The sequence below is a fragment of the Eubalaena glacialis genome, chromosome 14, assembly GCF_028564815.1.
Source record: "Eubalaena glacialis isolate mEubGla1 chromosome 14, mEubGla1.1.hap2.+ XY, whole genome shotgun sequence".
NCBI classification, from domain to species: Eukaryota; Metazoa; Chordata; class Mammalia; order Artiodactyla; family Balaenidae; genus Eubalaena; species Eubalaena glacialis.
In genome coordinates this window covers 93,559,882-93,803,674 of record NC_083729.1, presented here as the reverse complement: position 1 = coordinate 93,803,674, position 243,793 = coordinate 93,559,882, and the positions used below count along the sequence as shown (strand labels likewise).

At 47.4% G+C, this 243,793-nt stretch overlaps 4 protein-coding genes across 9 annotated transcripts; all 4 read right to left on the bottom strand.

Moving 5' to 3' along the window:
• Positions 1 to 1,124: 1,124 nt before the first annotated feature.
• LIMS1 (LIM zinc finger domain containing 1) lies at positions 1,125 to 104,127 on the bottom strand. Of its 4 annotated transcripts, none has more exons than XM_061210508.1 (10): positions 104,000 to 104,127; positions 18,192 to 18,351; positions 11,372 to 11,438; positions 10,609 to 10,729; positions 10,097 to 10,246; positions 8,692 to 8,842; positions 8,163 to 8,255; positions 7,312 to 7,360; positions 6,143 to 6,218; positions 1,125 to 3,759 (listed from the first exon to the last, which is right to left on the bottom strand). In XM_061210508.1, the coding sequence occupies exons 1-10, from the start codon at positions 104,029 to 104,031 to the stop codon at positions 3,645 to 3,647; spliced, it is 1,014 nt and encodes a 337-aa protein (XP_061066491.1). In that variant the 5' UTR covers positions 104,032 to 104,127; the 3' UTR covers positions 1,125 to 3,644. The 4 variants fall into 4 exon arrangements, with proteins under 4 accessions (XP_061066491.1, XP_061066490.1, XP_061066489.1 ...); XM_061210507.1 differs by lacking the exon at positions 104,000 to 104,127 and adding an exon at positions 45,218 to 45,428; XM_061210506.1 differs by lacking the exon at positions 104,000 to 104,127 and adding an exon at positions 21,711 to 22,055.
• Positions 104,128 to 115,361: 11,234 nt separating this feature from the next.
• On the bottom strand, positions 115,362 to 153,511 carry GCC2 (GRIP and coiled-coil domain containing 2). Of its 3 annotated transcripts, XM_061168821.1 has the most exons (23): positions 153,462 to 153,511; positions 153,292 to 153,348; positions 152,283 to 152,367; positions 151,083 to 151,150; positions 146,669 to 146,773; positions 143,449 to 145,905; positions 142,635 to 142,704; positions 140,016 to 140,116; positions 139,822 to 139,920; positions 136,113 to 136,232; positions 135,487 to 135,651; positions 135,011 to 135,115; positions 134,204 to 134,366; positions 131,075 to 131,175; positions 130,901 to 130,978; positions 130,034 to 130,171; positions 129,125 to 129,246; positions 127,587 to 127,763; positions 125,648 to 125,865; positions 123,989 to 124,183; positions 122,853 to 122,992; positions 120,829 to 121,030; positions 115,362 to 119,763 (listed from the first exon to the last, which is right to left on the bottom strand). In XM_061168821.1, the coding sequence occupies exons 1-23, from the start codon at positions 153,465 to 153,467 to the stop codon at positions 119,693 to 119,695; spliced, it is 5,043 nt and encodes a 1,680-aa protein (XP_061024804.1). In that variant the 5' UTR covers positions 153,468 to 153,511; the 3' UTR covers positions 115,362 to 119,692. The 3 variants fall into 3 exon arrangements, with proteins under 3 accessions (XP_061024804.1, XP_061024805.1, XP_061024806.1); XM_061168822.1 differs by lacking the exons at positions 151,083 to 151,150; positions 153,292 to 153,348; positions 153,462 to 153,511 and adding an exon at positions 150,893 to 151,033 and having other exon boundaries at positions 152,283 to 152,356; XM_061168823.1 differs by lacking the exons at positions 115,362 to 119,763; positions 120,829 to 121,030 and having other exon boundaries at positions 122,874 to 122,992; positions 125,644 to 125,865.
• Positions 153,512 to 162,988: 9,477 nt separating this feature from the next.
• LOC133104725 (sulfotransferase 1C4) lies at positions 162,989 to 171,136 on the bottom strand. Its single transcript, XM_061210499.1, has 7 exons — positions 170,851 to 171,136; positions 168,286 to 168,411; positions 167,696 to 167,793; positions 167,282 to 167,408; positions 166,970 to 167,064; positions 164,106 to 164,286; positions 162,989 to 163,240 (listed from the first exon to the last, which is right to left on the bottom strand). Exons 1-7 carry the CDS (start codon positions 171,002 to 171,004, stop codon positions 163,125 to 163,127), a joined length of 897 nt encoding a protein of 298 aa, XP_061066482.1. The 5' UTR covers positions 171,005 to 171,136; the 3' UTR covers positions 162,989 to 163,124.
• Positions 171,137 to 183,957: 12,821 nt separating this feature from the next.
• Positions 183,958 to 212,094, bottom strand: LOC133105038 (sulfotransferase 1C1-like). Its single transcript, XM_061210916.1, is given in 6 exon segments — positions 183,958 to 184,070; positions 200,400 to 200,582; positions 201,661 to 201,753; positions 209,468 to 209,596; positions 211,936 to 211,980; positions 211,983 to 212,094. Coding segments are annotated over 6 exon segments (675 nt in total).
• Between the last annotated feature and the right edge of the window lie 31,699 nt (positions 212,095 to 243,793).

Here is a 243,793-nt window from a genome sequence, read left to right as displayed (position 1 = left end):
CGGACTCTAGGTGCGCGGGCTTCCGTAGTTGCAGCATGTGGGCTCAGTAGTTGTGGCTCACGGGCTCTAGAGTGCAGGCTCAGTAGTTGTGGTGCACGGGCTTAGTTGCTCCGCGGCATGTGGGATCTTCCCGGGCCAGGGATCGAACCCGTGTCCCCTGCATTGGCAGGCGGATTCTTAACCACTGCGCCACCAGGGAAGTCCCCACCATGCAGTTTTTTGTTTTTTGTTTTTAAATTTTATTTATTTATTTATTTATTTTTGGCTGTGTTGGGTCTTCGTTTCTGTACGAGGGCTTTCTCCAGTTGCGGCAAGCGGGGGCCACTCTTCATCGCGGTGCGCGGGCCTCTCACTATCGCAGCCTCTCTTGTTGCGGAGCACAGGCTCCAGACGCGCAGGCTCAGTAATTGTGGCACACGGGCTTAGTTGCTCCGCGGCATGTGGGACCTTCCCAGACCAGGGCTCGAACCCGTGTCCCCTGCATTGGCAGGCAGATTCTCAACCACTGCGCCACCAGGGAAGCCCCCCCACCATGCAGTTTTAACATTCTTTTCTTATGATGAGAACTTTTAAGATCTATTCTTTTAGCAACTTTCAAACGTGCAACTCAGTATTAATAACTATAGTCACCATGCTGTACATGATGTCCCTATGAATTGTTTATTTTATAACTGGAGTTTGTATCTCTTGACCCTCTTCACCCATTTTGCCCACCTGCACCCTCCCACCCCGCCTCTGAGAACGACCAGTCTGTTCTTGTTTTTTTTTATGATTATTGGTTTTTTTTTTAATGATTCCACATATAAGTGAGATCATACAGTATTTGTCTTTCTCTGAGTTATTTCACTTAGCATAGTGTCCTATCCACGTTGTCATAAATGGCAAGATTCCCGTCTTATTTCTGGCTGAATAATATTCCATTGTTATATAGACCACATTTTTTCATTCATTCATCCGTCAATGGATGCTTAGGTTGTTTCCAAAACAACTTTCTTAAGCACTAGTCCTATATTCTCATGGTTCCATGTCTCAAAGCCATTCAAGTTAAGCAAAACACAACAGTTATTTTTAACAATTATGAACATTTATTAAGCACCAAGAGTATACTGCACTGGTTGCTATGTAAAAACACAATTATTGACATAGTGTCCCTGCCACTGAGCTTACAATCTAAAATGAAATACAGTAACAATGCTGTAAGCCGACCTCAAAATTTCCTTAATTTAGAAATTGCTATTTTGGCAACTAAATGAGGCAAAATGATCTACCATCAGTTACAATGTTAATAAGGCTTTGAACATGATCCAAAGAACGTTTGACTTGTACCCAAACGTTTTCCCAATTATCTGAGGCTTGATAAGAAAAAGACCACCTAGAAGTGGTAAACAGTGAATTATTTCAAACTGCCTTGTAGGATTTTAAGCCAAGATTTGTTCACTAGCCTGAGTTTCTCTCCGGCCAGAGGAAGCCGTGCGAAACACCGTGAAGTAAGCAATTCCGTCCTCTCGTCCACTGACAACTGTTCGGCCCTTCCTCCCCCACGAGTGAGGGCTCTGTGTCCCCTACAGTGGAGAAGGTGTGTGTCTGGATAAAACACCCCGCAGCCTTGGAGGCTCAACGGGGCAGACTTGCAGGAAATACGACCTCGTGTTTTATGAGAGGGGTGAGCAGTGGGGCCTCTGGCTGCAGGAGAGACGTGAGCCTGGCAGCAGTTGAGCCCCTGCCTCTTCCCAGTGACGAGAAACCCAGGCAGATGGGCGTCTTGTGCTCCGCATTTCTGGTGTGAGAGCATTTAGGGATTTAGCCTCAAGACCCCAGACTGAAAACCCTGCACTCTTCTGCCTGTATCCACAGTACAGTATTTAATAAATACTTTGAAGATTTTTGTTGCTGGTCATATATTAGCTGACAAAGGCACGCTGAAGGGATTTTGATTCTTGCTGTCAAATGCAAAGACAGTTTCAGACTTCTAAGCACAGTCTTTAAACTATATATTGATTATCTTCAATCACTGATAATTCTTTGAACTCTAAAAGAACACTAAAAAATAAAGCAATTGGTTATAAATTAACTGAAAACTGAAATACAGTTTACTCTGTAAAGTGCATGCACAAATGTTTAAAAAATACATGCATACAAATATTTTAATGGCAGACTGGTAGCATCCTGAGATTTTTTTTTTAATGGTAAAACAATATTTCAGCAATTTTTGGAAAAACCAATAATTTTCCCCTAAGTCCATCTTGGCAACTTTCTTTTACATGATAACATAGCAGCAGCAACATTTAAAAAACGTTCACAAAATTTGCTTTGCATACAAGTTTATCAGGAAAGACTGGTCCAGAAACTTCAGGATAAAACTTTTTACAAAGTAAAATAATTCACTACTTTTGACCTAAAATTGATACTTGAACATTCCCCTTCCAATTTAAAAGTGTCATTTATACCTCCTACTTATAGTAAATAAAATCTAATTATGAGATTTGTAATGAAAAATTTGAAATACACATCAACATCATTCTCTTCTAGTAAGATTACAGAAATTAATTTCAATGTGTTTCCCCAAAAAGTGAAAAAAATTTTAACATATAATCATAGCTGTGGTAAATGAATTTGAGTTTACAAATCTCAGTCAATGCACTTGTTTTTAGTTCGTAAGGTATGAAACAGAATTCCTGATTAATGTATGTATTTTTCTAAGGCAAGGCAAGTTCGTTTATGTATAAAGCATAGATATTAGCATGGTTATAAAGGCAATATGAGCAATACATATACATTCACTTTTTTTTAAGTGATACATTCCAAACTACGTAACATTTAATTTCATGTCCTATTCTAAGACTACATCTTTGACCTTAACCTTAGAAGCATAATTGCTGTAATACATTAAAAAATACTTCATTTTCCCAATATTGTAAAGTATACTGTATTTTCAAATACCTAGTATAAATTTTTTTGCACAAAATTTAGAAAGGAATACTATCAGCTAACTATAACTACTATGTTAAGTAATTGTATGAAGAAGTTCACAATGAGAATAAAATATAAAACTAAGCATAGTAATTATGGCATTTAACCATAACAACAAAAATCCCCAAATCAAGTAGTTCTGAATATACTTGTTTCTTATCTTAGTAATGTGTATATTCATTTTATAGCCACTAGTTTGATAAATGTACTAAGATTCTGTAAGGTCTGTTTTTCTTGGTTGGTTGTTTTTCTTTCTCATATCCTCCCAAACTGCAGTTGCAATTAATTTGCTTTTGAGTACAAAGTTAAATAGTGTTTATATTTTTTATCTGAGTCATGTAAAAGCTGACTCCTTACTTTCATTTTTAAAAGTTATATTTAACTTTTTGGACCTCAATTAAAATTTAACATTTAACCATGTTTCTTTTGCTATTAAGTACAGTTGACATTTCAAATTGATAAGGGTTACTAACAAAGGCAAATTTTGATCTCATCCATGTTTTAAATATGATTACACAAACTTTTTTTAATGAGAAAAAGGAGATGAAGAAAACCATTCAATAGGTCCTCTTCACTCTCAACTATTTTGCAATGCAGCTTTAAGTAAGGGTGTATCAGGTCAAGCAATGTTGTAATCTCTTATCTTTGCATAGAAGAGAAAAAATAAACTGAAGTTATTTCCTTCCTAAGGTCTCAGCTAGCTTCTTAAGTCTTTTTTTCAGCTCCAATGGAAATTTCTCATAGCACTTCTTACAGACTGGCTTCATGTCAAACTCCACAAACTTATTCCTAAAGATAATAATAATATAAAAAAGAAATTAGTGGAAATGTAGTCAACATTTGTATATAGACAGACAAATAATGTGCAGTAATTTTACTGAAGTAAATGAAGACACTATGCATATTACATCTATATTCGTATTAGCAAAAAACTTTAATTCTAATCTCAATTCTAATCATTATGGTAAACATAAAAAATTCACAATATCATTTGAAGAAAGTTGCCCTTGTAAATTGATCTTGTACATCTATCTGTGTAATACAGAATGGATATTATTGATACATTTTAGTCTGTGCTAAGTATACAGGGAATATAATGTAAATAAAATTCAGATAATTAAAGTCAATCACATTTTAAAGTACCATGAGAGCACTTTTAAAGAACAGTCATTCAAAGCAAAGAACTGTATTTCAGTAATTTGAACGACCCTCTCTTTATTGAAGGCAAAGTCATCTTACTTAGTATTTTATATCATGTAGCTGTGAGGTTTCATCTTTCCTGGCCTCCCATCCCCACAACAACAACAAGCATCTTGAAAAAAATCTAACATAATATATAGGTTATTTTGGTTGGCTGTCTGACAGAAAGCTTTAAATCACTCTTCAAGAGCACAAGTGGACCAGGTGGTCACACCTGTGACCTGTGGTCTGTGGTCACATCTGTGAATGGCGTATATACGGAGAACTCAACTCTTTTTAAAAAGCCAGGGCAATACACACTCTCAATTCACTTGTAAAACAATTGTGGACAGGTGTTGAGACGGCCTCCTAGCTATGGGTGATGCATCTCCAGCTGACAGTTATGAGGGCTTATCGCCGTTGAAATCATGGGTCCTTAATTGTGAATGGAGCAAATGCAGAACTTTACAACTTGCTCATTTTCTGTGAAATTACGTTTAGGAAGCATTTGTGGGACAGGTCCAGTGATATACTGTCAGCTGTGACAAATTATTATATCTGCTGATATAATTTTAAAGAACAACATTAATGACAAAGTTAATTCCTGACCACACATTTAAAGTGAAAAATCTTTTATTTTAAAGCACCACATGGGAATTATTTTCTACTGTTTTTCAGAGAGCCTAATGCTGACAGTTATTCAAATGATGTTACATTTCAACTGGCAGTTTGATTTAAATAGTACCATTGAGTTAAAAGTTCTCCCAAAGTCTTCTTAGAACAAAAGCTATTAAAACCGCCATGTTTTTGACAAAAGAAATAAATTATCCCTGCTCCCAGAGATACTGCTAAACAAACCTTACGTTGTTTTAATCTTATATCTGAATTTTAATTCCTCTTTAATTTTAAACAATAAAAAACTCTTAGAGCTCAGAACACAATGGTACTATGAAGGAACTGGGACAATCATGCTAGCAATTCAAGAGAATTTCAAAGATTGAAATATTTCCCATAAAAATCAGGAATACAATTGAGTTTGAAAACATCAAGAAAATGAGTTCATAACCAGTAGTATGTGGGCAGAGAATGAAAGCACACATACACACACCAGAGGTGCTGTATCTTATTATGTACCTTAGAGGGTCTCTGCTTAGACAGGAAACATGCTGAGAGGATTCAGTTTAATATAGAACTTAGAACATGCAACACTGGAATTGATCAAATTATATTATTTTAGGCAAAGAAACCAAAAACCAGGATTTTAAAAGCTGCAATTATCAGACAAGAATACTTTGAAACTTTTCCAGTATCTATTAGGAGATTAGAATTCTTCCCTTTGAATCCATTGGAAAAAGAAAAAAGAAATCTATACCATATTGTGATTAAAAAAACGAGCTGAGAGTCTACAGGTTCAGGGACGAAAGTGAAGTACAAGCCAGTGTTAAGTGTGAACCCTTCTCAAGGTGTGTAACTTTAATAATTAGGCAAAAGGACCAGCTCTACATGGGACAAACGCTTCTATTTCAATCTCTGGTGGCTACAGATACATGCCCGAAAGTAACGAAAAAAGCAAGAGACAAAAACAGAATGAAAACATATTCTAAAGGACTAACCAAAGGAGAAAGCAGTGAAAATGATGACAGAGGGATAGAAAAGTTTACAAACAGACTGGCTTTTTCTTTTTCTGCTTGTCCTTATCCTTTGCTTCTCTCTCCCGTCTGGCAAGTCGCCTCTTAAATTCTTCTGGCATTTTCTCATAACAGTGTTTGCAGACTGGTTTTAGATCAATTTCAACAAACTTATCCCTTTGCGCAGGACAGAGAAGGAACAGGAGAAAACAGGGAACAATTAAAGGAAGAACCTTTGCTCTTAGAAGGCCTGAACAGAGAGAAGAAATAAGGCATCAGATCATTCTTTTTAAACTCTGCGAATGTTTTTACAACGCCCCCTAAGTGTTGGTGGCGGCGCTCGCGGGAGCCGAGGGCGGACTTACTTGAGCGTTAACTTGGCGCTGCAGGTGGAACAGGCGAAGCAGTGCACGCACCAGGCCTTGTTGAGCGCGGAGACCACTAGGGGACAGGAGGGGGGCCGTCACTCAGCGCACCCGCCCGTCCCGGGCTGGGTGCCCTCCTCGAGGGCTTTTCTCACCGAAGAGCCACACACGGCACTGAAAATCTCGTGCCGTTAACTGACGTTCACAGGATCGGTCGACGTTATTCATTAATTTATCTCATCACGTTGTTAGAACACACAAGCCCAGCTCTGCATTTGTCTGCCACAACTGTAGGCTTCCCCTTAGGGAAGATCACCTTTGCCTTTTCAACCCGTGTTGGTGGTTCATGTTTTCTTCTCCCGTGAGGCATCCGAACGGCAGGTACCAGGTCTTCACGCCGACACCCCCCAGCCCCGCCCCCAACCGCCAAGCTGTGACGGGCGCGGCCCGGCTTGCCTAGCACAGCAGGTAATTAAAACAAAGTCCAGACACTAAGTCACCGGCCTGCAGGAGCCTGTCTGCCAAGCCGACACTAAGGCAAGAGCTTCCCTCCTCTGGCAGCCGCCTCCCGTGGGCGGGGATGAGATTTATTCCCAAAGGCACTAGAGATCACTTTCCTGAACCCACCCCTTCGTGAAGGGCACACGGGCAGTGTTTCAGAAAGCGTTTGCCGAGTTAGGCTCTCTGCTCAGAGGCTGAAGCAGGAATGTTTGCAACTTCGCCAGGAAACTTCTGGCAGAGCTTGCTGCGCCTATTGGCAAACACAGCTGCTTCCTTCCCGTCCCCATCAATCAGGGACGAGGGGGCAGGCCCTGGAAACACCTAGAGATAACTGCCAGGGTGCAGGGGACCCTTCCTAAGTGCTCCCAAGAAACACGCCCTGCAGCTTCCGGAAGGAGGAACTGGAAGGAGAAGAGGTCTTGGGGTCAGCCGCTCCTATGGTAACGACCCTATGGCACTGGCCTAAAGTATCACCACAAACGAGCCACAAGCCCACCTCTGAGGAGTTAGCATCTCCCTGCTAGAGAATACTTGGGAAATATGCAAAGAAAGAGGAAAAGTAACTGATAACCATCACATTCCAAACAACCTTTTTCAATTTTCACATGACCCAAGGGTTTTTGTGTCAAAACGGTGCCCTACAGGTTAAAATCCCTGCAGGTACTTACCATCACCTTCTATAACACGGTTGCAGTGGAAACAAACATCACCAAATAGCTGAAAATGAAAAAAAAGAAAAAAAAAAGTAAAGATGTGTTACAACTAAGCATCAGAAGACCAAACACTTAATATAAATAATTTCAGTTCTTTGTACAGCTTAAAAACAAATAGCTGGCTACCTAAACCCAGAATTTGCCATTACTAGAGAGAGAATCAGTAAAAGTTCACTGACTAGTTTTTACTTCCTACAATGAAAAGAATTTACTCTTCATCATGATCAAAAACAAACAAAGGCTCTGGAAATGTTCTGGATTTCAGGAAGCTGAAGGAGCATGAAAACCCCACACTGGGTCCAGTTCTGGAGCGGAAAAAAGGCCAGAAGGACTTGATTGGGTCAAGTGACAGAACTGGAATGGACAGACTGAAGTAATCAATACAGATAACCATGGTTACATAAGAGATTCCCGTATTCTTGGGAAATGTACACTGAAGTATTTAGGGGTAAAGGACCATGGGGAACTCATCATCAAATGCTTCAGAAAAAATACGCGTGTGTTTATATGTGTACATAAACTTGTATATAATGAAACGTGCATTTACATAAGTGTCGTCTTCATAGAGAGGGCAGGACACACACATGATGAAGCAGGTAGTAAACCTGAGTAAAACAGGTAGGTATTTTCTTTGTATTTTTTATTTTACAACCTTTCTGCGAGCCTGAAATGATTTTCCAAATAAAACGTTAAAAAGCAATCGCTATAGCCCAAAGTACATTTTCCCAGAGCTCTCCTTGTACTTAAGCATTGAGAAGCTCAAGTTCATACAAGTGTGTGTAGTATTCCACGAGCCCCATCACTACCTGGTTGTAGTGGGTTTCACAGTACGCCAGGCCCTTCCTCTCGTAATGGCGATGTCCGAGAAACGGTTTCTCACACTTGGCACAAACAAAATGCTGAAAGAAATTGCGTTAGGTCATACTTGGATTGCCATGTTTTATTTACACAGTGAAGCAAAACCCCAAAGCTGAAGTAGCTCAGAGGAGATCCATGACAGCCTGGGGTGCTTATGTCATTTGGGCCACAGGTGACCCTGTGGTGCATCCAGCCTTCGTCCAGGCATCCGGAGGCCTTGACTCGACAGCACAGAGTGAGGACAGAGGTGAACGTGGGGACACATCTCTGGGCTGGACCAGGACACCTCTTCCCTCAAGGATCTAGGAACCAAGAGCACTGCTTGCCTCGTCACTTGGAGGTCACGGAGCCATGTAGAGTCTATGTTCTTAGTCTTCCATGAGGTCCACACGTGCCCCTCAGCATCTCCCAGCCTCGCCAGTGCACCTGAGCCTCGGGCGTGCAAAGGCCCCGGTCACCCCTCCGCAGGGAACTCACCTCCACGTGCCACTGCTTGCCCATGGCGTTCACCACGCGCCCTTCGATGGGCCGGCGGCAGGCGCCACAGATGGGGACCCCCATCTTGTCGTGGCACGGCAAGCAGTACAGCTCCCCCTTCAGCTCCCGGGCGTCGGCGGTCAGCTCCTTCCTGCCCACGAGAAAGGGACCAGCTGAGCAGTGCCACCGCCAGGAAGGCAGGCAACGGGTGCAGCCCATGTGCCTCCGAGAAGGTTTCCGAAGAGAACCCGCGACAACCCCTGTAGCTGCTTTTCTCCCCCTTGGAGGTGGTCAGAGTAGTCTGATCTAGAGGCTTGAACAGGCTTCAGATTCGTATCCAAACATCAACATCATGCAGTGTTGATAGGCCGGACACACACCACCACGCCGGCCACAGCTACCGTCCCCTGTCTGCTGTCACTTTAGAGTCCCTCGTCTTCCTTAAAAAGCTGGGGAGGAGGATCCCAGTCGTGAGGACAGACCCGCCGATATTATCTTCCCAAAATAACCGAGGAGTTTGGAGACTAGTTCCGCTTACTGACACTCGCTAGCAAGCTGCTAAGAATAGCTTTAGGTTAACAGAAAATACACGAACGAGATGCTCAGACCGCTCCTCCACCAGATGCTTAGGTTCACTACTATCTTCAGGCTCCTGAGTCCATAAACAGAGATGGCCCCAAAGCAAGATGGATTTCATCGGTTTTAAAAGATTCTTTAGAAGTGCTCATGAAAAATGAACCGAGGGAGGACAGGCAAGAGGACGAGATAAGGTAGAAACTGAACTCCCAAAAGAAGCTGTCTGTCAGCCTTCACCCCAGCTCTCCACTCCCTACCGTAACTTAGCACGGATGGTCACGCTGACCACAGTAAAGTATCTTTTCCATTAAGTTCTTATATTAGATGGCAGATGCCGAAGCTCATAGCCTAACAATTTATCATGAGCTTTTGAGGAAAAAAAAAATTCCCTTTAGGTGTAAATACAGCAAAAGTAACAAATGTAATTTAAGATAACACTCTGTCACACCCTGTTATGCACGTACGAAGATAAGACTTTTGTAAGTTTTTTGTTTGTGGGGGGATCCTGTATTGGAAGAACGTAGTGATGAAAAACAGTTGTGGGAATCATTAGGGATATTTTAATATGAGCTGACTATTTAAAGGTATGTGTATACATTCATGTGTACACGCACACACACAAATGTGGCAACATGTTGCCTGGTGAAACTAAATGAAGGGTATGGCGGTTCTCTATGTATTATTCTCTTGACTCTTCTACAGGTTTAACGTTTTCCAGATTAAAAGTTGAAGGAAACCGATTTGGGTGCCAGAGTAACAGAAAGACTGTAGATCAGTGTGATCACTGGCTCCCTCTATTCGTACAATGAAAAGGAAGACACTGCAATACCCGCAGTTGGCACAGTTGAAGTGGTCTGGATGGTAGGGGTCGTTCTTGAATATCAGAGGCTGCTCGTCAATGATGGCATGACACTTCTGGCAGATGTATTTCCCAAGGCCTCGGGCTTTCTCTCGGTTATGGCAGGGGCGACACAGATGTCTAAACAGACAGAGACAAAACTGTTTTAGAAACTTAAATTTAAAATCTAAGGTTCTTCCTAATAATTAAAAAAAAAAAAAAAGATTCCCATATCTATGAAAAGAAATTAAAGAAACCATTTCTTTAAACATCACCGCTGGGCTTAACAGAGCAGAACCGAGCCCCGACTTTTCACACGGAAAGTTATTTATCCCTCCCAGAGGACCAGATTGATGGCTGAGAAACTCCCTGTGGTAGCCTCTCCCGCAGACACCGGGCCCCACGCCCCAACTCCGTGTCTGCGGCCCCAGGGAGCACGCGCGACCGCGGAGCGCCACTCTGCCCACCCGTGCCCGACAGGTGACAGGGTGACCTGCTCCTACCTCCCGGCGCTCTTGACAAACCCGATGTCTGCCAGGACCCCCTGGCAGAGGTCACAGCGGAAACACTCGGGGTGCCAGCTGTTGTTCATGGCTTTGATCACTCGGCCGATGATGAATTCCCCTGCGGAGAGGAGCGCACGGGCTGCAGCGCGGCTTCCCTGCCCTCAGCCGCCGGCAAAACACCTGCCCCTTTCCCCATGTGTGCGGCTCCCGCACGAAGCGCTACTAGAAAAGTGCTTCCGTGTCATCTGAGTCCTTGTTTTGGGTTCTGTAGCCGCCACACTTTCAGGCTGTCTATCACATCTCTGAATCTGCTTTTCCAGAGTGGGTACTGGGCTCTCCCTCTCCTGAAGGTCTTTTTGGTTTTTTCTGGTCATGGACACAGAAAACAGAAATCCACCGCACGTTTTCTTGTACCACATACTTAATTTCTTCCTTCATTCAACCTTGTCAGCATGCTACTCGGTGTCCCCAGTCTCTCCTGCCGTGTGACACGCAGGCCACCCCTGCGCGTCTCAAGGTCCCCGCTGAGGCCGCCCGGGCTGCACTGACAGGGAAGAAAGGAATCCTACGGGGCATCGAACAGAAGTCCGGTGAGTCCTGGGGTTACCTTCACCCTACAGGCCCTGAGAAGCGTCATTAATATTACTGACGGGAAGAGGGCTGACAAAGCACCTGCACGCTTTCCTTCCTATGAGCACGTGCTATGAAGGCGTTCTGAAGGAAACTTACTTTTCACCGTGCATTCGGCAGTGAAACTTACCACACTGGTGACAGCACGGAGCAAAGAGCATCTGAAAGTCATGTTCACAGTACTTCCTTCCTTCAAACTGAAACAGAAAGTACCGCCGGCTCGTAAATAGGAAACAATCCCGGGATGAATGGAATTTTTCTGCGGAGACTGGAGGAAGAGGTTTCTGGACTAAAGCTCTGCCCAGAATCTGTAATCCTCCTGAGATACGTAAAGGCGGACACACTTCGGTACCTTCCCGGCACCTAGTGTGGGCACGGGCAAGACCCGCTGAGGCCAGAACTGATCCTCCGCCCCCAGAGAAGGGTGAGCTCCTCCACGCTGGCTCCACCCGGAGGGATCGGACAAGAGCCACAGACAGCCCCCCGGAAAATGTTCACAGACGTACAAACCTCCCCCCACGTTGAAAATACGTACTTACGAACAGTAAATGTGCTAGCATATTTTTAAAAATGTAAACATTTTTAAATGGGGCCAAAACCCATTTTAAAAAATATTCTTTTCCTATAGGTGGAAAATGTATCCTTCATTTCTCTCCTTGAACTGTTTTCCTTTCATTTCCCCCCAAAAGTTTTATGCTACAACAATACTTTTTCCACTAAGGTCTTTAACTGATCATCCTACCATATTTCTCTGCAATTAAAATGTATTGTGAAACTTTAAAATTTGTTTTACTTTCCAAATCCATAAGGCCCTAAGGGTTAACATTCTTTTTCTTCTGGATTAAGTTATCATTACAATGACTGTTGGTATACAAATGATGAAAACATAGGTATGTTACGAATGTTACATTTTATTCACCATTTAATTATTTACATGAGAAGCAAACCCTAATGAGATGAGCAGGGCCACTCTTTACCCTCACCATTATTTTATGCTTCCATGGATACAGATGACTGACCCCTGGGAGACTCAGGGTTCAACATTAATTCTAGATTTATTTTCTATTTTGGGGGTTGCTTGTACCCTTTTCACGTAAATAAGTCGTGGGAATTATATAATGCGTCCCTTTGAATCTCTGAGCTCCTTACAAGTTATTTGTCAAAACCACATATTGTTTGATTATCAAAATCCATACTTAATGATGTTCCAGTTGTCAACTCAATCTCCTCAATTATGGAAATTAACTGCAGATTTAGCTCATTCAATTTATTGACCATATCCCCTACAGCTTAACTGGCATTCCGGGCAAAGCAGATTTATCTTGTGCCACAAAAAGTCTTACTTCATTTTTAAACTCAAATGAATGAGCTCTGATACATTTAATGAGTCTATTTTTTAAAGTTACAAACAGAAGATATTAACTCAATACATTATTACTCAATATTCCGTCACAATGCATTGTAACGTGTAGCCCAAAGCAGAAGTTATTTATAAGTGAGATATGTTCCTTTACTGACTGTATACTGTGTACATTCATAGAAATCTGATATTGAGCTTTTATCAGTAATTTTTTAAAGAAACATAATATAAAAATGAAGAAATAACTGTAGTTAGAAATGATCAAATTTTTACCTGCCACCCCGTCTTGTTCAGTGGAGGAAGGAGACTCAAACTGTCTCAATTTGCCACTTAAGTTTACTAGTGAAAGGCTGGGTAATGGTAACAAGGCGTCGTAAAGCCTTCGGAAGGAGAGTGTTTTGTGGCTTGTGCGCGCGCGAGTGGCAGTTTTAATTTATCAGTTTTTAAAATCAGTATTTTCGATGGAAATAACTCGACCAAAGATCTATCACAGACTTTTGAGACCCATTAAAATCAAGTGTAAGGAGAAAAATAAAAGAAATGATCAGCAATGACTCTGCATTTAATGAACAGGGAAAGACACATATTGCTTAAAAAAACAAAGCAAAAGGAGGCCAGCAGTTGGCATATATGTTGTATTTGTTAGTAGAAGACTGAAAAGCTTAGGGCCGCTTGTGGCTGGAATAAGTCTTTAAAGCTGTGATTCAGGTGGGCAGGACACGGTGGGGCTTAAGGACGCTGCCGTGGACGCAGCCCGGCTGGACCGTGACCCGCTCGGGGCCCGGTGAGCGTCACGCCTGCTCTGCTCGGCTCCCACCGCGCCCGCCCTTCCGCAGCCTCTCTCCACGCCTCTCTCTGCCTTAAAACGATGAGTCCTTTTGAAATTAGGGGACGAGATTAGGGCAAAGTCCTAAAAGACAGTTGTCACACGACGACTCCCCACATTCCCAAACCTGCCATCTATCTGCATACAGAACACCCAATACGGTTCCTCAGCTGGGCTGCATCCTTAGCAAGAGAATACATAAGGCCGGGAAAGGTGGGTAGCCCTGTGGGTTTAGGGACCCCCCCCAAAAATCTCTTCTGATGGGGATCCTAGAGCAATTCGTCAGAGTAAGATTTCAGATCCCTTCCTTTCGTCAAGGGCGAGGACTAAGCGCTATCGTGAATACAAAAATATCATCAGGCAAATCGATTTTAGGATGAACAGGCCCTGAGACCAGAATCTGAGGGTCCAGAAATGGGCCCTTGAAGCCATCCCTATGGCAACCCCCCTGCATGCCCGGGGTGTGCTCCCCCAAATGAAGACTTCTGCAAAGGGAGAGCTTCTTTTGCTAGAACGAGGTGCCTCTTTTCTAAGCATGTAGAAATGATCAGACATACTATGGCTCGATTTCTGAGCGCAGGAGAAAGGCCGGAGGCTGATCCAAAGTAAAACTCTAGGGTGTGAAATGAAGAAAAGTCAGAACGCATCAAGTTGGAAGACTCAAACTTCCATGAATACTGTCTTTCTAGGTACAACCCAGAACTGGTTTATCATAGAACAAGCCTGTAGAATAAGAAAAATTAATGCTCCAAATTCGCAATGTTTAACAAAATGCCAAAGAAGCCTGGGACCCGCCAGGATGGGGAGGGGACCCTAGCCAAGAACAGCCCTGCTTTTAATGGTTCTAAGTTTGGTTTGGAGTTCCATGAAGATTCTCTTTGGGGGAAAAGAAGAATCCTGCCGCTTTAAAGAAAGCTCAGAATTTGAAACTGTTCTGATGGTCTCACCTCCAGCCACATGCAGATGTGAGAAGTCTTCCCAGGTTTCCTGCCCACCAGCATTGCCCCCAGGGTCCAGCTTCCTGAGGAATCATGATTCCTTCCATATTAGAGGAAACGAGGGAAGTAACCTCTTTGTAAAGTCTTCCCACTAAATCACTCACCACAAATGGGTCTTTCCTGTTATGCATTTGTGATGGGGGGGCGGGGGTCATATTGGGGGAATTCACACTAAGGAGAGAGAAAGGTGAGGTGTCCTGAGCCGAGCTGGGCAGGCTGCCTGGCCTCCCCCGCTCCATCCTGTCGGTAACTTTTCTGGAATCACGTCACTCTGGAACTGTTGGTTCCCCTTTATTTCACAAACCATTTCCTTTGGGGAAAAATTAAGATAATCCTTTTGGAGGAAATCCCTGATGTCACAAAATGAGATTTAGGAAGTGGTGTCATGGCCACACACAGTGTCAGGGCCTGGGGGCCAAATGGGTGTTTCCCCCTGGAAATGGCATTTAATCAACCGCCTGTGACTTGGCCGTTTTACAAACACTTCTCCACGTTATTGGAGAATGATGGGCAAAACTGACAGCCCACGAAGACAGGCTTCTCTCTCAAGATTTAACCGCAACACCAAAGTAAGGATCATGAATCACACGCAGTGTTTTATTCTTACTTGATCACTGTCTTCCGATATGGATAAAGTTGAAAGATGGATAACTTTCGGGGACTTCCCTGGTGGCGCAGTGGTTAAGAATCCGCCTGCCAATGCAGGGGACACGGGTTCAAGCCCTGGTCCGGGAAGATCCCACGTGCCGCGGAGCAACTAAGCCCGTGCGCCACGACTACTGAGCCTGCGCTCTAGAGCCCTCGAGCCACAAGTACTGAAGCCCACGCGCCTAGAGCCCGTGCTCCGCAACAAGAGAAGCCACCGCAATGAGAAGCCCGCGCACCGCAATGAAGAGCAGCCCCAGCTCGCTGCAACTAGAGAAAGCCCGTCCGCAGCAACGAAGACCCAACGCAGCCAAAAATAAATTTATATTAAAAAAAAAAAGATGGATAACTTTTATAATCATTAGTAATTAAAAGTTATTTAAAATTAAAATGTAGAAGTAGAATCTTCAAAAAGAGAAAACTGAATTTCAGTGTGGGGAGCAGTTCTAGTTACTACACAGAAAGTGTGTCTTGGCTTCTGGTAAATGACGACGATGTTTTCGTTACAGCTGAGTGATGAGCTGCCCAAGGATGCGTACAAGCACATCTCACTTTATTGCACTTCGCAGATAGCGTGTTTTCTAAACACTGAAGGTTTGTGGCAACCCTGCTTCCCGCGAGCCTGTCGGCACCATTTTTCCAACAGCATTATTTTTTTTTTTTAATTAATTAATTATTTATTTATTTATTTTTGGCTGCGTTGGGTCTTTCGTTTCTGTGCAAGGGCTTTCTCTAGTTGCGGCAAGCGGGGGCCACTCTTCATCGCGGTGCGCGGGCCTCTCACTATCACGCCCCCCCCCCCCCCCCCGCCCCCGGCTGCGGAGCACAGGCTCCAGACACGCAGGCTCAGCAGTTGTGGCTCACGGGCCCAGCCGCTCCATGGCATGCGGGATCCTCCCAGACCAGGGCCCGAACCCATGTCCCCCGCATTGTCAGGCAGACTCTCAACCACTGCGCCACCAGGGAAGCCCCCAACAGCATTGTTTTTAACTAAGGTGTGTATGTTGTTTTTTAGCCATTATGCTACTGTAACTTAATAGACTACATATAGTGTAAATATAACTTTTCTATGTTCTGGGAAACCAAAAACTTCGTGCGACTCGCTTTATTGCAATACTCGCTTTGTTGGGTGGTCTGCACCCAAACCCACACTATCCGAGGTCTGCCTGTACTTATCTCCCTGTGCCAATTTACACAAGAAGGCGTATGCTTTCTTTAGGGTCTTTCTTAAGTGAGTTCTTTCTAGAAATACTTTCTAAGTACATTTTATGGCACAAGAATCCACTCTGACTGCAGTCAGATTCTTAGAGACGGACCACGAGGAGGTCTTGCTCTGAGCAGGGCTCTGCGTACACGGCCTGGGGAACGAGCCATTGAGAACCAACCTGCTGCCAGCACGGGGAAGTTCATTACCTACGGGAAGAGGTGTCAGTGCAGCGGGTCTCGGCCGAGGGTGGCTGTGCTCCCCAGGGGACAGCCGGCAATGTGGGTAGGTACTTCCGGTTGTCACAACTGGGTATGTAAGGGGAGAGACGAGGGACGTTTCTAACACCCTACGACACACGGGACGCCCCACAGCAAAGCGCCATCCAGCACAGAGGGCCAGCAGTGCGAGGACGGGGACCCTGCTTGGAGCGTGGCCGGGGCCGGCTAACCGACGGGCACTGCACGTGCCGCCTGCTTCGCGCTCATCACCCGGGCCTGCTGCACGATGTGGCCGGCAGACGCACAGCATGGGAAAGAGAAGGCGACAGAGAGGGAACAGCGGGGCATGGAAATAAGAAAAATGTCTGCAAAACAGAGCCTGCCTTTCTTCTCTCTTGCTCCCCTGGAATCTCTCTCCTAAGCCCTTTGTCATAATTACTCATTTCAATAAAAAGATCTTAGATTTGAAAAGAGTATGTCAGGGAAAGAACACCATATCGGATATTAGAGGACCAAACTAGGTTCTAATCCCATTTATGTCACTAATCTGCTGTCAGCAAGGGCATTTCAGCCTCTCTGGGCCTCAAGGAAGAAAAGGCTTTCCAGGGTGTGGAGACCAATGTCTGCTCGAGGGCAGGCTCCCTGGAGCCCCGTAAATGTGCTCTGGGTCTGACCGCCCTGCTCCGGCTTAGAGGCTGGAGAGCCTCGTGAGACCTCAGCCCCCGCCCCACCCCCTCTCCTCCTGCTCCCCTCACCCTCCTCGGCACCCAGGGCAGCCCCACCCTCCGGCTGTGGGTCACTGGGTCCCCTCTTCCGCTCAGCCCCCAAACTGTCCCCTGCCGTTCCCAGCCCGAAAGCCATCGCCCTTCACGGAAAGCGAGATTCTCGTTCCAATTGCACGGGTTTCTGTCGTAGGGAACGTGTGTTTCTGGGACACAGCAGGAGCTGGAAAAATGCGTCTGAGTGAATAACATGGTGTTCCCTGAGTTGTGTCCCGACACGCTGTGCCGCAGGCTGGCCGGGAGCTTCCCTCCCAGGGGTACTGTTTCTATGGGAAAATGCTGTCGAGTTGGCCAACAACTGACTTACTAATGACCTTTAAAAACCACCGTTCCTTCCTCAGGAATGGCCTGTAAAACAGAAAAGTTTAAAATCTGCTTGGTAGAAGGAGAAGGAGAAATCAAACAGTGGCCATCTCTGGGTATCACATAACTCTACGTATATGTATTATCACATAGAGAGACACGTGCAAATGCGTAAGGAGGTGATCACACGCGTGCGCGCGCGCACACACACACACACACACTGTCGTCCTCGCTCACAGCTCGGAGTCATCCCTAGACCAGCCCCCCCAAAGTAGACGTGAGAAGGGGGTTTCAGGACTGGTCAGAATGAACACACGCGAGCGCGGGCCACGTGGTGACACCACAGGATCAGGGAGAACAAGTGTTGGGGAAGAAGAGGAGACACAGAGAAGAGCTGGATACGGAGGGGGTGCCCCCTTCCCCCCCAAACAAGAGCCCCTTTAGGACACAGGTGCTGGGAGTCGTGGGGCCAGAGGAAGCGGGCCGTGCTGGGGCGGGGCGGGGAGCACCCGCAGGGCGGGCGGGCGAGCCCCCGGGACCCGCCAGCGTCACGGCCCAGGGCCACCCCCGCCCTCGCGCACCGCCTGTGGCTGCTGCCCGCCGGCACCCACCTCGTAGAAGAGGCCCTCGGGGAACTGCTGGAAGCACTGAGCACACACGAAGCACTGCTCGTGGTACAGCTCGCCGTTGCTGTTGACGATCTTCTCGGCGGGCGCGAAGCCGCCCCGGCAGCGCTCACAGCTGGCGTTGGCCAGGGCGTTGGCCATGTTGCTGCAACACACAAGGGACACAGGTCACGGACGCGGCCCTTCCCGGGAGCTCAGTCTGAGGCCACAGCAATCGTATCTTGTCCATAAAGCCCGTTTCCCGCTTGCGACCCAAGGTCTCAACCCCACCCAGCGTCCGGGGTGCAGACCCTCTGGTTCGCCGACATTCCTGCACCCCCTGCCAAATGCCCACGAGCGCACCCACACCACCTTGCAGGAGGCAGGGACGCAGGGGGCACCGAGAGCCGCCTCAAGGGCTGAGCCGACAGCCTGACAAGCGGCCTCATTAAGTCCCCCCCACGTGGGTCCGGACACGCCGAAGGCCCGGCCAGACGCAGGCCCCCTCGCACCCGCCGTGAGGGCCTGCCGAAAGCAGCTTCAGTAGCTCTACAATCCGCCAAACGCCTTAGCCCTATAATCCAATTGGGAAGACAAATGTTGAACACTAATATTACAAAATGTATCTTAAAAGCACAGAATTTTCCACTCTGAAGATCGTTTTACAGATGGTGAAGTGCAGGTTCAGGGACGAACGAGCCCAACCTTGCAAAGCTGTCCAGTTCACGGGAGACACAGGCCCAGAATCCAGGTCCCCCGCCCACGAGTCACAACCAGATGACGGTGTCACGTCAAATGCTCGAGAGGATGTGAGAGGAACCTCTACGAGACCCCGGCTGGTGAGTCCGGGCCGGGGTCCCCCTGGACCCCAGCACACGCGGGCGCTTCCAGTAAAGGCCCACGTCCCACCCAACCCTGTGCAGCCTGGAGGAAAAGCATCCAATCAAGCCCGTGACCAGACCGCTGCTTACTCTGAATCTCACATAAAGGAACGGCCTCCAGGTGGGAAGGTCCCCAGGCAGAGCAGGCACTGGCCCAGCCAGCTTCGTGGTTTGCAAGTTTATTTTCAGATATCCAGACCCCACTCAGAGCACACGCTCTGCTCTGTGGCCGGCCCCGGGGCAGCTTCTCTCCACCCAGACACCCAGTCAGCCCACCTGGGGTAGTCATCGCCGACGTCCTCCGAACCTTCCCAGCCCCCCATGCGGCAGGTGGGCGGGGGGTCCCTCCCGCAGGCAGACGGGCTGCCCCGTCCCGTCACAGCCTACATCTCAGCCTACATCTCACTGCTTCCTTAGCAAGGTTGGCACAGCGCATGCTTCACCCCCGCCTACCCCAGCGGAAGACAACCCCGCCCTCTTCCCCTAGAGCTCTCACCCAGCAGTATCCTGCCCTGGGGTATTCACACCCCACCAGAAGTGCCATGTTCACAACCCCACCCCAAGCAAAACTCAATTAAAACGCCACCAGAAAAGGAAGGAAGGGAGGCAGCCTCACTGCTTGTGGCAAACCTGACCTGAGTCTCATACTAAATTGAATTTTCTACTTTGTCACTGCAAAATTACTGTGGATCAGGGAGAAAAACCCATCAACTCCCTTCGACACCTGGCTTTGCCATAAGCCAGACGAACGGTGGTAGTTTTATCAAAGCTCTGGAAAGGCTTGTTGCCCCCCTTCTCCAAAGGGGCGGCCAGCATCCACAGGCGTCCCTTGACGAGGTGTGCTCAGCCCACAGCTGCCCCCATGGGCCTAGGACCACTTTGAGGACGAAATAAGAACAAGTATATAAAACCACTTTGGAAACCAGAAGATGCTACTCAAATATGAAGCATTATTATTACTTTAAAACTTTCTCAAAAGAGTCACCAAATTCTCAATGATTTTAGTAGAACCCCAAGAGAGCTACAAAAGAAGAAATCCTGGAACATCCTGACTCATGATTTCCTAGATCAGTGACCCTCTCGGGGTGGAAATGTCCTCCCTTTTCCCACATCTCTGTGGGAGGCCACATGTTCTTTATAAACGTCATGTGAAACAACAACATATTGCAGAAGGATGAATGCAGGTGAAACAGTTTTATCAAGACAGACATTAATGAGATTTGCAAAAATGTAATACAATGCCACTCTTCTCCCCAAGTTTTCTCATTTTGGAAACATTTTTCATAAAAACTTAATTAATATTAATATGTATTAATATTATTAATGTGTGATGAGCTTATTGTTATTTTAAGTGAACTAATAAATACTTAAAATTTTTCTCAGTTTTATTTTCTAATACAGTAAATGCTGATAAAACAAAAGCTATCTGGAGACCTCAATATTGTTTTAAGAATGTAAACGGGTCCCAAGATCAAAATGTTTATCATTGACCTATTTATACTCATTACACTATAGACCGTTTACATTCAAGTTCAAATACTCAAATAGTTAGAAAACAGATAGACACATTATACAGACAAGTTTTCCCAACACACAGGAAAAATAAAGTAGTTTTAGAGATAAAGTAATATGTATTTTTGAAGAAGTACTCATTTTAATAACAAGCAGGAGAAGAAAAGAAACAGAACATTAGAGGAAACTTCCAGGAAAACAACCAACCAACCAATAGTCTCACCCACCTACTCAACTGTTTACATTATTTCCCTTCCTCTCTTGTCTCTGACCCTCTGGCACCGTGTATTTTTTTTTTAATGGGCTGTTTTTAGAGCAGTTTTAGGTTTACAGCAAAACTGAGTGGAAGATACAGAGAGTTCCCATACACCTCCGACCCTGCAGGCACAGTGTCCCCAATGGCCAGCATCCCCTGGATGGGAAACTGACACACACATTCTTTCCACAGCGACTGTCACAGTTAACACAGATGATAGAAGCTACTTATTAAAAGTCAGGGATGATAGAGCTGTCACTTGGTTAGTTATAATTAATAGGCTAATTTTTCAGAAAAGGATTTCCTTTTCCTTTTCCTTTTCCTTTCTGTCAGGAAACGTACACCTCGGGGAACAGAAAAGCCTTTGTAACTGTCCGGTCAGAATTGCTTTGGCCGACCTGCTTCCACACATCAGCTGCACACAGAAAACCTCGAGCTTTCCCTTGTTCAAGTGCCTCGTTTATCAAAGCGTGCGAAACAAAACCTCCAGCGTTAAAGTGCAGAAATGTAAACCCTAAAAGCCTCTTGACAGTTTACCAAGTATTTTGGTTACAGTGTAATTATAATTGCCCAATTAGTCTTAAACAGAGCTCCTCAGTAGCTGTGAAGAGAAGCAACATCTGTTGCAAAAGCGCAGTGAAGGGATGGGTGGAAACAGAGACTCAGGCCCGTTAAACGCTCCTCCTGGCTAATGACTCCCTGGAGGCCCCAGGCACTCCCAGCTCCCAACAGGGAGACCTCAGGGCTGCACGGGCAGCCACTGAAGGCAGCGCTGGACGCCCCCTCCACCCTGGGAGGCCCCACTGAAGGTGGGGTGGTGTCAAAGCCCAAGGCAGGGAACTCGAGCCCCAGGAGAGGGCTGGGAGGGGCACTCACAATTTGATGTAGAAGTCACAAAACTCCTTGTAGACCCTGACGTCGCTGTGCCTGCGCTGTAGCCTGGACACGGCCCTCTCATCCTGGCCGCAGGGCGCCCGGTGTTCCCCGTTACAGGCCGCCGGGGGGACCTCCTCGCCCTCCGGGATGGCAGCGGGGCGCGGGCCCGGGAGTGCCATCGCGGAGCGGAACGGGGGACCGGAGGGACCCGGACGGAGGCACGACACCCAGGCGGCGTCCCGGTCACTCCCCTCCCCGCTCCCACACGTCAGCGGCTCCAGGGTCGCGCCGGCCCCTTCACATTAAGAGCTCCGGGCAAGGCAGTTGTGCCCGAGACGGCGTGGATTCGCTGAGGGTCTGGAAGCTCCAGGAACTTTCCCCGCGCACACGGGACCGGCTGTGCGGCGGCCCGGCCGCCCTTGGGCGGATGGAACAGCTGTGCGGGGTTGCAGGCATGAACCCTGCTCCGTGACTCTGGCGAAGTGACAGCTCAGTCCCAGGCTCGGCAGGGGAAGAGCCGGCGTCCAGTTACAACTCCTTCCGTTTGGCCCCAGCTGAGCCAGTAACCAAGGCAGCCAGTCCTTCTGGGCCTTTGTCACGGATAAAAGATAAAGGATAAAGGATGCGCTGCAGGCTCGCTGTGCTCCTTCCACACCCCTGTCGGCTCCAGCGCACCAGGGTCAGCCGTGAAGCGATGAGGACACGGTGCCCTGGGGCAGTGAAAGGGGCCCGATCTCTGCAAACCGACCTCCCGGCACCCCTGTGCCTCCCCCCAGACCAAGGGGAGCAGTTGGGAATCTAACAAATACAACAGACTAGTGAACACAACAAAAAGGAAGCAGACTCACAGATGCAGAGAACAGACTAGTGGTTTCCAGTGGGGAGAGGGAAGGGGGGAGGGGGAGGCAGGGGCGGGGGGCTAAGAGACACAGACTGCTACGTATAAAACAAATAAGCTACAAGGCTATACTGCACAGCACAGGGAATACAGCCAGTATCTTCTAATAACTATAAATGGAGTATAACCTTTAAAAATGGTGACTCACTAGATTGTACACCTGTAACTTAAACAATATTGTACAACTATACTTCAATTTTAAAACGTCAAGAAAATAATTTTTTAAAAATTAAAAAAAATTTAAGCCTACATGGTTATATAAGATGCTGAAATTATATTTAGTGGGTTTTTAAAAAAAAAAATTTAGTGTTTTAATCAATCAAAAAGAAAAAAAGGAAACCTAGGGAGCAGGTGAAAGGCACACTGACTGACAGAGCAGGTCACACGAGAGACAGAAGGGCCATGAAATCATCAGCAAACAGACAAAACGCGTCTGAGACGTCCGCAGCATGACGGCCAGAACTGTAAACAGCATTCCTAGGTGCTCACTGCCGTGTCCCCAGGAGGTACAGGTGGGGAAACCAGGGCACAAAGAAGCTGGATAACCAGTAAGTTGGTGGTGGAGTCGAGATTTAAACCCAGGTGGTCTGATCCCAGAGACGAGATGCTAACTCTCTGTGGGAAAACGGTTACACCTAATTACTGGGGAGCAAAACAGGTTATCTAGAAAGGCTGGGTAGTGCATACAAAATGGGGCTAGAGGCCGAAAATGAGACATGCTCTCCCCACTCTGAACCCTAAGGATCTCAGGGTACAGGTCAGAATGGCCCCGGCCCAGAGCCTGCAGGGGATGGAGCAAGAGGCTCGCCATCTTTACACAGGAAAGAAACAGCCTCATGGTTAAAACATTTTTGTTTACAGTGACCATGTGGAATAGAGAGGGAAGGAGACAGCTGGTGTGGAGAGACACACAGACACACAGACACACACAGACACACTGACACACACACACTCAGACACACACTGACACACAGACACTCACAGATACACTGACACACACAGACACAAAGATGCGTAACAGGTACTTGTTGGTGAGTGAAAGGGGCTAATCATCCATCTACCTGGTCTGGAAAACCATGAAAATCAGCTGCTGTTGGCACATCTAAAAACGTAACCAATTATTTCATTCCCTCCATAACGACTAGTCCCATCTCTACTAGACAGGAAAGCAGGACTGCGGAGAAGCTGATGGTTCCTGAACACACGACGCAATGAAGTCTCTCATCCAGCAAGGAATTAAAGATAATGTGAAGGACCTGCAATCACATTTTAAACTTTTTATTTTGACATAATTATAGTCACAGGAAGTTAGAAAGATTGTACAGAGAAGACCTTTGTACCCTTCACACAGCTTCCCAATGACTACATCTTATGTACAATCAAAACCAGGACTCTTGACGCCAGCACGATGTGTGTACAGTTCTGTGTCACCTTGTCACACCTTGTAGATTCGTGTAACCGCCACCCCCATCCAGACCTGGAGCTTTTCCATCCCCACAAAGACCTCTCTCACGTCCCCTCTGATGGTCACACCCACCCTCCAGCAACACCCTAGTCTGTTTTCCATCCACGTAACTGTAATTTAGAGAATGTTTTTGCTGTGGACTGAATGTCTGTGTCCCCAGAATTCATACTGACAGCCTAATCCCAAGGCAACGGGGTCTGGAGATGGCCCTGTGGGGTGTCACCAGGGTCGAATGAGGTCATGAGGGAGGGGCGTTAATCCCCCAGGATGGGGTCAGAGACACCCAGGCGAGAAGACAGCCAGAGACAGCCGCCCACCAGCCAGGACATGGGCCCCCAGCAGACAGCATCCGCTGGAGCCTTGATCTTGAGTTTCCCAGGCCCCAGAACCTTGAGAAACAAAGCCTTCCTTAAGCCATGCAGCTATGGCATTTTTGTTACAGCAGCCGAGCTGACTAAGACAGCTGCACAGAGGGAATCACGCAGCCTGTGACGGTCTGAGACTGGCCTTTTCCACTCAGCAAATGCCCGTGAGACCCACCAAGTTGTCCATATGCGGATTGCCTGTTCGTTCCACTGCTGAGTAGTATTCTGTGGTGTGCACACACCACAGCTTGTTTAACCATCACCCACTGGAGGACACTTCAGTAGCTTCCGGTTTCGGGCTGTTGTGAATCCAGCTGTGGGTAAGTTTCCGGGTGAATATAAGGTTTAATTTCTCTGGGATAAATGTTCCAGGGCGAGATTGCTGAGTTGTATGAGAAGGGTACGTTTAGTTTTTTAAGAAACCGCCAAGCTGTTTTCTAGAGTGGTTGTACCACTGTACATGCCCACCAGCAAAGCACGAGAGATTCAACTCCTCCACATCCTCGCCAGCATTTGGTGTTATCATTATTTATTTTAGCTGTTCTAACAGGTGTGTAGTCCCAATTTTATTATGTATATGTATTAAGTTCACATATACGCAGATAAGTACAAAAAAGAAGTCAGAAATGTCACTCCACCAGATAATCATACTGACAGAAGGGAAAAAGAGTAATACATGTTATTTGGGAAAAAATTCAAACGCTACAGAGATGTATAGAATGAACAGGAAGGTGTCTTACTATTTACTTTGTGTTTGTCCTACTAATCTCAACTGTGCCTTTGATGAACTAAAGCGCTCACTAAAGAATGACTTGATTCTTGATCACCAAGGCTGAGAGTTGAGGTTGCGATCAGGGCAAATCGGTCTGTTGTGTGTTTTGTTTCCCCGGCGCCCTGAATGCAGCCAGGCTCGCCAATCTCTCCACGGACAGAGCCGCCAGAGGCTGTGCTTGGACAGGAGACGCGCCCCGACCCTCCTCCCCACCAGCTACTAACTCTTCCACACCCTCCACGAGGTCCTTCTCAGACTGTGCTGGAAGCTTCGTAAAGAGTCCCTCCGCTCTTGAAGCTCTGCTGTTTCGGGAACACTGTGCGAAGGCGAAGCAGGAGGAGACCCTCCTTTTTCCCGGTTTCCTCTCCCTCCAGCTGGAACCGCGCTGACGAGGGCGCACAGTCGCCCCAGAGACACCGACCTGCCACCGGAGTCCAAGGCCCAGGTGCCCTCTGCCCATCAGCACAAGGGCACCGCAGCAGATGCGGAGGGGTAGACGAGGCTCCGTCTGCTTACATCTGCCGCATCTCATTCTTTCCTCCTTTCATTTTTTTAATCACCGAGGTGTAGCCTAACTGGGAGCTGGGTCAAGGGGCAGGCTGAGGTTTGAAGGGAGGAGACGGAAGAGCCGCAGCCCTTCATCACACATCTCCCCCTGCCGGCCTCGTCCCAGGAGCTGGTTCTCGCAGACAAGCTCTCAGGGCAGAGGGGAGTCCCTGTGCCTTCCACGCGCCCCTCATGCTCAAACAACACAGGAGCGAGAGGCGAGGCTGCAGGGCCACCGGCTGATGGGGAGGAGTGGATGGATGGTCGCCTCGGCCCCAAGGGCATCCCGGGGGGGTGGGGGGGGCGCCCGGCCTCGGCAGCCCTTCTGTTGGGGTCTCAGCTTCTTAAAAAGTAACTGCTCGAGTAACTTCCTTACATCACACGTGTCACATCTGAACATACGGAACTTCTGCTACGTGCTCACGATTCTACAGACCTAACCGGTACGTAAGAGGCGCCCGCTCAGCACACAGGCGCGTCCACGTGTGGCAGGAGCTGCCCAGGGATGCACGTGTTCCCTCCACCGCTCATGCAGGTGACAAGTGCGTCTCTCCCCGGGCCCTGGAGCCGAGGGCAGACCCGTGACTACGCGGCATCCACTGGTCAGGGCACCACACGCCCAAAGGGTTGCACAGGACCGTCGGCTGGTCCCGCACGTCTCCATCCAGCCATGCGGAGTGGAGCTCAAAGACGCGTGTAATTTCTCCAAGAGGGCAAGGGGTAATCTGAGGCCAAGTAAACACCATTGCTCAATTTTCATAGCCAGGCATTTTGTTACTTTTAACCCATTTCTGGCACTTAATAATGTCACTCTTAGAAATGCAAACAATCCTTTTAGACTGTGATTGTAACCATAAGAAAAACATTTATCTGAACTCCCTTGACTGAAATCACTGCGGCCCATACAGCGCAGCAAAACAGCCCTTGAAGCAGGTGGGAAGCTGTTGTATAAAACATCCCAAAGCCATTTTTTTCTGAACAGTGGGCCTGTAAGGTGGTTTCCTGGGTCCTGGGTTCCCAAAGGTTCTTCCCCAGAGTTTCCATCACCAGCTCAGGCCTCCTCCTCACCAAGGCTGACCTGGATCTCTGGGGGATCCCCCAGGACAGGCCTGGACCCCAGACGTCCATCCAGAGTGGAGAGACTTGTTGTATGCTGGGCAGTGGCTCAGTCCTTTAGGGCCACTGTAGCCAAACACCACCGACCAGGTGGCTTATACACAACAGAAATTCATGTCTCACGGTCCTGGTGGCTGGAAGCCCGAGACCAAGGCACCAGCGCGGCCGTGTGCGGTAAGGACTCTCCCGTTCCCCTGGGTCCTGGCCGGCACCTCCTCGCTGAGCCCACACACAGCGCAGGGGCAGGGGCTCTGTGCGTCCCGTTCACGAGACCTTCACCCCGCCCCCCGACCTCATCACCTCTTAGCACCATATCGCGGGTTAGGACTTCTGTACATGAATTGAGCGGGTGCGCAAACACTCAGACCAGAGCAGGCAGGGCCTGGGACCCTGGCTGAGTGTGCCTGACTGCGTGTTAGATGCCAAACCACACGCAGCACGTCTGCTGTTGAGCTGACCACTCCCGTGTCCTGCACAGAAGGGTTCAAGTCCATCGACCTAGCTAACGCCATGATTTCAGCCAGAACAAATTCCGCCCCTGAGGAAACACCCTGCCCAAGACAAATAACCTGCTCAGAGGCGACAGACCAAGAAAGGGCAGCTATTTCCACCAGCTCAAACACTGAGTGTAAGCCTGGGCATGGCTGGCAAAGTCAAAACCCCAACTTCTTAATAACTGGCACCTTTTAAATTCAAATTCCCTCAAACAGCAACAACTGAATTACATGCACCACTATCAAATATTTCATCTACATTTAAAAAAAAATTTTTATTGGAGTATCGCTGATTTACAACGTTGTGTTAGTTTCAGGGGTACAGCAAAGTGAATCAGTTATACATATACATAGATCCACTGTGTTTTAGATTCTTTTCCCATATAGGTCATTACAAAGTACTGAGTAGAGTTTCCTGTGCTCTACAGTAGGTTCTCATCTACGTGGCTGAACATGTTGACCGACTGCCTGTAAAAAGCGGGTCCTGACATAGGAAGCGTGCTGTTAATGCTGCCCCTGTCACACAGGCAGAGTCGCTGTGTGGATGTGACCCCAGCGCCTGGCAGGAGCTTCTCCAACCTCTATCCACAGGAACCCGGGGCGTGCGGAGTGTGGGGATGGCAAACCAGCTATTTTCACTGTTTCTCTATTTCACTCAAATGGAAAACCTACTCTGATTTTCCTCTCCTATGAAAACAAAACAATCGTGACATGCAGTAAAGATACCGGTGCTGGAAAGGTCCTTCTCACATCCCCGTCCTGCACAAATGCCCCGTTCCCTCCAACGGACGGGAGGGACAGGGCACTGCTGCTACCAGGACGTCTGCCCCGTCCGTTAAACTGTTCCCAGCTCCTGGCTGCAGGGAAGGAAATCATCCACCACGAGGGGCCAGAGTGAAGAGACTCGGCTGCACACCTCCTCCAACCCAGTGGAAATGAGGGAGCTGCACACCTGTCACCTGCTGTGCAGGCCCAGCCCGGGCAGCAGGGGGACGGGGAAGCGTGGAAGGCGACCTCACACACGGAGGTCTGGGGAAGTCACTCTGGCTTATACACAAGATAACTCAAACTTTATGCCCGTGTGTGGCCTATCAAGCATACGCCGTACGTCTGCTTTCATTATTAAAGACAAGTGCGCAGTGACCAGAAGTAAAGAGCGTCCTTGTTAATGTAAAGATGAAATGCCCCCCTTTCCGGGACGCCAGTGCTGGCCCTCCTTGGATGATAAGCCTCCCTCCCCAGGTGCCAAGGCCACGCTGACTCACTGCGTATGTGCTGGCCTGTTGTTTTTAAACCTTGAAGGAACGCATCCCTGGCTTGTTTAATGTTCTTTGTTCTGATGAAATATAAAACTGTGCTGAAAACCCTGCTTCTCCAGAGCAGTTCCTCAGAGTTACCTGAGAGGCTGTCTTCTGGCCTAGAGTCCTCTCAGTTTGGCTCAGAAAAACGCCCCAAACTCCTTTCTATTCCTGTTCTAGATTGTTTATTGATTATTTCCATCAACAGGAGCAAAAGGCAAAATCTTTAATAGCAGAAAACTGGTGAATGATGTGTGCAGCGGGCAGCCCTGCGTGCAGGGACATGGGGCACCGGGACAGCAGGGCCCGACTGCACGGCTTTGTGGGGTGAGCTAGACTCCCCGACCCCGTCGGCCCAGACACGGTGCAGCTTGTTACAGAAAGTGTACAAAAGGCAGAGAAGACTCACCACATTCCTGCCACACACAGAGGTCTGGGGAAGTCTTTATATCTTTATATGAAGAAGGACTTGACTTCTGTCGGTGTGCACTTTTCTTTACTAATTAAAGCAGGTGTACGGCGTATGCCTGATAGGCCACAAACAGGCGTAAAATCTGAGTTAACTCGTGTATAAGCCAGAGGGACGTCCCCAGACCTCCGTGTGTGGAGACAGCCTGATAATACCCGATCCCTTTTTTTGTCAAAATCCACACACACTCGAGAGGGCTGTTGCCACGTGGTTGTTTACCATCGCCTTTACTGGTGACGATCAAATATTCCCAGCACTGAGGACACCACCCAAGCGGACAGGGACACTCCAGGCCCTTTTCTCCCGAGCTTTCCCGGAGCTTCCAGCCCTCTGAGGCCCGCCCGGCGCTCAGATCCTCCTGTGAAGCTCCTCTGACATTCCGCCTGTGCTGACCGGCGGGCCCGGGAGCCGTGGGATTTGGGAAGATCTAACCCTGCTCCACCCTGCAGAGGGACCGGAGCCGCACGGAGACACTCCGCCACTGGCCCCGTCACGCTCCCCCATCTCCCAGCCAGCTGGACCAGCCCCGTGTGCAGTCGCAGGGGATGGGATGGGCCAGCTGGTGGGCAGACTGCCGCCCTCCCCCGGGACTGGATGACTCCATCTAAGGGTCTCACTCACAACCTCAGCCTGGTTTCATCCCCTCAGTAAAGAAACTGCCCCCACCCCGCGAACTGTCATCACGGCTGGAATCTGGAACTGGGCTCCCAGGTTCCCTCCCACTGGGTCCCCACGGTCACTCAAACAAGCAGGGTTCGGTCAGCTTGAAGAACATGCTCAGAATTCCTCTTACAGGCTGGGCCGTTTTCTCTGCGTGTTTAGCCGTCTCCATGGGAAAACGCCCCTGGAGCAGCCCTCCACTCTCAGGTCACTTCTCCCTGGCACTCATACTGTGATCCACAAACACACCGTCTCACCCCGAAACATCCTTTTTACGGGATCTATTGTGTCCTGACCAAAACAGACAAACTTGAGAGGGTCTCGTATTTCAAATACAAAAGGGCAGCATTTTTAGCAAGAGTGTGGACTTCAGAGAAAGCCCGGTTTACGAGGAAATCCCTGCAGTGTGTCCACGAGCCCTTCCACGGCCATGGGGGCCACCGGCGCCACTTGCTTTCTGGCTCTCCATTAGGTCCTTATTTTAGTTCTGACTCAGCCGGGACGGCTCCCTGAAAGCTGACCTTCAGCAGGCCTTGGGGGGAGGAAGCCAGCCCAGTTATCTTGTGACCGTGATGGAGCTAATTGTGAGGTCGGCCCTCCTCAAGGAAAAAAAACCGTGAGAATTTCAGGACAAAGGACAGAAACATTTCATTCAAGTGAAAACAACCCTTTCAAATTTTAATCTACATGTCTCACTGCTTTTCTTTTAAACAAAGAACATGTTTTCATGTATGTTTTAGCACATTAAGCAACATTTGAAAAATATGGGACAAGACAAAGTGGGGGAACTGCAAAATCCGTGTTTTTTTGATAACTTTAAAAAGCTTTCTTTTCTTTCATTCACTTCAAATTTCACGAGGTGTGCACAGCAAGGCCGGAGCCTTAGATGTTTCAGCTGCCGAGCCTTAGGTGCCCCCGCGGGACCGTCGGAGGACGTGAGGGGCCTGAACAGTGGTGTCCGGCACCGGCCGGCGTCTCTCCGAGGGCCCACGTGTGTCCCGCGTGTCCCCCTCTTCTGGTCCGCCCGGCACCCCTCCCTGCACCGGGTGATCTGGGTTTCTGAAGGCCGTTCCGCAGGCTGAGGGAGAAAGCTCTCGGCCAGTCCCCTGGCTTTTCTCAGGGGGAGGGGGTCTGTGTGTCTGGAGGAGCGGTGGTCACGCCCGACCCCACCCGACCTCAGGCAGGCCCGCTGGCTCCTCAACAGCATCACTCGGGTCTCTGCTCCGAGCCGGTCCGGGCACTGGGCCAGGCGGACATCCCACCAGCCGGCTCCCGGCTCCCTCCGCGGGCTCAGATCCTGCCCCTTCTTCCCGGCCCTGGGCCCCCAGCCCGTAAGAGTCAGGAACTTCATCGTTGCAGTGAACCTTCCTCCTTCTAATCACTGTGTGGGTTTCCCCTCCTGATTGGACCCAGATCGAGGCACGAGGCCATGCTCAGACCCCAGGGCCCAGATCCAGTAACAGGCACAGGGCTCACTCAGCAGCTGGAAACACCCACACCTACACGTGAAACTGGGCAGGGTGGCGGGTCACGTGATAAAATCGCTGGGGGTCCAGGTCAGCTCCCACCCGCGCCCCGAGAAGCGGTCCCTCTGCCCCTCCCGTGCCGTCCTCTCCCATCCCCTGCCGTGTCTGTCCTGCCCCCCTCCCTCCCGCCTCAGCCACAAACCTCCCAGGAAGGTGTGGAAGGAAAGGTCTGTGCAGGGGAAGCTCCGGAGCTCTGGGCAGCGCCTGCGCTGCGTCTTTCACATTTAATTACTTAAATGATATAAAAGCAACCTTAAGCCTTCCTGACTGCGGGGCTCCAATTCTCTCGTAAATGGAGCTGATGGGGGGTGGGAGGGTTTCCGTGCAGGAGGCCACGTGCACCTGCCCCATCCCGGGTCCACACCAAGCACGGCAAAGCGCAAACCAGAACAATCTCTCGTCATGGTATAAAGGAAAGCAAAAATGCCATCAGAACTAGGCTGGCCCAGGTCACATGACTAAGCTGGGAAAAGAGAAAGAACAAAATAATCGCGTTTTCAAGGAGCTCAGTCTCCTAAGAAAGTCCATCAAAAGACGGATGCTGAGAATAGTGCAAACAAACGAAGAGGACCACGTGGACTGAGTAACAGCAAGAGCAGCTAGCCCTCCAGCCATGCGTCTGCGAGGCTGCACCACACGTGGACTTAGTTCTATCAGGAGCGCTTCACGGATGGGAATGCTCTAAACCACGGAGACAAATGACCAGGATTATTTCACGGGACCGTTTTCTCCTTTCAGATACAGAAGAGAATTCTGTATTCAAAGGATAAATTAAAAAAACCCACCAAATCGGGGCTTCCCTGGTGGCGCAGTGGTTGAGAATCTGCCTGCCAATGCAGGGGACACGGGTTCGAGCCCTGGTCTGGGAAGATCCCACATGCCACGCAGCAACTAGGCCCGTGAGCCACAACTACTGAGCCTGCGCGTCTGGAGCCTGTGCTCCGCAACAAGAGAGGCCGCGACAGTGAGAGGCCCGCGCACCGCGATGAAGAGTGGACCCCGCTTGCCGCAACTAGAGAGAGCCCTCGCACAGAAACGAAGACCCAACACAGCCAAAAATAAATAAATTAATTAATTAATTAAAAAAAGAATTTCTGGGGTGAATTAAAAAAAAAAAAAACCCACCAAATCAATTACTAAGGGTAAGATGCTGGCAAAAGCGACAGGACAGAAAAACAAGAACAGCTCTCAAGGACAAAATCCACACCTTACGTTGCCGTCATGGTAAAAACACTGAGTCAGACAGATGGCTGAGCACCTTCAGCACGGAGTGGGGCGGGGACAGGGCATCACCTGGGCGGTCACCACCCGGAAGACAACGGCATGAAGGCTCAGGGGGCGACGCCCACGTCTCCTCATCCAGAAGGCAGTCTGTGCACTCGCTGTGCAGGCATAGGTGGTGTCGAGGTGAACTGCTTACTCACGGAGACCTGCACGAGCCAGGCTACCTTCCCTCCCCCGTCTGACGTTCCCCATGGACTTGGATGCCTGAGCACTGGTCCTGAGGCCCGAGGCTGCATCCGGGCTCACGCACCTACCTGGGCTCATGCACCTGGGCCCATGCACAGCTCTGGAAGCTCCTCCTCAGCCTGACTCGGTTTCTCTGGACCGCCCGCGTTCCCCTCACGTCCTCACAGCTGAGGAGGAGGCCACAGGCTCTGCTGCAGCCTGACCACCCTTCCCCTCATCCTGCGCCCTGAGGTCGGGCCCCACCGGTCCAGGAGCAGACTGTCCAGAATCATGGACCCTGAGCCCCTGGGGCTCCCTCCTGGTCCTGCAGGCCCAAGACCCTGGCTCCAGCACCTCACCGCCGACAAGGCGTCTTTAGGGACAGAAGCAGCTTAGGCGGCAGCACCGAGCTCCAGCTGGGACGCTTCAGTCCAGCTCTGGGACCTCGGCCAGGGTGCCTGCCGGGGGGTCTCCCAGCCTCCCGCCCTCCCGAGCCCGGCTCTTCCATCTGCCCATTTCTGTCAATTCTGTGAGCAACCTGAACTCTTTCCAATAAAATTCTTTCCTGCCTCAGCCAGCCAGAGCCTGCTACTGTCATTGCCCCCCACCAGAACCAAGACTGATGAGGTGACGTGGGCCAGTGACGGGGGGTCAAACTCTGGGCTGCGAGGGCTCGGCGAGAAGAGACCAAAGTCACAGCGTTTCTGGGACCGTCTATCACCGAGGGCAGGGGGAAAGGTCAAAGAGGCTCGGGGAGGAGGGCCCTTGAGGGGCCGGGCAAGACCCACGGGGGCGGGGGGCAGGGGGTGACCCCCAGGGATGCGGGAAGCAGTTACACCGACGCAAGGGAGGAACCGCGTGCTGGCTGCGTAACATCCCTGCAAACCTGAACGTGTCCCCACGTGAAGTTTATCTGCACAAATACGAGGGGGACAGAGAGAGAAATCTTACACCATTGAGCTTCGGTGGTTTCGGGAAAGCAGGTGAGGTGAAGAAAACCAATGACGGGGGAGGTTTCAAATAGTTACAATAACGAGGGTGATAGAAAAATCAATAAAAGAAGAAGACTGCCCAGCGGTAACCAGGAAGAAGGTGAGGCTGTAGGACAGAAATCTGTCTTATATCACTTGTTCACCCAGCAATCAGAGTCTAGGAGTTACGTGAATTGGGAATCGGTCCAGGGAATAACTGGCCCGGGAAGGTGGCCATGAGGTGTGTAGGGCATTAAATGGCCCGAGGAGGCTGGCAGACCGGCCAGGGCGGAGGGTGTCGGGGCCAGAGGTCTGGACGGCCTAGCGGATCGAGGCTGCTGTCACAGCGGGGAAGCTACTCGACGGGGTGGCTCTGCATCAGGACGTGTGATGGGCCCCGGAGGGCCGTGCTGCTGTCAGGGGGACACGAGGAACCACGAAGCCAACAGCAAGGTACCAGGACCTTCATTTATTCCTGCAACTCACTGACCCTGTACTGAGTGTCTATTAGCAAGAAGCCACCGTGATGGAAAACCTGGTCCCCACACCTCTGTGCCCTCAGACAGCTCGCACTTCAGCAGAGCCGGGACGCCCGCCCGCCTGGCGGGGACGGTGACAGGGGCTCCCGGGCGCATGAGGGCATGTGGGTGGGGCAGCCGCGAGCCCCAGCACCCCTGCACCAACCGGGCGAAGGAGGGGTCAACCACGGACGTGGGAGAACAGCCGCGACTTTGCGGCATCCTGTCTGCAGATGTCCGCTTCTTTTCTGGATCTCCTTCGCTTTCATTCAGCAAGTGTTTACCTACGCCCGGCTGTAAAGTAATAAATGGAACTAGAAGTCGGGGACGAGACGAGCAGGACGGAAGGAAATGATGCACCCGGGAGGCCGAGGCACCGTGACGACGACAGAGACAGAGCCACAGACTCCGGACCAAGAGGAGCCCAGGCTGACTTGACAGCAGAGCCGGTGGGCACGTGGGTCTCATCTCCCTGCACTGCACCCACTGCCTCTCCTCCGGGACCCCCTGCGGCAGCCCTGGGGAGGCCACCTCCAGGCACCCCCAAAGACTCCCTGCGGAGCTTTCTGACGAGGCCCTGACGCCTGAGCGTCCAGTTTCACAGGAATCCTGCTCTGTCAGCCTGGCCAGAATCCCCTACCTGCAGATCAGATGGCCCTCTGTATCTGACTGGTTCCTCGGCCTCCACCCCGCCCCCAGGCAACGTCTGATGTCCTGGCCTGTCTTCAGCAGGAATCCTGGGAGGTCGGTTTAGCCAGAATCCCTCCACCTGGATGTTCCCTCTCAGTAACGTTCCATCCGCTGACCCCCGCCTGCTCCTTCGCTGTGAATCCCCCGTTTTCCTTGGTGGATTCGGAGTTGAGCCCCGTCTCTCTGCCCCACTGCAGGGGTCCCTACATCCATCCTGGTGGTCCTTCCTGTTCTCTACCAGGCGTCATGGGTATTTTGTCTTTGACAGTATTCGCACCTGTGTGTAACGGCTCCCTCCCCGGTGTGGGCTGGACTCGCTGCGCTGAAGGGCTCCTGATGAAGACAATTCAGTAGAGGTGGTCGGCAGTCATTTCTGGAATTAGGCTACAAAACGCTCTGGGGCCACTCACCCCATTCCAGCCTCGAGAAGAGGCAGCCCTGACTCAGAGACCCTCAGCCAGAGGCGCTGGCCTGAGCTGAACCTGGATTCCTGACCCACAGCAACCGGGAGATAACCAACGATGGTGATCACAGGCCTGCCGTCAGCAAATCCGTGCCCACGGGTCAGATCTGGCTCCCCGGCTGCTTTTATTAAGTTTAGCAACACATTCACTCACATGTTCCACGGCCCGTGTTCACATTACAACTGCAGGCCGAGCAGTTGTGACACTGACAGAAGGTCAACAAAAGCCTGAAACATTTATCATCTGGCCCTTTACAGAAAGTCTGCCAACTCCCACTGCCGCTAAGTGCTGGGTAATCTGTTTCTCACAATAGAGGATTAACGCACTTGCTCCTGCAGTGCTATGGGCCTCCCTCCAGCGATGCAGGGTCTTTAAGTATCTCGCTGTTGTCTGTTGTCCACACACAAGAACTTCTATGTTAGCAGATAATGAATGTTTCAAGCAGCCTCACATCCCTGGCACGTGGCAGGACCTTAGCAAATGCAGACTGAACCACAAACGCCTAATGCAGAAAACCCATAACCTGACAATATATCCTTTAAATAAAGCACGACATTAAATCAAGAAGAGCCAAAACTGCAATTTGTGTTGAATAGCTGATATTTCCGGTTGAATCCATTTTTAAAGGCATTTGTTGACTGCCACACAAAGAATGATTCCATATCCAGGAAAATTTTTGATCTTTTAAATTGGCTATACTTTTATAAAACCTCGTTGTTTAAAATACCCATAACATCAGTTTATCTCCATTACTGCCAAGATGACTGACATTAGCTTTTACCATGAAACAAAGAATGTATTTCCTTGCACCTGGAAATGTTATTGAAATTTTCCAGAAGGGCTTATTTTTTTTTCTTTTCTTTTTTTTTTGTTCCCCGACCAGGGATGGAACCCGGGCTCTCAGCAGTGAAAGCGCGGAGCCCTAATCACTCCTGGAGGTCCAGTGGTTAGCACTCTGCGCTTTCACAGCCGAGGGCTCGGGTTCCATCCTCGGTTGGGGAACTAAACTAAGATCCCGCATGCTGCAAGGTGCGGCAAAAAAAGAAAGAAACAAAATTTTCCAAACCACTGCAGAATTTCTGTTTTGTTCCAGTTTTGTCTGTCTGTTAGAACTGAGAGCTAAAGTTGGCAGCAGACACGCTCAGACGTAAGCAAACATCCTCTGTGCCCTGATGCCTGGTCAATTCCTACGCTGTCCGTTCCCCCACATCCTGATGCCAGGGCAGGAGGACAAATGTTTTAGGTAAAAGGCTGGACATTCTTATAATGCTTAATTTTAAGTAATATATTCATTATGGCACAAAAATATAATAGTTTTAGCTTTCTTAACCTAGATAGTTTCTCTGGCAAACATGTATGAATTATCTACGAGGCAGAAAAATTCCATTTTTGTTTCAACGGGCATCACAGGAGGTCACCCTTGGTAAATTTTTAACTTTTAAGATATGATCACGCGTATTCAGACCTTCCAGGTAAGAAACCTTACCCTAAAACCTAAGTGAAGCTTCAGTGTGTAGTTAAGAGCGTAAGACACACGGGGAGGGAACAGCCCTGGCTCAACTCCCGAATTACCAGCCACGGGTCTCCAGGGCCCTTTTCCTTTCTTGTGAACTGCACAGCAGCCCTGTGAGGACTCACACAGCCAGAAAAGCAGTAAAGGGCAAGAGAGGCCAAGCTGGTGTAAAGAAAGAATTAATGATTTTACATTTATATGGAACATATTTATTAATAATCTTATTCACTGTGGGTTTGGGAAATAGTTCCTAAACAGGACACAAAAAGCACAAACTTTATATAAAGAAAAAGATCAATAAACTATCAAAATTAAAAAAAAAAACTTTTGCTTGTCAACAGACATTTATAAAAATGAGAAGACAAACCGCAGACTGGGAGGAGACATTTGCAAAATATGTAGCTGACAAAGGGCTTGTATCTAGAATATATGAAGCACTGTTTCAACTAAATACTATAAGAAATAACCCAGTAAAAGTTAGGCAAAAACCTGAATGGTAAATTTGCCAAAGAAAATACAGGAATTGAAAATAAGCACAAGAAATGATACTCAGCTTCGTGAGTCATGAGGGAACTGCAAATAAAACCACAAGGAGATAGCAGTACACTCCCCCGAAAGGCCAAAACTGGAAAACATCAACCGTGCCAAGTGTGGCTGAGGACGTGGAGAAAACGGACCCTCAAACGCTGCCGGTGGGAACACGAAATGGTACAGCCTCTTTGGAAAACCGTTTAGCCGTTTCTCCAGATATTAAGTGTGTGCCCACCAAACAACCCCACCATTCCACCCGAGAGAAATGAAAGCACAGGACTTGTACGCGAATGTTCACGCAGCTTCATCTGAAACGGCCAAGAGCTGGGCACCACTCAACTGGCAACCAACAAACGCAGTAAATCCATAAGCAGAAGTGACTCAGCAGTAAAATGAATGATACTGACTCCTGCACCACGGACGAGTCTTAAAATAACGATGCTGAGTTAAAGGAGCCTAAAGAAAACAAAGGGTACGTGACCGAATGGTTCTATTTATACACAACTCCAGAAAATGCAAGAGCATCCAGAGCGACCAGCTGCCTAGGGATGTGGGAGGGCTACAAATGCAGGCAGGGACTTGCGGATGAGGAGGACGCGTGTGACCTTGACTCTGTGTACGTGTCAACAATGACCAAGCTGCACATTAAACTGTGCATCTACTGAGGCCCATTCGTTTCACCTCAATAAAGCTGTTTCTAAAAAACTGCACACTGGAATGATCTTTAACCTTTGAAAAAACCACTGCTGTGGGTGGGATTCTGTCCCCTAAAAAGACGTGTTGAGGGACTTGCCTGGTGGCGCAGTGGTTAAGAATCCGCCTGCCAATGCAGGGGACACGGGTTCGAGCCCTGGTCCGGGAAGATCCCACATGCCGCGGAGCAACTAAACCCGTGTGCCACAACTACTGAGCCTGCACTCTAGAGCCCGTGAGCCACAACTACTGAGCCCATGTGCCACAACTACTGAGCCCGCATGCTGCAACTACTGAAGCCCGCACGCCTAGAGCCCGTGCTCCGCAACAAGAGAAGCCACCGCAGTGAGAAGCCCGTGCACCGCAACGAAGAATAGCCCCCGCTCACCGCAACTAGAGAAAGCCTGCGCGCAGCAACGAAGACCCAATGCAGCCAAAAAATAAAATAAATAAATTAAAAAAAATTTTTTTTTTAAATAAGAAAGCTGCAGTGTATCATGCAGACAGCATTGTTAGGGCTCCTACTGCAAAAGACATGTTGAAGTCCTGACCCTGGTACCTGTGAACATGACCTTATTGGAAGTGGAGTCTCTGCAGATGTAATTAAGGCACAAGCTGAGGTCACACTGGAGCAGGTGGGCCCAACTCCCATGTGACTGGTGTCCTTACAAGAGGAGACACACATACAGAGGAGGACGCCACATGGAGACAGAGCCACGTGAGAGAGGCCAGGGTGGGGTGATGCCCCACAAGCTGGACACACAGCCCTGCAGCTGACATCAGAGGCACGAGGAGAGCTGCCACGCTGATTTCTGACCCCGCGTCTCCAGAACTGAGAGACCAAACATCTCTGCCGTCTGAAGCCTCCCAGGGTGTGGTACTTGTTACCACAGCTCTAAGAAGCTAATGCAACCACTGTTTCATATTAATTCATAATTCATAATATTAATTTCATAATTCATATTAATTAACTTATTTAATGATTGTTTCTAAAAGTAGATTTTATGTAAGAGAATATTTGTCTAAAGTCTATTTTAATCACAGAATGGCCACTGGGTCGCACAGATACACAATTAAGTGGCTGTGTTTCCAAGATATATAAATACATATAAAATAAATAGCACTGTTTCATTTTAATAGCATCTCTCCAAAGTACTATAAAGCACACGTTTTAGCCAATTGTAATTTTTTTTGTTTTTATAAGTGATTTATAACTGATACATCAAGTTTTGTTTTTCTTTTAACCAACAGAAAAGCAATTTATAATGATTAAAATTTATAATAATTAAAATCTTGGCATTTAACTGTCATAGTAAATCATTTAGAAAACTTTATATGAGTGACAGCAAATTTACAAATTGACTCTGCTGAGGCCGAGGTTCTCTCCCAAGGGTCTCTGAGCAGCACAGAGACACAGAACAGGACCTTCAACCCTTCAACCGTCCCTTTAACACACACTAACTTTAAGCATTAATACTATTTTTAATTTCAGCATATACCCCCTCAACTGTATGGAAATACTTTAGGTGACTGAGAGGAAAACATTTCCCTTCAGAAAATAAGCCTCCCAAAACCACTGAAGAAGGAAAACCGGAAGGTCACGGTCCATCCTTTGGTAGATACATCCCTCTGTGTGGGACATCAGAGGGATGGACATCAATTTAACTTACTCTCTCAGAGTCAAAGGGGTTTAACCTGGAATAAAAGAGGCACCTCAAAGCCAGTGTGCTTTCATTCCTTTAGGGAGGAGCAGACCCTGGGCAGGGATGGCTACCAGGCCCCGGGGTGGACGGTGGGGCCTGTGGCTTGGATTCAATTAAGGGGGGGGTGAGAAGGGTGAGGAAGGGGTGCCTGTAAAACCTGTTAATCCAACAGGAACACTTGTGTGTTACACATTTTTTACAGTGAGATAATACCGGACATGTAACGTGCGAGTCTGAGGTGCACGGCTGCTGGTCTGACATGCTTAGTGTTGCTGTATAATCACCCCGGAGCATCAGTGACACCTCCGTCACGCCACGTGGCACAGCCCTGCTGACCGCCGTCACCGTGCCGTGTGGCAGGCCTCCCTCCAAAGCTCGTTCATCCTCTAGTTGCAAGTCTGTGCCTTAAACCACCCCTCCCCAGGCCTCCACTCCCTGCCCCTGGACCCCCATTCCACTCTGGTTGTAGATTCTGCATATAAGACAGAGAACACGCTGTCTGTCTTTCCCTGTCCGCCTCATTCACTTGGCACCGTCAGAGCTCATCCCTGCTGTCAGGACTGGCTGGATTTCCTTCCTTCTCACGGCCGAATAGCACTCCAGTGCGCGTGCGTGGGTGTGTGGGTGTGAGAATTACACCCTTAAACACATACGAGAAGGCACTGCTACCTCTCAAAAGCCAACACTGGCCAGCTGACACCTCCCTGGACCAAAGAGAAGAAATACTTGCTATCAGTTGAGCTCACTGTTGGGAAGATTAAATGTGCTCTTGCTGAACCGTTAAATGAGGACAGACAAAATGGCCAAGCTGCAGTTTTATCCCTCTGTCTAATAGATTATGTTTCTAAAACTAAAATACATACGCTGGTTTTTCAGTCAAAAGATGGGTCCCGGGCTTCCCTGGTGGTGCAGTGGTTGAGAATCCGCCTGCCAATGCAGGGGACACGGGTTCGAGCCCTGGTCTGGGAAGATCCCACATGCCGCGGAGCAACTGGGCCCGTGAGCCACAACTACTGAGCTTGCGCGTCTGGAGCCTGTGCTCCGCAACAAGAGAGGCCGCGATAGTGAGAGGCCCGCGCACCGCGATGAAGAGTGGCCCCCGCTCGCCCCAACTAGAGAAAGCCCTCGCACAGAAACGAAGACCCAACACAGCCATAAATAAATAAATAAATTAATTAATTAATTAAAAAAAAAAAAAAAGATGGGTCCCCCAGATGATCGGCAAACAGCAGACAGGTTTGAAGGAAACACTCCCCCAGCCCACCCCGGGCACCGGGACGGCCCAGTTCCCACCCGACAGGACGCTGAACCAAGGCCGGGAGCTGGGCCCCTTCATGGCCTGGGTCCTTCTCCCCCTTTCGGGACTGAGTTAAGAACAGAACCACGGAAGTTCTCACCAAAGCGCCTGGCCCCCAGCAAGGGCTCAGTCAGCATGGGGGCCTGATCCGTGTTCCCTACTCTTAACCAAGCAAAGGCATCCTGCTGCTGGAAAATGATGCCATCCCAGATCTAGAAGGACAGGAGATCCAAAGCCTTCCTTAACCGCCATAAAGTAAAGGTTACTTCTGTCTGCACCCCCTTCCTGGTCCTGGTAACCCAGCTTCACCAGGAAAAGCGCAAGAAAGCAGAGCACAAGCGAGTCCTCCCCAGTGGACTGCACAGAGGGGCCCAACGTCAGCCGCCTCATCTGATACCCCTTTGTTTCACGCAGGCGGGGGGAGGAGGGGGGCACAACTGAAGGAACAAGAGGGGAGGACCCAAGGGTCCTTGATCTGAGCTCGAGACAAGGGGGCGATTGCAAAGAGCCGGAGGCCAGACCCGTCTTTGTGGCCACAGCTCAGCTCAGGCACCACGGCAAGAACCCACCAGAGACCACGTGTACAAATACGCCTGCTGTGTGTCAATAAAACTTTATTTGTGGACACTGAGTTTCATGTAATTTTCCTATGTCATGAAATATTTTTTTCCTTTTTTTCAACCATTTGAAAAATTAAAAATCCATCCTGAGCTCGTGGGCCACCTAGGGGTCATAATTCGCCAGCCCCTGGTCCTGCATTAAACTTCCTTTCTGAGCCGGCTGGCAAAGACTTGATTCTGAGATGTCCCCAGTTAGTTATAGACCCCATGTGTCTGAGGCAGAGCCAAGGTGACTCTGAGAATTTTTAGGGGGGGGAGGGGCTGTGGATCGCACAGGTGTGTTTTTCATTCAGGTTTCCTCAAAAAAAACTGTGTTTGGGTGCAGCACAATTTAAGAGGGAGAATAAATAGCTAAGGAGTAAATACACACACACACAAGGGTATATCTTGGATGGTATTTTCAGGCATCAGGCACTTTAGGAAGAAGGGTCCATGCCCGGGAAGGTACGAGGAACAGCTTCCGAGCCCACAGGGTGGGACAAGAGCTTCACTGAATGAACCCACGGCCAGAGCAGGAGGTCAGAAGTCCTGTCCCCGAATGAGGAGGTGGCACCAACGCTACCTGCACGCAGAGTCCTCAGGTCCACCTCCATGGAGAAAGGTGACGTCCAGGGGTCTCTCAGGCACGTCAGGTTCCAGCCACACTTAAGGACACATTCTAGAGCTAAGAGGCTCCCGTGACACAACTTTTTCCTGTTGGGACAAAGTCTAAACGAGATGAACCGCCTGCCGTGACTCAGCCCTCAGGTGTGGAGGCTGACGGTCTGCTGTACAAAGCAAGGAAAGCACGTTTCAGGCTGTACTGGATACTTTAAAATAAAAATCAATACAGGCAGCATTCTGTTCTAAACAGTTTGGAGTTTGAAGCCGGAAGCAGTTTCACTAACTCTTTTTTTCTTTTTTTTTTTGGCTGCGTTGGGTCTTCGTTGCTGCGTGCGGGCTTTCTCTAGTTGCGGCGAGTGGGGGCTACTCTTGGTTGCGGTGCGCGGGCTTCTCACTGCGGTGGCTTCTCTTGGTGTGGAGCACGGGCTCTAGGCGCGCGGGCTTCAGTAGTTGTAGCGTGTGGGCTTCAGCAGTTGTGGCTCACGGGCTCTAGAGCGCAGGCTCAGTAGTTGTGGCGCACGGGCTTAGCTGCTCCGCGGCATGTGGGATCTTCCCAGACCAGGGCTTGAACCCGTGTCCCCTGCATTGGCAGGTGGATTCTTAACCACTGCACCACCAGGGAAGTCCTTCACTAACTCTTATGTGCTCTTTAAACACTTGTGTTCTGTTTTAGAGCACAGTCTTCAATTTAAACTTAAACATGTTTTCTGGCAGTGAGCACAGCCCTGTTAGTCTCTGATGGTTTTTCTGCCAGAATCCATAAACGTGCTGAGAAAACGGTGTGTGAGTGAGGGGGTCAGAGTGGGAGTGGGTTTGTGCTACTTTGAGGTGCCCAATGTCACAGGTGCTCAGTCCAGCGACAGCTCCTGGGAGGAACACCTGCAGGTGACCCTCCAGGGCCCAGACGCCGGTGTCCCTGGGGCAGCCCTGAGTCTAATGTGGCCCAGCCTCGACGTGGCACACAGTAGGAGATGGATGAATGGTAGCCGAGTGAGTAATGCACGAGGTACCCTTCACCGGATGACAACGCCTGCCATCAAGCTGGTGGCGAGGGTTTTATGAGATAATAAACGACACTCAATAGCAGCAGTGATTTTTATCCTCCTTTTAAAGAGGAGCCACCTGAGTCCATCAAGGTTATCTGCCTGACCCAGCGGCCTGAACTGGGCGTGTCTAACCTCAAAGTCACCCCTCCAGCTCCTATTACCTGAGGAACCCGATTTCATACTAAAAACAGGCTTCCTATAAAACTAGGCAAAAACCCTGACTCTCTAAATCGATAAAAGGCTCTTTTCCTGGCTGAGCTCGAAGTCCTAAAACAAGTAAACGGTCACTTCTCTGAACCCGGGGACAGAGACATGGCAGAAGCCTAAGCCCCTTCTAATCACCAGGGGACAGTACAGCAGAAAAAGTGGGAAAATGGCTCCTCAACCCAAGGCAACAAGCAATACACCTTAAGAATGATTCTTCCTTCTGTAATTTAAACTCGAGACAAAACAAAACAACCTAGTTGTTTCAAAGGCCATTATGACTATATAGATAACCACCCCCTCGGACATAACAGATAGTCTCATTCACGGGTACTTCTGCCACTGTCTGAAAATAAGTGAAAGTTGGCTGGTCTTGAATGTCATTTTACATATCTTATTTCTTTTAAAGTGAATTCCTTAGGACCCCGAATCTGAAATTAAAACTACTTTTGGTAAGTTTTCACTCTTGGATCAAGAGCAGATTGGAGGCAATTTCAGGGGTCACGTCCACCCGTGCCCATCTGGTCAAGCAAGAGGGGGCTCAGTATTCTCACTAACCTCATACTTAAAATTTACAAGTCAAACTCTGAAGCTTTAAAATTCTGTTTAATCCAGTCAATTCAAAGTTAATACACTAATTGTAGCTAAGAGACACCTGATGTGGTAGGGAATAAATTCTAATAGTGTAAGTATCAGTACCAGCCAGAGTCAAAAATTTTCAAATAAACATCTCCCTCCCAAAGTACAGTTCCTGTAGTAAATTTGTAGACAAATTTAATATAAGTTTAAAGAGCTTTCTTGTCAATTTTTTCCTGTTAAGTTTAAGTGAAGAATTTAAAATAAACTCTAAAAGCGAATTTATAGGAGAAATATATATATATATATATAGTATTTAACTATTATATACTCTCTCTATATATAAAACGTATCTATTTCTCTCACCACCTGAGTGGAACATTCAAACGCGTAGATCAAGAGTCCACAAAGGCACTGAGGCGCCACCCAGCACGCGTGCGGGAGAGGGGTCCCTGCAGCCTGCTGTCAGCTCAGGGTCCCCACCCCTCGCGGCAAACACAGCAGTTTAAGCAACAGCTCGATGCGCAGGGGCTGCTCAGAACCTGTAACCTAAGAAAAATTCAACAGTGGTAAGAAAAACTAACACCGTGCTGTTTTAGGCCAATTAACGGTGGAAACAGAAAACCCCTAACCTTTTCAGTTAGAAAGGTCTCCCTCCCTCCCAGGTTACGTTCAAAAGTTGCCCTGCCTTCCTTTGTGAAATCCATGTCAACACCGAAGAACACCCTGCCGCCCACCCAAGACACCACCCGCGACCCTCACCGTCAGAACGCAGAGAAAAATCCCTCTGAAACGCGCCCTAAGAAGCCCAAGCGATGTGCCTTCCGCCAGCGGCGGGCAGGTCTAACCCTCCCTCTGCGAGCCTCTGCCCTGGGGGTGTAGCGAGGCTGCGGGGCTGGGGAGCCGACGCCAGGGGCTCAGCCCGTCGCCCCTCGCCGCGCACCCCCCGGCCGGGCCGGGGCTCAGGCTGCCGGGCCCCCCCTCCCCCTCCCCCTCCCCCTCCCCCCGGGCTCCACTCACCTGAGCGCCTGCTCCTGCCGCCCCGGGAGCCGCAGGCTGTCCGGCCGGTCCCTCCGCCGGCGGTACAGCCCCGACTGCGAGAGCTCTTTGAGCTGTAGAGCCGTCATGCTCGCGCACCGCGACCCTCGGAGCCCGGCACCGGAGGGCGGGCGGCCGCCAGGGCTGGGGACCGGCCCGCGCACACCTGGCCCGGGGAGCGGCCTGGGGCGGCGGCGGCGGCCGCGCTTCCTGCTTGCCGGGTACACACCCTCCCGCGGGCGGCCGTACCTCCGCGCCGGCACCTGGGAGGGCCTGGTGCTCACGTGCTGCCGCCGAGCAGAGCCCGGCCGCCCTGAGCAATCGCGCCGGCCCCTGCGTGGACCGTTCCAGCATCGTTCTGCATCAAAACTGGGCTGAAACGCTCCAGAGAGGTCGTGACTCAAGAAGGGTCCTGCCCTGTGCTCTGTGCCAGGAAATCCACCGACACTTCACACGCAGCCGTCGGTTTCAAGAAGTGCCTGGTCATCATGAGCTCGTTGGGACGTTTTCCTTCAAACGGAAAAGCACAGTTCTGAAGGGCAGCAGGCCGGCTCCGCTCTCTCCACGGTGCTCTAAATCCTCTTCGGAAAGGAAGGAAGTGTCTTTTTTCTCCCCCATTAAGAGTTACTCAAAAATTCGTAACTGATAAAGGGAGGTGGTTTCTTCTGCCATCCCCCACCCCGCGATTCTCTACACCCAAAGCCGCCCACCGGGACGGGTCCCCTCGCGGGAGATGCGCACGCTGTCCGCCTACGGCTGTCCCCGCGTGTTTGACCCCAGCGGCCACCGCGTCAGGAGGGAGGGTCTGGTTCCTGGGGTGTGGGGTGTGGGTGGGTGTCTGCAGCAGCGTGGGGGACAGATCATAGGGGCGCGTCCTTGCCCCGGGCCCCGCGGGACGCCCGCGCGGCAGCAGGCGGGTCTGACTCAGCCCCTCTCAGGACCAGTCCCCGCCGGCGCGAGCGCGGGCCTGCTCTCAGCCAACAGCTTGGCTTTGCGGTGCCGGCAGTTTCTCTGCGTGTCAGCATCTTTCTCCCAGAATCCCCTCCAGGAAGAGAGCGCAGAGAAATGGGTCTGAAAGTTCTTTTCACACCAAGCGTTAAAGAGTTAATACATTCCCCTCTCTAGAAGGATCGGTATTATAAATTCAAATATTCAGGACCCCAAGGAAGGGGGCTCTGCATCTCACCCCTTCACTCGGGGCTGCGGCCCCGGCTCCTTTAGGGCTGCAGCCCTGGTCCCCACCCGCCCACGCCCGCCCCAGTGGAAACACAACTTTTTACAGTCACCATCAAAGTGTAACATACGTTTTTAAAGAAAATGCAGGGGGAAAATTAGTAATTTTGTTACCACACTAGATGTAATTAGTGACAAAACATTACCCAAAAAAATCGAGGGCCAAATGTATCTTTTCCTCTCTCTGGAAGGATACACAAAAAATTGGTAACATCGGGCGCCTGGGGGACGGGCAGAGCAGCGTAAGACAGCTTCTCTGTAACCACTGCTCTGTACCTGCTGGACTTGGAATGCCCTGCACATTCAAAAATAAATAGGAAAAATTTAGAAGGTTTACATATACCTTTTGCACAAAGCTCTAGGATCCTACTGAGACATAAAACACAGAAAAGTTTGAAGTTTACAGTAATAGAAACATAAAATTAGGATTCCTTAAAGCGCCTAATTCTTACATTTTTGTCATGACAGGTGAAAAACGCAGAGAAACAAGCACCAATCTTTTTTTTTTTTTTTAACTGTAGGCATCAAAACAGAATAGATGCCTGAGGAATAAAATACAAACTAATTGTAGCCACTGCAAACACAGAAGCCTCAACGTTGAAAAGGACTTGTTTCTATAGGAAAATGTACATAAGAGAGCTTGATTTTTAAAGAGAACTTGCAAAAGAGTAATGCAGCCTGCTGACAAGGGAAAAGGCTCAGAAACTAGTAAAGTTGACAAGACAGGAAACACTACCGTGTAGGACAAATCCTGTATTTGATGAGTCTAAAGTTAAAAGGATGTGAACAGGGGGAAGAAAAGTTATGTAAAACAAACTGAAACAATTCTTGCCTGCGGACTTTTAAAATGGCTGTGCTGACACATACAAACTTCAGTAGATCCATGCTTGTCACAACTGCATAAAATTAAATCCTGGGGCTTTGGGCAAAGGTCTTTAACCACTGCCATTTCACTGACAACACAGACAGTGGGAGACAGTGGTACCCTTCCCTCCCCGCCACATGCAGCCAGGGAGCGGGCCCCCATTTCTGGGAGGGAACAACCCCCTACCACACAATGGCTCAGGCTGCAGCCAGATGACACCCCCAAACAAAGGTTTCTGTGCATCTGCGTGGGGGGAGAGAGGGACAGAGGGCACAGCCCTGGGACACGGCAGGTGACGTGACACCAGGAGAGGCCCCACGTCCCCATCCCCGTCCCCGTGGTTCCCTCCTTTCACGCCCTCCCATAGAAAGATATCAGTTGAGCCTGGATTGTAGATCAGGCCTATTTTAAGTGAGTTCTGAATTTCAAACGACTGTCTTAGCATTTGAGGGAGGCCCACGTGGGTGTCCATACAGGGATGTCCATTTCGTGGCATAAACGGTCTCTGAAGGGCAGTGCTGCCACCCTTAGAGCCCAGCGGCTGTCAACGAACAAAGGTTCACAGAACGTGTCGAGGGGGCACCCCGGCCCACTCCCACCGCCGGGGTGGCGGCTCTGTGAACCTGTCTGTCCACTGCTCCCCCCGACTGCCGGGCTCTCCCGGGACCTGAGCTCTGACTCCCAGCAAAATGCGACATCAGCTCAGCGAGTACTTTCTTCTGCAATAGGTTTGTGCTCTTGGTTGAAATGACTAAACAGGAAGGCCCTGGAGCATCACACCGGGCCTCGCTCTGCACGCTGACCTCTGACCCCGCCCTCCGCCTTTCGAAGTGGAGGGGGGAGGCGGTCACGGACCTTCTGTGAATCCGAGGAAGGTCAGTGAGTCTCAGAAATGCATGCAAGCACAACACGCCCCCATCTCAGGGCACTGGCAGGCGGACTCACCTTCCGACCTGCACAGACGCCCCTGCCCCAGGGCGGGACCCTGACCTCAACCGCGGGCCAGATGCTGGTTAGAAGAGCCCCTGTTGTAACCCCCCCCATTTCTCTCTACCTCCCAGTCATCTCTCTGCCTCTGGCCTCACCCGCCTCTACTCTATCCTCCAAATTTCCAGGAGTTCTTTCCAAATGTAAACCTGTCACTCGCGGGTCCTGGAAAACCCTGTGGTGACCCGACGGCTGCTCCCCGTGTAAGCGTGGTCCCAGGACAGATGGGGCGTCCTGGCCCCAAGTCCTGCCTCTGGACTCAGCGCAGGGGTCCCTCTCACAGGAGGGCTTTGGAGACCCTTCACTCACTATCACCAGGGTCTCCATCCCCCCATCCCCCCCAGATAACAGCCCTCCCAGGGCAGCCGTGTAGCTAATGCATCGCTGCGTCTTACAAGGCCAGGTACGTGGTAGAGTGTGCGTTTGCTCAGTAAGTTCTCTGGTTTAGTTGTTCGACCAATTGATTTTGAGAGCCTCGCCAATTTATGATGATGGTACGTTTCAGATGAATGCTCCAGAGCTTTGAAACTGGTTTTGTTTTGTTTTGTTTTTGCATTTAACACTCGACATTACCTAAATGAGATTTTTTTTTTTTAAAGTTTTACTGTATTGCTTTATTTATTTATTTACTTTTGACATTCTTAAAGGCGTAAGCTTATTTATTTATTTATTTTTGGTTGTGTTGGGTCTTCGTTTCAGTGCGAGGGTCCTCTCTAGCTGTGGCAAGTGGGGACCACTCTTCATCGCGGTGCGCGGGCCTCTCACCATCGCCGCCTCTCTTGTTGCGGAGCACAGGCTCCAGACGCGCAGGCTCAGTAGTTGTGGCTCACGGGCCCAGTTGCTCCACGGCATGTGGGATCTTCCCAGACCAGGGCTTGAACCCGTGCCCCCTGCATTGACAGGCAGACTCTCAACCACTGCGCCACCAGGGAAGCCCAAAATGAGATTCTTAAAAGGCACATCCATTCCACAGTTTTGGAAAACTGTACTTTCCTGTGAGATTGCAAACACTCAGATGCTGCACATTTGTAGAGATAAGCAACACTTCCACCAGTATGAACACTTTCCATCGGGGCTAAGAACTAAAAGCCGCCCTCTACCCGACTCAGCCCAGTTCTCGCTGTACTTCTCAGTACCCCCTTCAGGCTCTGTGGGGTAAAGAAACCTAATTAGGCATCAAGCCCCTAAGACCCGTCCCCAGCGTTCCAGCGCTGATGGCTCCTTCTCGGCAGAACTGAGGGCTGCACCCTGGCTTCGGGGCCCAGCTGGCTGCTGGCCCGTCAGCAGACCAGACCAGGGGCCGCAGGCCTGCAGACGGTCAAGCAGCTGTACGTTTCCAGGCCATTAATTTCCTTGTACACACGCGGTAAGAGAAGAATTTTGTTTTGCAACCACTCTGAACTTAATGGAAATGAATCCTTTTTAGTTTAAATTTTATCCTATGAATAATCCCCTACAGGGGAAGTAAAGTTTCTCTGATAAAGCAGAGCACCGTCCTCCCTCCTTCCACACTCCCGTCTCCAAAACTCTCACTTCCAGACCCGCGCCCTCCACACGGGCCCCCAGGCGTGTCCCGGGTGTCACACGAGGGCTCGGACCTCGGCAATTCTCGGGAGCAGGTTCAAGTTCAAGTCGACCAGAGCAGAGTGTGAGAGGGCAGAATCTACCGTCCAGAAGAGTCAGAAAAAATCACCAAAAAAACGGTCCCTGGCCCGTCTGCAAGCCCCTCTGAACAGCCCCTCGACCCTCCTCTCGCCAAGCAGGCAGGGGGGCCTCAGCCGAAGTCTGAGACCCGACAGGTCAGCCATCAGAAACACAGAGAATCTACACGGGTCACCCACCGTCTTCTGCGAGACAATCACAGAACATTCCCAAAGCCACGTCGCAACAAGCAAGCTTTCCTGCGTCCTTCAAAAGGATTTAAAACAAAACTCCCGGTCACCCTCCCACCCCCAACCTTTCTACGGGGCCGAGGGGGGGACAAGCTGGTGCGAGGGTGCAGAGGGAGCCCGGGGTCACCCGGCTGGTGGGTCCACACGGGCAACATCCCGGCTGCAGCCGGCGGGCAGGCAGGCACACGAGCCACATCACTCCCAAAGGCCTCAATCTTTCCCTTCGGAAATAGAACGGTCGAATCCGATGATCTGAACGGTCTTTTCTGCAGATTAAAATTTCAGCAAGGGCCCACGGCAGGCAGGCTCCTGGCACGCTCACCCCTCCTCGCAGGTCAGGCTCCCACCCCGGACCCAGACGGGGCTTGAGGCTGGCTTCACACGCTCGGCCGGCCACTCGGCCGGCCGTGCCCCCGACCCCTGGCCTGACCCCAACCTCGGCCCGCTCCCCGGCCACCTGCTCTACTGCCAAGAGCCGAGCTGCACATAAAACCCAGGAAGGGACCCTGACCACCCGCCTGACACACGAGCCACGGAGACGCCGAGGCCACGGGGAGAGACGCGGCAGAGTCAGCGGGGCCCCGGCCTCCATCCATGGGCAAGTGCAAGCCCATGTGACACCGTCAACACGGTTTCAGAAGACTGCACATCAAGCTAAACTTCTGTAAATAGGATAATTTTTAATTCTCTGAAGGAATTCTAGTGGTCATCTGTTCACAAAAGAGAGCTCTGCTGAAAATCCAGATTTTCACATGGTTTGACTTAAAATGTGTTTTGCCATCACCTTCTGTATGAAGTTGCTACACACACTGTTTCCACTCATTCCACCCGTCCGCCCCGCAGCAGGCGTGGACCTGCTGAGCGCATTTCTGCACTGAACATTCCCGTGACAACCAACAGGCGAAGGTCCCGGAGCAAGAATCCCCGGACGGCAGAGTTACCGGCGGCAGTTCTGAGCTTCTGAGGCCATGGCTCTTCTCCCTGGAATTCCAGGGTGTCGTGAGCGTGACCACAGCTCCTGCGCGGCCCCAGCCTGGTTTCAGTGCCGCAGTCACTACTGTCAACTTCCACCTCCAAACCCTTTCACCAGGGCATCAAAACATCCCCGGGTTCTGTGTAAAGTCTCATCCTAAAGCTTTCCGTCTGGGAGGACACCCTGCCAACCATCTAACCCACAAATAAATATGCAGCTGAAAATGTGTCACGTCACAGGAGACAAGGCTGCTGTGAGGACGGCAGGGACGCAGGGAACGCCTCCCGAGACAGAAACCTTGGATCTGATCCCCCAGAGCTGGAGGGAGGGGCGGCTTGGGGAGAGAGCAGCTCAGCTCGTGCAAAGGCCCGGAGGCTGTGGGGAGGGGCTGGGGGGGTGAGGCGAGAGAGCTAGTCAGGGGTGTCTCTCCGGTCCAAAGACCCCTCTCCCAGGCCTGGGGAGGGGGGAGACCGAGCTGTCAGGGCAGAGACGGGGGTGGCGGCCGGGTTGGGAGGGTGGGGAGTGGGCGGGAGAGGCTTTTAGGGAGAGGAACCGGTGGCAGACCAGATGCGGAGCCCGGGCTGCACTCGTGCTGCTTTAGTCCTGCCCGCGGAAAGCCAGCATTTTAAACTGACTGAATCTAAGAAGACCGTTTTCAAAGAGTACTTACAAAAGAAAGGGCTGGGGCACAAAAATGCCCACGCCGTGCTGTATACGTAGTTGATGTAAGTACTGGTCACAGCTGAGGAACACGCTCCCGTTTAACGTTCACCTCCGTCCTACCAGCCGTGGACCACTATTGTCCCCACTATGCATTTGAGGTAACTGAGTCGCCAAGCAGCTCAAGGTCCTGACAGGCAACACAGCCAACGAGGGAGACTGTGGATCCACACCCAGGTCTGAACGCGGACAAGCCCAACCCAGGAAGCTTCGGGGACACACAGGAGCAGGACAGTGTTGGGGTCCAGGGTGAGCTGCCCCCAAATGTCCCTAAACAGCACATGGATTATTCTGAATTAAAGCTGCTTAAGAAATGGCCGATGTAAGAGGGACACTCTGACCCCCTCCTCTGTCTCCCTGAAGCAGGAGATAAGTCTCCATGTGAAGGAGGGAGAAGGACACCCTAATGGCCAGAGACGGGGCAGCCCGTACAAACCCGCGACCTCTTTCAGTGACTAACCCCAGGGCCAAACCATTCAGATCCTTCACTAACTGAGCATCCAAAGCCTACGTTTCTTAGTCCTGTCAATTTCTCACAAATGTATTGTTTCTTTGTCTAAAAAAGCCACCTGCTTTGGCCACATCTTAGGTCCCATTTCTGCGAGACCTCCATGCACAGGAATTGAAACTTGTTTCTTCTTCTCCTGTTCATCTGTCTTGCATCAGTTTTACTATTAGTTCAGCAACGAGAACTCCAGGGGGCAGGGGAGGTGTCCCCTCCCCACTGTGGGCACAGAGGCCCTGGGGACAACCCCAGACTAAGCACAGGCTGGAGACAGACTAAACCACGGTCCCCCCGCCTGCCCACTTTCCCTCCCAGAAATGAGGCAGGAGTCCAGCTGCACCTGGGTCCATGCGGTGGACGGGCCGCCGAGGATTGGGAAGGAGGCCGAGGTCACTGACACAGACCTTCCTCCTATAGCTCCGGGGGCAGAAGCCAGTGGATGGCGTCAGACTTGAGCCTTGACGTCGCTGAATTCCTGGACTCCTTGGTGGCTGTCTCCCTTCAGGGTATGTGTGATGACTCAGGCCAAGCGTTCGGGGAAAGAGGCAAAGATTCTAATGAAAACGGGTGTTCTTGAGACCAAGTGTGTTGTTGGACAGCAACAGGGGACCTGACGGGGGCCCACGTCCCCAGCTCCCGGTCTGCCATCCCTCTTGGTCTGACAGCCTCCCCAGTGTCTGTCAACAGGAAAGTGCATGTAACAAGTCGTGACCCCTTCCTGGAATACCACACAGCTATAGAAAAAAATAATTCACTAAAGCTGCACAAATCCACATGGATAAACCTACCTAAGAACCGAGAGAGTGAAAAAGCACAGCTTGCACAGTATCACAAAGAGCACACACTATTTAAAATCTAAAACAAAATAAACAACCCCATGAGTGCTAAGAATACACAGTGTGTAATAAAAGGATGAACAGGAGAGTGGTTCCCTCCCAGAGGAAAAGCGGGAGGGAAAATCATCACAACGGGAAGTGTACCAAGAGCTCAACTGTACTTGTAATGTTTTATTTAAGGTAGGTGATGGATATTTGGAGGCTCTTTCTATTAAATTCTACACCTTCATTTAAAAAAAAAAAAAAAGGATGAAGATGCAGAGCAGACGTTCTCTTAGAGCGGGTTTGTAAACCCACAAGTTTCAAAGCACCACTTCTGCCACCATGTGGCTTCTAAGGGTATTACATGCACACGATTTTCAGGAAATGAAAGTCTGAAAAAGGGCATTGTTAATTCTCAGGTGCAACGTCACAGGAATGTAGCCCACTGCGAGAGCCTGAGTGTCCACCACTCGGTACGTAACCAACACTAAAAGCCTTTCTTACCACTTCTGAATGATGCTTAATAACACAGAAGACAGAAAGCATCACGCTAGGTGCAAAAGAATAAAACTGGACCCCTATCTTACACCATGCACAAAAATTAACTCAAAATGGATTAAGGACTACATGTAAGACCTGAAATTATAAACTCCTAGAAGAAAACATAAAGGAAAAGCAACTTGACATCTGTCTTGGCAACGATTTTTTTGTATATGACACCAAAAGCACAAGCAACAAAAGCAAAAATTAACAGGTGGGACTACATCAAACTGAAAAGCTTCTGTCCAGAAAAAGAAACAATAAAAAAATAAAAAGGCAACCTACAGAATGGGAGAAGATATTTGCAAATCACATACCAGATAAGGGGTTAATATCCAAAATGTATAAAGAATGCATACAGTTTAACACCAAAAAAAAAAAAAAAAAGAATCTTATTTAAAAATGGGCACGAGGGCTTCCCTGGTGGCGCAGTGGTTAGGAATCCGCCTGCCAGTGCAGGGGACACGGGTTCAAGCCCTGGTCCGGGAAGATCCCACATGCCGCGGAGCAACTAAGCCCGTGCTCCACAACTACTGAGTCTGCGCTCTAGAGCCTGCGTGCCACAACTACTGAGCCCGCAGGCCACAACTACTGAAGCCCGCGCGCCTAGAGCCCGTGCTCCACAACAAGAGAAGCCACCGCAATGAGAAGCCTGTGCACTGCAATGAAGAGCAGCCTGACGGCGGGCCCACATCCCCAGCTCCCGGTCTGCCGTCCCTCCTGGTCTGACAGCCTCCTCAGTGTCTGTCAACAGTATTGTTAATTGTTGTTATACCGCCCCCCGCAACTAGAGAAAGCCGGCACGCAGCAACGAAGACCCAACGCAGCCAAAAATAAATAAATAAATAAATGAAAATGGGCATGAGGGAATTCCCTGGCAGTCCAGTGGTTAGGACTCGGTGCTTTCACTTCCGTGGACCTGGGTTCGATCACTGGTCGGGGAACTAAGATCCCACAAGTCCTGGGGCGCAGCAAAAAAAAAAAAAAAAGGGCACCAGACCTGAACAAGCCATTTTTCTTTCTTTCTTTCTTTTTTTTGGCCGTGCAGCATGTGGGATCTTAGTTCCCCGACCAGGGATCGAACCCATGCCCCCTGCATGGGAAGTGCAGAGTCTTAACCACTGAACCGCCAGGGAAGTCCTTGAACAGACATTTTTCCAAAGACATACAGATGACCAACAGGTACACAAAAAATGCTCAACAGCACTAATCATCAGGGAAATGCAAATCAAACCACAATGAGCTATCACCTCACACCTATCAGAAATGCTATTATCAAAAAGACAAGAAGGGACTTCCCTGGTGGCGAAGTAGTTAAGACTCCGCGCTCCCAATGCAGGGGGCCCGGGTTCGATCTCTGGTCAGGGAAGTAGATCCCACATGCATGCTGCAACTAAGAGTTCGCATGCCACAACTAAGGAGACTGCCTGTCGCAACTAAGACCCAGTGCAACCAAATAAATAAATATTTTTTTTAAAAAAGACAAGAAATAACAAATGTTGGCAAGGATGTGGAAAAAAAGGGAACCCTCCTGCACTGTTGGTGGGAACATCAATTGGTACAGCCATGATGGAAAAGAGTATGGAGGGTCCTCAACAAACTAAAAATAGAACAGCCATGTAACCCAGCAATTCCACTTCCAGGTCAATATATCTGAAGGAAATGAAATCACGATCTCAAAGAAATATCTGTGTCCCCTTGTTCACTGCAGCATTATTCGCAATGACCAAGACATGGAAACCACACAAGTGTCCATTGCTGGATGAACAGATAAAGAAACACACACACACACACACACACACACAGGAGTGTTACTCAGCCATAAAAATGAAAGACATCCTGCCACTTGCAACAACATGGATGGTCTTTAGGGCATTACACTAAGTGCAATAAATCAGAGAGAGACAAATACTATACGATCTCTCTTACATGTGCAATCTAAAAGCATTGAACCCATAGAAACAGAGTAGAAGGGAGGTGCCCGGGGCTGGGGAGTGGTGGGGCAGAAATGGGGAGATGCTGGTCAAAGGGCACAGAGTTCCAGTTATGAGAGGAATACATTTTGGGGGTGTGATGTCCAGCATGGTGACAACAATTAACAATACTGTATACTTGGAAGTCATGAGAACAGTTTTTATGTTCTCACCACCACAACAAAATGGTAATTATGTGAGGTAATGGGTGGGTTAATTAACCTTATTGTGGTAAACATCTTGCAAAACTATATACATGTCTCAAATCATCACATTACACACCTTAAAATTACACAATGTTATATGTCAATTACATCTCAATAAAGCTGGAGAAAGAAAAAATTTTTTGAAACATTATGCTATGAAGCCCAAAGATAATGAGAAAGTTATTCGACATAAACTGTAGGAAAAGGATGCATGTAGGCTACATCAGAGATAAGAGGGTTAAATGAGTCATAAGACCAGCAAAACCAGGTGAGACGGGCCGGCTTCCAGACACAACTACCTGGTAGGTGAATGAAGACCTCTACTCCAAACCCAGAAGTAAAGCAGCAGGAAGAACAAAGAACAAAGTAAAAAGAAACCTGTCCACAGTATGGACGCTGACGTGCAGAACGTAGTACTTTTAGTAGCAAACTTTGCCTGAGATCAGCACCAACACCAAGGTTGGAGAGAAGCAAACCTAAAGCTTATACACGGTGGTCTTAACTAGACATGTAGAAACACTTCCTCGTGTGAGATGATTTGCACACGTGCACTTATCTGGTGGAGGGAGCAGACAGCTGGCTTAACGGCGGTCCATGCATCCCTGGGGGGGGGGGGCGCACAGCGGCGCTCGCCCAACCCCTCATCCTGATCAAGCTGCCCCTCGCACTACGCTGCCCCAAACCTCCAGTCGCCCTCAGCAGCCTCTTTCTCACCAGCCCAGCCGCTGTGCGAAAGGTCACGTCGCCCCTCCCTTCATACGCACACCCCGCTGTCCCCAGTCCCCAGGCCCACCCTTCCGCGCTGGGCCAGGCGTGGTCGGTCAGCCTTGAACTCAGATCCCAGCCTGGCAGGGGTTTACTGGAGAGTTTTTCTTCCTAAGGGGATGGTTATACCCATGCCCCACGGAGCTACTGTGAAAAGGACGTGGATTAATGGAGTAATTAGCACAGGGGGAGTGCTCGATGAAAAACAAGTATCACATCATCATCGATACTTCTCCTTTTCCTCACTGCTGTCAAAGCTGTATTTTTTTTTAACTGCAAATCTGAGCATATTATGTTTCAGTTTGCAAGATGATGTCTATTTCCCAGGGGGCGAAGTCCAGAGACCCTGGTGTCGCAGGAGACACAAGCCTTCACCACCTCCTTACCTGCGGCCTCATTTCCAGCCACTTCTCCCTCCCAGCAGTGGCCCCCCTCCCACAGCCCACATGCTCTGCGTCTCCCTCCCCTGTGATGAGCTGCCAGACACCCCTGCCCCACTGGGCCGGTAGCAGGTCTGGATCCCCACACGGTTCCACTCTGTGGGGACTCGCAGAGCTCCCGGAGGGGCTCCTGCAGACAAATCCTCCCCGCGGCACCTGCCACACTGTGATGCTCGGAGCCAGCACACAGTAGGTCCACGGAAAAGCCTGCTGAATGAGTGACGTTTGGAAACTTCGCAGAAACACAAGAATGTTGATCGATCTTTTTTAAAGTGTCTCACAAAATTGTGATACTTTTTCTTACTAACGTATACACGCACGTAACTGGAGTTTACCCCAAAGAGGTGCGTGATTCATGGGGACAGTTGGCTGGGTGCTGGGCAGGTGAGCAGCTTCCCATAAAGAGGCTCTCCTTGGTGAATTTTCAAAAGCTTAAAAGCTTGACCTTCAGTTTCTGAAGGCTGGCAACCCCGTTTTGTCAGTTTATCCAAAGTGGATGCGTCTCAGCAGTTGTGATTAACACGTGTAGAGCGGATGTGAAAACCAGGAATCCAGGCTGTAACCACCAGGCCAACTAACACACTCAGCTTGCACGACCAGCCCGTCCCCTCCCGGGTGTAGACCAGGTGAGAAGTCAGATCACCGTCAGAAGGTTTGTCTGGTGGGCGTCCCGGGGCATCACACGAGCTACCAGGTTTGCTGCGGGGGAACCTGGTGCTCAGGCCTCACCTGTTTCCTTCTGTTTCTTTCTACATTCCGTCACTCCATCCCTCAAGGTGACTACAGGTCTCTGTCCTGTACTGATTTCAGAGTCTGACCTCCTTCCTTCCTGAATTGCTCTTGGGCTCCTCACTGCTGTCCCCGAGTTGACACGGGCACAAAGAACCTGGGGACCGGGGTCGGGACCATCCCTCACGACATCCTCTAAGTGAGGCATCACTACAGCCCAACATGAAAAGTTCCTCTGGTGACATTTAACCACGCGCCTGGCAGGTGGCAGGTACACAGTAGGTAATTGTGGATAAAGAGGAAAAAGGTGGACAACATAGGACATCAAGAGGAATAAATAAAAGTTTCAAAAAGAAAAAAATTTTTTTAATACAAAATGTTTGACATTTTGAATGGGCACTTTCAGCTCAACACACGCAGGTTTTCTAGGATGCAGGCAATATAAACCACCTCAGGTTAATTCCAGCAGAAGAGGTACTTAAAAAAGGATGTTGCGTTGTTCACAGAATCTCCGGGATCAACAAGGCACTGAGCTCATAACAGCAAAGAGAGCCCCCTGCCCGCCGGCCGGCCAGTCACAGATCTTCCTCAGGCACAGACAGCACCGCAGGGGCGTCTGGCCCCCCAGCCCGGCCCCGCTGCAGCCACGCCCTCTAGGAGTGATGGCGGGCATCCCTGCCTGCACCTCTGAACCCGACAGCCGGCAGTCACGCCTGGGTCTCAGCTGCACCCGGGGCTGGCGAGGCCGGGGCGGGGGGCTCAGCGCCTCGAGTGGGGGCAGGACTCAGCATCCCGTCCAGACTGATCAGATAGGGAAATCGACAGACAATGGGATTCCATTAAAAAGGAACGATGTAAATTCACCACCACCCCCAAACCAAACAAACAGAAACCTCCCCCCAGGGGAACTCTTCCTACCTGGTCGAGGGTCACATGTCTGCATGCCACGTGCTGGCGAGACTCGGGCCAGCCCCGCAGCTCTACAGACACCCCAGCCCCCAGCCCCCTGGTCCTTGGTCGGCTCCAAGGAGCAGAGGGCAGGCGGCTCTGACGAGTCTCCAGTTTTCTTCCAGGACAGGAAGGAAGGAAGCTAGTTCATGCTGGTTACAAGAAACCCGCTCGTGAGGATGGCGACCAAGTGAAGACTTGTTTCGATGTAATTAAAGTATGTCACTATCTAGTCATTTCCACAGAACTGGATTTAACTTGCGAGGATCTGAATGCAGTGATGTCTGAAACCTGACAACGTTAAACAGCGTCTTCACGATTGCTAACCTCCTCCGCGGCAGGGTCAGCAGACTGTTTCTGTAAAGGTCAGAGCGAGACTATTTCAGGCTCCGAGGGCTACACGGCCTCTGCATGACTCTTCACCTGATCCTGTGGCTCAGAGGTGGCCCCGGACGACAGCAGACAAATGCTGGGCTGTGTCCCAAGACTGATGTTTGAGTTTCGTGTAATTTTCACATCTTCTTTTCATTTTGTTCAACCATTTATAAACGTCAAAACCATTCTTTGCTCACGGGCTGTGGGCTAGATTTAGCCTGCAGACTGAACCACATCTGGCAAACTCACTCAAAGCACCATTTACTGGAGAGCCGTGAGAAAACAGATTTTTCTTTATAAGATGCTAACTCCTCAAGCAAAATATCCGACCCCACTTTCCCAAAGCGAATGCCCCAAAGAACCACAATCACAGCCTTCACAAGGACGAGGGTGGAATTACAACAAGAGGAAAACAGACTCCCAGCTTCCACTGCGCCTGCACACATGACAGCGTCAAGACGGGGTCTGACCCGCGCATACCCGCCTGGCCGGGGCCTCACTCCCCACAGGACGACCTGCCCAGAGAGGAAGATGACAGCTGCGGAGTCGGGGAAGAACAGGGACTGCTGTGCCCAGGGGGCAGACACACCTTACTCTCCCCAAATTGCTAGTGCCCAACAATCAGGACTCCATCCCACGCAAAATTCCAAACTGGGTGTTTTATCATCACTGACCTGCACCGAGATGCTCACCGCCCAGCGCTCCATCTTCGATCTCTCCTTCTAAGTATAGTACTAATCAATTTTTCCTTTCTCCCAGCTTATAAGAAGCCATAAGTTTCCTTCAATTCTATTAAAGCTGTGATAAGAAAAAAAAAAATCTGGCAAACTACTTTAAACTAAAACGTTAAGGATTGAAACTATAATTCCCCAGAACATTTTTACTTGACAGTTACCTTCATTATTCTGACCAACAACATGGAAATACCACCCACAGTGGGAGGTAGTTTTTAGCAGAAAGCTTTCTTTGCCCCTCAGATCACATCTAAGACCCACATGGTGAAAAAATCCACTTGTAAACTAATAAATTTGGCGAAAGTAGATATTTATTTTGGTTCATGGTGAATTACTGGAAAATTGACTAGTTGGAGGGTCTCCAGCCAGCTTCTTACACATCAGGTCCTGATTCCAACATGCGTGCCCTGCAGGGCTGAGGCAGGGGTCAGAGGTGACGTGCACAGCCTCACACGGGGCAGGTACCCGCAACTGGCAGTTATCACCATAAACAGGACGTCTAAGAAAGAGCTTAGAATTTAATGTGTAGAACATGTAGGAGAAGGCTTTAAAAGAACAGCATTTCTGTTTGCATCACGGAAAAGGGAGAAAAAGGAAATGTGCGCAAAGAAATTCTTCTGATTGTGGAGGTGGAAAGACAGAGCCTGTGTGTGTCCCTGTCTCTCACACGGGCAAACACACACATACACAGGCACCTGCCGGAAAGTACCAGACCGCTCTGTGCTAGTGAATTTGCAGCTTATTCAGTTATCAAGAATTCACAATATTTTAACTGTCCTATTTATTTAATTTTTAATAAATTTATTTATTTTATTTATTTATTTTTGGCTGCGTTGGGTCTTCGTTGCTGCACGCGGGCTTTCTCTAGTTGTGGTGAGTGGGGGCGTCTCTTGTTGCAGAGCACGGGCTCTCGGCGCACGGGCTTCAGTAGTTGTGGCTCGCGGGCTCTAGAGTGCAGCCTCAGTAGTTGTGGCGCACAGGCTTAGTTGCTCCGTGGCACGTGGGATCTTCCCGGACCAGGGCTCGAACCCGTGTCCCCTGCATTGGCAGGTGGATTCTTAACCACTGCGCCACCAGGGAAGCCCCTTAACTGTCCTATTTAATACAAGGCTTCTAAAAAAACCTCAGAAATGCAGTCACCATTACAATCGTGTGTTGTGGTAGAGGCTGGGAGCACGAATCCCCTGACGTTATAAGAAAATTTTCGTGTACATGCTTCCGTGCATTTTTCTGTGAAGGTCTATAAGCCTCAGCGCCTCAGAGTGGTCTGGACCAGTAAGTCCAACTAAGACTGTAACGACCCATCCAACTGCTCCAAGCACCTCCGGCCTCTTTTCTCCACGCCCTCGTTGTGCGCACCCCTACCAGGGATACAGGACAGGAGACCGAACCCACCCCCATGTTATGTAATCATTTTACACTAAGCTAAGCTTCCTAAAGGGTTCGCCACGTCCCCACCCCGTCTGCACAACGCTGTCATCGTGTGCACCGCCTCCTCCAGGGGACGCGACCACTGATGCGACCACCTAATCAAACATAAAACTCTCATCTTCTCACCTGTGCAACTGAGAAAACTGCATGTGTCTTTCCAACTGGTTTGGCCAGCCTATCGCTGTGACATCTCAAGGCTGAGAGAAGGGGCTGACAAAGCCGGAGTGATGGGGGGCAGGGGGAGGTCTCCTGCCTCAACAAACAGCCCTCAGCCTCTCCAGTAAGTTTCAACTGTGAACCTGCATTCTGGAACATGACCCTGTGAGGTGGATTAAAAAGGCTGAGTTTAAGGATCATTTTCTGGACTTCGGAATTGAGGTTCAGTAAGATTAACTGCCCCCCCAAACAAGCAAAAATATCTAAAGTGAGGGGACTCTGCTCTGGCCACTGGGCTCTGCTAACTTTAATTAGAACAAATTATTTTTGGTGTCCTGGCTAGAGAGGTGCTTAATGACGTACAATCGCTATCCCTTAAAGGCTGCACATCGTTAAAAAGTATTTTACGAAGAGGGAAAGTAAGTTGTATTGAAAATCCTCATCTTTGCAGAGAATTGCCAAAATAAATAATTATTTTTAAAGCTATATTTGAGGTATATATTGAAGACTAACATTGAATAATAAATTTTTTTTTGCCCTTTTTTCTTATCACAGAGTATCCTCAACAACTCATTTATGAATGGGAAAAAAATGAGGCTCTAAACCCTAACAAAGTGATGTCTCTTGCAGGAATAGAAAAATCCATCCTAAAATTCATAGGAACTTCAAGGAACCCCAAAAATCCAAAACAATTTTGAAAAAGATGAAGTTGGAGGTCTCACACTTCCTGATTTCAAAACTTACTACAAAGTTCCAGTAATCTAAATAGTGCGGTGCTGGCATAAGGACAGACACACAGACCAATGGAAGAGAACGGAGGGCCTGGGAATAAACCCTCACAAATATGGTCGAATGATTTTCAACAAGGGTGCCAAGGCCACTCAATGGGGAAAGTGCAGTCTTTTCAACAAACGGTGTTGGGAAAAATGTATATCCACATGCAAAAGACTGAAGCTGGACTCTTAATCTCATACTATAAACAGAAATTAACTCCAAATAGCCCATATAAAACTCTTAGAAGAAAATATAGGAGAAAAACTTCATGACATTAGCTTCGGTTATGATTTATTGGATATGACACCAAAAGCACAGGCAACAAAAGTAAAAACAGACAATGGGAACTACACCATCATTACAAACTTCTGTGCATCAAAGGACACAATCAACAGAGTGAAAAGGCCACCTACAGAATGGGAGAAAATATTTGAAAATCATGTATCTGATAAGGAGTTCATATCTAGAATCTATAAAAAACTCACACAACTCAACAACAGAAACCAACCAGATTAAGTGGGTACAGAGGGGAAAAGACTGGAAGACAGAAGTTAAGTGGGGCCAAGAGGACAAAGTAGGCAGAACCACAGGAAGAAAAAGGAGGAAGGGGAAATTCCAAGAACATTTAAAAATAATTTCTGCTTCGCTGGAAGAGAAGTGTGCACTGTGGGTGATCTTGCCCCCAGTGGAGCTGAGGTCTGTGCAAATTCCCATATAAGGACGCCTGCTCACGGCTGCTTCCGCAGGCAGACGCTACATCTCCTCATCTGAGTAAGGCATTAGGCATTTGAAGGAAAAGATTCTTTGGCAACAGTGTCCATATATACATTAAAGGCTGTGGTTTCCATTCTTAATGGCCAGTAGATTTGCCAAGACAAGTCATCCCGCCCAAGTATGGTTCAGCGCCTGGCAGTCAAGGTGTCACAGTTTTCCTGTGGTCACTGCTGGCAGTGGAGACTGAGGCTGCATGACTTTACTGCTCTCCACGAACGGCCCCTCAGTCGTGCGGTGATGTTCTGCCGTCCATAAATGGGACCTTTCTATCTCAGGCGAAGCTGCTTCCTGCCCACCCAGAATCCCTCCCAAGGGCTTCAAACAGAGCCTCTATGCTTGGATGAGTCTCAGTAACTTCTCCTTAGGTCTACGCTGTGCAGCTTGGTAGCTACTAGCCACACACAGCAACTCAGGTGAGGCGAGTCCAAATCGAGGCATGCTTTAAGTGTAAAATACACTCGGGATTCCAGAGATTTAGTTCCCAAAAGTGTAAAGCATCTCAGTAATTGTTAATGTGGCCACAGGATGTATATAGTTGAGACATGATAATAGTTTGGCATTTTGAGTTAAACCTGATATATTATTCAAGTTAATTTCACCTGCTCCTTTCTGCACGTGGCTGCTAGGAAACCTTAAACTACACAGTGGCCGTGGCTCACGTGACACGTTATTGGACAGGCCGTTCTAGATAAGGTCACAGGCCCCGTTTACGGAATCAAGAAATGTGGCCCAGAAATCATCCTGAGGATGAGGCACTGAAAACTCAGGCATAACAGGAGCCTTTGATTCCTTTCACTGTAACCGCGCAGCCCGGGGTGGGGCTGGGAGGGCAGCCTGGGCTGGGACCCCTCCCCTCATCAGCTGGGGCAGGTTTGACTCAGGCAGTAACACGCGCACATGACGCTCCCTCGGGGGTTGCCGAGGACTAGAGCCAAGGGAAAGAATTTCCACAGTCAGCACGGGGAAGCGCGTTCTCAGTAATGGTGCCGCCCTTTCTTTTAAGGTCTTAGAAATCCTGTGGACACGCTCAGTGGCTGACTCAGTCACCCCGGGGTTAGTCAGAGAGCCTGGATCCCGAGTCTCTTTTCTCCTTCCTCTCCACACCAACCACGTCCATGGAATTCAGCCTCACCGGGCAGGGCACGTGCAAAGCTTTCCGGCGAACCCATCCCCTCCCACAGCTGCGCTGCCGGCTCCGATCCTCTGTCAGCTTCTCCCACCTCCTCGCGCTGGTCCATGAATTCACAAATCGGTACAATTAACTCCAAAATTCTGGCGGCGGCTCATGTTCTCCTTAGGACTGTTATTAATAACTCGCTGCTACCGCCCATTTTTAAGTGTAGCTCTGCCATAACTGTAGCTATTTCCTGCCCACGCCTGCAGCCTCCTAAGACGCGTGGATACGTCCTTTATTTACCACAGGGTCTGATCAGATGCACCACAAATGAAGACCTTTACAGCGGCCTGAGAAATAAGTCAAGTCAGACTCAACACTGACTTTCAATTACTGGCCAGGCCAATCAGGATTACAAGGAATGAAAAGCACCCTGACTAAGACATCCTGACTTGGCAGTCTGGACTTTATTTCCGGCTGGTTTGTGGAAAAGCCACTTTTATGATTTCCTTGCAGCTGTTGCTAGCACCGTGCTGGGCTGGCAGCCCTGAAGACTGAATTCCCCGCTTCAATGACGCCATTTTCTTATTCTCCACCCAACTTTCCGCAAATATTCACCATCGTTTACTACGAGTGCCAACCCTTCTGAAGGTCTGGCTTAAGGAAGCTCGCTGTGCGTGGATCCCTCCCACGAGGACAGCAATGCCAGGTCGGGGCGGGGGGAGTGGAGGAGGAGGACCTGCAGGGTTCCCCCCAACCCCGCCCCTTTAGAGAAGGTGGGGGAGGGGCAGAGCAGAGGGAGGAAGGGGAAGGGAAGAGAGGGGAGAAGACTGAAGAAGGAAAAGGCAAAAGGAAGAAAGAGAAGGTCTCTGCAGCAGTGGTCGGGCTGTGGAGGCTCTGAAGAGGAGAGATTCTCAGGTGCTAAAAAGAACGTGGTTCCTTCCAACCCTGAGGTCCAGGAGTTCCAGGTCTTTAAGGAGACACGCTCAAATGGTGCAGAGTAAGATAAAAACCAAAGCGGGAGAAACAGTTTGGTGGTCCCTCAAAAAGTTAAACACAGAGTTACCATATGCTGGGACTTCCCTGGTGGCGCAGTGGTTAAGAATCCGCCAGCCAATGCAGGGGACACGGGTTCGAGCCCTGGTCCGGGAAGATCCCACATGCCGCGGAGCAGCTAAGCCCGTGCGCCACAACGACTGAGCCCGCGTGCCACAACTACTGAAGCCCGCGCACTCTAAGGCCCGTGCTCCGCAACAAGAGAAGCCACCGCAGTGAGAAGCCCACGCACCGCAACGAAGAGTAGCCTCCGCTCGCCGCAACTAGAGAAAGCCCACGTGAAGCAATGAAGACCCAACGCAGTCAAAAATAAATAAATGAAATAAATAAATTTATTTTTACAAAAAGGAATTACCATACGCCTCGGCAATTCCACCTCTGGGTACCCGCCCCACAGAACTGAAAGCAGGGACCCAGATACCTGTACAACCACGTTCACAGCAGCGCTACTCACAACAGCCAGTAGGCGGAAACAACCCACGTGTCCTTTGGCAGATGTTGGATAACAAAATGTAGTCCATCCATATGATGGAGTAACATCCGTCCAAAAAAAGGAAAGAAGCCCAGACACGTGCCACACGGGGATGAACCTCAAAATCATTCTGGTGTGTGGGAGGAGCCGGACATCAAGGTCATATGTTGTGTGATTCCACTCATGTAAGATACACACGCAAGGCAAGTTCACAGAGACAGGAAGCAGATAAGAGGCCATCGGGGTGGGGAGCAGGGAACGGGCAATTGAGGCTTCATGGTGCACAGCAGCTGTTTGCGGTGATGAAAAGTTCTGTAAATGGATAGTGGTGATGGTTGCACAACACCGTGACTATAGTTAATGCCACTAAATTTTATACTTAAAAATGGTTAAAATGGCGAGTTTTATGTTAGAGATATTTTACCGCGATAAAAAAAAATGGGGGTGGGGAGGGAACATTTGTCAACCACCTAGATGTCACCTAGAATCCTTTTACATACATTATCTCAAGGACTCCTCACTCCTCACGGATTAGGGGTTATTGCCATTCACAGATAAGGAATCTGCAACTCAGATATTAAATAACTTGTTCAAAATCATACAAGGGGCAGAAGTAAGATCTGACCTAAGTCGGGTAGCTGTAAAACCCACACTCTTTCAGCTACACCACAGTGTTTCAAGGATAAACAGTCTCAGTGGATGAACCAGTGAGGAAGGCAGATTCTCCTGAGCAGCCCTGAACTGTCACATCAGTAACAAGAAAGAGCACGAACAGCTGAAGCCAGAGGACTCGGCGCCCAAACACCTTCCCAGGCTGCAGGTGAACTTCTTTCCAGCAGCAAAGAAACTTCCTCTTAGCACAGTTTTTAAGCCCTATCAATATACTGCTGAGGGCATCTTTGCCTCTTCTCACCCCACCAAGAAGATTTGGTAAATTTATTTTTTGATTTTTCATGTTCTACATACCCTATCCCAAACTCTCACCAGGAGTGCTTTGGGTTTTTTTTTAATAAATTTATTTTATTTATTTTATTTTTAGCTGTGTTGGGTCTTCATTGCTGCGTGCGGGCTTTCTCTAGTTGCGGTGAGCAGGGGCTACTCTTCGACGCGGTGCACGGGCTTCTCATTGCGGTGGCTGCTCTTGTTGTGGAGCACGGGCTCTAGGTGTACAGGCTTCAGTAGTTGTGGCACGTGGGCTCAGTCATTGTGGCTCGCGGGCTCTAGAGCGCAGGCTCAGTAGTTGTGGCGCACGGGCTTAGTTGCTCCACAGCATGTGGGATCTTCCCAGACCAGGGCTTGAGCCCGTGTCCCCTGCATCGGCAGGTGGATTCTTAACCACTGCGCCACCAGGGAAGTCCCTCACTAGGAGTGTTAAAGGGCCCAATTTCCCCCAACGACAGCATCAGATATTTGTAGCAACATTTGGTACATACAATACTTTCCCATATGTCCCATCATGTCACCCACTCCATCACTCTGTAGACCACCGACACCTCCACTGTGTAAACGGATTAACTCTCCCCGGAAATGACACACTAAGGTCGCAGCTAAAATCTGTCCTCCAGGCAGAGGCAGTGAGAGGAACCCAGCTCCTGTGTCACCTTCCCTCCGACAGCGAGCCGGCCCATCAATATGTTGCCAAGGACTCGGGGGCAAGACCTAATTCGAAATCGCTGCAAGGCCTCTGCTTTAAAAAACAAAACTGAAAATACTTTCCTAAAGTTCCCGTAAAGGCTCTATCTTTTCTCAGGGAACTCTCTCGGAGCTGCTGACATCAAGAAGTCGTTAGTGAAACTTAAGACTCCTCCCCTCCCCCCAACCCCGAGGAGACCCGGGTTCCCACCCCATCACGGAGCCCTCACTTCAGGATGTCCACACACCTGGTCCCACCAGCTGCACCATTTCTCAGTCATCTTAGTGTCCCCAGGACCTAGCACAGCGCTCAGCATGGAGCAGACAAGTCACTGTCACCTGGATGACGGAATCGGTGACACCACGTTTCATGTGCCACCACCTCCCAGTCTGCCCCAGGGTAGAGGGGGCCCAGGACAGAGGGGGTCCAGGGCAGGGCACAGAGCAAACACGCCCTCGTGAGCCAGCTGTCACTCTGGGAGAGGGAGGCAATGGAGGGTTCTGAACAGAGAAGCCAACCTGACCTGCAAACCTTCCTCCTGCTGTCCCGCCAGGCCCCCTTGAAGAGCCCTCTTCCCACTGCCTGTGAGTGTGAAACACACTCGTTCTCCACAGCCCATCACCCACCACCCGGCGCCACCCCCGAGGATTAGAGCTCCCCCTCTCACCCCCAACGTGACCACACTCATGACGGTCTGATTGTGTTTGTTCTCTGCTGCGTTTTTACACCAAGTGTGTGTGTTCATCCAGAGTGTTTTTATCCTACAAGCCATGCACAGTGCCTCTGGCTGCAAACTAAGGTATGCACCCTTTTTATTAACTGAAAGGCCAAACGGAAGTGATCAGTGATCACCCTCTTTTTAACTTTTTCTTTCTTGTCCCTGAAGAAGATAATTCTCTTCTCCTGATCACTATAACTATTCCATATTTCATGATTATGTATGCTTGTATTATATATGTATACAGATATGCATAACATAAATACATGTATATATATAAAAGAAACTCCCTTACCCATCACCCCAATCACCCCATCCTATACCACAGGACTATTCCTCTCAAGGTTATCATGTTCCTGAATATTAGCTGTAAAATAAATGTTTTCATAAATACATTTAAGTCTCTAAGGAAATTCACTTCATAGGGCAAATCATGTGTAAGGCCTGAGATCCTTTTGGGGTGAATAATCTCCTCTTGATAAACGTTTTACAAGTGCAGACCTGGTGCATTAAGTTTCCTCTTAATGCAGTTTTTAAACAGTTACCGGTTAATGAGTAAGAGCAGCTCCCCCACTAGTTAGGCTGCTTTTTTCTCACCACGGTTAAGACCAAAGTTCACTAACCACAGTGTTAAACAGTACACATTTGCTGGTGTGTTTTAAGACCCTAGACAGAATTTGAGTTAAAAACATTTCATGTAATAAAATGCCAAAAAGCATCCCTGAGGTCTTTTATAGAAAAAGTCTCTGCAGGACCATAAACTCTATGGCACTGAACGTTATCAAGGTTGTTAATATTTTCTCTGCAAACATAGAGTATAACCTCCCTTTCTCACCCGCCCTTGCTGTGAAACCCATAAAGCATACAGTTGCTTTTACACACATTCGACGATACACACCCACAGGAAGTACGACCACATCGTTGCCCTTTGCAGCAAGAAGCACACATTAGCGTGGCCAAAGGCTACTAGGAGACCTTTCTGCTACTGTACTTTCAAGTTTAGACCAATGTCTTTGAGGTTTGCTTTCAAATGACTGAGAAAGACAGGTCAGGAGGGAAACAAACCCAGAAACACAACAGTAGCCTGTGACTGGCTGCTCTGGGCTGTCACCTCCACTTCTCTGGAGGCCACCGCCCATCTTCTCCCCTGTACGTGCATGGCCTCACCTCTGCAAAGAGGTCCTTACCTGCTGCCTCCAGACTCAGGAATGGCGGACCCCTCTCTGTGCGTCTGCCCTTACTCCATTCATTTATCAGGGCTCCGGAAGCTGGGTTCCCATCACAGCGAGTTATCTTTAAAGCTCCTGTTTCCTACACTGCATAGAATTTCCTCATCTCAACTCCGTGTCTGTTGCCCTGAACTATATTTAAGCTGATGAAGCCACATCGAGGGTTCTTCCTGCACGCAGTTGAGCCATGTGACAGTGTTACAAGATAACCCCGCAGCCCTGAAGCAAGACAACACCCCCAATGTCACAACTCACATCCTGTTGGCTTGTTTTACATACTTTACTAAGTCAAGAAGTTCATCCACAAACTTACTGAAAGCACTTGTAATACGCAGGAAAATATTGAGGAAAATAAATAATAACTGGTCAGCATGCAAGGAGCTGAACCCCTTTGGGTCTTGACGACACCTTCACATCTGAACTGACCGAGCATCTCTGAAGCCTTCTCTGGCACATCAGGTCAAGCAGCTGGTCTTTATTCATCTTCCCGGTGACGTGGCCCAACCCAGAGCCGGGCGGCCGCATTTCATCAGGCCGAGCGGTAGAAACAGCTCCTTCTGTCCTGGCTGAGTCACCGCCAGGGCCGCCTTGCGCCAAGTTTCCACGGAAGAATAAAGGGGTCTTTGCTGGAGATGCAGGAAGAACTGGGAGCCACTAGGTCAACCTTTCTGCAAGAACACGGCTTCCCCACCTGGATTCACCGAGAACACAAGGCTGGTCCTTAACTGCCTCCTTCACTACAGAGCAGATTCCTGGGTTACAGGCCCTGAGGCTAATCTTTGAAAACAAGAAAACAACCCATGGCCTCTGCTTGTCCTCCAGCATGGCAGGCCCCTCTCAGGGCATCTGACCTCAGGGCGTCTGGCGCCTAGTAGGCAAGCCAGGGCAGAGAAAGTTCTGAGATTCGGGGCTCAGCCCGGAGCTTCACCCTGACCCTCAGGGCTGGTGGGGATTTCTCACACGATATACGCACAGTAAACTTCCAGCCAGAATCTTCCTCTGGGGGCTTCCCTGGTGGTGCAGTGGTTAAGAATCCGCCTGCCAATGCAGGGGACACGGGTTCCAGCCCTGGTCCGGGAAGATCCCACATGCCGCAGAGCAACTAAGCCCGTGCACCACAACTACTGAGCCTGCGCTCTAGAACCCGTGAGCCACAACTACTGAAGCCTGTGCGCCACAACTACTGAAGCCCGTGCGCCTAGAGCCCATGCTCTGCAACAAGAGAAGTCACCGCAATGAGAAGCCCACGCACCGCAACGAAGAGTAGCCCTCGCTCGCCACAACTAGAGAAAGCCCGCGCACAGCAACGAAGACCCAACGCAGCCAAAAATAAAATATTAAATAAATAAATAAATAAATAAATCTTTTTTTTTTTAAAAAAAAAAGGGAGAATCTTCCTCTGCCCTTGATTTTTACTCCCTTTCAGGAAGCGGGCAGTGCAGGGCGGTCTGTGGGGAGAAACAGGCCCTTGCCCCCAATTCCTGCCCCAGACACAAACCCTGGGAAGCAGCCACGATCTCTCTCAGGAGAAGGAGAACAGAACGGAAGTCTCAGGAGCTGCAGCCCCGGGATGTGGAATTCTCCCTAAGAATGTAGCTTATGCCACTGCAGTTAACACCCAAGAGGGGAATGCTGACATCTTGGCCCCATTCCTGACTGATCACGGGCACCGCGAAGGACACCCACAGGGTGTGTGGGCAGGATGTCCAGACGGCCACCTGGAGCCCCTCCTCCTTTCCAGATGGTTCTCTAAGGGCAGCCCAGTCGTTCTTCAACTCTCTGCCGTCGGAAAACACCTCTTATTAAGGTCCCAGTCACCTTTTAAAAGACAAAACCAGGAGGCCATTCTCAATCCTTCCTTCATGTTTGACTTTATAAACAAGGCTCTCCAGCAAGTCCCAACTCAATTCCCTCGGCCTCCAGATGGCCCCGCCCGCATCAGGGTCACCCGTCACTGTCTCCTGCAGGACCCCTTCCGCTCCCGCCTTTAGGAGGGAGAAGCCCCATCCTGGCTCCACTGTCCCCCCGTGACCCCCATCCTCACGGCTCCACCACCTCCTCTGTGCCAGCAATGCCAGCCAGACCCCCCCAGCTTCACGGTCAGGCACCAAACCGTCTGCGGGCTACTTCTACGGGACATCCTCACCAGCAACTCAAAGCCCGGAGGATTAAAGGAAACTGCCCGCGCCGGCGCCTGCACCCTCCGGGTGAGCCTCCTGTGGCCCGGCCACGCGCTCCAGCCACCAGCCGGTGAGCTCTCGGCCACCCGTGCCTTCCCGTCCGCAGACACCCCCTTCTGCCCAGTCTGGCTCCTGAGCAGTTTTCCCATTTCTTCTCTCCCACCTCACCGTTGTTGGAGCCCAGCCCAGCCCAGGCCCCCCTGCTGCCCGCCTGGCCTGCGGTTCCCGGGTGCCCGGCCGGTGCCTGTGATCAACCCCCAGAGACCCGGCCAGCAAGGACTGCCCCAGGAGGCGGGTCCCTAACCAAACGGCTCTGCTCAGCGCGGAAGCTCACCTGCAGCCCCCGGCCCACCCCGTCCCCATCCTCTTCTCTGGACACTCCCGCCACTCAGGCAGTGCAGCCCGGAAGCCGTACGCGCGCGCGCACACACAGTGCGCTCACACGCACACGCACACACGCACAGACACGCACAGACACGCACAGACACACAGTGCGGGGAGCTGCTGCGCACACTGGCCTCTCGGCCCGGAAGACCCTCCCCACGTGCCCTCACCGACATCCCTGCACACGGAAGGGGCACCGGGTTCGCAGGACCTCTGACCCTCGCGCTTCTGCTGCACGGCTTCCTTTCCTGCGCTCCAGGGAGCTGGACTCCCGCCCGTCCAGGCCCCAGGCCCATGCCTGGCACACACTGGGCACTTGGTAAAGTTCAACGAAACCGAGCCTGTAGGAGGGAGGGGTGGCGGTTTGCACCTCTCGGATGAGGACGGTGGTGCAGGCGGAGGTTCCAGACTCCCTCCGGCCCCCAGGGAGAAGCGTCAGAAGACAGCCTCGGAGGTCAGAGCACAGCCGCCGCGTGAAAGCCTGGTTCTCAAGAACAGGACGCCTCTCAGAGCGGGGACGGGGCTGTCACCCTGGAGCTGGACAGGGGCTGCGGCGCACAGCGGTGCCTGGCACACCCGCAGGTGGCCAGCGAGCGGGGAGGCCCAGCCGAGGCCCAGCATCGTCCACCAGGTGGAGCGTCTGCTCCGTGTCACCCCTGCCTCAGGCTGGCCGCCCGGGAACGGGACCCGTCTTCTCCATCCGTCCGCGGCCAAGCTTCTGTTTTCCTTCGCAGGCCTCACACAGACAGAAAGCAGTCAGGTTAAATGCTTTCCACGGGGCACCCCCTGAGCGCACATGGATCTGGTGTATAACACGTTCCACGTCCTTGCCTGTCTCTTCCTCTCTGCCTTTTAAAAACTCTGGAGTAATTTCACCCAACTTGTTTTACTCAATCTATCAAGTGCTACTGAATCTCTCCATCTTTAAATACTCTTCTTAATCCTGACTATGTAACACATTTATAACTCCCAAAATTTGTCATAGTCATCCCTATATATAAGCTTTCCCTGAGGTCTCTGCTCTATTTCACTGGAAAAAATATTAGTTGACTTTACCAGCCATCTCTCACTTAAAAACAAACAAACAAAAACAAAACAAAACAAAAACCTTTCCAATAGATTGTAATCAATGTCTTAAAGGCTTTGAGCTTCCAAATAGGATAAAAAAGAAATTAATACCACTTATGAGAGTAAAGATTAAAGTAAAATCCCAAGGAAACTTTGTGCTTCACTCAATTTACAAATCTCAGGGCATTCCTAGAAAACTTAGTGTTAATTAAAACTGTGTAAAAGTACTCTGTGATCATATCTAAGATAAAAGTATGTTCTATGCTCAGAGAATTATAAAAACATTTTTCCCCTTTTTGTTTTAACTTGAACCACAGTCCTGTGGATGCAAACTTTGTGACATCCAGCATCCCTGACCTTATCCTGCATACCTGGCACCATCCAGCATCCCTGATCTCATCCTGCAACCCTGGCCCCATCCAGCATCCCCGATCCCATCCAGCAGCCCCGATCCCATCCAGCAACCCTGGCCCTAGCCAACTCCATATCTACATGCCCCAAACCATCAAGGTAACAAAAAAATGCCCACAAGTTCCCAGTGGCTCCTTAGGGAACAGCTCTAGCCCCACTGAGAACTACTGACCTGGAGGATTTCTGAGGCCATCAAGCTACCTAACGGCAAAAGCGCTGATTGAGTATCTGAGGGACCCTCTGTCGCAGGCCTCCCCTCCACCTCAAGCCCCCTGCTCTGCCTGCCCCTCCCCCACCGAGTACAGACAAACGTCACACTGGCCTCGGTTCAGTCCCTCTGTCCCCTGAGGCAGGTGTCCTGTCAGTGTTACCCTGCAATTTCTCCTGTCCTGTTGGCACCTCTTTGGGGCTGGGTTTGGCTACAGACTCAAGAATGTTGTATCCCACATTATCCAAGTAGCCCCCCTGACTCTCAGGAAAGACTAAACAACCCTGGTGACTCAGCTTGACTTCTGGACAGTCATTACAGATCAAAACATACAATTCTTTAGAGGAAAGAGGAAAGAGGGCCTAAGAGGAAAAGGGACCACAGGAGGGCGCAGCTGCACTGCCCCGCCCACAGGTCAGCGTCCTGTCCAGACCCTCAGCCCCACGACGGCAGGACCATGAGGCCGCAGCGGAACAAAGGCCCCGACAAACTCCCTGGAGAGAAGGGGAGAGCTGAGGACATCGGGATGGCTACAAGGCTGGGAACGGAGAGGGAGCCATGCTGGGTGGGCATGAGTGGGGAGCCAGGCCTGGCCGCACAGGCATCGGGGCCAAGCTTGCTGCCTTCTGTTGCCCACTGTTTGAAGAAAGGTTAGTTCCCGTTTTTAAGCATATCCTATGTTTGCAAATGTATAAAAAAATACACCACCCCGGGTTTAAAAATCCCATCCCCTGACCACGGAGGGGAAATTACAAATGATACAACAAACTAGTGAGGAAAAAAGTAGTGTGAGAAGTCACTCCACATGACTGATAACTCCAAGGGTGTTAGGGCCTGTTAACAAGGAAAAGTTACCGACAGCAGCTAGTACATAAATTCCCAAAGTAATAAGAGTATCCCCCGCCAAACGTGGAAGCACACTTACCCGACTTATTACATTTCAACATCAGAAAAAAAAGGGAGGCATGGGGGTGGGTGGGGGAGGGATGAGGAGGCAAAGCACAGAGGATTTGGGGGCAATAAAAACACTCTGCATGAGACCATAACGGTGGATACACGTCATTACACATTTCTCAAAACCCACAGAATGTACAACACCAAGAGTGAAGCCTAACGTAAACTAGCGACTATGATCTATCAATGTAGGTTCATCAATTATAATAAATGCACCATCTGGGGGGGATGTTGATAACGGAGGAGGCTGGGCGGGGGGGCAGGGGGTGTATGGGAAATCTCTGCATCTGCCCCTCAACTTTGCTGTGACCCTAAAACTCCACGAAAAAATAAAGTCTTTAAGAAAAACTAGCAAGGCTGTAAAAATTGAATGATACTCAAGTAGTCCCCAACTCAAGCATCAAAAATTTGAAGCCAATTCTGTTTACAATTTTGCAATTTCCACAGGAGCCATATAATAAATTTCATTAATAAAATCATGACCAACCCACAAAAGCTTGCTCAAGTCCAAACTGTAGCTGAAAAGGGAGACGGCATAGCAGCAATCCAGGGATGATCACCTCGGACAAATTACGTCACACTCCTCGTCTGTAAAACAGGTATGGGAATACCCGCCACGGGAATTTCATGTGGCGTTCAAGTTCAAGTGAGAAAGTTACACCCGACAGTCATGAGTGACAACCCCCCCGAACCCAACCTGGGGCTGAGTGACAGGCAGAGGGGAGTCCAAGATTCAGCAGCCTGGACCACGGGTACAGGGTCTGTGCGGAAGGGGGGTCCTGGGCAGTGGGAGAGGGGCCAGAGGGAAAAGAGCCCCCAGCCAGGGCGCCTGTCAACGCAGAGGAGAGGCGTCTGCTAAGTACGGGTCGTGGTGAGCATGGAGCGCCTTACACAGCCCTTCACTGCCAAGTGCTCGTGCAAGAGCAACACCAAAAGGTTTCCAGAGCTTTAATCATCTGTTCTCCTGTGAAAAGTCTTCCCTGATGTTGTCTAGCTTTCTATGGCCCCTAGAGAAATTTCATCCACTTAAAAATGGAAATTCAACCACAAAACTCATGTATTTTCTACCCTTAGGAAAAAGATATTCAAAGCCTTGGAAAATATCCAGACCTAATCAAAAGCAAAATCCACAAAGAGAGCAGACTTTCAACCTAATTCCTTGACACACGTAAACTGCACTCCCAAATGGATTTCCACTGTATTTGGATTTAGGCATCTTTTAAACCAGGAGCATGGAGACTGAATAAAGACTTTAAAGCATGATTAAAAAAAGCCAAATTTGAGTTCAAACCCAGATCAGCCATCTACTACCTGGGAGAAAGGTCTTTAACTTCACTGAGCTCCTCAAAAATCTCCGGGAGTCTCACCATCGCTGTCGGCTTTGATGGTGGGGATGGGGGGGGGGTCTCTCCTCTGCCCCTTCGTATCTTTGCTCAGAGGTCACGGTGGTGAAACCTTCCCTGACCTCCCACCCCAGACCTTCCTCTAACTTACGTCTCTACCCATCACTTATCACCATCTAATGCGTCTCATTTGTTTGGTTATGATCTCTCCCCACAACAAAGACATAAGCCCCCTGAGTATGGGGAGTTTCATCTGCTCTACTTCCTGCTGTATCCCCAGAGACTGGGACATATCTGGCCCAGAGTGAGGTTTCAGACATATTTAACTGAATATGTGAATTCAAGTGAATTAATTCACCCCTCCGCTGAGAATCATACACTGTGATCAAGCAGAATTTTATTCCAGAGATGTAAGGATGGTTCAATATCAGGAAATCAATCAATGTGATACAGCACATTAACAAAATGAAGAATAAAAATCATATGACCATCTCAATAGATGCAGGAAAAGCCTTTGAGAAAATTCAGCATCAATTCATGAAAAAAAACCTCTCAACAAAGTGGGTATGGAGGGAACATACCTCAACATAATAAAGGCTGTACATGACAATCCCATAGCTAACATCATAAAAATAAAAACGTTTTGCACACTGACCGGCACACAGTAAGTACTGAACTATTGTTAGTTTCCTTTCAGTTCCCAAGTCCAGATAATTGGCCAACAGCTGCTGAACACTCCAAGTGGGAAACTCGAAAAGCATGGTCAAAAGATCACTCTACCCAGTGAAACAAACAGGAAAAGCAGAGTTGCCTATCACAGTACTACTCAGTGTAGCTGTGACTGTGAGATTTTCTTTTCAACCTACAATGAGATCAGCGCAGAAGTTGAGAACAGGTAAAAAGTTACTAATTTGACAGAGAAATTTTACATCTTCCGAATCTAAAAAGAAAAAAATTGAGATTTGTACTCGTATGATTTTTTTTCACTTCATTTTTCTAGTAACCCATTTTTATTGCCTTTTACAGAAGCATAGGTCAACAATGGACCAGAATTTTTTTTTTTTTTAAAGGAAAGCCTCACTCTTCACTACAGTCTGGGGAGCACTGGTCACGCCCACCTGCCGGGGCCCAGGAAGCCGCAGAGAACCAGCAAAGCTCGCTCGCCCTGCATGTGCGGAACTGCAGATCGGGCCGGGTTCTAAGCCAAGAGAGGATGGACGAGGGGCGGGCGGAGACGTAGGCTCGGCCAGGAGCTGCCTCGGGGGTCCAGGCCGGTTCCAGAACATAAGAGAATTCCCTAAGACAATGTTTCTCCGATTCTCCTATGACTGCAGTGGCAAAGGAATCAGAGGCCCAGGGGGAGAGGATGACAAAGGAGCACGAGGGGCCTTGCGGCTGATGGGCTGCATGGAACCACCCTGTTGGCAGAGATGATGTCATGAGGAAAAACTGACAGTGTGAAGCTCAGTACACAGCTTACGTGCGCCACTTACACCCCAGGACAGGGAAATTCCTGGAAGGCAAAGGAGAACCATGAGGCACGGAAGATGGATACGAAGTCAGGTCAGGATGAACAGGCTGTGGTTCCTCTAGCCCCCCGTCCCCAGCAGCTCTGACAGGCCACGCGCAGCACCGCCAGCGCACAGACATGGGCTGCAGCGCACTCACTGCTCGTGTGTCTGTGTCTCATCAGAGTTTTGCAACCGCTGCACTAAATTCACACTGTCCGGGAGAACTTCACCCTTTACCCACCTTTTCTAGCATGTAAGGGTCAGTGATCCTTAACCTACAGGCAGGCTGTTGGTCAGATCTGGCCGAGCTCCCGAAGGACACACGACTCCGAGGGAGACCTTCCCCGTCGGCCACTTGCAGGACTGTCTCTGGGCTGCCTGCCCCTCCACCCCCGGAGCAGCTCCCCCAAATGAGGACTTGAGCCCATGCCTCTGTGTGTACCTTCTTATCATACAGGATTATGTGCTAAATGCGCAAAAACTAAACAGCGAGAGTCTTCCAAGACAGAGCAGATGAAATGTTTGAGGTTCACTGTCTAAAACAGTTATCACTCTCTTTTACCACCGGCTGGTGGGCGTTTACGGAACATCACGCGAGGCTGCTTTGGTCCCTCCTGAATGCGACCCCAGAGGAAGGTATCACAGCGTTTCCGTGGGACTGTACTGCCCATCTGGAGTCAATCGTGTGGGGATGAGCGACTACATCCGTCCGTGTCTATTTCCGGGGGTATCCACACTGTTTGCAAACAGCTCCACGAGGACATCCAGAACAGTGGAACAGGGATGAAATGTGGCTCAAAACATTTCTCAGTTACCATCCGCCCCAATGGGACCCACAGAAGTCCTGCTACTTCCACACAAGACGCAATGTGGTCGAGGACCTAGACCCATAAACTACATAATATTTCACCCCAGCCTTAGAAGACCTCTCTCTTCCTGCAGATAACCTCCGAAGACTATCTAAAAAGACCACCTTTTGTCTTATTATTGTTATTACTGCTACTTATAAACATCTTGTCTTCTGTACCGCATTGTAACCCGAGGGAAGGATGCCTAACATTTAAATCCCTCACGATAAATAATACACACATACACTTAACACTTACTGCAGAAACGAAAGGGGTGAAAATACTACTACGGTTTCCATAAGCCTATTTATAGCCCAGAGATTTTAACAAGAGAATCAGACATTTGAAATGTTTAGCAACTTTGAGAAATGTTAGCACATTAGTAAAAAAACATATATATATTTATATATATGTCACAAATGAGAGAGATACACCTGTCCCCCAGGTAGCTGCTCAAGAGTCCCTGTGGACCAGTTCTCCTGGAGCCCACGTCTCTGTGTAGCCTGAGGCCAGCGCTTCAGCTGCGGGAGGAGTGGCTCTGTGTCCCCGACCCACGCCGGGGCCACACGGCTGGGTACCTCAGTGGGTCCCCTTTCCTCAGGGTCTGTGCCCAGGCCCTCCAGAACGGTCACCCCCCGGAGACGCCGCTGCTCAGGCTCCAAGCCAGGCCGGTGCAGAACAGGGACACAACTTGGTGGAGGCATGGGCTCTGTTTCTCTCCTGCCGAGTGCAGGGCCTCATTACTCTGCCATTAAAAAGGTCTCCTGCCCCCCTCCACCAACCTGCCAGCACTTCTGGCTTTCCAGAAACCCTGGGTTTCTGGAAAGTGGAACTCTTCAGGGCCAGACAGAATATAGTATTACTGTCATGTCTTGACTTACTTTTCTCCACACAAATATAAACAACAGTTGAACTCTAAGTTGAGGAAGCAACTTCTCCATAATTCTTGTAAAGATGTCACACAGGCAAAGATTTAGACATGCCTTTCTCCATGAATGCAGCAGTAAACGAGCTAAAAAATATTTGAGCTTTATTTTTCCCCCAAATAACTATCTCCCCACCTTATCACTCTCTCTCTCCTACCCTTAAAAAAACAGCACGATGGGAAAAGAATCTCTCCAACACATAATGCTGGGAAAACTTGACCTCCATATGCAAAAGGAGGAAGTCAGACCCTTACCTTGAACTATATACAAATATTAACTCAAAGTGAATTAAAGACCTAAAAGTAAAACCCAAAACTATAAAACTCCTAGAAGAAAACATAGGGGAAAAGCTGCATGACGCTGGATTGGACAAGGATTCTCAAATATGACACCAAAAGCACAGGCAAGAAAAGCAAAAATAGACAAATTTGACTATATCAAACTTAAAAACTTTTGTGCATCAAAGGATACAATCAACAGCATTAAAAAGTCAACCTAAGGAATGGGAGAATATATTCGCAAATCATATATGTGATAAGGGGCTAATCAGAATATATAAAGAACTACAACTTAACAACAAAAAAAATTACATAATCCAACTAAAAACTAGGCAAAAGACTTAGAATAGACAATTCTCCAAAAAAAGACATACAAATGGCCAACAGACACATGAAAAGATGTTCAACATCACTAATCATCAGGGAAATGCAAATCAGAACCATAATGAGATAGTATCCCCCTTCGCAGCCACTAGGATGGCTATTACAAAACAAAACAAAACAGAAAATAACAAGTGTTGGTGGGGATGTACAGAGCTGGCAGCCTTGTGCGCTGTTGGTGGGATCGTAAAATGTGCAACTGCTATGGAAAAATGTACGGCAGTTCCTCAAAAAATTAAAAAACAGAACTACCAAATGATCCAGCAATCCCACTTCTAGGTGTGTATCCAGGAGGACTGAAAGCAGGGTCTCAGAGGGATATTTGACGTCCCATGTTCACAGCAGCATTATTCACAATAGCCAAGAGGTGAAAGCAACACAAACATCTATGGACAGATGATGGATAAATAAAATGTCGCCTATCCCTTCAAGGAACACCATGCAGCCTTAAAAAGGAAGGAAACTCTGACACATGCTTCAAAATGGATGAATTCTGAGGACACTATGCTCAGTGAAATAAGTCCGTCACCAAAGGACAAATACTGTATGATTTTGCTTACGTGAGGTAAAGGAGTGCTAAAGTAGTGAGATCCATAGACAGACAAAGCAGAAGCATGACTGCCAGGGACGGGGTGGGGGGGGCGGGGGCGGGAAACGGGAGATGCTGTTTAATGGGTACAGTTTCAGTTCCACGGGATTAAAACGTGGAACTGGAGATCTGATTCACAACAATGTAAATATACTTAACACTACTGAACTGTACCCTTAAAAATGGTTACGATGGTAAATTTTACATGTTTTTATCGCAATTTAAAAAAACCCACGACATATTTGAAACGGCACGAGTCAGAGCCTTACAGACCCACGTTTGAGCCCCGTCAGCCCTGCCACTCACTGGGTGGCCCGGGGCAAGCTGCTGAGTGCCAGCCTTCTCATCTCTATAAATGAGGGTATAAATAATATATGTCCCAAGACGCTGATCTGAAGCTTAGAGAAGAACGGCTGACACAGAAGACGTGCGCAGCGGGACGGTGATCCCACCTCCGGGGCTGCACCCCTGCATCACACCATCAAGGCAGCCTCCACCCCCGAAGACACTCCAGGAGATTCGCCAGGAATCCACATCCAACCCTACAGGAAGGAAAGTCGGCAGGACTGTAATCCCCACTTTGCCGAAGAGGAAAGTGAAACACTTACTTTGGGGCCTGACCTGCCCCGGCCCCAAAGTAAGTGACGGAGCCCCGACAAACCCTAAAACACTCACTTTCCTTCACAGACAGGAGACGGAGCTGGCAGTGAGAGAATAAAAGTGACAGCATGGAAACAAAAGGGGCCTAACACAGGAAACAGGCCATAAGGACAGTGTCCCAAAGGTCAGTTAAATGATCAGACAGGATTAAGGAAGATACCTTTTCCATTTACAATCTACGTTTCCAAACATTGGTTGAAAGGCCATCTAATCCCAGGCCTACCTTTACACAAGGCCAGGCCCCCCGCGGACACTCATTTCCATACTCAGCTGTCTTTCAAGGCAGATTTAACTCCACCTCATGATGCAGTTTATTTTATTTTTTTGGCCGCACCATGCGGCTTTTGGGAGCTTAGCTCCCCAACCCGGGACTGAACTTGGGTGCGGTGTGAGCACCGAGTCCAAACCACTGGACCGCCAGGGAATTCCCATGGTTAAATCAATGTATTTTCTTACTTCTCTCCCCAGCTAAGATGGAAAAGAGCTGGTTAACACCCAGGCTGAGCTGGAAGCATTTCAGAGGTCAGTCCAGTGCGAAGCAGCCCTGGGCGTAGACAGATAAGGCTGGAGAGAGCTCAACGCCCCAGCCCTGCACACACCTCCTGAAGCTCTGCCCATGCCTTCCTGAGACCCGGGGGTCGGCCGCAGCCCCAGAGGCCCCTCCTGACGGCAACAGCGGGCCCTCCGACGGACAGACGCACTGTCACCCACGCCTCCTCCTGGGAAGGAGGTCAGGGGTCAGGGACAGGAGGTCACAGCCATTGACAGGGGCGATGGAGTGGGCCCTGCAGCCAGCTGTGGACAGAGCGGCTGGCTGATGAAAGCTTCTGGACGGGGCCTGGCTGGTGAGTGGGAGGTGCCACAGGAACGCAGGCGGGCGCAGGGGCGGCTGTCGGCCACTGCGAAGACCAGGGCTGCTCTACGGCCAGGGGACACCCGGGGAGGCCTCCGAACCAGAGGACAGAAAGGCGTTCAGGGTTTACCCAGATCGCTCTGGCTGCTGTCTGAGCCGACAGGCGGGGAGCCAGGAGGAGGAAGGGGACCGTCAGGAGTCGGCTCCCACAAGCCAGGTGCGCGGTGACTGCGACCTCATCAGACCCCCGCATTTATTCACTGGGGCCCCGCCGTGAACCCGCACGCCCACCTCCTGCTGGGGCAGGGAGTGAAGAGGCCAGGACCGTCCAGGTGGGAACCCCACGGCGCTGGGGGAGGGGAGGGAGGGGCTCCATCACTCACTGCGGGATCCCCAGCGCCTAGGGCGGGCCCTGGGATAAAGGTGTGCAGAATAGACGACTTGCAGATAATGGCTCTCAAGGCTGATTTAGTGCCAAACCAGTTATAAATGTTTGCCTGTTTGTTTAAATGTTGACCAACTCACTGAAAACACTGTAACACACACACACACACGTGTGCACACACAGCTCACGAGCGAGTGCTGGAGGGGACTCCAGATCTCACACCAACCGTACCACAGAGTAAGTTCCGCTCCACAGAGGTTGTATTTGAGGGTGGAGGGTAATAGGCTGTTTTAAAAGGTCAAGACAAAATTATTTTAAGTATGCAGACTGGGATACCTCTTCAGAGGCTAGAGTGTCACCACACCCCTTCATAATTCCGCAGTCATTTCTAATGGAATACAAACCAATACTGTGCTGCAAAATAAAAGTAACAGTTTGGGAAGTTATTAATAGTCGATTATAAGACAACAATTAGAAAGTTTTATTTTCTTACTCACACACAGCCAATTAAAATCAACTCATATTTACAGACTAAGAAACCAAAAGAAGCTTCTTCGATGCCATGCAGCGAGCTACCTGAGGACAACACACTTTGGTTATTTTCAGACACTTTAACACTGCTAAGGACATTTAGAAACTCTCAGGATCAATGCCCACGTTGTCCAGACGGGCATCCGTAACAGCCCGGAGCATCACAAGTCTCCACCTGCACAGCCTCCGGACAGGTGTCACCTGCAGGCTCTGAGCCGGGGCTGGTCTGCACAGGTGTGGACGTCAATCCACACAGAACCGCTTCTAGGAGGAGACGTGAGCTCAACCACCCCCGAGGGTGGGACCCAAGTGCTGCGTCACGCACCCTGGCGGGGCCGCTGCGGTGCTGCTTTCCGACCGACCGTTCAATGTGTTCTTAAAAGTTTTCTCACAGCTGATGTCAAAGGATGTTTGCCTCCAATACATTCTGCAGACTAAGCCAATTTGACTAAGTCACATTAAAAAAAAAAAAAAAAGAGAAAAGCCAAAACAACAGAGGCATTGAGCATTATAAAAACATGAGCAAGCTCTGCTGGGCTGTTAGAACGGAGCCTACAATCCAAGGAAGGGAAGGGTAAGCACTTGTACATCTGTGATTACCTGCCAATAGACATCAGGGATGCTGCAGCAAGAATGCCCACAATGACCTTCCTCCCGCTCCGAACCTGCAATGTCTTAGGTGTCTAACAATCCAAGGTCATTTCTCTTTGCTGGAAAGTGTTAACATCTAATGGTCCAAGGTCATCTCTCTTTGCTGGAAAGCGTTACTATCTAACGGTCCAAGGTCATCTCTCTTTACTGGAAAGTGTTAATAGAGCAGTAAGAGCTTGTATTTTACGTCTTTATTTCATTAGACATTCAGCCCTTTGTTTTTCGTGCGTCATAAAGATGCCGTGTTTACTGGAAGAAATAAATCAATTCTTTCTCAAACACACACACAAAGTTGGGTACCTTGACATCGAAAATCTCATGAAGCATTTTACACTTCAAACTTTGAAACTTTAACTTACAGAAACTGCCTATTCTCTAATTTTGATTAAAGAGGGTAATATATATGAATCTCACAGTATGTCCAGCATGTTATGAAAAGGTCAGTTCATGAGTCCCATGTTAAAACTGTAAGTCCTTGCAATCAACAAAAAAAATATGGTCCCAAGAAGAAAGGCATAGGTTCACCTTGTAATCTGTTTCTAAATATAAATAACAACTCATTTTTTAAAATAAATTTATTTATTTATATTGTATTTTTGGCTGCCTTGGGTCTTCGTTGCAGTGCGTGGGCTTCTCATTGCTGTGGCTTCTCTTGTTGCGGAGCACGGGCTCTAGGCGCATGGGCTTCAGTAGCTGCAGCACACGGGCTCAGTAGTTGTGGCTCGCAGGCTCTAGAGCGCAGGCTCAGTAGTTGTGGCGCACGGGCTTAGCTGCTCCGCGGCCTGTGGGATCTTCCCGGACCAGGGCTCGAACCCTTGTCCCCTGCATTGGCAGGTGGATTCTTAACCACTGCGCCACCAGGGAAGTCCCAACAACTCATTTTTTAAAAGACTCAAGTTTTTAACACTTTGGCGATTCCTCAAAAAGTTAAACACAGAATTACCATATGATCCAGCAATTCCACTCCTAAGTATATAGTCAAAAGAATTCAAAGCAGGGACTCAAACAGACATTTGCACACCCATGTTCACAGCAGCATTACTCACAACAGCCAAAAAGTGGAAGCAACCCACGTGTCCAAAACAGGTAAACGGATAAACAAAATGTGATCCATACATACGGCGGAATGTAGTTCAGCTATAAAAGGAAGGAAATCCTGACACCCGCTATGACGTGACGAGCCTGGAGGACATTGTGCTCAGTGACATAAGCCAGACACTAAAAGGCAGATCCTGTGGGACTCCACTTACACGAGTTCCCCAGAGTCATCAGATTCGCACAGACAGAAAGTAGGACAGAGCTCCCAGCGGCCAGAGGCAGGGGAACAGGAGTTAGCGTTTAACAGGGACAGGGTTTGTTTGGGATGATAAAAAAGTTCTGGAAATAGTGGTGATGGCTGCACACGTTTGGGGGTTTTTTTAGTTGTAGTATAGTTGACATATAACATTATTTTCGATTCAGGTTTACAACATAGTGGTTTGACACTTGTCTACACTGAGAATTGATCTCCACAATAAATCTAGTTACCATCCATCACCACCATACAAAGTTACAAAATTTTCTTTCTTGTGATGAGGACTTTCAAGATCAACTCTCTTAGCAGCGTTCAAATACACAGAACACTATTATTAACGACAGTCACCATGCTGTGCATGACATCCCCCGGACTTACGTGTTTCCTAAGTGCAAGTCTGTACCTTTTGACCCCCTTCACCCATTTTGCCCACCCTCCCTCCCCACTTCTGGCAACCACCAATCTGTTCTCTGTATCCGTGAGTTTCGTTTCGTTTTGTTTGATCATTTGTTTTTTGTTTTTTTTAGATTCCACATAAGTGAGATCATCTGTCTTTCTGTGTGACTTATTTCACTTAGCATGACACCCTCTAGATCCATCCTTGTTGCTGCAAATGACATTATTTTATTCCTTTTTATGGCTGAGTAATATTCCACTGCATATACCCCACATCTTCTTTATCCATTCATCCGTTAATGGACACTTAGGTTGTTGGTGCCCTTTCTTCTCAGCTTAAAGAAGTCCCTTTAACATTTCCTACAAGGTCAGTGGAGTGTTGATGAACTCCTTCAGCTCTTGCTTGTCTGGAAAACTCTTTATCTCTCCCACAAATCCAAATGATAACCGAGCTGAGTAAAGAATTCTTGGTTGGAAGGTCTTTCCTTTCATCACTTCAAATACGTCAAGCCACTCCCTTCTGGCCTGTAAGGTTTCTGCTGAAAAAATCCGATAAACTTAACAGTTCTGAACTGTACACTTAAAAATGGTTAAATGGTAACCTTTACATTATGTATGTTTTAGCACCATAAGGAGAAAACAAAAGCAATTAGAAATGAGAAATAAACTGGGGGAAAAAAGGAGTCCAGTTTTCAAAGCATTTTCACCTCCACCATTTCATTATTATTCTTTTAATTTTACAAATGAGAAACTGAGCTCCAAACACCAAATCAGGGCAAAGCACGGATCAGCTCCCCAGCCGGGGGGCTCTGCAGCCCAGAGCTCGCCTCCTCTCAGGACAGCCTTCTCGTTCTTCTTACTCCCCCTCTCTCCACCAACCTTCAACTGAACAATTTAATGATCACCCGGGGGCAAAAGCATTATTCATAAGACTAAGAGAAAAACCTGTAACCATCTGAAAAAGTAGGTATTTTACAGAGGATCGGCACATACAACACCTTGTGTGTCCAGCACCCATTTCCATGTCTGGATACATTAGGATGCTTTCAGCTGCAAGGAACAAAAAACACCCAAAGTCAAACTGGTGTAAACTATGAGAAATTTATCACACATAATCGGGAGATCGGGGTTGGGAGAGACCCAGGCCCAGGGCAGATCAGCAGCTCACAAATCCAGGTTCCTTCCATCCTCTGTTCTGACAACTTCGTGCCAGATTTGTCTCAAGGCTGATCCCTTCATGGTCGCAGGATGGCTGCCAGGGGGGAACAAGGACTACCATTTCATCATCTGAAGATTCATTACTACCATTATTATAAGGGGCACTGAAAAAAAAAAAACAACCCTGCATTTTGTTATTAAGAAAAACACAGGGAATGGATGCTGCTAGGCAAGCAACAATGCCCACTCTGCAGTGTCTCAAACTTTTATAGGTCCATGAATTCCCCAAGGATCTCATTCAGTGGGTCAGGGCGGGGTTAGGTCACAGGTGATGCTGAGGCTGCTGCCCCCCACCTCCTCCCAGCATCTGACAGCCTCGTCCTGTATCTGTCAGGCTGGCTGCCGGTGGGCTTGGGAGCTCACCACCCAGCTCTTTCTTGGCTGCACAAAACACTCAACGGTGACAAATCAACCATAAACTCCAGCCCTAACGCAGACACCAGGGCCACCTGGAGCGAAAGACATCAACACCATATCAACCCCAGCACCCCGTGGAGTCTGTGGCTTGGAAACATTTCTTAGTGAGAACTGTTCCTTCGAATATTGTTTACTGTATGAACTAGTCCCTCCCAGGGTTCAGGCTGCTGAAGGGCCCCCGCCTGCTCTGGCATCCTGCTGCACCTCTACTCGGTCCCAGGCTGCAGACTTTGCTCTCCTGTCTCTCTGGGTCTCTCTCTTTAACATACAGGAAATCCTTTGAAAGGAATACGTCTCACCTGCGTCTGCAGACCCCACTGGGCACCTGGTGCTCAGATTAACAGCACCTGATTCACCTTTGTGTTTAAAAGGATGGACCACAGCCAGGCAGCAAACATTTGTTTTCTCTGATCCACCCCCGTTTCTAGTGCTGACGCCTCGGTTCTCCTTCTGTGAGACCGAGTGAGGAAGCCCTGCTCCCCCAGGTGGACACCCGCCCACTGAGGCCAGGCCGACCCGCTGCTCCCGACACCGGGATCCTGAGCCCAATGACACAGCGGGTAAAAAAGCCGGAAAGGACTCATCCCAATAGAGGCAATCTGAAGACAGGGTGACTAATACCCCGGTTCTTTCCGAGACATGAATAATCAGTTTTCTTTCCTCTTATCTACAATTTCACAGCCTTTCCAATAACCCCCTTTCTTGACTTACGTTAGCCAGAGCTGCTTTCTGTTGTCTGTAACCGAAAGAGCCCAGTGGACAGACAGACTGACTATGGAGAACCACACACTTCCCTGCACAGCAGGACGGGTCACTCAGCTTCAGAGACGACCTGACAAGGGGACGGGGTCCATCAGCACATGTACTCTGTGCCCCTTTGCAAACATGGAGCGATTCCTTCTGTGTTTTATGGCCAACAAAGAGGGCACTTCAGACATCAACGAACGGTACTTTCCCAAAGGAAAGTCCCAAACTGGAAGGGTCCACACTGCACGGCTGACATGGCTGTAAACGAGGCACAAGTCCTGCCAGGAGGGCTCACCTCACACACTCTAGAAACAGAACTGTCTTCCTCAAACGTGCAAAGGAAAATGACCAGAGAAAGAAGCAAGCCACAGAAAAAGATACCCGGGTTCCCCTGAGACCAGAGACGGACCCTTCCCAAGAACCGTAACAAGAAGAACGCGCCAGGAGCTGTGAATTCATGGCCAGTGGACATAGCGGGCGTTGATCACATCCCAACTCACCGCATGAGGCCAGTGCTACCTTGACACCAAAAACCAGACACAAAATAAGAAAACTACAGAACACAGCGATTATGAACACAGACTCAAAAATCCTCAAAAAAAATCCCCAAAAAACAAAAGAAAGGAAACCTAAAAAATAAAACATTGCAAACATCTAAAAAGGATTTTACACCGTGATCAAGTGGAATTTACCCTAGGAATGCAAGTTTGGTTTAATATCCAAAAATCAATCAATGTAATATACCATATTTACAGCCTAAAGGACAAAAACCAAATCCCCGATTCTCTCAACGGGCGTAGAAAAAGGATTTCAGCAGCCTTTCATGATAAAAAACACTCCAAAAACTAGGAATAAAAGAGATATACTTAATGGTCAAAAGATGAATGCATTCTCCAAAATATCAGAAACAAGACAAGGAAGCCACTTCTAGTCATCCTTGTACTGGTGGGTCTACACGTACCATGGATTATTGCTGAGCCTTAAAAAGGAAGGAAATTCTGACACAGGCTACAACATGGATGGACCTTGAGGACATTGTGCCGAGTGAAATAAGCCAGACACAAAGGGACAAATCCTGTGTGATATCCACTGAGACAGAAAGTAGATGGTGCGGCAGGGGCTGGGGGAGGGGCGGGGAGTTGATGTTTAGTGGGGACAGAGGTTCAGTTTTACAAGATGGAAGTTCTGGAGACGGATGGTGGGGACAGTTGCACATTATGAACGTATTTAATACCACCGAATGGTGCTCTCAAAAATGGTTAATTTTACACTCCAGGTGGGTAGTGTCAGAATTGAATTAAACTGTAGGACAAACTGTAGTATAGGTAATGCTGTCAAAATCTTTTCACATCAAGTTCTCTTCACATTTACAATTACTTTCTTTGGATTTGATTTGATTTACAGAAGTGGATATTCTGGATTACAAGTTATAAATCATTTCAGACTTGATACATACTGCCAAATTATTTTCCTAACAAATTTTACAAATATACCCTCATACCAGCGATATAAGATAATTATGCTTTTAATAAGATCTGCTAATATTGTAGGCAACTGATAATATCTATTTTATTTCTTTGAAGAATCACTAATCACGCTGGAACACTTTTTGTACTTTTGTACATTAATTACATTTCCTCTTTTGTTTCTATTTTGTTATAGTATCTCTGTTCATGTTCTTTCCCCTACACATGTACTAGGGTTTTCATATTCTGATCAACGCATAATACTAATATTTTCTATGTTGCTTTTGTTGCAAGTGTTTTTCCCAGTCTGTTTTTTGTTTTTAATTTTCAGAAATTTAATTTATTCTTATTCAAATGTCTTTCCTTCTGTAATTTGTTCCTAAAACTTCTGAATTTAAAAAGTACTTCTCATTCTAGGACTTCCCTGGTTAGAATCCACCTGCTGGGGCTTCCCTGGTGGCGCAGTGGTTAAGAATCCGCCTGCCAACGCAGGAGACGCGTGTTCGAGCCCAGGTCCAGGAAGATCCCCCATGCCTTGGGCAGCTAAGCCCGTGCACCACAACTACTGAGCCCACGTGCCATAACTACTGAGCCTGTGCTCTAGAGCCCGCGAGCCACAACTACTGAGCCTGCACCCTGGAGCCCACGCGCCACAACTACTGAAGCCCACGCACCTAGAGCCCGTGCTCCGCAACGAGAAGCCACCGCAGTGAGAAGCCCGCGCACCGCAACGAAGAGCAGACCCAGCTCTCCTCAATTAGAGAAAAGCCCACGCGCAGCAACAAAGACCCAACGCAGCCAAAAATAAATTAATTAATTAAAAAAAATAAAAAAGTACTTCTCATTCTGAAAAATTTAATAAACATTTCTATTTTATTTTAGCATTTATCTGGCTGAATTTTATAAGTAACTATTATCCATCTGGAATTTCTTCTAATGTAATATAAGGCTATAAAGCTATAAACTGGTTTTTCCCCCCTAACTGCTAACAAATGATCTCACCATATGTGGGACATTAATTGAATAATTTGCCTCTTTCCCCCTGAAAACCTCATTATCACAGAGCTCGTGTGATGAGCTATGATGTGTAAACAGCCAACACGGCTCATGTCCCCCGCCCACCACATTCTTCCCTGCAGTAACCAGCTGTTATTCTTGCCCCTTTATTCCTCCAAAGAAAGAAACGTCAGGATAATTCTATCAATTTTACCAGAAGACTCCCACCTGGAATTTTGATTAATGGTATTGAAGCTATATATTAATATGGAAAACTGAAGAAGTTCACAAGAAAAAATGTTCATGTTTGATCCAGAAGATTTCACCCATTCACCTGGAAGCCTCCCTGGTGCAGAGCAGCATCTTCCCATGTCCGAGAACTGTTCCTGCACTAATCCCGAGGGAGAGAAGAAATACTGAAATACTGCACAGAATTACTGAAATTACATGGAGTTGAAATAAGCCTTCAAATCTATTTTAATGCTGACTGAAGGCATCTGTATTAGCATTTACTCACGTGTTATTATACGGCAACATTTAAAGAGCTCTACCTCACTAAGCCAAACCCCATACATACCAAATAAAACATACGACACCATTATTTATTCATTTGACAAGCACTTACTGAGTGCCTCCTGTGTCCTCTGCATTGTCACTTGGGCGTGGGATACACAGGTATCCCAAAAAAGCATCAGCAGCTTTTTGTGGGACAATGTTGCATTCTTACAATTTAAGCCCTTTAATCAAAATTTATCTAACAAATCCAACCTCAAATTTTGACTTTCATCCCATTTGTTTAGCTAATCTCTAGCAATGCTTCCTCCTGGGAGGCATGATTAACCCAGACTGCGCAAAACAAAGCTTCATTTCTAAAAAGTTCCCAAGCCCTGTATCCTTGGCTTTCCCATCACCCACTTAATCTCTGTCTGCTGCAGCCTTCACGTTCCAGAAACTATCACCACAACTTCCTTCATAGAAAGCATCTAAATGACCAAACGTATTATCAGAAAGAGATGTGGGTGTTTCTTTATTTTAAAAATCAAAAGGGCTCAAGCTGGGAAAACGCTTCTTTTAAGTCTGGTCTCACGGTCCTCAAATGACCTTTGTGGGAAAAAACAGACCTCTGAAATTTTGAGGAATCGCTAGAACTTTTTTGTCTTTTGTCAAATTCAATAGACAGCTATATAATAAAATTAAGCACTGCTTTCTAAACTTCACTGATGTCCTTTGTCATCACCAGTAACACTAGAGAGGGGAAAGCACCTGACAAAGGCTGGAAAGCCCAGGTCTAACACAGGGAAGCAAAAATCACGTAGCCTGCATACAACTGTGCGTAAGTACCCATGCTAACACATTCTGTTAAAAGCATGAAGAAACTGCCTTAAACAGACATCTGCAGATGCCTCCTGCTTTGTGCAAATCTGGCAAATGCCCAAGAGACAAAAAGTGCTCTCATTTCCTGATGCGAGTAAGCCAGCATTTAAAAAAAAAAAAAAAAAGACATTAAGTCCAGAACCACCATTAAATTATCTCAGACATTAGCCTGGCACCCACTTCAAAGTTACATCATTGTAATTCTGGTCTGTCTTATAAAACAGATAACCTAGTGTCCTACACATATATCTTTAAAAATTTTTTAAACATATTTTTTTCATCATCATCCTCAATCATGTAAATATATTCAATCACCCGAAACCGGCTAAGTGCTAACAGAACTTTCCAGATTCTAGTCGGAGCTGAAGCTCTTACTATCTTAGACTCATTTTTTTAAAAAAGTTATTTATTTTTGGCTGCGTTGGGTCTTCGTTGCTGCACGCGGGCTTTCTCTGGTTGCGGCGAGCGGGGGCTACTCTTTGTTGCGGTGCGTGGGCTTCTCATTGCGGTGGCTTCTCTTGTTGCGGAGCACGGGCTCTAGGCGCGCGGGCTTCAGCAGTTGTGGCACGGGGGTCAGTAGTTGTGGCTCACAGGCTCTAGAGTGCAGGCTCAGTAGTTGTGGCGCACGGGCTTAGCTGCTCCGCGGCATGTGGGATCTTCCCGGACCAGGGCTCGAACCCGTGTCCCCTGCATTGGCAGGCGGATTCCTAACCACTGCGCCACCAGGGAAGTCCCTTAGACTCATTTTTGAAAACAGAAAACTAGTCTCAGCCATGTTCACAAAGGATCCCTGGCTTTTACAGAAACATCACTACCCACACTCCAAAAACAAAGGCTGCTCGTTTGGTGGATGAATTACTCCACCTCAAGATTCTAATGAAGACTACGCTCTAATCCCTGACACGTGTCTCACGGTGACAAGATCTACACTGTGCTCCACAGAAAGAACAGTTCTGACGGCAATCCGTTAGGACCCAAGGGAATTGGGGTGTTCTAATGTGGGCAATGACCTTAAACTGTGATGTTTTGGACACCATTTTACCACACACTCTCCGAATGAGAAAATTTGAAAGTAGTGAACGAATATTTATTTTGTTGTAAAATTTCCCATTAGAATATCAGAAAGAGGCATTCAGCTCAAGCCTGAGGAGTCAGGCTCAATTTTAACCTATATTCAAACCTCTGAAGAATAAATCCAAGCTGGAAGGAAGGCATAAGCCAGACGCCAGAGGTCCCTTCTTTAATTATGTGCTCGTTACTGATTAGCAGGGGTCGTTTTTGTGTTTCTGCATCTGCCTCTGTGAGCCCAGGCCTGACAGCACGACCACCCTTGAGGGCGTCCAGGCACTCGAGGCCGCGGCTGGAGATCTCCCCATCACGTTCCAAGGATTCGAGAGAGACATCCTCGACTGACGTCACCGCATCCCGCCCCTCCCCCGCTGTCCTCCGGTGGAGACGGCAGGACGCCGGCAATTCCCACAGAAGCCCCGCCCGCAGGGCCACCGCCTGGCCGGGGTCAACCTCCTGGGCAGGCTCGGGGGCTCAGGAGCTCCTGGAGGAGCCCCATCCCCACCGAGGGCGCACGGCTCAGAGCACGGGTCGCGGCCCCAGCCGAGCCCTCGCGGCACGGGAGCACGAAGATCACAGGCACCACAACCACATGCTTGTCCGAGTGCAGGGCTCCCGTCCAGGCTCAGGGCGTGAGCGTGGGGCAGCAGCAGACACGGAGAGGGGCCTGGACCGAGTCACCTGACAGCGCGCATCATCCGTCACCTGGTTCCGCCGGGTTACCAAGTAGTCCCGGAGGAAGAGGAAGCTTCTCTTCTCAGAAGTGCAGCAGCTAAGACGGGAAATGCCCTCAACTGCAGCATCACAACATCAGCCGAACCCTAAGGAGTTAACCATCTAGGTGGGAAGTCCGCAAAACGCGGCCCCCAGGCCTGTGAGCTCGGAGTTGTCACATGTTCACCCGTGTTCAGGAAACCTCCACTCCACTTTCCTGACAACCAGCAGGGAGGGTGCGTGATGTGCAGGGCCCCGTTCATTCTGGATGTCTCACACGTGGAAACTGGTCTAACTCCGTGACCAGCACACGAGACCAGCACTATTCCCTTTACTCCGCACCCGAGGCAGAGGCGAGCCGGGCCACCCCCAGCGGGTGAGCGCGAAGCTGGGGTCTGAGCACAGGCTCTTTCCCATGGTAACATCCGATCACACAGCTCTTTTCATCCCGGTAACGTGGAGCTGGCAGGGGTACAGGAGCGCCAGTGGGCCGGTGCTCCAGCTGGAAAAACCAACATCCCTGGAATCAAGTCACCAGAATTCAAGCTCCAGCTCCTTCCTGGGTCAGCTTCCTACCCTGAGCGCATCTTTCAAATTCCCAAATCTCCGATTCTTCATGCGAAAGCAAGGATGTTCGTATTTATTCTTATTCGTCATTCACCTACTTACTGAGCATCTAAGAGGCGCCAGGCGTTGTCGCTAGATCCTGGGACACAGGCTGAATGGAGAAAAACCACCTCTGAAGGGAGTGGGGTGTAGGGTGGAGCTCTGGGGAGTCACCCCTCACAAGCGACGTGGCAGGTTTTATACCATCGGGGTCATGGTGCACGGGGTTGGCGGGGGGCTGGGCAGGGAGGAGGGGGAACAACAGGGCTGGACTGCCAAGGCCGCATGGAAAAGATCACTCCAGAAACGAACCCAGAGGACTGGGAACACCTCACAAGGCACAAAACGTTGGGAAACAGGATATGTAAAAACCTGAAGACACAAAAGAAAAAGGTGTGTCCTAATTTCAAACAGCTCTCAGAACACATTTCTCCCGGGCAACTGGGGGAAGGAACGGGCGGATGAATCACAAATGGGGCTGGAAAGGTAGGGACTGGGGACGAGACAAAAGGTTTCATAAACCCCAAAGCTCTGCACACACAGACGAAGTTCAGGACAGTCGTTACTAAGGTCCAAGTCATCACCAATGGTCAACATTCCCCCGTGATGCGAGGCTAGCACACACACAGCCCGGACAAGCTCAGACACAGGCTCCAAGACCAGTCCTGAGCTCTGCTCCAGAGGCACTGAGGTGCTTCATACCTTCCCACCCTTTCCACGCAAAATTTCAAATCCAAACAACTGCAGTTCTCAGCCAGACGGTCTGCATCTGGAGAAGCCAGCCTGTGTTTCTAACAGAAGCTTAGAGGAAGCTGAGATCTGCAGGGTCCTTATAAAGACCTTTCAGTCCCCCCTTCTGGAGATGTGAGGGTCCGACACCAAAAACACTGTGCCGCTTCCCTCTAACCTCCATAGTCTCTGATGAAAACCTGTTGTCTTTCCAATTCCTTCCCATAAACGAATAGTGTCATTTTCCTCTGGCTGCTTTCAAGGCTGGTTTTTGTTGTTGTTGTTTTAATATCTATCTCTTTATTTATCTGGCTACACTGGGTCTTAGTTGCGGCACGTGAGATCTTTAGCTGTGGCATGCGAACTCTTAGTTGCGGCATGTGGGATCTAGTTCCCTGACCAGGGATGGAACTCAGGCCCCCTGCATTGGGAGCGCAGAGTCTTAGCCACTGGACCCACCAGGGAAGTCCCTTTCAAGGTTTTTTTTTTTTTTTAAATGTCTTTAGTTTTTAGAAGCTTAATTATGATATGTCTTGGCCTGAATTTTCTTGGGTTTATCCTATTTGTGGTGTGTGCAGCCTCTTGAATCTGTAGGTTTACGTTTCTTGTCAATTTCAGGAACTCTTTAGCCATTATTTCCTCTGGGCCTTCTCCACCCCACGCTCTTCCTCCTCTGCTTTCAGAATTCCAAGGTCCCACAGGTCCCCAAGGCTTTGCTCTGTTTCCCAGTCTATTTTCTCTGCCGTGAGTGCGGGTGAGGCCACAGTTTTTTCTGGGTGTTTGGCTGAAGTCGAGCATTTACTGTCTAAACATTTTCCTTCTTGTTACACTGTCTTTCCTGGTCCCACAGAGAACAGTCTTCGTTGTGACATGTTTTCGGTCTGTACCTGCTGGCATTTCTAGATGGCCAGAGTCTGGGATAAGACGGGGATAAGAAGGTAAAAAGAAAAACCAGACAACTCATCACCCCATTGTTCATCAGGCTCCGTGGTCCCTGCCAGCTTGCCTTCTTCTCTCCACATTTCAGAACTTTTTTTTTTGGCTGCGTCATGCAGCCTGTGGGATCTTAGTTCCCCGACCAGGGATCAAACCCAGGCCCACGGCATTGAAAGCACCGAGTCTTAACCACTGGACTGCCAGGGAATTCCCCACATTTCAGAGTCTTACGCTTGTTTTATACATAATGTCCAGCGTTTATTGTGCTTAGTGGGAGGAATAGGAAAATGTCCGTCTGGTCCATACTCCCCAGCTTCTTAACAGTTTGAATGCTGGGAAAAAATCTAAAGGTTAATGCTTGGCGATGTGTGAAAATTCTATGAAATTCAAATTTCAGTGTCTGTAGTTAAAAGGTCATTGGAATGCAGCTGTGCCCATTTACTTACATGCTGTCTACAGCGGCTTTCACGCTACAACAGCACAGCTGAGCCGAGGTGACAGTATCTACCACGTGGCCCTTTAGAGATAAGGTCTGATCGAGGGCCCTGATCATCCACAGCTGCCGACATCATCGCCTCCTGACGGGAGGACCCACCGCCTTCCCTCACGCAGTCACGGGTGTGGGCACCCAGTCAGGCTTCTGGGCCGCAGCTTCCAAGGAGACGTGCAGGTCGAGGCCACGTTCACACCAACACTAAGACGGCAACTGCCTCTCTCACTCTCCTCTCACGGGTCACTGTGAAGTCTTCCAGAAGCTACGTGACATGAAGTATTACAAAAGAATGAAAGGCAGCTGTCTTCCATTAAGATATTGACGAGATCTGCCCAAAAAGTATTTTTAAAGCCACTCTTCTCTCTACGTCTAAAGTATTTTAAAGCCACTCCACTCTTCACTATTTTGTTTCTTTGGAAAATAATCACAAAATATTTATGTTAACATACAAAAGGTTGATTAAATTTCAAATACAGCAAATATCAAGAAGCTCTTCAGGGTCCTCAATAATTTTTAAGAGTGGAAAGTGGTCCTGAGACCAAGAAGTTTGAGAACTGCTTCTTTAGATCCAACAATCAATTTATACACTTTATAGGGAACAAAAAAGTTAAACTATGCCCAGAGGATGCGACCTGCCAAATCCAGACTGTAGGAAATTCTTCAAGACAAGGAACCCGTTTCTTCAACAAAAAAAATCACAAGAACAGGAAGGGGGAAGAAAAAAGATGGAAGGGGTACCTATATATTAAAAGAAACTGAAAGACTTACCAAGCTCTCAAAAGGTATGAACCTTATTTAGATCCCAATTCAGAAAAAACTATAAAGTGAATGTCTGAGATAAAACAAAAATTGAACACTAACTGGGTAGTTGATGATATACAGGAAATAGTACTAATCTTTTTCAGGTGGGATAATGATGTTGTAGTTATGTTTAAAAATCTTTTCTAGAAGAGTCCTTACCATTTAGGATCCCTATTAAAATCTCTAGGGACTTCCCTGGCGGTCCAGTGGTTAAGAATCCTTGCTTCCACTGCTGGGGGCGTGGGTTTGATCCCCAGTCGGGGAACTAAGATCCCACAGGCTGTGAGGCCAAAAAATAAAATAAAATAATAAAATCTCTAGGATACGACACAGGGCAGAGCACAGGGACAGGACTGGGCCTCGGTCACAGGTGAGGTCACGCCAGGCAGTGAGGACTGAAGCTAAGGTAGGACATGGGGACACATTATTCTACTTGTGTTTATGTCTGAACTCTCCATTAAAAAAAGTTTAGGGGCTTCCCTGGCGGTCCAGTGGTTAAGACTCCTCGCTGCCACTGCAGGGGGCACTGGTTCGATCCCTGGTCCGGGAACTAAGATCCCACGTGCTGCACAGCGCAGCCAAAAAATTTAAAAATTTTTTTAAATTAAAAATAAAAAAAGTTTAAAAGTACAGACTTCATGACATTCTTCCCCAGAAGCAGGGGATGAGGCTGGCCAATCTGTACTGGCACGAGCCCCACGCGGGGAGGTCTGCAGCCCACGTTTCGGGAGCAGCTCTCCCCGGTGCCTGACTCTCCCCCATGACGTGCCAAGTAAACCGGGCTCCCGGTTGAAGGCTGGCACGTCCCTACCTCCTGAGGGGCTCAAGAGACACTGCCTGGGGCCCATGTCTTACATAAATGACAGCAAAGCTATAATAACTGGTGACAAATGATCAGTTCCTCCTTTAATTTCGCAAAGACTTTTTAAACTTCTCCTCTGGTACCTGGACACAAATAACCCCCATACAAGACAGACAACGAGCTCCACACTGCATCGTAACTACACACACCCCGGCCGACAGCACAGGACAGACCTGCACTGAACTGGAACATCGGGCCCCAGATTTGTCAAGGTCACCACTACGTGCGCGGCACAGCCAGGAGCTCAAAATGAAAACACACACATACACACACACACACAAAGACACAAGATTTAAGTGAAGAACGTGATCTCACCTGATACGTTCTCTGCTGGGCCTCCAGAGTGAGATCCGGGACCCTCCAAGCTCAGAAAGAAGGACCATCCGGCAGTGAGATGATGTAGCTCCCTCGCGGCTGCCGTGCTCGGGGAGCAACTATTAACCACACGAAGAGGATGCCTTGAAAGCGAGAAGTGGGAGCCACAGCCTCGCCTGAACGGGAGGGGACACAGGGAAGAGACCTGGGGAGGCGGCACGGGGAGGGGACACAGCTCAGCACTGACCTCGGCTCATCTCACCCTGACCCTGTGACGCGGGGACTTCCCAACCGCCTGTGCTGTTTCCTCATCTGTAAAATGGGCATAAAAATCCTGCCTCAAAGTGCAGTCGTGTCAGATTTGTGAAACAGATGTTTAACTCCTTTAAAGTACTTGTGTCACCGCAGGTCATTAATAAAAGATGGTTACTACTAAGAAAGTTTCCAAAAGAGCGGCCTAGCCATGAAATGAAATAATCTAAACAGGGATGACATCATTTGAACTTCTTCCCAGTGGTCCGTGGATGCTGGGTCTCTGCCTGCAGAGTTAAGTTAAACCACATGTGAAGGCCATCTCGTCTTACCCCAAGTTCTGAGAGTTTATTCAAGCACTGTCACAGGCACTCAGAAGAGCTGGCTCTGGACTCTTCAATTCACTAATGAATGAAGGAATAAAAGAAGAAATAAAGCTCATTTAAATCCCGTTTGTTTTTCCTTGGACGTCTAACAAACATGATGAAGACGTTCCTTTACTTCCAGAGCCTACAATTTGGCAGAGAAGATTAGATATCTATACGTGTAACTATAATATAAAACAGAAGTTGATAACTTCCCGAAAAGAAGCCAAAGTGCTTTGGGAGGAAAGACACAAGCTCTGAGCCCTGAGTCCCCAGCACACAACCTCAGTCTACGTTGCAGGAACTCAGTATCCGGGGGCCAGAGGCAATCCTGCCCCGACTGCAGACAAGACACAGGAGAGGAAGGTTTTCCAGCCCAAGAGAGCCACGTGGACAGAGGCCCTGCGATGGGAGAGCACCGGATGTTTTCAGAACCAAGGGGCCTGTGACCCGCTGGAAGGTGACAAACAGCCTGAACTCCAGGCGCGGGAGTTTGGCCCTTATTTGACAGGCAATCGGGAGTCTTCTCAACATTCTGAAAAGAGGGGGGACATGACCGACGTGATGCTTTAGGAGACTCTGGAACCGACATGAATGACAACAAACTGAAAGATTCTCATGAGCTGGGACCACGTCTCATCCGCCTGGGAATCTCCGCGGCCGCACCCACCTGGCACCTGAGAACCACATGCCGCATCCACCACGTCGAGAAGGAGAAGGACCCACCAACGGCCCAGTGTCACCACCAGCTGTGCCCACACGCCCCCCCAGGCGGGCCCTGTGCTGCACGGCAACACGCTCGGCCTCAGGAGTCGAAACAGACACACGAAACACGACACGAGGACCACCACTCTCCCCGTGAGAAATACCTCACGGTCTGTCTAAGCGGATGGTCAGACCTGTCCCCTAACAGATGCACCAGCAGAGGAGCCCGCCAACAGGAAGGCCTCTCGGGCTGGCCCTGTGGGGACAGCGCACGGGATGGAGAGGAGACCCAGGCCTCCGGGGACGAAGAACCACCATCACCAGCACGAGGGCCTCAGAACCCCAAGTCCCCAAGGACGCGCTTCACAAAAGGAATCCACTTCAAAGAGGTTGACATCGGGACCTTTGTGATACACTAGCTCTGGGGCAACATCTAATACTTCATCCAGACGTTTCCACAATTACCATGTTCATGGGGCTCAGATAGATCAGACAAGGTCTCACCTGGGCGTCTGCAGCCTATGGGGATGTCCCAGGGTCAGGACCGCAGGTAAAACCGGGGAAATCCGAGTGAGATCGAGGGACTGCGTGACCGTCGATACTGTGGCTTGGATCGCGCATCACAATTTTGCAAAATGTTACCAATGGGGAAACAGGGTAAAGGATACACTGGATCTTTCTGAATTCTTTCTTACTGCTGCATGGGGCCCTACGTGACCTCAGGTGAGCTACGTCGCTCCTGCGTGTCCCAGCCCAAGCTCACCCTCCACCCTCCGCTCCCCTCCCCTCCCACAGGATGCACTGGCCACGGCCAGCTGTGTCTGCAGCTCCTAACCCACACACAGAGTGTCCCTGTGGACGCATCAAGGCAAAAAGTATGCCCCGACGTGAAAAGAATGCAGGAACGTGACCCCCTCTCCCGTGAGCTCCTGCATGCAAACATCTGATGAGATGAAACGAGAGATGAGTGGCCGTCGCACAAGGGGTAAAACCACAGCTGCTGGAGGGTCCATGGAACGTGGCAGTGGGCACCCCAGCTCTCGCTTCTCAAGTATGTTAAAATTAAAGTGTTTGGAAGACAACCTGGCCACGGACCAGCGTGTAATGTAGACGACATTTCTGTAGGCAGGAAACCACAGCTTAAAGCACAATTAACGAGAAATGTAAAATCGACCAGCAGTTTGAGATGCTTTACCTTCTATTTAAGTGCAGCCCTAGTTGAGAACGTGACCTACGCTGAGGTTTATTTACATGATCTTCTGAGGAACAGACACAAGATTACTGAAAACAGAGGCTCCTGGGGTAAAGCTCTGTGCTTCCATCACCGGCCTGGATCTGCCTTCCCCACTGCAGGCCCCCGGACCCTGAGGGCAGGAAGGTCCCCTCGGGGAGGAAAGGGAAGGCCACTCACTGCACCCACATCCAGCAGGAGAAAGAGCGTCCAGGAGTGGTTCAGGGTCACCCCAAAGGAAAGGGGGGACGATGAATAGTCAAGACAGCGGTCCTGACAGTCCTAGGCCCGCAGGGCACACGGCAATCAGAACTGAGGCATCTTTCCTACTACCAAGTTTTCATTAGTTTCCTTAAACCAAGAGCTCAATTTCCTCAGCGCACAAACAGGGACAGAGCACTGAAGACCTACGAAGACCCTCACTGCCAGGACACCATCCCTCTTCATAATACGCTGGCATCGTGCCCGGAAAAATCCTTCAGGGCAAAAGTTGCTTTTCCCCTAGTGGTTCTTCAAGTCCCACTAAAACTCCCTCCAACTAGAAAGCACTCACTACAACAAGCATTTGACACACATTTCTAAGAAAACTCTTTGTAGATATTCCTTTTTAAATATTCCAAATATCTGCATTTCCCTCATGATTTCAGACTATGTTAACAGTGGTTCTCAAAGGGTGGTCTCGAAACCCTGGAGGGTCCCCAGACCTTTTCAAGAAGCCTGGGGATGAAAACTGTTTTCATAATAATGCTAAGAAGCTCCCGGAAGATGCCGAGCCCTCCGCATGGTGCTGGCACTTTCAATGATGGTGCAAAGGCAGCCGTGGGCCCAATGCCAGCCCCCAGCACCAATCAAGGCAGGGGCAGCTAGCGGTGATGGGACCCAGCGCCTCACCCCCAGGCACCTGCAGGGAAGGACGCCCCTTTCCCTTCTCAGTGCCCCTGATGAAAGCGGTGTTGTCCCAGCCACTCTGGGAAAGTCTATGCTCCTGAGAAAGCTAAACGTGGAATCACCACGCACCCAGCCACTGCTCTCTTGGACAGTTATTCCAGAGAAAGGGACGCTTATGTTGACACCAGAAACCTGTCCACAAACGTCCATATGTCCTTATTGTTAATAGCCAAAACCGGAAACAGCCCAAATGTCCTTCATTTGTCCCTCATTTGACAGTTAAGCTGTCCTATATACACCCACCCTGAGGAGGACTACTAAGCCGTAAAGGGAGAAACTACAATACACACAGCAGCCTGGACGAGTCTCCAGGGAATTAAGCTGACTTGTTTAAAAGGCAATCCCCAAAGGTTAAGAACGGTATGATTCCACTCATACAGTACTTCTGAAATAACAAAATTTTAGAGATGCTGAATGGATGCGTGGTTTAATGAGCAGGCGAAGGAGAACACAGAGGAAAATGGAATAGGAGGGACCCTCGGGGTGAGGGCACTAGCCGTCCTCGAGCTGGACCTCGGTGGGTACACACACCCACACTCGTGATAAAATTACACACCACACACACGACTACAGGTAAAACTGGGGAAATCTGAATGAGATTAATGGACTGTATGACCATCAGTATTGTGGCTGAGACTGTGCACTACAATTCTGCAAAATGTTATCAATGGGGGAAACTGGGTAAAGGATACACTGAATCTTTCTATACTATTTCTTACAACTGCATGTGAATCTACAGTTCTCTCAATAAAAGTTTCTATTAAAAAACGTACACCCATGTTCATAGCAGCGTTATTCACAATAGCCAAAAGGTGGAAACAACCCAAATGTCCATTGAAGGATGAACGAATAAACAAATGAATGGTATAAACAAACAATGGAATATTATTCAGCCTTAAAAAGAAAGGAAGTTCTGACACAGGCTACAACATGGATGAACCTTGAGGACACTATATTGAGTGAAATAAGCCAGTCACAAAAAGGCAAAGACTGGATGATTCTACTTATATGAGGAACGTGGAATAGTCTAAATCAGAGACAGAAAATACAACAGGGGTGACCAGGGGCTGGAGGGAGAGGGGAATGGGAAGTTGTTTAATGGACAGAGTTTCAGTTTTGCAAGAAAAAAGAGCTCTGGAGATGGACAGATGCCAGCGATGGCCACACAACATTATGAATGTGCTTAATACCACACAAAAAAGTAAGGGATTGTGAAGGGAAAGTTCAGGATGGGAATGGGATGGGATCAGGAGATGATCAAGGCTCTTAAAAGGAAATGGTTATACTCTTAATTCATACTGTATCCACTGTATGGTCATTCTTTATATCTTACATATACTTTAAATTTTGTATTGATTGAATTTTCAATAATTTTTTTTAAAAACAAAAAAATGTCCTTGATGAAGCAATACAAATTACTGTTATTAAATCTCGAACTTTGACCTTGTATTCTGTTTCTTGTGATGAACAAAGCACTTGGGCTGCATACCACAGTTAAAAGGATTGTCTGCAGGGAAAGCAAGAGTGTGATCCAGTGCCGGCTGAATTAGATGCTTTTTTTCATGGTCTACCATTTTTACCAGAAAGAATAACAAACCATGGTTTTTAGACTTGCACTTGGCAGACATTTCTTGAAACTCAACAAAGTGAGTCTGTTACTTTGAAGAACTGTTACTTTGAAGAAAACAATTGACAAGAGTTTCCTATCAATAATAAAAATCAAGCTTTCAACTGAAAATTAGAATGTTTGAAAACTTGTATCCACCACCTGGAGCTTGACAGCTTCTCAAACTTAGAGAGTTTCTGAGGAGATCAGCGGTGATATTAAGAAATGTTATTTAGTGATACTGTATAAAGAGATGTGTCAACATTTGGAAGAGCTGCCTAACTCAGTGAATCAACATTTTCCAAATGAGGGTGATGTTACAACGGGGCACGAGCCCCTTCCAACTGCAGGGCAGACGGTGAATTTTAATGTCATGGAGAGTGAAAACCTCCTTGTAAGGCTTCAGACTCCACATCAAACTAATCTTTAAGAAACATTAAGCTTGTCTAGTTTTGGAGTAATAACGAAAAATACCGCAACTACGTGAAAAGCTATTAAAGTACTACTGCTCCCTTTTCCAACCACACGTCTGGTTAGGAGTAGATTTTCTTCAGACTTCAACCAAAACGGACCGCAATGGACTTAAAGCAGAGCAGGCAGGAAAATGCATACATTTAGGAGATGTGCAAAATGTAAGAGCAGGGCTCTCTCTCTCGTCGCACTAATTTTTTGTTTAGGAAAATGCTATTTTCATAAAGCATGCATTATGTACGTTGAGATCACAGACTTATTTTACGTTTAATGAATGAGTCAATGTCCTTTAAAGTCTCAGTTTCGTTTCTAATTCGGTAAATCTCGAGCCCTGAGACGTCCCGGCCCTCACGGACGCCTCTCGCAACACGAGCCGGGCTGCGAGCGCCGGGCGGGCGGAGCGCCGGGCCGGGACGCGGTCCACTCGGGCCGCCGGCTCTGCAGGCCTGTCCGCCAGCGCACGGGGAGGGGCCGGCAGCGCCGCCAACGTGGCTCCGGCTCCGGCTGCGGGTTCACGGCCGCCGCGGCCTTACCTGTTGGTCATTCCTGCCGCCACGCCCAGCATCTCCGGCGGCCACGCGAACCCGCACCGCGTACCCGCGCCGCTCCAGCCGCTCCCGCCGCTCCCGCCGCTGCCGCCGCTCCTCCTCGCTGAGCGGACTGGCAGGAAGGGACGGGGGCGGGGAGGGGCGGAGGCCACGCCCACCTAGGCTCGGCCCCGCCCAGCAGGCCCCACCCCCACCCCCCCACTCCCGGAACCGCCCGCCCGGATGTCGGCCCCGCCTCCAGCTAGGCCCCGCCCGCGTCGGCCCCGCTCCCGGAACTGCCCAGCCTCCAGCCCCGGTCCCCGAAACCGTCCGCTCGGAGGTCGACCCCGCCTCCAGATAGGCCTCGTCCCCTGGACCGCCCCATGTCGGCCCCGCCCCGATGTCGGCCCCGCCCCGCCTTGGCTCTGCCCTCGCCTTCAGGCCGCCCCGCCCCGCGCGCCGAGGCCCCGCCCTAGCGGAGGCGGACTCTGTCCACGGGCTTGAGGGCCCGGCCCGGTCGGGGTGCGGGGCAGGGTCGCCCTCCGTCCTGCTCCGCTGTCCCCGCACCTGAATCCCGCGGGCGGGGGGTGGGGGTGGGGGTGGGCGGTGTTGGTGCTGATGTGAAGTCAGCTCCGCTCGGACCCGGTGCGCGCTGTGGGGCCGCTGCCGGAGCTGCAGCAGCGCTGAAGACCCCGTTTACGGACGGTTCTCGCGGAGCGTTCCGGGGAACCCGGTGAGCCCCGACGGGTGGCGGCTGCTCCTTACGGAGGACTGCAGCGAGGGTGGGCGGCGTGCGGCAGCGGAACAGAACTGGCCACACGCTTGTACAGGGAGGGCCAATGCAGTTTGTTTTTAAGAGTAACTGAGGAAGTTTGTTTAACCAGGACATTAATTAAATAAATCACGGTTTCTACACATAATACTACACAGTTGTTAAAAAAATAAGAATAGCCAACAAGCACACGAAAAGACGCTCAACATCACTGGTCATCAGGGAAATGCAAACACGCGCAGGGTGTTGTGTTGGTTGAGAAACTGGGGCCCTGGTGCACTGCGGGTCGGAATGTACACTGGTGCAGCCACTGTGGAGAACAGTACGGAGGGTCCTCAGAAAACTAAAAAGAGAGTTGCCATATGATCCAGCAATCCCACTTCTGGGTAGTCATCCAAAAGAGTTGAAAGCAGGGGCTAGAGGAGATACTTGTACACCAGCATTATTCACAAATGCCAAAGGTGGAAACAGGTCCATGGATGGAGAAATGGGTAAACAAAATGTGGTCCATCCATACAATGAATATTATTCAGCCTTACAAAGGAAGGAAAAGGAAGGAAATTCTACAACACGGATGAAACTTGAGGACATTGTGCTGAGTGAAATAAGTCAGACAAAAAAGGACAAATACTGTGTGATTCCACTTATATGAGGTCCCCAGAGGAGTCACACTCATAGAGACAGAAAGTAGATGGTGGGGGCCAGAGGCTGGGGGAGGTGGAAGTAAGGAGTTTTGATTAACAGGTACACTTTCAGTTTTGCAAGATGAAAAAGCTCTGGGACTTCCCTGGTGGCACAGTGGTTAAGGATCCACCTGCCAATGCAGGGGACACGGGTTCGAGCCCTGGTCCTGGAAGATCCCGCCTCCCGTGGAGCAACTAAGCCCATGAGCCACAACTACTGAGCCCACACGCTGCAACTACTGAAGCCCGCGCCCCTAGAGCCCGTGCTCCGCAACAAAGAGAAGCCACTGCAATGAGAAGCCTGCGCATCGCAACCAAGAGTAGCCCTCGCTTGCCGCAACTAGAGAAAGCCCGCGCGCAGCAACGAACACCCAACGCAGCCAAAAACAAATAAATAAATTTTTTAAAAAAAGATGAAAAAGCTCTGAAGGTTGGTTGTACAACAATGCGAATATACTTGACGCTACTGAACTGCACACTTAAAAATGTTTAAGGTCAATTTTATGTTATGTATATATTACCACAGTTTAAAAAAAATAAGGCAGATGATTTGTAGTAATAAAGAATGACCTCTGCAATATATTTTAAGTAAGGAAATAATGAAAGGGAGAAAAGTTTGTTTAGTATGCTGCCGTTTGAGGGAAGAGAAAAGGGAGACACGACCCACAGGCACACACACACACACACACACACACACACTCACCACTTGTATATTCAGAAATATCTGGAAATATTAGCTATGCAAGAAACTAGTAACAGAAGTTGAATCTGTAGAGGGTCTAGGGATTAGAAAGAGGGGAGAACATGCACACAAAATATATTTCCTTAATGGAATATTATAAATTCATTAAAAATTCAAGTTATAAGACAGTAGTAATTTGAGAAAATATGCAGTGTGGTTAATTGTATGGGATAAGTTAAAATTTTATATACAGTGTGTGATTTACAACTGGTTAAAAACGCTTAAATATCAACAGTAGTTCTGATTTGTTTGGAGAACAGTCTATGTGATGTTTTCCTACATTTCTTTGTTTTCCAGAAAAGAATATGTATTAATTTTTAAAGAAAAAAATATTTAGAGACTTGTACTTGTCTTGATATCTCATCTCCCAACAAATTTCATCTCCCACTTCTTTTCGAATAAAGAGTTGGGGTTGTTTGGATATATATTCCAAATGTTCCCAAAAGTAAGAGATTAATTTTCATATCAGTTGCTTTGCTTAATTGTTGTTGTGGTTATATTTTATAAAGCAGGTTTCTTTTCATGGTAGCTTGCTTCCAACATACTGTAGTTTGTGATCTATTAATCTTGCTGTCACTTCAGGACACTTGGCTAAAAACTGGCTACCTCTGGGTCTCTAATTGGTGGTTTTAAAGCAGTAGTGCATTTCATCATAGTTATCCTGTCTGTGGATGGTTATCTGGGTGAGCTGCTTCCCGTGGTTGACCAATGCCTGTCACAAAGACGGAAAAAAATATTGTCTCTTGGTCTTAAATGTTAAAGTGTATTTCTTATTGTCCATCTTTCCCTGGAGTCTCTCGGGATGAAAGCACGATGTCTCCAAGACTGCTTCATTCATTTTTGTTTTGACTCTCATTACTCAGCTTTTAAAAATGAAATTTGGTATTTGTAAGTTTATGTGTTATACGTATGTGGATACACATTTACACACAAAAGGCATATGATTGGAAATAGTTTAGAGGTTGTATTCACAATAAACATTTAATGTGGCTTTTCTTCTTTTCATCCTCCATGAATCTCCAATAGACAAGTATATAATAGGAGGACAGGGAAAACAGCGTTTATCTGTCCAGAAATGGTGGGTTAGTTAGACAGCTTTTTCCTGCATCCTCAGGTGATATATACTCATCTCTTTTCTGGCTCCATAGCAGAAAAGCTCTGTTCATACGTGATGTGTCCTGGTGGAGAGGGAAGGGTGTGGGCTCAGGCACATCCGGGTTCAAATCCTCCCAGCCACCTGCTGAGTGGTTTACCTTCTCCCTGCTTCAGACTCCTCCTCCTCAAAATGGAAATAATAACAGGGCCTACTTCAAAAGTTTGTTAGAGGATTAAATAAGATTCACCTTTCAACAAATATTGGTGCTAGGCACTGTTCTAGGCACTGGGGAATCAGTAGGGAAAAAAAAGACACAATAGAAGCACTGGGAACAATTTACATAGAAGTTACATAGAGCATAACAATTGTCAACAATGTTTACTATTCAGGAATTCAAACATTACATAAACATGTAACTTATCAAGAGACAGCATATTGTAATACCTGTGATCTGATGTTGCAGAGATAGTAATTGAAAACAGTTTGGTGTCTATTTTCCCAGATGTTTTCTATACGTTTAGCCACTGTGTATGTTTTCTTAAATGGCACTATATATACTACTTTGCATCTTAATATTTTAAAAATATATACCCTGGACAGTCTTCTACTTCAATACGGATATCTCTAGTTCATTCTTTTTAACAGCTGCACTGTATATTCCATTTATTTATAGATCAATGGATCTTGGCCCTGGCTGTTAGAATTACCTGAGAAGTTTTTAAAAACTGCCAATGCCACTCGGATTGACAGATACATGCTACCGTATATAAAGTAGATAAACAGCAAGGATTTACCGTATAGCACAGGGAACTATATTCAATATCTTGTAATAACCTATAATAGAAAAGAATCGAAAAAAATATATATATATATCGAAAAAATATATATATATATAACTTGTTTTCTCTCACTGTCCTCACACCAATTTCTTCTCTAATCTGACCTCAGCTCTCTGCAGGCTCCAGCGGATCCTTGTTGCTAAGTCCCACGGACCGCTGGTTCCCAAACTTGAGTGTGGACCAGAACCACACAGTGTGCATGTTAAACCCTGCCTGCTGGGCCTCTGGCCTGCGGTTCTGATGCAGTGGGTCTGGGTGGGGCTGAGACGCGCATTTCTAACCAGCTCCCTGGAGATGCTGTGGCTGCCGTCTGGGGAGCACACCTTGAGAACCACTGAGTAAAGGGAATGAAACGATCAGATTTGCAAGCAAGAACAGGCACATGAAAAAATAGAGTCCTAATTGGTTTTAACCCTAGGGGGAAAGACTTGTTAATCATTCTACTATTGTTAGTAATTAATGCAAGGCCCTTCTCACATCCTTTCCATTCTCTTGTTTATCAATTTAACTTAAATTTTCTTTCATAATTTCTTTCTCATATTTTTTCCCTTCACGCTCATGCCCTCCCTCCCCACTGCTCCCAACTATAAGGAAGGATTCTCACAGTTTTGGTATACATCCTTTCTTTTGCTTATGTTGTTGGAAAATACGTATGGTGGTTTGTAAATGTCCACGTTACATTACGTGAGGGGTGTTTGGCTGTCGGTCTCGCTGTCTCTTGCTCTGCCCTGTGTTGAAGCACCACCTGCACACGAGCCTCTATTTCAGGCACTACTGTAGCTCCGCAGACCCACCTCCACGCCGCCTACAGGTGGACACCAGCTTGCCTCCCCCCTCCCTGCTACCAGGGTGGACGCTTAGGCGAAGACTCCCAGGCTCGAGCCTATGGCCTCCTGAAAACGCCCCATTTCACGTGGAAGAAACAGCCCGGGGCCAGGGGACATTGCACAGGATGCTGAAAGGTGAAGGAGGCTCGGCTTTTATACAGGTTCCTAAAACTCTGCTCCTTTGAGCTACACAGAGACCAGCCCCTCCCTCTCCCCCTCGGGGCCATCTGCCACCACGAGGCCAGTGCAGTCCCAGCAGAAGCCAGTCTGGCTTCGTGTGTCCCCTGGTGACGTACGTTCCACAGTGTCACGGCCGGGGAGAGGCTGGTCAGGAGGGCGATGGGGGTGTGTGTGTGTGATCACTCATGGAGGAAACACGCCAAAGAATGAACCACAATGCTAATAACGGCTTCCTTGGGGTGAGCTTTACACTGCTTGTATTTTTCAAGTTTTAAACTTTAGGGACGTGGAACTGGTTGATCATAACACTTAGTTCCTGACACACTTTCATCCTTGGTCCATTAATGGCTCACTTTCAGTTCATCGTTTTGTTACATAGTTGATTATTTTTAATAATGTAGTAAGAACCCATGAAAACACTTAAAGAAAAGCTAGGTCCTTCATAATAATTTACATAAATACTTGGTTACCCACTGGAGCCATCCTCTTCCCTCGCTCCATCCAAGGCAGCTCTCATCCTGAATTCCTTGATTACCGTCTCCTTGCTTTTCTTTTTATATAGTTTTATTGAATCTATATGAATTCTTGAACATACACTCACATATCTGTAAACAAGCAACTAAAATTTTAGTTTGGTTTAACTTTATACAGAGAATACACTATATAAAATCTATTAGAACTTATTTTTTATCAGTTAATATTATGTTGCTAAGATTCATTGATATTGTTCCATGTTGCTGTAGTTAATTTGTTTGACCACTGTGTGAATATATCACAATTAATTCCACTGTTGCTGGGCTCTGGGGTTATTCTAGGTTTTTATGATTGTGAAGTGTTCTCCTACGAACATTCTGTTTACTGTTGTATATATGCTGGAATCTCTCTTAAATATTTATCTTGGAGTGAGTAGAAGATAAGGCCAAGCCACTTTTTAAAGTGTTTGCTCCAAACTACTGATCTCGAAGGCAAACATCCTGACACTTGGTGTCACTTTTTCCTTTTGCCAATAAAATGGGAATAAAATGGTATTTCAGTTCCCCAATCAGGCACTTCCCTGGTGGCGCAGTGGTTAAGAACCCACCTGCCAATTCAGGGGACACGGGTTCAAGCCCTGGTTCAGGAAGATCCCACATGCCGCAGAGCAACTAAGCCCGTGCGCCACAACTACTGAGTCTGCACTCTAGAGCCCACGAGCCACAACTACTAAGCCCGTGCGCCACAACTACTGAGCCTGCACTCTAGAGCCCGTGAGCCACAACTACTGAGCCCGTGCGCCACAACTACTGAAGCCCGTGCGCCTGGAGCCCGTGCTCTGCAACAAGAGAAGCCACCGCAATGAGAAGCCCGCGCACCGCGACGAAGAGTAGCCCCCGCTCGCCGCAACTAGAGAAAGTCTGCGTGCAGCAACGAAGACCCAACACAGCCAAAAATAAATAAATTAATTTTAAAAAAATCCTTTATAAAAAGAAAATTCCCCAGTCAATGATGAGATTGTCTATTTCCTCATGTATTTGTGGGCAGTATGTGATTCATCTTTTATGATGACTCTGCTCATCTTTTGCCTAAGTTTTCGTTGTGTGTGTGTGTGTGTGTGTGTGTGCTTTTCTTATTGATTTGAAAGAGATCTTTTTGTTCATGATATTGTGCTTTTATCAGTTATGTTTATTGTGACTATCTTCTCCCAGTTTATAATTGTCTTTTTACTTTCTTTAAAGTGTTTCTGAGAAACAAACAAAAAAAACCAACTTTACTACAATCCAATTTATCAGGTTTTTCTTTAATAGTTAATGTCTCAGGCATCTTTTTCAAGAAATCTTCTCTACCCCAAGTTTTAAAAGGTATTCCTCTCTATATTCTAAGAGTTGTAAAGTTCTGTTGTTGACGTTTAATCCTTAATCAATCTAGGGTTGTTTTTAAATGTTAGTTGTGATAAAATACACTTAACAGAAGGTTTAGCATCTCAGCCATTTTCAAGTGTACAGTTCACTCGTGTCAAGTACATTCTCACTGTTGTGCAGCACCTGCAGCGTCCGTCTCCCGACTCTTTTCATCTTCCCCCATGGAAACTCCGTCTCCATCAAACGACGATTCCCGCCCCGCCACCCCTGGCCCCCACCACCCTACTCTCTGTCTCTGTGAATTTGACGACCCTAGGGAGCTCATATGAGTGGGATCATATAGGATTTGCCCTTGTGTGTCTGGCTTATTGCACTCACCACAGTGTCCTCAAGGTTCACCCATGTTGCAGCCTGTGTCAAAGTTGCATTCTTTCTTTAATTTTTAAAAGTAAAAAAAAAATTTTTGGCTGTGCTGCATGGATGTAGGATCCTAGCTCCCCGACCGGGGATCAAACCCGTGCCCCCTGCATTGGAAGCGTGGAGTCTTAACCACTGGACCACCAGGGAAGTCCCTGGAATTTCCTGCCTTTTTAAGGCTGAATAATATTCTATTGTGTGTATGGACCACATTGAGTTGATTTTGTGTGTTGTGTGAAATAGCAGAGTTGCACGTACATGTGGGTCTGGCCTGGCTCACTATTCTAGTCCATTGGTCAGTGTGTCTTGTACCCACACTGTATCCATGTACTGCCTTAGTTACCGTGGTTTTGTATAATTGCAATATTTGATGGGGCAAGTCCCATGTCCTTGGTTTTGTTTTTCAGAAGTGCCCTGGCTGTTGCCTGTTCCTCTTAATACATACAGTTTGCTATCATTTTATCAAGTCCCTTAAAAAATCCTATTGCAGGAAATTCCCTGGCGGTCCAGTCTAACTAATTCCTGGTTGAGACTCTGAGCTCCCACTGCAGGGGGCACGGGTTCAATCCCTGGTTGGGGAACTAAGATCCCGCGTGCCACGCAGCCGAAAGAAAAAAAAAAAATCCTATCACATTTTGCTTGAAATTGCTCTGAATTTATAATTAGGGAAGAACTGACATCTTTATGATATTGAGTCTTTCTACTCATGAATATGATGCATTTCTCCATTTATTTAAGTCTTTAAAAATATATTCTAATAAGTTTTGTGACTTTCTGTCTAGGGGTGTTCCATATCTTTTGTTGTATTTATTCCTAGGTATTTGGTACTCTCTGATTTACAATGGTGTCTTCTCTGTAAGTATTTCAGTTGTTTGCTAACAGTACAATAAAAACAAAACTGACCTTTTAAGTATATTAATCTTATAACCAGCCAACTTGCCAAACCCTCCTAAGTTTTCTAATAATTTATCTGTAGATTTCGTTTTTAATGTAAGCCATCTTATCAGCTAAAAATAATGTTTTACTTCTTTTCCAGATCATATGCCTGGAACTTCTCTTATTTTACTGCACTATCCAGGGCTGTCAGTGCCACGTTAAGTAGAAGTAATCTTAGTGAGCGCCACGTTATTTTTCCTTATTTTAAAATGAATGATTCTAACAGTGTCCAGTTAGGATGACATTCGCTCTTCATTTTTCATTGATACTCTTTCCTCCTATTTTTAATTCACTAAGAATATATATCAGTGTATGTTGAATTTGATCAAATGCCTTTTCTCTTTTCGTCTGTAAATGTAATAAGATATATTTATGTATTTTCTAATACGTATTTTATTTTCTAATGTATTTTCTAATATGAAAACACCCTTGCATACTGAGGATCCACCCAACTTAGTCATGAGGTATTATCTTCTTTTATACACAGTTGGATTCGATTTGTTAATCAAATTTTGTTTAGAATTTTTGTAGCTATATTCACTATGAAATGGCTTACAATGTTCCTTTCCAATTATATCTTATCTGTGGTATCAGGGTTTACGCTGGCCTTATAGAGTAAGTTGGAGAATATTTCCTTTTTATTGTCTGAATAAATCTGTATGAAATTGGGTCAATTGTTACTTGAAAATTTGGTGGGACATGCCTGCAAATCCACTTGGACTTTGTGTTTTCTTCTTGAGAAGATTTTAAACACCATTTCAATTTCTATTGTAGTTATAGGGTTATTCAAGCTTTTAAAATCTACACAATCATCACACACAGTAATACAGAGTAAATTTAAATTTTAAAGAAATTGTTTTACTTCATCTCTAAAGTTTCACAATTGTTATTTATATTATTCTCATCTTTTAAAATTCTACTTTATCTATTATGTGTCCCCTGTTTATTAATAAAGTTATTTGTGTCATCTCTCTGCTTCTCTTGGTCAATCCTGCCAGAGTTGTGTCTATTTTACTACTTTTCTCAAAGAACCAAGTTATTTTTCGTATGCCTTTAAAATCTCATGTGTATTTTATACTTACAGTATATCTCAGTCTGGAATAACTACATTTCAGTCTTTCAATATCCACATATGAATAGTGGCTACTGTATTAGACACAGAAGTTCTAGAACAAAGGAGTTCATTCTAAAATATTTCAAAGTCGTCATATATAAGGCAGTTTGAAAGCTGATCTGAATGATTCCTCCTTTTCCAGGAAAGGAAGCAGAAATAGTGCAGTCATGAAATTAAGTTAGCTGCATATTTTATGGGTCCCAGGAGAAACGCACAAGGCCAGAGAGAGTGATCTCAGTCAGAAACTCAGAATGAATCATAAGAATTAAACATTGGACAACGTCCAGCGGTTAACATGAGTTTTCAGCGTACGATGAGATCACTCTATACCATAAAATGTAGAGCGTTCCTAATTATGCTTAGTGTAAGAGGTATACTGATACGTTGTTCTACAGACACTACAGATCCATACTTTGTGAAGAATGGTATTTCACTCTTTGGGAACTGTATCTTATAATCTTAAACTGCACTAAAATAAATAATATAAACTATCTGTTACACTGCTCAGAACAGGTCTGAATTCTAGCCTCTACTTTGGTTATAAGAGAAGTAATAAAAATCATGCTTTTGTGTACAAACAAGGTATCGAAAGAAACAAATTGTGAATAACAAGCAGTGCTCTTAGCAAAGGGTGGCTCTTTTTAGAACCTGGTACAGTATGGGCACAAGGTCTGTTTCCTGATTGTTTTTCATGTTTATAAATTTTCTTAATTTTAAGAAGAATCCCTTTCACTGAAAGTCTGTGGTGTCTTCGGTTTTCTTCCATCTTTGCGCCACTAGACTTAATGCACCACTACCCCTCCCACCCCGTGCAGTGAGTCACATTTATACCTAGGCTCAGACAAAGCAACTGGGAAATACATCACGGGATAATGTAGATACTCTGAAGCCAGGCAGACCAGGCTTCACGCACAGATCCACTTCCTCGGGGAAGTTCCTAAGAGTAAAGACTGAAGTCGAAACAGAAGTGTTCTCCAGGGAGTGTGGCCTTCTGGTAATCTACTGGGGTAAGAAAAGGAGCAAGAAGGCATGGCCAGTTCTCAAGGGCCCCCCCCTAGGAAAGCGTACCCTGTATCTAGCCAGCAACAAGTTAAGAAACAGCATAACATTTAAAGTTGATCAAAAGCCAGACAAACCCCAAACACCTGCTTTCTTCTAAGTTACCAAAAAAGATACAAGAAACACAGCTAGCAGAAATCGCAATATCTTGGATAAACTACATTTTAAATTGCTTTTGCTAATTAGGAAAGCAGTAACAGAAATGACCTAAATGTCATTGATACTAATTTTAAAAATATTTAATTTTTGCATTTAGAATTTAGTACATCCCTCAGAAAAGATTTATAGCCACAAACAATGGTTTCACTGGATAACATTAATGTTAATCGTCTTGGTAATGACAGTGACAAGAGTGTGCTGAAACTAGTTTGTAATTATACACTGAAAGTGGAAAATAAAAACATCTAACATTTATTGTATGTGTCCTATGTCCCACATTTATTGTATGTGTCCTATGTCCCAGATACTGTGTTGAGTCAGCCTCTGACTGCATTTCATTTAATCTCATGAGATTATTACTTTTATTGGAAAATTAGGAATGAGTTAGTTGCAATGTAACAGGAATTATACAAATCAGCAAATCTACAGACAGAAGGCAGATTAGTGGTTGCCAAGGGTGGGATGGGTTAGTGGGGGAGAGGCTAACGACGGGTAGGGAGTTTCTTTCTGGAATGATGAAAATTGGGGATGGTTTCACAATCCTGTGACTACACTGAAGCCATTCAGCTGTACACTCTACACAGTGAGTTTTATGGTAGGTAAATTATATCTCAATATTTTAAAAAAACACAATGTACAAATTACGTAAAAAAGAGAAAACTGTGTGCTTCAGGTGTGTGGGAAAAGAATGCATAAAATGAACATGTTTGTCATGAGAAAACCATGAATTTATTGTTGATCCTCTTTCATTTACACTCTCACCCACTTTTCCCTCCTCCCATATTAATTTAGATCAAATGTGACTTCAATAAATATTTCAGCATGTTTTTAAAAGAATTCTTTTTAAACATAAACATTATCAAAACTAAAAAAGCTAAAAATATTTCCTTAACATCAAATATGTTGTCAGTGTTCACGCTTCCATTTCCAACATCTTTTTTTTTCAGTAAAACTGTATTTTTTAAAAAATTGGAGTATAGCTGATTTACAATGTTGCATTAGTTTCTGCTGTACAGCAAAGTGACTCAGTTATACATACACATATATCTACTCTTTTTTAGATTCTTTTCCCATACAGGCCATTACAGAGTATTGAGTAAGAGTTCCCTGTGCTATACGATAGGTCCTTATTAGTTCCAACATCTTTCAATAAAATTTTACACATTAGCTCCATCAAATAATCTATTAGTTCCACTTTTTTTTTTTTCCTAGGAGAACCCGCGTTTGGAACCTTGTTTATTCGTCCTCAGCCTCTTGGCCGCTGCCCAGCCACCATCCGGGGACCTGGCTCAGTGCTCTCCCGTGTCGAGTCTCTGCTCGGCGGCTGCTGTTTTATGTGTTCTTCTCCCTCTGGAGCAGGTTCTCTCAAAGGTTCCTTAGAAAGGACATGGGAAGTAATTTTTTTTTTTTTTTTTCAGTTCTTAAGGATCTGAAAATGTCTTTCTCTTTCCATTTAACTGAGAGCTTGTGTTTACAGAATTCCAGGCTGGAAATCATGTTTCCTCAGAATTTTGAAGGAATTTCTCCAGTGCCTTGAGGTGTGCAGTGCTGTCGAGAGGTCTGATGCAGCTCCCCTTTCCCTCTTGTGTCCTGCGTATGTGACTTGTTTTTTTTCTCTTTGGAAACCTTTTAGGAGCCTCTTTTTCTCCTAAAAATTTACATCGATATTCCTGTTTCATTCATGTACAGATCTTCCTCCACTTACCATGGGGTTCTGTTCCACTAAACCCACTGAAAGTGGAAAATGCGTTTAGTACACCTGACCCCACAAGCGTCGTAGCCCAGCCCACCTTAAACGTGCTCAGAACACTTACGATAGCCTGCAGTTGGGCAAAATCATCTAACACGAAGCCTGTTTTATAACAGAGTGTTTACTATCTCATGTAACTTGTTGAATTCTCTACTGAAAGTGAAAGCAGAATGGTTGTCAGTGTACCGACTGTTCACCCTCTGGCCGCAGGGTGACTCGGAGCCACGGCTCCAGTGCCCAGCAGCACGGCAGGGGCCGGACCACGTATTGCCAGCCTGGGGGAAAAGAGCCAAATTCAAAATTCCAAGTACGGTTTCTACTGAATAGGTATCGCTTTCGCACCATCAAAAAGTCAAAAACTCTTAAGTCGACCTGTCGGAAGTCGGGACTGTCTCTACTGGATCTTTGATCAGTCCTTTATTTTGAACTTGTCTTTTAGTTGCGCAAAGCTTTCTTGCAATATTTCTTTGAAAATTTCTATTTCTTTTATTTTCAGAGACCAGAGACTATTAAATTCTGAGCTTCCTAGATTAGAATGTCTGCTTCTTTTTGTTCAATTTTTTTTTTTCTGTTTGAACTTTAATATCACGAGCTCATTCTATATTGTTAATTGAAGGCCCTGGAACTCTTGCCCCAGGTTTCCGTGATCTCTGCACGTTAGCTTAGCCTTCTTTGTGCTGGACTTTGGTGGGCTTTCCCTGCTCCTTCTGGGCATCCGGAGCCCCTGCGTTTACACGTCTTGATTCCGGGTGCACAGACATGCTGACTTGACTCTCGGTCCCAAGTCCTCACCCTGAGACAATCTAGGTGGTCTGGCTCGGGTAGGGCCCTGCACCTGGTCCAGGTGACTATGGCTGGGCCTCCCTGCATCTGTATGGTGTGTGTGGGGAAGGGGCGGTGACCGTCCTCAGAGAGGAGGGGTGAGGGCAGACTCTGGAGAGGTGGGTGGGAGTGGGCCCATCCTCCAAGGACACCAGGTGGTCACCTGCATTACTGAACCTGAAATCACGTTTCCTCACCATATTCAGCGTTCGACTCACAGGAGCCTTTCTATTTTTTTAAACAGTAACAACTTGAATGTCAGAATTTGATTCTTTTCCCATGTAATCACATTTTGAATGCAGGTGAAAAACATTTCCCTTCTCTATATAACCAAATACATAAACAACCAAACGCTTTTTAACACTCACGGGTGAAAATCAGCCCAAAGACACCGCAAAGTAGTAACAGGTTGTCCTCCTGGGCTTATGCCGAAGCCACAGCTGATTTTCAGACACCAAATCAAAACACAACAGTCTTGCACCAAGTGCCACCACCACGTTCCTATTTAGTCACACGTGAGCATTTCTGTGTGCTCTGTTTACCAAACAGCAACGTTGTTGTATCTTCGTGGGAACTCTTGGATTCATCATTGGCTAATGTGGGGTAACGGACCCGGCGCCGCTAGTGAGCAGTCCACTTCTGCCTAAAGGAATGTCATTCTCCACTTACGCTGTTTGGAGCATAAGCAGAGCTCGCTGTACAAGAAACCCTCACACCACCGAGGTCGGAACTTGAGAGGTGCCCACGGAAAGGCCAAGGTGGCCCGAGTTTCAGCCGGAAGGTGGGTGTCAGATGCGGCAGGCACCACCGACCCAAAGGGCGACCTGAGTTCCTCCAAGCACCCAGGGTCCGAGGTCCCGACGGGTAAAGACAGCAGAGAAGGAACCCAAGATTCATTTCATAAAGCAACTCAAAATGCCCAGGAGACCTCGGTTAATAGAAGATGAGCAGGCATAACAATGCAACCCGTTTAATAGAAATATTAAAATAATCATGACATTTCCTCTCATTGCTGAAACCAGGGAAGGATACCCCTTTTGTAATCAAAGTAATAAATTTTTTTATCTTGCAAGAAGGCATTTTTGTTATTATGCCCATAGGTAGAGACTATATTTCAAAACAAGTTGTTATAAACTTCAAAGAGGCCTGGACTTGCAGAGACAGTGAAATTTATTTAAATACTGTGACAGTTATAGCGCATACTGCTGGCATACTCATATTCACAGCTTATCAAGGAAAAAACTAAACTTTTAAAGTCAGCTCTGAAATAGATGCATTTCATTAATACATTCACTAGTAGGTCTGTTCTTCTAAACCAGGAGGAAAGACAGACATTGAGATTTTTGTTTAAAGAACAAACGCAACATGTCAGCAGCAAATTTCAGTTAAATTAAATTGGAAACCAAAGTTCCCAGTCACCAAAGTGCAAAGTCAGTTCACCAGCTGAGACTGAAGATCGGAGTATGAGCTGGAAGCTGAGAGAGCTTCCCAGAGCATAGTGTGAGGCGACTTTTTCACAAAGAAATTCTGCAACTAGCATTCTCACGTTTATGATTTAAGGACACGTGTTTGATGGGCTCCATGGAATATTCAGAGGCGCCCAGGCAGCTGACCCGCACCTAGAGCTGCTCTCGGGGGCTGTGCGATCTCCCAGGGCCCCACGCAGCACGCAGCGACCTGTCCGCTGGGGCCGGGAGCACGCCGAGCCGCAAGCCGGCGCCCCGGTGCACGGTCATCTGGGGAGGCGGCTCGGGTCCCGCCAGACTCCTGGCGCGGAAGCAGCTGAAGCACAGCAGGAGCCTGGGCAGGGCCCCAGGGGCACCCCCCCCCGCGGGAACGTGGCGACCAGGGCTTCTGATCTGACCCCAGAACAGGTTTTGAGGTAATACACTTCAGAGAAAAAAGAACAGCTCATTTGAAAGGAAATAACGAAATGAATCACATTTTAACTTAGTCTTGTAACGAACGGCAGCACATTCACTTTACATTCCTGTCATAAAGACGTCAGCGTTACTGATAAAGCGTTTTCCTTCACACTCTAACTCACAAATTTTCTCTCATAATTTGTCACTAATAACAATCTATCTGCAAGTCTGACCTTGTGATAAATGGTCTTCAAACATTATTTTAAAAGCCTAAATCCCAGCTGGTACAGGACCAAAATCTAGTTTAACTTCAGAATTCACAGTGCGGCCCCGACACAGGTGGCCTGAGGGTCTGGAGGAGGGAGTGGGGTGGCCTCGTGGCCCCTGGGTCTGGCGGCAGCGGGGAGGGGCAGGGTCCCTGGGCCGCGGCCCCTCCCACACTCCACCTGCTGGAGTTAAACCCATCAGACACACGTATGGACACACGGAGACGTGACTTACGTACACACGCTTTTGGACAAAACAACGACAGCCATATACGTGAACCTTTTTTGCCGAATGGATTCTATTTGGTTAATAAATAATGCTTTTCCCATCGGTCTATCGAAGTCCAGACCAGCTGTGCAGATAGGACGCCCAGCCGGAGGAACGGGAAGCATTTTCCTCCTCACCTGTGGGGCGCAAAACAAACGTGTTAATCTTCTCACACCGCATTTCCACGCTACAGACCTGTCTGTCCTTACGCTTGCAGCACTTCCTGTCTGTCTCAGACAGTCCCTGAACGCATACCGAGCAAAAGCACGCAGCCCTGGGAGCCGTGCCCGGCTGGGAGCTCACGTGTACAGAAGCAAGGCTCAGTCTTGTCAGGCAGGGGCTGAGGTCCTGATGCTGCACAGAAAAATGCTGTGTGACTCACTTCCTTGGGGAGCAAAGCTGACGTATCACAAGTCATACGTCAAGTAGGAAAGACACACGCAGTCTGTGAACCTGCTGGGACCTGACACGCAGGGAGCAGGCGTGTTAACACGTGCACGGCCGGCAGAGCGCCAACCTTCCCCGCCCAGCAGTGCCCCCTGCACGCTGCTCGTGTAGGGACCAGGGTGGCGCTTTCTGTTGTCTTTCCTCACACAGAGGCTGGAAGTTTTTTCCCCTGTTCACATAAAAGTGCAACTGCCCCAGAGAAGGAGAGAGAAGACTCTAAGAGCAACCAGAGAAAGGAGACACGCTGCCTCACTGCCTTCGAAGGAGTAACAGGCCCACAACGGCCTTCTCAGCAACGAATTCGCCCCGCTGGAAATTCTCCGCAATGCACTTAGTGTGTAAGGAGAGCTTTCTAGCGGAAGGTCCGAGAGGCAGGTAGGGATGTACGCTCCACGCACGGTCCTGGGCCCCGGCAGCCCCACTGGGGACACTTCTCTCCCACGGCCCTGTGGGGAACGACTCCCGGGGGGTGGGTAGGGTGAGGACGTCTACCACGTGATAAAAAGTGCGACACAAAAGGAAACTGTGTTCGCGGGCAGAATTCAACGCTAGGATCACAAATCCAATTTCAAAGAACTGGAAGATCGAACTGGACACTGCCCCGTTGCCTGCTGCGTGAAAATGACGCAAACACACCACGGCTGCCCTGAAACGTTAGGGCCAGCTTTTCAACCCTACTCACGGGGACACGCACGGCAGAGCGCGTCCAATGGACAGAGTTTCAAAGCTGTGGCCTGCGTCCCAGGCACGCGCACCTTGGGCGGCGGCGGCCAGCCTGGCCTTCTCCTCGGGGCTGAGCTGCAGCATCGCGTCCACGACGGGCAGCAGCCGCGCCCGCTCGCTTCCCGGCTTCAGGAGGATGAACTGCAGCAGCACGTTCTTCAGGTATTCCAGGTTGGCGGCCGACTGCTCTCGCGCCTGGTTCCTCTCCAGCCGCCTGATTTCACTCTTCAGAAGCTGGTGTCAGAGAAAGGAGTGCAGACGGGTTAACACGGCAGACTGGACGCACGCGGTCTTCTTCTCTTCCCCGAAACACCCCCAAGATGGCAAAAAAGGAGCGACCAGGCCGGGAGCAAAGAGCAGATGAGAAACATCAAGAGGCTCCTGGAAGTCGGGAAGCAGGTGCCGTGGGCGACGGGGCCCAGGGGCCCGGCCGCAGAGGGAGCACCGCGCACGGTGGGAAGCGGGGCCGAGACCGGGACCGGGGCGGGGGGATAACGCGGGTCGGGGCCGCCTCCGCGCTCGGCAGAAGGGGGCCAGGGCTCAGGGCTCAGGGCTCCGGGATGACAGACTGCAGGCCACACCCACCGCCATCCCCACTCCCGCCCCAGCCCGGCAGGCAGGCAGGGTGTCCACAGCCAGAGCCGCCTCAACACGAACAGCACTTGACCAAACAAAAGTTGAGTCCAGGACAGAGAGACAATTCACAATGAATATCAATCAGAAACTAACAGAAAAGACGGCACAGGACGATGTGAAAAAGATGCAGGATGGTGAATATTTGAGGAAGATTTCTGGGTTGAAACAAATAAAAATACATGGTTACATCTTATCATTTCAGGTTAGTCCATGAAAGTTGGCCAACTCTGTCCTCAAACATAGGGTCATTTAAAAAAGTGACACTAAGGTCTAAGAAATCATGGGACAATGTCAGTCTGTGGAAGCATAACACCTGAATAGTCACTCAGGTTCTGGGCTACTTAGTGATTTTTTAGCTGTGATAAAGCTTTGACAATGTGGGAAAACGTTATTTTATATATTTTATAGAGATGCATACTAAAATAGTTAGAGGTGGGATGTCATGATATATACAATTTACTGCAAATAACCGAATTAACTCAGCATTAAAAACATAATTTGGGCTTCCCTGGTGGCGCAGTGGTTGAGAATCTGCCTGCCAATGCAGGGGACACGGGTTCGAGCCCTGGTCTGGGAAGATCCCACATGCCGCGGAGCAACTAAGCCCGTGAGCCACAACTACTGAGCCTGCGCGTCTGGAGCCTGTGCTCCGCAACAAGAGAGGCCGCGATAGTGCGAGGCCCGCGCACCGCGATGAAGAGTGGCCCCCACTTGCCGCAACTAGAGAAAGCCCTCGCACAGAAACGAAGACCCAACACAGCCATAAATGGATAAATAAATAAATAAATAAAATTAAAAACATAATTTGACAAGGACAGCCTCTGGCCCTACACTGAGGTAGGACCATCTATTTGGAGAAGCAGGTCCAGGGCAGAAGCAGGTGCTTTTCAGACAGACACAAGTTTGAACTTTCTCCACCCTGATCAGCTTGTTCTCACCCAGAGATGATGAGGATTAAATATGATAACATAATGTAAAGTGCAGGGCCTGGCTTGTGAGAAGAGGTCAACGAACAACATGACTGTATTACAGAGAGTTCGGGTGCAAACAGCTGCGTAATCCTCAATTGCCTGGTTCCTACACGCTTACAGAGTCAACTTTAAACAGGAAAACCTCCCATGCCACTTTGCCACTAACTGGAAGTGCTCCACGGTCCATGTCTGGAATTTAGGGACTCACATCCGTTCAAGTTTTACTCAAGCAAACGTGGAACAAGGACTTGTGAACAGCTGTCTAATCTCTAAATCTACTCTGGCTTCTTAGAAAAAGTAGGAATTAAAATAGTCTTTACATAAAAGATATAAAAGCCAAGAATATTTCTCCATTTCAGGAATGTAACATTGTAAGGGATCAAGGTGTGATGGACGCATGAGTGTGTGTATGTGTGGAGGGCTTCCTGGAGGTGGCGTCCCGCCCTCACCTTAATCTGCTCCATGAGGATGGCGTTGGTGGCTTCTGTTTCCCGAAGCAGCCCGTTTAAGTGGTCGGCACTTTTTGTGGTGGAACTGAGCTTTTGAACCAACTCTTCTTTGGTGAATTCAGCGTGCCAGGAAGGAGGCTCTGCAAGGAATTGCCCCAACAATTAATTTCCAAAATGAGGGGTCACAGGCGAAGATTCCAAATAAGAAAATACCCCAGTATTGACACTTCGCTCTGCTCTCCGTCCCCCATGGCCCAGTTAAAAGGCTGCACGTGACACAGGTAAGACGGACTCTGCCGTGGAGCGGGCCGCCTGCCTGGACACAGGCTCGACGAGCTCGTTCTGGAAGCTGTCGGGCCAGCGTGCAGGCACCAACTTACTGGTTTCATCCTCCTACATCTGTTAACGTCCCGAGAGCTGGTGTCACTTTACTTATAAAGAAGGAAGTACCAGCAGTTACTGATCACTTAAATCATGGTCTCTCACAAGGATTCTCTACCAGGGAAGGAGCGGTATTATTACTCAAATCTAATACACGAGGGAAGAGGCTCAAAGTCAACAAGTAATTTTGGCAAAAATGGCAAAGCCAAGTCTGATTGTGGAGCTGTGGCCACAGCGTATGAGGACTAACTCTTGCTGGGGGACAAGGACCAACCACAGCCTAGGACTGAGGACACAACTGGTCCTCCTCACTCCAGATCCGAGAGCCTCCGAGATGACGAACAGAGTCATGTGAACTGGGAACATTCATGTGCATTATAGGTAAGAAGAAAACAGTCCAAAACTTTACTACAGTTAATAAGGCAAGTTTAGCATGACCACTTCATCAAGAGGAACAAACGGAAACTGTCAGTTTCTTAGAAGGGTGAGAGAAATTTATCCTATTTCTAACACCATCACAGAACTTCCAACCACCTATTTCTGGCTCAAGCTTTGGGCGGAACTTTTTATTTTGTTTAAAAAAAAAAATTTTTTTTTTTGTTTCATTCTGCAGGAAAGTTTTCCATTTGAAAAAGGGTGGAATACTGAAAAAAAATTTTATTAGAGTAGCTCAGAAAAGCATTTATAAATCAGAGTAATATTAGCTGGATAGGACAGCAGAATTAACTAAAGGCACAATGAAGCAGGAAGCGCACCGAGTCTGGCTTCGGGAGAACGGAGCAGCTGCTCTAAGGACTGCGCGTGGATGCCGGCGGAAGATACGGACTCGGTGTCCGTGGTCTCCATCCCCTCCCCCTCCTCCCGGGTCGTGGCTGGCACATCCAGAAGCGGGAGGTCTGTGCTTCTCCTTTCTCGAAGGCTCCTCAAAGGTTGCTGGGAAGAAGCTGGGCCTGTTACATGTTTTTTTTTTAAAGAGTAAGAGATTGTCCAAAATTATGGATTCAGCATCAACAGAGATACACAGTAAAGTTAAAATGATTCTAGGGATGACAAATGATATGGTAGGGAATCTGAAAAACCAGAAGACAAGCAAATGGTGTAGAAAGAAAGAACTTCTGAAACAGCTCTAACAATTTAGTTATTGAACTTTTAACCACTTAAGTCAATTCAGCAAAAGTGGTACTTGCTACCAGAGTTAAGATAAACCATTAGATGACACAATGCAGAGGCCTGGCCAGCTGCTAAACAAGGGCAAAACCCCTTCAACCAGATTCTGAGGATTGGGTGTTTACGGCACTGCAAACTCCGGGACACCACACTGTTGTTGAGATCAGCTCCGAGGAAGCTCTCGCTGGCCACTGGCCTCACACTCCGACCCTGCTGGTTCCTGCCATTGCCCGCTCCTTTTGTGGCGTCCAGCAAAGAAGAGCCCCGAATCCAGGGCAGGCTGACTCATCACGGTGCCCGGGTCGGGCTCCCCTGCTTGCTGGTAAGCAGCACTGACTAGAACTGGGAGATTTATAAGGTACTTCCGAGCACGTTACTTTATTAATCGCAAGAAACCGCAAGGTCAGAGAAATTAAATGGCTTGGTCCAAGATCTCAGAGCTGCGTTAGGGACCAGAATTCTGACCAGATCTTTTCAAGTTTCCTTTACTCTCCTTTCCATGAAGTTCCCTCTCCCGCCCCCCTTCTCAAACACCAGCCCTTCGGCTGCCTTTGCTGAAGCGCCTTCCTGCAAGTCTGCTGACTGCTTATGCTACTGCCAGCTCCTGACTCCAGCGTCCCCCTGGCTGCTTACTTTCCTCTCATGACTCCTGCCATAGGTTTCGATCCTGAGGAGTGCCCACAGCTGCCAAAGCCCTGGTGACAAGGAATCAGTAACAAGTATAAAGTTGATAGTTAATACTGAAGTGTGGCCTCAACTCGGCTGACGGGTTCCCATCTCTTCCAGGAAGCAGAACGGAAGTCGTGTGTGTGGTTAAACTCAAACTCCACTAATTAGAAACTTGAAAGGGAAGAAGCTGTGTTTGGCCAAATGATCCTACAAGTTCAGCGCTTTCTGGAATTTCTGATTAAAAGACAGACGTATTTGAAGACTAGCAGTGAAGAACACTAAACGAATGCAGTGGACACTGGAATCTGGACACAGGTCTTGAGACCGACAGAGTGTCCGTGAGTCGGAGGAAAACCCAATTACGTGAAGGTCGGTATCCTGAGGGGTGCAGAGGCTGCTGTAAGTACTACAGGAGGGTTCAATGTCCAAGTCTCCTCTCAGTAAGCGGATCCAATATTCACTGACCGCAGCACTGACGCTGGTGGTCACCCAGTAAGTCACCTACTTCCTCAGGACTGTGGGAAGTGCAGACACACAGGACAGGACAGGGATGGCAGTGTCCGAGCATACATACATACTTCTTGTGGACGGCTCGCTCCGGAGCTGGAAGAGCTGGGCCTCCAGCCTGGTCAGCTGCTGCTGCAGCGTCTCCACCGTCCGCCGGTGCTCCTCCTGCAGCTGCAGCACCTGGTCGCGGAAGCTGCCACGCAGGGCCTCGTGCTGGGCCGAGAGCTGACTCACGGTCCGTGCGTGCTCAGACTTCACCGCGGAGCTCTCCGCCTGCGCGGCGCACAGCCTGGGGAGAGGGCCGCGCCGTGTGAGAGCTTCCGCCCCAGACACGGCCTTGGCCTGAGACGTGGACCGCACGTGCACCTGGGGGACTGAGGCAGGACACAGACGGGCCCCTGGTCTGAGCAAACTGGAGCTTGTGTCCCCCGACACTTCAACGAAAAGGTTAATGGCAGAGCAGAGAGAAACTAAGCTGCTGGGGTAAAAAGATACGACGACTGCATCTACCATTCTTGAGGTGAAGGAGACCTCCCCGACTGCACGTGCAGAAGAGTTTCTCGGGAGCGTCAAAGAGGGAGGGGGCGCTATCCCATAATACGTGCTGTCCATCCCCCAGAGACCCTCACACTGAAGTCCATCTTGGCTAAAAGATGCACACGCGTATTGGGCAGGGCCCTGGTCAGATCAGATGTGGGAAATGAAGCCAGATGCTTGGCCAGAGGGCAAGACAGACCTGGAAGACGGCCCCTAGATGAGCAATTTAAATCCCCCCTTTAGTGCACTCCTCATCAGCAAGGACGCCCACACCCTTCTCGGGGTGTGTAGCTCTGCTTTACTTCTGTCGTAAATAAACTGCTTCTCTGTGTGCTCCCCCCACACGTGCTGGGCTTCTAATAAACTCTGTGCCTGTATTACAGCCTTGGTCTTTTTGAAAAACTCTTGTTTTCAAACAACATTAAGAGCCAGGCCTCTGCTTCCAGCCTCCAGCCCCTGGGGGACTAGCGGTTAGGGTTCCTGGTTTTCACCCAGGCAGCCCAGGTTCAATTCCTGGGCAGGGAACTGAGATCTCTCTTCAAGCTGCTGCTCACTGCTGACACACGAGCTCAACATCACCCCGGCCACCACCCAGTTCAGACGAGGGGCCTGCGCTGGGGAAGTACACCGTGTGTTCAGAGGAGGAGCCTCCTTCATAGTTTATCAGAACACAGGGCTACATGTGGAGCATGCAATAATTGCACTTCAGTTGTGTTAGCACTATAGTTGCAACGACCCTTCTAGAGTAAAGAATAAGTGCTGGAAACTTCTGACGTAAATAGCAAGTGACCATCACTGTGTAAGCTAATCTCATGAAAAACCTGGTGCCAGGTAGTAAGAAGACTGGTGGGTCTTCCTGGAACTGTGAGTTACATGATTAACACAGGTAAGTCACACTATGGAAAGGTCAAAAGCCAAGCAAACCAAGTGTTTTCAACTCGTAAGACGAGCACACCTGAGCTCTGCAGAGCATCCCCACACCCTGGACAGAAGATGCTCCGTGAACCCAACTGCTGCATCCCAGGAGCTCAAAGTTTCTCGTTCACGATAATCCGTCTATTCTGCCGACACCCCAGCGACTCCTGGGAGCGCTGACTGACACAAGTGTGGCGACGCGACAGGCTGAGGATGCAGCTGCACACAGAGTGCAGGCAGCAGCTTTCGGAATGTTTTCCTCTAGAGAGAAAGAAAAGTGCTTGTCCTCTGACACCTGGCTGGGAAGAAGCATCTGGCCATGAAGGCCACAGCAGACAGAACACTGGGTGAGCAGATAACGTTACTCTTAGAAAAGCTAAGTACGGAAACAATCAAAAGGGGGAGCTCTAAGGTAGAAGCAGCAAGTCACCAAGCCTGTGGAAACACCTATTTCCAACCCCCAGCCTGCATCCTCCCCAGGAGCACCACGCCGGGAGCTCCCGGCAACACGTGCTCTGCTGACCGGCACCCACGGGCCTGCTGGCGCCACAGCCTTACTTCTCTCGGAGCCCGGTCTCCTTGGACACGGTCTCCTGCAGCATCCTGCTATGCCTTTCTAGCAGGGCGTCGTGTTCAGACTGCAAGGTCTGCAGTTCGGAGACGCTGATCTGTAAGTTATTTTGGGTGTCTTGTAATTTGATCTTTAGTTGGTCAATCAGCATTTCCAGATGTTCTCTGAAACAGAAATAGTTAAAAAAATTTTCTGAAAGATGTAAAACTGATTGTGTGATTTCAAATAAATTTTACTTTCATCACATAACCTTCCGATGTCATACTCTTTGCAATTATGGATGATTCTAAAGGAAATATAATAATCACAAGAATTCAGAGAATAGGATTAAATGTGAAATAAAAGATGCTATAATCAGACTTCAGATCGCAGACACTACACACTTACAAAAGTCTCCGAATTGACAAATTTCACATTCAAATGGAGTAGACCATTAAATGGCATCAAAATAGTCTATTTTATATTACAGGACTATGTCATTAGTTGAAAAAAAAAGAAATGCAGTTCTAAGCTCACCATCCTGGGAACAGCATGTTACACCAAGTTACAGCGAAAGAAAGTCTTTGGAGAAAAACAGCTAAAACCCGTAACTCTGTCACAAGTAGTATAACACACTATTAATTTCTTTTTAAAAAAACTATTTAATATATAAGAAAGAAGAAGGAACTTAAAACATTTACATTAAAATAATTTTAACACAAAATTCTGGCATGATCAAAATCGACTCTTGTAAGTGGTGATATTTTTATAGTAAGTGTGTCAATATTCAACTTCGGCTTTAAGATGAGCTATCGAAAGAAAAAATATCTCATCATTTTTTAGCCTACAGTTCCCTTGTTTATTAAATACTTAAAAAGTAACACAAGCATAAACACACAAATACTGCAGGATATTTAGTCCTACTGAGAACAGTAAGAGCCAGATATAAAATTACTCTGAACAGCGGGTCTCTACGTACAAAAACAAAACATACATGCTGTAGAATGCCCTACTTATCTCTCATTCCTAGTATATTTTTGAATAACTCACAAAAGTGATCTGTACGCTAGTTTTTAAGGAGCATTAAATAATATAGTATTGAAACAGTATGTAATTGAGATTGTCATAAATTTAAGAAGAAAAATTTAATTCTAGATGAAAATTTAGTTCTTAACTTAAAACTTTTTGAAGTAAGTAAAATGTTTGTAATCAACTTATGCTTAGACTAACTAATGGTGAATATGTACATCAAGGAAGCATTTTTATTCTCCTACTATATTTTCAAAAGTGGAAAAACTGGTCCTGACGTAACGGTGACGTCTGTCCTTACGCCGTGACCGGAACCGGCGGACAGGGTTGGACCGTGTGGCCCAGGTGGCCAGACGCCGCCTGGCTCCACGGCTCCTGCACACGTCTCTCCGCGTGAACAGTGCGGTGAAGTCAGCTCTGTCCTCACTGGTGACTACATGTAAACCTCCACGGTCAAAAGCAATCAGGGCAGGATCTCCCACCCCCGTGGGGGGGTTCCCTGTGGCTCAGACTTTACCTTTCTTGTTTGGTTCCGTCGGTCTCAGTCTGAGACACAGACTTATTTTTCTGTTGTTTTAGAACGTTGTGAACTCGGACTTTGTAGCTCTCAAATTCAGAGGTGACAGCAGCTTGTTCTGCCTGTAACAGTTCAGAGAGAGAGAAATTTACTGCATTTTCTAGGTTGTGTGATCCTCCTATTTTCTCTCGGAGACTAATGAATTAAGATGAAAACCTTTCTTTAAAAATAAGCAAAATGGCTGCTACTTTTTAGCCCCCAGTTACCTTTCCCTAAAAAGTGTACTTCTGTTGGCCTTACACTTTTTTAAAGCCTTTGAACGACATAATTTTGTCTGACAAGAGGTACATTTCCACCTGTTTTCATCCCATGTAGATTAATTTACTGCCCATAAATTTTATAATAGCACTATTTGCCTTGGAACTTTAGAACAATTTTCACTTATGATAAATATGAGAAAAATTAATTCAAAGAAATTAAGCTACTTGAACTTCAGTTTTCAAAAGAGAGTGGGAAAAGTTAAATTCTAGGTCTTGGACTTTCTTGAAGTGACCTGTGACCTTCCAAGGCCCCTTTGCCAAGGTGGCTTAGACAGAGCTGCACCTGTAACAAAACCACTGCAGGGGTCTGTTCTGTACGTTGAAGAAAGAGAGTGGCTGTTCTAACAGAATATGATTTTATAATCACTTAGCCCTCAGAGAGAGCTGTAACCTTCCTAATGAAAAAACAAAACAAAAACACCTTTCTTCCACACAGAAACTGCAAAACCAGGTTAAAATGGAAAGAGTATGTACCCATGTCTTTCCCTTTAGCAAAAAGAAGTTACGCAAGTGAGAGTCAGGGCTGGGCTGGGGTTGGGGTCGGAGGGGCCAAGCCGGGTGGGAGCCGCCCGCCCTGGGGAGGACGCACCCTGGCAGCGCGGCACTCCTCCTGCAGGGCCGCCACCCTCTGCTGGTAGGCGCCCAGCGTGCGCTGCTGCTGGTCCGCGGACGCCTTCAGGTGCTGGTGAGCTTTGTGCTTCTCCGACGTCATTTCCGCCAGCTGAATCTGGGGGCAGAGGCTTTCGGTCAGGCTCTGGTGAGTCAGATCTTTGCTGGTTAAACCGACTTTCGTTAAACATCAACTTGGGTTTTGAGAGGGGACTATATTTAAGGGACGTAATTAAATAGTAGGATTTTTAACTTATGATTACTGAAAGACTGGAGCCAATATGAGTAGAACATTTTTGCAATAGATTAACTTGGTTTTCCTTGAATCAAAATCAATCAAATAATCAATCATGAAAAAAATTCCAGACCACACGTTACAGTTCAACGTTTAATACCTAAAGATATTATATATAAACATAATGGATATAAAAAAATATAAACAATAAATATACGTAATAGATGTAATGTAACATGAATATATAAAACCTTTCTGTAAACAGATTCCTGTGACTGTACTATCATTTAGAAAGTTCAGATGTAGGTTTGGGGCCATGTTTATTTTCTGCTGCCATATTCTTAGTGTATTATGGGTTTTCAAATACATGAAAAGAACAAGCTTATGCTCAATGGTAAACCCAGTTATAAGCCACACTTGGCTCACTGCTTCTCCTTCCTCAAAATGTTGATGAAGAATATTTAGTGGGAAAAATGTGTGTGTGTGTGTGTGTGCGCGTGCGCGCGTGCACATGTGTGTAATATATACATATATATTTAGAAAAATGCCCAAGTGGTACCTTACTTCCACGTGCAAATTTTTAAAAATCTTAAAGAATAAAAAGAATCTTACTTTATACACTTCTACTTGCTGCTGGCTTGCCTCCAGCTCGCCCTTTAAAGACGCTTGGAGTATTAAGTGATCAGTTTCCTGCAGAACAAGAAACTCGGTTAAATTAAATAGTCAAGTTATTCATAAATACTCTATGAATAAGGACTGAAATATGAAACTGAGAAATTCGCATACCGCTTGCTTTGAATCTGCCAGTTCTTTTTTGGTTTTCACAAGCAACTGCTTGATTTTGGTGTTTTTTTCCTCATACTGTTGTACTGAAGCCTGCAGCGAAGCTAGTGGGAGAGATCGTTTCAGGAGAAACAGTTTTATGAGTGAATTTAAGTGAACAAATGACAAGTCTTTTCTTTGTATTAGCCTATCTCTGAAAGGAACTTGTCTTAGATTTTTATTACGGACCATTTCAAACATATATGACACTAGTGACAATAACACACTAAACCCCACTGGACCCATCACCGCCTTTAACGATCACCAACACATGGCCAATCTCATTCCACCCAGAACAGGCGTCAGGCCCACAGGCCACTGTTCCTGCCTGTTTCTGTGAACAGTTTGTTTACATACTGTTTACGGCTGCTTTAGCGCAGCAAGAGACCACAGGGCCTGGCAAAGCTGAAAATGCGTGTTGTCTGGCCCTTTACAGCAAACGTCTGCAACCCCAGACCCACACTCTCACTTACTCCTGTGCCCCCTGGGCCCCCCACGCTTGAAATCGATTTGTCTGTATGTATTTTAGCGCGTATCTCTAAAATAAAGGCATATACTTACTGCGTATCTAAAACATAAAGACTTTACTTGTAAGAAATACCTCAAAAGAGGTGCTGTGTGTTTCCAGTTACCTTAGAGGCACAGACCTGATCTGTGTTTGTGATACTAATTGTTTTGTAGGACAAAGGTAGTTCATTAAGGAACAGACTGAAACATGATTAAAACAAAAAACTTTTATGCTAACAGAGGTAAAGAAGAAACAAGCATCAAATGGGAATAAGTGGATTCACTGTCCAGACCACAGTACCAACCACACCAGCAGGCCAACCTGGCCACAGCCATTGTGAAGCAAATAAAGAACGCCCGACAGAGACCTTGGGGCCCGAGATTTAGGACCTGGTCCTTTACAGAACAAGTGTGCCTGATGCTGAGTCTAGGCCACGAATGTGGCCATGTGACCGCTGCTGGAAGACCCCACCAGCACTGACTAACTCCATGAAGTTAAATCCACATGCAATGACTGTATCACTCAGTAAACAAGAGCAGGTGTCCTGTAAGAAAATACCTTAACTTGCCTTTATGATATGTTATCATCAGTTATTTCCTGGCAACTATTTACCCAGTCCTGAAAAGATTGTACAAGGCACAAATTACATACAAAGCCTTTAAGTGCTCCAGGAATTATGAGCTCCGAGAACACAGAATGAAATTAGGGGATACCGTCTGGGATAGTGTGATAATGTAAAGCAAAATGTAACTATTAAAACAAATGCAAAAGGCCATGCGGGCCCACGTTGGCTAAAGGTTATATCCAGGTTACATCTGCCTGGGACAAGGAAGACTTCCTGGAACAGCAAACATTTAAGACTAGTAAGGATTCCAGAAGGTGAGCACGGGGTGGGAGGCTGAGGGCACGGCAGCAGACACAGCCGTGGAAAAGCACGAGTCGCGCTTCAGGAAGAAGGAAGGGCCTCCGCACCGAGGGAGTAGCGAGGGCTAGGCTGAGAAGGCCCACGGGGCCCGATGCCGGAGCGCCTGGGGTGAGGGAGGGGTGTGCTCCTCACGCCCCAGGCGGAGCGGGCTGGCTGAGGGCTCTGCACAGGCGCCGCCCTGATGCGTCCTCACCCTCCGCCCCGGGGGGTCCACAGCCCCCCGGCTCAGCCTTCCAGGGCCTGTGCTGCCCGAGGCCGGCAGCATCTCCAGGCCTCCACACCGTGCTCACTGACCTGCCCCGCTGCCCTTCGAAGGGGCCCAAGTACACGCTGGTATTCAGGGCCTTTCTGAACTGGACAGAGAAGAGCTTCCTAATTACATTGCACTTCTCCCTAGCAGGGCAAGCCTTCTCCTCCGACTACTTAAGACTTCCAAAATTACGTTCTTTCGTTTCACTTTTGCTCATAACTATGCTGCAGAAAGGACCACCCTTTCCCAACCTGCTTCTTCTCTTCAAATCTCAAGGCCCAACGCAAGCCCCAACTTTCAATCGCTTGTCTACAGAAGCTCCTCCCTCTGAGCTCTTGGCACCCGCTGCCTGAACCTCTCATTCCTGTCCTTATTCACCAGTGACAGTGGGTGGCTTCTTGAATAAGCAGCTCTTTTTAGTTTTTCCCAGGTTCAAGACTCTTTTTCAGCTAGTTGACTAACGCGTAAAACCAAATGTTTGCAACGTGTGTGACCTGGAGCCCTGCTACCCGGTTTGCACAAGAACGCAGCTGGAAGACGTGGTAGGTGCACAGTGAGGAGTTACAGAAACCGTTCACAGAAAGACATCTGAAAATTCCGTTAATTACTTAGGGATTAAAAAATCCATGGGCCAGGACTTCCCTGGTGGCGCAGTGGTTAAGAATCCGCCTGCCAATGCAGGGGACACGGGTTCAAGCCCCGGTCCGGGAAGATCCCACGTGCCGTGGAGCAACTAAGCCTGTGAGCCACAACTACTGAAGCCCACGTGCCTAGAGCCCGCGCTCCACAACAAGAGAAGCCATCGCAACGAGAAGCCCGCGCGAAGCCCGCGCGTTGCGACGAAGAGTAGCTCCCGCTCGCCACAACTAGAGGAAGCCCGCGTGCAGCAACGAAGACCCAATGCAGCCAAAAACAAAACAAAACAAAACAAAAAACCCATGGGCCAAAGAAGAGATTCAAAGGAAATTAAAAAGTATTTTCAGCTGAACTAAAATAAAAATACAACATATCAATTTGTTAGCTGTAGCTGAAGGAGTGCCTGAAGGGATACTTAGAGCTCTAGATGCTTACATTAGAAAATATTTAACAGATAAAATGGAATATAATCACCTCTAAAAGAAAGATTTCGCTGCTACTGCATTACCCCGCTCTGCTGGCAATCAGCAAAGGTGGCCCAGGACCGCCCGAGGGACGTTTACGGGAATGAATGCATTAAGCACCCACCTGGGCTGCACACAAGGGCACAGGAAGCGGCTTCACAGCCCCTCTGGCCCTCGGGCACGGCCCCTGCTGGGTGGGTGACCTGGCCTCCAAGGGCTGGCGAAACCAGCGACTAGCATCCCCCCCGACCGACCCCGACTTCTGCTGGGGGCAGTGACCGTGAGCTAAAGTGGGCTCCATTTTACTCACTCATTTCTTCCTGCAGCGTTTCTTGTTTCTGTTTTTGGATTTTTATTTCTTGTTCCAAATCTTCTATCTTGCTGTTCTTATTAGCTAACTTTTGATTTAGTTCTTTCAACAAACGTTCGTAATCAGCAATTTCCATGTTCATCAACGTGGTCTGTTGGGCATCCTGCACATATTATAATAAAAGATCCACATAACGCTAGATGAGTTAATTTTGTTCCAGAATTTCTAAAAGGATGACACAGGAACACACTGGTTCTATAGAGAAAGTTTATACATTAATGCAGAAACTACAAGTTGGATACATTCTAGTTTGTAATTTCATAAAGTATTTTTGTAATAATTTGACTTTTCAGTTTCATTGTATTTCATTATAGTTTTCATTAACTACAATCGGTCTATCTGCTCTTGTGGGGCTCTTATTTATAAATATTCATATTTAAGCATCTCTTATAGTACCTTTATTTTTGCCCTCATCTTTGAAAAAGTAGAGAAAAATTAGCCAAAGTTCTAAGCATAATACAAACTTCAGCTTTTGACATTAATTAAATCTTCATCTGTCATACAACAATCAGGTACGAAAAATAAAATAGCAAACAAGTCTAGTAATTTGCAAGCCTAGATTCTTCTGGAGAGACGGGCACTCAGAGAACTAAGTTAAATTTTCAGTATTTGGAGGAAAATAATCTACAAAGCAGTATTTCAGCACCACAAATAACCTTGTATTTCAAATATTTCTTTTCTATGTTTACAGAATAGTTTAAGAATGTGACTATTGGTATCAGTTTTGAGTCTGGTGTTTCATTTTACCTTTCTAACCAGCTCTAATTCTTGCATGGTTTTCTGAAGCTGTTTCTTTTCCTTTTGCAGTTGTAGCTGAAGCTCTTCGAGTTCGTTTACAGAACTGGCGTGCTCCTAAAATTAAAAATAAAAACACCGCCACCCCTAAGCCAGCCAGCATTAAAAGGAGTATTTGTAAGGGGCTGTAAAATAAATCTGACAAATAAAAACATCGCCACCCCTAAGCCAGCCAGCATTAAAAGAAGTATTTGTAAGGGGCTGTAAAATAAATCCGACATATACAGTACAGAAAGTTCCATACTTAAAAAAAAATACACCCAAAAATTATAACTTGGATTCTCAAATTCATAGTTGGCATACATTGAGGATTTAATAAACTTTGCTTTATTAACAAACGCTACTCATTAGCAAGTCTTTCATTCACTTAAATACTTTGATAAAAATATCACTGTATAAATGAATTAATCCCACAGAACTGTTTTTACCTTTATTTTCTGCTCTTTCTTAAGTTTTTCAGCTTCCAACTCTTTGTCTGCCATGGCCTTGGCTTTGTGGACTTCCAAAATCTGCACTTCTAATAACCGGGTGTTAGACTGCAGTGTCCCAATACGGGCCAGGAGGTCTTCATTATCTGAGTTTAATTTTTCACACTAGAATGACAAATGATTCATTACTGTAAACATGCAGAAAATACACACAGGAGAGGAAGAATAAAATGCAACATTAATGAGAATATTGGCATAGCATAAAAAAGTGAAGATTTCAAAATCGATTCCACAGAATGAAAACGTAAAATCAAGAGTAAGTTTAAAACACTATCACTGTTGATATTAATTTGGCAAACATTACAAGAGACCAGGCACACTAATAGAGGAAAAGGCGAAAATGAAAAAATGAAAACAAAAACAAAAAACCCAGAAGAACTGAGATTACAGCAATAAGTAAGACGGGATGGTGGCTAGTTTTCTGTCATATTCTTCTCCCAACAGTGGGAAAAAGAAAATAAAGTTTCTGACTATGTATTAATTTTAATTTTTTGTGCAAAAAAGTATTAGAATTGAAAAATACTTATTACAATTTCCATGTATGCATTTGCTCAGTTTAAAGTTACCTGAAAAGCCATATTCCTTAGTTGTCTTGTGAGGTCTTCTACTTGGTGCTCAAAAGTATCAGCCCGTTCTTTCTCCAGGTCCAACTGCTCTGACTGCTTGTCATATTCCAATACAAGACTCTTCAACAAAAGACAAAAGGGTGTTGTCATACATTCAACCAGCCAGACTGTACTACTGAGCCCTCTTAATACAAGATTTATGAGTTCATTCCGAAAGCCTGAAATATCTACCTAGCTTCAACATTTGGCAGAATACCCAGTGGCGTTATATAATAGAATTAGCATAATCCAGACGACTTTTAGTATGGGTGGGGAAATCTATTAAAGGGAAGAGGATTTAAAATGTATACAATATAGCATCTCCCAGTTATATATCCTAGTCATCAAAAATAAACTTCTGAAATGTATACAACATTTAAGGAGGGAGGAGAAAAAGTTTAACCTGGTCCCGTTAACCCCACCTAAAGAATTTTGCTGAGGGAGTTGTTTCGGGCCTGGCCTGAGGTGAGGCAGAGGTGCTAATCAAAGAACACAAGAAGACATTTTATACAGTCTCACCCTTTGATGCAAAACGTTCACCAATTTCCGAAGACTCTAAAACCAACTGAATTTTTTTCTTTGATATTCCTAGTTGGCCCCTACTCAAGGACAGAATCCTGGGACTGACCTTTGTGCTATACGCCAGCCTGTGGGGTTATCCTCCAAAATATATGAGAGTCACTGTTTCCAGATTGCCTGTAGTTTGTGTTTCCTCTCCCCGCTTCTTCTAAATCCTGTTTTTGCCTTGTTCCTGACTGCTCTCCCGCACAAAAATGAATCCCTGTACAAAATAACTAACAAAATGGTTCTGAGTTTTCCTTGAAAGTGGCCTTCAAAGAAGTGCAGCTTATCAGTTCCTTCATGGATTGTGCCTTTGGAGTCTTCCCCAAGGTCATCGAGGGTGTAGATGACCTATGTTTTTCCTATGTTATCTTCTAGGAGTTTTATAGTTTTGTGTTTTACACTTATGTCTGTGATCCACTTTGAGTTAATTTTTGTGAAGGTGTAAGGTCTGTGGACAGATTCATTTTTTTTGCATGTCGATGTCCAGTTGTTCCAGCACCATTTGTTGAAGATTATCTTTGCTCCATTGTCAAAGATGAGTTGACTATATTTGTGGTCTGCTTCTAGGCTTTATTCTGTTCCACTGTTCTGTTTCTTTATTCTTTTACCAATATCACCCCACACTGTCTTGACTGCTGTAGCTTTACCGTAAGTCTTGAAGTCGGGTAGGATAATCCTCCCACGTTGTTCTTCTGTTCTTCTTCAATATTGTGTTGGGGACTTCCCTAGCGGTCCAGTGGTTAAGACTCCATGTTTCCACTGCAGGGGGCCTGGGTTTGATCCCTGGTCGGGGAACGAAGATGCCACATGCGCGGCACGGCCAAAAACAAATAAACAAAAAATATTGTGTTGCCTCTTCTGGGTCTGACCTATATCATTTTCCTTCTCTCTAAAGAACTTGTAACATTTCTTGAAAGGCACGTTTACTAGCAACAAAGTCCCTCAATTTTTATCTGAGAAACTCTACTGCTCCTTCACTTTTGAAGGATAATTTTACAGAATTCTAGGTTGGTGGGTTTTTTCTCTCAACACTTTAACTCATTCCACGTGCTTCTTTTTTGTATGGTTTCTGAGAAGTTGGATGTAATTCGTATATTTGCTCTTCTATAAATAAGGTATTTTTTCCCCTACGGCTTCTTTCAGGACTTTACCTTTGATTTTCTGTAGTTTGAACATGACTATCTTGGTATGTACCCCGTGTGGTGTCCTCTGAGCTTACTGGGTCTGTAACTTGGCATCTGACCTTAGTTTGGGTAAATTCTCAGTCACTATCGTGTCAGATATTTCTGTTGCGCTCTCTTCTCCTCCGGCATTCATTACGCATATGCTATGCTTTGTGCAGCTGTTCCACAGTTCTTGGATGTTCTATTCTTTTTTTCCCAGTCCTTTGAAATACATATTTTAAACAAATAAATTGTTATACCTGGTCTACCTTTGCAGGAGATAATAAATCATATGGGTTCTGAAAATGTAAAGAAGCAAGCTCCTAATGGCTCATAAAAGACAACCCCATATATGAATTTCAAAGAAGTGTTTTTTAAAAAAATGGACTTATACCTTTATATATTAAGGATACTAACCCCCTGTCATATTTTCATATGTCAATTTTATATTTTATCTAGTTCAATTTGTCTTTTCCCTTGTAACTTCTTTAACTGCTTTTAAGTTGAGAAAAGTATTTTGTATCCAGAGCTCGAATAATCAAGTATTTTATTCTAGGTTTTAAAAAAATTGCTTTCATTTTTGACAAAACTGCAGAATTTATTTTGGTGTGTGGCTTGAAGTAAAAATCTAACCAAATTTTCCTGAAGTAGTTTTCTGATTCCTTCTGCATTGGCTTCTCTGTTTTCAAATCTTACTGGGGTTGCATAGTTTAGTTGGTGAAAGAACAGATCTGGAACCAGACTGCTTGAATCCAACCCCAGCTCTACTAGTTACTTGCTCTGTGACCTCCGTGCCTCTGATTCCTTACCGGTGAATCAGCAACATTAATAACATACTTATCACACACATATCAGGTGTGATAAAACATGTAAAGCACTTAGAAGAGTGCCTGGGGACTGTAAGTGCTTGTTTTTATACACAAGTCTCTGTCTTTTTTTTTTTTTTTAAAGATTTTTTGATGTGGACCATTTTTAAAGTCTTTACTGAATCTGTTACAATATTGCTTCTGTTTTGGTTTTTTGGCCCCAAGCCATGTGGGATCTTAGCTCCCCGACCAGGGATCGAACCCACACCCCCTGCATTGGAAGGCGAAGTCTTAACCACTGGACCGCCAGGGAAGTCCCCAGAAGTCTCTGTCTTCTGTTCAATTAATCTGCCTTATTTTTGCATCAGAACTGTATCACATTATGTAGTTTTATAATAAATTTTAGTGTCTGGTAGAGCAAGATGTCAATTTTCTCTTTTCACTTAGTCTCATTAAAGTTCTTCCTGAAATTTCATTTTTTTGGACTACTTTGGTATTTTCTTCTTTCCATCAAATCCCACTTGACTACTGGCCACTCTCCTCCCCCTACCCGCCTTTACTTTTCCACACAGTATTTTCTTGGATTTTTGTCTGCCACTGGAATTTAAGTCCCAAGCAGACAGGAACTCCGTCTACTTGGTTGACCACCGTCTCCCCAGTAATCAGTACTTAGCCTGGCTGTATAAATATTTGAATGCATAAAAAAATATGCATTTTTCTCTTATTTTTAATTCTTATATTTTTTATAATAGATTCTCATGTTATTTAGGTAGACAAGCAATATTGCCTTCAAATGTTTTCACTTTCGTGTTAGACGTGTCTAACTTTCACATTTATTCACTTGGCCAGAAGACTATTAAATAATAACAGTAACGATAGCCATCTTTTTTGTTACTGATTTTATTAGGAAATCCCAAAACAGAAATTTAGTTTTAAAAAACAATAGCTTAAAGGCATATTTAAAGCTTAGCCACTTAAAATCTGATACTAGGATGATACATTACACAAAAAAATAGAAAAAAAGATTTACTAAAAAATACAAGGTGATTATGTTATGGACAAGAGTTTTACATTCCTAGTGCATTCCTTAACTTAGAAGTTACAAATATAACTTGTTATTAAAATAACTATTTTTACCTTATAGCTTTCTGCTCCTTGAATGAGATCTCTCATGGAAGTAGACACCTGATCCCTTTCTGAGCGAACAGATTCAAGTTCTTCCCGTAGCGTCTGGGCCTATTTTAAATACACAATAGTTTTTTTATGTAGAGACAAACTTGATTTTCTAACATGTTAAGTTCCTTAAACGTTGCCTTTTTAAGTCACCTTACCTCTTTTCTGCTAGAACCTAGTTCTTTCTTTGCCTTCACAGCAACTAGTTTTAATTTCTCTATTTTCTCCTCTTTGTCTTTGCATTCTTCTTCCAGATATGCTAAAAACATACAATGAAACAATTATCTATAGACTCAAAGGAAAATAGCGAAAATACTCCCATTATTTACTTACTTTAGCCCTAGAAATGGATCTTTAATCTGGAACACAAAATCTGCAATTTGAGATTAAAAGTAATAAAGTAAAAGCAAAATATTAATATCTAGTTTTTAAAGTAAAACCTTACTTATTTTCTAAATGAGGCAAACAATGTAAAGAATTTTCATTTTCTTCAATCTTCCACAACAGCCTACTGTTTTGTTTTTTTTTTTTGGCCATGTCACGTGGCATATGGGATCTTAGCTCCCTGACCAGGGACAGAAGCCGTGCCACCTGCAGTGGAAGTGCGGAGTCTTAACCACTGGACCGCCAGGGAAGTCCCAGCCTACTGTTTTTAGCCATTTCATAAGTGTCTATGAACTGGAGAGGCTGGCAGGACTCCTTTAACAGTAGAAGATTTTCTGGAGACGCAGGTATGCTAGGCTTTCAGGTGGTGACGTGCACATCAGGATCAAGCAGAGGAGATATCAGATGCACTTAAACATTTATGATCCATAGGCACATGCTCTTGGTTGGTGGGTCTGATTTTTGCAGCTGAACTTGCAATCTGCTTACGTGTCCAATCTGGATCTCTCCCGTAACCTCTCTAACCATCTCCCCGACTTAAACGCCAGTGATCCAGATCTTACTTCTTGGTATCTCTGCTTAACTTCAGCTATGATCTGAATTTCTGTCCCTGCTTCTTCATCCAGGGTTCACAGCCCCTGTGTTCACTTATGCTGCCCTCCTCTGGCTGCTACAGGTGCACTGTCTGTGCACGTAGCACAGGCCAAGTGTTCCACTCCTTCATGTCATCCCGCACATTCTCACCTACTCAGGCATCAGTGTAGCAATTCTCCCCTCTTGTGCAGCAAATCCCCCTCTCTAACAGATTTTTTCCCAACAGTTTACAAACATGCAATAAGAAAAATATCACCAAGAGATTAAGGTCAGGAACAAAGAGTGGAAGCAGCTAAAGAGGGGAGGGGAGGGTCATGATAGGACAGGTGAAACATCACACAAAGAAAGGCAAAAGAGCACATCTCCCCTCTGGACACTGTCCCATGTCTTCTTTCTTTTATAGCAAAACTCCTTCTAGGCGTGGTCTATACATGCCCTCACATTTCTCTTCCCCCATTTTCCCCTTGAACCTACTTCAACCAGGCTCTGGCTTCAGTACATCATGGCAAGTGTTATCAAGTCGCCAACGAGCTGGATGCTGCTTAGCTCGGGTTAGCTCTGAGTGCTAGTGTGACCTTTCTTCCCTCCTCAAGCGCGTCCTCCACCTGTACTTCATCTGGCTTAGCTTCAAAGACATCTTATGCTCTGGGCGCTACCTCACCGGCTATTCCTTCTCATTCTCCTTGGTTGTTTCTATCTTTCTGACTTTTGACGGAGAACTGTCTCTGGTCCTCGTCTTTTTTCCTACGCTCACTTCCTTGCGATCTCAACCTCATGGCTTTTAATGCCCACTGTGTTAAGCATGGAGTTTTATCTGGTCTAACCCTCTCCCCATTAACTCCAGATTTGCACAGTTAGCAGTCTACTCGACATCTCCAGTTGGGGTGGTAATTTTCATTTGTCTAAAACTGAACTCATGCTCTCCCCTAACCCGACCTTCCCCAGTCATCCATTACAGAAAACTGTGGGTCATTCCAAATTCTTTCAACCACCCGTCCCCTCTCCCCCACCAATCCCACTGGGCATTAAACTGAGGAATTATGGGTACATCACACAACACTTTTTTAAGTTTGTTTCTCCATCTTAAAATGGGAATAAAAGAGCTACCTCCTAATGTTACTCTGAGGAATAAATGGGTATGGGGAAGTCCCAGCTCTTCTGCACAACACACCAGCCCTTTCATGCTCAGACTCCTGCCTCTCCAGAATTTCCTAGGAGGCTCCTGGACGTCATGGATGTTAACGTACAAGCACCTGCTGTGCCCTCCTGCTGCAGTACCTTTCTTCTCGTGTCAAATTTCTCATTCTTCAACACACAAGTACAGCCTATTCTGTGATGTTTTTCCTAACTCAAAACGAGCAGTTAATCATGTCTTCCTGTACTGTCACCAGCGTACCCTGTCCACACCCCAAAGTACTGCAGTAACAGCCCCTTCTTGCAGTGAGTTCTTTGAAGACACGGTCTGTGTGGTGTGTATCTTAACCCCGTTCCTATTACCAGTGCCTAGGTAGTTGGGCATTCAAATAAGGTTGCTAAATGCATGAAAAATCCAAAACCAATCATGGAACCATTTATAAATGGAATCACATCACTCCTTTGGATTAAACAATAGAAAATGAGAGCTTTGAAAGGGAAGGCAAGCCGATGGCAGCAGGGCAAGAGTGGGGGCATCAGGAAGAGAGAGCTACTCATCATGTTTTTAACAACTCATTAATTGGTGACAATACTTCCCAATCTATTCTAACACTAAAAAGAATCTGTGTAATTAACTGTGACAACATATGCAAAACCATAGTTACCTATTTTTTCTTCAAACTCTTTTACTGAAGGTTGATCACTTTCTACAGAAGGTGATTTCTCTAAGGAATCCTAGATTTTACAGGAAAAACAAAGACAATCACTGCATTCCCCATGATGTACTGGCCGTCATGTTAAGCATGAAAAAAATCATTATCAAAGAGAATTCATACAAAAAGCAATTTGGTGAACAGTCTTTTTCTTCCCTTGATAGACCAGGTAATTCTGACCTTATCATGCATGTAGCATGATGTTTTTTTTACTATAAACATAGTATAGGTCATGTTTTTTACTATAAAAAACAGCAATATCCAAGGCCAAGACGAACACCACCCAACAGATTATCAAATACATAATGCAATAAGGAAAAGATTAAATGATGATTATAGTTTATCCTGTCATGATTTGGGGAAAAAACCCTAAATTTTTGGTTAAAATTAAATACCACTTTAGCCTACATTTTTGCTCAACAGTGCTCTTTAAGTTAATATGCATACCACACAAGGATGAAATTCAAATTTTTCCATGTTTACTTGTAGCTTTGCTGGTAACTAATTATACAATTTTAACATTTAACCACCTAATCATCTAATCTTATATAAAAACAAAATTCTAAAATGATCGAAAACCAAAAAGTGATCACTGTGATAAAGTGTGATGTGAAAATGTTTAATGTACTTTCAGAAATATGCATTTGATCTTAAATGCTAAAAATTTACTTCTGACTTCAAAGTGCAATAATATATATATTTTCTAGAGTCTATGACTAGAACTAAGAATTTATTTTAAAATCAGTAAAATGCAAATTAATAGTACCTTTAATGATATCAACTCTGCTCTCACATCTTGCAATTCTGATTCTTTTTGTTCTAGTAATGGCCTTAGGTTTTCAAGTTCCTTTATAAAATATTTTTCTTTTTCATTATGGTTTTCATTTTTGCTACATAATTTTTGAGATAATTCTTCAACTTGAATTAGGAGATTCTGATTTTCAAGCCTTGTTTGTTCATTAGCATTCTTCATTTCTAGAAGATCAGACTGCAGGGCCTCTTTTTCCAAGATGGTTTCTTCTAACTCTTTCCTTAAGAGAGCTTTCTCTAGCTCACGGTCTCTTAGTAAAGACCTAAGTTCCTCACATTGAATCACATTCTCTTCTTGGAGGAACTTAATCTCTTTTTCTAACTCTGCTACCCTTTTACCATACTGGAAGACCGAGTTGTGTTTTTCTTCATTTATTTTAGCTAAGGATTCACCTACAGCTTGTAGGACATTTACAACATCTTGTTCTTCACTTTTTTCTGAAACTTTTGACTCCATTTGTTCAAGAAAACCACACAACTGAGCTTTGACAAATAACTTCTGAACTTGCTCATTTTCCAACAGTTTATTTAAATTATCTCTTTCTTCAACTGTTAACTGAAGTTTCTTTTCTAATTCAGAAATCTGCTCCTTCAGCATAAAACCTCCTTCTTTTTGAGACAGGAGGGCTTCCAAATCCCTGCTCAACTGGTTCTTTTCTGAACTCAGTCTACTGTTTTCCTCATGAAGAGACTTCACTTCAGATGACACTGCTTCCTGGTCTTCAGAGAGAGTTTTCAACTGAGCCATAAGCTTCTCCAGTTTTTGGTCCTTTTGATCCTTTTCTTCTAAGGTTTCTTCTAGTCGTGCTGTTAATTCGTTTACCTTTTGTTCTAGCTCACTGCTGTACTGGGTAGTCTGCTCCACTTTCTCCCTGGGTCCTACAATCAACCTTTCTTCCCTTTCACGTTTGTGATAGACAGTCTCCACCTCTTCATGAGAACTTTTAATTTTACTTACGAGATCATCTTTTTCCTCAGTAAGAGAACTTATCTTTGCTTCAAATTCTTGTAACATGGTATCTCTCTGACTGAGACTAACTAAATACACTTCATTCTTTTCTTGAAGGTTCTTTATGGTATTTTCAAGTTCTGGTACAAATTGTTGCTGGGTTAATAACTTTTCATTTTCTCTCTGGAGACGATTCACAGTTTCAAGAAGAGCATCTTTTTCATTAAATGCAGTTCTGAGCTTCTGCTGAAGTTCATTAACATCAGATGCTTGCTGTTGCTTCATTGATTCAAACTCTTGACTTATTTTTCCAGCAGATTCCCCCAACTCTGTTTGTAAAATTTCCATAATCTCTCGTAAACTCTCATAATTTAAAATTGCTTCTTGCTTTTCTTTTTGTAGGTTTTCACACTGTTCCTTAAGACCCTGTATTTCAAACATCAATGTTAATTTTTCTTTTTCTGAACCTGACAAAAATGCCTCATTTAGTTCTGATATTTCTTTTTGATGTTGTTCCTTAAGACTCTGTACTTCTTTGTTATGTTGTTCTACGGTACAGCAAAATTGTTTATTTGAATCTTCTAGCTCAGATTTTAATTTTTCAATTACACACCCCTGTTCTTCTTTAGCTAGTAATAATTCATTAATTTTAAACTCTAAATCTTCCCGTTCATGAAAAAACTCATCCTTTGTATGCTGGGCATCAATTTCAAGTTTTAATTTAAGATTATTCATGTAAGTTAACTCGTCTTTTAAGATGGTATGTTGAGACTTCAGTTCTTTTAGGGTATCTTCTAAGTGTTTGACTTTTTCATTTACTGCTTGTTCTACAAGAGTATCTTCCTGTAAGGGCAAAGAACACATTTGATTTTCCTGGTTTGCATTTTCTAATTCACATTCATATTTCTCCTGAAGGTTCTTCTCACTTGCCTCACACTGTCTGACTAAGTTCTCCTTTAGCTGGTTTAAATGATTTACTTCTGCTTCGTGTTCTTTAGCAGATGCTTCTATGTGGCACTTCAATTCTTTCACCTCTTCTTGGTGTGTAGATTTCAACCGTAAAAGTTCTTCTTGCAAACTATTAATTTCTTTTTGGTACTGCTGAGAATTAGCCTCAGTGACTCCTTGGAGATGAGTAATTTCTCGCTCCTTTTCATTTGTGGCAGCTTCTAACTGCTTTTGCAGACATAAAATTTGCTCCTCAAAGGCTGGCTTAATTTTCTGAATCTCTTCCTGTAGTTTTTTAACATTATCTTCCGAATCACTCTGAAATTTGATTTGTTCTGAAAGCTCTAATTGTTTTTTTGCTGCTTCCTCCAGTTCCTTTTGCCAACCAGCTTTATCGTTACTGTATTTGGAATGTACTGCCATTAATTCATTTTTCAAATTTTCCATTTCTTTCGCATAGTTTCTTTCTGATTGTTCAAACTCCTTGTGCACATCTTCCAACTTAGTTACAGAATCCTATAAAAGTAAGCACACAAGAATTATTTAAGACAAAACAAACCCCTGCCCTCAGGAAAAATATTAGACATAGGCTCAAAAAATAAGAAATGAGCAGAAAGGTACATAAAGAAATACGATACTGAGATTCCAAGAATTCTGCTTAGAAGCTCTGACTACCTTAAGCAGTACTAAATAGGTTACTCAAAGCAATAACTAAAAGCTAGGAAATCTCTGAATTTAATTTTCCTTTAAATGGTAATAAATTATGTAAGTTGTATTAAGTCATAGGCTTTAATGAATATCTCCTGAATAGAGTAATACAGCTTTTGGGAGAAAATCAGCACAGACCCAAAAGACACTTGACTATCCCAGAACTGAACAGACAACTTTTCCTTTCTTTTCCTTCCCTCCCTCCCTCTCTTTCCTTCCTTCCTTCCTTTTCTTTTTCTTTCGATAACATTTAGAGCATGTGTGACAATCAACTTATTTAAATAGGTAATTTTTCATAAAATAGGTATTTTTTCCCATTTTTACTAAAGAATGATATTACAACTAAAATGAATATTAAACAATGGAACAAGTAAATGTTAGCTCTATGTAGTTGGGTGATTTCAGTTATTTTTCTTTTTAAATATCAATCTGTTTCCTTGTCTGTAAATATTACAGTTAAAATCAGATCAGATGCTTTTTAATGCTTTTTTATGCTTTTTCTTGGCTCTAAAATGCATAGCTATACTATATAAGTTAATAAAAAGCAAAAAAAATTAAAATGTTGCTTTACCTCAACCTCTTGCTTCATTTTAATATTTTCCTTCTTCAAAGAAACACACTGTTGCTCAGTCTCTGCTTTTTCCAAAAGAATAGCATCCAGACGTATGGTCAATGCCTGTTTTGGAACAGGATGATTTGTTTGCCTGAGGTTAAAAATGGTGGATTGACTTCATGCAAAATTATCTCCTCACCTTTTCCAAACCATGCTAAAGTAAGAATATTTAAAAAGCTAGATACATAAGAGCAAAGAAGAAAGGAGAAAAGACATGAGGGTATGAGAAATTTCAATATATCTTTGGAAAACTGAAAGTGGAGGACGTGGAGGACGTGAATTAGAAAGAGGAAGAAAGCTATAACCTAAGGGCTCGCGCAGGGAAACACATGAGAAGCTGGCAAACACTCATTAGCAAACTAAATGCTCAGGAACTGGAGAGTCAGGTTCAAAAATTGGATTGACTGACAATCTCAATTGGGCGTGCTCAGAATAATGGGCAAGAAATCACCAGTGTCCCCCCTCTCCCCCAGAGAAAGTTTACCTCCTAGAGAAATGAAGCAGGAAAGGAAGTTAATGCAGTGGAAAATAGAACAGCCAAGAGTCAGTTCTTTGGGAAAAAAAAAAAAGCTAACAAAATAGACTTCTTGTAAGACTGATCAAGAGAAGACAGAAGTCACAAACAATATTATGAATAAAAGGAGAACCTATCTATATATAAATTACAGATTATACAGTTAAGAAGAATATTATGATTATTAATCTGCCAATCATACTGAAAAGTAAAATGGTATGGAAAAAAATTCCTAGAAAAATGTAACTCAAGAAAAAAAATTAAAAAGCATCATCAATACTATTACTACTTAAAAATCAAACTAGTGGTTTAAAATTGTCCACCAAAGAAAACAGGAGGAATAGATAGTTTTATAGGTGAGTTCTATCAAGCTTTCAAAGAACAGATTATCCCAATTACATATGAATTTTTTCAGACAAAACAAAAAGCAAGAAGAATTCTCAAGTTATTCTACACAATTGGCATAACTTGATAACATTATGCAAGGACTTTACAGACAGGAAAACCACAGACCCATTTCACTGTGAATTTAGATAAAGTTAATCTTAAACATTAAAACCGAGATAAAATCCTAAACAAACCTTAGTCAACTATCACTCCAGAACTGCCTCTGAACTTCTTTTGTGAAATAATAAAGAAAAACTCTGTTGTTCAAAAATACAAAAACAAAGCAGATGTAGAAAATATTTAGAGTTCTGTACCAAGTTATAGCTATTATTCAAACATGAGAGTAGAATGAAGCCACTTTTAAATACAAGATGACAAAAATTTTCCTCCTATGCATCTGTTGTTAGGAAGCTGGAGAAGGACATGCTCTACCAAAATGAGGTTATCCAAGAAAGTGAATGACCTGTGACCCAGCAAATGGGGTGGGGGGCCAACACAGGAAAGCAGTATAATTCACTGAATCATGGCAAAAGGCCGACTCCAGGAAAACCACAGCAGACCTGGAGAACAACCAGACCAAATTAGCACAGGACAGAAGGCTTTAGGAGGCAGGTGTCCAGAAAAAAATGTAAACGATTATTTGATCTGTTTGACTAGTTGGAAAGTAGAAGTCATTGTGAAAGATAGCGAAATTTTCATCTGTTATAACAGGAAGTTAATAGCTAAGTGTCCCACCACGGGATAAATCAAGGAAAAGCAGTATAAGCATATTATTCAGAAATACAGAGATAATTTCCATAAGCTATTTAGAATTATAAGTTATTTAGTTGTTAGTACTATTTCTAAATCATGAGCATATATTACTTTTGTTAAAACAATTTTAGTTTTAAAATTAGTTTTTTCACATTATATAGTATTGCAATGTAAACTTCTGTTTGGTATACTATCAGGGGAAGCCTGAAAACATTAATAATTTTAGGAGATATACAGAAGGCATTATCTGAAAGCAGCTATAAATATCCTTAAAGACTAGAGGCACAAAATGGACAGTTATTTCCTAGGAAATACAAATTTGATTCCAGCAAAGAGAAAACAACAAGAGTGATACATTCTAGAAATTCCACATCTTGACATGCAATTTTTACCTTTCTCTTGCATTTGGAAGCAGCATATAAGTTCACTGTAATACCATACACCTCAAATTTTGACATGGAAAATATGGGTTTTTATTCCTCTTTTTTAAAAGTCAAATATGCCAGGTTTGCAATAAAACTTTAGATGTATTTCAATGCACTAGAAGATGACTATCAGAAATTTTAATAACTAAAAATTGTAAAAAGCCATACATTTTTATGAAGGACAGAAAATTCTGTATTCAAAGCCATGTTTTTCCAGTGTACTTTTCCCAGTGAAGAGATAAAACATAGCAAGAAAGTCTTTTCCCTTTTCCAGAGGTGCAGAGGACATATTACATTGCAGTACATGATTTTCCTAAAACAGAAAACTTACTTACAGCAACTGAATAACTGATGCACAGCTCCTTGAATCACTCCCCAATGTAATTTTCTCATTAACACTGGAAACCAAAGATTTCATTCTCATTTAATTTTACCAACCTTTACTTTCTGAGACTTGAGTGGCCAGGATAACATGCTTTAATATTAAATTAATAACCTGAAAGGTAAAGTTAGCTAACTGAGAGAAATTTTCTACCCTTAAATTTTTAGGAGTAGTTTTGACATAAGGGGAGAATACATTGATAAGGAGGAAATAAGGGACAGATATTTGAATATTCTGAAATGCAACAGCATGAAAAGTATTTTAAGGGCTAAGAGTTAACTGATCCAAAATTAGAACAGAATCTCTGCAGTGCTCTTTTCAAATACAAAAACCTCCTTTTTAGTGTGGCTGTGCATGGATGTATGTATGTACACATGTGTGTAGAAAATATCCCCCAAATAATATATGGTAATAATAAAACCATTGAGTACTTATATGACAGATCCAGCTCTACGTACTGTAGGTACTAACTCATAATACAACTCTATGAAAGTAGGTCTTATTATTATCCCTAGTCTACAGATGAAGGAAGAGAAAGAAGTTAAGAAACTTAGCCGTGGGGCTTCCCTGGTGGTGCAGTGGTTGAGAGTCTGCCTGCCAATGCAGGGGACACGGGTTCGAGCCCTGGTCTGGGAAGATCCTACGTGCCGCGGAGCAGCTGGGCCCGTGAGCCACAAATACTGAGCCTGCGCGTCTGGATCCTGTGCTCCGCAACAAGAGAGGCCGCGATAGTGAGAGGCCCGCGCGCTGCGATGAAGAGTGGTCCCTGCTTGCCACAACTAGAGAAAGCCCTCGCACAGAAACGAAGACCCAACACAGCCATAAATAAATAAATAAACAAATACTTTAAAAAAAAAAAAAAAAGAAACTTAGCCGTGGTCACGCAGCTGGTGTGTGGCACAGCAGGGGTCTGAAGATCTGAATCAGGCGGTCTGGCTCCACTGGCTCTTTAACTACGTGGAGTTGTACTTTTGCTATCACTAATTAGGGAAGTACACAGTGACCAAATAAACAAAACCATTACAAACGCAGTAATGCTTAAACCAATCAGCACATCACGAATCCAAATGGTATTTGTGCACACCATTCAGGATTCATACACTGTTTTAGCTAAATGAAGAACAAAATGGTAGTGCAAGGTATGCACAGCGATTTAAAGACTCCTGGTAGTAGCTTCCTGGGAGTCCCTCAATTGTGCACGGCTCACAAGTTGGGAGACTAAGATAACATATAATCAAAGAATAGATAGATACCATGACTCAAATTACAAATATGCAAAAGCAAGGAAAAAAATTTCTGCAGAGCTTTGAGAAGCAAAGAAACGTTAAAGAAGGTAGGCCAAGTGGGGGAAGGAAAAGCATTTAATTACCTTAAGGGCACATAAGTAAGAATGCTCAACTCGGGGTCTTAAACAGGGGATAACAATATAAAATCAACATCCTATCATCTGACGAGACTATGTAGAAGTAAAAGAGAAAGAGAGCCCAGTTACGGGTCATCAAGGTAAGTATGGTTAGCAAGTAAGACATGACGTGTTTCACAAAGAACCATGGGAATGGAGAGAATCATCCAAGTCCTGAGCGTGGCGGGGTTTTCTGATGGGGAGAGGGAAGAGCAGGCCTGAGACTGAAGCAATAACCATAATTACAGAGTGTGTAAAGGATGAAAAGGACAGAAAGGAACACCACTTCAGAACAGAAAGGGACGCAGAGGTCACTCACCTCTCTCTTTACAGTCAACCGGAAAGGTGAAGCGTGTAACCAAGGGCAGACAGGAAGTGGAACAAAAGGCTCGGGAGCCAGACAGCACTCAAGCAGGCTGACAGCCCTCAAGGAAATCCGATTTATCATCGGGCATCTCCTCTAAGTAAAGAAATGAAAATTAAAGCAATACGCACAACTGTTTCATTACCTTAATAATATCATCAGTTCCTCCAGCAACAGGTTTCGATCTCAATTCTTCAATTTCTTTCTCCAATTCTAAACAATTAAAAAAATAAAAAAGATACTAGTTCAGAAATGAAGAAAATAATTACTGGCTCAAGTGATAAGTACATTCTTAAAAACAAAATCACTATAAATTAGAATACATTTAAGAAGCAGCAGATATTTTGAGAAAGCACTAAGTTCACCCAGCATTACCTTTTATTTTCCTTTTTATTATGGAAAACTCCAAATGAATTAAAAAACCCAGAGAGAATAGTGCGATTAATCTCTATGCTCCAACATCTTGGTTTAATAATTACTACATGACATGACCAACCTTGTTTCATCCCAACCTGTATTCACTTCCTCCTTCCCCTCTTGTCTTATGCATCTTGATATTTTTGAAGCAAATCCCAGACATTATTTCAGCTGTAAATAACTTCTTACTGTATAATCTTAAAGCAACAACTAACCTCATATTAAACATACATGTTAATCTATTTCATCAACTCATGTCTAGGTCTGGAGCCTAGAACATCTTTCCAAATAAATTACTCTCTTATCATAAGCTGATCCAACCTCCGGAAACACAGTTTGACCTTTTCTAGTAGTAAATAAGTCTTGGCTTTTAGGCTGGGCAGTTAAGTTACTGAAAATTCAAGAGCTCACCTACACATATTAAAAAAGGATACTAATATCTTTGTCTTTTTGGAATATAAAGAAAGGGAAACTGAACAGGCAATCAACCAACTTCAGTAAATAAATATACTTCAAAATTCCAGGAATACAAATCTTTTACTACTTTACTTGGGGCCTCTTCTTACTTCCTTGGGTTCAGAACTTCATGTCTCTAACATTTCAACTGGCAACTCTAGAAAAAAATGTTTTACTCAGAAGAATATACGATCCACATGAGGAAAAAAAAAATTGCTGAACTTTAACAAACTGTATTTTAAAATCTTCCTCCCTGACTTTATTAATTCAAAGGTAACTGCAGTTTAGAGATATGAGATAATAAAAAATATCAGAAGCAAACTTTAGAATGTTAAGTAATAACAGATTCCACTACACTAATATTATTGGATTCACTGATAAACAAAACAAGCCAATGTACTATTAAAAAACTAATAGTTGTAACCATGATTAAACAAGATTGCAGTCAAGATGAATATTTTCAACCCAATACCTGTACATCTTGATTTAGCTTTCTGTATTAGCATCATCTGCTTCTTGGCAAACTTGATAAGATCTTCCTTGGGCAATGTTTCCAGCTGGAAGAGGCAGTGATGTTACCAGTTTGCGAGAATTCATGTTTCTACTATACCACAAAAAAGAAACATAAAGTCTGCCTAAAAATAAAAAACATCCTACTGAATAGATCTTTATGCCAATCAACCACCACATTTTTTAAGATTAGCAAATGCAAGTTTCACTCAATAACTATTAGCTCGGCAACTACTATGAAATGTAGAGAAAATCGCACGTATCCTCCTACGTTACAGATATCCTTGTTCCAGGTTAAGACACTTTTTAGATCTTGATTAATTGCAAAATTAGGGAACTGGGACTAATTCTACGTAAAGTTCCTTAGATCTGTAAAATTGCTTCGTCCTATTCAAGGCTGAAAGGAGTCTCTGGCCACATGAAAACACGTAAGCCTAATTACAGCAATAAGATGAATCAGGGTGCGTTTAGGCTTTACCTAAAAATCAGGGAAAGTTCCTTAACCCCTGCGGGCTCAGTTTTCTTAGGCGTAAAGCTGGGACAACCACATCATCTCACGGTTTACCGTGAAACTTCAATGCAGCCGAGTGTTTGGGCGAGTGTCTCAAAGTCAGCTTGAAACAATAAACCTCGGCGGCAAGTCCCCAACTCCTGGGCGCCCGTTCAGGGCCCCAGCGGTGACCTGTGCTCACATCAGCGGAGGCGCCGGCAGAGCCGAGCCCGCGACGCCCACCCACCGCTCGGACCTCACAAACCAGACGGCTTCGTCTAACGTTGGGAAACTGCGGAATCTCTCAGCAGCGCTGAGCGGGGCGGCCAGGAGACGAACTCAGGCTTCACACCAGGGAGCTCCGAGAGGAGGGACTAAACGCGCGACCGCGACAGCTCAGGCCGAGAGCCCGGAGGAAAGCTGTCCCCCAGGGAGCCCCCTCCCCTCCCGGCAGGACCCCGCCGCTCCGGCGTCTCTTCACCTTGGATTTCCCGGTCCCAGGAGCGGCCGGCGAGGCCACCCCATCGTGAACAGGCTCCTGCAAAACACAACGAAAGCCAGCAGGTCACATGCGGCTGTGCGGACCCCGGCGGGCGGGGAGGGCAGGCGGGGAGGGGCGGTGGTCCCTCGGCCCCCGGGATCACGCGTTACCTCCATGGCCACCCGCTGCCCGCACTTCCGCCCGCCGCCTCCCACGGAGCCCCGCCGCGGGTCAAAGGTCGCGCTTCTCCGCCGGCCCCGCCCCCGCGTCTCCAAGGCCGCGGCCCGGCGGCGCTTCCGCTTCCGCCTCGGGAGGTGGCTCCCCGCGCGCTCCGCCTCGACCCCGGGCCGGCCCGCGATGGGGCGGGGCGTGGAGGGGCGGGCCCGTGGGCGGGGCCCGGCGCGCCACCAGGGCAGTGGGGGCCCCGGCCCCTCCTGGGAGGGTCGGGCGTCGGGGGACTGCGCACGCTCAGGCGGCCGCCCTAGTCTCCTGTCCCATCTCCTGTTCCCTCTCCTGTCCCTCACCTGTCCTATCTCCTGTCCTTCTCCTGTGCCCTCAGCTGTCCCCTCAGCCCCCCTCAGTTCCCCCAGACGCCCTTAGCCTCGGAACGGGCGCGTGGCTGTGCCCTGCGGCTGCAGGTGGCCGAGGGGACGAGGCGCAGCTGTTCCTGAGGCGAGTGGGTGACCGCAGAGCAGGAGCGCTGTCCCGCCTGGCAGCCTGGACGCCGGCCTTCCTCCTGGACGGTGAGTAGTCCCGGCGCCCAGCACCGCTCCGGGTGGACAGGCGGGTTGGGGACCTGTGCTGACACCTGCCTTTCGTGGCCGGTAACTCTTTGGGCGGGACTGAGGAAACAGGCCCGATTGTGGGGACGCTGGCCGGGGGAGGGAGGCGGCCTGGGGACCCCCGCCCGGTGGGGACGGGCGGCGCCAGGATGGTCCTGGGCGAAGACGTGCTGCCGCAGCCGGTGCCTCCCCTCCGTTCCGTGAGCCACCAGCTTGGCACTGGCTGTCACTTGTCACTTGTAACGCCCTGATGCAGGTGGGATGAAGTTCGCCAGATTGTGGAAAGGATCCCCCTGCAGTGAGCTGGCTTCGGAAAATGCCCGTAAATCTGGACACTGGGCGGGGTTGTAAAATGAGTGACTTTCCTCGGGACTAGAAAAATAGTCTCAGACAGCTTTTTGGAAAAATCACGAGTAATTCCTGAAAGCCACCAAAGTTCTCAATGTTTACGTGGCAGTGAATACCGTTAAGGAAGAGTGACTAAATGCGTTGGCAGGTCGTGTTGGTGAAACTCGAGACTTTGAGCACCTTTTGGAGAAAAAGAGGACTTCCTGTTGCCCCCTCTCCATGTAGTCCATTGCCTTGTATATATACATGCATTGCACTGCATGAAGACTTAATTGCATCTATGAATTAATTGATACAGAAACCAATCAGCAGGACAGAACCTAAGATCACTGGTCATTCTCTTCTGGGTTTTGAGGCAGCTTAGAACTGAGACTACAGGGATTTTGTTGTATCTATTAACATCAAGGACGTTATAGCATTTGTTTTCCCTTCCAGTATGGGATCCAGGCTAGAATCAGGTTTTGCATTTAATTGTCACATCTCCTTAGGCTTCTTTAATCTGGAACATTTCCACAGCCTTTCTTTGTCTTTTATAAAATGGACCAAAATTTTGGTCAAATTTTGGACATTTTTGACATTTTATAAAACAAAACCAAAACCCCCCCCCCCCCAAACAACCGAACTCATAGATACAGAGAAGAGATTGGTGTGGCAGAGGCAGGGTGTGGGAGTGGGCAAAATGGGTGAAGGGGGTCGAAAAGTACAAACTCTGATTTATGAAGCAAATAAGTCCGGGGGATGTTGTGCGCAGCATGGTGACTACAGTTAATAATACTCTACTGTATACTTGAAAGCTGCTAAGAGAGTCGATCTTAAAAGTTCTCATCACAAGAAAAAAATGATGGATATTTACTAGACTTATTGTGATGATCATTTCGCAATACATACAAATATCAAATCATTATATTGTACACCTGAAACTAACGTTATATGTCAATTATATCTCAATAAAAAAAGGAATAAGAAATTTGGCATTTTTGAAGTCCTCCCCACCTTTTATTTTATTTTTTCAATTAACGTACAGTAATATTTTCTTTTGGCATACAGTTCTTTGAATTTTAATACATGTACAGACTCTTGTAATCACTGGCGTAATCAGTCCACAGAATAGTTTCATTACCCTCATCCTCCTCCATCGTGGCCGACACGCCTCCCGTCCCTAATCTCTGACAACCATCATCTATTCTTCATCACTATCACTTTGTCATTCATGAATGTCGTATAAATGGAAACAAACCTTTTGAGACAGGCTTCTTTTCCTCAGCAAAATGCCTTTGAGATTCGTTCAGGTTGTCTCATTTGTCAATAATTTGTCCCCTTTCATCGCTAACTGATATTCATTGTACGGATGTGCCATTATTTATCCATTCACCAACTGCAGGACATTTGGGTTCGTTTCGAGTGTTGGGGTAATTGTGAATAGAGCCACTGTAAACATTCACGTACAGAGTTTTGTGTGGACCTAAGTTTTTATTTCTCTAGGGTAGAGACCTAGGAGGGGAAATTGCTGGCTTCTATGGTAAGTATATGTTTAACTTTTTAAGGAACTGCCAACTGTTCTTCCTGATCATTACCCAGCCAGTGGCAGAGGGCATCTTTCTGGGGATAGCCACATTTCGTGACCACCTGCCTTGGTAAGGTGTGCAGACCAGGATGTGAGGGAAGCAGTCAAGCCCTTTTTGAGTTGATTTTTACAGAGGCCATTTCAATGCTTAACAATATCAAATGCCTGCGGAAGGCAGGGAGCATGGGAGCTCCATGGAATACCCCCCGGTCAGCCATTGTCGAGCTGCTTTTTTGGTAAAAGGCATGCTACGTTCAGGTTGCAAACTCTGCAAAACCAAACACACGACAAATTCTAGTTTCAGGGACTGCAGCGGTGTGACTGCAGTTGGCTGACTGGACTGAAACAGCAGCACCAAAACCTGAAAAAGTGTCATCGGTGATGAGGCTCCACCAATAGAACGCCTGGGAGGGGTCGGAGGTCAGTCTGCCAGGAGAGGCCAGAGCAGCTCTGGACAGGAGTCACCAGTCCGGAACCCAGTGGCAGCCTCTGCAGAGACGGAGCCCTTCACTTTGTGCCTTTTCTGTGACGGCGGCTGCGTTGTCACATCTGATGTGATGGTGGATCCGGGCAGCAGGATGGTAGCAACCAGGGCAGCGCGTGCCGAACTAGCAGTTTAGTTCCCGTGTGTCCCATCAGAGAAGGGTCCTTTCTGTGGATGTCCACATGAGGGCCCCGGAAAGTGCAGTCAGCAGTCATCATTTGTTTCCACAGTTCACAGCCCCAAGGGGGGCGTCTTCAATGCTACTCTAGTTTTCATAATGGCAGACCCGGTAGCTAGGTCACTGGCAAAGCCCAGGGGTCAGTAAGCATAGAGCAAGGTTCACCAAGGCAGGCATTGGCCAGAGCCCTGAGAGGGGCCTGGGATCAAGCCTCTGGGTGGAGGGGCCGTGTCCGCTTTTGGTGTTGCAGGGCTGGCACTGCAGTCCAGTGCAAATCAGTGAGCTTTTGCTTAGTCAAAGCAGGCTCAGCGTTTAGGGGCGTCTGTGAATTGAGGGCTCCAATGAGCCAGTGCAATGACTCACCTGGCTCAGCGGGGGGCAAAGCTTTCCCTGGAGAGGTAGCTGCTGCTTTTGCAGGTAGGGCCCAGATGCCTGCGTGGCCAGGCCGCCGCTCTTGAATCCACCATTTGCACTTGACAGGCAAGGTTTTGTGAGTCGAACCACCCCAAAATGGTAGTATCAGGCTGGAGGTTCACAAGACCTACCTGGGTCAGTCACCCAGTTTTGACAGGGGCTCCCGAGAAGCTGATGGCTGCTCTTCAGGGGGGACGCGGCCGGCAGCCATCCCGGGAGGCACCGAGTGCAAACCCCCAGGGGCACTTGCAGGTGGGGCTCCTCCCTTCCCCAGGGGCTCTGTCAGCGGTCATCAGTCACAGAGACTTCTGGCTCAAACTGCTTACTGGGTGTGCAGAGCCACCAGAGTAGCTAGCGTGCCACAGCTTGCTGGACACCTTCAGGGGAAGCCTGTTGTTCTGCACGACGCTCAAATGGTAGCAGTTTATGGGCTAGCCAACGTAAAGGACCAAGAAAAACATCCCCAGTACCCCTAGTAAGGCTTTTGGCCTCTATGGTGGTGATGGTGAGGGTAGGGCAGAGAGCAAGCAGTCTGGAGCCATAGTTCCAGAAGCTTTACTTGTTGTCAGGCCCCTCACTGGGGAGGCTGCCTGTTAGGAGGGTGTGGTGAGTCCCCCTTCAGGGCCATTGAAATGGGGACTCCTAACCTGCCAGCTGAGAGCCGTCATCTCTGTCGGGGTGCTCTGGATGTAAGACGCATCGCCACAAAATCCCCTGCCCCTACACACACACACACACACACACACACACACACACGCACACACGCGCACACACACACACACACACACAGGTAGCAAATGGCAAAGGGGTTTGTCCCACTCCCCCTTTTTACAGGAGGCTCTTTCTTACGGGGACGATCCCCTCTGGCACTCGGGACGGAGAAGCACAGACGTATGACATGTCAGTTCCCACATAACATTCAGACGTAAGGACAGTAGGACATTGAATCAACCGAAAGCGCCCCTCCCGTAGGGTCCCTTTGGCTTCCTTTCTCCTGGTGAACCCTGTCCAGACCCCGCCAGGAGAATGTGGGCGCTCCTGCCTTACCAGGGCCCGGGGAGGATGGTGACTTGGGTGTCTTTACCTAACAGAGTTGTAGAAACTTGAGCCCCTCGCTCTTGGTGTTCCTGAGCATGTTCGTGTGGATGCGTACGGACTCATATCCATCTTGGAGGGAGCGAGACCGCTGCCCATACCCTAATCATCTTTCTTTTCAAGGATCTGGGTAGAGGGGACAGATGTGGAGGGAGGGATCCGGGAAGCAGAGGGACAGAGCAGCTCCATGTCAGTAAACAAGGCTTTATATTAATTACACTTTATTTAAGCAGGGAGGTGGCTGCTCAGGGCTTAACCAAGTGAACTTCTGATTTTTCGATCCATGGAAAGCTCTACATCCTCGTTGCTGACACCATTTGTTTCAGCTCCCCAGTGTCTTTGAAAAGATAGTCCAGATCAAAGACCGTAATTGCCGCTGCCTGAAAGATGCTCAGAAATGTGAGAAATCCAAGGAGAACTGCCTCTCAATACCTTGTATCTTGTGAACTCACTTTTTTGTTTTATGAGGCTTTTTGTACGTTTTTCCTCTGGATTTTTCACATAGACAATCATGTCATCTAAGAAGAGGGAGAGTTTTATTTCTTCCTTTCCAAAAGTATGCGTTGTATGTATTATTTCTTTCCCCGCCGCATAGGCTGAGGCCCCCAGTGCTATGTTGAAAGGGGTGTGAGTGCACATTCTTGCCATGATCTGGTCTAAGAGCAGCGGTGTTCAGTCTTTGACCGTTAGGTATCATGGTAAATGTAGGTTTTGTGTGGATGCCCTCTATCAACCCTCTGCACCTGCAGTTAAAAAACAACAAATCTGTTTTCACAGTACCACTGTGTCTTTATTATGAAAATTAAATGTAGGTCTGGTGAAATTAAAAGGATTTGCCTCAGTCCACTACCCTTATTCTTGTCATGTTCCCTTCGTCCCACTTCTCCCACTATCTGTTGATTTAATTTGGTACACCTTTCAGTAAACTCAACAAGGCAACAGCAGGCAAACCCCTTCTCCCAAAGATTTGGTTGTTGTGTGCTGGATCTCCAGATGCAATTACTTTTCGCAAACAAGTGACCTTTGCTTGGTATCCAAATTTTACTTTTAGTGGGACTTCCCTGGTGGTCCAGTGGTTAAGGCTCTGTGCTCCCAATGCAGGGGGCATGGGTTCGATCCCTGATCGGGGACTAAGATCGTATACACACGGTGCGGCCAAAACAAACAAAGCCAAATTTTACTCTTGGTAAGCCTTACATCCCTTTATGAAAACTGAAAAAATCATGTTAAAATCTCAGAAGAAGTATAGTCCTATCCGTTAGATAATTATCTTTAATCCATTGAATTCTGCAGATATCTCAGCGCACCTTGTTTACAGCCCTTAAGGACTTCTTGTTTCTATTTGCATGAAATAAAACCAGACACAGAGACCTTTGTCAAGCTGAAGGAATTTATAAGAAATCACACCTATAGTCTCATTTCTTTAACAACTGCATGTTGAGTTTTGGGTCTGATCATTTCAGATTATCTATTATTATAGGACTGAATTTGAGTAGGGTTCAAAATAAGGGGACTGCTGTGTTTAGATGGATTCACCGCTAACGTGTCAGAAGGACAGTGTCCTCACGAAGCGCTCCTGCTACTTTTGAATGTGGTGTTTTTTAGCATCATCTGAAGACCCAGACACGGAGGAGGCACATGATCCAGGCAAGGGTCTGTTAGGTAAAGTTTGGTCCCTTTCTGCCTATTTCCAGATAACTGACAAAGAAACTAAGCATGGGTAATTCAAGCACAAGAGAAGGTTCCAGGCACCGTGGTCGTTAGGCAGGGTGGCTCTTCTGGGCTAAGACTGCAGGTCCAAAGCAGTGGTGCGCTAGGTTGTCTCCGAACTCCACTGGCCAATAGAGGGGGCAAGGAGGTCAGCCTGGCACTTCCCATTGGCTCAGAGACTGAGGAGGACATCCTGCAGCTGGTGGTTAATTGGGTTGGGCTAGAACAGGAAAACATGGGGGCTACTGCTGTGTAGTGGTTCATTCGGTCCACACACATTAACAGAGCATCTTCTGTGCACCAAGCATTCTGCTAGGCACTGGGTGGGGGAACTACAGCTGTAACTAAGACAGAAAAAGTCTCCCTGCTGAACTAGTGGTAGAGACACACCATAAGCAGTGAAACCATTAATTTAATAGATAAACGAGTTATGTAGAAAATAAAGCAATGTTATATAACAGGGTCTGTTTTATTTTCATTTTAATTTAAAAAAATTTATTTTATTTTCTAACGGTAATTGTATATATTTAAGGTGTACATGATTTGATATGCATAAACATAGCAGAGTGATTACTACAGTCAGGTAATTAACACATCTCCACATACACTTACAATTTTTGTGTGTGTGATGAGAGTATCTGAAATCTACTCTCTTAGCAATCTCCAGTATTCAGTCATATTAACTATAGTCGTCATGCTGTGCACCAAATCTCTAGACTTATCCTACATGACCGCAACTTTGTACCCTTTGACCAGTATCTCCAAGTTTCCCCCTCCTCCAGCCCCTGGTTGCCACAGCTCTGCTCTCTGCCTCTACATATTTGACTTTTAAACTTATTTTTAATTTTTAAAAAATTTGTGAATAACAGTTTATTATTTTCATTTAGACAATATTTCAGTGTAATAGTCTAAACATTTAACAATGTAATTATTTATTTTAAAAGCAATATAGACAAATTATTTATGTAAACCCACGGCTGTAGACTTGAAAATACCCAGATGTTTTTCTTTTTCTTTTTTTTAAGTTTTATTATTTTTTAAAAAATAAATTTATTAATTAATTAATTATTTATTTTTGGCTGTATTGGGTCTTCGTTGCTGCGCACGGGCTTTCTTTAGTTGTGGTGAGTGGGGGCTTCTCATTGCGGTGGCTTCTCTTGCTGCGGAGCATGGGCTCTAGGCGCGCGGGCTTCGGTAGTTCTGGCATACGGGCTCAGTAGTTGTGGCTCGCAGGCTCTAGAGCGCAGGCTCAGTAGTTGTGGCGCACGGGCTTAGTTGCTCCGCGGCATGTGGGATCTTCCCGGACCAGGGCTCGAACCCGTGTCACCTGCATTGTCAGGCGGATTCTTAACCACTGTACCACCAGGGAAGCCCTCTTTTTACTTTTTTTAATTGAAGTATAGTTGACATACAATATTATATTAATATTCAAGTGTTCAACGTAGTGATTTGACATTTATATTCATTAAGGATTGATCACCACAATAAGTCTAGTAACCATCTGTTACCATATAAAATTATTGCAGTGCTATGGACTATATTCCCTATGCTGTACATTACATTCTGTACCTGTGAGTCAGTTTCTGTTTTGTTTTGTTTGTTTGTTTTGTTTTTTAGATTCCACATGTAAGTGTAATGATATGGTATTTGTCTTTGATTATTTCACTTAGTGTAAAATCCTCTAGGTCCATCCATGTTGTCACAAATGACAAGGTTGCATTTTTTATGTCTGAGTAATATTCCATTGTATATATGTACCACATCTCATTTATCCATTCATCTATCAATGGACATTTAGGTTGTTTCCATGTCTTGGCTATTGTAAATGTGCTGCTGTGAACATTGGGGTGCATGGATCTTTCCAAATTTTAGATAATTTAAATAGCCACACGCAGCTAGTAGCTAACACAGCACAGCTATAGATGATAGCTGTTCCAGGGACTACTTAGAATATAAAAAGTTAGCTTTTTAGATTTCCTTAACTGATATAGTATTTAAGTTACTTATTTTTGAGCATATTGTTTGCCATTTGGTGTGCAATGAAGTATCTAGCAATGTCCCTATCTTGGAGAAAAAATAAACAAATGAAAATTTAAATATGCACAAAAGAGACAATATAGACATCCAAGAGAGAGCGTGATATACTTTAATCTTAATCACAGAAGAATTATGCTAAGTGTAAAGGACTTCAGAAGAGCAGCTGGTCCCTTCAGGTTGCAGTATCTGTAGGAAGATGGGAGACCTGTGCTGGTTATTGGACTTGTTGTCTATGTTTTGGATGGGTAGGAAGGAAGGAAAGGAAATGTCAGGAGGAGGTGGGGTGAAAGTGAAACTCATCGTCTGGGAACCTGTGAGATGTGCTCGGGCCCAGCGCGGGGACTCGTCGCTGAGGCAAGGAGGGTGGTTGGCAGAATGAAATCCAGCTGGAAGGTGGTTTGGAAGGTCAGTCAACCGTGTCATATGGTTGTAGCTGCCTTTGAATTGATGGCTAAAAAGCTTGGGATTTATCTTCTAGGCAGTGAACATTCAGAATCATTGAAGGATTCTGAGCTAAAGAGAAATGTAATGAGTCTTGTTGTGGGAAAACAAGCTTGGCAGATGTATGATGAACAGAGAAATGAGTTAGGTAGCTTATAGGCAAGAGGGAGACGCTTCTGAACCAGGGGGATGGCTGTAGAGATGAGACTTCCTGGAAGTAAAACCGACGGATGTTGCTGATGGATTAGAACAGGATTGCAGAGGCGCTGGAGGGAGGGAGGTTAAGATGGGAGACCGGGATGGTTTGCAGCGCGGCTGGGCTGAGGGGGGTGAGTCCCGTTAAATGTAGAGGCTGCGGCGAGAGGCTGGGGTGGATGCACTGGAGTGAATTAGAAACAGAGTCACCTGATGGTTACTTGCCTACCAAGAAATTGCTAGAAATAACTGTTTACACAATTTAGTGCTGCATTTAAAAATTGGCTTGAACTTAATCTGTAAATTTTATTGTGCTTTTGTGTGATGACCGAAGCATTTTTAATACGTTAACAAGCGCACGATCTGTGGAAAACTGACATGTGATGCTAATTAGCAATGAGGCCATGGTTTTCACGCTGCCACCCTGCCCACCCTCCACCTTGCCCTGACCTCTGATAGCCCTGTCACTTTTTTTAGGGTGAACAAAAGCAAACACAAGGAGCACTAGTCTGACCACCTGAATCCAGTATCACGTGGTCAGGGTAATCAGCTTTCACACCGATGGACTCTGGTTCTTTTTCTTCCTTACGAGAATCGGAAGTGGGAAGTTAGAGTGGTGTCTGCCATCTTCTTCTCGTGATCTTCATCAAATCTCTCGTTCTGGGCCACAGTGAAGTGATTCTTCCAATCTCCCACGGCCCCTGAAACAGACGTGGGGTGGTGGGTGTCAGTACCGTGGGGGGATTTGGATTTCTCTGTTCTCCCGCTTCTGTGTGAGGATTTCTACTCCGCGTCAGGGAGGGACAGAGTTGGGCAAACATTTCTCTGGCTGGCCTGGCAGCGTCTCCTCCTGGAAGGGGGAGGAATCGCCTGTCTGGCTTGTGGGTCGGGAGGTGGCACGGCCACGTGAACAGCAGGTCTGAGGAGCTCTCTTTTCTTTCGCTCCTGCCCGTCACAGCACGCTCGGTGCTTGTGCCTGTGGCTGGCATCCTGCAGGCAGACCAGGCAGGGCCTGCTTCTGGAAGGACTCAACGTGCGGTTTTGAAAAAGGAGGGAAGAAAAAGAAGATTCCCCTCCAGTTCTCCAAGTGCAATCCCTGTTACCTTTCCCAGACTGCTTTTTCTCCATAGTACTTACTAGCAACTATCATCCTGAATTTTCATGTGTTTTGTTCACTGCTCTGAACATTGCCCAGAACAGTGCCTGGCACATAGTAGCCACTCCAGTCAGTAAGTATTTTGGAGTGAATGGACCTCTCTGATAGCTTAGAGCCCTCTGTAAAGTGGATTCTTTGCTCCATCTGACTTAATTCTGTATATTTTCACCTTATCAGCCAGAACTCCAGAAGGAAGGTGAAGATAAAGGGTTGGACTTAGACACCAAACCTCACTCTCCAGTTGTGGCTGAACATTGATTTCATTTCATCTGTGGTTTCTTAAATAATTCTTTTCCCAGAACCAATTATTTTTGATCTTATTTTTCTTATCTATAGAAAAGAAACTCCCCAAAGACTCTGAAATATTGGACAGTTCCTTTAAGATTATGGTGAAAAGGAAACATAAAAACCTTTTCTCATGAATGGAGAAATAGAGTGGTTCATGAATTCAGCTGGAATCGACGTGTAGTTTGCCATTGGGTTCTGCTTCATGACGTCAAATGAACTGTAATGGACAATTTTATCCAGAACTTTATCGTCTAGGCTCTTTCCAATAAATTCTGCCAGCTTCTGAATTTCATGCTTTGGGTTCTATGATCAGAGTCAAAAGAAAAGACTTGACATAAGATAATTTATATCAATAAATAATAGTTTTAAAAGACTGTTGGAAGGAATGCTAGTAATCAGTAACATGTCATGAATTAAAATTTTAAAAAATCGTGTCTCACAAATGCTCAGCTTTTCAGAAATGACTCATTTTGATGTGGTGACTGTATCAATTGGAGTCATTACGCTCTTCTTGTTCTAACATGGAAGCGTCAACTGAGCGTGTCGCTGAGACACTCCCCACACAGTGACATGCAGCACGTGGGGCGCGTGCCACAGAGGGATGTGTCCAGAGTCGGGCCCAAATGTCCTGCTCTAGCCCGTCCAGCTACACGCCCCGCGGGGACAGCCACTGGACTGATGCTGAGAGCAGGTGTTGCGGCAGCGTCGGGGACCCGGCCACAGCGGCCCATCTCCTGCTTCTCATGTGGACAGAAGTGGCCCCAGACCTTCCCAGTGGTGCCGGTGAGGGGGGCACGAGGGTGGGAGGGACTTCTTTGTACCCAAGAGGCCCCGTGGCAGTAGCTGCAGCGCCCAGCTGGTCCGGGTGCTTCGGTGTCTCTGAGAAGGTTTCAGCCCCATTGGCGCCACTGTTTCCTCCTCAGAGGGACGCGGCCCAGGGGCACTGTGGTGTGGGAAGGCCCCTGTGTCCGGGAGGAGTGGTGCGTTGCCGGTGGGGGCGTTTATCCCCGCCACTGTGTCTCCTGCTTTAAAATGGGCTCCTGCTTTGAAGCTTGGATGTCAAAAGTGCTGAATTTAGTTGGCCTCACACAGACTAGGAATCAGCAAGAGTGCTGAGAACGGCGTGCTCTGAGTGACCACAGGCAGGTGACAACCCAGAGCATGATCGCAGAAACATGTAAGAGGGCGCTGGGGACCCTGAGCTTAGACTGCCCATTTCGGTGAAGTCTCTTCCTGGCATTCATAATGCATTAGGATCTACCCCAGGGATCTATCCACCGTTCCCAGGGACACATCCTCCTTTGACACTGCTCTGACGATATGTGGGCAAGCGTCACCTACATGGACTTTCCCTGATCTTAGCTTAGTAGCATCTGATATCATGGCCCCTGTTTGTCACATCCAGTCATAAAAGAGCAAACCCTTTCTTATAACCCCTGCTATAATATTCCTTAGTTGAGTGTCTATATCTGGAATCCTGTGATGAGACAGCTCTTGAACTGCAGCAGTACGTGTATGTGTATGTGACCAGAGTCTCCTTTTGTATGCCCTCCTGTTGTTTAGTTTTTCGGTGCTCTCTGTGGTGTCTCCACACTTTTGTACCAAGTAAACACAAGGGAGAGAATTTTATACTGATACCTGTATGGGTTGTCCTGCTAGCCCTTGAATCATGGTTCTGAGCATCCTAGAAATGTAATCCTAGAAACTTACCTGTTTAAAAAAACCATACAGAACAGATCAGTGGTTGCCAGAGGTGGGAGGTGAAGTGGGTGAAGGGGGTCAAAATGTTCAGAATTCCAGTTGTAAGATAAATAAGTCATAGGATGTAGTGTACGTCATGGTGATTATAACTAATCACACTGTATTGTATAATTGATAACATTGTATCGTACAGTAAAATAACACTGTACCGAGAATAGATCTTAAAAGTTCTCACCACAAGAAAGAAAATTTTTGTCACTATGTGTGGTGACAGATGTTAACCAGACTGATTATGGAGATAATTTCTCAGTACATACAAATATCAAATCATTATCCTGTACACCTGAAACGAATATAATGTTACATGTCAGTTGTATCTCAATAAAAAACATAGAAAAATGATGCTGTGTTTTTTACTCTTCAGATATTTTGTAGACACAGCTGGATAAAGCCCAGTAGTGATGGAACCTAAGGGAAATGCAGCTAAACTAATGTGCACAGGAATCCCCGAGGAATCTTTTAAAACTGCACGTCTGACCTAGCAGGCCTGGCATGGGCTCTGAGAGGCCATGCAGCTGTCTGTGACGTACCTTTTGAAAACCAGGCTTTCAGTTATAAATTCGAGAACAGAGACTGTAATTCTGTATAGATCCCTGTATTCAGTGGAGTCACAGAAATGACTGGGTAGATGACCATTTACAATATACTCTCATGACACCACCTCATTTAGTCGTTATAACAGCTCTTGGAGTGCATATTACTATCTCCTTTCTGCATGTAAGGAAACTAAATTCCTAGATGCTAAGCATCTTCACAAAGAATAATTGCCAGCAGGCAGTAAAGCCAGAACTGGGATTCAGGAATTTTGACTCTAAACCATTAGTGTTTCCCACTGCACCATAATTTCTTAAACTGTTTCTTGAAACTATGACGTTCCTCAAGTACTAATAAAAAAAACCAAAATATGCTAGATTTTTTCCCCCTTCTAAACGGAATTTAAAAATCCACATACAAGGAGAAAAAAAGGCATCCCTCATTTTGCCATCCTCTGCCTATAAGGAAAAGGTGTCCCAGAGCCCAGAGCTCCAGGAAGCTCAGGTGAGACTGTGTGATACAGAAACTCATGACGTCCCAGGTGTGGTTTGATGTGTGGACAGCTGCAGCTGGTGAAATGTAGCGTCTTCTGTGCCCTGTTTCAATCCGTGAGTCCCTGATGGGGTCCGCACATTATGACTGAAATGTTTTACGGTCAGAGGGGAACACGTTAGGCGGCCCTGCTCCTTACCCTCTTCATGTCCTCGTAGAAGAGGTAGAGGATGCGGTGCTCGTCCTTGGCGTCCCACCATCCCTTCACGTGGTCGTACCAGGAGCCCCAGCACACTGCAGGGCGGGATCAGAAATAGGGCAGTGAGTCGCAGAAACCCAGCTGACAAGCACCCCCCTGGGAGGAGAATCCTGAAGAGAGGGAGAAGGTCACATTGGTGATTCCCTCACCGTAAAGAAGGCAGAGCCCCTGCTGTTCTAAGGAAATGATGACTTCTTTGTAGAGTATTTGAGGATTTTGAGAAAGGATGGGAACAAAGCTGAGTTCTCTCACCGTTCCCAGCCAGAAAACTCTCAAAGTACTCTTCCCAGGTTCCTGGAGCAGGAAGCCCTTTATTCATCCTTTGGAAGTGGTAATAAGACACCATGCTGTCCTTGGGGTTTCTTGCTACGTAGATTATCTGGGAGCAGAGGGAGGGAGGGAAGAAGCAAAACCAGGATTAGACCAACAGTTATGTTAGGGTGGCTATATTCCATACAGATGAATTTTTCCGATGCTGCATTTCTGTGATTTGGCTTTTGTGGGAGGTGGAAAGCATTCATATTAATTTGCATATTGATGATGTGACAAGGTGGACTCTTTTTTTTTTTTTTTTTTAACAAGCGAAAGTGTTTTAAGAGGAAATTGACTGAGGACCAGTGTGAGGTCCTTCTAAGGGATCAACTCTGAATTCCTTTGGCTCTTTACCTTACAGTTTTTCTCCAGGAAGGATGGTGGCAGCAAGTGCATGGGAAGGTGCGTCTTCAGGATCCGTGGTGAGGGCATTGCATTAGCTTGTTCCAAGCCTGTAAAATTGATTTTCAATGACTGCCCATTATTTTTCTCTATTTGCTTCAGAATCTTGCTGCTTTGTTATTACTACGTTAGGAACAGTTCCAGGCCGCCTGTAACTCTCTGTGGATCTCATCTGAGAGAATACTTGCAGCCCACGAATGGGTTTTTTGGGCTAGAGCAGTTTTTAACCATAACAATAAACCAAATAAAGAAGAACCTAAAAAATTCAAACCCTTCCACCATAAAATTATCTTACCTAGGCTCATCCTCGTGGAGTGAAGTTAATTTCTAATTGGAGAATCAAAACTTAACTTACTTTTGCATAAACAGTAACTTGATTAGAAAATGTCTGGAGTTAGAACGATGGCCAGACGGTGAGAAAGGTAGTCACGGAGTCCATCGATGGTTGTTTGAATGCCTGGGATTCTGAGAGGGCTACTGGATAGTAAAAATCCCTGGTGGGCGTCTAGGCCCGGGGTCAAGTGCAGCTGTGCCGTACTCACCAGATTCCATGCCCGGGATTTTCCACTCGATGAAGGGGAATCGCTTGTGAGTAGGTGCCCGCTGGCTTCTGTCAATATCACCCTCGTTTTGTATCAAGTCCACGATCTCCTGCGTCCAGGTTGTTCCTTATTCCCCAGGAAGATGAGGAAGCACAGGCTTTATCTACTGCAGTTCTTAGAATGTGACCAAACACTTGTTAGAGCAGCTGTGTGAACTTTAAAGCCAGCTTTATAATGGAATTCAGAAACCATCCTTCTTTGTTTATATCTTGTGTTATCATAATATGGTATGATATGGATTTTTATACAAAGACTCCAATTTGGAGTGGACGTTAGATTCATAAATATGTAGTTCTTTTCTTATTCTGTACAACCATTAATTAGGATTGTTATGCTATTGAGTTAGCTGCATAGTTCCTTAGAAAGGCAGAACGAGTGTCTTTCTCACCAGCCTGTGATGTGGAGAGTCATCACGGTGTGGTCTTCAGACTCTGTTTCCCAAGTGCATAGCATGGGGTTGCTACGCAGAAGGAAGCTCTTGTTATATGTTGGCCGAATGAATGAATGATTAGGGCTTAGTCTCCATTTTCACGCTTTCCTTTATTTTACCTGAAAGGCTAAAAAGTGCATCCCCTAGGCTCCTTTGCCGCTGAGATTCTAAATGTCCTGAGATCTGATTTACATTCTGGGATTTGAGGGAAGGAGGTAGAGGTCTGATTGATAGAAGATGTGCAGAGGCCACTCCGCATTTTGCCGCCTGGAACCTCGACCCAGAGGCTGCGCCCTCACTGCCCCTGCTGCCCCCGAGAAGGGCCTCTGTCTCCTAGCTCCGGTCAGCTCCTGCGGGCCGCCCCATCCTGACCAGCGTGGGGCTGCCACCTGACCTTCGGCCTTGGCTGAAGACTACTGACCAGACACCTGACTGAGTCCGTGGCGGGAGGAGGCTGGGAGACTGAGCTCTGAGTCCTGGGTCTGGGCTGATCAACTCTGGTCACGAGACCCTTTCTCATGCTCCCAATTCAGCACTTCTAGGTCTACCAGGGGGCACAGCTTAGAAAACAAGAGAGCAACTGCAGTTTGTATCCTCGATGAGTTGGTTTCTAATATTTTCTGGCACCAACTCTTTCATTACAGGATCCAGGACCAATATTTCTTTAGCTATTGACTCAAAGGAAGTTCAAGTGTACTCGTTTTGTGTGTTTATTCTGGATTGACAGCCACGGGCTAACACTGGGGCAGGCTCTAGTGCGACTGGAGGTTCAGGGTCAGATTGTCCCCTAGCAGTCAGCGGTTCTACAGTGTGTTTGTCTCGCCTCAGTCACAGAGTATTTATTATTCTGCTAAAAATTTAGGTGTAAACCATTCCATCATCTGAGCTTGTTTCTTCTTCCCTCTGATCAATATAGCCTTTATTAGTGTACGAGTTTTGAGTGATTGACTAAATATCACCTTAGCTGGCAAGTGCTTCACTTTTTGAGTGTGTTGTTTGGATTGTACAGTCCTGCTCGCCCCTAACCCATGAAAACCCTACATGAACCGAATCTTAATGCTCACATTTGGCAGGTGGAGGAAAGATGAACGATTAAGCATTGTACTGAAATTATGGTAATAAATTAAGAGTTGTGGGTGAAATTAAGGCAGTGAGATGTGATCCCCACCAGTGGGTACTTTCAGAAATTCACATTTAGAAAATTTTAATTCTGGACAGACTTATGATGAGTAAGATCAGAAAATCAGGGCCGATATGAAACCGATGGACGGGTGAGTCCAAGGCCCCGTCTGCCCGTAGAGCCTTTTGTCAGACTGTTACAGATAAAGGCAAAGGGGGTGGAGCGTGTGTGCGTGAGTGTGTGTGTGTGCGTGCACGTGTGTGTGAGCATATAGCAGAAGTTATTGACATGGAGCTTGACTTTGCAAAGAGCAAATGTCTATGCAATCGGGGTATGAGTTGAATACTGTATTTTTGGTTTAACTGTAGATGTACACAAATAACTGCAGAGAACTCTTTTTCTCTGCTCGCCCCCGCATTTTTATGATGCAGTGGCTGAGCTCAAGTTTGTCTTGTTTCTTCAGTGACTTTGTTAAACTGACTATTGAAATAAGAAACTAGGTTTACAACGTACCACCAGGGAGGGTGGAAATTAAGAGAGTATTTCTGGGACCCTGAGCTGGGAGACTTACAAGCTCAGCATTGCAGAGCCCAAGCCCCTCCTCTTCCCTAGATCAGGCAGGGGTGCCCTGTCTGGCTCTGCTATAAGGGCCTGTGCTGGGAACAAGTAAGGCAGCAAGTCTGGCCCCTTTGTTTCGGACTGTTTGATTCACTCTCTTTCAGGGAAGTAAAAAAACAGGTACATCACAGAGAGAATTAAATTCTTAAGATGTGTAGGTCATTTTAATATTTTTTGTGTGGTTTCAGTTACTACCTGTGATTTGTCTTGGCGGTATCACTCTGCCCAGTAAACAGCTTTCCACTCAAATCCAGGTTGGTTTATTTCATTATTGATGCACCCTTCCCGCTTCTCTTCCTAAGCCTCCTCTGCGTCTCCCCCCATCCCTCCCGCCTACCTGCTTTCGGGTAGGTGGAAATGAGCAGATCATCAGGCCTGGCTTGGAAGTTCCAGATCTGATCCCAGGTGTCACAGGTGGGCGTGGGCTGCAGAATCCCCTCCACGTAGTCCACAGCCAGGCGCTCTGTGCCGTCAAATTTTAAATCCTCCATTTTGTTCAAGGCCAAGAGCGTTGGATATCAGACTTCTGCTCCAGGAGAGTGTTACTCTCAGTCAGCTCAGAGCTGCGTTCTTGGCATCGTACAGACAGGGCAGAGCTCAGACCTCAGGCCCTGCCTTGGGCTGGCAGTCGAGGGGGGAACCAGCCCATCCAGGGAGCTGGGACTCTTGTTTAGGACTTTGCACACAGCGCAAAGGCCTAAACAGCCCCAGTGGGGCTGTGATGTAGCTGCTGAGCCCTTGGCTCCTGGCTGCCATCCAGGGTCCTGTGCGCGTTCAGCCCTGCTCTTCTGTACCGTTAGCAAGAGTCAGTGCCACCTCGCTTGTAGTTCTCCTCTGTGTTCACAGAATAATTCACAGATCTCCATTAATTGTTTCTTCTGGGAATTTTAAGCTAATTAAGAAGTTGCAGGGAATCTGCCCGTGGGATTACAGGTTGCAACGCAGAATGCCTACACCGAAAGGCTGGAGGGAAGTTTCTGTGCTGCTAACAATGACAGCCTAGATTGAACCTCCCAGCACAGATGGCCGAAGGGGTCAGCGATGTTATTTTTAAGAGTAAAGTAAACGAGGCTCTAATAGGGAAGGTTCCCTTCCTGTTGTAGGCTGTTCAGTGTCCATATCAGTCGGGGTCTGTCCACAGCTAATAAAACATGTTTGTCTTGTTTGAAGCCAAGTGGATGCAAAAACTTGGGAGCTACAGAACACACACCCTCTGGCTTCTTCCTTCCTGGAGTTCACCTCCAGGCTTGTGCCACGTCCCCTGTAAGCCCCTTGTTTTCCTAAAAGCCCTGGTGCTTATTTATCCTCCTTGTGCCTTTCCTTGGAATCATTCCTGGCTCCAGCGGAGGTTTTTTTCCCTCCTATTTCCACCACAACCCTTCTCGGCTGACCACCTCGAAAACAAGACCAGACTCCCCCAGCTTTCCTGTTTCTCCTTGTGATATAATCGAGAACGCGTCTGGTCTTTGTCTCTGGTTCCCAATGCCGAGTTTCAAAAGCTCTTGGAAGTCCCTGAGTGATTGGAGCCTTTGGTTGTTCACCGCGAGTCCCTTTAGACCACACCTGAGTTTGTGCCAACGAGGTGACACCTGCTGGGCCCACAGACAGTTCCAGGGGAGGGGCCGCCACGGCAGAAGATCAAGCGCGTGATCACAGGGTTGGGCCTTTCCGTCCCATGCCCCCTCCAGGGAGAGGAGAGGGGCTTGGAGAGTGGGGTCAGCCGTGTGACCGGTGACGTGAGACCCCACGAACCCAGGACCCTGAGGCTCTGTGCAGCTTCCCGGCCGGTGAGCACAGTGAGGGGCCGGGGCAGGGGTGTGCCGTGCCCGGGCTCTAAGAGGACAGGGGATAGGGCACGGCAGCTCTGCTCCCTCTGCCCCAGACCTTGCCCCCAGCACCTCTTCCATTTGGCTGTCGTGATCTGAATCCTCTGTGATGAAACTGTAATTGGAGGTGTAGCGCTTTCAGTGAGTCCTGAAAGCACCATTATGGACGCTGTGGGGGTCATGGGGACCCTTCACACTTAGAACTGGTTGGTCAGAAGCACAGATGGTCCCCACGACTCGTGGGTGCATCTAGGGGGGTCTTGGGAAAGACTTTGCCCTTGACCTGTGGGGTCTGCGCTAACCCCCGGTGGTCAGTGTCAGCACGGAAGCGAGTTGACAGAGAACCACCCTGAGACGCCTCTCCCGCCCCCAGCTGCCCCAGATGCTGTTCCCGCCGGCAGGAGTCTCCCTTCTTGCTTAAACCGCTTCCCACCCAGACCTTCACAGCACCCCACGAGGGCCTCCGCGTGGTGCCCCTGCGGTACCTGGGAGCCCAGGGTGTGCACACTGCCCGCTCTGCAGCCCTGATGCCCCCCGCGTCCCCCCTCCTGTGTCCCCGTGCCCCCCGCAGGCGCAGGCTCCCGCCGCCGTGGCTGTCCTTCATTCCCCGGCTTCGCCCTCTGGCTCTGGCTCGCCTGCGTCTGAACCTTCAGATCTTCTTTAGCGTCCTCCCTAAACATCCCCTTTCTGGAGAGCCTTTCCCTGAACTTGGGTGCCTCCCCTTTCCTTGCTGGTGACCCCGTCCTGTCCTTTGGGGCAGCCGTCCGCACTCAGCCCCGTGTCCTTCCCTGTCCGCCGCAGCACGGAAACGGGGCTCTGCCCGTGTCCTCACCGCAGCCGGCCCTGTGGCTGGCGCCTGTGTCCTCTGCAGAAGGGAAGAGGGAAACTAACTGGAGAACTGAGGGAGTGAGGTCTGGGAGCCACCACTGTGCCGGGGTTAGGCGAGCTGGTGGCTGAGGCTGGGGGTCTGAGACGGAAGGCAGACACTGGACGCCTGCTCTGACCCCTGCACCAGCTCCCGGCAGCCGAGGGCTGTGGACGGGGTGCTGACCCACTGTGCCCCTGCACCCCGACTTTCCTCTGCAAATGGGGGTCATGAGAGCCTCTGCCTATGGAGTTGTTGTGCGAATGAAAGTGTGTTTACCGCTCAGCAACCTTATCTGTGAATAATGAGCCATGACTATGGGCCCCTCTTCCCATGTGACCTCAGGGGGATGCTTGGGCTCTCCCTGCCCCCCAGCCTCCCTGTCGGCTGTAGGGAGATGGATGGACGCTTGGGTCCAAGACTGCCAGGCGGAATTCCTGGCCCTCACATGCATTTTAAAAGACTTAGAAAAATTATCTATGGCTTTTCAGAGAAATTTCCTTCTATGGTCTATAGTTCTGTGTGCCAGCAGAGTAGAGAGCTGGGGAGCTTAGCAACATCTTGGCAGTTTTGTTTAGTCCATTGTGTGCTGGGGATGGAGGGCTGGGAGACAGCGAGAAAATGCCCCCCGTCCCCAAGGAGGACTGGCTGAGGTTGAAATAGACCTGGGGATAGTTGAAGATTTCAAATAACCTGAAAAATTTTCATGACTGCACGGATGGTTCCTATTCTCATTTAATATTTTTCCCCAATAACATCAATAACTTTCTCACAAGTTCAGGAAAATTAAATAAAGCGTTGTACTTAGTTATTTTAAAATTCACGTGGTGCTAAGTCTACATCTGGTAAGCATTGCTTTGGAATTCCAAATCTCTGGGGTTGGATTGAAGCTGCCCCGTGTAGACTTTCTAGTCACTCAATCCCTTCTGAGCCGTTTTAGCCTCACGGGATTAATATAAGAATTGAGGCATGTAAGTCATTCTGCGGTGTTGGCACCAGAGGTAAAGTCACTGCCCTTTCTCTCCTAAGTCTTCCTGGTTCCTCTTTTCCACTGTTTTCCTCCGTGTGTGGGGAGGAGACCCCCTCCTGCCCTCTCTGGATGTCCCAGGTGCAAACCAGGGGCTTGTCTAGGCCTCAAATGTGATCCCTTTGAAAAAATTACAAAGGGGCTTTCTAACCTGCTTTTCTTAGGAAAAGTCAGAATGCAGGTCATTTTTCTTAAACAGTTTCTTGTTTGTATGTTTTTACAGAAGGAGCAGGTCTAAAACATATTTTGGTTCAGCAAACTGTTTTAAAAGACAACTATTGGGAAGTGAGCTAAGCTCGTACTGAATAAAATTGAACTGAAATTGTCTTTATTCCTTGAATCAGTCTTTCGCTTATTGGGCTTTTTATAAATTCCTCAGTTGTTATCCAATCCTTGAGACCAAATCAGGAGGAAGGAGGAGGAACCAGGACCACGGTCAGTAAGACCAGAACCACATCCAGACTGTGTGGGGTCAGGGCACATCTGGGGTCATCCACAGCCCATCCCACCTTCTGATTCGGTGGCCTTCTGGCCACACCGCTGCAGGGCTCGGTTCTGGGAGCTGAGGAGGGAGAAAACCAAAGTCAGAGGAAGTGTATTAGTTAGTACTTGCCGCTTCAGTCAACTGCAGAGATTGGGTTGGTTCTGAACTCTTAGTGAAGTGAAGTAAGGATGCACGAAACCTTCAATCTCAGATCATTCCTTAAAACAAACCCCCAAGAATCTTCACATTCTCGGAAGAATAAAAAGCTGGTCAAAATACAGAACATCCAGTTATATTTGAATTTCAGGTAAACGACGAATGAATTTTTAGAATGAGCCTGTCCCATGCAATATTTGGGACATACTTATACTTACAAAAATCATCTGCTGTTCTGTATTTTATCTGGAAACTCTATGTGGGCGGGAGGTTGCTAGCTCAGTCTAACTTCACAACAGCAAAGCTCTGGAGGCTTAATGAGTGGGATGAGAAATACAGGGGACCGGAAAGCCCTTTGGACTCTCGCGAGCCGAGCAGCCTCGTGGCTCCCCGCTGGTTCGTGGGCAGATGTGTGTTGTCTGCACTTTCCAGTTATTTGCGTCCTTGCAGCTTGCTGCTTGGGGCTGGACGTCTGTCAGCTTGTTTTGTGGCGGTGGTACTGCTTTGAGGGTGACTGCGGGTGAGGAGATGACATATAAAATCTTCAATGTGATCAGAGCCGTGAGTTAACAGCAACTGGCCTGAGACGAGTGTCTGGGATGAGACCCTGACCTCTCCTTCCCAGTTTTGGGGGGTTGGGGGGCAGGGAGGGATGGGGGCACATGGGACCCCAAGACACTGCTGTTTTGTGAAATGCTGACTTCCTTGTATCCCTATCAAGCATATTCCCCAAACCCAGCTTTTCTCTCAAATGAAGGAGAGAAGAAGTGTTTTGGCATCAAAGGAGGAGCCCTGGAGCTCCCAGCATCAGTGAAGGGAGAGCACAAGAGCTGACCTGTCGGGGCGGCCACGTCTCTGAAGGGGAGGGACCCTCTCTCTGGAGCAGTTTGGGGACCACAGGGAGGCAGCTGCTCTGGCCGGGTCAGTGCTCCCCGGGGCGCAGGCAGTTTCCCTTCTCTGTGAAGTGGCCGCTCCGCCTCTTCCCTCCGAGCAGCCTTGGGGAGCGGAGTGTCCCCTTTCTCTCCCCCTCCTCACTCACCTGATGACAAGCACACAGGTGCTTTCTCTTTTCCTGATCTGATGCTTATTGCTGTAGGGAAACAGAAGGTTCACAAAGAATAGCCAGGGCAGGGGGATATATGGATCTGGGACATTTACTGGTCTGTGTTTCCTGACTTCCCAGCTGAGTCTCTGCAGACCTTCACGTGTCTCCTGGGCTAGGGCTTAGCTGCTTTCAGACACCAGATGCTCAAGACGAGGCAGTGGTCAGCGCTGAGGAAGGGGAGGAAGGACGGAGACCAAGGGCGACAGAGACTCCGCCCGTCCAGGCAGAGACCCCAGAGATGAGGAGGGGAGCGGGGACCCCCGTGTGCTGAGGGCCTTCTGCGGGTGGGGTCTTGCAGCCGCCACGGAGGAAAGACCCAGCCTCTGCTCTCAGGGGCGGGGGCGGGTCAGTCCGGCGCAGAGACAGATGTGTAAGCAAGCAGTTAGAAGGTGGGACGGTATTTGCTTGAGTGCGAGTGTGGACAGAGTGTTCCAGAGCATTGGAGAGGAGCCTGAAGTCAGCCTGCAGTCAGGAGCGCTCTTCCAGGAGAGACAGGACTTTGAAAGCAAGGCTTGAAGGATGCAGGGGTGGCCAAGTGGGTAAGAGAAGGCAGAGGGTTTCTGGTAGAGGGGCCAGTGTGTGCAAGAGCAGGGGAGAGGGGGTGTGCGGAGGGCTGGAGGGTGGGGGGGAGCGTGGGAGGCAGAAGAGGCAAGGCCAAGTCTTGGGAGACCTGAGAGGCAGCAAGGAGCCCGAGTTAGAAACCTTGCAGAAGGGGCGGCATCGAGGAACTTGCGAAACGGCAGCAGGTGTCACAGGCAGCGTGTGCAGAAGTCCTTGGATGGAGGGGCTCGTGTCCTGCGTTGACGGGTTGGGATGCGGAGGCTCAGAGGGTGAAGAAAGGGCCTGACTTCAGAGAGTCCGTGGAGAAGCGAGCCCCCACGCTCCCCCCACAGGGTCCACGGTCTGCAGGGGGGGGGGTGTGGGGCAGGCGATTCCCAAGCACCTGTGCCCCCTGCAGAGCACATCTGCTGATGGGTGGTCAGGCGTGGGGCTGAGTGTTCACTGCCCCCAGCAAGACCAGCCAAGTCCTAGAGCCCTGGCCCTGCTGTCGGCACCCGGTGCCCTGGTGCAGACAGCGAGGTGCCTTTGAAGTGAAGCTCGGAATTGACGTGTGAACGCCCAGCTCTCGGGAGTGTCTGCTCAGAGGGAATGATTTATTTGAGGAGGGGCTGTGTAGCTTGTGTATCAGCAGAGGCGCTGCTGGGAACAACACGAAAGCCTTTGCAAAACGTGGCCGCAAAAACTCTCCGAAGGTGGAAGAGTTAGTTGAAGTCACACACACTATCCGATATTATAAACAGCTGCTCCACCCACGCTGCAGCCAAAGCAGCAGGCATTCTGGTCCCTGGGGAGGTGTGTGAGCATTTTGTCATTGACGAAACCAGGCCCCGTACAGCACGAGGGATGTGCCCAAGCCAAAGACCGCCTTGGAGCTCACCCTTCCCTCGGTCCCCAAAGTTCGGAATCGTGGACCGTTAGCAAGAACTCTCTGGCTGATAATTATTGGCTCAGCTCTCAAACCACGCGGAGCTTTATTGAATGAAAATACAATACTGAATGTGAGTGTAAAACATCTAGACAGACTTTAAACTTGTAGACCAGCCTAGGAAAGCCTTCTGTGCTCTTGCAAGGAAAGGAATGCTAAAATAAGTTGCTAATATCACTACTCTTGCGAATGAAAATATTAATCTCATGCTAAAAATATTGTTTCCTTAATTTTTTTATCAGAACTAAGTAACAGAATCAATGAAATTTGTTCTACTCTTTTCAGTTTTCCCACTAGTTACAAGAACAGAGTCCCTCGGTATCCTGGGGATTGGTTCCAGGACCCCCGCAGATACCAAAATCCACAGATGCTCAGGTGCCTTATGTAAAATGGGACAGTACAATAGGCCCTCTGTATCCAGGGTTTCTGCACCTGCGGACTTAACCAACTGTTGAACGTGTAAGTACAGGCACACATCCTTTTATTGTGCTTCGCTTTATTGCACTTTGCAGATATTACATTTTTTACAGATTGAAGGTTTGTGGCAACTCTGCAATGAGCAAGTCTATCAGCTCCATTTTCCCAACAGCATTTGCTCACTTCTCTGCGTCAGGTTTTGGTAATTCTCGCAATATTTCAATCTTTTTCATTATTATTATATTTGTTATGGTGATCACGGATCACCATAACAGATGTTACTCTTGTAAAGGTTTTGGGGGGCCATTAACTGCACCCATATAAGACGGTGAGCTTAATCAATAATGTTGTGTGAATTCAAAGCCCACCGACTGCTGTTCCCCCATCTCCCTCTCTCTCCTCAGGCCCCTCCCTGTTCCCCGACACACAGCAATATTGAAATTAGGCCAGTTAATAACCCTACAATGGCTCTAAGTGTTCAAGTGAAAGGAAGACTCACACATCTCTCACTTTAAATCAAAAGCTAGAAAAAATTAAGCTTAGTGAGGAAGGCATGTCGAAAGCTGAGACAGGCTGAAAGCTAGGGTTCTTGCACCAGTCAGCCAGGTTGTGAATGCAAAGGAAAAGTTCTTCAAGGAAATTAAAAGTGCTACTTCGGTGAACACAGGAATGATAAGAATGCAAAATAGCCTTCTTGCTGATTGCAGAAAGTCTCGGTGTCTGGATAGAAGATCACACCAGCCACCACATTCCCTTAAGCCAAAGTCTAATCCAGAGCAAGGCCCTGACTCTCTTCAATTCTGTGAAGGCTGAGAGGTGAGGAAGCTGCAGGAGAAAAGTCTGAAGCCAGCCGAGGTTGGTTCATGAGGTTTCAGGAAAGAAGCCGCCTCCATAACATAAAAGAGCGAGAGGAAGCAGCAAGTGCGATGGAGAAGCTGCAGCAAGTTACCCAGAAGATCCAGCTAAGAGAATTCATGCAGCTACACTGAACAACAGATTTTCAATGCAGATGAAACAGCCTCCTATTGGAAGATGCCGTCTAGGACTTTCACAGCTAAAGAAGTCAATGCCTGGCTTCAAAGCTTCAAAGGACAGGCTGATTCTCTTGTTAGGAGCTAATGCAGCTGGTGACTTTGCTCACTTACCATTCCGAACATCCTAGGGCCCTTTAGAATTATGCTAAATCTACTCTGCCTGTGCTCTGTAAATGGAACAACAAAGCCTGGATAACAGCACATCTGTTTACAACATGATTTACTGAATATTTTAAGCCCAGCGTTGAGACCTACTGCTCAGAAAAAAAAGATTCCTTTCAAAATATTACTGCTCGTTGACAATGCACCTGGTCATCCCAGAGCTCTGATGGAGATGGACAATGAGATTAATGTTGTCTTCAGGCTGCTAACACAGCATCCATTCTGCAGCCCATGGATCAAGGAGGAATTTCGGCTTTCAAGTCTTATTATTTAAGAAATACACTTCATAAGGCTATAGCTGCCAGAGACAGTGATTCCTCTGATGGATCTGGGCAAAGTCAATTGAAAACCTTCTGGAAAGGATTCATCATTCCGGATGCCATTAAGAACATTTGTGATTCATGGGAAGAGGTCAAATATTAACATTAATAGGAGTTTGGAAGAATTTGATTCCAACCCTCATGAACGACATTGAGGGGCTCAATACCTCAGTGAAAGAAGTAACCTGCAGATGTGGTGGAAATAGCAAGAGAGCTAGAATTAGAAGTGGAGCCTGCAGATGTGACTGAATTGCTGCAATCTCATGAGAAAACTCTAACGGATGAGGGGTTGCTTCTCATGGATGAACAGAGAAAGTGGTTTCCTGAGATGGAACCTCCTCCTGGTGATGATGCTGTGAAGACTGTTGAAATGACAACCAAGGATTCCATAAACTTAGCTGATAAAAAAGTGGCAGGGTTTGAGAGGATCTACTCCAATTTTGAAAGAAGTTCTCCTGTGGGAAAAACGCTATCAAACAGCACTGCTGCTGCAGAGAAATCGTTCATGAAAGGAAGAGTCGATAGATGTGGCAGACTTCACTGCCGTCTTATTTTAAGAAATTGCTGCAGCCACCCCAGCCTTCAGCAACCTTCAACCACCCTGATCGTTCAACAGCCAGCAGCGGGGAGGCGAGACCCTCCACCAGCAAAAATATTAGGCTCGCTAAACGCTCAGATGATGGTGAGCAATTTTTAGCAATAAAATACTTATTTTATTTAGTATTATTTTTGGCTGCGTCAGGTCTTAGTTGTGGCGCGCGGGTTCTTTGTTGCGGTGCGTGGGCTTCTCTCTAGTTGTGGCGCGCGGGCTTAGTTGTCCCGCGGGCTTAGTTGTCCCGCGGCGTGTGGGATCTTAGTTCCCCGACCAGGGATTGAACCCACGTCCCCTGCATTGGAAGGCAGATTCTTTACCCTGGACCACCAGGGAAGTCCCCAGCAATAAAGTATTTTTCAATTAAGATATGTACGTTGTTGTTTTAGACATAGAGCTATTGCACACTTAATAGGCTACACTGTAGTGTAAACATAACTTTTATATGCGCTGGGAAATTGAAAAAAATTGTGTGACTTTATTGTGATATTTGCTTAATTGCCGTAGTCTGGAACTGAACCCGCACCATCCCCGAGGTTTGCCTGCACGTGTAAAGGTACACGACAAGTACTTAACTTATATCACAATTTTATCAACAAGCACTGAACACAGTGAATTTGAAATGTCTCAGTTCTGACTCATGCCGAGCGAGGACTTCAGTCTTCCCTCTTTCCTCCCCGCCAATTTTTCTCTCGTTCCCTCTCCCCTTTCAGTACTTCTCTCTCTAAATGACGAGTCGCCATGTGTACTGACTGGACTCTGTTGGGACGCTTACCTGTCTGGATGTCTCCTGCTGCTGGTCTCATAGCAACGAGGTGAGGTAGAAATTAATGGGGTGTTTGGGGGCTGTTCAGTCCCCAGGCATCTCTCATTATCTCCTGAGTCGCATTTGGTGACCAGAGAGAACATGTAGGGAATTGAGAGAGCAGTAAATGAGGTCCAAACCCAGGGGTGATGTGGCCGAGACCGGGTAATAACGCCTTACCTCTGGGCAGTGCTCTGGTCCCCCGTGGGCCCCACAGGAGCTCGTGCTGGCAGGGCTCCTGGGGCAGCAGGGCGTGGCATCCCAAGGGGACGGCTGAGTGGCATGGGCACCACCCTCAGCAGCAGTGTCCATGGCAGATGTCCTGGATTGGGGGTGGTCCAGGCGAGGGAAGCTTCTCGTTGCTCGTCCTCACTCTCCGCTGATCAGCAGGGAGACTGATGGACATGTAGGGATTCGGATGGCCTGGTGAGCGTCTCAGTGTCCACGCCTGCTGATGTCGTGATTGCCGTTCGTGCACCTTGTCTAAGAAGTCTCTGGTCCAGGAACGCTGGGATGTGGTAAAGGTGTGATGATGCACACGGAGGGCGGGGAGGATGCAGGTCACGGTTCACGGGACTCCACCATCACTGGTCCACATGAGCCCGTTCTTGTTCCCAATTCCCTCCTCCACAGAACCCATGACTTTTAACGTGTATCTTTTGGTTTGTATGTGTTCTTGCAAAACGAATATTTTTGGGTTGTGTGTGTGTGTTTAATTCATATAAACTGTATTGGGTTATACATCTCATTTGCTTCCTCAATTTTTTCCTCTAAGTACAGCATTTCAAAGATGTCTTCATGCTGCTGTGTGTAAATCTGTTGCTTCTAGTAAATTGCTTTCTGATAGCAAGATATGCGTCCACCACATTTTACCGATTTACCCTCCCCGCCCGGCAGTGGGCACCCAGGTAGCCTTCAACTCTCAGCACAGGGACGGCTGGAGGAACAGGGGTGTGAGCATCCCCTATACATGCTCCCTTACGGGGCTGCATACCCATTTACTTGGGCTCTGTACCTACAGCTGGAATTTCTGGGTCGAAGAGTGTTTGTTTACTCATTTTGACGTATCGCTAGGTTGCTCTCCTGTGCACCGTTACCAGCAGGACATTATCTGGCTTTCCAACCTTTGCTTCTGTAATAGATATGAAATGACAGCCCATGGTTTTCCTTTGCAGTTATTCTTATTTACTAATGATTTTGACCATCTCTTCAAATATTTGGTCAGTTTTTGTATTTTCTCTTCTGAAAATTGCCTTCCTCAAGGTCCCCTTTGCCCATATTTCTATCTGGGTTGTATCTTTTTCTTACCAATTTGAGAGTTTCTTGTATATTCTGAATATTGGTCCTCTGTGGTTTTAGACATCGCAAATAACTTTTGTCATTCAGTTTTCTTTTTATTAGCCTTTTTTATGGTGCTCTTTGTTGAACAGAAATTTAAAATTTTGATGTCTCAAATTCATTAAGTATTTTTGCCTTTTGTTTCCTACTTTTGAAGTTTTGTTGAAAAAAATCCCTTTGCTCTTAGGTCTCAGAGGTCTTTGTGAATTTTATTCTTATAATTTCACCTTTCACGTTTAGTCTTCAATATACGAGAGTCCACCTTCGAATGAGACCCAGAAATCTCTCAAGACCAGGTGGAATGTCTCCACTTTCTGCGTCTGGAAACCTCTGAGATTTACAAGTAAATTACAGGCAAACCTCAGAGATACTGTGGGTTTGGGTCCAGACCAAGTAATAGAGTTAATATCGTGATAAAGTGAGTCACACGAGTTTTTTGGTTTCCCAGTGCACATAAAAGTTATGTTTACACCATACTGTAGTCTATTAAGTGTGCAATAGCAATATGTCTAAAAAGCAATGTACATCTTAATTAAAAATGCTTTATTGGGCTTCCCTGGTGGCACAGTGGTTGAGAATCTGCCTGCCAGTGCAGGGGACACGGGTTGAAGCCCTGGTCCGGGAAGATCCCACATGCTGCGGAGCAACTAGGCCCGTGAGCCACAACTACTGAGCCTGCGCTTCTGGAGCCTGTGCTCCACAACAAGAGAGGCCGCGATAGTGAGAGGCCCCCGCACCGCGATGAAGAGTGGCCCCCACTTGCCGCAACTAGAGAAAGCCCTTGCACAGAAACGAAGACCCAACACAGCCATAAATAAATAAATAAATAATAATTTTAAAAAAGTCTTTTAAAAAAAATGCTTTATTGCTAAAAAATGCTAACCATCATCTGAGCCTTCAGTGAGTCGTGGTAGTAACACCAAAGGTCACTGATCACAAATCACCCTAAAAATGTAATAATAATGGAAAAGTTTGAAATATTGCGAGAATTACCAAAGTGTGACACAGAGACACAAAGTGAGCAAATGCTGTGAGTAAAAATGGCGCCGATAGACTTGCTTGACCCAGGGTTGTCACGAGCCTTCAGTTTGTAAAAACTGCAATGTCTGTGGAACACAGTGAAACAAGGTCTGGCTGTACGAATAGGACAGCCTTGGACTTTGTGCTGGGGGGGCAGGAATGCTGACTGTGTTGGCCATGGCGGGAGTGCCTCATGGCCAGGACGTGGGCGGTCACCAGACACCCACTCTCCCCAGTGTCTCTGGGGTTCCTCCCACGTGCTTTGTTTCGCTGCTCCACAGCCCTGCTGCACCTTTCAGTTTATTTTAGTGTGTATCGCAGTTTCCTTGATGGTACAGCTTGCTGTGGTCCCTACCAGGCTGCACTTTTCTTGGGGGAAGTAACCCTATTTTTATCTTTTGATGCCCTCCACTCCCCAGCATGAATAAGGCACTCAGTACAAGTCTGTTATCAAATGAATGGAGTGGGAATTTTTGATGAATAAGATTGAAATAAATGTTTTAATTCAAAGAAAATTACAACAGAAGGTAGAAAGAGGATATATAGAAGGAACGGAAATGAAAATGTGTGTGATATTATATATTACATGTTGATATACTGAAATTCACCTAAAGACTGAAATTCTGTAGAGAGAGAAGGAAAATGATGCATCTTAATGCTGGATAACTGAAGTCACACTGGGTTCATCCAAAAGGCAGATCAGGCTGAAATGTCCGGGTCGTGGTTTAGAAACCCTGACATCAAGTCACACGAGCCATTCGCGGTTTTTGGAAACAGGTTTCTCTTCTACTTCACAGAGGCTGCTCTTTAAAGATCCATGCCGAAGGACAGAGATGTATCAGCCATGTTTTCCTCATAATTTTCGTTAAACTTCTTGGTCTGAGCTTCAGTGAACTGATTTTTCCAATCTCCAATGACTCCTAGAAAGAGTGATGGATAGCACATTCAGGGACATTTTCACAAACTTTAACGCGTGTAGATAATCCCTTTCCCCTCGGTACTTAAATTCCTGACACAGACACTGGCTGGGTGTCCTCCTGATATTGAGTGAGATGTGAGGCTACAGGGGTGATCACCGCACTTCACAGGGGAGGCATTTGTGAATAGCCTTTTTCTGAGACACTTGGGTGGGGAGGAGATCTAGATGTGGTTTATCTAATTCTTGGCGTCACGCCCTGCAGCCCTCTGATCCTCCAGGACTTCCTGAACCCTCAGTTCATGTCACTTTCTACTTAAGGTAACTGGACCCGGTTTTCTCCTCCTCTCCTTAGAGGTCTCCGGAGGGCTGCATCCTCAGAGCATCCTCTGCCCTCTGTCTGTATCTCTAGTTCAGGCCACATTCCTAGTTGAACACGGCTGAGAATCCTCCTTTCCAGCCTGAATTATCATTGTGTTAATGTGTAATTGAATCAAAACAATAGAATATGAAGGAATGGTAGGGTTCGTTAGCTTTATTTTATGCTTATGCAATAGAGTATTCAAATGTTTTCAGCTTCAATAACTAGAAATGGCCAGAGACCCGACAGAGAGCTGTTTCTGTTCTGATTTCTCCATGCTGTCTGCTGCACGTAGGCTCTTTGAGCTCTGTGTAGTAGTATTTTCATGTGTGAAGTGTAAATCTGCTTCATTTTCTAGGGGTAATAAATTATATGGTTATGTAATTTATCAGGTAGCTTACAAGAAAATTAGATGACCAAGTGACATCAGCAAGATGGTGGAGTAGGAGATATGAGCCTTCATCCCCCACCAAAAAAATCCCAGCCATCCACGAACAAAACTAGTCCTGGGAAGGGCTTCAAGAGTCTAATTCAGGACCTAAAGCAACACAGTGGAGCCCACACAGGAGGATAACCGCACAGAGAGGATTGCGGGGGCACTGGCACAGCGGAGCTGTCTGGAGGTGGCTGGGCTCAGCGAGGGGGCCACCAGTGTCAGACACACAGTGGAGCCGCCGTGCCCCCAGGGCCTGCTCTGCAGGGGACCCCAGCAGCCTTTGTCCCTGAGGACCTCAGTCGCCCTGCGTGGACTCTGCAGCCTTCATAGCATTTGTCAGCGTGGACCCCAGTGGCCTGCCCCACAGGGCATCCCAGCAGCTTCCCCACTGAGGTAACCAACAGCCACAACAGACCTCTAGAGAGGAAGACGCTGCCATGTGCCCTCCTCTCCAAGAAGGAGCTGTGGTCGTGCTGCCCTGGGACCGTGACCTCCACTCACCCCACCCCTTGCATGCCCTGGACCCCGGTCCCCAGCCGCTCTGTACACGCCCCCTCTCCACACCCAGGCCCCACGACCACTTGGCATGTGCCTGCACTCTGAACTCTGGCTCTGTAACTGCTCCCATAGGCTTTCTTTATTCTTTTTCATTCTTTTTCGTTTTGTTCCTCTGTTAGAGAATAAAGAAAGCCTATGGGATTTATGAGACACCTTCAAGAGAATATACAAATCTTAGAAATACCAGGAGAGAAAGGGGAAGAAAACTTATTTAAAGGTATAATGGCTAAAACTTCTCAAATCTGGGGACAGATATGGGCATCCAAGGACATGAAGTTTCAACCAAAAGAGGTTCCTCACTGATACACACTGGAATCATGCTGTCAGAAATCAAAGACAGAGACATTTGAAAACAGCGAGACAAAAGAGGCTTATCACATAGCAGGGAACCCTCATAAGGCTATGAATAGATTTCTCCACACAAACCTTGCAGGCCAGGAGAGAGTGAGATGAGATAGATATTCAAAGTGCTAAAGGAAAAGAAAAAGAAACTGTCAACCAAGAACACGTTACTTGGCAAAGCTATCCTTATGTAGCCTTATGGTAACCATAAAGTAAAAACTTATAGTAGATAAACAAAAGATAAAGGGAAGGGAATCAAAGCATAACACTACAAAAAATCACCAAATCATAAAGGAAGAAAGCAAGAGAGGAAGAAAAGCACAAAGGAACTAAAAAAGAGCAAGAAAACAATTAACCTCTAAGATCAGGAACAAGACAAGGTTGCTCACACTTGCCACCTCTGTTCAACATAGTTCTAGACAGAGCAATTAGGCAAGGAAAAGAAATGAAAGGCATCTAAAATGAAGAGGAAAAAGTAAAATTATCTCTGTTTGCAGATGACATGATCATATATGTGGAAAACTCATAAAGACTCCATAAAAAAATTGCTAAACAAATTCAGTAAAGTTACAGGATACAAAATAAACATATAAAAATCAGTTGCATTTCTATATACTAACAATGAACTATCTGAAAAATAAACTAAGAAAATATTTTATTTATAATAGCATCAAAAAAATAAAATACTTAGAAATAAATTTAACCAAGCAGGTAAAAGATCTGTACACTGAAAACTATAAGATAATCATTAAAGAAATTGAAGAAGAAACAAATAAATGGAAAGATACCCTGTGTTCACAGATTGGAAGAGTGAATATTGCTAAAATGTCCATACTACCCAAAGCGATCCATAGATTCAGTGCAACCGCTATCAAAATTCCAATGGCATTTTTCACAGAATAAATGTTACAAAGCTATAGTAATCAAAACAGTATGGTTCTGGCATAAAAACAGACACACAGACCAATGGAATACACTAAAGTGCCCAGAAGTAAACCAAACATATGTGATCAACTAATTTTCAACAAGGAGGCCAGGAATACACAATGGGGAATGGATAGTCTCTTCAGTAAATGGTGCCAGGAAAACTGGATATCCACATGCAAAAGAATAAAATCATCTTATACGATACACATAAATCAACCCCAAAAGGCTTAAACATAAGACCTGAAACTGTAAAACTCTTACAAGAAACCATAGGGGAAAAGCTCCTTGGCATTGGCCTTGGCAACGATTATTTTGATATGACACCAAAAACACAGACAACAAAAGTCAAGAAAACAAGTGGGACTACATCAAACTAAAAAGCTTCTGCAAAACAATGGAAACAATCGAGAAAATGAGAAGTCAATCTATAGAATGGGGGAAAATATTTGAAACCAAATATTTATAAGGAACTCATACAAATCATACAACTCAATAGCAAAAAACAAGTAACCAGATTAAAAAATGGGCAAAGGACCTGAAGAGACATTTTCTAAGGAGACAGATGGCCAACAGGTGTATGAAAAGATGCTCAACATCACTAATCATCAGTGAAATGCAAATCGAAACCATGATGAGCTATCACCTCACACCTGTTAGGATGGCTATGATCAAAAAGTTAAAAGAGGAATTGTTCATGAGGATGTAAAGAAAAGGGAACCCTGTGTGCTGTTGATGGGAAAGTAAATTGGTGCAGCCACTGTGAAGAACATTATGGAGGGTCCTCAAAAAATTAAAAATAGAGCTGCCACATGATCCAGCAATCTCACTTCTAGGTTATATCCAAAGGAAACAAAATTACTATCTCGAAGACACATTTGCCTGTACAGTGGAATATTATTCAGCCTTAACAAAGAAGGAAACCCTGACATTTGTGACAACATGGATGAAACTGGAAGACATTATGCTCAGGGAAGTAAGCCAGATATGGAAAGACAAATGCTGCACAATCTCACTTATATGTGGAATCTAAAAAAAATCGAACTCATAATAACAGTAGAATGGTGGTTACCAGGGGGTGGGGTGAAAGGGGAGATGTTGATCAAAGGTACAGACTTTCATTTATGGGAGGAATAAATTCTGGAGACCTGATGTACAACATGATGATTATAATTGAGAATTTATTATATATCGATACTTGAAATTTGCTAGGAGAATAGAATTCAATTGTGTTTTCACTCCCCCACCAAAAAGAGTAACTATGTGATGGATGTGTTGTGTTATTAGCTTGATTGTGGTGCTCATTTCTCAGTCAAAACATCACGTTGTGTACCTTATATTGACGTTTTACTTGTCAATCATCCCTAAATGAAGCTGGGGGAAAAAAATCCCCAAACCTAAAAAACCCCTCCAGCATGTATAGTATCTTGCTGTGACTATAAATATATGTGTCCCTGGACAAATAGACAATACCTTTTTTCCAATAGAAAAAAAAGAAATCAGGTTCATTATTGGGCAAATTAGAGGAAAATTTCTCCTTTGAGCCTTAAGTTTTTGCTTATCTTATCAAACAAAATGTACTAGGATTTTTTTTTGTTTGTTTCATTTCTCTAACATAATGACAACCTCACGAAGTTTGTCTCCTTTAAGGGGTTGGCAGTATGGTAACATCAGGTGGGCTCTGGGCAGGTGGCTGAAGGTCCTGGCTCTGGCCGGGCTCTGAGACCCACTGTGCCCCCACGGTCATTCTCGGGGAAGTGATTTAACTCAGGGACCACCCTTCCAACCCTCAAGGCCAATGACCTTCGTACTGTCCTCCAGAATGTGCTGGGAGGAACACGAGCTTCCTGGAGATTAGAGGCTTCACTTGAGAAAGAGTTTGGGTCAAGTACATGTTTGAAGCTCTGAGTTAAGCAGAATTAAAGAAGTTCCTTCTCAGAAACTTATTTACACTCACGTGCTTCAAAAGGGCAGGTACAGAGTGTGGATTCCCACCCTTCTCTGAGCGCGAGACATGGGCTCTCTCTGAATAAGGCTACGAAGAACTCACTTCAGAAAACACTGTAGGTAGTGACTCACTGAGCCTGAAGGGTAGAAAACCACTTATGGGTCAGAAAATTTGTCTATTATCAAGGGACAGACAGGAGCAGGTACACGTCACCTTTTCTCATGAACAGAGACAGCTGGTGATTCGTTTTCACCTCATTTGTGTTGTTGGTCATGGGGTTGTTTTTCATGACGGCAAACGAAGTGTTGTAGACAATTTTGTCTAAAACCTCTTCTTTCAAGTTCTTCCCCAGGAATTCCATCACTTTTCTTTTTTTTTCAAATTTATTTATTTATTTATTTATGGCTGTGTTGGGTCTTCGTTTCTGTGCGAGGGCTTTCTCTAGTTATGGCAAGCGGGGGCCACTCTTCATCGCGGTGCGCGGGCCTCTCACTGTCGCGGCCTCTCTTGTTGCGGAGCACAGGTTCCAGACGCACAGGCTCAGTAATTGTGGCTCACGGGCCCAGTTGCTCCGCGGCATGTGGGATCCTCCCAGACCAGGGCTCGAACCCATGTCCCCTGCATTGGCAGGCAGACTCTCAACCACTGCGCCACCAGGGAAGCCCAATCCTCCTCACTTTATACTTTATATAAACAAAACGAGAGAAGACTGGGGCTGGGTCACGCCTATCACTGTATGTGCGTCTCCAGCTGCCTGGGAATCTGATCAATTTCTTTTCTGCTTCTTCCAAAAGCAAGAGCTAATGGAAGAGAAGTGAGGTATGAGGAGGAAATCTAAGACTGAATAAGATTATAAGGAAACAGAGTTGATGGCTCAGGGAGTGCTCTGGGTCAGGAGCAGGCAGGTTTAGGGAAATTTACTTCCACATCACAGTCAGCCCTATGTACCCACGGGTTCTGTAGCTGCAGATTCAATGAACCTCGGATAGAAAATGTCAGGAAAAAAAATTCCAGAAACTTCCAAAAAGCGAAACTTGAATTTGCTGTATGCCAGCAAATATTTACATAGTATTTACATTGTACTTACACCTATTTACACAGCATTTACATTGTATTAGGTATTATAAGTAGTCTAGAGGCAAGTTAAAGTATACAGGAGGGGGCTTCCCTGGTGGCGCAGTGGTTGAGAATCTGCCTGCCAATGCAGAGGACACGGGTTCTAGCCCTGGTCTGGGAAGATCCCACATGCCGCGGAGCAGCTAGGCCCGTGAGCCACAACTACTGAGCCTGCGCGTCTGGAGCCTGTGCTCCGCAACAAGAGAGGCCACGATAGTGAGAGGCCTGCGCACCGCGATGAAGAGTGGCCCCCACTTGCCGCAACTAGAGAAAGCCCTCGCACAGAAACGAAGACCCAACACAAGCCATAAATAAAAAACAAAAACAAAAACAAAAACAAATAAATAAAAATTAAAAAAAAAAAAGTATACAGGAGGATGTAGGTAGGCCATGTGCAAATACTGCACCATTTTACATAAGGGACTTGAGCATCCGTGGATTTTGGTACCTGCAGGGGTCCTGGAACCAGTCCCCATGGATACCCAGGGCCGACTGTGCTCATCTGGCTCCTGCTGCCTGACTGGGTGTGTGTGTGTGTGTGCACGTGTGTGCTCATGTGTACATCACGTGTGCAAGTGTGTGTACACTGTGTGTGTGCGCGTGTGCCGTGCTTTGGTGTCTTGGTGAATTTTGCTCTGGCGTCTCGAGCTGCTGCTCCCTCGGCCGTGGCGTGTCTGTGAGGCTGACCCAAGGAGTGAGGTGCACATGTGGAAGACCTCACTGTCCCCACAGCCGGCCTCCCCATCTTCCCAGACAATTTCACAGCCCGCTTTAGGATACGTGGCAATGAGGCCATCGGGCCTACCCTGAAAGCGCCGATTTCATCCCAAAAGCCATACCTGGCTTTGGTCAACAAAACTTCCTCCACATCATCATTTTGGGTGCTGAATTTGGCCTTCTTCTCTGGGGTCCTTGGGAAAATGGTATTCCAAAATGAAACAAACAAAAGAAAATTAAAAAGGGGGCAAATTTTATTTCAGTTGACACAGTTTGTGTCAGCAGAGATTTTCAGAAATGTAACTAAAAGAACGTACATGCTTGCCCAGCTTGGGGAAGATTCTAGCCGCCAGGAAGCACCCATGGGAGGGAGTGGGGAGGGGGTCGTGTGTTGGCCATGGCCCAGGCTCTGTCCCTCCTATTCATCACCCATGAGTCAGCATGAAGGGAAGTACCGTCCATGCCTGGCAACGGTTCCCAAGGTGACCTGAGAGTGCGTCTCCATCTCTGTGTGCCTGGGCTGAGCCTGGTTCTGACTCCCTCCATGGGTGGATCGAAGGGCCCAGAACAACTTACATTGGTCTCGTGGGGGTATAGGTTTTTCTTTTCTTTTCTTTCCTCTTCCCTCCCTCCTTCCCTCCCTTCCATCCCCCCTCCCTCCCTTCCTCTCTCCCTCCCTCCCTCCCTCCCTCCCTTCCTTCCTTCCTTCCCTCCCTCCCTCCCTCCCTCTCTCCCTCCTTCCCTCCCTTCCTTCCTTCCCTTCTTCCCCTCCTCCCCCTTCTTCTTTGTTATAAACCAGTCTTCGTAGTACCAGGCAAAGGTACACCACAGTATTCTTTGGTTGGAAATCTGGCGGGGTGTGGGCCCAGGAAGTGCTTATGCCCACAGGTGACCTACATTTCCTGAGTGCTTTTAGTGTTGTTTACCCAAATTTCAGAAACAGAGACCTGATGGAAACACAGAGGCATTTATTTGGGGTTTGTTAGGACTGTAGCCGGGAGACGCAGAGCTGAGAAGCACCTGAATTGTGTTCTGACGGACGATGAAGTGGGAGAAGCGTATACAGGCAAACCCAGCTGAGGCCACAATTAGTTCCCTGCGCTGTTTGTCAGTAGTTAGGATCTGATTGGCTGGAACTAAGGGAGCTGGTTGAGCAGGCTTGGTTGGGGTCTGACGTTGTTGCCCAGTTACCAGGGGACTGGCCTTGAGACCAAAGCGGGCAGGCCTGCAGGTGTTTTAGGAAAGGCTGGTGGCCTTGGGGTTGTTGCAGGTCTCAGGAAGTTCACGTTCTCATTGCTGCAGGGACGTGTCTGAGACCAGGCCGCCCGGCTCCATGTTTGTCTGCCTGATCTGGGGTCACTCATTATGATTTCAGTTTGTCATCAGTATCTTCATTTCCAAACGACCCGCCGTCTTGTATTATACTTTAAGGAGGTGGGAGAGTCTTCCCGGACTTTCCTGCCGACTCTCAGGCAGACAGAGCTTCAACGCCGTTGCGGAGTAGGTATTATCTCTTCCCTGGGGTGGGAGCTGCCTGGGGCTGGGACTTTAATCAGTTCTGGGTCCCCACTGCCAGTACCCACTCTGATGATTGGAGGAATCAGATCCTGCCCTGTCCTCCGGTTTTGGGTTCCCAGTTACCTTCAAATGTCATCCCACACAGAGAATGATGTCATTAAGACTAAATTGATTGTGATGATAATAAATCCTTTTAAGGAACGTTGCTTTTGGAATAGGAGGTAATATTGACTTATTCTTTGTGTGGTTATTCTGTGTAATGTGTGTGTGTGTGTGTGTGTGTGATGTTGGGGGGTGGTTTACAAGGATGAGGAGGATTGTACTTGCCCTGCTCTCGTGTGCGGGTTTATACACACATACTGAGGCAGGGGGTTGTCTTATTAGAGCTACTTGGTTGCAAGCAACAAGAACAGACACAAGTTAGACACAAAAACGCTTTATTTATAGGATACCGGACAGGTCACAAAACTGAAAGAAAAGAAGAAGCGCGAGGACAGGCAGTGGAGTAGCTCCGGGAGCCGTACCTGGAAGACAGCCTCTCCTCACGGCACTTCTCTCAAGGTAAGTGAGCACCGAATAAAGTCAGTTTCTGCTGTAATTAAAATTCCAGGCAGAGTATCTGACTGGCCTAGTTTGGGCCATGTGTTTACCCTTTGGCCAGAGAAGGGTGAAATTGTATGCATTTGGGGAGGGGCCGTTCCCCGAAGCAAAATCAGGGTGGGATAGCAGGAGGGGAGATTAGTGTTGGGATGGAGAAAACAACAGGTGTGTAAGAGAAAGGAACAAGATAAATACGTGAACATGAATGGCAATCAGGACACAAATACCAGAAAGGAGTTGTCAATAAAATAAATACTTAGAATATTCTGAGGAAGGAAATGCACAGACACACAGACACACACATGTCGTGGTCTGAATGCAGGTTGGAAAAGAATTTCCAGACACAAGGCAGAATGTAAAGAAGATAGAATTTATTAGAGGGAAGGGTCACTGCCAGACCGACTTCCTAGTAGTCTGGGAGAGTCGAGCCCGAACATGTGCTATTGATCAATTTTTATAGCCAGAAAACAAAGGAATGGTCCGAGGTGAGAATTTCATTTACTGATCGGTCGAGGCACATATACCTTCCTTCTACAGCGTGAAAGTGGGACAGGGCAGATGCCTTTCCTTATTTGGGACAGGTCTCATCACCCAGGTGGACTCAGGAAATTGGTAACCACGGCAACATGGCAGGGAGGGCGATTAAGAGTCCGGTAGGGGGTGAAAGGCTGAAACTTTTTCAGGCAGGGTCGTCCTTTGTCCTTGAAGCACCTTTGTCCTTGGAGCACCACACCACAGAGACACAGACACGCAGACACGCAGACATACACACACACACACACACACACACACACACATGCAAGTGGTGGTGGCCAGCATGAAAAAGCGCACAAAAGGGATGACATTTAAGTTCCTCTTTCAGAAAAGAATGCAGAGTCTCTGACATGGGATGGAGGGCAGGGCAGAGAGGACTCAGATTCATAAAGACAAGGAGGTGGGATGGTGTGAGTCTTTTTGGGGCCCGGAGACCAGTCCTGTTTGATTTTAACTTGAGCAGCAATTTCCCAAGTGCTCTGGGAATCCCTGGTGATCCCTCTTTCAGGGGTTCTGCAACATCAACACTGTTTCCATGGTAATAAGACGGTGTTTGCCTGTTTCACACTCCCTCTCTCAGGAGTGTAGGTAGGTCCAGAGCTGTATTGTGTGTGATGATGTCAGTATTTTGATGACCAATGGGAGGATGGAATGAGTGTGTGTGTTCCTGTGTTTTAAAAATTTCTCAGCTTTAGTTTCTAATATTGAAAACATTGATAGATATAACCCACACAGAAAAGATCTAGTGGGGGTCCTCAATAATTTTTAAGAGTATGTAGGGATCCTGAGACCACTGGTGTAGAGCATGCGGGAAAGAGAAATGGAGATAAACTTTGGAGGCCAAGGAGAGGGGTGAGTTTGATGGTCAGCAGATGACCGCTGAAGCGTGTGCGCAGGAGGATGACATACTTGGCGCTGCCTTCTAAGAATAGTATGAAGTCGGCTGTAGGGTGGGTTGGGGAAACCCGAGTAGAGGCAGGGAGGGAACTGCAAGTTGCCATAAGAGCCCAGGTGAGGGGTATGTGCCACTGAAGCAGAAAATAGAGGACCACCAGAGGTGGATTTTCCTGGACCCAGCGTGTGACTACGTGGGGAAGCTAGAGGTGAGCTGGTAAGAACACATGACCTCAGTGTTGAAGCCTGCATGCTTGTGATGGTTGATTTCATGTTAACTGGGCTGTGGGGCGCCCAGACATTTGGCCAAATGATATTCTAGGTGTTCCTGTGAGGCGTTCCTGGGTGAGACTAACATTTGAGCTGGTAATCAGAGTGAAGCAGATTGCCCTCTGTCATCAGGGTGGGCCTCATCCAATCAGTTGAAGGCCTGACTGGAACAAAAGACTGACACGCCCTAAGTAAGAAAAATTCTCCTGCCTGAGAGCTTCAAACCAGGACATCAGCTCTGCAGCTTTTGGGTTTGTTAGCCTCTGTAACAGAGTGAGCCAGTTTTTCTGTATATACATAGGTTCTATTTCTCTGGAGAACCTGACTAATACAGATTTTGGTGCCAAGAGTGGTTCTAGAGGAACAGAGTCTTGAGGATGAATTTTCTGAATTAGTTTTGGAGGTTTCTGGAATTGGTTCTCTAATCCGATTAGATGTAAAGACACTAGTGATTCTATTTCCGGTAGTGAAGAGAGCACTTTAGACCATGGCATGTACTGTCAATAAACCAGTAGAGATGTGCAAAATATCACCATTGTGTATGTCTAATGAACACTTGTAGGAAGCAAAGATCTGAGTGACCATGTGTACAGCACGTCCTAACATCTTTGTCAGCCTGATGTGTACCCTGTGATTGGCTGGTTGCTCCCAGTGTCCCTGGACACCAGGCTGAGTACACTGGACCATGTCCACCACGGAAGGGGCAGCGTTTTGTCCGCAGTGGAAGAGACACGGACTGGTGCGACGTGCCTTCTCTGTGTGCAGTGCTGCTGCCAGAACTACCAGAGGGGTTAGTCCAAAGGGAGGGACGCTTTCTCCAGAAGACTCACAAATGCCTCCATTGAACTGGAAGTTAAGACTTACCGGCCACGCCGGGCTCCTTGCGTCTCAGAATCAAGAGGCAGAGAAGGGAGGTCCTGTCCTGACCTCCAGGGGGAATTGGGCTGTGTCTGCATCCACACGGGAGGTGAGGACCAGCGAGTCTGGATCCCGGAGACCCCCGTGGGGCGTCTCGGTGTCACCACGCCCTGTGCTCAAGGTCAGCGGGAACCGACAAGAACCCCACCCAGGCAGGATGGCTGATGGCCCAGACCCTTCAGGAATGGAGGCCTCAGTCACCACCAGGTCAGAAGCACGGCAGCCGAGCTGCTTGCTGAGGGCGAAGGGGAGACGGAGCGGGTGGGGGGAGAAGGTGGTTATAGAAACCCGCCGTGACCAGTTGCAGAGACAAGGGTTGTAACCATCATGACGATTTCCTTCTTGCTTTGTTATAAGTGTGTATTTATACACAAATATCTCTATTTCCTTCCCTCTTGTATCCACTTTTCATCTAACATACCATGCATTGGCTTTCCATCATTTTATTTAAGTATTAACTTTACCTCATAGCATCAGAGTATTTGAGTTGTGGGAGATCAAGGAGAAGAATGCCCAGGAAAGTCGTGCCTTCATGAACAGCAGGTGGAAATCAGGGGCAGTAGATGGTGTGTGAGGATGGGGTGGGGACCAGGAGGGGACGGACTCAGGCTCTACCGTCTCCAAGACTGAGGGGCCGGAGGTACCACATGTGAGAACACCTCCCCAGAAGCTGCAAACACAGCAGTCCTGGAGAAGGTTGGGTGTGGGAGCAGATCACACAGAGGCGCCACCTGGGGCTTTGGAGAGAGGGAAGTGTACATTCCTGTTGAATTCCAGGTCCACAGGCTCCGGCTTGGAAGAAGCTGAGACAGGTTGGCAGCCTGTGGTCTTCAGTCTTCTTCTGACAATGAAGCCCAGTCTCTCAATAAGACATGTATTAATCAACTATACTCTAATATAAAATAAAAAGTTAAAAAAAAAATAAACGTTTGGTGGAATTCACCAGTGGGGGAAAAAAACCCGCAAAACGCCCTTGGACTAGTCAGCAGAGCTGTAACCTGCTCTCACGGTTTGCAGGAGAAGCAGAGTCAGATCCTGGGCACCTGAGACTCCCAGCCCTGCTGACGGCCGACACTTACAACAATTTCCAGAAACAACACTGACATCCAAGGGCTTTCATCGTACATCGACAGGCTTCCAGTGCGAAGCTTTGTGTTCAGATTGCTTCAGGATTTCGAAGTATTTTTTTTCCGTTTTAGATCAACGTGGACGTAACTGCACACCAGCCTGAATGCCCCAAGGCTGTTTGTTAAGGAAAATCTTTGAAAATCAAAACATCCTGCTGGGGGTTGACGGGCCAGGCAAACCTCAGTGTGAATTCTCGTGGTGTGGAGGAGTTAAGATACACCCACGCGACCCAATACGCTGGAAAGCAGTGACACATCCCCTCCCCCATCTGTCCCTCTATCGCAGTGAAAGGTTTCATGATAAAATTCAATGTCAGGTGGAAAAGTATAAGTGTTTTCATATTTTCAGCTTTCTTTCAGAAACTAGGATCTATTTAATACATTCAGAAAATAAAGCAATATTTCATCCTTTAGTTTGAGTGAAGCTGCTCTGTTGGGAGTTTCGCCATCTCATACCCTGGGGTTCAGGTGTTGCCCCAGACCCTCCTGTTTGCTCCCTTCCCATCCCTCCCACCCCCGGCCGTCCTCCAAGCCTGCGAGCTTCCTCCTGATAACAGCGGGCCCTCCCCAGGCCGACTGCTTCATCTTCTCCGGCTGCCCTGTCTCAGTCCCTCGGTTCAGACCTGACCCTGAGTCTCTGCTCCCCTGAGCACAGCAGGACTCATGCCCTGAGTAGGGGACGTGCTCTCCCGGGGCCCCACCGGCTGGGCCCCCTCCCCTCTGCCCTGCAGGGAGCAGGTGCTGGGTGCTCCCACCTGAGAAGCCACGTGTCAGGCAGCAGGATGGGGTGGGGTAAGGGGACAGGGGTCGGGGCAGAGCCCACCGTGCCGGGCTGGCAAATCCACCCAATGAGCATCGGCTGCTGCCCCATCCCACCCACTACCCTCCCGACCACCCAGCTTCCCACTCCAGGATGAGGCTCTCAGGCACACAGAGCTCGGCGTTCCTGGTAGGGAGCTTTCCACATGGGACTCAGAAGGGGGCTATTCCCCACTGGCGCTCTGGAAATGTGGGGACCCGCAGGTGCTCTGCCCAGATGCCCCCAGGCTGCTGCGTCCCAGCTCTGTGCTTCCTTCTGACGGGCCTGGGCGGCTTCCTTCAGAGGCAGGGTGCCCTGGGTGCTGGGCGGCTTTGCCCAATGCTCTGAGGGCACGAGAGCCTGGGAGCTGACCTCTCGCCCCAGGGAGGACTGATGCCTCAAGGGCGGGCCCTCCCCAGAGCCCCCGAGGATCAGGCGGGGCTGGGCTGGGCTAAGTCCCCACCCCTTCCTGCCCCTCCAGCCTGCTCCCCCTTTCCACCCCCCCCCCCGAACCATGAGTTTCTCTTGGGAGCACGTGGTCCTCAGCTCAGGGTCTGCCTCTGGGAACCAACCCCAGGTGGGGCCCCACGTCTCCCGAGAGCAGCCTGAGGCTGGTGGCAGCTTCTGGCTGGCCTGGAAGCCGGGGGTGACCCGACGTTCCCCTAACTTCCATCTCCCTGGGACCTGGACGGTGGAGGGTGCTGGGAGGGGTTCTGCTAGTTTTCTGTCCCCCGCCCGGAGCAGGAGTGGGGTAACGGGGAGCATAGGCCTTGCTGGGTTGATGGGGCCTCAGGGGCTCTGCCCACAGGATGGACCTGGCTGGGCTTCTCCTGGACCAGGGCTCAGCAACCCCCTTCGGTACGAGACCAGATGGTGGAGGTTTCAGGCTCTGTGGGTCACATCCGTGCTGTTGTCTCTGTAACACCTTTTGAAAATACAACAGCCTTCTCATCTTCCAGCCATACCAGACACTGGGTTTGGCCCACGGGCCATGGTTTTCCAACCCCTGTGACCCTAGATCAACAACCCACGAAGGGAGAGAGAAGGGAGGGTGAGGATGATGAGGAAGAGATGGCGGGTTTTCCAACTAAGAGTAAACCTCTTACAAGGAGAAAGCTGGTCACCAGATTCCTCCAGGAAAGCTCTAACTCCACGGAGCAAAAAGAGAGGGAGAGAAGACGCCTAGAAAGGTTTAAGAATTAATCCACTGGGACTTCCCTGGTGGCGCAGTGGTTAAGACTCCGCCTGCCAATGCAGGGGACACGGGTTCTATTCCTGGTCCAGGAGGATTCCACATGCTGCGGAGCAACTAAGCCCGTGCGCCACAACGACTGAGCCTGTGCTCTAGAGCCCGCGAGCCACAACTACTGAGCCCGCACACCTAGAGCCTGTGCTCTGCAACAAGAGAACCCACTGCAGTGAGAAGCCCTCACACCACAACCAAAAGTAGCCTCTGCTCGCCGCAATTAGAGAAAAGCCCGCGCACAGCAGTGAAAACCCAACACAGCCAAAAATAAATAAATAAATTTAAAGAAAAAAGAATTAATCCATTAATTCTTCCTCACAGTACTGCAAGTATTTTTTAAAAGGACAGGGCAGAGCTTTGTAAGAGAAATCCATATTTTCTGTGCCTGAGATTTATTGAGAATATGAGTGGAATTTACTTTTACAGTGAAATCAAGAAGAATTTTACAATTTATAAAAGAAGAAAGACAAGCTTTGCCTATGCCCAGGCCACACTGTGCGCAGGATGGGAGCTGTTATGTGCTCGCTGTCTGAATTTTTAGGAGCTCCCAGAAGGTGAACTGCAGACACTAGGTGTGGTCGTTCAGCGATGGAAATGTATTTGCTGTTTAATCTCACGGGCTCAGCGTCCCCTCCCTTTCCTCGGTGCAGCTCAGCGGTCAGCACAAACACCACACGGGATTATCTGTCCTGTGGTTAATGATTTGCACGCTTGCCTTAGAAGGTAAACGACTAAGGACTGCAAACAGGGCGTACGTAGATCCTGGGAGGAGGAGGCGATTTTCAGTGCCAGACGATCTGGTGACACAGGAAAGCGCCACTCCCACGGAAGGAACCTTCCTGACTTTCTTTTAGAGTAAAGCACTGACCTTTGCACGAATTGTGTGAATGAGGGTGGGCACTTTCTCAGGCAGGTTTTAACAACAACAAAGAATCAGAACATTACATGTGCAGCTAAACAAATTGGCCGTCCTGACAATCCTGCTTAGAGCGTCTGTTTACGAAGCATAATGTGGGGTTGATTCCTCCCAGAGACCCGACGGTCACCTTGTCCTTTACGTGCACGTGGTGCTGGGTGTTTTCCTCTAATTCATTTCTCTTGGGCTAATTTGAGGCTTTTTTCCTCTCTCGAAGAAGAAGTCTACCCGGAATATGAAATCTCCCTGGCTTTCAGGCCTGCTTTTACCCCGCGCTCCTCGCACTTTGGTCTCTGGGCTTCAGACCATCCCTGTCTCCGTCAGACCCCATCCCCTGTTCCACCCTCTGAGCCTTGCGGCCCCGAGTCTCCCTCATTCTGGACGCTGGGGGATAAGACCTGGTGCCTCTCACGTTCTCCCCGGGGCCCCCTCCTCATCTCTTTGCATCTTACGTGCCTCTTGTGTCAAGGGTCTGATCTGACTCTTTTCTCTCTTTTCACGAGCATTGACCCTGGGAGGCCAGGCGCTGTGCACTAGTTAGGGGGTTAAGTCGTGTGCTTATTTTGCTCCAGCATCGCATGTGGCCCGGCCTCTGTGAACGACCGTGTGATTTAATTTTAAACTTCTTTCTACCCAGGGTGTGATCGCATTTTGTGTATCACGTGGCATGGGATCTACAGACAGTGTGTGAAGCTCAGGAGGGGGGAAGGGAGTCATTGTTTTCGGTGTCCTTATCATGAGGCTCAAGCGTCTAACATCTAGTGAGGGGCTCTGCCAGGCTTCCCAGCGCTCAGACGCTGTGCGGAAGGTCAGCGTGCTCCCGGCCGTCTTCCTCTCGTAGTCCTGCCCAAGTCCTCGTTCTGAGGCACCTGAAGTAGTTCTTCCAGGCCCCCGGCATCCCTGCAACGAGGCGAAGCCTCAGTGAGTCCGGCGTGGTGGGGGATGGTGGGTGAGCCCGCCCGCTCGGGGCCGGCACAGGGTGGGGAAGGGAGCCTGCTCCTCCCGGCAGCGTCACCCACAGAACAGGCACAGGAGCACGAAACGTCACCCAGAAACTGGGAAATGGGCCAGAGTCCCGCCTGGCCTCTGAGAGTGTGGGCCTCACGCACCTCTCCTCATGGAGGCAGAGATGCGTTGGTCCATGATGCTGGTGGGCAGGGTGCTGTAGCTGGCCATCGGGTTTTGCTTCATTACATCGAAGGAGGTGTCATAGATGATTTTATTCAGAACTTCCTCTGATACGTCTTTCTCCAGGAACTTCAGCATCTTCAGAATTTCCCGCTTTGGATCCTGTACGTAGAACAGTCACACAAAACAAATAATTGGGAGTTTTCCATTAGGGGATGACATTCTGTTTGGACCGACTGTGTTTGGGGAGGGATGAGTTAAAGGATCAGCTCAAATTTAGTCAAGGTGTCTTCCTCAAGGGATGGCTGTGGACAACGCCGGACGGTCCTGGGGCCGCAGGACATGGAGGTGAGGGCCGTCCCAGCCCAGAGGAGGCTGACCACCATGCAAGGGGGGAGAGAAACATGAACACGGCCCTGCGACGCCCGCCCAGGAAGCGTGCTGCCCGCAGGCATGCAGGGAGGGCATGGGCTTCCGTGGGAAGGAGCGGGTCCATCCCTTGGAGGAGATCACAGAGGCGCAGAGGAGGGAAAGTGACTGTAGAGATGGCACAGGGTCTGCCGAGAGTTTAACAGAAGGTCAGTAAGAGGGTAAACAAGGGATCTCACGCTGACCCAGAAATGAGAGTCCTGTGGCCCGGTTCTTTCTGATCACAGAGATGCCGAAGGAGGACCTGTGGCGTCTGACTAGATTCCAGAGGACCTCTCAGCGCCGGCCCAGGAGGTAGCTTTGTAATTGTAGGGCTCTGATTCCTGGGTCACGAGAGTGACTGTGCGATGCCTGAATGGCAATGAATGCAGAGAGCAGCCCTGTGTCCCCACATGGGAGCAGTCCTGCCGGCGGCTGTGTGGACGGCACTTCAGTGTGAGATGTGGGTCTTGGGTGAGGAAGCCGGGCGCTTTACAGTGTGACCTCATAAATCGTCACCATAATTTCCCGAGACACAGACAGAGCTGACGCATGTGTTGTAGGTGAAGAAACATGGTTCGTAAGTGCCAGGATCCATCAGGTTATAAAGGCATGTGATATTTCCTGAGCGGAAGGAACGTCTGGAAATTGTGAACGGAAGGAAAGTTACAAGATTTTTTAAAAAGTAGGTGCAGCGTTTGAGGGTAAAGCTGAGTTGGAAAGGGTGTCAGGGAGAGAGGGGGCCCTTGTGTGGTCAGGCCCGCCTGCAGGCCTGACTGGTTGGTTCCACTGGAGGACATGCTGGGAAGTGACGGTGGCCGCACGCCCCTCACCTCCTCATGTCCTCGTAGAAGAGGTAGAGGATGCGGTGCCGGTCCTTGGTGTCCCACCATCCCTTCACGTGCTCGTACCAGGAGCCCCACAGCACTGAGGGGAAGGAGAGAGATGGGGTGTCGTATCAACCTGAAGCTCATAAAGTGAGCGTGGGTGTCTCAAATGAAAGAGGACGTTTAGTAAAGATAACCAGAATTCTTATTTGCAGAGACAGGGATTTTTAATATTTAGAGAGATGATAAAAAGTACCCTGGATTCCCTGGTTTATGTTTCCACCCTTGAACTTGCTCCCCCGTGAGAGACTGTCCCAAGGGCAGGGGTGCAGGGTCTGTATTCCTCTTGCATCGCTGCATGGTACCCAGACCAGCGTTTTGTGATAAATATTGTTCCCTAACAGGCTGATTGTGAAAAGAAGCCTTGAATTCATTCTGAAGAATCACAGTGACCAGCTGTTTGGGCCCCTTTCCCCACTGTGGTGGTGAATGGGAGGAACCGAGGTGCATGGTGTCCTCTGCCGGCCCCCAAAGCCACCCTCCGTCTCCTTCTGCTGCGAGGTTGACCCTGGGGTCGGTGTCCCCGGGCTCCTCCGTCCTCAGGGTCCCACCTGGGGGGCAGGAGGGTGACGATGGTGTTTATTTCCCTGCAGGCTCCCTGTGGCTGACTGTCTCCTACCAACGTACCTGCTAGGGACCCTCCCCTCCTCCCCATCGGCCACACCCCAGAGTTCCGTACCATCGCCGGTCGGGTTCGGTACACTGCCCACAGCTTTCTACATAGTGTCTTAGCTAAACCCTCGCCAGTGACCCTGTCTGAGTGCCACCTGCATCCTCCCAGAACCTTGAGCAACACAGCTGGTCAGCGAAAGCCCTGCCTCCCTGATGTCCGCGGCTGAGGGAACAGGGAGGCGTGAGCCGCAATTTCCTCTTACTCACCTTTCCCCTTTGAATGTCTCAGCATATTCCCCCCAGGGACCAGGGTCCGGCACCATCCTAGTCATTCTTGAGAAATGGTAGTAGGACACCAGAGAGTCCTTGGCATTTCTGGCCACATGGATGATCTGAAATCAGCCAGGAAGGGGATCGAGACACTGAGAAAACAAGACAGAAAAGCTATTGTGTGATTAGAAGAATCTTAGACCATCCCGTCTGAGTGACTAGACTTGCATTTTCTGTGACTGTTTCTTCCAGTTTGCCCGGCACGGTTCCAGTTTACAGCTGTGGTCGTAGCGTAGTCAGTGACAAACATGCCCTTCTCTCTCAAAGTGTCCTGGTTTGCGTGACAAGTGCTGCAGCCACCCTCACTCTGATGCTCCTGGAGGTCAGAGAGGCCATGGGGCATTTCTCAGGGTGTGAGAGGGAGGTCCCCTGGCTTTCACTGAGCGGGGGCTGTAACCAGGTTGCAGGGCGGGAGCCTCTGCCTTATCCGCACACCAGGAACCGCAGCCTCACAGATGACTGTTATCCGTGATAAGATCACAGGACGGCACTAAGTCTGCCTTTGGAGCTGCCGGTGACCTGTCCCCTCCTGGGAGTGGCAGAGCCGTGGTCCAGCTGCTGGCCTGCTGCATGCCTCCACTTCTGCCCACCGGCTCCCCAGGCTGTGTGCACCCTCGGCAGGGTGCCTGTTCCCCGTGTCGCACGTACTCGTTAGAACCGTGCATGAGTCCAGGCCAGTCACCCGGGTGGTGTTTTCCTCTGAGCGAATTAGCTCAGGTCCTGCGGCCTCAGCTTCGTTTCCCCCACGGCTCCTCCCATGAGCCCAGTCCGGCCGTGACTCTGCTCTCTGCCCCTTTCCTCCTGCTGGACTTCTTTCCAGTGTTTACGAACATGCTCAGGAAGCCAAAAAGGATGCACAGTAGCAAGGTCTTATGATTAAGTAAACATATATCTCAATGCTTATGTTGGTTGTTGCTTTTTTTTTTTTTGCAAATCAAAGCCTGAGTAGCTGGAACAGGGGAAGCCCGGCTGGATGGGGAGCCTGTTGAAAAGGCCTCTGGTCTGGAGTCAGATGTCCGGGTGAGAGCGAAGGCCACACACTTACATCTTCTGAGTCTGCGGATCCATCTGTGTGAGCCTCTTATTGCTGCTGTGCAAATTACCACAAGTTTACAGGTTTAGCACAACAAGAGGTTGACCCTCCTACGGTCTGGAGGCCAGGTCTCCCTGGGCCGAATTCCAGCTGGTCGCAGGACCGGCTCTTGCTGGTGGCTCGAGGGAGGATGTACTTCCCTGTGGTTCCTGGAACCTGAGGCCACCTGTGCTCCTCAGCCCGGACTCTGCCCTGGAATCACTCCAGTCTCTGTGTCACGTATCTTCTCTCCTCCTTCCTCCTTTGACCTTCGTGCCTCCCTCTCATCAGGACCCTTGTGTTGATGCTGAGGGCCACCCAGGGAACCCAGATAATCTCCCATCTCGAGATCCTCTACTGAATCACACCTGAAAAGCCCACTCTACCATGTGAGGTGCATTTGCAGGGGTTTTGGTGGCTGGGGTGTGGATGTCTTTGGGCAACACCACTTAGCTCACCGCTCTATCATAACAGGAAAAGCTCGGACTAAGCTCCGTCACATCACCTCCTACTCTCAGATGATCGACAGCTCTCAGCAGATAAAGGGGGTGCTGCCTTCAAGATTTGTACATTTTTTAGAAGGCCCAGTTTCACAAAAAGAAGCTGTTAATCTGATGACAAACCAAGTGTTAATGCGTCTTCTGACCTTGCATCTGCACTATAATTAGGAAGTCATGTTGGTTCTTGAGCAGCAAAATTAAGGTATCGGTCTGTGGGAATAAACCAAGAAGTATTCAAAGCTACGGTGACCTCGGTGTAATCTCAGGGCAGCAAATCAGGGATGGGATAGCAGTTGATATATGGAAACCTGTTCGATTCAATGGCATCTTGTTTGGAGATGGGAGATGGACAAGATGAAGTGATGGAGCGCCATGGAAACCAGAGCAAAGAAACTCAAAAGCAGCCACTTGCACTGCATTTCTGAGCCCTGCACCCAGGAGAGAGTGTCTTGGCTAAACAGGCTTGACCATGTGGTTTCCCTGGAAAAGGCTCAGCCCAGAATGTGGAAGGGTCTGCAGCTGGGTCTCCAAAGTAGCCTGCCCACAGGGGAGATGTACGGTCCAGCTGAGATAAGCATTTGACTCTGCTGGATGGCTACACTTTTCACTGCAAATCTCTAAGTTGATACTTGGTGTATATTCTGTATTTCATTGATTTCCAGACTCACTGATGAAGCTGACATCAATAAGAAACACTAGTACATTCAGTGCACTCTGCATTTATAGGATCTGAATTTGGAAGTGTCAAAATAAGTCAAAAAACTTAAAAATGGAAGGCAGAGGCATGACTGTTCCCGGAAGCTTGTCCATGAGGTGGACCGATTTCCAGACACCGAACGTGGTCCTGGGGCGCCCCACCCTCCTTTGTCTCGCTCCACCTCCCTCCTCATGGGTTTTCCCTAAGTAAACCCCCTTCACGTCTTACTGCGCCTCAGCTTTGCTGCTTGGGGGACTCACGCTGAGGTAACTGACTCGGCCAGGCTGGAACAGCCCCCAGTGGAGGTGGCCCCCGTGCCTCTTTTCCTGTTATAGGTGGAGGTGCCCTCGCCCAGAGACACGCCTGGTGAAATAACCCCAATTCCTGGCCTGTCTCGTGGGAGCTGCCAAACGGGGGCCTCCAGCTGCCTTCTCCAGTGTGGACAGTAAATGCGCCACGGCACCAGCTGAAGCAGGGACAGCGGCCCTTCATCCCGTCATTAGAGACGCGCTTGCCTCCGGGTCGTTAGGCCACCGTGTCACCCCGCAATAGCCCAATGGCGCCAGCGCTGAACCTGGCCGCCGACAAGTGGAGATGCACAGTCGACTCTCAGTACTTAAATGCAGAGGTTCCTGCCCTGAAGGCTCCCAGTCCCCGTACTATGGAGCAGGCAGATGACACCCAGAAGCTCGGGCGCCGGCTTTGATGCCCCAGATCCGGCCACCTAACGTTTTACATACTCGGTCCCAGTCCCAGAAGCTGTGCAGCCCCTATTTGCTCTCACTCTCGAGGGCACCCAGTTCCCTTCACTGGGCTGCCGTGGGTTACCTGAAGGTCTCCACCACCGCACACAACCTGTGCAGATGAGATCTGAACTCATCCAACCAGCCCACTGCCACCCCTGGCGTCATATAGACGGGCTTCTGCTCCGTTCTGCTCCGGAGGCCTCTGAGGATGCCCTTAGGAAGACTTACACCCAGTAATACAAGCTCTACAGCAGAGAGGATGGGCCGCTCCCCGCTGAGATTCAAGGACCGGCACTTCTGTGGAGTTTCTGGGCCGGGTGTGGTCCGCTGGGGGCCGTGAGATCCCTCCACCCCGCCAGCGGGCCTCCTGCCACTGTGGCACAGCACACGCTAGGTCTCCTCACCTTTGGGAGACAACACACTACACGCTTGTCCATCCTACTAAAGCCTGTTTGTGCGGTTCCATGCAAATCAGCTCCTTTCCACTGGGGAGCATCCAGCTGAGGGCCTGGTCCTTCGTCCCTCTGGGCTCAGAAGCACCGGACGCCTGACTGTGCCTTAGTCCAGGGGTCTCTGGACTGAGTACAGCCCACCCGGCTGACCATGGGCTCTGGACCAAAAGCGCCTCCCCACAATGCCAAACTTTGGCAGCCTACTGGGCCCTTTTAGAGACAGAGGTGTTCATAGCCCACACGGTTCCGCTCGCAAGCCCCCATCCTGCTGGGGTCAGGGATTCAACCCGCAGAGGCGCGGCACGGCCGCCGAGGCCTCACTGTTAAAGCGGAAACGGCACCTCAAGTTTGTCAGGGACGTTGCGGATTACAGGGGGATGAGGTTTCCCCGAGCTCAGCCCCTTGCCCACCGACATCGAGGTGCAGCTGGTGGCTCCCCCCAATGCCGACCCCTCGAGCAGTTTGGGGAGCCCCTTGTGTTCTTCACCAATGACAGCCTGCTGGACAGCTGGGCCGAGTCACCCTGCTGGTGCACCCCTGGTCGAGCAGGATCTCCCAGATCGGCCCGACTGGCAGAATTGGGGGCAGTGCCCTTGGCTATACAACAGGCCATACAAATGAGACCCCCAAGGGCGCGCATTTTTCCTGACTCTGGGCAGTAGCTGATGGGTTGGCAGTCTGGTCTGGACAGTGGCAAAAGGATAACTTCATGGTTCAGGGAGAGCCTCCCTGGGGGGCCTCCACCTGGAGACCTCAGACACGTCCATTGTGGCCGCCCGTGTCTCGGCACACGCCAGCAAACACCAGGGACACGTCGTGAGGACGCTGCGGACTCCTATCCAAACCACAAGCCTGTTCCGAGGCCACCATGTCTCGGCCAACAGACACCAGAGACACATCGTGGCGACGCTGCGGACTCCTTATCCAAGCCACAAGCCTGTTCCAAGGCCCCCGTGAGCCCCTCCCAGGGTACCAGACAGCCCTGGACCACTCTTCCTCCAGCGATGCCACGCCCCTGGCAGGGTGGGGCGGACAGCACCCACTGACGGGGCACACAGCCAAGGTGATGGCAGATCACTGCCCCCATTGTTCCCCCCAAAACTCTGGACACTCTTCCCTATGGCAAATTGATTTATGGGACCGCTGCCAGCCTCTGCTGGTGCCACGGTTCGCAGCCACCATTACGGGCACCTCTACGATCTCCTGCAGAAACTCTGCTTCCCGTCATGTCACCTCCTTCTTAACCAGGTCGATGCTCCTCCCTTTTGGCCCACCAGACCCCACAAAGTCAGATCAAGGTACTCATTTCACCTCTAAGGTGTGCGGTCATGGGTCCAGAGCATGGAGTCATGTGGGGTTTCCACGCAACCTCCCAGCCCCCGGCGGTGGGCTCATAGAGGGGACCCAAATGACAGGCCACTCAAAGAAATGCTCCTCAAGCGTTTTAAACAACAGATGGTCCTACATGGACAGAAATTTAACCCCTGGCCCCAGTACTGCGGAATTCCCAGCCCTCAGCTCTCCAGCCCTCACACCAACCGCCAGGCTTCTCCAAGCCTCCCTGTTAGCACTTGCAGAGACCCCACCCTCCTGACATCCTCGCCAGGGGAATGTCACCCCACCAGTCAGGGTTTCCGACCGCCTGGCTGTCCTCCGTGTGCTGGCGCGTCGAGCGAGGGAAGGCTGTGCAGAGTGACCCTCGTGCAGCCGAGAACCCAAGGGGACCCCTTGGGTCCCTCGTGATTACACAGGTTTCTCGGCCCACATGATGGCCCAGCACCAGCTGAAACGCTGAGGCCTCTGGCTCTGCCTCACGATTCAGGTTATAAAACCTCATTAATTCAATCAAATGCATCAAACACGTTGCAGGAGATTGAAATTACAGCTCCAGGATCCCCTGGCGGGACTGTGGACCCCAGGGAGAGGAAACGAGGCCTCCACCTGGTGGACGTCAGTCACAAAGGAGCCCCGGAATCAAGGGGTCACTGTCGGTGACTCAGGTCAAGTGTCCGCCCCACCTTAAACAAGAGGTGATGACCCCCTGCTCCAGAGCAAGGACGCTCGGCCTCGGTCAGAATCAGACTGCTCTCCCCAGAGGAGGCCCCCAGCCTGCCCGGCACACACGCTCTCCTTTGGCTCTTCCAGTTGACAGCCCGGGTCGCAGGCTTGCTAGCAGACCCCCTGGGGCTGCCCCGTCCCAGGAGCGGTGCTGGGACAGAGCCAGCCAGGTGGGCCCCTGCTCCACGGGTGGCTGGGTGTCAGATGCCGCTGGCCCCGGTAGGAGGGCCTCGGCCATGGCCCCACGGGCGTGGGTTCTGACCCGGAGCTCAGCTTCTTCTACCTTAAGTGGTGCCGAGTGATGCTGAAGCCCGTCAACTGCCTCCTGACGTCATGTCTCTATGAAGTACATCCCGGGCTGGGGCCGGCCCACTGTCACCGGTCAGACCACATAAAGCTACGGTCGTCAACGAGTGTGGTGTTGGCACAAAGAGGGACACACAGTGGAAAAGAACAGAAAAGAAAACCCAGAATGCACCCATACGTGTATGGTTATTCGATTTTGGTGAAGGGGCCATGGGAATTCAGTGGGAGAAAAGACAAGTTTTTCAACCAGTGGTGCTAGAAGAATTGGCCCAGTCAATCATGGGTTTTCAACAGGTAGTAGTTTACAAGTGAAGCAAGATTAGGTTTTGAGAGGTTTAATAACTTGCTCAAGGTCACCCAGATAAGAATCCAAACCAGAACTGCAGCTGGACTGTTTGATTCCAAAGTCTGTGCCTTTTCACCACTGGCTTGTGTCCTATTGCAGAGCTACACTTTGCTACTATTTACTCTGTAAAAACATGTCCTTTATTCCTAATTGGTTGCAAACTCTTCAAGGGTGCTGCCTACCTGCCTGCTGTTGTTTCTTAGTATCTCTGATGTGAAGCACATCCTTTGTTGATAATAATGGTACCATATATAGTTTAGCTTGATTCTCTGGCAGACCGGTTGTAGATAAAATACAGAAGACATTCCTCCAGGAGGTGGTAGCACGGTGACACAGGAATGAGGTTCCCGCTCGCTGGAGGCCAGCAGGCCTCACCCCACCTCCACTGCGCTGGACGTTCGTGCCTGCTCTGGAGGAATGCGCTGTCTGAAGCCACCCAATCATGTATTTTAGGAGACGGGTTGAGGGGTCTTTTTTCCCAGCTGAAGGGAGTGTGTTGACCCGAACCGTCCTCAGACTCCTTCCCAGCTCCCTTTGGAAGTATTTTCTAGAAGGCCGACCGTGGAGATAACTCTCCTTCACTTGCACACTAGTCCAGCACAGGTTACAGCCCGCAGGTCCCCACGGGCGCGTGCCTGAGTTGAGCGGCGGGGGGAGGGCCCCCTCCATGAAAGGGTGCCGGTCGAAGGTCCTGGCCCGCTGGCTCTTCTGCACATCCCTGTCGTTCTGGATCATGTCCGCAATCTCCTGGGTCCAGGTCGCGCCTGGAAGGGTTAGTTATCCTCAATCCCACCCACTCACTGTACAGCTTCACTCGATTTCCTTGATTATGCACATATTCAGTAAAATTCACATTAGCTTGTGTTGAGCAGAGTCAGCTTGCTTATCACCTCCTCTGAGTGACACCCAGGGAGGACGGGCCTCTGCTCTGAGCACCTGTCCCCTGTCCTCACTGTCCGGGTCTTCCCACACACCTGCCTTCTTGTGAGACCGTGAGCGCTACTGAAGCGGGGGCTGTCCTTTTGCTCCTTTGTCCCGCATACCTCATGCCTCACATAGGGTTTGTACCTAATGAATGTAGCTTGAGTGAAAGAATATTGACTCAAAGGAAGGTACGGAAACACAAAGATGAAGTAGACGCTGTCCCTGCCCCAACAAGCTTCCAGTCGTTTTGCAGGAGATAAGATATGACAGAGACTGCTTCTTGCCTGGTTCATACCCATTCTTCTCTTCTTTCTCAAGGTAACAGAGCCTCAGTTTTTAGCTGGACATATAGCTCAAGGCTCACAGGTTGCAGTTTTCAGTCTTTCTTGCTGCAAAAGGTGGCCATGTCATTACATTTTGGTAAGCTGTCTTTGAAGGGAAGGAACATGACCTTATTCCTCCCTTCCTACCTCCTTGCTGCTGTTTGGAATGTGCATGTGATGGCTGGAGCTCCAGCAGTCACACTGGACCATAAAACCAAAAGCAAAGCCTGAAGATGGTGGAGCAGAAAGTTTGAAAGACCCAGGGTTTCTGAGGATCAGTGCAGCCACCATTTCATTTCACCTGGACTTTTAACCTCCAGACTACTTTTTCTTTTGAGTTTTCTGACACATATAGCCAAACTGAATCCTAACTGATACAGAAGAGGGGTGTAAATAGACACATGGGTGGGCAAAGAGCTAGACTGTGCTCCCTGCCCACCACATGTCCATTTTCCTCTTCACACCAAAGGCATTTGGTGCCTCTGACTCTTAGCCAAGCCTGGTGCTCACTGATAGGTAAGACAAGACACAGATAACTGAAAGGTGAACGGTCTCCAGTAAGAGCCATAAGGGATGTGCAAAGGGCCACGGGAGTTCAGAGGAGGAGGGGCAGCTCCCTGTGGAAGGGGTAGGTGGGCTCAGCCGAGGTGGTCTCTTGGCAGGGAAGGGTCAGAGCAGGACGAGAGTGTCCACCTGCATTAAGAAGCCAGAGCATCCCAGGGAGGAAAACCTTGGGAGCCAGGATGAGGCCGACGTATCTCCCACGTTGGGAAGCGTAAGCAGGGCTCACGGCGGGTTTGAGAGGTATTGGGGGAAGGGGGCAACGAGGCTGCAGAGAGAGTGCTGGGAGGGTCTGGGGGTTGACTGCATAATTTCCAAGGTGAACTGAGAACAAATTTCTGATGAGGTGCAGTACCAACTTAAGTTCAGACCTGAGCAGGAGAAGTGCAAGCCAGACAGAAGGTGATTCTTGAGAAACTGAAAGCTTCCAGCAGGAGTAAGCAGGAGGTCCCTACCCTGGTTTACTGACCAAGCCTGGGCGGCAGTGCTGTGTGATGGGAGCAGAGAGAGGCTAAGGAGGGCGTCCTGAGCCAGAGAGGACAGAATACACGCCAGCGTGATCAGGAAGTGCGGAGAAGAGGCTCTTCTGGAATCGTCCTGGTTCTGAACATCCAGGGTTTCTCCTGTGAAGTCCAGTGGCCACCGAGAGACTTCCCCAGACTGGTTACTGGTTGCCTCCCTCTCTTCCACTGCTTGGAGTAATGAGCACGGAACTCGGAGCGCCCTCAGACCTTCCGTCTGACTTTCCATCCAGCCCTCTGGGCTCTGGGCTGCCTACTCCTCCACCCTGCACGAGCCTGGCTTCTCCGCCTCTTCCCACCCTGCCTTCCCCACAAGCTCCTCTCCATTTCATAGGATTCTGGTACGTGTTCCCCCCCACCCCCGCCCCCTTCCCACAGTCCTCGTGCAGGTTTGGACCCGATGCTATTCACACTTTTCCACTCAGTTCCAGCTCTGTCTCCGCTTCCAGGACAGCCCAGGGGAGGAGCGCAGGGAGTGGCAAGGCTTCCCGGAAGAACCTCTGCGCTCTTTCTCAGACTCTGTGCTTTCAAGTAGTTTTGTAATTGATGCAGTCCTTTGATCATGTGGGATTCTGCCCATCTCTTTCTCTATCAGGGGCCAAAATAAAAAGGAGGCTCTTGGCCCCTGGGGGGTTGGAACTCATAAGGGAGTCTGGTTTTCTTTGTTCCAGGGTCTGGCCGTGGTGAAAACCTGTGATTTTAAAATCGGGGGCCCCTCCAGGTATCCCGGCTCTGCTGAAGCTGGCTTCCCCACCACCACTTTCTCCAAACTACCTGCCTTTGCGTAGGTTACAATGAGCTTGGCTTGGAAATTCCAGATTTCTCCCAGTTGTCGCTTATTATCTGGGTCAGGAGGATTCCATTCACTTCTCTGGTTTCTGGTTGCAGGTATTTCTCCTCCAGGGGGAGATCTTTCATTTCCTCCGAGGACATCTTTCTATGTGGACCTATTTCACAGGTGCTTAAAAGAAAGGGGTGCTTGTGTCATTTCTAAAGCTTTGAACAGTCATTCTTTTTTTTTTTTAAGATTCTCTGAGAAAGTTAGGAGAGACGCATTGGGAATTCATTATTATGTTTAAGGAGAAGAGAAGAACTGTGGGAGCCTGAGCATTTTAAATAGCTTCGTTTCGGGGTGTAAAGATGACGAAGAAATAAACATGACCTGGGGGAGGTAAACGCCCGGAGGGAAGCGCAGCTGGGAGGTAGGCGAGGCGGTGGTGACCCTGAAACCGAGCGGGGCCCAGTGGGGCTCCCGGGCATGGAGGCCTTTTTGTCCCCTGTTTCTTATAGGCAAGACTCCAGCCTCCATGACCTTCCCTGAGTTCCAAAGGGCAGATTCGAACAGCTGCTAATCAAGGGAGGGGCAGCCGAGAGACCACCTGAGGCAAGATTAAAGGGACCAGGGAAGCTCATCAGGATTAGGAGACCGACCACCTGAGACCCTGCACACACACCCCCCCCCCCCAGTCTTGTCAGCAACCCCATCTTGGGAAGTACTGTCATAAAGCTCCTCATCAAATCCTCCTGGGTGGGGACACATAGTTTTTCAAGGCAGGAGCCCACTGTGTCCCCCTTTGCCTGGCCAAGTAATAAAGCTCTCCTTTCCTCCTTCATCCAAAACCGTGTCTCCGAGACTTAATTTGGCGCCGGTGCACAGAGAAGCTGTGCTTTCGGTATCGGTATCGCCCCCAGGTTGGCTCATCAGGGTGGCCCGTCCGAAGCCTGAGTGACGGAGGCAGACGGCCAAGCGGGGCACCGGGGCAAGGGCCCCCGGGGACAGGGGTCACAGCAAGCACAAACCTGAAGTCGAATTAGATGAGCAGTTGTCCACTGGGGGGACCAGCCTTCCAGGTCCAGGCTGCCCCTCCTTCTGCAGAGGAGGGGCCCGACTCAGCATTCAGGCTGGACCCATCCTCCACCCGCATGGGCGCAGGGAGTAGAAGAGCAGGGTAAATGTTTTCCACCTGAAAGGCTGCATCAGCCTAGTTAGTAAAATTCCCCTGTGTGCTTTAAATTGCATTTCATTTAATATGTTCTACTTTATTTTTTAAGTTCCTCAGTTGTCTAACAATAACAAAAAGATAAAAGTCCTAATTACTTCAATAAGTTTTACAAATCTAGTGAATTAAGCTTAATATGGCGATTCTTAAATTCCCTTAAACATTTATAAACTAAGTAAAATTGTCTGAACGTTCAACCTAAAATCCCAAGTCTAAATAATAAATTGCTTCCTAACATATTGACTTCTAGCTGTAAGAAGGTCATCTGTTACATAACCCAACACGCCGAAGTTTCTTGCACGCGAGACGAACTTACTAAATATGCCAAGGTTGTTCTTAAACTTAAAAACAGGAATGCCGGGGCTTCCCTGGTGGCGCAGTGGTTGAGAGTCTGCCTGCCAATGCGGGGGACACAGGTTCGAGCCCTGGTCTGGGAAGATCCCACATACCGCGGAGCAACTGGGCCCGTGAGCCACAATTGCTGAGCCTGCGCGTCTGGAGCCTGTGCTCCGCAACAAGGGAGGCCGCGATGATGAGAGGCCCGCGCACCGCGATGAAGAGTGGCCCCCACTTGCCGCAACTGGAGAAAGCCCTCGCACAGAAGCGAAGATCCAGCACAGCCATAGATAAATAAATAAATAAAATTAAATTAAAAAAAAAAGTGACAGAACAACAATCAAGAAACATTTAAAAAAAAAACAAAAAACAAACAAAAAAAAACAGGAATGCTGTGCTTGGATTTACTTTATTACGTTTCTATAATAAATTTAAGACTTCAAGAAACTGAGACAACGTTATCTGCCAAGGGACCAATGACCACATGTCAGGCCAGTCGGGGTTCCCTCCCCAGCTGGAGGATTGGGGCAGGATGTGGACCTGGGGCTGCACACCGGCAGGGGGACTTGTGTGAGACCCAGGCTGCTGCACTGAAGCCTCTCCACGGTCGTTGTGCCAGCAGGCCTCCACAAGGTTGCATTAAGCCTCACCTGATGCCATGACCACCCCCCCTCCAGCCCCACCCTCCTCTCACCCCACTTGGGTCCCACCAGCAGGTTCAGATCACCTGTCTTCTTCTTTGGGCTTCTGCGTCCCTTTTGTTTCAAAGGAACGGTCTGGGGTTAATAAAACGAGAGTGACAACCCCTTTTTTAGGAGCCTCTCTCCACCTGTAACATGGCGATCTGTCCACACTAACAGTGAGTGAAACTGTCCAGGGGTGAAGGTCCCTGAGGGCAGAGCTGAGGAAGGGGCGGGAGGGAGGAGAAGGGGCCACTGGAGCGGTGCCCAGAGCAGCCTGAGGCAAAAGAGAAAGCTCTGGACAACTTTCTTATGTCTTTAAAGTTAAGTGAGTTATTGGGCTTCCCTGGTGGCGCTGTGGTTAAGAATCCGCCTGTCAATGCAGGGGACACGGGTTCGAGCCCTGGTCTGGGAAGATCCCACATGCCGCAGAGCAACTAAGCCCATGCGCCACAACTACTGAGCCTGCGCTCTAGAGCCCGCGAGCCACAACTACTGAGCCCAAGTGCCACAACTACTGAAGCCCATGCGCCTAGAGCCCGTGCTCCGCAACAAGAGAAGCCACCGCAATGAGAAGCCCGCACACCGCAATGAAGAGTAGCCCCCGCTTGCCGCAACTAGAGAAAGCCCGCACACAGCAACGAAGACCCAACACAGCCAAAAATAAATAAATAAAATAAATAAATTTATTTTAAAAAAAGAAAGAAATTTAAACATCATAAAAGAACACAGCATGGAAAGTTATGTTTACTCCTCACTTGAGACTTCCAGGCTCCCACCATAGAAGCAACTACTGTAACCAGTTTGTACAATGTTATTCTAGAATGTTCTATGCATATTTAAGCATATATGCATATATATGTATATATAGATATATGTATATAGACACGTAGTTATTTTTACACAGGTAGAGGCATACTGTATGGATTGTTCTACATCTTGATTTTTTTCACTTAAATATTTCTTAATGACATATATTTTAATAACTGCCTTCTAATAAATGAAAAATCATATTATGTTGACATTTTATTTTTCATTTCTTTATGATTGAGGTTGACTGTCTTTTCATATATCATAAACCATTTGTGTTTCTTTTCCATGAACTGCCTCTAATAAGTTCTTTGTCAATTTTTCTATTGGTTTAATGGTCTTTTATAACTGATTTGTAAGAGGTCTTTATATATTTAAAAAAATGAGCTCATTGTCATGTGTTGAAATATTTTTCCCAGTTGATATTTTGACTTTGTGTGGTAATTTTTTTTCTGTGCAGAAAAAAAGATTTATTAGTCATGTTCATGAATCTTTTTGGAATTTGGCTTTTGTGTGTTGGTCAGAAAAGCGTTCTTATCTCCAAAAAGAAATAAATTCTCCTATATTTACTTCTAATAGTTTTATTATTTTATTTTACATATTCAAATTTTTGATTCACCTGAAAGTAATTTTGATAAAAGGTAGCTTTTTTAGATGTTTTCCACATTGCTAAATTTCAATGCATTTAAGCACCCATTTAAAAAAATTAACTTTGTTATTATGGAAAATTCCCAACTTATAAAAGTAGATAGTGAATAGTGAGGACAAGGACTTGAGAGGCAAGATTTTGACATTTGGACATATCGAAGCCTGGAAGTTTTCATTTCTTTCTTCTAACAATTTCAACTACATAAACTAGAAAGAACAAGGATGTTTTATTTAAAGCTGATTCCTCACCTTGCTCCCCCAAATATAAAACAAACAATCATCTCCACTAGGAAGGAATTAGGAAGTTTTTTCATAATTTTAAAGTGCTGAAACAGTGATGATTTCAGGGAACAAAGTAACAAACAATATTGTGTAATTCTGTTTCCATGCTTGCTATCTTTCTGTAACTCTGTGCTCCAGTGACCTTGGGGGTGCCTACACTCACATGGAAAAACCTGACTTACCCATGAATAACGTTTTCTAAGAGTCCAAATGGATTCCTAATTTTTCTTCAGTATATTTATGAATAGAAGCTATTGTTTGGATGACAGTATGCATTAGCATGTTTTGTTACTTTGTGTTTCTGGCAATATTTTTATTTTTATCTTGCTCAGTTTTCAGTATATACCCAGCTAGATTTGGTGGACTGAAGGCATAGACAGTATCGAATATGCTGCATTAAAATATAATGATTGTCAGAGAACGAGAAGACAAGCCACAGACTTGGGGAGAATATTTGCAAAAGGCATATCTGATAAAGTGCTGCTATCCAAACTATACAGGGAACTCCTAAAACCCAACAAATAGAAAACAAACAACATGATCAAAAATGTGCAGAAGATCTGAACATACACCTCACCAGAGACACAGGTGACACAGAAGCACATGTTGATGAACTTATGTCCACAACAGAAACCTGCACACAGATGTCCATGGTACTTCATTCACAAGTGCTCAAACCTGGAATCAACCAAGATGCCTTTATAGGGGATGGATGAAGAAACTGTGGTCCCTCCAGACAATGGACTATTACTCAGTGCTAAAAAGAAATGAGCTATCAAGCCATGAAAACACATGGAGAACCTTTGATGAGCATTATACCAAGTGAAACAAGCCCATCTGAAAGAAGGTTATGAACTAAATGATTCCAACTGTATGACATTCTGGGAAAGGCCCAAGGAGCATTTCACATAAATGTCATGTTACTGCCCTGTTTATAATCCTCCACCTGAATACATTTCACACACATGACTCAGCTTGTCATAATTATTTTGAGATTCACCCCTGTTGGTGCATGTATCGATATTCTATTCTATTTATTTATTTATTTATAATGAAGTGCTGTTCCATTGTATGGGCATACCACACTTTGTTTATCCGTTCACTTATCGATGCACCCACACAGCCATTAGATAGTGTTGCCAGGTATACATTTTCCTAGACCTTTATTGTCAGCCTAATTATCCCATTGTTTTCTGGCCTTTTTTTGTTATTGAAAATTTTGCTCTCTTAAATAGCTCATTTGTAAGTAAAATGTGTTTCTTCCCTAATTTTAAAAATAATATTTCTTCTTTGTTGTTTATAGATTTATAGGATGATATCTAAGCTTGCATTCATTTTTATTTCTCTTTCTTGGAACTTGTACTTTTTGATTTCAAGGATCACGGGTTTCATAGATTTGGAACATGCTCAGTTCTTTCTCCCTTTCTCTCTGTTCTTTCCTTGGGACTCCAGCTGGCTCTGTTCGACCTTCTCTTTCTGTCCTCAGATCTCTTAGCCTTTCCTTGCTCTGCATCTCTGGCTACAGTCAATGTAATTTTTTTTCAGCCTGCCTTTATTTTATAAATTGTATTGAGTCTGTTATTTAACTCGTTCTTAGCTTCAACTGTTGTCATTATTTATACTCACAGATATTTTGTCTGTTTCTTATTTAACGTGGTTTATGACTTTATCCTTACACATCTTAGTGGGCATGTTTTACATCGCTGGCGATCCCAGCTTCAGATCTTTGCAGGTGGGACTCAGCTAGTTCTGCTCCAGCTAGCCTTTTCCTAAGTTGCTCTGTAGTTTCTCATCCTGCACTCACGACCAACAGCCCTTTATATGTGGGAGTTCTTTGCTCATTTTGAAGGCAGGCTCCTGTCAGGCTCTGTGACTGTTTTTTAGAAGTCTCAGCTGATCTCTATGAAGAATGCCAGCTAATAAATGGGGAAGGAATATTAGAAAAAAATCACCAGTGGATGCTGACCAGCACTGGATAAAATGGGGAGAGAAACAGGCTATTCAAAATCTCAGCCCACAGATTATAGATGGAAAATGCGCCTTCATATGGAATGATGTGCAGGAGACCACCTTGACTAAGTGCTGCCACTTAGCACCCAATGGCAGGACCACCCGGTGGGTTCATGGTCTGATATCGACAATGTGACAGGTGCAGTTTTCTAGTAACAATGTTTAACCTGAATTTAATCATGAAGAAATCATTGGATAAAACCAGAGTGTGGGATGTTCTATGGGACACCTGGCCTGAAGTTTTCAAAAGATTCAATATCGTGGAAATATACGACAAAGGAGAACAACATGGTGTGGTCTGGGGGCACTGTTCCAGATTACAAGAGGCTAAAGAGACGTAACCAAATGCAGCGCAAGACACACCAGGATTCTGGGCTGGAAAGAAAGCTCCGGAAGACATTATGGGGACAGCTGGGGAGGCTGGACTAGACCGTGTGTTTACAGGGAAAATGAATGTCTTTTTCTTAGGAGATACCGGCTGAACTGTGCAGGGATGAAGGGTCGCAGTGACTGCAACTTACACTCCGATGCTTCTTTAAATTAGTCCATGTTCACTGGTACACAGAGGGAAGAGGGAGGAGAGAGAGGGAGGGAGGGAGGGGGGAGCAGGTACAGCAAAATCTTAGTGGGTGAATCCAGGAGAACGTTCACAGGTGTTCTTTGAACTATTTAAAAATTTTTAGTTTTAAAATTTTCTAAAGAAAAGTATAAGAGAAAAACAGAAGTCTCATTTGTTTTCCTGACTACTGAGATAACGTGAATGTGGGCTGTGGAGGCGTCATGGGTAACTTGTGGTTTCTGATGTGCTGGGGGACCCCCGCCCCCCGCTTCCCAGACGCCCCCTCGCCTACTCCCCAGCCAAGGCTGGGAGATGCTCTGCAGGGTGCTGACTTCTCCAAACACAGAATTCTCTTTCTGGTAATGCGTAGTCCATATTTTAGAATACTGATGGCTATGTTTTCCCTTTACCTGCAGTTCTGGCGGGGGTGGGTGTCTTACTGTGCTGTCTGTCCTTCCAGCTGGTTCTTTCTAAATGAGGTTTCCGTTTGGGTTGCGAGTTCATTTTCTGTGGGGACATGTGTCAGATCCTGTGCAGCCTGCTGAGGGCTTCTCTCTCTGGAAAAGCTGTGGACATGCCCTGGCAGGGGCCCAGGGTACCACTAACCTGAGATTTAATTTCATATTAACTTAGTGCCTTGAGGGGTCGCTGGACCGAGTGGGTTGTGTAGTTGGGCCTGCATCCCAGGCCTGGGGTTCCAAATCCCAAGCTTCCTCACCCCCTCCCTGCACGGACTCCCGTTTTCTCCAGGGCACTTTGAAGAGGCCAAGCTCATCCAACTCCAGATCCCCTCAGACAGGGCCCCCGTCTCCCCTCCTGACTTTCACAGGCCTTAAAACACCCAGGTGGGCGTCTGCACCCACTGCCCAGGGCGGGGTCAGCACCTCGGGCCTGTGGCTCAGCCCTCTTGAGTGTCCCGTGCCCACTCCACACGTGGCTCCACATTTAAAGGACTGTTTGTTGTCTGCATCTAGAATTTCTTGGTGCTTGTGTTGGGAGGGTTTTCAAGTAATCTGGTCTTGTCATTGGATCCGGAAGTTCCTTAATCTATTATTTTTGGCTTACGTAAAACCTCTTTATCCTGTATGTTGGCAGAACGGACCTCCTTGGATACGTTTCACACTTTTTAAATTTACACTGAGTCAGAAAAGAAAAAACATTTACCTAATAACCAAATTCTTTCTTAAATTAAAAGGTAATCTACACACATTCAGTTTAGTAAAAAGCAATTTCAGTGGCATAGAGAAACAGTGATACTTGAGCAAACTTTGCTCTGGAAATCTAGAAATGAACGAGCTTTAGCTTCTGATCGCAGGAGCCTATCCTGTTCACCTGGCGCCCCCCGTGCTGGTCTGATGACTCGCTGGGCGGGAGCCCGATTTTGTCACTGTTGTGAAACCACCACGTCAGCCTCCTCTCCTGAGGCCTCGGGAGGTCCCTCTCCCTGGGCGGAGGCTCGGGGGTCCTGGGACCCGCCTCCTGCCCGTCGTCCTGCCCGCCCCCCACAAATGGCTCTGCTGGACCCTCCGTGTCTGTAGCTGCCCAGCCTGAGCCCGTCTTGGGGTGACAAGTGAGGGGAAGGAATCTTTCCTGCAGCCAAAAGAAAGGCTGAGAAGCCCTTTGGCCGCCCCAGCTCTGCGGGCTGCCCGCCTGGGCCCTGATCTGCCGTCAGTTTTCCCGTCTGCTCTTTCCAAAACGACTTCCAGCGAAAGCAGGGACCCCGGTTCGGGGTGACACCCTGGGCAGAGGGCCTGGGCCCGGCTTCCTGGGTGGTCTGGGCCCCGCCGTGGAGGCCCCGCCATGTTCCCTGGAGGACACGCTTTGTGAGGGCCTTACTCCATGGAGGTGGCTGGCCAGGCCCCCCTGCAGGGAGGGAGGGACCCCAAGTGAACCCCCCAGGAAGGGGGTGCCCTTCGTGCAGGAAGCCCACCCTGGCACCAGGGACAGTGTCTCCAGGGAAGTTTGGGATGAGGGGCAGAAAAGCAATTTTCCTCCCTCATGTCTTGGAGGAAAGTGTTTCTCCCGTGTGAACAGAAGCGAGCGGCAGGCGCTCTCCCCTCCTTGCCTCTGGCTCTGCTCTCCTCCGGGGGGGCCGAGCTGATCCCGGGGAAGGAGCCCCGCCGGGGGGCTCACCGACCTTGGCCTCTGCTCCTGTGTGTTGGCCCTGACAACTCCTTTCTGCAGACTTCCTCCAGGGGCTTCTCGAGTCCTGAAGCCCCAGACCTGTGCCCGTAGGAGGAGCAGCTCCTGCTCTGGCCCTGCCCCTTAGTTCCCTTGAAAGAGGACCTGCTTAAGGTGGGTCTGGATGGGGCTGCGCCTCAGGGCTCAGATGGAAGCAGGAGGTGAAGGAAGTGGCCAGTGGGAGCCCTGGTCGTTGCCTCCCCTCGGTCTTCCCCGAACTTGGTCTTCGGTTCCCAGAACCCGGCCTGTGGCTGCCTATTTCCTGGCCCTGGCAAACCATTTTGGAATTACAAGGACAAGGAGCAGTGGTTCTGTGGCCCATGCAGTGGCTTCTCCTGCTCCTGGACTGACTTCGATAACTGACCGGGAACGCGTTCCCCACACGCCCAAACGTGTCCTGGGAGTCCTTTAAACTCTTTCCAGAGTGTCACTTCCCACTGAGTTGGCTAAAACAGAGGTCCTCCACCCCCTGGGCTGCAGACCAGTACTGATCCGCGGCCTGTTAGGAACCGGGCCGCACAGCAGGAGGTGAGCCGCAGGCGAGCGAGCGAAGCTTCTTCTGTATTTACAGCCGCTGCCCATCGCTCGCGTTACCACCTGAGCTTCATCTCCTGTCAGCATTATGGTGAGTCGTATAATGATTTCATTATATATCACAATGTAATAACAATAGAAATAAAGTGCACAATAAATGTAATGCGCTTGAATCATCCTGAAACCATCCCCGCCCCCGCCCCGCCGGTCCGCAGCAGGATTGTCTTCCACGGAACCGGTCCCTGGTGCCAAAAATGATGGGGACGGCTGGGCTGAAAGATAAAGCCTGGTGGCCCTCCCTGCTCTAGAGTGTACATAATACTCTGATAGAAAAAAGTCAAAGGTTAAGAATGCAATGAAATTTATTTTGTTTGTTTAGGATTCCATTTATTGATAATTGCTTAACCAGTCCTTCTGATTTTGTTTGTTTTTAAATATTTATTTATTTGGCTGCACTGTCTTTAGTTGTGGAGTGTGGGATCTATTCCCCTGACCAGGGAGTGAACCCGGGCCCCCTGCATTGGGAGCGCAGAGTTTTAACCACTGGACCACCAGGGAAATCCCAGTCCTTTTTATTTTGTTTTGCTAGTTTAATTGAACTACCTGGGTGTTCACGCAATTCTATTGTCATAAAATGTCCTTGTGGACACACTGCGTGTACCCTTGCACGTTTGCTAAAATCTGTTTGTTTTTATTTATTTCTAAGTGCTTGCTTGTATTACAATGATTTAAAAATCCTTCCCTCAGTCCTCCCAGATAGGTACTATCATTACCCATTTTACAGGTAAGGAATTGAAGTCCTGGAGAGCTTAGGTAACCCGCCAGAGCTGAGAGCTGGTCAGGGGTTTGAACCCAGTTGGTCAGACTACAAGGTTTGAACCCAGTTGGTCAGACTATGAGGTTTGAACCCAGTTGGTCAAACTACGAGGTTTGAAGCCTCGTAGCCACTATTCTGTTCTTCCCACAATGAGGTGAGAGGGCAGGTCAATTCCAGGACACTCACTTTGAATATACAGAATCAGATCTCTTAGATTTATTGGATTCTCCATATTTTGAAGCAATGCCTTTAGATTATGAAATTAGATTATGAATTGGATTATGAAATTAGATTAGCATATTTATAATTGTCCAAATAAACTGTAACATTATTATATGTTAAACTGATCAAATTAAAAGCCTACCAAGTTATATATGTGTATATTACTACATTTAAAAAACGTTAAACCAGGACTTTCCTGGTGGCGCAGTGGTTAAGAATCCGCCTGCCAGTGCAGGGGACACGGGTTCGAGCCCTGGTCCTGGAAGATCCCACACGCCGAGGAGCAACTAAGCCCATGTGCCACAACTACTGAGCCCGTGTGCCACAACTACTGAAGCCTGCGTGCCTAGAGCCTGTGCTCTGCAACAAGAGAAGCCACTGCAATGAGAAGCCTGCGCACCGCAACAAAGAGTAGCCCCCGCTCGCCACAACTAGAGAAAGCCCGCGTGCAACAATGAAGACCCAACACAGCCAAAAAAAAAACCAAAAAACAAAAAACTATAAAAATAAAAAATAAAAAATGTTAAACCAAGTGTCTTCGAAGGATACTTGCTCTAAGCTGTAAAATGTTAAATTTAAAGTACTATATATTTGATCCCAATTTATGAGATCTGTTTGTTTCTGTTTGTTCTGGAGGAGAAGAGTGAGATGGAAGAAATAGTATATTTCTCTTTACAAGGAAGGACGGTTTCTGGAAATTTCATGTTTTGGAATTTCAGTGACATTTAATATTCATCAACCCTTAGGTGCACACCCAGAACTTAAATCATGGTTCTCTGAGTGTGTGTTTAATTGTGAATCACAGATAAAACTATTAATAGTTGTATTGCTTCTGCTACCCATGTTCAGATGCCTGAGGATTTCTAACTGGACTAGCCGATGGGAAGGATGGCGGATTCCCCAGGGGGACGTGACCGAAGAAGGCTGGACTGCTCTTCACGTCTGGACCACAGTTGAAAATGGTGGATGGGTATGTGAGTCCAGTGGAGTGAAATACAGGGTATAGGCACTTAGATAGTTGAGAACTAGATCACTGTGGAGTTTTTTGTCTGAACTCTATAGGTAGATAGATGGTCCTTATTTATCCATCCATGAATCCATCCATGCATCATCCATCTATGCATGCATGCATACATACATACATCCATTGTCCAAAAAAAGAGTTACTGAGCACCTCCCCTGTGCTAGGCTCTGCCAAAGGGTTGGTGTTGTGGGATGAATCTTCCCATCTAGTACAGATAATAACAAACTAGCCAACGAGGTTAGAGCAGGTGCTATGCTATGATGAGGATAAGGAGAGTTAGTGATGGACGCCATGGGATGCTGGCTGAGGAGCCGACAGTCATGGACACGCTCCCCAAGGGAGTGGATTAGACCAGAAGGAGCCAGCCTGGCTTAAAGCCTCGGCAGCGGAATTCCGGGCAGAAAGGACTACAGGTCCTAAGACCCAGGGCTGGACCAGCTCCTGGAACCAATAGGAGCCCGAGCCTCCCAGTGAGGCAATGTCAGAAAGGTAGGTGGGGTCAGGTCGTGCCGCTTTGGGCCTGGAAGCGAGTTTGGCTTTTGTTCTAAATCAAAACGGCCCCTTTGGGGCGCTTGCATCCCCTGTTCACAGTCAGGGCTCTGATTCACGTGGGCAGAGAGCACGCTGGCTGCTGCTGGAAAATGGTTCGCCGGGGACAGGGATGTCAACAGCAAGAGTGGCACAGAAACTCTTCTGGGATTTATTCAGCCTTGGAGTAATGCTAAAAAGGTGAGTGCTTTATAGACACGTCCTGGGTCGCAGGTTTTGGCAATGGTTGTGGGAGTGTGCACTGTGGCTGATCCTGTTACAGACCTGTGCTGTCCTCAGAGAAAGAACCAGTCCCAGGGCCCAGCTGCCTGCACACCTGTTGGGGTGTCTTGGTTTACCTTTTGGAAACCTGCAGGGGGCATTCATTTCTCTCCACAACAGAAGTGTGTTCAGGCAAGGCCTGACTCACTGCTCAGTTTCCCGGGGGACGTAACACGAGTTCATCGTGGTGGAAATAAGCTCAATCGTGTGCAGCCACAGAAGGACTAGAGACTTGTTTACTGCGCAGAGCGAGTGAAGCGCACGGAGGGCCTGGGAGCAGGCGTGCCGGCCGAGCGGAGTGGGCTTGTCCAGACCACCCACCAGCTTCTTCCTTCCTTACCGGGTGAGGAGGAAAAATGCAGTTCCGTGAAATTCACCTCTCAGAAAGGACAGGACTATAATTTTAGGTAAGTCTGTATTTGAAAACCAAACGAAACAGAACCAAAAATTTCTAAGGAGAAAAGTAAACTTTTCTGAGACATGGAGTCCCAGCCCCCAGAAATTTGCTCCCCCAGGGTTGAGTTCCTTGGTAGAGTCTTTCATTTTTATTGAGGTTCCTGGGATGGGGGCCATGTCCTGTCTGTGTGTCCCAGTGCCTGTTATGTGTCCTAGTTTGGACAGGAGAGCTCAGTGGGCAGGTCCTGGAGGGGTTACAAAGCGACCTTGGGACTTTACAAAGGGCTTGTGTTCCTCCCCAGTTAGGGAGCCTGGGGTGAGCCAAAGCACCTGGACCTGACTCTTGGTCTGGAACTAGACCAGCCTTGGCTGGTTGACCTGTGATGGTGACACGCAGCTTTTCCCAGGAGCTCTACGGTCGGGGCTCCCAGACCAGCTCTGAGCTCCCTCCCCCTCAGGCAGGACCAGGAGCACAGGGGTCTCTTCTGGGTGTTCAGGGTACTGGTCCCCCACTCTCACCCACCCTGGGCAGGCTCGGCGGGAACCGAGTCAGCCCCAAACACTCCAGAAATAAACTCAGACACATTTGTTAACTCAGACACATTTGTCTGTAACTCAGACACATTTGTTGTCATCTTTAGCAGACACTGTTTCCTCTGCCTGCACCACCCCCCAACTTAGTTTCTGGCTAAGACCTTGGAATGGGCTGAATCATGTCCTGGCAAATTCATGTGTTGAAGTCCTAACCCTCAGCACCTCAGAATGTGACTGTGTTTGGAGATGGGGCCTTTGGTTAGTTCAAATGAAGTCATTAGGATGGGTCCTAATCCCATCTGACTGGTGTCCTTGTAAGGAGAGGGGATTAGGGCAGAGACACACACAGAGGGGCGACCGCGTGAGGAGCCGGGCCCCGATTGGTCCCAGGCTCCACCCTTGACCCCTGCCCACAGGGTCAGCAGGGCCCAGTTCCAGGACAGTTTCACACCAGGAGAAGCTGCTGGAGGCCCTCCCACCCCCTGGTCTAGATAAGCCTTTCCTTGGAGCCTCACAACCCTGTGAGGAGACACTGGTTTTGTGCCCATTTTCCAGTTGAGAAAGACGAGGCTCAGAGCCATTATGTGATTTGCCCAGGGTCACTCAGCAGGTGAGTGAGTGAGCTGGGATGTGAGTCCAGGCTCTGTGGTCCCAGAGTCCATGTCTCAGTGCACAGGTCTTTCACCTCCTCGGTTAAATTTATTTCAGAGTATTTTATTCTTTTGATGCAGTCATAAATGGGATTGTTTTGTCTTTCTGATGGTTTATTATTAATGTAGGGAAATGCACAGATTTTTGTATACTGAGTTCATATCCTGGAACTTTGCTAGATTTGTTTATTAGTTCTAATAGTTGTTGTTTTTTTTGCTGGAGTTTTTATGGTTTCATGTAATATCATGTCATATGCAAATATTGACAGTTTTACTCCTTCTGTTCCAATTTGGATGCCTTTTATTTCCTTTTCTTGCGTAATTCCTCTGTGTAGGACTTCCAATACTATGTTGAATAAAAGTGGTGAGAGTGGGTATCCTTGTCTTATTCCTGATCGTTCAGAAAAAACTTTCAGCTTTTCACCACTGAGTATGATGTTAGCTGTGGGCTTGTCTTAAATGGCCTTTAGTATATTCCATGTATAACAAGTTTGTTGAGAGTTGATGTCATAAATAGATGTTGCATTTTGTCAAAAGATTTTTCTGCATCTATGGAGATGATCATATGATTTTTATCCTTCATTTTATTAATGTAGTGTATCACACTGATTGATTTGCATATATTATAATTTAATATGCAGGATAATTTCCTGCATCCCTGGAATAAATTCCACTTGATCATGGTGTATGATTCTTTTAATGTATTCTTGAATTTGGTTTGCTAATATTTGTGGAGGAATTTTTGCATCTATGTACATCAGGGTCCTTCTTGACATTCTTAAAATCCAAATTTAAAATGTTATCTCAGTGAAAAATTACAGTTAAATGAAAAAAATGATAATAAGATATAACAGGTGAAAAGAACAAGGACAGCAGATAACTTACTTTTCATAGTAATTTTAGCTTTTCAGAGAAATTCTCACTAAAACAAATCTAAAAGCCAAGCGTTAGGTTAAAATTAAAATTTTGTTTTGGCACTATATTTCTATGGTGAAATTGAAACATGTAATTTATGTATAAGATATTAAGGAACACTGTTTTCAAAAACTTTTAATGACATGGATAAGTACTAATATAAAGTGAAAAGGTAACTAGGAATATAGGATGATCCCATTAATTTAGATGAAGTATAGATATGTTGAGTGATAGTGTTAATATAATTGGAAGCGTTGCATAAATATTCTTTGGTTTGATATTCTGTTTTCTTTCAACCAGACACACAGAGCTGTGATGCACACCAGGTGTTTCCCACCCCGCCCCCTGTGGGTCCTGGGAGGCACTGACTTTCTGTCCTGGAGCCCAGTGCCTGACTCAGGGGCTCCATAAATGCTCCCTGATATACTGCACTTGGGAAGAAGCCTGTTTTTCCATAGTGTGAGATAGCAAGATAATCCCTTCCACTAGAAGATCCCCCCTTAACATTGAATCTTACAAGTTTGGTTTTGATCTACCTGCAATCCTCTGAAGACGTCTGAGTTTAGATGTGGCTTCTTTTGCCCCAGAACCAGGGAACCCTGAGCACTCCTGCCATTTCTCATGTGACCACCAGAGGGCAGTGCGTGGCTGCTTGTGACAATCACACTGCCCCACGTCAAACCTTTTACCAGTTACTCTTCCTCAGAATATGTTTTTTTTAAATTAATTAATTAATTAATTATTGGCTGCGTTGGGTCTTCGTTGCTGCGCACAGGCTTTCTCTAGTTGCAGCGAGTGGAGGCTATTCTTCGTTGCAGTGCATGGGCTTCTCATTGCGGTGGCTTCTCTTTTTGTGGAGAACGGGCTCTAGGCGCGTGGGCTTCAGTAGTTGTGGCATGTGGGCTCAGCAGTTGTGGCGCACAGGCTCTAGAGCGCCGGCTCAGTAGTTGTGGTGCACGGGCTCAGCTGCTCCGCGGCATGTGGGATCTTCCCCGACCAGGGATGGAACCCGTGTCCCCTGCACCGGCAGGCGGACTCCTAACCACTGTGCCACCAGGGAAGTTCCTATTTTTGTTTTTATCCGTTACTCTAGGAGGTGGGTCAAAAAGGATCTTGCTGTGATTTATGACATAGAGTGTTCTGCCTATGTTATCCTCTAAAATGAACTAGTAATTTAGAGGGAAATGTCCAGTCCCACTTTCTCAGTACGTCAAGCTGGCTGGACCAAAGTGCTAGGCTACCGGTGGTACTTGCCTCGATCTTGCAGGGGAGGGGGTTTCCTATCAGAAGAAATCTGGAGTGGAAGAAGGTAGGGAAGAAAGCCAGATCCTGAGGTCACAGATGCAAATAACACAGTGCAGAGAAGGGTGTGTGAGGGGGGCGGGGGGAGGGGTGGGCTGGGTAGATAAATAGCCAGACTACCATAAGGCAAGTTGCTATGAAGATCCCAGTGGCGGAAGTGAGGAACACTGGAGAGGATGGAAGTGGGTTAGTTTGAGAACTCTTCCCTTAAGAAGTGACATTGGAATGTAACTCAGCCATAAAAAAAAGAATGAAATAATGCCCTTTGCAGCAACATGGATGGACCTAGAGATTATCAGACTAAGTGAAGTAAGTCAGACAGAGAAAGACAAATAGCATATGATATCGCTCATATGTGGAATCTAAAATATGATACAAATGAACTTATTTTCAAAACGGAAACAGACTCACAGACATAGAAAACAAACTTATGGTTACCAAAGGGGAAAGGGGGAGGATATATTAGGAATTTGGGATTAACAAATACACACTAATATATAAAATAAACAACAAGGACCTACTGTATAGCACAGGGAACTATACTCAATATCTTGTAGTAATCTATAATAGTAAAGAATCTGAATAAGAATATATATACACATATATATTACTGAATCACTTTGCTGTATACCTGAAACACTGTAAATAAACTATACTTCAATTAAAAAAAAAAGAAGTGATATTAGAACTGACAAGAATGTATGTAGAAAGTTGCACTGGGGAGTAGGGATAATATGGAGAAGGCCCTTTGGGCAAGGTAAATCAGTAGTATCTATAAAATCATGAATATCCACAAGCACACATTGTATTTAGGGCACAATGAGTATTTTAGGTAGAGAATAGTGTACTTTATATTCGGGGAAAGGCTAATATTTTGGAATGAAAACAGGAGGATGATGGGAGCAGAGAAAGATAATTGGAGAAAGACAAGATGATAAGAAAGATGAGATGGAAAGACAATCCCTTGTAAAGACTCTGACCGGCAGCTCAGGAAAATGGCCTTGAAACGAGGTTTCTAATCTGGTGACGTGACGGGACCCCTCCACAGCAAAGTTCTCTAATCCACATGCCTGCAGAGCCAGGCTCTTCAGGTAATGGATGAAGAAGCCGTGTGAAGGCGGGGATGAACTACGCCATCTCAAGGGGGCCGTGCTCCCCAGCTCCAGGGAATTTTTATCATTTGAGACTATAGGCCAGTGTCCTCAGCTCTTTAAGAAAATTTTTATCGAAATATACTTGACATATAACATTGTGTAAATTTAACACGTACAACATGTCAATTTGATACATTTTATATTGTAGTATGACTGTCATTGTAGCAATAATTAGCACCTCTATCATGTTACATAACTATCATTTCTTTTTAGTGGTCGGAATAAGTAAGTTCTAGTCTCTTAGCAAATTTGATGATTATAATAAAATATTGTTGTCTATATTTGCTATACTATACTTTAGATCAGATTTTTTAAATTTAAAAAAGAAGCCAGAAAACCAGCTACATGAAACTTCTAATTTCAATGTTGGTAACTAATTGAAAACCAAAGTTTTCAGCAGTTTCTTGGCCAAAAAAAGCATTTCTAAAGCTGGATTTGTCTGGATCTGAGGGTGTCTAGATTTTTACTCAGCAATAAACAATGCTGTAAGGTACATAAATTGCACATGTGTTATCTGTTTTCATGGTTTAATCACATTGAATTTTTAAACCAGATTTGAAAACCCAAAGTATTTAACGAGTCTCTTCGTGGCAACTCAGCTCAGGAGACAGGATACACAGAAGGACTCTGGGGTTAGAAGTCTAGTCTTAGGACTGAAACTGATTTATTCAGTGACCTTGAACAAGGTCATTAACCAGGAGTTCACCTCAGGGTCTGCTGTGAAAAAAGGTAACCAAAGTCCATTTTTAATTAATTTTATTTATTTATTTTTGGCTGTGTTGGGTCTTCGTTGCTGCACACAGGCTTTCTCTAGTTGTGTCAAGCGGGGGCTACTCTTCGTTGCGGCGTGTGGGCTTCTCACTGCGGTGGCTTCTCTTGTTGCGGAGCATGGGCTCTAGGCGCACTGGCTTCAGTAGTTGTGGCTCACAGGCTCAGTAGCTGTGGCTTGTGGGCTCTAGAGCGCAGGCTCAGTTGTTGTGGTGCACGGGCTTAGTTGCTCCGCGGCACGTGGGAGCTTCCCGGACCAGGGCTCAAACCCGTGTCCCCTCGCATTGGCAGGCAGATTCTTAACCACTGCGCCACCAGGGAAGCCCCCAACCAAAAGGGTTTTAAAACATTTAGCTCCCTCCCAAAAAGTGCTTCAAGAATTCACGATGCTCTCTGTCTATAATTTTAAAGTCTGTCTCATTTGGACAGTTCTCATGAATTTTGTCAAAATTATCAGCATACTATGAAACACCAAAATTTTTTAAAAAGATCTTCCTTTTATAAATTACAACATATGTTTTCCAGAAAAGAATAGTTTTGTTTAAGTCAATATTTTTTTTTTCAATCCCTTAGGCTCTGAAACTAATTTCCTTAGTAGAAAAATGTAAACACATTCAGTATTTTACACCTCCAGAAGGAAGTAAAGTGGTGGAAGCAGCTAATATTTACTTCTCTGCTTATTCATTCATGTTTGTATATGATCCTTGAGTCAAGGCTGTGAAGAGTGCTAATTGACACTATCCCTTATTAGAAGAATGCATTCAGCAAAGTGTATTTAGTATTCTTATGCTGTATTTTATAATCCTAGATGTGTACTGCACGGATATGCAAAACAATTATAATTTTAGCAGGGTCAGTCCAATTAATACATTTTATATACTCCAAAATTATTGTGTGGTATATGGAGCCATACTTTCCCTATTCATCAGTATGAAATTCTCTTTCCCTTTGATACGGTTTGATGTGGGCCTTTAGTAACTCCCTCAGTCCCATCCAACCTATCAGTGGCGTTAAAAACTAATCCTTATGTTTCTCATTTGTGAACTTTGTGGTTTTCTTCAGCATGAAAAATGAGTTGATTGCCCTTCTGGAACCCCTACAGCTACTTTCTCTAAAGAACATACAGCATCGATCTTATGAAATCACTGCGCATCGTCAGTATCGGGACGTGTTCCCTCCTCATCCTCACCGTTCGCCTCTGCCCCTTCCTCTCCAGCCACACCTCACCCGCTCCGACAGTTCTGCCCTTGTTTGCTACATTCCTATCCGCTGCCTTTTCTCGGCCAGCCTTCCCAGCTTCACGCAGACCTGACATGTGTGGCATCTGTGTGCGTTTCTGACCCTCCAGCCTCTTACCCGCGGCTCTTGCACTGCTCTGCCCAAACCATCCTCTGACCGCAGGCTTTCTCCCTCGCCCACTCCACAACACCCACCCCTTGTGTTTTTTTTATTGCCCTTTATGTTCAGAAGGGCCTCCCGTGAACATTCGTAAACCTCCTTACCGTGCTCCCTCAGATCCTTTCTCCAGAAGGGCTTCCTAGTCTGTGTTGAAAAAAAATGCACAACATGAGAGTTGTGAGTTGAGTTTTATTTGGGGCAAAATGAGGATTGCAGCCCAGGAGACAGCGTTTCAGGTAGCTCTGAGAAACCGCTCCGAGGAGGCGAAGCGGGGACCCGGGTTATATAGAACTTTTGCAACGAAAGGGCAGGTAGTCTGAACGTCAAAAGATTATTGTTAATTAAAGGAAAACCAGATATCACAAGTGAAGGAATTTAGTACCTTTCTCTGTATGGGAAGATGCAAGAGTCTGGGCTCACTGAAATCATTCCTTTGATATGCACCTCAGCTCTCTGGGGACAGTATCCAGTGTTTTCACATCCCGAGTTTCCTCAGGGCTCACCGTGGGGAGTGGCTGCAGTCTGATGGCTGCTAGATGGCAGGTGTTCTTTGTTTCCTTCCTGAGTCCCCTCAGGGCTCACCAGCTCACCGTCTGAGGTGGCTGCAATCGCTGGTGACTGTGACATCCTTTGTTTACTGACACGGCAGGAAATATTCCATTTCTCCTCTGCAAGCATCTCCACTTTTGTGTCTGCAAGTCACATTCTCACCTCTTCCTGGCTTATTTGTAGCAATTCACTTTTCTACCTGAACGATTTTATTTGGAGCCTTAATTTTTTTCTGGATCCTTTCTTTACAGAAGAATCAGGGAGACTGCAGCAGTATATGTTACATAAACATGCATAATATTTATTTTTAGGTAGGTTATGCAAACACATGGGCAGGAGTAATTCTATTGCCTGATGTTCATATGGAGCAAAGAGAGCAGAAGCAAAGCTGCTTCTCACACATGAGAAACTTACATCTTTGCTATGTAATATGTTAATAACCGCTACTTTCAGGAATTTTGATTTTTTAAATAAAAATGCCAGGTTAACATTTAGAATGTTTGTTAAAATGTTTACTGCTTGTTGAAATTTAATGTTTGTTAAAAAGGCTTTTTAAAACTGCCTTTATCGTAGATGTAAGAATGCATGATTCTTAGAATCTTTGAGTAGTTTCACTCTGTATAGTATCAATATATAAGACTTGAGTTGAATGAAAATGTCTTTCCTTCTTTGAAGGAAAATACCATTACTATGTCTTTTTCAACTAGAGCAATCTACTAAACTACCTTTTGGAGGAACCATTTGTTACCTCCTTGCTGCAATAAAACTTCATGCAGTATCCAGAAATTGAAATTCTGTATCTGTCTGCATTCCCTGTGACCAGATATGAACTGATACAAAAATAATATTAATCAATAGCAATTACAAGCTTTGAATTCACTGCACTAAGGTCGTATGGCAGTCTGCCCAGCCTCTCTTCCTATGATAGCTCCCAGTCTTGGAAAAGATGGAGGGTAAATAGTTCACTGCCTTGCCCAAAGGCTCACAAAATGCCATTTGTCTTCAACTATAAAAGTCATGAATAGAAAATGTAGAGACTCAAGGTCTTCATCTGGTCTCCTCCAAACAATCCATCAAGCGCCATCTCCCGTCTCTCAAAACTTCTGTTGCACTTACACTCTGTGTCACTCACTCTCACAGCAAACCATACAGTCTTGTCTTTCTCTGTGTGTCTGTCTCCCTGCCCCAGTCTTCTGTGTTATTGGTAGCGGCAGGGACCATCGACTACACTCTCTTTGCTTTCCATTTCAGCTATTGGTGCGATGTGAACGAACGGGAGGAACATGAATTCATTCAACAAACATCTGCTGCATATTCTACTGTGTTCCAGGCACGGTAACCAGAGATACAGTGGTAAACAGGACAAGGTCCTGCCCCCAGAGAACTGAAATCTAGAGGGAGAGAGAGAGGCAGGCAAACAGGCAAGTACCGTCAAATGCGATGCGGGATCCTTGAAGCCAGCAGCGGGGTCACGAGAGCACATTTGGCGGGATTCGAGCTGGTCGTAGAGTCCAGGAAGAGCTCTGGACGAAGTGACTTCTGACAAGCAATCTGGAAGTGAGTAGGACTCAGCACAGTGAACAAGGGTTGGGGGAGCGGAGGAGTTATCCAGAGAGTTTAAATTGCATCCCAGAGGTGAGAAAGAGTGGAGCGCATTAAAGGAACAAGAAATACTCCACCAGACGTGGAGTTCACAGTGGTGGTGAGGGTTGGAGAGGGGGATGAAGCTCTAAAATGGGCTGATTCAGGAAAGTTCTCTCACTGGGACTGAGACCTCCAATGGTCCCGGCCACTGTCGCTGACAGTTAACACACTTCTGGTCCATTCTGAGCACTTTTGAAGACCATTTTCTTCTCTTTAGCTCACCTGTTGTTAGAAGGAAATACTCTAGTGTTTGGAGGCTGGGACATCAATTCATAACGTGTATATCAGCCAGCCTGTCGCTGTCAATAATGTGACAAACCCAGCCAGAGTCCGCCCCTTGCTTGGCCTGTCAAATGTGACGTCACCTCCTGCAGCTGTCTGGCGTTCAGGACTTCAGAACATTCATGTCTGGAACCCACTGTGAGGTTCCTTTTGGACCTGAGAAGTGAGTTGAATTTGGGCACCCAGGCGAAGGCTGCAGAGAATTTGTTGCAGCAAAAAGAGAAATGAGACTTTTCTGGTAAACAAGGAAAATAAGGAAACAGTGAACAGGCTGGGAAACAGCAGAAACAGGCCTGAAAGAGTTAAGCCATCTTGGTTATTCTTTAGCTGTTACTACTAGCAAACACGTGTAGCTAGATGTGTCCTTCACCAAGCTGATGTCTCTGACTCCGTGTGAATTACCCTCTGCTCCTGGCATTCTTCTCCCCGCATGCTCCCTTGTAGCACTCTTCATTTCAGAAAGAAGGGCACGGGCCATAACTTCAGGGACACCAGACCAGGTTGCTGAGGCCATGGATTTGCAGAAGAAAAGAAATGTAAGACGTTAATTACTCTGAGCCTTATCACCTACCCCAGACCACGAGCCCTGAGCTCCGGCCCCGGGCTATATAACCTTTCCCTGTTCCCCGGGGAGGGGGGCACAGTCCTTGAGGTGCTAGCCTACTGTGTCCCCTCTTGCCTGGCAAAAGGAATAGAGCTACTCTTTCTATTTCCTCCAAACTCTGTCTCCGCGTTTCTATTTGGCATCGGTGGGCAGGGAGCCAAGATCTTGGCAGGTTAATGGGACACAGGCCACTTCCCATGTGGAAATTACCGCCTCTAAGCTGAGCCCCAAAGTGAGAACTATTCACTTTTTAAACTAATTTTTATCAATGGTTTTGTGGAGGTGTAATTTATATACCATGAATTCACTTATCTTAATTCAATGAATTCTTAGTATATTCACAGAACTGTGTAACCATCACCACAATCTCATTTGAAAACATTTTCATCCTCCCCAAAATAAGACTCATATCCACTTACAGTCACTCCCCCTTCCTACCCCCAGCCTCAGGCAACCACTAACCTATTTAATGTCTCTATAAATTTTCCTCATCTGGACATTTCATATAAATGGGATTGTAAAAGATGTGGTCTTTTTGTCTGGCTCTTTCACTTAGTATAATGTTTTTGAAGGTCATTCATATGCTGCCATGTATCAGTAGTGTGTTACTTTTTATTGCCAAATAGTATTCCATGGTATGGGTATTCCACTTTTGTCTATCTATTTACTAAAACTATTAATTTTTACTATTAGATCATGAGAATGTATTCTAGCTCAGAAAATGTATTCTGGGGAACCTCCCAGATGCAGTCAGATATGGGGTACTGGGTAGATTCCTGTCTGGTTGGGAATTCCTGAAGTGGACTCAAAGCTCATCTCAGATTGAATCTTCTGGTTAGGAGTCCCAGGTACACTGACTCAGGGCTCAGGCTCTCCTAACCCACACCTCTGAGGCTGTGGTTGATAAAATCCAGCATGTGGGGTAGAAAAACCCTGGGGCAGTCAGAAAAACACTCAGCCCTTGGCACTAAGTAAAAGGTCTTTTGTTCACAAGATGATGACAGCTCAGAACACCTAGCAACAGAACTTGAGAATATCCAGCTTCTCCTGGCAGGCTTCCTTAGTCTTGGTGAATTAATAATTCTGCCTTCCTGTGTTGTTTTTTTTTTTTTTTTTTTTTCTTCCTGTGTTTTTAGGAGGCCTGGAAGAGTTCGTTAAGACATCTGGATGTATCTGGACTACATAACTGACTCGCTTCCCTTGTGCAACATTTATTGAGCACCTAATATATGCTAGGCCATTTGTATACATTATCTAATTCAATCCTAGCAATGATCTTATAAAATAGCTGCTATTATACTTATTTTACAGATGTGGGAATTGAACCTCAGAGAGTTTATTTGTCCCATATCACTCAGGATAAATGGTAAAGTCAAGATTTGAACCCAGTTTCTCTAAGGCCAATTCTTCCTACACACTAAAGCTACGTTGAAAAAGTATCATTGAAGAAAGGGGAGATTTAATTTATTATGCTAGAATGGTGAGGGAGGAAGTAGGAGATGGTTAAAATAGGTCTTTTCCAGTGGTTTTAGCAACAGAAAAAGGACAGAGGCTGGATACCTATGAGAATCATGGGGGGGTGAGGGGGGTCAGTTTGCAGGTGCCCCCAAGGTGGGTCCACTAATCTGCTCCCCCATTTCATGCCGTCACTTGCCTCATACCTTAGCTACATAAATAATTGCAAGGATCAGATTGTTCTTAAAAGATATTAAAGAATTAATACGGCATTCTGTTACACTAAAAATAGGTGCTAAGTGGAAATTTTAAAAAAATGTTAAAAGACACGTCCCAGGAACTCAGATGCCCTGAAAGTAGGGTCATAGATTCTAAGGCACGGAACCACCTCACCAGTTCCTCTTCCCAGTAAACGACTTGGCTTCCTCACCCTGATTCATGCTCTTTCCTCTGCCCGAATACTTTTCTCACACGTTTTGCCTGCTTGAACCTTCTCAACTGCCATCTCTCATCAGGCGTCTCAGGCCCTTGGAGAGGCCTTCCCTGACCTCCCACTTTAAAGCAGGTTATTCCCATTCGTAGACAAAGAACCTGTTCTTAACCTCCAAATCTGCAGGCGTTCACAATTTGTAATTAGGTAGTTTATTGGCTTGTTGGGTGAGTGTCTTGCCTCACCCGTTACACTGTAAGTTCCCTGAGTGCAGGGAGCAAGTCTGTTAAAATCAGCAGTAAGACAGACAGGTCAGGCTTCAAGGAATGCCTTCCCCACCCGCTCACAAGCTCCTTGAATATCGGAGGAGCTGCTGCTTTGCGGGGTTAATCCATTTTGGAGACCAGCAGGCTGGGAGTGCACGGGAGCCGAGCTGCACTCGGCCGGCTTCCATCTGCAGCTGAGCTCGGCTCGGGAGGACGCGCTCCGTCCAACCTCCCTGAGGCTAGTAAAGCTGTGGGCCCGATGGGGACAAGCTCGCACACCCTGGCCTTTCTCCCCGGGCTCCCGAGATTCAACAGCCCCACAGAGTCCCAAGAAGGGCCACTGTAAACTGTGAAAGGAACCACTCAACTCTTCCACTGCTATTTGAATTTTTGTCAGTTTTTGATCTCGAATATGCATCTGCCTTAAATAAAGTCCCAGGAGCTTTCCTGGGGCTGAGGAAGAAATGCCTAGAAAATGTTGTCCAGGCTCGGAAGCTTCTAGAAGACAGATGAGAGGAATGCACTGAAGCGTGCCAAGGAGTGCGGTGATGGGGCCGGCAAGGCGCGTCATAAGAGAATTTACAGAGCCGGAAGTGGGGTAGAAGGCGAGGTTTATTGAGCGCACGGCGCGGGAGCAGCGCGAGAGCCCGAGGGGTCCGCCCTGGGAGTGAGAAGCGGGGCTTCCTTTACGGTCCCTTCTGGTCACCCTTGGGTTAATGTTCCACTCACGTGGTGGTTAGGGCTGGCTGTGTCCTAGCTCTATCTTCTTAGAATGCCAGCTGCTTGTGACTGCTGGTAATCTCCCCTGGGGGGAGGGTGCAAACGTGTTATCTTGAAAGGACCTCCCCAGCCTAACATGGCAGAGCTATTGTGAAGCTCTACAGAAATGTCTGTGTGCTTCTAAGCTACAGGGCTGATCTTAAAAGGGAGGGGCTCTGGTGACTGTACCTGGGGATGGTGTTTGTTCATTCACTCAACAATCTATAGTGTTTGGGGTCAAGGGGTGTGGGTCCAGGGCCCACAATGCAGGTGTCCCTGTTGGGAACAACTCTGGAATTTCTCTGGGGGAGGGGCTGGGGTCCCTGTGGACGCCCTGCTTGGTTACCACCCTTTCCTTCCTTCCTTCATTCCTTCTTTCACTCAGGCATGAGTGAGGCTGAGGTCTGTTGCAGTGACCCTTTCTCCTGTGGTGACGGTGCCCAGACGCAGACGTCCTGGAGCCACAGCATCCTTGTCTGGTTCTCACGTGAGGCTGCCCAGCTTCACCATGGCCTTAACCGTGGACCTGCTGACCGGACACACCGTGTTCCTCCTCCGTCTCCTAGGAGCTCTGCCCACTGCCCTCGCTGACATCTGAGTGTGCAAAGTGGCCGTGTTTATCCGATTTGGCAAGTTGTGGAGTTGAGGTGAAAGTCAGGAAAGTCCACACCCCTGGACACCGAGGGTTTGTGTGTGAGTCCAGCTGTTGTTTCAGAGTCCGAGTTCTGCCGGGGGTGGTGATGGGGTCGTGGGCAGGGACATGTTGGCCAGTGGTCAGGACCCCGCTCTCCAGGGAAAGAACCAGCACGCGTGCGCAGTTTATGATACAAGCTGATGTGGAGGGCAGTGGTACACAGACAACAAAGATGATAATATACTGAGATCATGTGATAACAGATAACACACAATCCTCTATTATCAATGGGCTCCCCCCAAAAGGTGCCTGTATGGGCATATATTGTTTATTAGCTAACCTGATACACAGGATGTGTGGCACACAATTCATAAAAAATACTAACAGACAGCACTCCAGTGTAAATTCCAGAGAGCCCAGGGCCTCACGGGATGCTTTTGTGGATGTTTGCCCGGCTCCTGTTCCCCAGACGTCCATAGTCCCCTAGTCGACACACGAGAGCGCTTCTGACGTTGTTTGATATTTGCTGGTAATTAAGGAGTAAGACCACGAACTCCCAGTGTGTGGAAGGTCACTCCTCCCTCTGTAACATCAGCAGCCTCTGCTGAATCGCGTCCTGGGTTTCAGATGCGGAAGAGTGTTCTCTGGGTCTTTATACTGCAGCATCACAGACACGCACCTGTGCATCTGGTCTGCACGAGTCCCACTTTCCGCATCCCTCTCTAAGTCTAGACGATCAACAGAACAATCAAGCAAGGCTGGGCTGTGGCATTTGCCGTTTCTGTGGTGTAGACATTCCCACGGTGGCCAGTTTCAAGTTTCCAGTGTGATGTCCCTGAGCAGGGAGTCGGGAAGAACCCCAGAGAGTGTTTCCACCACACGCACTATGGGTGGGCGGGGGTAAGCGTGAGCAGAGACAGTGGGAGAGGCAGTGCGATAACCAGTCAGGTCCACAGTAACAGTGGTGAGTTTTGAGAACTTGCTGCCTTAATTATTTTTTTAAATTTATTTTATTATTATTTATTTATTTGGTTGAAGCAGGTCTTAGTTGCAGCACATGGGCTCCTTAGTTGTGGCCAGCGGGCTCCTTAGTTGTGGCTCACAGGTTCCTTAGTTGTGGCCTGCGAACACTTAGTTGCGGCATGCATGTGGGATCTAGTTCCCTGACCAGGGATTGAACCCGGGCCCCCTGCGTTGGGAGCTTGGAGTCTTAACCACTGCATCACCAGGGAAGTCCCTGCTGCCTTTATTCTCTATATAGATTATCCAGTGTAAGTTTGTAAGTTAACTTCTAACACCAGCTGTGGTGAACAATGGCTCATGCCAGTCCTGAAGATTCCAAGGTGGCTTTCACGATGGATGGCAGCCAGCTCCAGTGCCCTCTCCCCTTCCAGGTTCAGTGCCTGGAACCCAGAAGTTAAACTGAGAAAAAGGCAGACTAACAAGAGAATAAAAATTTAAATGACATATATAAAGGGAGTTTATAAAGAAATGTTACTCAGGGAGGTGGTGAGAATGGGGCACTTAAATGCCATCATGGAAAGGAAAAGGGGTCTGGGGGGAGTAAGTTATGGGAAGTCGGTCAGGATAGCAGTGTGAACAAGGGTGTTTAGTGGGGTTTGTGGTGCAGATTCAAGTCGGTGCCTTTTTTATTGATGAGAGTCATTCAGCAGCCTCCTCTTCCAGGTATGGGAGAAGGAGAGGGCCTACAAGTGGGCATGTCCTTTATCAATGTGAACTTCCTTTGCAAAAGGAATGCTTGTGCCCTGTTCTTTGAGCGTTTCCTGAATCTGCCGGTTCTCAGCGGCCTTCCGCTCAGAATAATCCTTACACCAAAGGGGCACATTTTGGGTTGGTGAGTTCTGGTTCCGTGCATTTGAAACTCAGTGGTTTTCCCTTAAAAGCAAAATGGGGAATCCCTATTAGATCCCAGGAGTCACCTGAGCCCCTCGGTCTGGGATCATTGAGACCTGGCCCAACCCGGATAGGATCCAAGAGGGTGCAGATTCCAGTCAATACTCCAGTTGGCTGTGAAGGGGGCCCAGTGGGGTGGGTGGTCAGGAGAGGCACAGAGCCACTCCTGTTCTCCTAAGAAGGACAGCAGAGGTGTGTGTCTCTACTTCAGGGCTGACCACCCTCCCACTTGGGGTCCCCAGGCTGCAGCCATCCCACAGCACAGAGTCCTGAGGGTGGAGGTTTGGGATCTGAGCCCTGGCCCTGGTCCACCAGCATCTCAGAAACCTGCGCGAGGGATGTGCGGGCCATCGTAAGTGGATGGCACTGGGATGGGATCACACCCGTGTGTGCTGCGTGGCAGAGGCCAGCTCCAGCCACCTGGACACGTGCTGCCTGTCACATGGCCCCAGGTGGCCTGGGGTCCCTCGCTCACGCCTGGGGGGCCATTTTTGAGACAGGGCATGAGCTGAGAGAGCCTCAGGACAGGCTGTGAGAGAAGATGGAGTCAGGGGTTCCGGTCGAGTGTGTCACAGGTGGGGAGAGGGTTGGGCTGTGTTGCTGCTGAGGCAGAACAAGAGCAGAGGGGGGTTGGCTGTTGGTGTCCATGATGCTGTGTAGGGCATGAAAAACTTTCTCTCTACCCTCTTATATGCTGTACCAGGGCTCTGCAAATTAAATTGACAGCCAACAGATTAACAGGAGCAAAAGTTTTATCATGTCTGTGTACAGAGCCCTTCACAGAAAAGAAGTGGAGATGCAAAGAGACACTTAGACTTAAGGACTTGTCTGCGTGTTAACAAAGGGTGATAAGTTTCTGGAGAAGTCACAAGACAAAGGAAAACAGGTTTCAGTTTCCAAGGACCGGAAGTTGTGGGAAGGTAAGTAAATGGGGGAAAATAATGGAGGACAGAGCTGATTTAGTGAGGTTTGTTATGCAGACTGAAGCCGGCACCTTCTCAGATGATAAGATTCTTTCTCCTTTTCCTGGTACAGGAGAGGGAAGGGGACATCCTCACAAAGGGATTAGGCAGATGGAGGAGGGTAGACTTTTTCTTTTTGCTGCATCTCAGTCACCTCAACTCAAAGTAACCCTTATGCCAAAGTGGCATATTTGGGGTGTCAAATTCTGAACCCCCTCAACTGTATACAAAGAGTTTCTAACAGCTGGAGGTCATACCGGTGGATGGGCCTTCTCCAGACTCGAGGGAACACTTCCCCACCAGAGGAGAGGGTCCAGAATGTCGGGGTGATGGCCAACACGCTGTATGGTTATCGTGGGCCCCAGTGCTGAGTGCTTTAGCTCACGACCCTATGAGATGGGCACTATGACAAATCCCATTTTACAGGTGAGAAACCGAGGCATGGACGGTGGGGTAGCTGGTCCCAGGGTGGCTCGTTGGTGGTGGAGCTGAGGTGCAAGCCCAGCTCTTCGCCACTTCTCACCGAGTATGGTGTCTGTGTTTCCTGGGGCTGCAGTAACAAACACCACAGCCTGGGTGGTTAAACCACAGACGTTCATTGTCTCCTGGGTTCTGGAGGCTGAAGCACCGAGTTCAAGGTGTCCGCAGGGTTGCTTTCTCCTGCAGCCTCCCTCCTTGATGTGTAGACAGCCGTCTTCTCTTCCTGCTGGGTCCTGTCTCAAAGAGAAATAGAGCCAGATGGTGATGAAAGCACCAAAACCAGATTCTATTCAGGAGCTATTGCAATGGGGGAAAAGAAGCCTCTGTCTAGAGCCAGGCTCCTTCCTGAATTCAGCGTGGGCAAGGGGTTTACAGCCAAGGAGCAGAATGAAAGGGCTGTGATGAACACTTACTAGGAGTAGACTCGGGGGGCAGTGGGGATTCTGGCTCAACTGACCTACCAGGATCCTTCTGAGCAGACATCACCTGGGGGAGGTGGAGGATGAGCCAGTCAGGTTTCCAGGGTGACCAGGTATCCAGGGTGAGGCCAAGGACAGATGCACAAGAGAAAGACACACACAAGTTCATTAGGGTAACGTTAGTTCACAGAAGGCTTCATGACGTCGCACATAGGCACGGGGGTACCCGGCGATGATCACTCCAAGAGTGAATAGAACTCGGGATTCTCACCCTTCTTGGACTGTACAAAGGAAAGGGGTTTGGGCTTCTTTTGAGGGGAGTAGATTACGGGAAGGCAGCCAGGAAACCATGGTGAACAAGGGTGTTTAGTGGGGTTTGTTCAATGGGCATCTCCTCTGTAAATGTGAATTTCCTTTTCAGGAGGAAAACCTGTGCCCTGTTCTAGGGCTTTCCCTGCATCTCCTGGTTCTTGGTGGCCTTTAGCTCAAAGTAATCCACACACCAAAGAGGCACATTCTGGGCTGGTGTGTTCTGGTGCCCTCATTTCTGCACTGATTCAGCAAGATTCTGGCTAAGACTGGGCTGTGCAGGCCCAGCAATGATGGGGCCAAGGTCAAGGCCAAAATCGAGGCATAGGACAAGGTCTGTGTGAGATATGTTTGAGGAGAGTCTTGGTCACCTCTCGTGGTCCTGGGCGTGTGCCTGGTGTCTCTGTGTCCTGATCTCCTCTTCTTATAAGGACACCTGTCCTATGGGATTTGTTATCTCAGAGTGAAGGGGGATTGTGTACCCCCCAATGGAAAGTGACATCCACATCCTGACCCCAGGGCCTCAGGATGGTGACCCCATTTGGAAGTAGGCTCTCGTTCTGTAAGTAGTTAAGACAAGGGCATTAGGGCAGCTCTAATCCTCTGTGACTGTCTTTACAAGACAAGGGGAGACACAGACACAGAGGGGAAGCCACGTGAATACAAAGGCAGAGAAGGGAGGGATGCAGCCCCAAGTCCAGGGACTCCTGGAGCCCCCAGAAGATGGAAGAGGCAGGAAGGACCCTCCCCTGGAGCCTCAGCACTTTCCAAGTAGACAGTTGCCATGGGTGGGCCTGAACTGAAGGCAGTGCTGTGGCCCCCGACCGCTCGGTGTTCCCCATATGGCACGCTGGGGACGCCTCTCACAGGACACTGACCAGTGAGTTGGTGTCACATGAGACTGCAGGGCTGGTCCTCTAGACATGCAGGCCCGTCTCAACCTTCCTCCTGGGCTCTGGTCACACAGGGTGACTGTGCAGCCTTTCAGCCCCTGCACAGGACCCCTGGGTGTTGGTTAAAAGTGCAGGTTTCACCCCAAGAATGATGGAAGGTGAATTTCTCATCCGCCCTATGCAGTGTGGGCAGGGAGTCACAATTAATTACAGAGTTAAAAGCGGGGGGAGGATATTAGCCGTGAAAAGGAGTGAAGCACTGACACAGGCTACAACATGTATGAACCTTGAAAACATGATGTTCAGAGAAGAAGCCAGACATGAAAGGACAATTAGTGGATTCCACTTACATGAGGCATCCAGAACAGGCAAGCCCACAGAGACAGAAAGTGGACTGAGGATGCCGGGGCTGTGGGGAATGAGGGGTGACCTCTAAAGAGTGGGGTTCTGGGGAGATGATGGAAATGTTGTCAAATGCATGTGCGGTGGCTGCACAACCCTGTGAATATGCAAACCACCACTGAGCTTAATACTTAAAATGGGTTATAACTGTGTGGTACAGAAATGCCATGTCAATAAAGCTGTTATCAAATGTGAAAACCTGGAGGCTTCCAGGCCCACCTCCAGAATCTGACAGCAGAGGTGCGGGGTCGGACAGGACCTGCGCGTCTGAAAGCCCCATGTGTCCAACCAGGTGGTCTGAGGGCACCTTGCGAAATTCTCCCTGTGGCATCAGAAGCGTGGGGCGCTAGTGTGGCTAGGCCTCAGGCGCAGAGGCTGGATTCTGTGGCCTTGCTGTCCTCTCTTAGGGACTGTGGCATCGTCTCCGTAGAAGGAGGTGGGTCAGCTTGAAGGCTGGTTCCCTCTTCTGCACGTTTCTTCTTTCTCTCCCAGCGATGGTGCCGGCCGAGCTGTGCCACAGCAACCAAGGCAAAAGGGTCATGCACAGAATGACTGAGAACTTTGACCAGGTGCCGTGGGCTCCTCAGAGGCAGTGACCCA

Bases quoted from the DNA above. Each gene is read 5' to 3' on its own strand.
- LIMS1 (XM_061210509.1), bottom strand. From the start codon at position 21,889: ATGGCACTCCCGGGCCCGCGCCCCGCTGCCATCCCGGAGGGCGAGGAG. The intron at 11,439-18,191 runs GTGGGTGCCGGC...TTTCTGTTTCAG, and splicing joins CCGAGGGCCTCTTCTACGAG to TTTGAAGGAAGGAAGTACTG. The intron at 5,955-6,142 runs GTAAGTCCGCCC...TCCTGCGCAAAG, and splicing joins AGCGCCAAGTTAACGCTCAA to GGATAAGTTTGTTGAAATTG.
- GCC2 (XM_061168821.1), bottom strand. The intron at 142,705-143,448 runs GTACTATTAATT...TGTAAAATCTAG, and splicing joins CAGAGTTGATATCATTAAAG to GATTCCTTAGAGAAATCACC. The intron at 125,866-127,586 runs GTAAGGCTGTGG...CCCTCTCCCCAG, and splicing joins GAGACCGGGCTCCGAGAGAA to GCTGTGCGCCGCGCAGGCGG.
- LOC133104725 (XM_061210499.1), bottom strand. From the start codon at position 171,004: ATGGAGGATTTAAAATTTGACGGCACAGAGCGCCTGGCTGTGGACTAC. The intron at 168,412-170,850 runs GTAGGCGGGAGG...CTGGGGAATAAG, and splicing joins TTCCACCTACCCGAAAGCAG to GAACAACCTGGACGCAGGAG. The intron at 167,409-167,695 runs GTAAAGAGCCAA...CTCTGCTCCCAG, and splicing joins TCCTGGAGAAAAACTGTAAG to ATAATCTACGTAGCAAGAAA.